Source organism: Erpetoichthys calabaricus, chromosome 12 (genome assembly GCF_900747795.2).
Source record: "Erpetoichthys calabaricus chromosome 12, fErpCal1.3, whole genome shotgun sequence".
NCBI classification, from domain to species: Eukaryota; Metazoa; Chordata; class Cladistia; order Polypteriformes; family Polypteridae; genus Erpetoichthys; species Erpetoichthys calabaricus.
In genome coordinates, this window is record NC_041405.2 from 143,957,088 (window position 1) to 144,245,445 (window position 288,358).

Genomic DNA, 288,358 nt, shown 5'->3' on the forward strand with positions numbered 1-288,358 from the left:
ATTGCTTAACTTTTCCACCATGCATTGACCTCATTGATGTCTCTTAGATGGAGTACAGGCTGCTTTATGATATCAGCAACTAGCTGACAGAGGCATTGTTAATTTGGACTGGGCTATTAGCCATTTTCATAGTGGACCCTAGTATCGCCACTTTAAAAGTGACCCACTTCTAGATTGTTGTGCTCTCAGAAGAGCCTGGCTCAAGCACAGCAGATGAGAACTGAAGCAAAAATGACATTCAAAAGTACAATGGGACAGAGTGGTTAAACAGAAATGGAAAAAAGTAGCTATCAAATGGAGTGCTATGTAGGCTTAAAAAAGAGACGGTGCCCATTGCTTTGAGCTTACGCCACAAACCCTTCCAAACGATGCAAAGGGCCTAACTGCAAAAAAACCACCATTTGCCCTGAGCACCGCAGACAGAAATAGACACAGAAGAAAGATAAAAATACAACCTATTTAGAACAGCGCAATACATAACGGAGCACTCAGACATTGATCTAAGAACACACAGGCTCCCCTTATCAATCCACGTCCCATCTCCTCAGTTACTGCACACTCCATTTTCAGATGCAATTCTTCTTGCAGCAAATTCCAGATTATGAAAACAGATTTAATACTTAGAGTCAATTTCAAAGCACCAGTGCGTGCATACAAACATATGGTACTGACAAAATAAAACAAAAAGAATGTTCTGTTGAATTTTTCTTTATTGGAAATAAGGGGTAGACGGGTATTTTAACTGGGTAGAAATGCAACATTCTGAATGAACAAGCAGGTACCTCCCCAGGTGAAACTATTATGCCCAAATCCTGGGTCAACATTTATTAAATTACTGTTATTTGTTTCCTTTTAATTGATATTTTACTTTTTTTATAAATTAAAAACAAATCTGTAACAAAAGAATGAGATACTGAAATGGTGGAAGAGTAACAATTCAGATTCCTAATCTTGGGTCACTTTGATGTTTAAAATAATTTTTTTCCAAATTGAGATTTTCGGATGTCCTGTGTATCTCATCTAACTGCCTCGCAGTAAGGAGATCCTCCTTGCGTGGTAGCGCTTTGAGTGGTGAAAAAAGTGCTGTACGAATATAAAGAGTGATTATTTATTATTAATTTAAGAATTGCTTTCAGTTATTAATAATGAAAGAAAGGTTCCACCTGGTTACATTATATGATAGCTATTCTCCTTGTTCCCTTTGGCCCAGTTTTCTAATCATCCTGCTCACTGGTTTTCCAAGAGCTCTAAAGATGAGCCTAAAAAATCTAAAAATAAATTAATAAATAAACTAGATATCAATTAACTCCTGATAGACATGTTAAACTGAAATTATTTGTTTGTATCTGTTAATTACTGCATAGAGAAGGTAACAAATAAAACTGTCTTAGACAAATATGAAAAAATCCACTACTAAATTATTTTTTTGTAAACGCTTATTCCAAAAGCAACTTTGCTGCAATAAATTCAATAGCCACAAGATGGCAGCAAATATTAAATAATTACATACAAGGCCTTGTAGCTAGCGATGCTTAAAATAGCTAAACATTCTCAGCAAAGGAAAGATAAATAAATAAATAAATAGCCACAGTTGAAGATTTAGGCACCACATCACCAAACAAACCATTCTCCATTAATAGCAGATGAGGATTTTATTTCACATAGCACTCCATTACATCACTTCTATGTGGACCAGATACACAAGCTAGCTAGCTGAGCTAATGTAATGCTTCAGTAATCTGCGAGAATAGAAGTATAGTCAGTATTATCAGTACATAATAAGCACACACATGAAACAGTATATACAGTATTTATAGTTTGTAATTAACAGCATTAGCACTAACATTCAAAGACTGCAATAGATGACTAATTTCTTGTGGTAAAGTACAGAACTCTACTCATCAGATGAAACAAACAGTGCAAAACTTATTTTCCCATAAATATTGCCCCCCTAACCATAAGCTGTTTATTTAGTGCCATGGAATAACGTACTAAAATAAAAGAGGTCTCACCACTTAATATTCACAGTAGATCTAGCCAATATTCTTAAATTCTATAATATTCATCAGGCTGAGTAAGTTATGTATAATTATGTCAGTTGAAAATTGGTACCATTCTTTATGAATAAGCTGTCGTTTGTGCTTAAGGTAGTGCTCAAGTACACACTACATACTTTTTTCTAAGACAGCTGAATTCCCCACATCCAACTAGGTTACAGTAAAAGATTTATATGAGAATCAAATAAGTCTGACATTAATGTCTCATTACCTAGAATGATTTCATGATTTAGTCTGATTCTTTTTCCTTTTACCGTTTTGATATTCTACCCTGCTGACTCTGTTATTATTATTCTGTCAATAATTAAGTGTAACGTTAGCACTATTTTAATAACACTGGTTATTTTAGTCTGTAGAAGGCACTATATGCAGTATACATGAGTTGCCAGGACCCGGGTTCGCTTCCCGGGTCCACCCTGCGTGAAGTTTGCATGTTCTCCCCGTGTCTGCGTGGGTTTCCTCCCACAGTCCAAAGACATGCAGGTTAGGTGGATTGGTGATTCTAAATTGGCCCTAGTGTGTGCTTGGTGTGTGGGTGTGTTTGAGTGTGTGTGTCCTGCGGTGGGCTGGCACCCTGCCCAGGATTGGTTCCCTGCCTTGTGCCCTGTGTTGGCTGGGATTGGCTCCAGCAGACCCCCGTGACCCTGTGTTCGGATTCAGCGGGTTGGAAAATGGATGGATGGATGGATGAGTTGCCAGTTTATTTGGTTTACCTGTCTAGTAGCGTGTTGCACCTCCTTTGGCTTCAGAAGAGCCTGAGTTTATCTGGATTTGGACTCTACAAGATGCTGGATGCAGCATTCAGGAATTTCATTCCATGCAGAAATCATTACGTTATGTTATACAGTTGCTGTATATAGGATGGCTGCACAGTCTTGTTGCAAACATCTTTTTCACCTAATCCTTAAGATGCTCAATAAGGTTGAGATCAAGGGACTGTGCAGGCCACTCACTGAAGCAACAAAAACTCAAAGTTATGTTCACTGACCCTTTCAGTGTGGTTACATGCTTTGTATCAGGGTGTCACATGTTTTGGGCCTAATGTCTGCTCCACACCATCCTACTGACACCAGGAACAACTGTGGACACATTCTGAACCCCCCCATTACCATAAAGGACAAGGACCCTGGATTCATCCAATTTAGCAACTTCTTTCCAATCCTCAATGGTCCAGTTTTCATTGCTTCTGTTCTCACTCGAAACTGGCTTTGTTATTTTCCCCTTCCAACGTTGGCACCCAACATGATCTTTGGCTGTTGTAGCCCATTCAAGGCAAGGTCTGATTAGTGCTGCTTTAAGAGGTGACGTTCTGCATACTTGTGTTGAATATGGATGTGGTTTGCCCTGGATGTGCCCATTTTTTTTGCTTGTATGATCCTCACCATTCCTGCTTTGGCCCTTCTAATCCACAAGCTGTTCTCATTCACTGGATCACCTTATTTTGGCCAAGTGCTCAAGTGAACACAAACTGATGATTTATTTCTATTAAATACTGCTATTACGTGACATACTGTATGTCATGTTGGAATAAGAAATTTGTGAGAAGATGGGGGGAATGTAAGAAACCTGCAACTCAGGATGAAATGTGTTCAGCTAATGAGCTTTTATTATTGTTCAGGAAAACATTAGGCTGCTGTTAACTTCCATCCATCCATCCATTATCCAACCTCCTATATCCTAACTACTGGGTCACGGGGGTCTGCTGGAGCCAATCCCAGCTAACACAGGGTGCAAGGCAGGAAACAAACCCTGGGCAGTGTGCCAGCCCAACCGCAGGCTGTTAACTTGGCTTACATTTATGTAACCGACATGTAACAAGACAAATTAGAAGACATAATTTTCTTTGGGTGGCACAACTCAGCAGCAGTAAGTGTGGCTGCTTCACAGTTCTAGCTCCCTGTGTTTGAATCCCACACTGTCAATGTGGAGTCTGTATGTTATTCCAATGAGTACATGAGGTTTCACTAAGTATCTCTATGTCAGGGGTCTCCAAAATGTCGCTCACAAGCTACCGGTAGCTCGCAACCCCTTTCCAAGTAGCTCGCCAAAGGGTTAATGAATCCTACATGCTGTAACTTTGAAAACTTGATTAGTCAAATTAGGCGATCTTTCCAAAAAATCACATCTCGATTCTTTTAACACAAAATCATGATCCACAATCTGAATTGCAATCTGTCTTGTCAATGTGGCACACACTCATCAAGACCTAAGTAACACTTTATTTTAAATATCAAACAAAGTTGAATTCAATTGTTCTCTCGTTCTCTAGCTAAGCGGAGTTAAGTAACACACCCCGAAGCTGGCAAATGAGTGAGGTGGTCTCAGGCCCCCCTCCCCTCGGCCCGCTGCATGTCTCTCGGAATCGTGCAAATAAATCGGTACGCAAGCGAACTATGATATGTAGTGAAATGACAGAAGTCACAAAATCAACCCTAATGTTCAAGCAAATTCTAGAAAAAAAACAGATCTAAATCTGTTAAGTAGTTCACTCGTGAAAAATGGACAGACAGAGAGACAGACATTAGATTTTAATTAGTCAGTCAGTCATTTGCCAACCCGCTATATCCTAACACTGGGTCACCAGGGTCTGCTGGAGCCAATCCCAGCCTTACTGTGAGGCAGCAGCACTACCAGTGTGCCACCATGCTGCCTCATTGGATTTTATATATTAGATATTAGTAAACCTTCAAAATAACGTGTAGTTAAAGTCTCAACAGCATTCTCAGCATTTCTGGAGCTTAGCAGAGCCAGATAACTATAAGAATCTTCAGCAATCAGCTCTGAAAATGTCTGCTTTGTTTGGGTCTCCATACCTCTGTGAGTCTGACATGAATGTCATGAAGTCAAAGTTCAGAACAAGACTGACAGACGAACACTGAAATGACTCCATAAGAGTGAACCTCAGTGGCTCCACTCCACCGTACACCTCGGTGCTAGTCATGTGACTAACTAAAAACACATCACACATGCAACTGGACCTGTGAATAAAGTGACACAGTGACATGGAACAAAATGACAAATGAAGAAGGCAGATCTGTGGATTTGGAATTGCATTGTTTTGTTTTGACAGCATTCATGTTTTAATTCAATAGTGTGAGATACACTAGAAAATGCATACAGACGTACAAAATGCACTTGCAGGTGAACTAAATATTTTTGCAAAATGTGAGTTGTGGACATCAACATTTTGTAAATGTTCAGGCGAAACAAGCTTATTCAGTTTGTTTGGGTTGAACTAAGCTACGAGAATAAACATTAGAAAACACGAGGAGATCTCGGCCATTTTCATTTTGTAAAAGTAGCTCTCAGGGGAAAAACGGTTGGAGGCCCCTGCTCAATGTTAAGTGACGCCTCTAAACTAACCCTGTGTGAATACAGTATTTGGACTGGTGCCTCTTCAAGGGTGTTTCCTGCTTTGCGTCCCGTGTTTGCTGTGATAGGCTCCAGCCCCCCACGATTCTAAACTGAATTAAAGAGAGCTGAGTGGCATACACTTTGTTGACCTAGTGTGTAGAATTGTGTGATAATGGGTCCACTGTTGGGTGATCGCAGTTGTGCCACCTTGAACTACACAACTGATGACACCATTGAAAGTCAAATATTAGACAGCACTCTCATGTTTCATGCTGATAAATGCTTCTTAGTGTTCTTAGTGTTTTAAATAACAACACGGTTTTTAACAACAAGCAAAACCGGTCTTTTGAAAGTTTACACAAAGCTATTATTCAGTCTCACAAAGACAGAGATCAGATGCACAGAAGAAAAATCACAAGAAATCCTCTCTTCAAGTTAAAGGCAACCAGAATGCTCTTCTAAAACAAGAAGGCCAGAGAAAAATTACACAACCGGAGTAACTGAAATTTCCAATAAAGTGACCTCTCTGAGCCTTTTTGAACCACTTTAAATGTATGCTAAACATAATTCAAAGATATTTTCATATTTTCCAAGCTTTTATCTGAACAAAAAAGTTCTATTTATATATATATATATATATATATATATATATATATACAGTATATATATTTTTTTTGCAGTGTTCAATGTCAATAGTCATTGTCCTTGGGTAATACAAGACATTAGGTGCACACAAGCCAAACCCACATCCTCTTTGACACCACATGAATTCTTTGTTTTGTTTTCCCATTGCAAAACAAGTATATTTTAGGCATATTTATTGTGTTGGCCATTTCCTGTAGATAAAAGTAAAGCCAAATTAATGAAGAGTACAGAACATAGGTACCAGCAAATAAACAAGCAGCTTGAACAAATAACAAAAAAACTTGTTACCTTGCCTGTCATCCCCTTACCTAATTATGGACTTATTATACTACATATTTGAAATCTCTTTCATAGAGAACGCTATCATCAAAATATAGTATATGCAAAGCAATCAGGAGTAAATTATGCAACAGTATACATTACAAAGTGATCTTGCCTGAAGAAGGGGCCTGAGTTACCTCGAAAGCTTGAATATTGTCATCTTTCTAGTTAGCCAATAAAAGATGTCATTTTACTTAACGTCTCACCACATCCATAATGGCTGACATGGTACAACATCCTAGTACTCAAGTAATCTATATAAATAAAAGTAATATGGTCTCCGTTTGCTTATTAAAACACTAGGCAGAAAAGGATGGATGCATTTTTATGGATTTTGGGGGTATTTACAGGATACTCCAACATACTGTATCTGCTGCTATATTTTTGTGCTGGCATTCTTTAAAGAAAATGGAATACACATGTCTGTTTATTTACACATTAAGAAAATACTTATGCAAAAACAACTGGCTTAGTTTTTACAAAGATGAGACTTCAAGCTGTTATGCCAAAATTCTCTTTTAGCATGACGATGCCACACTGCACAAGTGTGAAAATACATTAAGGTACCAGGAAAAACAGTCGGACTGTTTCTTACCACCCACTGCATTATCCTGATGTTACTCCCTCAGATTTGTACCCCTCTGGAGCTGTCAAAGATGCCATGCATGGCAAAAAGTTTTGGAGTGATAATTTGATTTTCAAAGTAGTGAGGAGGTAGCTACGAGTCCAGGATTCAGAGTGGTATATGCAGAGAGTATGTTCTCCTGAAATTAATGGTTATTATACATGAACAGTGTGATGCTGTTACATGGCTGCACTTGGGTCCCAACCCGGGTGGTTCGTCATGTGGTGGGTGCGGCAATGATACCAAGCTCCATCCATCCATCCTCTTCCGCTTATCCGAGATCGAGTCGCGGGGGCAGCAGCTTGAGCAAAGATACCCAGACTTCCCTCTCCCTGGCCACTTCTTCTAGCTCTTCTCGGGGAATCCCAAGGCATTCCCGGGCCACCCGGGAGACATAGTCCCTCCAGCGTGTCCTGGGTCTTCCCTGGGCCCTCCTCCCGGTTAGACGTGCCCAGAACACCTCACCAGGGAGGCGTCCAGGATGTATTCTGATCAGATGCCCGAGCCACCTCATCTGACTCCTCTCGATGTGGAGGAGCAGCAGCTCTACTGTGAGCTCCTCCCGGATGACTGAGCTTCTCACCCTATCTTTAATGGAAAGCCCAGACCTATACAGAAAAATTAGGAAGTTAACAATTATATCTTTTTATCCTGTCAGAAATTCAAAACAATTCTATAATAAACCACTAGTAATAAAATATTGTGTTACAAACCTTTCAGGAGAAACCTTGTATTGTGAAGATTGTTAAATATCTTACAGGAAACCAAAGGGGCCGAAGGTGCTTGCAGTATGATGTTGTTGAAGTTTGTCAAGTAAGAAAAACCTTTGAATGTGAAACTTTTGAAAAAAGTAATCCAGTACTACATTGTGAAGTATTTATGAAGATAATATTAAATTGATTTAAAAATCTGTGCCCTCTTGAGGCTGACATGTTCCTTGAGAAAGCGGTTTCATTTTAGCCATTTTTGAACCCAGAACTGAACATTAGGAATCCCAGTACCCTGCAACTCAACAAGTGAACAGAGCAACAGGTTTCATCAGTCCTAATGCAATTACAAAGATTTCTCTAATAACTAATTAGCAATTGGCCATAACTAAAGTTGATAAGCTAAGTAAGTTTAGCATTAAGACACTGAAGAACTGGCTGCTGAAAATGGGGTTTTGTAGTCACATGTGAACAAAAAATTAAAAATCAGTCATTTCAGACAGCAATAGCCATGTCTTAGCTCTATTTTTATATCAATTTAATGGTGTCTTGATAAAAAAGGAATTCATTTCTATCAAAAACATGAACATTTCTGGGTGTGTCCAAACTTTTGAAAGATACTGTATGTGTGTGTATATACTGTACAATAGAATGGTGCCCTACTCCTCAGATACACTTTGGCCTCTGACAAACCCGAACTGGGTTAAGCAGGCTTGAAAGATTAATAAGACTATGTTATTTACAATGTTCTATTTATTAAATCAAATGATACTCTTATTTAGAACGCTTTCCACCATTACATTGGAAAACAGACTTTTTTTTCTTCACATGGCTCTAAAATTAGAACAAGGGCAGGTTAAATGACTTTCTGGGAATTGAACAAGCAACCTTGTGTTTATTTTATTAAATGCCTGTACCCTCTTGTGTGTAGTATCCAGTAGATCAGATGTGCTCTGTCATTTCATTAATCCTCTCTACCTTTACAATCTCACAAACAATCACATCTAAAAGTCTATTATGTGCTATGTATCATAATTGCTCCTCCACAATTTTCACATTTGAGTGCCGGGAATGTATTAAAATATTTACATGAAATCTGAGATCTCCTACTGGCTGGTCACCTGTCTTGTGAGGTGTGGCACACAGTCCCACTGAGGTTGGGAGGTGTTACTTTGTCTAGCTTCCGCCTGTTCATGGCCTCTCCAGAGGAGCTCACAAACAGAGGCAACTATGCTAACAGGAAAGCCATCTGCATGAATAACAGAAAAAAAAGAAGACCTCCTGGTGTGGACCCAGAAAGAGAGATTTTCACAGCAAGAAATAACAAATGGCAGGTGAGAAATAGGGCTGGGGATACATTTACTGTCTTAATCAATAAGATAGATAGATAGATAGATAGATATGAAAGGCACTGTATAATAGATAGATAGATAGATAGATAGATAGATAGATAGATAGATAGATAGATAGATAGATAGATATGAAAGGCACTGTATAATAGATAGATAGATAGATAGATAGATAGATAGATAGATAGATAGATAGATAGATAGATAGATAGATAGATAGATAGATAGATAGATAGATAGATATGAAAGGCACTGTATAATAGATAGATAGATAGATAGATAGATAGATAGATAGATAGATAGATAGATAGATAGATAGATATGAAAGGCACTGTATAATAGATAGATAGATAGATAGATAGATAGATAGATAGATAGATAGATAGATAGATAGATAGATAGATAGATAGATAGATAGATAGATAGATGTGAAACGCACTATATAACAGATAGATAGATGTGAAAGGCACTATATAATAGATAGATAGATAGATAGATAGATAGATAGATAGATAGATAGATAGATAGATAGATAGATAGATAGATAGATAGATATGAAAGGCACTGTATAATAGATAGATAGATAGATAGATAGATAGATAGATAGATAGATAGATAGATAGATAGATAGATAGATAGATAGATATGAAAGGCACTGTATAATAGATAGATAGATAGATAGATAGATAGATAGATAGATAGATAGATAGATAGATAGATAGATAGATAGATAGATAGATAGATATGAAAGGCACTGTATAATAGATAGATAGATAGATAGATAGATAGATAGATAGATAGATAGATAGATAGATAGATAGATAGATAGATAGATAGATATGAAAGGCACTGTATAATAGATAGATAGATAGATAGATAGATAGATAGATAGATAGATAGATAGATAGATAGATAGATAGATAGATAGATATGAAAGGCACTGTATAATAGATAGATAGATAGATAGATAGATAGATAGATAGATAGATAGATAGATAGATAGATAGATAGATAGATAGATGTGAAACGCACTATATAACAGATAGATAGATGTGAAAGGCACTATATAATAGATAGATAGATAGATAGATAGATAGATAGATAGATAGATAGATAGATAGATAGATAGATAGATAGATAGATAGATAGATAGATAGATAGATATGAAAGGCACTGTATAATAGATAGATAGATAGATAGATAGATAGATAGATAGATAGATAGATAGATAGATAGATAGATAGATAGATAGATATGAAAGGCACTGTATAATAGATAGATAGATAGATAGATAGATAGATAGATAGATAGATAGATAGATAGATAGATAGATAGATAGATAGATAGATAGATAGATAGATATGAAAGGCACTGTATAATAGATAGATAGATAGATAGATAGATAGATGTGAAACGCACTATATAACAGATAGATAGATGTGAAAGCCACTATATAATAGATAGATAGATAGATAGATAGATAGATAGATAGATAGATAGATAGATAGATAGATAGATAGATAGATAGATAGATAGATAGATAGATAGATAGATGTGAAACGCACTATATAACAGATAGATAGATGTGAAAGGCACTATATAATAGATAGATAGATAGATAGATAGATAGATAGATAGATAGATAGATAGATAGATAGATAGATAGATAGATAGATAGATAGATAGATAGATAGATAGATAGATATGAAAGGCACTGTATAATAGATAGATAGATAGATAGATAGATAGATAGATAGATAGATAGATAGATAGATAGATAGATAGATAGATAGATAGATAGATAGATAGATAGATATGAAAGGCACTGTATAATAGATAGATAGATAGAGATAGATAGATGTGAAACGCACTATATAACAGATAGATAGATGTGAAAGCCACTATATAATAGATAGATAGATAGATAGATAGATAGATAGATAGATAGATAGATAGATAGATAGATAGATAGATAGATAGATAGATAGATAGATAGATAGATGTACTGAACATAACGAGGATCATGTTTTAAATTTTCACTTACTTTGTCAGCCAGGTGTATCCTCCATCTTCTTTTGGAGATTTATTGACTTTATTACGAACATTAGCTAAGCACCATTATGTGTCTCTGAAGAGGCACACTTACACTGAAAAAAAAAAAATTGCCCATGAGGAAACTTCCACACTTTCAACAACCTTTATTAAAATGGAGGTGGTGGAAGGATTGTACATGCCAAAATCTGTCACAATAAAATAAAATATTGAACTAAAAAAAATGAACACAATTCCTACTTTGGAATGAGCATTGATAGATATAGTTGTATATCGATCATATTTATCATAAAGCATAAAGGCCCTGCATTCAGGGAATTCAATATCAACCTCAGCTTCTCATATTGCAAATGTTCCACAATCCAGGAGCATTTAATTGAAAGTTCAGTGTTAATGAGCTAGTGTATTCACATTGTCCCAAAAGGCCACAAGTGTCACAGAGGTGTTCCCGTAGCAACTAGGCTATGGCATATTATGGATAATCATAATATAGGTGAGGAATATGCACTGATACAGTGTATTGCCGCACCCACCACATGACAAACCACCTCAGGATCCCAAATTAGGACCCAAGTGCAGCCGTGCTATGGGTGACACCTCAGCATCACACCAGTTCAAATGGAATGGAACAGTGGGAGGTTTTTCACAGTGGCTGAAATACCAACCCTGCCACCAACCCCCAAATTTTCCCTTGTAAGTTGGAGGACCTGGATGCAGGTTAACATCATACCCTGGATGGAGCAATTGCAGGTTAAGGGCCTTGCTCAAGGGCCCAATGGAGTGGAATCACTTCTGGTATTTATGGGATTCAAACTGGCAACCTTCCGATTGCCGGCACAGATCTCTAGCCTTAGAGCCAGCACTCCGCCTGTAATCATAACATACAATTGCAAAAACAAAAGTTATCTTTTTAATGTATGGTTAAGTAATAATCAGAGGTAATTAGACTAACAAAATGCCAGAGTAGTAATATTTTCATAGGTTTTAAACCCAATAGCTCAACTAAATGCAAATCTTTTCTCAGTACACACATTATGAAGATAGCTAAACATTACTACTATACATGCACAATACTTAAAACAAATAAAAATAGCATTAATAACTTAAGATAGAGCATCACTGTAAAACAAATAAATACACCCTTCTTAGTTTTACAAATGCACTTTTTGTTATTCAAAATTTACACAAAGTTTGATTTTCTATTTGTTAAACTAAAACCAAATGATTCATGAGTGAACTTAGAGCCAAAATCAAATACAGACTGTCGGAAATTTAAAAAAAAAATAGCTGTCCTTACAAAGCTGATTATTCATTTAAACTTCAAAATGCAGATACTGTTTACTCGCCATTTTAAACCTCATTACATCATTTCTCTTATACTGTATGTCTTTCACAAAGAAAGCCTCAGAGCTAATTTAAATTGCAAACCGATAGGTCACAAACTACACTTAACAATGCAACATTTTTACAATTAGGCCACTAGTTTGATGAACTGCTTTACGTAACAAAACCTGAGGGAGTAGTCATTTAGAGGTGAGAACTCTCTGGCCATTTCCTCATTGGAGGCAGCGCCAAGACTCAGCAGCAAAGTAAAAAAAAAATACATAAGCAAAACCCCTAGACAAAAAAAATGGCACTCAGGATTCACTGAACTTCTGCGGAGAGTACATTAAATCTCATTCATACAGGAAAAGGGAATAGAAAGAGATCAGACTGGAGAATACATCAAGTTATATTACAACTGAACATTTAAAGATTTCATTTTTGAAAACACACTGTAATTCTTTTCCTCTATTCATTTGGCTGGCACCCTTCAATGCCAAATGTGAAATAAAACAAGTAGTGAATGGAAAAGTAGACATATTGTAAGGTACTAAAAGAGTTCAAGTCAGAAACTGCATGAACCGGACAAAGAAAGGTTTAGGTTTAGGTTTAGGTTTAGGTTTATTTGTCATATATAGGTTAACACAGGGTCAACATACAATGAAATGTGTATGACGAGAAAAACAAGTCACTCAGCCTAGATCCAATAAAGCTTAAAAAAAGATTACAAGTTAAAAATAGACAAGTCATATAAAATAAAATGTGTATGTTTTAAAAGAAGTTATAGAGCAATATGAGTTGAATGAGCAGCAAGTACAAATGACAGTTATTGCACAGATAATGTTTTATAAGTGCAGATGCATATTCCATAAAGTGCAGATGCATGTTCCAGTCAGTATTCAGAGTGTGTGCAGGTACAGTTTGTGTGTGAGTAGTGCAATGTAGATGTAATGTAAGTGTGTGTAAGAGTTCAGGTGTTACCGTGAAAAGGCATTTGCATTCTGTTTGATTTCTCCTGTTACTGAAATTTTTGATGCTTAACATCCATCCATCCATTTTCCAACCCACTTTATCCTAACACATATTTTCTAACAAAATCTAACATGAGATAAAGAGCACCTATGTGAACAAGTAACTTTTTAAAGTTTATTTTATTGATCTAATGCAAAGGATTATAAAAAGTGCCACTGTGTGAAAAAGTAACTGCCCCCAATTATAATCAACTTAATTAAGGGGGGTAATTAAAGTCTACTGAATTAATACAGCCAGGCATTAGTACAGCCTGCTCTTCACTTACTTTGATCCTTACCATTAAGTCAAGTTACCAACACAAAGACTCAACAAGCACACAATGCCAAGTTTAAAGGAAAGAGATCAGAGAAAAAAATTGAAGCAGGTGCAGTTGGGTCATTCAGTATGACAATGATCCAATGAACAAAAGCAAGTCCAAAAATGAAAAGTTCAAAAGAAGCAACAACAACATTTATTTCTATAGCACATTTTCATGCAAATAGTGTAGCTCAGAGTGCTTTACAAGAGGAAGAAGGAAAAAAAGAAAAATATAAAAATAAGATTAGGCAATACTAAGTAACTGCGGTGGGTTGGCACCCTGCCTGGGATTGGTTCCTGCCTTGTGCCCTGTGATGGCTGGGATTGGCTCCAGCAGACCCCCGTGACCCTGTGTTCGGATTCAGCGGGTTGGAAAATGGATGGATGAATACTAAGTAACAAAGAATAAAGTAAGGTCCGATGGCCAGGAGGACAGAAAAAACAAAACAAAAAAAACTCCATGGGGCTAGAGAAAACAAATTAAAATCTGCAGGGGTTCTTAAGGCACGAGACCACCCAGCCTCCATTGGGCAAATTAAAATTTTGGTGTTTGTCTCTTCAAAGTCCAGACTTAAATCTAACAGTGGACCTGAGACTGGAAGTTCATTCTTGAAAACCTAACAATATTTTTGAATTAAAGCTGCTCTGCAGCTTTGGGTGGGTCAAAATTCCTCCACAGTAATATGAAACACTGGTATTGTATTACAGAAATGATTTGATTGCTCTCAATGTAAATAATGAGGGCATCTAATTATTTTTTCATACAGTAACCAGTTGGTGTTGGATAACTTTTTCATTCAATAATTGACATACGTTCAAAACATTCCCATAGTGTCAAAAATGTGCAATAATACAGGAAACAGGAAAGGGGCTGATACTTTTTTCGTATTAGTGAAAATCCTGTTACAATAAAAGTATGTGATTTGAAATGATTATAATTAAAATCACACGTGCCCTGCACAAGAATGACAAGCTAATTTCTATTAGATTTTAAACTGCTTCAAAACACAAGGATGTCAGCCCTGTGCTTATTAACAGCTGATTTCTGTGACTGTAAAATGAAGAAATGGGTTAAGAAACTAGATAAGTGGATCAGATTTCATTAATGCACAAATATCTTTACTAAAACCAACTTTTAAAAAAATACAATCAATACAAACAATACAACAGCAGATTGTGCCTAGACTATGTTAAAAATTTGCCACATATCAACAAAGGTAGAGTAAATCAAGAGATGATGAGGTCAGAGCAAGTAGATGATGAACAGATAACAGAAAACAGAAAAGAGCTTAAGAAGCCCTAAGGTGGAAGGCGACAGGTATAAAAACATTCAAATTCATAGAGTATTGTGTGTTAGGAGACACAGAGTTTACAGACGGTGTGCAAAAAAACGAAAAAACAGTAGACATGGTTTGTTGGCTGCATTTGAGAAGGGAAAGTTAGTAACACACGGACAGACCATAGCTGTTCAAACAAGTACACGTCAGCATGAGGGTTTTTCTTTTGGTCCCAAAAACAGCAGGAAGCCACTGGGGACAGCAATGCAAATAAGTAATGGGGATGTAGCAAGAAAAAGAATAAAGCAATTAGGCAGAAGCGTTCCGAATGATCTGGAGACATCAGGTAGAAGTTGCTAGAATACCCACCACTCGGGAGTTGCTGCAATTCCACTTAGAGAGGACAAACGTCAGATTTTATGGGTGTTGTGAAGAAAGAAGCAACAGGACTGAATCAATAAAAAAAATATTTAAGGAGAGTCATTCAAAGTCACCCTGAGATTTCAGGCAGTATCTGATGGTGGGAGGGTGATGTTAGCAATGAAAATGTTTAGACAAGAATCTATGGAGAAGAAAAAGCAGAAACGTTGTACAAGTAACCCGACGTGGACAAGCTACCTTTAAGAGAACTGCTATTCATCCACGAGGCAGATCAATGCTGAAATTAGGTAATTAATGAAAGAAATGTAAAGAAAACATAAGTAGGATAAGTGGTAACTGAAGATATGGATGGATGGATGGATGGATGTTAAGAGCACATAGGCAACTGATGTAGAGGGAAAAGAGAAGAGAACCTAGTAATAAGGCCAACCCGATGAGAGTTGTTAAAGGAAAGATGGCACATTATGCCATAAGACAATGAAAAACTGACCTGGAAGGCAGGACTTAAATGAGTCTTGCATAAAACTTGGGACATCATCTTACAAAAGGAAGAAACTGAATGGGATTGTTAATTATATCCAAAGCTGATGAAAGATCATGAAATGTAAGAACAGAACAAAGCAAAGCAGCTCAATCAATAGCAAACAATAGAAGAGTTGCCATAGTATAATCGCCATACACTGTAGTGCATGATGCAGGTTAAGTCCGAAAGGAAAAAGGAAATAAAAGTGAACTATGCACTTCAGTGTAAATGGCACACAGGACATGCATAGAATGTTCGCACTTGAGGTCAACACATTTAAGAGGTTTTTCTTCCAACTGAGGACCGCATAACCCTTTCTAATGTGAATACCGTAAGCAAAGTATTAAAATGTAATGATTTTTTCAAACATAAGATATCTACAAGAATGAAAATGGTGTTATCACCCTTCAATATTCTATTGCTTGTTCTTTAAAATGCGCTACTATTAAATTTACCAAGCCTAGTCACTGGGTGCTGTTCTATTAGAATGTTCAATGCATTATTGTCAGAGTTCCAGTTACAAAGCAAGGGTAAGTGTTAAGTAGATCATTTTACCTTTTACAAATAACATGAAGGTTTTACTTTACTTTACTTTACTTACAGTACATTGTGATGCTGTCATGCAGAATGCTGAATGGAGCTTTGTATTATGCTGCTGAAATAAGTAACCCAGAATTTCCATTCATAGCTTAATACATTTCATTCTCACATAACAATAAGTAACCAATGAATCATAATTTTGTTGTTGTGGCCTTCCCTTCAAGCTGTAACTCTTTGTTTCTTTCATTCAGCTCACTTCATTTTTCATATGTATGAAGAAAATGCTTGGACACATAATTATCATATTATCTAACATTCTTGACCATCTTAGAAAAGGAAAAGCTGAGAAGTTTTCAGTTAGAACAAAAAAGCTGGCGGTACTTCGTATAAATGAATCCGCAGGTGTCATCAAGAGAACCATCTCTGGGCCCAAAGCACAGAGATACAACCCCAGGTAAGACAAACAAATGAATTAGTAGTTTATTTAAAAGTCATACTGATAAGGACTGTGGGGCAATTCTTCATAGTATACTGAATAGTGAAGGTTCAGGTATTAACACAAACTTCACAAGTTCAATTTTGTTTATAGAGCAAGAAGATCTAATGTACTCTTAAAGCAGTGTGCGAATGTGTAAACTTGAGTTACTGCATATTGCAGTATGTGTCGGATTTTATAGTTCTAGTACATACATTGAAAAATATATGCTTAATTCTGTAAACCTTTGGAATCTGTAAGGTACATTGGACAAAAATGTCAGTTATCCATCCATGACTTTACTTTTCATATCATTTGGCAGGGGCAGCTTCCTGTGGCAAAAAACAAATTACAGTGGACCAGATTTACTTTTCCCTAGCAACTAATTTCAGCTTTCACAACAGGAAATATCCTGGTTGCTTGGTTAAACTAAATAATAAGAAAAATTAAAATACTCTTTTTACTAAAAATACTCTTTTTCTGCTTTATCTCTCAAATTTTAAAAATATGTTCTAAATTTACCCAATATTGAGTATGGGTATATGTGTGTTATTGTTGGATTGGCACTAAAATTTGAAACTTGGCATTGATACCAGCTTTCAGATCTCAGTACCCGTTACCAAAAAAGTACCGAGGCAAACATTGGCCACCCCTCTAGCCTCACAGCAGCCTGCCTGCTCTTCCATACAGTAATGTGCCTCTGTTACTTGAATGCACTCCACAAATCAATATTTAGTCTTTAGCACATTTACATTAATATACTTATGTTTGGAGAGATGTGATTCAGACAACTGAACATGAGGTGCTTCAAAACTACCATTTACTTCCATCCATCCATTTTCCAACCTGCTGAATCCGAACACAGGGTCACGGGGGTCTGCTGGAGCCAATCCCAGCCAACACAGGGCACAAGGCAGGAACCAATCCCGGGCAGGGTGCCAACCCACCGCAGGACACACACAAACACACCCACACACCAAGCACACACTAGGGCCAATTTAGAATCGCCAATCCACCTAACCAGCATGTCTTTGGACTGTGGGAGGAAACCGGAGCGCCAGGAGGAAACCCACGCAGACACGGGGAGAACATGCAAACTCCACGCAGGGTGGACCCGGGAAGCGAACCCAGGTCCCCAGGTCTCCCAACTGCGAGGCAGCAGCGCTACCCACTGCGCCACCGTGCCGCCCACCATTTACTTTCATTACCAAAATTAACAAAATGTAAATGTCAGTACCATACCATTTTAAGAATAGTTTTTTTCAGTACTTTTTCAGGATTGGACTACCACATAACCCTACTGTGTGTGTGTGTGTGTGTTATTTTATTTCATTTTTATTTTTACTGTTATATTGTACTACGTTGGGTTGGCACCCTGCCTGGGATTGGTTCCCTGCCTTGTGCCCTGTGTTGGCTGGGATTGGCTCCAGCAGACCCCCGTGACCCTGTGTTCGGATTCAGCGGGTTGGAAAATGGATGGATGGATGGATGTTATACTGTATTGAGGATTACTTGCGTTCTGTTCTGTGTATTGTATTGTATTGACCCCCTTCTTTTTGACACCCACTGCACGCCCAACCTACCTGGAAAGGGGTCTCTCTTTGAACTGCCTTTCCCAAGGTTTCTTCCATTTTTATCCCTACAAGGTTTTTTTTGGGGAGTTTTTCCATGTCTTCTTAGAGAGTCAAGGCTGGGGGGCTGTCAAGAGGCAGGGCCTGTTAAAGCCCATTGCAGCACTTCTTGTGTGATTTTGGGCTATACAAATATAAATTGTATTGCATTGTATTGTATGTGCAGTGAAGCCCCATCCAAGATTTATTCCTGCTATGCACTCAGTGCTGAATGGCCTGAGCAACACTAATCTGAACTAAGTGTGTTCAAAATGGATGAATGGATGGAAGAACTTCCTTCTAAGAACTAATACCAGAAACATTTTGTACAACACATGACCAGTGCTGAATCTAATGAGAAGTAAAGAAAATACAGTTAAAAAATTAGCTTGCTGACATCTTCAGAAAATGAGAGATAAAAGTGCACAGCAATAAAAAAATAATTTAGTTTAAAATTTATCAGCTTTCCTGTTCTGGCTACTGGCATGTGACACTGAAGAAGCACAAAAATACGAACCCTTAAACATATTATCATACTATCTATTGAATCTAGAAACACATGAACTAAAAAAGTAAATACATAAATACTGTAAATCAGTCAGCAAATACATAGCACAAAAATGAGCACTCAAACCTGCTGTTGTATTTCCTGGTATAATATTTTTCATTTACACAAAAACACTGAGCTTGACATTATGAAAATGAAATTTAAACATTTTTCTCAAGAGTGTTTTAATTGGCCACCTACTTTTTATTTTAAGCTGAAAATGGATGGAGTTTACAAGTTAAGAAATAGAATATGAAAGTTACTATTAGAAACAAAGAATGCTGAAATTGCTAATTACTGTGAATTTAGTGTCTGAAATGAGTTTTAATTCTAATACAATTCTGAATTTCCTTACCATCTCCTAAACCTCTGAGGCAAATATTGGGAGTGAATTTCTTTAAATTATCATTACAGAGTATACATGGGAAGTGAGGGCAAACAGCAGAGGTTTCCGAAGTCCGTTTAATGTGAGGTTTCCCTGCTTGAGAAGAAGAGGCTTTTCTGTGAGTAAAGATACAATTTCCTGTATTAAATATATTTATTCAAATGGGTTTGAATACAAGAAACTGAAGTTAGGTACAGATTTATGTCTATCGGTCAAAACTGTTACTGAATTAACATGCTTAGGTGTTTTAGGCACAGTGTGGGTTCTCCACATGTTTGATAGCTGATATAATTATGGCGACACTCGGATAGTTTAGGGTTGCTATTTGCATTGGTTGCAGGGCAACTGTTAACATTGTTGATTAACTTGTTAAAGATGACTTCGGAACAATACTGTGGGTCTGCTGGTATGATTATCTATATATATAATTCACTAAGGCAGCCAACCATGGCAGGCAAGACGCAAGACAGAACCAGAACTCATAGAGCCCCGCCTACCAACAATTTACTAAGCAGCCGTGCGCGCCGATGATTTCCGCACGTGTTCAGTCTCTCTCCCTGCATTCCCTGTGCAGCGAGCGAGCGAGCCAGATTGGGAGAGAGAGAGCGACACACACAGGCGTGCGAGAGAGACACACACATACAGGCGCGCGAGAGAGAGACACACACACAGGCATGTGAGAGAGAGACACACACACACACACAGGCGCGCAAGATCGTGGCAGGCAAGACGCAAGACAGAGCCCCACCCACCAACAATTCACTAAGCAGCCGTGCATGCCGATGATTTCCGCACATGTTCAGTCTCTCCCTGTGCATTCCCTTTGCAGCGAGCGAGCGAACCAGAGAGAGAGAGAGAGCGACACACACAGGCGCACAAGAGAGACACACACACACAGGTGCGCGCGAGAGAGACATACATACACAGGCGCGCGAGAGAGAGACACACACAAAGGTCCGCGAGAGAGAGACACACATACACAGGCACGCGAGAGAGAGACACACACACAAAGGCATGCGAGAGAGACACACACACACACAGGCGCGTGAGAGAGACACACACGCGAGAGAGTGGGGGCTGGACGCATAAGGCAGAGAAGGCAGTTTACGAATGCACCGGGCTTGATTTTGTTTTCACTTCTGTTTACAGCGATCGGTTCGTAGCATGCATTGTTGCAATGTAACTTTTCTTGGTGGTTTATTCAATTATTAGCCAACCCGCGGCGAAGCATACGCCGCATAATTATGTATTGATGGGTGAACACTTCCTGAATGACACAGTTGTCCAAATGGGGTGGGTTTGTGGATACCACTGTGAGTGAATGAAAAGATAGACCTCTGGAGAGAGCAACATACAATTGTCCGTGACTGAAAGCGGGATCGTCTGTGACGATGGAGGCCACGCTGGTGAAAGTTACTTCATCGGTAGGGATAAGTTTCAGCACTTGTTCATTAAGGTGTAGCGAGTCTTCGTTGTTGAAGCTTAATATAACTTGCGTACTGAGTTGCACATGTTCCTGCAGGCATACCAGTAAGTGAATGAAAAGATGGAACTCTGGAGAGAGCAACATACAACTGTCCGTGACTGAAAACTGGTTTTGGCAGATACATGCACATCTTTTTGAAAGTTTGGCCCTGTGCCTTATTAATTGTCATCGCAAAGGCAAATCTAACAGGAAATTGTCTTTGTGTTAAAGTAAAAGGCAAATTACCCGCGACAAACAAACTGTTTTACACGCTGCATACCAACCTGCGGCGTATACTACGCTGCATAATAACGCCGCTTTTTTAATGTTTTTTAAGCAGAGGGAAAAAAATTAACCTTTGCAAAATCCGTAATGCTGCTTTCAGTAAGTACAATGCACATGCGTTTAAGTTGTCGGCCACTGTTTGCCAGCCGTCTTTTCTGGTTTGGGCTGCTTTTGCAGTGTTACCGCTTGTGCATATTAAATCTTGAAATCCTTCGAGTAAATAATTAACTAACTAACATCCACCCACCCTGCTTGTGTGAAAAAACTCGTTCTTTCATCATTTTGTTGCAGCCTATCAAAGACTTGCTGATCATGTTTTCTAGACTCAATATACTGTACATTGGCTTTTCGCTCAGCGCGGGGGCGCGCATGCATCTCAGATTATTACATCCTGCTAGACTAACCTGCTACACGGCTGTGTTTGAAAAACCAACTTATCCCTGATGAGTTTCACTGGCATTAATGATTAGGAATCTGGTTAGAACAAAACCCTGCATCCACAGGGGTTCACCAGGATCGAGTTTGGGAAACACTGCTGAACACAGATGAAACCGACTCAGGTGAGGAGTTGGGGCGGGCAAAGTGGTTGCAGCTATTGATTATTCAGTGTTGTTTGCCTGGGTGTCTGATTTGCTCGACGGGATCATAAATAAAAGGAAAACAATGTGAAGGCAATGTCACAGGTGATCCTGTGGTATAGCGGGTCCACAGCTCCCCTTCAAAAGGCCATTTTTAAATAAATAATCATCGCACTTACAGCGTAGTGAGGAGCGTGGAAGTGTGGCTGAAACGGTTTCTGGGTGGAGTCGTGCTGCGGGCATTTCTCCCCTGTGCAGTGTGCAAGCGAGTGAGGAGAGAGAGAAAGCCGGTAGGTTAGAGTGAGCGAGAGCAGGCTCGAAGGCAATGTGTTCCTGTGGTATAGCGGGTCCATAGCTCCCCTTCAAAAGGCCATTTTTAATCAGGCGACTGACAGTAGTGGAGTCAGGCACAGAGAAGGTCAGCTGCTGAGAGAGCGTCTCGACTGCTGCAGGGCCTGCATCAGTGAAGCAGGTGAGATGCTAATGAAAAAGAGGCACAGGGCTTATTGGTTTTTAAAGACTGCTTCCTTCATTGTCTTTTAACCTCCGTTTTAAAGGATTGTTTTAAGGATCCCATGGGATAACCCTCGCAAACTGTTTTACACGCTGCATACAGCCATTCACATCTGCGAGAAACATGCCTCTATGAACAGTCAACGTGGCTCAGAGGTGCATGTGGACTGTAGCACAGACGAACATAAATGACGGTGTGTTTTCCGAGGCATCGCGTCAGAGTTGGTGGGCGTGGCTCTGCGAGTTGTTGTCGTATCCAATGGTCTTACAGTTGGTGGGCGTGGCTGTCTTGCGTGCTTTCCATGGGTGTCTACTTGTCGGCGGCTTAGTGAATTATATATATAGATGGATTTTTCAAATGTTCATTTTTTTCCCTGTGCTTAAAACTCATTTAAAAAGTGTTTTTAGCCAGCGGTTCGTAGCGCTATAGCGTGAACTATTGCAGTGTTAAGTTAAGTCTGTTGTTCAAGGTTTCCTCTGTGTTATTCAATGTTTTTACATTCAGTTTACTATTACGCTGTGCATTCTATGGTATAATCTTCTATCTATATATATAATTCACTAAGGCAGCCAACCATGGCAGGCAAGATGCAAAACAGAGCCAGTTTTCAGTCACGGACAATTGTATGTTGCTCTCTCCAGAGTTCCATCTTTTCATTCACTCACAGTCGTATCCTCAAACCCACCCCATTTGGACAACTGTGTCTTTCAGGAAGTGTTCACACATTAATAAATAATTATGCGGCGTATGCTACGCTGCGGGTTGGCTAGTAGTTTTAATTTCAGCAATATTGAAGATACCAATTAAGATAAAGTCCAAAATAAAGATTACCATGCTTGTGATGTTCTTTCAATAGTTAGTTACTGTTTTTGTGCCGTAAAAAACGATAAAGAAGTTCATAAAAGTCTTCAGTTCAGTTTAAATGACCTAAATTTTAAACATAACACCTACAAATTACACAACAACCAGCATCTATGACAGGTAAGCATCTCAAATCCATTGGGGCTGAAGACTCTTTTGAGTTTTCACCTGGATGAGATTTAATGAGGGCAAACTTCCAAACATGACTCATTTAGGTGTGTTATAGGAACTGTTGCTTGTTTTATTGCTATGGTGCAAAAGTTGATGAAGGTGTTATAAAATGAATGGATGGGCTCTCTTTGACTACCACTTTGCTGATTATCCAATCGTGTTTGGTCTGACAATGCTGTAGACCTACAACTACCCACACTGCCATTAAGATGGCCAAAGAATTTATAATATCTGGATATTGATTGATATTCTTAATCACTGAAATAAGTGGTTTAGGTAATGTTATTACAACAAGCTGAAATGAACAGTTTAATTCTGGATGCTGCCACATTCGAAAAGTGTGGGACTACACAACATGCTTTTGGAGCTGGCTAGATCAGTATGGTTTTTGAGTCATAACCTAGAAAATGACTCAGTTTTCTCATGATCTATTCTATTTCAAGAATACTTTATTTCACAAGGTAATATGAAATCAATATTCACAAAATGTGGTTAATATATTTTTAAGAAATATTTTAAACCAGCAGTTGCAACATTTGTAAAGGGCAGTGAAAAATGAAGTCATTTGGGCAGACCTGTCATCTAGAGAGACATAAGGTGCTGCCAGGCCATTATTTCCTGTATGCAATCATTTATGTGTTTATTGAAAAACAGATACTGGGGCAAGGATGTCAAATATTGCATAAAACAAATTAAAGTTATGCTGCAGACACATTATTCAAGAAAATATCAGTAATATTCAGATAATAAGCTGTTATCTACAAAATGAACTAAAGCTTGTATTATGACCAGGGTTTATTTCTTTGTTTCTAGTCTCCCACACGTTTCATACTACTTATGCTCTTACTAAGGATTCTGACCCCCAAGCCAAGCAATCGAATGCCACCCACTAATAAAGTTTTCTGGGGCAACACTGTAACTAATATGCTTGTCCGTCTATATCCAGCAATCCATCAGCAGTCTTTTAGAGTTATTTCAGTTGAAAATAGGCCATTATACTTTCATAATTATTTTAAAGGTTTAAAAAACACAGCCTAAGAAAGCTTCTTCTTTACTCTTCTTTGTCAATATACTAAATGATTTTAAGTTAAAATTCAAGATGTTAGCAGAAGGTTGCAGATTTGAATAGTTAAATGAAAACGATAGTTTTATGGAAGGGTGACTGTCACAATTCAGCAGTTCTCAATCTCTTAGCACTGTGCTCCTCTGCATTACACATCTTCACATTTACCATGTACAGTGCTGTGAAAAAGTATTTGCCCCTTCCTTATTTCCTCTATTTTTGCTTTATCTTCAAACAAATGTACGATAATACAAAAGGCAACCTGTGTAAATACAATGCATTTTTCAAATCTACAATTTCAATCTACAAAATAAATTTGAAGAGGTGATAAAACAAAAAGAAAAAGTCATAAATTAATTTGGAGCAAGCCTTTTGAGACTTTCATATTCCAGATTTTGAGTTGGCAGTGTATCATTGCACATTTATCTCTTTTTTTTTCTTACAGAATAACACAATCAAAACATGCAAATACAACATCTTGACGTTCCTGCCTCTAAACTTGTTTGAACAATTCCAGAGAGTTGCCAACTTCTATTTTCTCCTTATTGTCATTCTGCAGGTCAGTTTTTTCCAGTACAATTGATTCTAATCCAAAGGAGTGTGATGTCCAGTAATGCTTTTGTAGTTTAAAAATATATTGGATAGCACCTTCACAATTTAGCAATGCACAACCTGCATAATCATTATTTAGGTTGTGATGACTTAATCATGATATTTACTTAATTGCTGAAGTAATTAACAATTCATATTGTACTGTAAAATGTGGCAACATGTACACAAAGTATTTTTATTTAATATTTGTACCTTTCAAGCAAATATTAGGATACCATTACCAAAGTATGCAAGTAACGCATGTACTTTAGTGTAAAATTTAGTAAGTAAATTGACATGCAACTGGCTTCAGCACAAAAATGCTCAAAATTTTAATTAAAAAGCAGTGTGGTGAGTCAGTGAAAGAGTTAAAAAGAAATGCATGTGCTAGGGGATCGGTTGTAGCATGTACAGTATGTATGGCCAGTGATCCACAAAGGTACCTTCTTGATGGAAGATCCTAAGGTTATCACCCTGAACACTTCTTCTTCTTTCAGCTGCTCCAGTTAGTGGTTGACACAGCGGATCATCTTCTTCCATATCTTTCTGTCCTCTGCATCTTGTTCTATTACACCCACCACCTGCATGTCCTCTCTCCTCACCACATCCATAAACCTTCTCTTAGGCCTTCCTCTTTTCCTCTTCCCTGGCAGCTCTATCCTTAACATCCTTATCCCAATATACCCAGCATCTCTCCTCTGCACATGTCCAAACCAACGCAATCTCGCCTCTCTGATTTTGTCTGCCAACTGTCTAACTTTAGCTGACCCTCTAATGTCTTCATTTCTAATCCTATCCATCCTCGTCACACCCAGTGCAAACCTCCAGCTCTGTCTCCTACTTTCTGTTCAACGCACAGTCTCTAACCCATATAATATAGCTGTTCTTACTACCGTCCTGTAGACCTTCCCTTTCATTCTTGCTGATACCCTTCTGTCACAAATCACTCCTGACACTCTTCTCCACCCATTCCACCCTGCCTGCACTCTCTTTTTCACTTCTGTTCCACAATCCCCATTACTCTGAATTGTTGATCCCAAGTATTTAAACTCATCCACCTTCACCAGCTCTACTCCCTGCATCCTTACCATTCCTCTGACCTCCCTCTCATTTACACACATGTATTCTGTCTTATTCTTACTGACCTTCATTCCTCTCCTCTCTAGAGCAAAAATCCAACTCTCCAAGGTCTCCTCAACCTGCTCCCTACTCTCGCTACAGATCACAATGTCACCAGCAAACATCATAGTCCAAGGGGACTCCTGTCTAATCTTGTCTGTCAACCTGTCCATCACGCATATAAGAAAGGACTCAGAGCTGATCCCTGATGTAATCCCACCTCCACCTTAAACACATCCATCACTCCTACCGCAGACCTACCCACTGTCACACTTCCCTCGTACATATCCTGTACAACTCTTACATACTTCTCTGCCACTCCCGACTTCCTCATACAATACCACAGCTCTTCTCGAGGCACCCTGTCATATGCTTTCTCCAGGTCCACAATGATGCAAAACAACTCCTTCTGGCCATCTCTATACTTCTCCATCAACACCCTCAAAGCAAACATTGCATCTGTGGTGCTCTTTCCTGGCATGAAACCATACTGCTGCTCACTAATCATCACCTCACTTCTTAACCGAGCCTCCACTACTCTTTTCCATAACTTCATGCGGTGGCTCATCAATTTTATCCCCCTGTAGTATACAACAGTCCTGCAGATCCCCCTTATTCCTAAATATCGGCACCAGTACTCTTCTTTTCCACTCCTTAGGCATCCTCTCACTTTCCAAGATTCCATTAAACAATCTGGTTATAAACTCCACTGCCATCTCTCCTAAACACCTCCATGCTTCCACAGGTATATCATCTGGATCAACAGCTTTTCCATTCTTCATCCTTTTCATAGCTGTCCTTACTTCCTCCTTGCTAATCCATTGCACTTCCTGATTTACTATCTACACATCATCCATCCTTCTCTCTCTCTCATTCTCTTCATTCATCAGCCTCTCAAAGTACTCTTTCCATCTTCTCAACACACTCTCTTCACTTGTGAGTGTGTTTCCATCTTTATCCTTTATCACCCTAACCTGCTGCACATCTTTCCCAGCTCGGTTCTTCTGTCTAGCCCATCGGTCCTTTTCTCCCTCCTTAGTGTCCAACCTCTCATACAACTCATCATACGCCTTTTCTTTAGCCTTTGCCACCTCTCTCTTCACCATGCGCCTTATCTCCTTGTACTCTTGTCTACTTTCTGCATCTCTCTGACTATCCCACTTCTTCTTCACCATCTTCTTCCTCTGTATACTCTCCTGTACTTCCCCATTCCACCACCAAGTTTCCTTTTCGTCCTTCCTCTCTCCAGATGTCATACCAAGCACCCTTCTTGCTGTCACTCTTTCTACTTCTGCTGCAGTTGCCCAACTATCTGGTAACTCTTCACTGCCACCCTGTGCCTGTCTCACCTCCTCCCTAAACTCAACCTTGCAGTCTTCCTTTTTCAACTTCCACCATTTGATCCTTTGCTCTTCCCTCCCTCTCCTCCTCCTCTTCTTGATCTCCAATGTCATCCTGCAGACCACCATCCTATGTTGCCTAGCTGCACTTTCCCCTGCCACCACTTTGCAGTCTTTAATCTCCTTCAGATTGACTCTTCTGCATAGGATATAATCTACCTGTGTACATCTTCATCCACTCTTGTACGTACGTCGCCCTATGTTCCTCCCTCTTCTTAAAATACGTATTCACCACAGCCATGCCCATCCTTTTTGCAAAATCCACTATCCTTTGACCTTCTTCATTCCTCTCCTTTATACCATATCTACCCATCACCTCCTCATCTCCTCTGTTCCCTTCACCAACATGTCCATTGAAATCCGTTCCAATCACCACTTTCTGTCCCTTGGGTACACTGTTCATCACTTAATCCAACTCACTCCAGAAATCTTCTTTCTCATCCATCGAACTCCCAACTTGTGGGGCATATGCACTAATAACATTCATCATCACACCTTTAGTTTCCATCTTTTAATCATTACTTTGTCTGACACTCTTTTCAACTCCAAAACACTCTTGACATACTGCTCCTTTAGAATAACCCCTACCCCATTTCTCCTCCCATCCACATCATGATAGAACAATTTGAATCCACCTCCGATCCACCTGGCCTTACTCCTCTTCCATTTAGTCTCTTGCACGCACAATATATCAACCTTCCTTCTCTCCATTATATCGGGTAACTCTGTTCCCATACCAGTCATACTGCCAACATTCAAAGTTCCCACCCTCAGCATCCCTTATCTACGATGGAGCGTTCGATCAGAAGGAAATATGAAGATGGTTTTAAATTAAAAGTTGTTGAAATGGCAAAAGACATTGGTAACTACACTGCTGCAACAAAATTCGATGTGTCTGAGAAACTGGTGTGAGACTAAAGGAAGCAAGAAGATGTAAACAAAATGTTAAGTGTCGTATTTTTGAACAGGTGTAGTCAGGGTCTGGTGTTATGATCAATTTTTCGGGTTTCAAGACCCAACTTATACATAAGTATATACGGTAGTTACTCTGGTGATTGTGGTTTTTAATTAAAGTACTTGCTCCCAGCCTGACCCATCTTATTACCAACCAAAGATTGCTTCTCTTTACTTACTGGATATTAATGTCATCCTCAGTGAGAAGGACACCTTCAGTAGGGACCAACCAGCAAAGAGAACTCTGTATACTGCTTCTGCATGTGAAGATAATACCACAATAGCAATCTTTTCTGATGACATCAAGAACTCTGTATTGGAGCAGTTTGCTGTTTTCCTGAAAGCCAAGAGCAGCAAATTCATAATATTAATGGTGTAATGAAGGAACGAAAGAAAATCAACATGGAATTACGCACTTTGTGGACATCAGTTAACTTACGTGACTAGCAAGTTAAAATTAAAGAGATTCAAATTACTGTTTTAACTTTAAACTTAATTGACTTACAGGACAGGAGTAGGAGAAATAATATTTTCAAACTGATGCTCAAGGAGAACATGGAAGATAGAATATCAGGTGGATTTCCTGAAGAAGCTGTGGTCTGCTGTATTCTCACACATTTAAGACTTTTCACATATCAACAAAAAATATCATGGAGAGCTCACCAATAGTAATGCCAATCAATCTGATTATGAAAATTCACACTTATGCCAACTACAAGGCTTAATTGCCATCATAACTACATGCTTGGTGACTACTACCCTCGCGCTAGTTATGTCCATAGTGATTACAATGGCCGGAGAAGTGGAGTTGCAGTCCTTACCTCTGTAACCCACTCACCTCAACCTCATGAATGCCTCCAGTAAAGTCATCTTTGCTAGAATTGTGGACATTATAGCAAACACTAAACCTGCCTTGAATAGCTTGGATGCACCTTTTGTTTTCTCTGTTATTATTAAGCTATATTATCACAAATCTGGAATGACTGATCCTTTCTCTCTTGTCAATGAGGTTTTTTTTCATAAAGTTATTTAATCAAGTGGGATGATTCAGGAGATGAGCCTTTTATACTTTGGGTGCGGCAGATGACCTATGGCTCTTGTGCCAAACTGTCAACTGCTTGTTGCCCCATATAGCCAGGGTTCTTGTTTTTCACAATCAATTTAGCATACATGTTGAATATTGTTAACTTTTGGCCGATTTTAACTTTTTTGAGTTATTTTATGTTTCTAGCTGGTTTGGAGGACCAGGGGCCTCATACATAATGCCATGTGTAGAATTCACAGTAAAACATGGCGTATGGACAAAAGCGGAAGCCAACTTCCACGTTCTTCCGCTCCATAAATCCCGGTCAGCGTGAAAAGTAATGCACGTGCACGCACCTGCCGCCACTCCCCAAATCCTCCCAGAATTACACCTCTTTGAATGTGCAAATCAATATAAATAGCCCTTAAGCTCAGCGTTCTGTAAAAAGACAATGGAAAAAGCACAGGGGAAAATGGAAGAAGTTCAGCGAATACCAAGTGGAGGCAAGGACAAACGTAATATTTGTTGGTTTTAACAGTGGTATAAACAACAAAAGGAAGTTGATCGAGTGACATAGAGTGTCAGAGAAACTTGAAAGTTCAAGTTCACAAAGTCGCACAGTGCCCGAAATAAAAAAGAAGTTATCAGATATCAAAGTCCCCATGAAAAGGAGAGTCGTAGCCCACCGTCTGAGTGTTCTGTGGAAGCTTATTAGGGTACAGAGAAAAGACAAAAAATAGGCATACAGTGGAAAAAAAAAGCTAGAAACATCATTAATCTTGAAATTTCCACTTTAATCACGTAGTTTATTTTGTCACTAAAGTAGAACATCATAAACTTCATCTTAAAATTGTTAAATTTACTATTTTCTTAAATACCATCGTAACTAAAGTAGCACCTTAAATGCTTTGTATTGTATGTGTTCTTCTATGTGCTCTATGTGTGTGAATCACTACGTGCTTCTTAAACGAGCTTTCTCTTCCTCCGACAGGACACAAAATCCATTACATTCATGATATTACAGCTCTTGAATCAATTAAATACTGAGATGTATACTTGATATAATTTTCATGATGATAAGAATTAAAGTATGTTATTAAACATGGGAACATGGTGGAGCAGTGATAGTGATGCGCTGGCGCCCCATCCAGATTGTTCCTGCCTCATGCGAGATGCTTGGTGCGTCGTGCACGACCTTTGATGAAATAATTTATTGCAGCAGTACTGTCTCTTTCAAACGTATTAATCCCAAATTCCTGTCCTTCCTTTTCTTTCTCTAAGTACCCAATCGCCACACAATCAGCTCTGTAATAGATGTCAAGCCATCTGTAATCTTAGAACGCCGATTCTTCAAAACGTTTAAAGAACATTGAAATATCTTCGTAGTACATGTTTAATTATTTTATCCGTCTATCCATCCAGTGTCGCGCCAGTCCCAGCAAGAATACAGCGCGAGGCAGGAACAATCTCTGAACTGGGCGCCAGATCATCACTAGCGCTGCAACACTGTGTCCTCACATGTTTAATTATTAACAATATTGATTATTTAAATGATATTAAAATTGTATCTGTATAATGTAAAAAACGTGTTTTTCTGCATTTCATCTTAAAAATGATATCGTCATCATATGTAAATACGTGCTTTATAAAGTAGCTCAGGTTGTGCAATATTATAACTGTATCGTAAGTTTACAGTGAGGTAATTGTACTTATAGGTACAAACAGTTCTACAAGGAGCACTTGATGGACTGATTGAGTGCATTTACAGCTCTTGGGACGAAACTGTTTCTAAACCGCGAGGTCCCTACAGGAAAGGCTTTGAAGCGTTTGACATATGGGAGCAGTTCAAATAGCGCATGGCTGAGGGAGGCAGCGTGTGCTTGATGCTGTATACTGATAATTCTCTTTCTGATCAGCTGCTGTAGAGCTGTGATTTCACACTCAGATACAGTGATATAAATACTCCGAGTGGTGCAGTGAGAGTAATGTGGAAAAAGATGATCCGCTGTGGCAACCCCTAACGGGAGCAGCTGAAAGAACAAGAAGAAGGTGCAGTGAGAGTAACAACGTTAAAGCAGCGATGGTCTTTGAAGTAGTTTGCCCATTCCGTGGACCATTATATTGTTACAGATGAATTACAATCAGATGCCTTAAAATAATAAACAATATGTGGTTAATTTCAGTGTATTTGATAAAGCCACGTCAGGGATGTGGATCTAAAAAAAGAAAGGGAAACCACACTGGAACAAAAGCACTGCTTTGATGCTGGGTGCCACCAGTTTGCAAAACCGAGCGGAGAACTTGCGTATGCCAGGGTATGAGCTACTGTGGAAATGTGCGTGGCTGTATGCCAAGTTTAGTTTTTATATATTGCTGATTGCGTACACACTGTTTATACATGAGGCCCCACGTGAGTGTTATTGGAATTAAATTCACTTCTCCTTTAACATGGCAAGTTTGAAATCAACTACACAAGGACTTCTCATTATATATCTAGCACGAACCCAGCATGTTATGGTTTATCCAGGGTTTTATCGCTGGCTAACATAAATTATTGTTTTATGTGTTCTTTTGATGGTTTGAATATATTTTATATATTATTTGTTGAATACTATTTTGTTTATCTGTTTTGTTTCAGTGATTAGTTATATACCCTGCCTCCTTAAAATTGTATTTCAAGGGGTGGTGATGCCATAACATACAACTGGAGTCTTGCCCCCTGTCTATAAAATCCCAGGCAGTACTTCATGTCCTCCAAACTGGCATTGTGTTTTTGAGGATTTATTTATTTATTTTTGTTTATTCTTTGACCTTTTTTGCTCTCATTTTAAATTAGTGATTTCTGTTTTGTGGATTTGGGTTTACTGGCCTTTTACACACACCTTTGTGGCTTTGCTTTTGTTATTTTTGTATATGAATATTTTTTAAATAATATTTCATTGTTTTTCTAAAGAGACAAGAGTATTTTACAGTTTCTCTCCCTCTTACGGTAATACTGATTTGTGAAAGTGAAAGGAATATGTTCCTGCTGGGTTTCCCCTTTTCAAGGCTGTGTAGGCTGAAGCCTACTTTAAAGTCAGGGGGAAAGCCCTCTTTCAAAAGTAGGTGTCACGCCTGGGTTTACATTTGGGAAGATTGGGTCTCCATTTTGGCTTTTTTGGATCCAACTCCTCAAGTAGTTCATTAGCTTTTTTATCTTTTAAAATCCTTATTGTACCATGTTAGGGATTAGTTTGAACTATCCAATTATAGACAAATTGATTGATGGAGCTCACTTCAGATCCTAAAGGCTAAATCAAAAGATAAGCTGAATTTAATGTATTTTGAAATTAATTACCTCTCACCGCTCACAGCCAGACAGTGTGTGGCAACCTGTTAATGTGTACCATGTCCTTTTTTGCACAATATGCTTATATTTTTTGTTATATGGAAAAAGATGATCCACTGTGGCAAGCACTAACGGGAGTTGCCAAAAGAAGAAGAAAAAGCTGATAGTTAATGTTATATGGTACATTATGAGAGGTGATTTAATGTTACTCCCATATTGAGGTGGATATCATTATAAAAAACATTATGTAAGGAAAACTGTGAACTTAAATTACATGGATGTGAGTGAGCAGGATTTCATCCATGAGTGACTCCTGCATCGCATTTGCCATTGTTGAAACCATAGTCTCTTAACTCCCTATGACACATAGGCCTAAGGATGCTGGTTTGAAACTTTATACATGAATATACCTCTTTGTTGTATACATTTGCAGAGTGTGCCAGCCATCTCTACTCTTCCATGGTACACAACAATGCTTCCCCTGTTGACTGTGCTGTTTGTAAGGGCTGCCAAAGACATCTCTGATGACTTGGTGAGTGCACATTGACAAGATTGCTTTATTCTACAAGCTCAAGTGGAGCACTACATTAAATTTGAATCTTCTATAGACAGGTACCCTAATAATAATAAATTCAAGAATAGTAATACGTCTAAGAATTTAAAGAGTGTCATTTAAAAAGTTTAAACTTAAAAAGTATAATTTCAGGTAGATGGGCACTGGATGGGTGGCACGGTGGCACAGAGGGTAGCGCTGCTGCCTCGCAGTTAGGAGACCCGGGTTCGCTTCCCGGGTCCTCCCTGCGTGGAGTTTGCATGTTCTCCCCGTGTCTGCGTGGGTTTCCTCCGGGCGCTCCGGTTTCCTCCCACAGTCCAAAGACATGCAGGTTAGGTGGATTGGCGATTCTAAATTGTCCCTGGTGTGTGTGCTTGGTGTGTGTGTGTGCCCTGTGGTGGGCTGGCGCCCTGCCCGGGGGTTTGTTTCCTGCCTTGCGCCCTGTGTTGGCTGGGATTGGCTCCAGCAGACCCCCGTGACCCTGTAGTCAGGATATAGCGGGTTGGATAATGGATGGATGGATGGATGGGCACTGGATTCTCTCTCTAGTCTGATGAGAAACACTGGTTAATTTCATTGCTTGATATTGATTCTTAAAGGCACGCCGCAGAAGTGACAAAGAAATCAACACCAGGCCTTGTGATATCCTCCAAGGAGGAAGGTATATGAGCCAGATTTCACCTTTTCCATTTCAAATTTAGGAGAGTATTTTATTTGAAACATCTAACAACCATATTTCTTTAGCTTTAAGGCTGAACAATGGAGACATATCCATGTAGGAGATATTGTACGCATAAGAAAAGACCAAATCATTCCGGTAAGTGTTAGACATGCTTAAGATTCCCATTGCTAAAGAACCAGACTGACTTGCAATAAATATACTTTAATCCATGAAGTACTCTACATTACAAAATATTATAAGAATTCAGTTTGACGTTCTATTAAATCAACAAATTACATTTATAAAACTATAAGTGTGTGATCATTCTGCTTATTGATATGGAATGCCAGAAAACCAAAATCTTTAGTTTGACAGGCTTGTATAGCAATCCAAGCACACCAGCCATTATGCCAGTGTCTTCCATCAGTATGACAAAAAGAATAAGTTTGGTCTAAATGGTATCGGTACAGATTAGACAATGTAAAATATTTTAAATAAAAAATTAGAAAAATGTGTAAATTAGACAGTACTTTCATCTCTTACTTTTATTCTGCAGGCTGATCTCCTGCTGCTGGCGAGTACTGAACCACACAGTCTTTGTTATGTTGAAACTGCTGACATAGATGGGTAAGAGTACCAGATACAGCATTCAGTCAAACAAACAAAAGTACAGTAAGTACAGGATCAAAAACTACTGAGCTTTGGAAGCCTGCCATGCCAGGATAGTAATAGTCCTGACACTATGGGCTGTTATAACGGTCCATATTTATAGGTTATGTCTGTCATTGCTTAAACTAAGCACACACAAGAAAGTAAGAGTAAGACAAGTACCATGTAGAAAAAAACACCATAAACTAATCTGTTTAACATCTTGCTTTCTGGTTAATTCTAGGGAAACTAATCTGAAGTACCGTCAGGCTCTGCATTGCACTCATTCCAGGCTCCAGACTGAGGGCCAGTTATCAGACTTCGATGGTGAGTACATGTAGGTATTTTCCTAATAAGAAATTCCAAATGACTTTAGCAATGAGCAACATATGCTTTGTCCAAATTCAGGACTGCGCTAATTCAAAACTTTCTGAAGCCAGAGGTGAACCTAATTGATAAACTAATGCTAACAACATCTAACAACAAAGCTACTGTATTATGCCTACACATCTGAAAAACCTGTTGAAAATAGGTATTCGGAGCCTTGACTAATTCTCTAATTTTGCTGAATGACAATTTCTAAACTGAAATTTTTACTTTATAATATTTTTATTTTAAGGTGGTAAATATGAAAAATGATTTTTATGCAAATTTTTTTATCTTCTACTTTCGGCTGCTCCCGTTAGGGGTTGCCACAGCGGATCTTCTTCTTCCATATCTTTCTGTCCTCGTCATCTTGCTCTGTTACCCCCATCACCTGCATGTCCTCTCTCACCACATCCATAAACCTTCTCCTAGGCCTCTTCCCTGCCAGCTCTATCCTTGACATCCTTCTCCCAATATACTCAGCATCTCTCCTCTGCACATGTCCAAACCAGCGCAATCTCGCCTCTCTGACTTTGTCTCCAAACCGTTCATAGTACAAATAGTAATAGTACAAATGCATAAATTAGGCAAACATTTCTTTGGATGCCCCAGTGAGCACTTTTCGTTCAGCTGTATCAAACCGCTCTCACGATAAGCTTAATGTTATTTTTCTTGGAACAAAATACTTTTAATAAAAAATTCTTAATTACAAGCAAAGTTTCTGTAACCATAAAAATGTGGTTTGTTACTTCTGAAATACCCAATAGCATTTGTGTTTAGAAAACACTGTATGTCTTATAAATAGAAGTGCATTACTTTTCAATGGCTAATTCATCAATAATTCAGGGAACCTTTAGCCAACACTTGAAAAAATGCACTATTGCAACTTAAAAATTCGTATTTAAAGATTTTGTTAAACCTTCTGAATTAAAAACATTATTCAATAAGTTGTGCTGGCTCAAGAATAATACAAATGGCTTTAACTTACTGTTGGTAGTAATTTGAACTTTCTTTCATTAATTAATTGATTAAAAAAATATATATGTTATTGTAATTTATTAAAGTTGGCTGAGTGATGTGATTTCTTGCCACCGTCATTTGAAATGGGATGTCTAGGTTTCTGCCCACTTAACGTGTCTGCCTGCTGAATAACACTGTCTGTAGTGTAGAAACACTTGCGTAGAATGAAAATTACTTTATTTATTATGCAAAAAGATGTCTGTATGCAGGCGTTGTGATCATACATATATTGTTTTTGTGTTGATGTCACAATTTAACTTGAAAATACTATCAAATGAGATAAAACTATTCTGGAACAACCTAAATTGTGAAATGCTGATGACTTAAAAACGTATCTTCCTACTTAAATTTACCAGGTACATGACACATAAAGGAGTAGCACTATGGTAGCATCACAATAGGGTTCATGTCCCAGGTGCTCCCTGCGTGGACCTTGTATGTTCACTCTGTTTTCATTTCTTCCCACAGTCCAAAGACATGCAGGTTAGGTGAAGGAGTGTTGCTAAACTGACCTGTGTTTCTTCTCTCTGTGCACGGGATGTTCTTGCCTGTGCCCATTGCTTGCTGGAAAATGCTGCAGCTGCCCGCTGCTCTGGATAAGTGATTTTACAAAATGGATGGATGAATGATGCTTAAGATACCTTTACATATTGAGAAAAAATTATTTTGGAACAAAGGAATTTTTTTTTGTAGCCAAGTTAAAAACTTAGGTTTATACTGCTAAATATTGATTCATACTAATAGCAAAATACTTTTAATTGTAAAGGAAGAATGAATTGACCTTTCTCATTGTAGTATGTTTTATTTTAACTGAAGCCGGCATAACTCAAAAAGCTAGTTACAAACTGTTGCACTATTTTTTTTTCTCCTAAAACATTTGTTTTTAGAGTGAATTAATGTGACTTTTTCTTTATGGATTACTTTTGAGTGGAAACCTTACAATGACAACGTTCAAGTACATATGACAGTAAATGAATAGATCCTCTTTTGTATAAAATGTTAAATGCATGCCTTCTCATTTTATATTTGTCTCTTTAAAACAAAAAGGGACAGCAATGCTTACATTACAATTTTTATTTATTTTTTGGATTTTTTTGATTTTATTAACATCAAATAACATTCCATACACATAGAAAAATAGGTTAGAAACAAATCAACCCCCACCCCTGAGAAAAAGAACTAGGTCAGCAGAGTAAAACTTTAAGCTAGTAAAAATAAATCCATCCATCCATTATCCAACTCGCTATATCCTAACTACAGGGTCACAGGGGTCTGCTGGAGCCAATCCCAGCCAACACAGGGCGTAAGGCAGGAACCAATCCTGGGCAGGGCGCCAGCCCACCGCAGGACACACACACACACACACCCACACACCAAGCACACACTAGGGACAATTTAAGGATCGCCAATGCACCTAACCTGCATGTCTTTGGACTGTGGGAGGAAACCCACGCAGACATGGGGAGAACATGCAAACTCCTCACAGGGAGGACCTGAGAAGCAAACCTGGGTCTCCTAACTACGAGGCAGCAGCGTTACCATTGTGCCGACCTAAAAATAAATCTCTCTATTATAATAAAAAATTCTTGGGTTGAGACGTGATTTTCTCAGAGACACTTTAACGTCCTACAATTAAGTGAGACAAAAGGACAGCTGCTGTACAGGCTTTTAAATGATCGACGTGAACGGCATAAGCAGCAGCAGCAGCAAGCCAGCTGCTCAAGCATCGAGAAAGTAAAAGAAATGTATTTGTTTCCCGTTGTATCACCGTTTAAGAGGAGGTTTCAGAGGAGCGACCGCATCTCCTTAGCGTGTGTTCACAAAGCGAGAGGCAGAGGCGCGAAGTGGCTGGGGTGGGGGTTAACTCATTCACTACAGCTTTATTACTGGCAAATATCAAGAAATAAAAAATGAATTAAATCGAATAAAATGAAAATAACAGTCTCTTTAAATTGTATATCCGGTTAGCCAAACCTGGGGGTGAGCGGAGCCCCTTAGTAATTAGATAAATGAATAAAGATAAATGGAGTAAATGGAGAGCCTGCTTCCTCAACTTAAATGCTTATTCTAAAAAGTTATTGATGAGATCCTGCCAGGTTTTGAAAAAGTTTTATACAGATCCTCTAAGTGTGAATTTGACTTTTTTCCAGTTTCAACTAGTATATAACATCAGTTACCCACTGATTTAGAATTGGAGAGTTAGGGTTCTTCCAGCTGAGCTTCTTCCAAGTCTACATGACAACAACATTACAAACTTTTAGAAAAGGCTAAAGCCAAAGGCAAAAATAAGCACACCATTCCAAGTTTTTAATAGACCACACAAGAAACCTTTGAGTAGTTCTCACAAGTTAAAAAATGTAGACATGGCATAACATTCTGGTGAGTTTGAGGACTGTACGGATGCTGTAGCCCTCAATTTGCGGAGTGCAGTAGCCAGGTTCTAGAACCTTCTCAATTCATTTCAGGGTTGAGGGGACAAGAGGCCATTCCACCAGGATTGGACAAAAGGCTGAAAACTGTCCTGAACAAGATTCTAGCCTATCAACAGGGACCACTCTCATTTACAACTACACCCACAGTTATACACAGTTGTACCCACCCACACAATTCACACACAGTGATATTTGGACAGTGAGTTCCTACGCCCTGCACACAATCTACTGGAGTTTCATTAACTTCTATGAAGGATCTGTTCACCATGAGTAGCAGCTACTGAAGTTAAAAATAAAGCAATATTCGAAATATGCAAGTTGGAGGAACTGCTATCAAAATCTGCTACTGAAAAGCATTGGCAAATTAGCAAACTTGTCTGTCTTAAAAACAGACAAACTTTCTGTGAGATTTTAACTATGACTGGTTCACTGTTTCAAATTTACCTTGAGAGCGTTTACTTAAACGTATGTATTTTGAACATTTTTCTCTTTTAACGATAGACACAAAGATCCCCAATACAAAAATGTCAAAAGTCTGGAAGAGATGAGCACAGAAGCCGCTACTACAGAAACACACACGAAAAAGGAAGAGGAAAGAACTTATTTAAGTGTTACTCAATAAGCATACTGAAGTAACATGTCCTTAGTATTTACATTACAGACTGAAAGACCTCACAGCTGTATTATCTGCATTTTATTTTTGTAAAGAACGGATATTATCAATCTGAAACAAAAAGGTGTATGAACTAATTAATTCTGCCAGATAGGGGCAGCTGTCCTAAGTAATATAAACATAATTTAGAAAGGGGACTGCAGTTGATAAGAGTTCCTATGGTGCACACAGGGCTGACTGCCACAAAGAGCAAGACGGAGGTGAACTACAACTTGAGCCGCGCCACAATAGTTGCTTAGCAGTACATTGTTTGACAAAGAGTTGGGTTACGGCCTAAAGAGACACTTTTCCTTCTTAGTATTTTGAGACTGAAATTAAAATCGTTAAGATAAGCGTCACCTTTGGCATTCCTGTTGTGCACATTATTAATTAGCTCTTTTTCAACTCATTTAGATCATTTTAATAAACTATCATGCATTTATGACTAATATTAATAGTTAAATGGGGAACTTATTTCAGGTAATTTTATTCTTTTGTGGAGTAATGGTAATTCTGATTATATACTTGTATTGTTCTTTTTATTTTTATAGTTATTTATCTTTTAGCAATTTCACTTTATTGTTCATACAGTATGAGTTGACCTTTCATTTGTTTAACTGAGTTGTATGGTAATATTACAAAGAGGGGATTGTATCTACTGCACTAAACATTTTGTGATAGTAGACACTGTATAGCGCTGACCTGGCACAGACTGACACAGAGGCACATGTAAAATCCAACAAGACTTTTATTTTTCTTCACCTGGGAGGCACGTCTTCCCCGTGAACCCCACAGGCAATACACAGTCCCAAAAACACTTAACTCAAATAAGCACAACACTCCCGTTTGGCACCACCACTCCTCCTTGGCAACCTCGTCCTCTTCCTCCCGATTCTGGCTCCTGAGTGGTGGTTGCTGGCCCTTTTTACAGCCCACCCGGAAGTGCTCCAGGTGCTTGATCACCTGTTTCTAATTGCACTTCCGGGCGGGGCTGTATAGTTGTCCAGGCCGGCTCAGGGACCCATGCAGCAGATCCCAACAGGGCTGTGGAGAACTCCATCTCCCATGGAGCCCTGCGGGAAACTGAGGCACCACCGTCAGCCAGGGAGGCTGCCACCAAGCATCCCGGGGGAGGTACTGAGGAGCTCATGGCAGCTCCCTCGGAATATATGTAGAAGGGATGTCCTGGCCGGGCATTGGACCCAGCCGCCTGCCACAATTTTGTTATTAATAGTAAAAAAAACTATAACTAGTCTCAGACCTTCTGAAACTATTAATAGCACATAAATCAATGCCTTTTTCACATCACTTATATTGGAATCTTCTGTGTTTGAAAGTTATTGAGCCACCATAAGCCTATTTGTGCTCCAATTATTATCACATGACATTGTAAAGTGCTGTTAAAAAGAAATTGCATTTTATTATCGCTGTTATTTTCAATTATGACTCATTGTTACAAAAATATTTAACAAACAAAAATGTGATAACTGGCTCTTCAATGAAGTAAATAAAAATTGTAAAATGGACCGACTTTCAATTCAGTTAATTAAGCCCCAGAATGCACCTGGATGTTACATCATGCATATATTTTCTAACTTATTTACTTCTGCTGTTTGTAGTAATCTTGGGCAGCAGAGTCGCATAACGAATAGCAAGGGGCCCTGCTTTCAATTTCTAGTGTGGACTTTTCAAGATTTACACATGGATGGATAGGTTTTCTATTGGTAGTCTAATTTACTCCCCTATGCTAAAAACATACTGTATGTGTAAGGGTAACTGGGGTCCCTAAACCAATCAAGTAATGCGTGCAGTGGCAACCATTTAGGGTTTGTTCCTACCCTTGCACTGGATACAGCCAGGATAGACCTTAATTTCCAATGACTCTGTAATAGACTATAAGGCACGGATGTCGAACTCCAGACATGGAGGGTCACAATGGCTGCAGGTTTTCATTCTCACCCTTTTCCTAATCATTGACCAGTTTTCACTGCTAATTAACTCCTTTTCCTTTCAGTTTAATAGCCCAGTTTTTAAGGATTCGGTCCTCTGAGTTGATTCTTTTCATCATTAAATGGTAGCCAAACAGAAATGAGACATGAAACGAGCTGACAGATGACCAGCTAAATTAGGGCTTCAAACTCCAACCGGTTTCACTCCAATCAGGTTCTTAATAAACCGATTCTTGCTGTTAATTAAACTCATTATTTAATTCCTTGGCTTGTTGTTGCTCTCATTCTGCCACAGCAGACATTTCCAAAACTGTTGATTTTCTGTTTTTTCTAAGAACACCAACAAAATGTTTTGGTGACCACAGAGAATAACCTTACTGAGACCTTCACCTTTCTTTTTTTTCTCATATTGTGTGAAGTGTACAGATTAGCTGGTCATGTGATGGCTCGTTTTGTGTCTCCTTATTGTTTGGCTGCTAATTAGGGAAAAAGAAACAACTTAGGGGTCTTTGTCAAGTCAATTAAAACTAAGGCAAAAGAAGTTAATTAGCAGCCAAAACTGGTCACTAATGAAGAAGATGGTTAGAATGAAAATCCGCACCCACTGTGGCCCCCCAGGGCCGGAGTATGACACCACTGCTTATAAGGGATCAAAATATGCACTTTTACTGACTAATAATTTCATAACTATAAAGAAAACTGGAAATGAAAGTGATGACTGTTAAAAGGAGTACTGACAGAAATGGTTTCAGTTAATGTAAGTAATTTAACTAAGGGTTGAGTTTTATTCTTGTTTTCATAATTATGAACAGTGTCCTTCCTTAGGCAAACTTTAACTAACTAAACCTCTGTTAGAGAATATTTATTATTATTAACAGTATTTTTAGTAAAGAAAATCACTTTAAAACTAAGAATAACATCAATGACAGGAAAACTGTAAAGCAGTGTTTTGGGTACGAAAAGCTAAAGTTCTACCTCAGATATATCAATGCTGTCAAATGTTACAAAAATCACTCTTTTCCTCTAATGAAAACCATATTCAAATAGAAGTGTCTTTGCTACATAATATTCAATGCAGTTTTCAGACTAGGTCTAGTCAATTGCCACTGCTGTAAAATTATTGAATATACTAGGGGGCTTACCCCCTGCTCACTTCGCTCATCAACTCCCCCCGGCCTGTGCTACTTGCCAGCCACTTAGCATCTCTGCTGCTCGTGTTGTGAAGAGGGGGACTGAATGCACCCTAAGGAGATGTGGTCGCTCCTCCGAAACCCCCTCATAAACAGTGATACAATGGGAAACAAATACAGTTTGTTTTTTTTTTTACCTCCTGTTTGCTCGATCAGCTGCTGGATTGCTGCTGCTGCCGTGCCGCATGATCTGCATCTCGTGCGGAGCTACGAACATTTAAAAGCCTGTACAGCAGCTGTCTTTGTCATCTACTCTTTGTCTTTTATTTCCGGCCCCGGGTGCGGACTTGGCAGAAAATCTCATCTCGTGGGACACGAGTTCTTGATATTTTTTAGTTTAGAATTTAAAAATGGAATAAGAATCTGAGGGCGGCACGGTGGCGCAGTGGATAGTGCTGCTGCCTCGCAGTTGGGTGACCTGGGGACCTGGGTTCGCTTCCCGGGTCCTCCCTGCGTGGAGTTTGCATTTTCTCCCCGTGTCTGCGTGGGTTTCCTCAGGGTGCTCCGGTTTCCTCCCACAGTCCAAAGACATGCAGGTTAGGTGGATTGGCGATTCTAAATTGGCCCTAGTGTGTGCTTTGTGTGTGGGTGTGTTTGTGTGTGTCCTGTGGTGGGTTGGCACCCTGCCCGGGAGTGGTTCCTGCCTTGTGTCCTGTGTTGGCTGGGATTGGCTCCGGCAGACCCCCGTGACCCTGTGTTTGGATTCAGCGGGTTGGAAAATGGATGGATGGATAAGAATCTGAAAATCTAACAACATCACATTAAAGTTCGATAAATTCTGAAACGAATGATACCAAACATATATATGTAGGTTTTAAAATTAGCCCAATTTAAAGCGTGACAAAAAAGTCACATAAAATCGTTGCACAAAATTGTTGTACGTTTATGCTTAAGATTTTATATATAGAGTAGATTTAAGATGCCTTTGATGATAAGCCCATTTGTGTCACATTATTAACCTACCAATAAATGGTATTGTCCAACCATTAACACAGCTGAGAATTACTATTTTAAAGTCTAGTAAATGCTGTATTAAAGACAAATATGCACATTTTTTTCCAAAGGACCAAAATTGTGAAAAGTCATTGTATGTCCACACATGCAATTTAAAATATAGTTATCTTTCACATTCTGTTTTTAGTCTTTATGACAATGTCCAAGTCCTGCGGTGGGTTGGCACCCTGCCCGGGATTGGTTCCTGCCTTGTGCCCTGTGTTGGCTGGGATTGGCTCCAGCAGACCCCCGTGACCCTGTGTTTGGATTCAGCGGGTTGGAAAATGGATGGATGGACAATGTCCAATTTCCAGCAACCATTTTTATTGGAATAAAATGAGCTACTACTGCTGATATGGTCAAGTCTAAATTTCATTCTGACTGGTTTAAACAAACTTAATTGACTGGTTAATGTTAATTTAAGGTATGTTATTCATTTGTTACAGCTTTTGATGGCTCAAAGTGTTAATTAAAACTTCAAACATTCAGGATCTTGACTAGATAATGTTACGAGAATTAAAATTATATAGTCAATTAAACTAAGGCTCATTCTTTATATCTTGAAATCATTTACTTTGACTATCTGGAATGGGGCTAGAATTGCCGGTGTTGCAGGTGGATTATTCTGGCATAACAATTTGCAAATCTTTTCACATTAACAATATTCTCTTTCTCACACAACACCATGGCACATAACCATTCCTGCATTTCTGACATGCCACTGTATTCTCTAATCACATTATAGTCAGAGACTATTTCATTTGAAAATTTTGCATAAGATAGTGACCACCATTTTATTTTAACATGTTCCTTTCCTCCAAATTTAATTTATATAATAAATTGTTATAATTATAATGGCATTTTTAGTGCTGAATCATGTAAGTGGGCATTGTGGTTAAAAGTTTGGACTTCAAACCCTAAGATTGTGATTTCAAATCCCACTACTGACAAGTGTATGGCCATGAGTAAGTCACTTCACCTGCCTGTGGTCCAATTTGAAAAACAAAAGAAATATAACCAATTGTACTTCTCAGATGTTGAAACGTTGCCTTGGATAAACATGTCCCCTAATTAATAAGTAATAGTATTGCTAAACATAACATTCGGAAGCCTGCTTAATCAGATTTACATTAAGTTGGTCGCATCTATCCCAGCAGAATTGTGTCACATTGGGACATTTTTCAATTGCCAATTAAGCTAACCTATCTTTGGGATATTGGTGAAAAGCAAAAGCAGACATTTTGAGAATGGATGTCACCTGAACTTGTGACTCAAACCACCATTGATAAATATAATGAATGTTTATCACCGTATTGGAATGATCGGTGGAAGAAGGCCAGATTAGTGCGCTTGATTTCTATGGCTGGTTTTTAAATCAAGACTACCTGACGTCTTTCACAGATGATGCTTTCTGACAATGTTATTTGTTATTTATTTTGCCTAATTAATTTTAGGAACTGAATTTTATCTTTTGCATGTTTTGTGCATTTGGTTCAACCTGCCTTATACTGTAATTTTAAGGTTTTTTTTTTCTACTCAAATAAAAATCACTTTTCTGCTGTAATAGGAGGTAAAGGACAGAAGTTAAACATTTATTCAGATTAAGAGGACTCTTAGTGAAGAATATCAGACAGTTAAAAGTTAGAAAAAAGTAATCAGAATTGCTCTTAGTGAGGAAAATTACAACTATTAAAAATCATTCTTATTGCAGGACTGTTATAGAGTCCACTGTTATTTAGATCATTTTAGTTATCAAGTGTAACAAAATTGTCAAGGAGCACATACAAAATGCTCTAATCATTTACATGTAAATTAATCATCCACTGCATAAAGTGCTCTTCACGACTTTCTTGCGGTGTATTAATGCACATGTTAAATGTAGAGCATTTTATTTTTTGCTGAAGTTAGCATTCACAATTTCAATTAAAGTCCCATTACTTAGACAGTGACTACCACCTGATCTCCTCCATGAGGTTCAGCCATTGCTTATGTTATTTTCAAACACCTCCACTTTCTGCGTCCGTTTGTTAGCTCGACATTTTCAGTCTGTTCCCCTCCTGGATCGCCACCCATATGGGAGTCACTGTAGTGGAGGGCACTGGGGAAGGGAACTCGGGATGGGCCCGGCCCATAGGGTTGCCAGATGTGTGGGTTCACAATACATTGCTCTATTTTTTAAAAGTCTTGTTTTGGTGCTGTGCGTTTGTGTTTTTTTTTTTTTTTGTGGTATTTTTCAAAGGGTACGTGCAGCAGCCCAAATCCTTGAACCCCACCCACCAGACATCAACAGTGGAAAAACCTCCAAGGGGACCTGCCCGGACTTCGATAAAAGTCTAAGGTGAAAAGATGTCAACAGCGGCAAAAATCCAGCCATTAGGCAGGTTTTTAGCTTTCATTTGGCTATAAATATTTCATGGACCTGCCAGCCCTGCGGGTAGATAGGCAGCTGGAGCATCTCTTATTCACGAAGAAGGTGATTCCCTCAGTATGGTGGGTTCTTACCCTGTGGTCTGTGTGCAGATCCCTGTGCAGTGTTAGGGACACTGTTCAGTAAAAATTGTGCTGTTCTTTGATTGAGAGGTAGAATCAAGGTACTGACTTTCTGTAGTCATTAAACATTTCTCCTGAAAGAGTGAGGTGGCTAAAATGGCCATCATGACCAGAACATTCTGGTACCCTAATTGACCTCTGTCTTTAACCGGCTAACTCTCTCTCTGAGCCCTTCACTATCTAATAGGTGTGTCGTGAGCATGTTGGCTGCCATCGCATCATCCAGGTGGATGTTACACATTGGTGCTGGTTGAAATGGGCTTTCCAGTATCTATGTAAAACAAATATAAATATAATCAACAAATCTTATATGTACTGTAAATCTTGATTTTACTGTACAAAGTATACATTAAAACTTTAAAACACATTTAAATGTTGATTGAATTAATTTTAGAAACTGCCTTTCTAATATTTTCAACCAATAAAGTTTATGGGGGTCTACTCATATTTTTATCAAACTGTAGTACTGCTCAGAGTACTTACAGAGAAATACAGAGGTAAAGTTAGCTTGACTTTTGACATTCATTTGACATTCACACTGAAGCTTTTGGTACGGGCTGGGGGTCAGACCCTGACGGGATGCCTGGAAGGACTGGGTCGTGGCATATTTGTCCTCCGGGCCACGAGGGGGCAACCGCCCTGGAGTAGAAGAGGCCCACGGAAGGGGAGCAGGGAGGCTCAAGACCGTTGGGGCCTCTGGTCACCGCCAGGGGGCGCCCCGAGCCTCGTGGAGCCCGGGACTTATTCACTTCCGCCACACCCATGGAGGACGATCCTTCCAGGGTCACCCGGAGTGCTTCCGGGTGCTCTCCTGACTCTTCCACCACACACAAACCCTAACAGTCTCCCAAAGTCCAGGCTTCTCTCTTTCTCAGCCTTTTCTCTTCCTTCAGGCCTCTCCTCGCCACCTCCTCTCCGACCTCATCAACCTTCTCACCCAACTCCAGCCCTGAGTGAGGGGAGGCGGCTCCTTAAATAGGCAGGCGGTTGATGACCACACCCGGCCACCTGCCACAAGCTTCTCTCCAGAATGTCTTCTATGACTTTAGTGCTTTTAAGCCTGGCGATCAGAGTACTGAAGAGCAAGTGTCATTATAACAATCGAGACGAGAATAAGTCATTCAGCCCATCAAAGCTCATCAGTCCTATCCACTTATTTCTTCCAAAATAACATTAAGTGTAGTTTTGGAAGTCCTTAAAGTCCTACTGTCTGGCAGACTATGTGGTAACTTATCTCATTGGTCTGTGGTTCTCTGTGTGAAGTAAAACTTCCTAATATTTGTGGAAATTTTACCCTTAACAAGTTTCCAACTCTGTCCTGGTGTTCTTGATGAACTCATTTTAAAGTAACAGTCTCAATGCACTGGACTAATTCTCTTCATAGTTTTAAACACTTCAATCATGTCGCCTCTTAATCTCCTTTCACTTAGTCTTTCCTCATAACTCATCCCCAGCCTAGTTGCTCTTCTTGGAACTTTTTCCTTTTTGTAGCCTGGAGACCCAAACTGCACACAGGACTCCAGATGAGGCCTCACCAGTGTGTTATAAGGCTTGAGTATAACCTACCATGACTTGTACGCCACACATCAGGGCACAAAATAACCCAACATTCTGTTAGCTTTCTTAATGGCTTCTGAACATTGTCTGGCAGTTGTCTGGCAGTCGAGTCCACTAAAACTTCTAAATCCTTCTCATAAGGTGTACTTTTGATTTTGAGACCCCCCATTGTGTATTCAAACCTAACATGTTTACTTCCTATGTTTAATACTTACTACGTTTACTTACATTAACTTGCTACAAATCTGCCCATACCTGTATGCTGTCCAAGTCCCTGTGCAATGATTCAATGGATTCTAGATTATCTGCCAAACCACCTAGCTTGATTACATCTGCAAACTTAAACAGTTTGTTATTTATATTCCTATTCAACTCATTTTTATATATTAAAAAAAGCTCTTAACTCTTAACATCAACCAGTTCTGATGAGGTTCCCTGCACCATCACCCTCTGCTTTCTGTGTATGAGCCAATTTTGCACCCATCTAAAAACATCACCCTGAACTCTGAGATCTTTTAGTTTGATACCCATCCTCTCATATGGCACCTTATCAAATGCTATCTGAAATCAGGAAAAAATAATATCACATGCTCTACCTTGATCATATCACTTTGTTGCTTCCTCATAGATTACCAGAATGTTAGTAAAACATGACCTCCCTCTTATAAACTCATGCTGACTGTTCTTGCCATGTGCTGCTCGATATCTTCCTTAATCATTCCTTCCTTTAAACAGCCTGTGGTGCACGTTAAGTTTACTGGCCCATAGGTGCTTGGATCTGCCCAATCATCCTTTTTATATCATAGGATTATGTTTACAGTTTTCCAGTCCTTCGGAACTTCCCCAGTGTGTAGTGACTTCCTAGAAATGGATGTGAAGGGTTTATATATATACTTGCTAATCTCCTTAAGAACTCAAGGATAAATATTAGGAAAAACACAGGTGTCAATAAGCACATAAGTAGTGATATGTGAAAGAAAAAAAATCATTGCCTTATCTCAAGGAAAATAAATTCTTTCTGCTGCCAGTGCAACATTATGAAAGTGAAGGATCCGATTGTCTGGTAACAGCTGGTGAGGAGAATAATTGAACAGATGTTGTATTCTTATACATTTAATCTTGCACATGCTGAGGGTCAAATTTATTCAGCATAGGTTAGGGTTACAAGAAGCCCATGATTTTCACAAAAGGCAAGAAGGAAATGTGGTGGATGGTGCACCAATTCTTTTCAGGTCACAATCACACACTCAGGTAGAAAACAGTGCGCTGCTTGCAATCCAGCAACACAAACCTATTATTAAAGTATGTGTTTAGTTTTAATTCAGTTATTTGCTAAAGACATTTTGAAACAATGTGATCAAATAGCATAGTGGCCAATGTTCATCTGGGAGCTCAGAATAACTTAACAAAGTAAAAATTGAATGAACATTGAACAGACATGTAAAATGAAGGCTGATTCATATCTTAACTCTTGTCTGACTTAACAGGTTTGGTGACCTGTGAAGAGCCCAACAGTCTGCTGCACTCTTTTTCCGGGACTCTACACTGGATGGGGGAACAGTACCCCTTGAGCAATGACCGCATTCTCCTACGTGGATTCCGACTCCGCAATACACATACTTGCTATGGCCTGGTGTTATTTGCAGGTAATGTGTCCCATCTTTACAACAACCTCCTCCACCTCCAAGCCTATTTCATTGAGAGGTCAGTCAAATGAATTGATAGTGAAGGACAATTCACCGATGATTCATTCTTTTTTGTGCAACTTGTTTCAGTGAATCACGGGACTTGATTTGTGAGCACAAATAGATCTAGCAGAGCTCAACAGGAGTGCTAATGTGCATACATGATGCCACCACCCTCTTTCGTTTTGATGTTTAAAGCACATGTGCAAGTGCTACCCTCCTCAATCATGATTCTCATTCACTTCACTCATGATTCTTTCTAGTTAGAAGTAAACCATCAATGAACGAGTACTCTGTCATTGAACATTCTCTTATTTATCATACAAGTACAATACAGTAAGAACAAAATCATATTGCCTTGTTTTAATTTTTATTTTTTACAACTCATTCTTGAATTTGTAACAGAATATATATATATATATATATATATATATATATATATATATATATATATATATATATATATATATATATAAAAATATATATATAAAAATATATATATAAAAATTAAAGGAATACTTTTAAATGAGAGTATAGCATCAAGTCAATGAAACTTCTGGGCTATTGATCTGGTCAGTTAAGTAGCAGAGGGGGAAGTTAATCAGTTTCAGCTGCTTTGGTGTTAATGAAATTAACAAGAGGTGCACTAGAGGGGCAACAATGAGACGATCCCCAAAACAGGAATGGTTTAACAGGTGGAGGCCACTGACATTTTTCTCTCCTCATCTGTTTTTTCACTCGTTTTGCATTTGGTTACGGTCTGTGTCAATACTGGTAGCATGAGGCGATACCTGGATCCTACAGAGTTTGGTGGCACAGGTAGTCCAATTTCTCTAGGATGGCACATCAATATGTGCCATTGCCAGAAGGTTTGCTGTGTCTCCCAGCACAGTCTCAAGGCCATGCAGGAGATTCCAGGAGACAGGCAGTTACTCTAGGAGTGCTGGACAGGGCTATAGAAGGTCCTTAACCCATGAGCAGGACTGGTATCTGCTCCTTTGACCAAGGAGGAACAGGATGAGCCCTTCAAAATGACCTCCAGCAGGCCACTGGTGTGAATGTCTCTGACCAAACAATCAGAAACAGACTTCATGAGGGTGGCCTGAGGGCTCAATGTCCTCTAGTGGGCCCTGTGGTCTCTGCCCGGCACCGTGGAGCTTGATTGGCATTTGCCATAGAATACCAGAATTGGCAGGTCTGCTTTTCACAGATGAGAGCAGGTTCACCCTGAGCACATGTGACAGACATGAAAGGGTCTGGAGAAGCGGTGGAGAATGTTATGCTGCCTGGAACATCGCTCAGCATGACCGGTTTGGTGGTGGGTCAGTGATAGTCTGGGGAGGCATATTCATGGAGGGATGCACAGACCTCTACAGGCTAGACAACGGCACCTTGACTTCCATTAGGTATTGGGATGAAATCCTTGGACCCATTGTCAAACCCTATGCTGGTGCAGTGGGTCCTGGGTTCCTCCTGGTGCACAACAAATCCCAACCTCATGTGGCAAGAGTATGTAGGCAGTTCCTGGAAGATGAAGGAATTGATACCATTGACTGGCCCCCACACTCACTCGCCTGACCGCAATCCAATAGAACACCTCTGGGACATCATGCTTTGATACATCCGATGCCGCCAGGTTGCACCTCAGATTTTCCAAGAGCTCAGTGATGCCCTGGTCCAGATCAGGGAGGAGATCCCCCAGGACACCATCCGTCGTCTCATTAGAAACATGCCCCCCCCCCCCCCCCCCCCAACATGGTTAAGCATGCATAGACGCACATGGGGGCCATACAAACTACTGAGTATGATTTGGAGTTGCAGCAGTGACATTTCCACAAAATGGATTAGCCTGCAGCATCATTTTTTCACTTTGATTTTCGGGGTGTCTTTGAATTCAGCCCTCTGTCAGTTGATCATTTTCATTTCCATCAAACAATGTGGCATCCTTTCATTCCTAACACATTGCCCAGTCCATATCAGTAGAGATATCCATCAGGATTTTTTCCCATTGAGATCTGATTTGTGTTCAAAGTGTTCCTTTAATTTTTTTGAGCAGTGTATAAACAAAATTTTTAACTAATATACGAGGAACGTTCAAAAAGTTTCTGCACTTTTTTAATTCTGTTTATTAAGAATTTCAAAACCAAATTAGATAGATAGATAGATAGATAGATAGATAGATAGATAGATAGATAGATAGATAGATAGATAGATAGATAGATAGATAGATAGATAGATAGATAGATAGATAGATAGATAGATACTTTATTAATCCCAGGGGGAAATTCACATACTCCAGCAGCAAAAAAATATTAAATTAAAGAGTAATAAAAAATGCAGGTAAAAAACAGACAATAACTTGAATAATGTTCAACGTTTACCCCCTCTGGTGGAATTGAAGAGTCGCATAGTTTGGGGGAGGAATGATCTTCTCAGTTACATCACTTTTCTACATAGTCACCTTCGTTTGCGATGCAATTTTCCCAGCGTTGTACCATCTTTTTAATGCCCAATTATTACTCCTCCTGCCTTCACTATTTCCAACGAAAATATAAAGGTGCGGAAACTTTTTGAATATCCCTCGTATTTATATGTCTTGGTATATTCAACAAATTAGTCACACAAAATTGATATTATTTTAATTTCTAACAATTATTTGCTTTTGACTTTATTTTATCACACACTTTTTACAGCTCATTGAAAGTATGAAGTATGTGTCATTCACAACTTCTTTCAAGTTTGAACTGAATCATTACCTGAGCATGAGTCACACGATTCTCTTTCATTTAATTCATGAACTAAATCAAAGAATCATTATCACACAATTCTTTTTCCCCTATGATTCTCATACTTAATGTCTTTTTATAATTATGCATTTTCACTATATGGTCAGGGCAGCACGGTGACGCAGTGGTAGAGCTGCTGCCTTGCAGTTAGGAGACCTGGGTTCGCTTCCTGGGTCCTCCCTGTGTGGAGTTTGCATGTTCTCCCCGTGTCTGCGTGGGTTTCCTCCGGGTGCTCCGGTTTCCTCCCACAGTCCAAAGACATGCAGGTTAGGTGCATTGGCAATCCTAAATTGTGCTTGGTGTGTGTGTGTGTGTGCCCAGTGGTGGGCTGGCACCCTGTCCAGGATTTGTTCCTGCCTTGTGCCCTGTGCTGGATGGGATTGGCTCCAGCAGACCCTCGTGACACTGTGTTATGATATAGTGGGTTGGACAACTGACTGACTATATGGTCATGCTTCTTGCTTTCATAGAGCCTAATATTATACTATATGAATTACCAGCATGTTTAATATATACTTTAACAAATATAAATAATATAACTGAATACAATTTATTTTACAACTCATTTAAGGGCCTGCAAGAAAGTTTTTTTATTATTATTATGGATGATTTAAATGAGTCAAATGAATCAATTCACTTAATCAGGTAATTAAAACAAATTCAATCTGTAAAGTGAATCAAAATACCCATCACTAATTTGTAAAATGATACAGTTTCCATGACTAGACTTATACTGGCCAGTTGTTTCTTTTGTTTGGTGTTTATTTTTTATCCCTGATATTGCAAAGAATTATTTTGGTCTGAGAACTGTGAATAGCTCTCTTTGTGGACAAAAATAAGTTGTGATGTTTCTTCTTGTACTCATAATGTCTGTCCTTCCATACAGGCCCAGATTGCAAAATTATGCGTAACTGTGGCCTCTTTACTGTGAAGAAGACCCAGATTGAAATCCTGTTGAACCGCATCGTCATACTGGTATGGAGAATTGCCGTTTTGTTGGAGTTAGAAATTCTTTTTGAGTCAATGCTTTAAATCCTCTGTGTCTCTTTTAGATACTAACATCCTTGGCAGTTACAGCCACACTCTTGGCTGTAGGCTGTGGTGTATGGGATGCTCGGAAGGGCAGATCAAGCGAGTTCATTGCTGCAACTTCCCGTGGAGATTCGTCTCTTTACATGGGCTTCCTGACATTTTGGGGTTACATCATCATTTTAAGCCCAGTTATGCCAATGTCTCTGTACATCACGTGAGTAAGCGTAACATTTATTGTAAAAGTGGAAATATTGGGAACATTGTGAAATGTTCTGTTGCTTGCTCATTATACAATACATTATACAAACTGTAGTAGCTGTGTGGTTATTAAAACTACACTATCCCCACTTCATCACACAAGACAAAATGAGTTATTTTATAGATGAAATAGAGACAGACGCATTATCAATAGGGCTACATCCAGAGCTATCAGAATTTTTGGGAATATGCCTCTAAAGGTGTACTCACGCTAGGCAGGTTTGTTCCGTACCATGTCCAAGCAAAATTGTCCCCCCTTACTACTGCCCTGCTGGCCTGCACTCACACTGCACTTCATGTTCTGGACCCGGGCACACTTTCGTCACGACTGTGCAACTTTGTGAAAAGACATAAAAATATCCGAACACGGAGTGACGGTATGCATTTCAAAATGATTTTACTTATTTTGTGTCTGTTTTGGAGTCGTATAGGGTAGATAAAGTTCTACCCTCTTACAGGTTTATTGAGTGTGCAGCACAGCGTTTTGCTGTTAATTGTGCTACACATATGAGAAGTTTTTATGGAAACAAATGATGTTATGGGAGGAATTGGCAGCTTTTCTTGCCAACTACAATTCACGTTCATTTGTAAGGTGAGAATAAAAAATCTGTTTTTAACTTAAATGGTATTGAATGAAATGAGAATTGCACTCTCTGACTTGTCGCATCATTGACGTCATGTCTGTTTTTCATACTCGGGCATGTTTAGCGATCACACTGTTCCTGAATGCTACTGAACTGTGCTCGGGCACACCTCTTTCAAGTGGGCCAGGGCACGGTATGGTTGGCCTACCACAGAGCAATCACACTAGTCCAATGAACTAGACTTTGGAGGGTTACAAGCGGACAAATGTGCTCTGGAATGGAACGAATTGCCAGTGTGAGTACACCCTTAGTTTTGTCTCAACCACACCCACATTTCATAACCAAGGGCTGTGGCACATTACGCTTGCTATATCCACATAACAAAAACTAGAAATTTTAAAGTTGGCCATGTCCATAAAGACCAGGTTAGATTAATGGACTACAGAAATACTTTTCACCTACATGAGAAAAAGTTTTTTTTTTCAGACTGGAGTTTGTGGGCATTGGACATGAACTATGCCCAGAAATTGAAATTTACCAGAGCAGGTATCTGGAACAGCTCCTTTTCATGAAGCTGCAAATTTCTTCTTGTGACCATTAATGCATTTACATTGACATTGCAACTTCCACACAAAGAAACACACAGTTGCAATCATAAGGAAACAGCAATTCATACATAAATAAAGATGTTATGACGTTTTTTATTCAAGACAGAAATGTAACTGATGTCTGTGGTAAGCAATAAGAATATGTAAGTCCAAATCTTGATGAACTGTCAATTTCAAAGCAGAAATTTCTCAACTCATTTTTAGTTTTGAGTTCATCCACGTGGTGCACAGTCTTTTCATAGACTGGGATCTTGACATGTACTTCATTGAGAAGGACACCCCTGCCCGGGCACGGAACACTGCCCTCAATGAACAGCTTGGCCAAATTGAATTCCTCTTCTCTGACAAGACAGGAACCCTAACACAGAATATCCTGACATTCAAGAAGTGTTGTGTCTCAGGTGTAATTTATGGTGAGTAAGAACAGCTCTGGTGACGGGGCAAGATATGGGACAGAGCATTGTAGTGATCAGTTAACTCTTTGAGGGCTGAATATTTTTTCAAAACACAGTTTCTGAAAAGCAATGGTTTCACACAGAAATCAAGATAAAACGTCTGTTGCTGCCAGTTTGACAAGAATATGCAGCAGGCTTGCTGCCCAGCTGTCTTCACGTGGCTGAGGCAGCAGCAGCAGCGATCACATTCGCAGTGCATTGCAGTCTAGTTTCTACATCTTATCATTGCTAAGTGGCACTCCTCCCTGGTGAACACTGCCATAGGCGTGTCAGCTACATGAACCCGTTCAGCACCGTGATTAGCTGGGGACTAGTCAACTGAAGCTGGAACCACACATTCATTTTCGATCACTTGTATTAAAAACGGAGTCCGACAAGTCATAGTCCAGTTCAGAGATAATAGGCACAACGTCCACGCAGTAGTTTGCTTTATGCAATCACTTTGATCTCTCACCAGATGTCAGTGCCATTTTTGCTGTTGTTGGCGCCTTGCTACTCACACGAGCACAGGAAATCTTGGCCAAACCAATGAAGCTAACGTTCCTTCTAGAAACGAGAGTCCAACTAAAACATAACAGTTGTTTTTTTCACAGTGTACAGTTGACTACCATCGTCAACTCCTCCTTTTGACAAAAGTCGACATCAGCCCTGAAAGAGTTAATTAATAATCTAAAACTTTATATTGAGTCTTGTAAAACTTGTATTATGCATGTATATATTTAAGCACTAAAGCATTGCAGCCGTTAATTTTGCCAGTACAGAGTTCTTAATCTCCAGTTGTATTTCACAATTGGGTGCCTTCCATGTAAGGTTTCTGTAGTCTCTTATGCTCTGGGGACTCTAAATTTTCTCTTATATACCAAGAACTTGGTGACGGGTTGACTGTGTCTGATGTAGCTGTGGATGGTTTGCACTCAACTTTTGTCTTATCTACAGTGTATTCCTGTCTTGTTCTTTGTATTCGCTTTATTTATGCGTTATCTCCGGTCATTGTAAATCATTTTTGGTGCATCTGAAATAATTTTTCCATCATCATTTCATCTATTATTTTATACTTCATTATGTTTCTGTTGCATATTTGAGTTTGCCATAAAATATGGTGTTGGTAGCTACTGATACCTCCTTACGAGGCAAATCAAGACTGAGAGAGCTGCTGAGTTGGAAAGCCATGTCGCAAAGCTAAGAGCTGAATGTGCAGTGGGATAATGGTCTCTGTTAGCTGAACAGTAGAACTGCAATGCCAGCAATCCTTGTTCAAATCCTACAAAAGAGAGAGAGGAGTGACATAATGAGTGAATTTCTCACCAGTAACACCTCCGAATAGCAGTGCTACTGCAGCAGAAGTGTCAGTCTGGTGAAATAGCAGACACCATATTCTTGTCAGACCTTTTTCTAAAATATAAAGGAAAGACTCTTGCTGGTGAAAGTTTTGTTTAGTTATGAATTTCACTTTTCTAATTAAAACACTCTCCTGACAATTTTGATTTTGCCCTAGCATGAAAGTTCACCCAGTCGATCAACCAATCTTGTATTAAGGTAACATTAGTTTTTGGCCTGTGTATTCAGCTTTTGCACAAAACCAACAGCATGTTCATATTACAAAGAGCTGTTCTCGCTGGTAAAAAATGTTATGTCATGTGATACTGCTCATTACAAAACATGCTATATAAAACATAAATAGATTGATTATTGTCAAAAAAAACACGTTTTTAACTGAAAAATGTTATATAAAACAAAAATAAATTGGTTAGTGTCAACAATGCATAATTTTAAATGAGTCCAGCTGTTTAGAAACTGAATTGATGGATAATTTATTACTTATTGCCCTTTACAACTCTGACCATGACATGTATTCATGTTCATGTGTATCTTGTGCATATAACATGGAAGATACAAAGCAATATCTGAAACCTATATGGATTCGGTCTAGTATGAAAGTGTAAAGTGGGCTATGATTAAAGCAATAAGTATAGATAATATAAATAATACTGACTTTAAATTAAAAATATTGTGAACTTTGATGTTTTGAAAGTATTTCACTAAAGTATAAACAGTGCCTTGTCTTTAAAGGATCTGATCAAATCTTTAATGATTCTATTCATCCTCTCAACTATAAATTTATTTTACCCGGCTAGGTAATCATGAGACTCAAGTTAATAGGATTGATGAGCTATGTCAGGTGATTACCTGCTCTTGTCAAAACTTTTCTGATGTTCTATTACTTTTCATACCTTTAGCATTTAGTTCATTTAATTGTATAGAAAAGGGGTTCTTAAACATTTTAATCTGAGGGCCCAAAAAAGAAAATTGATACCATACTGGGACCCTAGACAAATAACAGTGGCCATGTAATAAACACAGTAAAACTTTAGTTTCTTTTAGATAGATAGATAGATAGATAGATAGATAGATAGATAGATAGATAGATAGATAGATAGATAGATAGATAGATAGATAGATAGATAGATAGATAGATAGATAGATAGATAGATAGATATTTCATTAATCCCCAAGGGGAAATTCACAAATTTCAAGCATATTTCTGACATGTATTTTACTAAAAGAGAAACATAGAAAGGAAATGTATTTTAATAAAAGTACTGTTACCATTGAAAACAAGGAAGAGATTCCTGAGCTATAACCCCGCTAGTGTAAGTGCTTAGTGGAGGCTTCAGTAAAGCTAACAGAAGTAAATGCTTCATTATAAGGAGTCCAGTTCAAGAATATGACGATTTTTGAAAGGATAGTGCAAATGGTTCATTGTTTAACTCATGTCACTGGATGAGGAATAAAGTAGTCAGAAAATAGTTAATTGACACTATGCATTTATCTTGTCCTTAATATTTTTTAATAATGTTTTTCAAATAAGCTCAACCATTAACAATACATTTTTCTAAATCAGTTTGCAAATTGTTCAGTGTATCACGGCTTTCACTTAACAATTCAATAAAATGAGTATGTAGCTAAATTATTCCTAAACATGTAGGTACTATTTGTACTTTATACAGGTGATAAGATAAATGTTGATGAGGAATTCAGCGAACAATCCAGTCTGAAGTGTTTAATGCTACTGACTGACATCATGCTGAATGCTAAAATCCACTTTACAGCCTGTGTCACCCTTTTGATATTTTCTGCTGTTCTCAGTGGTCCAACACACATCCTTCACACTACCAGCAGACTGAAATTTATTAAATCATTCTACAATAGTTATAGAAGAAGGAATTTCTCCTTGCCGAGGCAGGATAAACCTTAATACAAAGCCTTCTTTGCAATTTCCTACAGATTTTGATTCAAAGTATGCAAAATCATCACATCCTTGTACCTCACCAGTTCTTTTCGTTTCGATATTTCAAGCTAGTTTTATGGTCCCTTCACTTCACAAGCTCATCTGTCATTCCCTCCTCTCTCCCCCATTCTTATATGTGTCTTTGCTTATTAGTAATCTTAGTCTGACTGTTTCACATGTTGGTGTCTTGGGGAATTTTAATTATATTTAAGTATCATGGAAAGGAAAGCTTTTTCTGTTGTGTCAATGGCATTGTTTATAGGCTACATCTTAGACTGCACACTACCACTATAAAATGTACAATAAATAGAGTGCAGTATATCACTTGCCACAGAATTCATGTTTAGACGTACTTGGCTAATTTTACTAAACAATCATGAGGTTACCAATTAAAATTTGGGTCTTGACACAAAAGTTAAGAAATATGAATACAGAGTAATTCAGAGAAAGAAATAAGACTATAGTGGATTTACCTAACTCATGCACTGTATAATAAAATGTTCTTCTCAAATCGTTTGGTTTAGGGTCCTGTGGGACCAAGGCTTATACTGGCAGCAATGGATGGCATGTTAAGCCATCCCAATGCCCACTAATGCACATTAGAATCATCAGTTTACCTAACCTACACATCTTTGAGAATGTGTAAAGTAAACTGATTTGTGTCCAGAGGAAAAACCCATGCAGACAGGGGAAAATATTCAAACTCCGCACAGGCAATGACTGAGCATGGGATCGGAATCCATGATTCTGGATCCAGTAGGTATCCACTCTGCCATTATTTCTCCCTATGATAATCTCTTAACGTCTAATCCAACGTCTGTCTGTCTGTCTGTATGTATGTCTGTCTGCTTTTCACAAGAGAACTACCTAACAGATTTAGATTGTTTTTTTTTTTTGATAATTTGCTTGAACATTCTGGTTGATTTCAGAGTTCGCTTGTGGTAGTGGTATATTTGCAAGAATCTGAGAGACATGCAGCAGGCCGAGGGGAGAGGGGTGGGCCCTTCTCACTCACGCGCCAGCTTCAGGGCGTTCCTTACCTCCGCTTAGCTAGCGAATGAGAAAACTACTTCATGGATTTAGATCATTTTTTTTCTATAATTTGCTTGAACATTCCGGTTGATTTTGCGACTTCTGTCATTGCGCTAAGAATCATAGTTCGCTTGCAGTAGCGATATATTCCTGGTAAGGCTGAGGGGAGGGGAAGCATGACGTCAGGAGTAGAGAGCTGGGCAGGGCCCTCCTCGCTGTGCTGTTTCACTACTACACGGGTGGAGCCACGGGAGACGGCTAGTATTTAATACTGTATATCCATTTAATGAATCTGCTTGATCCATATTTAATGCCATTGAGAGCCATAGCTTATCTGAGCAGCAATTGTTATAGCATAGGTACCACATCCAACTCCAAAACAGTGCACCAGTTCAATGGAGAGAATGCTTAATTCATACCAAACTTACTGATAATGCAACAATTAGGAGTCAGCCATTGACCTATTGTGCATGTTACTTGGGATGTTGAAGGAAGGCTGGAGCATCTAAAGAAAATTCCATGCAAACTTGGGATGGGCATTTAAATTCCACACAAACAATGATGTCTAGGATTCAAACACAGTGTACTTGAGTTCTGAACAGTCATGCTAACCTCTGCTTCACCCTGCCCCAAATAATGAATGAAATGTATTGTTCATTGCATCCCTTCTTTTTATTTATTGTGTTATATTTTATCAGTCATTTTTAACACAAGTGGACTAATATATTTTGCTTTGGATTATGAATTTTAATCTAATCTAAAAGAAGTCCTTTTTTTACAGGAAATAAACAAATCTACAGTGAAACCACTCAGGTATGCCATTGTCTTAATCCATTTTTTGTGAATATCTCGATTCTGAAAGGATCAGAAAGCAGATGGGCCACCTTGAGAATGTGGCAGTATAGCCTGTGGTCTGTCACAGAGTAATGCTCACCTAGAAAAGGGTCTAGGGCACCTAATTAAAGCAAGAGGTTACAGTCTAAAGGAACCTAGAAACCTTTTAGATGACTGAAGTGTGAAATCTGGCTATCATGATGAACATATGTCTTAAGTTCTCTTTCGAACATTGAACATCTGGGGAGGCTCCTGCCTTAAATATAGTCATTCTATCACTCTAACCAAATCACCTCTAATTAAAATTTCAAACAGTGGTACTGTATACTTTTCTTGTCAATTTTCTTAACTGAAGGTGTCAGCTAAATATGTTAATTATAGAAACATTGGCTACCCTGGTAAAGCAGAAGAACAAGTCATCACTAGGTCAATTACAAACCACTTTTAGTAATAAGCTTGGCTACCATCTCTGTCCCGTTTCTTTTTACCCTAGCCCATTGACCTTCAATGGAATCCTTTTGCTGATGGAAAGCTGAGTTTCAGTGACCAGGTGCTTGTAGACAGGCTAAGGAGTGGGGAAGACAGAAGTCTTACTGAGTTCTTTCGAGTACTGGCTGTTTGTCACACAGTCATGGCAGAGGAAGTTGACGGTGGGCAGAAAATCCATGATTTACATGCTTATACTCAGTGAACATTGTTTATGCACATCCCACTCTTTCTCCTTTGACGTGTCATTTCCATTTTTCAGGAGATCTGCGATACCAAGCTGCATCACCAGATGAAGAAGCTCTGGTAACAGCAGCCCGTAATTTTGGCTTTGTTTTTATGTCCCGAACCCAGGACTCGGTGACAGTCAGTGAACTTGGCAAAATTCGTGTATATGATCTACTGGCCATCTTAGATTTTAGTAGCCAGAGGCGCAGAATGTCTGTCCTTGGTGAGCTCAATTTGATCACTGTTCTTATTTCTTACTTGTCATGTTTTCTATCTCATTTACTTGAAGTTTGAGTTTTAATATGGATTTTATCCTTTTTTAGTGCGTGAACCCAGTGGCAAAATAAAGCTTTTCTGCAAAGGTGCTGATATAGTCATTTTTGAAAGGCTAGAAACCAAGTGTTTATATCTGGATGCCACAGAGAAAGCTCTGGAGGTGAAAGGTCTTGCTTACCATTTCTAGTTCTTCCTATAATTGAAAAAGCTGGAAATAGCATGACTGTTTTTGGTCCACCTGCAGGAATTTGCAAAGGACAGTCTACGCACATTGTGTTTGGCCAGCAAGAATGTCCCAGAGGAGTTCTATCAGAGCTGGAGTAAGGAGTTCCTCAGTGCTACAATGGCAATGCAGAACAAAGAAGCCAAGCTGGAAGCAGTTTATGAAAAGATGGAGCAAGAGCTCACTGTGCGTATCTTTGCTCTATTTAGTAGAACAGCTTTGCATCATGATGTCCTTTTACATCGTAGGATCTGGTATAAAAATTGCAATAGGTTTCATGCAAAAGACAATACAGGGAAAAATTCACCTTGTCCTGTCTCTGGCAGCATTTACATTATTAGAATTTCATTTTATAAAGGTGGCAGATTGGTTTCTCAGAAATGGTTTCAGTTCTTTATGGCATGTTCAGCCCACCCACTTCCAAACTCAGCCCATAATAAGAAGAAGACCATGCAGGAGTTGCTGGTATCTTGGAATTATCCCAAACCAGAAGTATAATGATCGTTAAAATTATGCACTACTGTGGATTTCATCTGTATTTTTTCCCGCCTTAACCTTACAGGGGTATTAAATGGCAAGAAAACCTCATTTAAATTCACAAATATTTCATATTGTTGTAGAACTTTAGGACATTTTTGATGGGATCAAGCCATTCAGACCAACAAAGCTCCCCAGTAATTTCTCCAAAGTAACATCGAGTCAACGTTTGAATCTTCATAAAGTCCTACTCTCTACCATACTACTTAATTTATAATGAAATAGGTGGCACTGGAAAATAAAAGATATATAAAAAGGCAGACTGTATATGCAGAAAAGTGAGAAAAAAGCTAAAATGATCAGCTAGTCTGACAGGAGAAATGGGTTCAAACACCTCAAGGTGATCTGCATTTACCTGCTATCTCCCATTATTTTTTACTTAAAATCGAGTTTTATCACTGGTGCTTTTTACTGCAGGGACAGCTGACAGCTTACTGTCCATGTCTATGTACTGGAAAAAGATGGGTAGATGGATTTACATTTGAGATAACATAAATAATGAGTGAAATGTGGTCAACAGTATTGATTATTCAGTCAGTCAAGATCATCTTTCAGGGGATGGAGGATACTCCTTTGACAGACATTCAGCATTAATAAGGCAGACTGACTATCATCACAGAGAAAGGAAAGCAGTTTGCATTTTAGTTTGAAACCATATTCCTGCTTTGGTGACCACATGCTGTTATTAAACTTGCTTGCAATTTCCATTTTCAATACTTTTAATGCTTCTTCTTTGCTTTGTTTGAACAGCTACTGGGAGCCACAGCAATTGAAGACAAACTGCAGGATGGGGTTCCTGACACCATCCACATTCTAAAAAAAGGTGGAATCAAGATATGGATGCTCACAGGAGACAAGCAAGGTACTCGTTGAAATTCATCCCTAGTGTCCTTCATGAACAGAAGTGGGAGGTAGACATAAATACATGTTTCTTTTGAAACGATTGGCCTCAGTGGCAACCCCAGAAGAATGATATGAGGCCTTCAAGAGCAGTTATTGTCCGACAGAAAGAGGAATAACAGTCTGCTATTGGCTTGTGAATGCATTAAAGGAAAATAGTGAAGATTTTTTGCATCATGTACTTATCCCTTTAATTATACTCTTAGCAACCACTTTATTAGGTACAAATATGTAATACCCAGTAGGACCCAGAATAACCAGATTTATTTGTGGCATGAATTTAATAAGGTGTTGCAAACATTCCTTTGGGTTTTTGGTTCGTGCTTACTTGGTAGCATCATGCTGTTCTTAATTGAAATTGTTGCAGATTTTTCAGTTATGCATTCACAAAGCAAACCTCTCATTCCATATCATCCTAAAGGAGCTGTATTGGATTGAGATCTGGGGACTGCGGCTGTTGGAATAAACTGAAGTCACTGCCATATTCTTTGAACCAGTCTGAGATAATTCATGCTTTGTGACTTGACACATTATCCTGCTGAAAATAGATAGATAGATAGATAGATAGATAGATAGATAGATAGATAGATAGATAGATAGATAGATAGATAGATAGATAGATAGATAGATAGATAGATAGATAGATAGATAGATAGATAGATAGATACTTTATTAATCCCAATGGGAAATTCACATTCTTCAGCAGCAGCATACTGATACAATAAATAATATTAAATTAAAAAATGATAACAATGCAGGTGAAAAACAGAAAAACAGACAATAACTATGTATAATGTTGAATGTTAACGTTTACCCCTCTGGGTGGAATTAAAGAGTCGCATAGTTTGGGGGAGAAACGATCTCCTCAACCTGTCAGTGGAGCAGGACAGTGACAGCAGTCTGTCGCTGAAGCTGCTCTTCTGTCTGGAGATGATACTATTAAGTAGATGCAGTGGATTCTCCATAATTGATAGGAGCCTGCTGAGTGCCCTTCGCTCTGCCACAGATGTTAAACTGTCCAGCTCCATGCCAACAATAGAGCTTGCCTTTTTCACCAGTTTGTCCAGACGTGAGGCGTCTTTCCTCTTAATGCTGCCTCCCCAGCACACCACTGCGTAGAAGAGGGCGCTCGCCACAACTGTCTGATAGAACATCTGCAGCATCTTATTGCAGATGTTGAAGGACACCAGCCTTCTAAGGTAGTATAACCGGCTCTGTCCTTTCTTGCACAGCGCATCAGTATTGGCAGTCCAGTCTAATTTATCATCCAGCTGCACTCCCAGATATTTATAGGTCTGCACCATCTGCACACAGTCACCTTTGATGATCACTGGGTCTATGAGGGGTCTGGGCCTCCTAAAATCCACCACCAGCTCTTTGGTTTTGCTGGTGTTCAGGTGTAGGTGGTTTGAGTCGCACCATTTAACAAAGTCATTGATTAGGTCCCTAAATATACATTTAGAGAAGGTTAGACTACAATCAAAAAGGGATGCAGATCGTCATCAACAATGTTTAGGTATACTGTAGCATTCTAATGATACTCAGCTGGTATTAAAAGAACCAGTGTGTGACAAGGAAATATTTCCCATTCCATTACACTACAAGCACCCGGCTGTCCCCATGACACAATGCAAAATCAGTCAATAGATTGATGCTGTTACCTTCTTCATCTGCAGAAAAAAGACAAGGTTTCTCAAACCAGTTTACATTTTTCCAACCTTCTCTGGCCCAGTTTTAGTGATCTTGTGCAACCTGTAGCCTCACTGGCAGGAGTGGAACAGGCATGGTCTTTTATTTCATACCACAGTTGAAAAGATGTGTAACTTGAGTATTTGTGATCTTTCTGTTTACTCAAATGAGTTTTACTATTCTTCTTAGACATCTCTTAATTAAACACCATTTTCGTACACGGCACTTCAACTCAGTTGATGTTTTTAGTTTGTCGCTCCATTCTCTGTAAACTCTGAAGGCTGTAAAACAGGAAAATCCAAAGAGGGTAGGTATTTGTGAGGTGCTTGAACCACCAAATTATGCAACAAACACACATACCATGGTCAAAATGTCTTCAATTATATATCTTGCTCATTTCTAATGTGTGTTCAAACAACATCCCTATCCTCTTAACCACATCTTCATGGTATACTGCATATTGAGTTTCAGTCACAAAGTTGTCTGTTTTGTGGAGCAAGTTATGTTAGGATAACAGGGCCACTAACTTTATATTAATGTAATCAGATGCTTCTAGTGGACTGTTGTTGAAATGAAACATGCTTGCCTGTGCAGTCAGTAAATGTGGTTAATTCATCCATCATCTAATTTATTTAATCCAGATTAGGAACATGGAGTGCTACAGCCCAGCCCAGCAGCATCAAGCACAAAGTATAAATCAGCATCAGTGTATTGCAGAGAATACTCATGCACACATCCTCAACCATAGAAAGTTTAAAATTACTATTTAATACAACCTGCATGTTTACTGGATAAGGAAATTAAATAGAAGTATCTAGAGAAAGGTCAATACAGACAGAGAAATTATATGCCAACTTTAGACAGACATTGCCAGAACCAAGATTCAAATTCAGGTTTAATTTAGGAATGTTAAACATTTCTTTCTGTCTGTCTGCAGAGACAGCAGTGAACATTGGATACTCATGCAAACTACTGGACAATAACATGGAAATTCTGGAAGGTGCAACACTCAGGTAAGCAGCTTCTCCTGCTATTACCATCATCCTTCCTTTACCTTTCACAGTATGGAATGACTAGTTCATGGAAGATCTGTTTGCCACACAGGGACCTACTGTGGACACCACAAATAAATAACAACACTTCTGGGTTAAAGAATGAAGAGTGGTTGAACTCTCATCTGAAGAATATGCAAGCAACTAGACAAGCTCTAGTCATTACTGGACAAGACCTAGTAAGATGTCCGAGACTTCTAAAAGTAGAATCCGAGGATACAAGTGACAATTTCTTTCAATCTCTTTGTGTTGTCTGTTTCTTTTGGAAATTTCAGGATGAGATCTTTCAGCAAGATTCACAGATAGCATCCTGTACAAAACAAGCAGGGATACTTCAGCATTTTGTTGAACTGGCTAGCAAATGTGAAACGGTAATCTGTTGCAGAGTAACCCCTCTTCAGAAAGCCAATGTGGTGGAAGCAGTGAAGAGGCAACAGAAAGCAATCACCCTTGCCATTGGAGATGGAGCCAATGATGTCAATATGATCAAGAGTAAGATGATAAGCACTATTTAACAAGGTTTGCGCTGATTTGAAAATGATAATGGATACCATATATGCTGTAAATTGAAAGAGTGTGAAAGGCAAAATTGTTCTTGTACTGAGGTGCAAAATAATACTTAGGAGATTTCAAGAGGGGTAACAAACACTGGACAGGAACTTCAAAGTTCGTTTGTGAGCTGTCAATGGGCGTTAGAAAAGGGTTTCATAACATTGTGGTGGAGAGCAGCATTGTAATCCAATCAATCACTCATTATGTAACCTTTTTGATCTAGACATGGATAATGAAAACCAGAACATATTCCTGGAAACTTTAGACACAAGGTAGAAACTACTCCTGAATGGGACACCAGCCCATTACAAGGCAATTTACACTCCCTAAAATGCCACTTTAGAGCCAGGAAGTAACCTAAGTTAGTTCTCTTTGCACAAGTAAGGCTTCCATTATAAGCCACCCCAACCTGGAAAACAATTGTGTCCTCACTCAGACAGTGCAATTAATCCCTCTTATACAGTCAAACTAGAACTCCATCATCTCAAGTTACTTCTGATCGTGATGATGTCTTTTCTCTGTAGTAGGATTATTCATCTTGAGCTCTGCTACTATAACATCTTTAGGAGCACTTGAAAAAACCCATGTGGAAAAGAGGAAAGAGTGCAAACCCCCCAGAGAAGATACCCAGACTTAGGTTCAGACCCAGAACTCTAGAGCTTTAAGTCAACACTGCTAACCACTTCATGTCAGTCTTTGAGAAAGCAATGAGCTTAGAATAAATGCCCTGATAAATCTGCAAATGAGAGGAGTATGGAAGATTTGAAACAAGTCTAAAGGAGTGAACAATCTTGGGATGGAGGTATTTAATCTTGTGAATACCATCAGTATGTGGGTGTTTAAAGATGTGAAGGAGCTCTTGATGAGATTCTCTAAGGTCAGGTCAGGTTGGGGAGCATGCACTGTTACAGCGTGTTGCTGCACCCACCACATGACGAAACAGGTTGGGATCATGGTCGGCAACCATTCAGGCAGACATGCAGTCCAATCCGATCTTCTGGGAATGACCCTCTATCTGCCGCAGCCAGGTGTGACATGGGTGTCCCCTTGGTCTGGTGCAGCCACTCGGGTCCTCAACAATGAGGGTCTTGTGAACCAGATCACCCTCAAGAAATCGCGCCACATGGCTGTAGTACTGTAACTGACGTTCCCTCACAATGCAGGTAATGTGCCTCATTTGGGACCCCATGAGCAACCGTTCATTCGACACAAAGTAAAACCAGCGTACCCAAGGATTCTGCGAAGAGACACAGTACTGAAGGAGTCCAGTCTTCTTCTCAGGTCACTGGATAGCGTTCATCTCTCGCAACCATATAGCAAGACAGGAAGCACCAGGACTATCTAGATTCTCTAAGGGGGTGAAAAAGCTAAGGGAGGTTCAGACACAATGAATGAAAGAGCTCAGAGTGAACATCTGAGGAGGTAATACGTCTGACTAAAGAGAATGGTTGAACATTTCTCAGAGGGATGAAAAGGAAGGGACAGAGATTTGAAATGAAAAAAAAAACATTGAAAACAAATGTTTCGATTAGTTCCATGGGGTGTTTTAAAATCCTTCTAATTTTCAAGCTATTTTAAAATGATTTAGCAAAATGTTGACAATTCTATTGACACAATTGTCTTCGATTCTGTCAATACAAAGCATTCTGTATAAAGCAGGGGCATTCGGGTTATCTCCAAACTAGCATAAGATCTTGATTTTTTAAATCTAGCCCCCAAGTTCCTGTCAGTGTGGAGACACCATGTTTTCTCTGTGTCTGTGTGTTTATTTTCTTGAGGTACTCTGGTTTTCCTCGTGTATCCCAAAGACGTATGTTAGATTAATTTACTATGCAGTAAATTGTGCCAGGTGTCTTGATTAACTTGATGTACTGACATCTTGCCCAAGATTGTTTCTTGCCTTACCACCCAAAACAGCTGGTATAAATTACAACTGCCCAAGACCCAGAACTGGACTGAGCAGGTCTGAGGCTCATATTTATGTTATGGTGGTGAAGTGGTGGCACTTCTGCCTTGCAACAATAAGGGCAAGATTGACGTCCTGGGTGCTCACTGTGTGGAGTTTGCATGGTCTCACCATGTCCATGTTGGTTTCCTCCCACCGTCTAAAGACATGCAGGTTAGGTGGATTGGTGTCATTAAAATCACCCAAGTGTGTATGTGTGTGTTCAAACATGAAGTGCTGGTGCAATTTTCTGGGATTGTTCCTGCCTTGTGCCTGATGCCTGCTGGGATAGGCTCCAGCTTTCCCAAACCCTGCCCTGGATAAGTGACATAAGAACATGTATGTATGTACTGTATGTATATAATATGTATATAATGGTATTCATTTTAATCAAGTGCAATGAATGTTCGATGTATTGCACATAAACTTCATAAGGCCATTTTGAAATGTGTTTTGTAATATAATAAAAATTTTGACTATACATTATATAACAGTTTTGAAATGATATTAATATATGAAAGTTCCTTCACAATAATATATTTGTTCATATGAATCGAATACTTAAGTACAAATGCAGCAAAGTTTTTGTTATAGTAGGTTTTGTTATTTTTAATGTCACTGTTCTCTGTGCCCACTGTTATGGACTCATTCATACAGGCAGACCAAGTATGGTACACAGGGGCACCGCATCTTCATTTAGAATTGCCGAGCCAAGCACAGGACTAGAGAGCCAAAAGACAACTGGAGAATTGAATAGTCAGCCTAAAGACAGACTAGTATATTTCTGTCCTCTGTCAGCACACTTTCCTTGTTGGGAGAATGAGAACTGTATGTAGGCATTGTACTATTCCTGTATTTTTGAAGGTGGGGTTTAAGTCCTTTCCTGACCTTGTTTGGATCCGGAGCCAAGAGCCTGCACATGGAGCAACCAGTATATAAGAATGGACCTATGGCCAACACACTTTGAAGCTGCCGGGCGGAAGATTATGTCTTCCGTCCAAGGCCAGGTGGAAGATTATGTCTTCTGTTCGGTTAAAATCCTTTCAGTGTGGCAAACGAAAGATGGCAGACTGCGTAGGTCAAGACGCCCACATGCTTGATATGTCTGTCATAAGCTTCCCGTTTGTAATACCGCGTGAACCCATTAATAAAGAGCTAGATTATCCTTTATGCTTCTCGTGTAATCTTGTAACCGTCATATTGCATGAGGGGTGGGGATAATACCTTTTTTGTTTATAATTATTTAAATTCAGGTTAATTAAAACACCCCAATTCAAAAGAACACATTTCCAGAGAGCTAATGCCTCATAAGGAAACAGTTTTCCCTTATAAATATACTGCCGTCACATTCTTTCACATGCTGGTAAGATGTCCGTCAATTTCCATTTTTTCAGGTTTTGTTTCCATGATTGGAAAGAGTGTGTGGTTAGACGCAGCAACAGCATTTCTACCACTCTTCATGTTATCCCTCTCTGGCAGTGCGGCCACTGAGGCACCACTTTCTGATCTCTACTGTGTTAATGGGAACAGTTAAACAATAAGAACTGACTGCAAGCTACATACAAACATAACATCATTTATCTTTCTTTAATTCAGGTATTGGGGGCCAGAGCATATCTCACCTAACATGGAGCACAAGGCAGGAACAAACCTTTAATGGGGTACCAGTCCTTCACACACATACTGTGTACATTGTGGGAATTTAGTTTAATTCAATCCAATGTTCACTTTTTTATTTTGTTTTCTATTTTTCCTTTGCTTTTATTGTATTTGATTGAAAGTAAATCTGTTACAAATAATATTTTTGTGCAGTGCTCTCCAGTGAGTCCAGTCTAAAGTCTTTAAGAAGTGCAGGATGGCGACTTTCAGTGCGACTCAGAACATTCGTTTCTAAAGCAATGAACAAAGTAGTGAGATGTGTAAAGGGTGGGCGAAAACACCATAATAAAGGATTTGAATAGCCTAAGGCAGCTGAGGTTAAGGAACCTTTGTTTAGAAATGTTTAATTGTAGGTTCTCTGTTACTCTGTGATTTCAAACCTGGTTTTGTGGAAATTTTAGAAGCAAGTTTGGGGCCCATGGCAATGCAGAGTTTTTAGCATAAAAACAATGTGCTCGGGTTCAGTGGGTGTGGGAGTGCGCAGCTGGAAAGTTGTGTGCCTGCAGGGTGTTCAATGGGGAAACGAGTTGATTGCTTGTTTAACATGCAGGTGCAATAAGCTCAACTGTTTCTTATTGATACTCCTTGAGTCTTTAAGCAATGCACCTGCACCCACAGAGTATGAAAGAGAACAAATTGGAGGAAAACAAAACTGAGGAAGCGAAATGAATAAAAAAGGAGAGAAAACAGAATCAGGTGGAAGCCAGTGTGGTCAGAAGGCAACAAAGTGGTTAGAGAAGAGCATGTTAAGAGGCATTACAGGGGCGGACTGGTTCACTCCTGCTGAACGACGGAGAGCAAGAGCGATAGTGTGCTTCTAGGGATCCTGCAAAAACTGATTTAAGTGGCATATAGACGGAGTTGGGGACAGCACGTCCTGGTGGATGGCAAGGGAAGGTGACCAGGATGGAAGTTGTGAGCAGACACCAGCGTCTCGGCCTTGCTGAGTATACCTGGTTAATGGGTGAGCATGGTGAAACAAGAGAGAGAGACCTATGTACTGGGGAACAAATTAAAAGGTCGTTCTGACTGATTTTATTCATGGTTTTAATGGAATATTTATTGTCATTTATTGGCACCAGATTTAATGGAATTATTTATTTGGATTATTTATTTGTCTGCAGTGCACTTTCTGTTGGACACTCCTTTTATTGTGTGGAAATAAAATGCACTGAGCACATTTGCATCAGTCTTGTTGCTTGTTTATGCTTCTTTGTTGCCCTGGACATCCCAGTCATGACAATTGATGAGCCATGTTCAAGGAAGAGATGCCAAGGTTGCAGGTACAGGCACCACAGAGTTACACTTTCATCCAGTTACCCAGCAGATTAACACTGACATATTTGAGAGAATTGTCACTTCAATATAATTAAAGAAAAATATAAAAATGAGATTTCTTGTTTACTGCGGTGGGTTGGCACCCTGCCTGGGATTGGTTCCTGCCTTGTGCCCTGTGTTGGCTGGGATTGGCTCCAGCAGACCCCCATGACCCTGTGTTCAGATTCAATGGGTTGGAAAATGGATGGATGGATGGATGGATTCTTTGTTTAAGGAATATGTGACTCAGTTTAAAATAGGAAATGTTTATTGACTTCTGATGTCTTTAATGATGGTATATCTAAAAAAATCCAGCAATCCTCAGCTGTCCCCATAATACATACTGTCCTGACACCATTGCCCCTCTGTTTCTTCACTCACAGGGGCTCACATTGGAATTGGCATCAGTGGGCAGGAGGGTCTCCAGGCAGTCCAGTGCAGTGATTTTTCCTTGGCACAGTTCCGATATCTACAACGCCTTCTGCTGGTTCATGGCCGCTGGTCCTATCTGCGAGTCTGCAAGTTTCTCAACTACTTTCTCTTCAAGACCTTCTCTTTCAGTTTTGTTCACATTTGGTTTTCCTTCTTCAATGGCTTCACGTCACAGGTGAATGTCGCTGTCTGTGGCCTCTAATCTAAAACTTACCTGCAAAAGCTAAAGCTTACAAGACTCTTGGAGCTAGAAGTTTTAAACTTTTTTGTTTTGGCAGTTTTGGCAGCCAATGTATAGTAATCTTTCCTGCTCTCACTGCAGGTGTTACTTACTATGTATTAGACCAAGTAAGGCACCTCTAGGAATCAAAATACATGTTTTCACAGCTATTTGTTTGCATCCTGCATCAAACATGAAGTGCTGATGCTTATTACTTTTTCTTTTGTTTCAGCCAGCATATGAAAACTGGTTTATCACACTGTACACTGTGATGTATACTTCACTGCCTGTCCTAAGCATGGCCTTGTTGGATCAGGTAAGGGCTGGAAAATAATTTAGGCATACACATGGGGTTGTTGAAATGGGTCAAAACCACAGTACAGCAGAATGAAATGGGGACATTGAAGCTAGGGAGAGCTTTGAGAGGTGTAATTTAGAAATATTGAGGTATTGCTCGAGTTGGTCAAAGTTATTGGAGGAGCTTGACCTATGAGAGGCTCACAGATCCCAAATCAGTAAACATGTGTTGTTGTGTGTGGAAATGTTCATTGTTTTAGTTTTGGATTAAGCAGAAAACATCAGTGTTCTGAAATAGATGAAATCTTAATGGAGCCAATGTACTGAAACCTGGTCTTGGTGGAGGCTTCACACATATTGGTTGTCGGGTATCTATCTATCTATCTATCTATCTATCTATCTATCTATCTATCTATCTATCTATCTATCTATCTATCTATCTATCTATCTATCTATCTATCTATCTATCTACTAGAAAAATATCAGAGATCATTAAGTACAAACACTGGAAGTGAGAACCCAATGAATGCTATGTAGCAGTATAGGGGTTTACTGAAACATGAACACAAAGGTTACCAGTGCTAGAACTTTCTGGTGCTTTGGTGAAAGGAAGTGCATGAGTAAAGAACTCTGTAGTAGGTATTTATCAAGGCAATAACAGTTCCTCTACTCAGGTATCCCCTACAATTAACTTTCCAACCTCCATTTCAGGATGTGAGCTGTCATGCCAGCCTGAAGAAGCCAAAGCTCTACTGGATTGGACAGGAGCAGCAGCTGTTTAACCTCCGAGTGTTTGCAGTAACCGTGCTTCAAGCCTTGCTCACCTCCCTCACACTCTTTTTCATTCCTTATGGTGCCTTCTACAACACTGCCTATGATTTTCAGACCTTCTCTGTCACTGTGGGAACGTCCGCCGTGTTTACAGTCACTGCAGAGGTGCTGGGGATTGGGTGTGGGATGATAGGGGATGTGGAGAGGCAAAAATGTTTGGAATACTAAATGACTTCTCAGGGTGTCCGAGGGTGAGATTCAGGTGAAGCATGTGACCGCCTCATCCCTGGACAGAATCCCGTGAAGGGGCTAAGATACATTTATTGTAAACTGCTGCATCTCTCTGTTTCCTCACAGATCATTCAGAGGATCACATATTGGACTCGTTTCAATGTCCTGGCCATCGCCCTCTGCCTTATTCTCTATTTCATTATGACCTTCATACTGCAAAGTGCTCATTTGTACAGGGTGGCTCCACAAGACTTCTCCTTCCCAGGTGGGCATCACCTTCTTACCACATGATTGTACTGTTGCTGAGATGGTCCCTTTCTAATCTGGATGCTCTGATGTTCACCAGGGGCTGCTTACAATGCATTTTCACATCCGTACGTCTGGCTAACCATTCTGCTCACTGTGGTCGTCAGCATTCTACCTGCACTTATTGTGAGAGCCTTGAACAAAGCACTAAGAAGCCCGGACTTGCATCGGGTAAGGCAGAGTACATCTGGGTGAATGAGAAGAGTGTAAGAATGTGTACGGCTTGCATGTGTGTGTGTGTGTGTGTGTGTGTGTGTGTGTGAGCACATGCAGATTTGTGTTCTAGTATCTGGACATATACCACTATAGAAAATGTGTTTATGCTGATCTGTTTTATTCATTGTGTGCAAGCATGCATGTGTATTTGTGCACATAACATGACATTCCCAAACCCCTTAATCCAAATCAGTGTAACGGGGGGCTATAGCCTATTCCAGAAGCACTAGGTAACAACCTTGGAGGGGATGCTTGCCCATTGCAAGGTTCACTTATACAAACAATCACTTTGTCACTCATAAAGGGTCAGTTTAGAATTACCAGTTCTCCTAATCTTCAAGTGCTTGGGCATGTAGAAGAAAGACTGGAGTAAAGAGAAAAAAAATGCAAATTCAACCATTTTTTTCTCTGTTAAACCTCACCTCCAGCACAATCTCTCACCGATAATGTCACCCAAATGAGAATTTTTGCTGTTACAGAGTGGAAAATCTCACCATTGATGTGCTATTGAAATTACTGGAGTTCCAACACATCTAATTTTTCAGATGTTGGTGCTGGAGCATTGGCCTCACATACCCCTCTACATGAGACAGCGTAGGAAACAGAGTTAAATAGCCCTGGTTTAAAGAGATGTGTATGCACATGTACATGTGCACGTACCCAAATTCCATCAATGATGTGTTGGATGCTTGGGTAAATGATCTTCATTGTCCACTGTTTCAGTGCAAGCGAGAGATGCTGTGAAAGTATGTCATTAGATGCAGGTTACTTTTCTTGGGCACAGGAACTATGATGCCCTGCACCCAAGAAAGGAAACCTGTAAGTAATGACGAACTTTCACAGCATCTCACTTATATTAATTGCAGAAGAATCGTGTAACATAATGTTTTATCTATCCAGTGAAGAATTACTTAGACCAAATCAAGCAGGCTTTTGAAAAGGAAGAAGTTGCACCCAACTAATTCAATATGTCTTCTAATGAGCCATAAAAGCACACATACTGTACCTCTTTATATGTAGACTTCCAAAAGACGTTTGACTCAGTGAACCTCAAACTCATTTCTGCAATTCTATGTCACTATGGAAAGTCCACAAAAATGAGTGCAAACAAAAAAAGTCCTATATGAAGACTCAAAAAATAAAGATCTTGTAGAATTGCAGCTGAGAAGTGAGTCCATCAGTGGAAAAGGAGTTCTCCAGGGTGATATACTGGTTCCATTTCTATTCATCATCATAACCAACTACATCATGTAAACCAATTCAGCTTTGTCAATTGCCCAGGAATAAGAAGTTGAAAACTCAAACAACGGCTTAATGACCTGAACTATACCAACAATACAGCTGTTTAGAGAGTGAGAGCACAGCCAACATCTAGAGAAAAATCGTCCAATAGCAGAACAGGTCGGCCTAGAAATAAATGTAAATAAGGTAAAGCTAATGATAATCGGCCCTGAGCACAATTAAAGGAGGCCATATTACTTCAACTACCTGGGATCAGTGGTTACCAATACTCTTAACAATGTCAAAACTCAAAAAGCCCAAACCTGGATAGCCTTATTGAAGCTCCAAAGTATCTGGTAAGATAAGCACGAATCAAGACAATTAAAGATCTGAATATTCAAAGCCTTGTGCCTGAGCATTTTTCTATACAGCAGCGAAATATGAACACTTAAAGTTAAAAGAATGCTAGAAAGCTTCACAACAAATTGCTGTAGAGTGATGCTTGGGATAAGGTACACTGAGCACATCTCAAATGACACAATCTACAAACAACTTAACTAAGAAGCAGTCTCAGATGTCATCATTTAAAGACAACTCCTGTGGTTAGAACACACGCTACTCTGAGACTCAAATGAACTCATCGGAAAATATGCCCTCTACAATCCATCAAGAGAACATGAAAGTACCAAAACAGGGACCCTCAATAAAAACGACATTGGCAATACATCACCAACACCATTAGCAAAACAGTCTGAATGTGCTCAGGCCAAATCAAATGAGATGCACAAGACTGGGAGAAATGGTGGAAACTTGTTCTTAACTGCACAAAGTCTACCACTTGATGGACAATCAAAATGCACTACTGGCCAATGATGAATTATAAATATCCTGATTTATGGCCCTGTGTTGGTCTGTGCTATGATTAATGAATGCCTCAGTGAGCACGTGTCCTTGTACATGTATGGATACATATACTGTATAATATGTTACCATGGCTGTTCGTTTGTCTGTCCAGGATTTTAAATCACCTGTAGCTTGCAAACCATTTGACGTATTGACCTGAAATTTGATACACATATACTATGTGACGTCTATTATCTTCTTTTGGGGTGATGATTGACCTCCAAAGTTATTCCTTTTTTTATTTTATTTTATTGTAGAATCAACTCTCGGTAGGGCGGCAGTGTGGTGCATGCGTACGGGCGCCGTTCTCATCCCTGCCACCTTCGCCGTCACTTCCCCTATCTCTTCGTATCTTAAGTCATTCTTGAGGCAGATTGAAGACTTAAGTGCCAGCTTAATTGAAAAATTAAGGAAAACATAATAAGTAATTGCAACACAAACTTCCATCCATCCATCCTCTTCCGCTTATCCGAGGTCGGATCGCGGGGACAGCAGCTTGAGCAGAGATGCCCAGACTTCCCTCTCCCCAGCCACTTCTTCTAGCTCTTCCGGGGGAATCCCAAGGCGTTCCCAGGCCAGCCAGGAGACATAGTCCCTCCAGCGTGTCCTGGGTCTTCCCCGGGGCCTCCTCCCGGTTGGACGTGCCCGGAACACCTCACCAGGGAGGCGTCCAGGAGGAATCCTGATCACATGCCCGAGCCACCTCATCTGACTCCTCTCGATGCGGAGGAGCAGTGGCTCTACTCTGAGTCCCTCCCGGATGACTGAGCTTCTCACCCTATCTTTAAGGGAGAGCCCAGACACCCTGCGGAGAAAACTCATTTCAGCCGCTTGCATTCGCGATCTTGTTCTTTCGGTCACTACCCATAGCTCATGACCATAGGTGAGGGTAGGAACATAGATCGACTGGTAAATTGAGAGCTTTGCCTTATGGCTCAGCTCCTTTTTCACCACGACAGACCGATGCAGAGCCCGCATCACTGCGGACGCCGCACTGATCCGCCTGTTGATCTCACGCTCCATTCTTCCCTCACTTGTGAACAAGACCCCGAGATACTTGAACTCCTCCACTTGGGGCAGGATCTCGCTCCCAACCCTGAGAGGGCACTCCACCCTTTTCCGGCTGAGGACCATGGTCTCGGATTTGGAGGTGCTGATTCCCATCCCAGCCGCTTCACACTCAGCTGCGAACCGATCCAAAGAGAGCTGAAGATTACGGCCTGATGAAGCAAACAGGACAACATCATCTGCAAAAAGCAGAGTCCACCAAGCCGGACCCCCTCAACACCCTGGCTGCGCCTAGAAATTCTGTCCATAAAAGTTATGAACAGAATCGGTGACAAAGGGCAGCCCTGGCGGAGTCCAACTCTCACTGGAAACGGGTTCGACTTAATGCCGGCAATGCGGACCAAGCCCTGACACCGATCGTACAGGGACCGAACAGCTCTTATCAGGGGGTCCGGTACCCCATACTCTCGGAGCACCCCCCACAGGATTCCCCAAGGGACACAGTCAAACGCCTTTTCCAAGTCCACAAAACACATGTAGACTGGTTGGTCGAACTCCCATGCACCCTCCAGGACCCTGCTAAGGGTGTAGAGCTGGTCCACTGTTCCGCGACTAGGACAAAAACCACACTGTTCCTCCTGAATCCGAGGTTCGACCATCCGACGGACCCTCCTCTCCAGGACCCCCGAATAGACTTTTCCAGGGAGGCTGAGGAGTGTGATCCCTCTGTAGTTAAAACTTATTCAGTTTTAATGTGAAAAGATGCCAATGAAAGAGGAGAAGCGGGCCACTAGGGTGGAGAAAAGAAGAGCTGCTCAGGAAGCAGCAAGCACATCAACATCTGAGCAAAAGAAAGCTAAATGTACAGAGAAAGAGGAGGAAAACTAGGAATACTCAAGTCAAGTGTATTCACTGTGTGCCGTTACTGGTGGTTTTTACGATATGTGTGCGGTTCAAGTTCTGTCGATCTGTGAACTGAGTGTCTGTCTTGATTTATATATTGTGTAAGTGTTGCTGCTCATGTGAATGCCTGCTTTCTTTTCAAGGTGCACAACTCAGATATGCAGGTATCTTACCTGAATGAAGTGGAGTTCCGCCAGTTCTTCCACGGTGTTCCTCCTCGTCGCCGTTCCTCTTATGCTTTCTCACAGCATCATGGTTTTGGTGACCTTGTGACTACCATGAACAGCAGAGAGACAAGGTCCTGCGAAGGAGTGAAGACAATCCCTTCTCTTGGCTGATCAACAGCACTGAAATTCCAGGACAAAAGCTGAACATCTTTCTTAGGATCTCAAGGAACAGCAAAGGACTGCCAGAGGAGAGAAGTATCATCTTAGCACTTTGCTTTGTTTTCTAACAATCCTTTTTACATTTATGTGTTTTTGCACAAAAACAGAACAAACACCCTTTGCCTGAAAATGTACTAATTTGGGAAAAATTACAGGAGAAGATATACATAAAATATCTTAGAAGGACTTCATACAAGTCATGTTAAATGTCTAGTTTAGGAATTTCAAAAAATCCTACATGGAAGTTTCATACTGTAGGATTGTTTAAAGCTAAACAGTAAAGCGTTCATTAACAGCAGACAGCAACCCCCTATGGGGCTCAGGTGATTCAGATGTACACTCCATTGAGTACACTTAGATGATATGTAGGCAATGCCAAGACATGATGGATACAGAAAAGGAAACAGAATAATTCATTAAATATTTCATAGTCTTCAGAACTGATATAACACTTACAGTGCAGAGTTAGCAAGTGTAAATTACGAGAGGAAGATAACAAGCAAGTTGAGGTTATTTTATAAAAATAATTTGGGAGGCACATACATTTATACATTATACCTACATTTTATAAAGTATTTAGGTGTTTTTTATGACACAGTGTTCTCATGGTAGAACCGATTTCAAATTGGTAAATTAAATTTTACGCAATACAGTAAAATCGATTGATGCCTTGCCCAAACTCTAAAATGCAGTCATGAAACCAAAATGACAATTTCTCAACATCACGCAAGAAAAAAGATAAAGTGGCACTCGAGCAGCTACAATAATAACTAAAGAGCAAAAGTAACGAGTGTGTAATTGAAGTCAAAAGGATATCTGCTCAAATGAGAATGGAATATAATTTCTGGTGACTTAAGCTTTGCCAAATTAATTAAAAATAGTAGTAGGCATCAGCAAACAAATCCAGTGTAATCCATTTAGCTAAATAGTCAAAATACTTAAAGATATCAGAGGTGACTTAAGGAAAGTTTCTAACCAACCAGCCTTTATTTTAAATAGAACCTTTCAATAGTGAACAACATCCCAAGGCACTTTACAAGTACAGCTACATTGCACAACTGTTTACACATATCATATAAGAGGGAGAGAGAGAAGTTAGAAGGACACACTGATACAGCGCATTGCAGCACCCACCACATGACAGACCAACTCAGGATCCCAGATTAGGACCCAAGTGCAGCCATGTGACGGGTGACACCTCAGCACCACACCTTTTCAGATGGAATGGAACCAGTGTGAGGTTTTTAATGGTGGCTGGAGTGCCAATTCTGCCACCAACTCCCAGGTTTTTCCCCGCAGGTTGGAGTGCCAATATTAGAATATTAGGTATACTATAATTGACCCAGAAAATCATTCTATTGGACTAGAGTGCTTAATAAATGTACAATGTTATTGTTGAAGCAATAACAACTTGAATGTTCACAATACGTGGAGTTTGCATGTTCTCCCCGTGTCTGCGTGGGTTTCCTCCGGGCGCTCCGGTTTCCTCCCACAGTCCACAGACATGCAGGTTAGGTGGATTGGCGATTCTAAATTGGCCCTAGTGTGTGCTTGGTGTGTGGGTGTGTTTGTGTGTGTTGTGTTGGCACCCTGCCCAGGATTGGTTCCTGCCTTGTGCCCTGTGTTGGCTGGCATTGGCTCCAGCAGACCCTGTGACCCTGTGTTCGGATTCAGCGGGTTGGATAATGGATGGATGGATGGATGTTCACAATAGAAATGAACCAGATAGTTAAAATGCTCTAGTCTCATTTATGAAATATCATCTGTTAGAAAATATTATTGACACAACTGGTATAAGCAGTCTACTTTATTTGATTGCTTCACATTAAGCCAATGTACATATATAGGAAAAGATATTAGAGAAATAATTTTCCTGCCTTTCTAAATAATACTAAGGTTTGTGCATTCAGATTAACGTCATATCCAGGACAGAGCAATTGCAGGTTAAGGGCCTTGCTCAAGGGCCCAAAGAAGCAGAGTCACTTTTGCCGTTTTTACGAGATTTGAACCGGCCGCCTTCCAATTACCAGTGCAGATCCCTACCTCAGAGCCACCACTCCGCCTTGTATTATATAAGAACCTAAGAAATTTGACAAATGAGAGAAGACCATTCAGTCCATCAAGTTCATTTGTTGATCTAACAGCTAAGCTGTCCCGATATCTCATCTGGAGTCTTCTTAACCATTCATCTGCATGTTTTGGTAGTTTGTCCTAGAATCACATAACTCTGCATAAAAAAGTTCTTCCTAGTTTCAGTTGTAAATGCACGTCCCCTTCATTTCCAAAATATTTTCTACATCTGGAATGCTTGAAGGTTAAGTGATTTCCTCAATCTCACTCAGTGACTCAAAGGACATTGTCAACCAGAACCAGCAACCTTTAGGTCGATTCCTTAGCCATTACACCTCACATAACACAAATGACTCTTCAGTAAGTGTTTCACTTTTACAGCCAAAATATTTTTATACCAACTTCTAATTTTTATATTTTTTACATCATTTTACTTTTATAAAAATGTGTTCAATATTTGAAAAATATCATGAAGATGTACGAATATAAGAAGACTATAAGAAAAGGTTTAAATTAAAACAAACATTTCAGAACAATATAGCTTATCCATTTCTATTTGCTTAAAATATCGAAACTAATGTCTAACCAAGACTTGGCATTTTCTAGGGTAATACTTTTAGTTGCATTCAACTATTAATTTTAGGGTTGGCACTGTGATTAATGCTACTGCCTTCACAGATCCAGTGTTTGGTTTCAAATCCTCTGACTGGAAGTTGTCTGTGTGGAGTGCGCACGTCCTACATGTGGATTTTCTTTCCATCTTTATAAAAAGGTGCTGATCGGGTTACTTGGCCTTGTGTGAGTGAACATTGAATTTGATGCTGCCAGGATAGGTTCTGATCTTCTGTCACTCTAAATTGATTTGATAATGTTTTAATTTTATTATACTATGCTTGAATATTGTTTAAATTATGTTTAAATAAATTACTTGTAGAAATTTGCATATATGCAGTAGATTTGGAAAGCATTCAGACTCATTTACTTTTTGCAGAGTTCATTGTGTTGTAAATTGAATTTTAAATAAATAGATTTCCTATCAGTCCACACTCAGTAACCCATAGTAACAAAGTGAAAACATGTTTGCAAATTTATTAAAAACAAAAATTGAAATCTCTCATTTATTTAAGTATTCAGACTCTTTTCCATGACACTCCAGATTGTGGCCAGGTGTATCCTGTGTGCTTTATTTCTCCTTGAGATTTCATTTGATTTGATATCCTTGATGTTTCGAGAACTTGACTGGAGTCCACTAAATGTATTAGACGTCATTTAGAAAGGCAGCTGTGTATAAAAGGTCCCACAATTCACACTGCATGTCAGTGCAAAAACCAAACCAAGGAACTCTCTGTAGACCTCTATGATCAGACTGTGGTGAGGCAGAGATCAGAGCAAGGAGATAAAACCATTAGTAAAGCTTTGAGTGTTCTCATAAGCACATTGGCCTCAATAATTGTGAAATTGGAGAAGTGTTAAAACAACCAGGACTCTTTCTAGAGTTGGCCGAGTAAGAGGGACCTTTAGCAGGGATATGAACAAGAGCCCAACAGTTGCTGAGTTTCAGAAGTCCTCAGATGAGATGGGAGAACCTGTCGGAAGGATTTTGATCTCAGCAGCACTCCATCAATCAGGGGGTTATGGTAGAGTGACTAACTCATGCTTGGGGTTTGCCTGATGACATTTAAAAGAATCTGAGAGCATGAGAAAAGTGATTCTTTTGTCTCATGAGGCAAAATTTGAGCTCTTTGGGTAGAACACCAAGCACTACATCTGGTGGAAACCAGGCGCTGGTTATCATGTCTCTGATACCATCTCTCTGGTGAAACACAGTGGTGACAGCATCATGACTGGTCAGAATTAAGGGAAGCGTGAATACAGCCAAATGCAAAGAGGTCCTCAAAGAAATCCTTCCCCAAAGTGCTTGCAATCTCAGACTGGGGCAGCAGTTCACCTTTCAGCACAACAATGACCCAAAGCTTTCAAGCAAGATAACGCAGAAGTGGCTTTGGGAGAAATCTCTGACTGCCCTTGATTGAGTCAGCCAAACTCCAGACTTAAACCCCATAGAACATCTGTGGAGAGAACTGAATATGGCAGTTTAGACATGTCCATCCAATCTAACAGAGTTTGTATGGATCTGCTAAGAAAAATGGAATAAACGGACCAAATCCAGGTGTGCAAAGCTTGTAGGGACTTGAAGACGACTTGAAAGTGTAATTGCAGACAAAGGGGTTTCTTCAGAGTATTGAGTTAAGGGTCTGGATACTTAAATGAATGAAATATTTCAGTTTTTGATTTTTACGAAATTTGCAAATGTTTTTGAAAACATCTTTTCACTTTGTCATTGTAGGTTATTTGGTGTAGATTAATGGGGAGAAATGGCAAATGTGTCACAATACAATAAAGTCTGCAAAAAGTGAGGGGGCATGAGTACTTTCTAAATCCACTGTGTATATATATAAATATATATTATATATATATATATATATATATATATATATATATATATATATATATATATATATATATATATATATATATATATACAGTATATGTACTGTATATATATACAGTGTCTTGCAAAAGTATTCAGTTCCATGACAAATTCAATTTTACTAAATAACAAAGCATAAACTGAATTTTTCTTCTTGGTGATATTTGTACTTTAAAGCTTTGAAACTCAGAATTTGTTTTAATATGTCAATATTTTAAGTTAATTAAAAACCTCAAGAAAATCCCCAGTTTCTGGTTTATATTCTCTCATTGACTACATACTCTCCTATTTTAGCAATAGTTAGACGTATAAATGAGTCTTGCAGGCTATAAACAATCACTTTCCACACTCCTTGGTTAAATTTGATGGGATACAAAGATGACGAGTATAACTAGTGGTCTCTCTGTTGGTATGGAGTTCATACAGAATATTAGGTATACTATAAATGACCCAGAAGATCATTCTATTGGACTAGAGTGCTTCAAAAATGTACAATGTTATTGTTGAAGCAATAACAACTTGAATGATCACAATAGAAATGATCCAGATAGTCAAAATTCTCTAGTCTCATTTATGAAATGTCATCTGTTAGAAAATATTACTGACACAACTGGTATAAGCAGTCTATTTTTATTTGATTGCTTTGTGGATGTTTCTTCACATTAAGCCAATGTACAAATATAGGATAAGATATTAGAGAAATAATTTTCCTGCCTTTCTAAATAATACTAAGGTCTGTGCATTCAGTAAAAGCACAATGTTGTTTTACTGTCTTTTGCATTTCCACAAATAATGCATATTTCATATACTTTCAAGAAGACTATTAAAGGTGAAAGACATATTTTTATTTGACCAGTCAAAATCTCATTTTGCTTTAACTGTCATTGCTGCTCTTACTGTTATAATGTTTTTAGAAATAATGGACAGATATTTTATACAAAAAAAAAAACACTAGCAATAAAGTTTAAGCGAAATTTTTCGAATGTTGCAGCTTGCCACCTTGTGCCACTCTTATGGTGCTAAATGTATTAATACTAAATTCAAAGCCAGGTGACATAACAATAATAGATTAAGCTGTTTGGGATTTGTGCTAGAGTACAATACATTCCATTTCAGGATTGCTCCCCTGTGGACTGAGATGAAACGTGTTTTACCAGAAGCAAGATGACAATTATCTGCTGTCAAGAAGTACTTGCCATTTTAGGAGTTCTCCAAATGAGGGCAGGTGGCTCTGACCTGTTGGTAACTTGGCACAGAGGCAAATTACAAGAAGTCCAGCACACGTGATTATCAGTAAGTTAAATCTAACTGCTTTCTCCTGCTGGTAAAGATCTCCTGAGACTATATTATCAGGCAGCATAGCCCCAGATGGTTACAGTGTTGGCCTGTAAACCAGAAGTTTTCATTCTCAATCCTCATCACTGATTCCCAGAGTAATCCTGCGTGTGTTACTTAGATCTCCAGCAGTCACGCACCCCATTCACATGTAATGGACTTTGCTTTTGTACCTTTACGAATGAAAGATACATTCATGTGAATAACATTGCCGTTTTATCAAAGTGGAATATGAGAGATATCCTAGAAGTTATTGCAACGTTGGAGAAGGAGCCAAAGAATACAAAATATCAAATGTGGGTGGGTTCTTCAAAAGCAAAATCAAAAGACAAATGAAAAAGAGGGTATTGTTACATGATCAACAACATTACTGTATTTATTTGTGTCTTTAGGCAGACAGCTCCAGTGGTCCCAAAGTATTCATAGTAGTATGGTGAAAATGTGTGTCAGATAGGGTAAGCACACAGGGGAAGCTTTTTGATGCCATGATGTCTAATGAAGGCACTCAGGAAAGGTGAAACAATATTTCAAAGAACTTATCATTTACCAGACAGTTGAACCATAATTTTAAATACTCTAAAGTTTTGTCAGTCCTAAAAATACCCTCCCATAATATACATGTGCACCAGCTTGCTTATTTCCACATGATACAGGTATGTAACTAATAGACACTATTATTTTTTAACCCTGGTAATCTACTACACCCAGTTTGATGAATCACCAGGAAGTATGAATTGAAGCCCCTGTGTAACAGCTTCCATGATCAGTTTTCCATTTACCAAGACTTTATGAAGCCATCATTCCACTGTTTAATTATTAATAGTGTGGGTGGTTTTCTATGACTAAGAGCTCTATGTCCTCAGATGCTTTAAGGTCTGTCAGGTTTGAGTTTGGCTGCACATCACCACTCAGCACAGGAGCACAGTCAGACATGGCCAGAGGAACAGCATCACACTGAACCACCACTCCTTTTGAGATGCGTTTCACCAATAAAGCATACCTTGTGAGAAATGTGCGTCTCTTTAGCCTGCCCTGGATCAAAAAGTTAGACATTCTTCCATTGTCTTCGATGCTGCGTTCCCCACCTGTTATAAAGCTTCCTCCACTTCTCTCTATCCGGTGCCACTTCCTACAGGTTTCTTCCTCTTGCACCTCAGTCTCTTGCTTCATCTATCACCATAGCTTTCCACCTCCTTCTTGGCCTTCCTGCTCTTCTCCTTCCTACCAGAACCCATCTTTCCCCTCTTCTTGCTGTCCTTGAGTCATCCATGCATCATACATGTCCTGCCCATTCTTATCATTCTCGATACTCCTATTTTACTCAGTTCCATCTTATCTGTCTTTTTTCCCCTTGTTACTCATCATTATTATCATAATCCTTTTCAAGCATCTTTGGTCAAAAACATCCAGTCTTCCATTAATTACTTAGTTAAATGTCTAGCTTTCAGATCCATACAAGGCTACCCACATTAGTTAAATGTCTAGCTTTCAGATCCATACAAGGCTACCCACACTTTTAGCTTTTTTGTCTTCTTCTTCTTCTGCTCCACAGCAGATCATTTTCCATATCTTTCTGTCCTCGTCATCTTGTTCTGTCACCCCCACCAGCTGCATGTCCTTTCTCACCACATCCATAAACCTTCTCTTAGGCCTTCCTCTTTTCCTTTTTCCTGGCAGCTCTATCTTTAACATCCATGCCCAGCATCTCTCCTCTGCACATGTCCAAACCAACGCAATCTCGCCTCTCTGACTTTGTCTCCCAACCTTCCAACTTGAGCTGACCCTCTAATGTCCTCATTTCTAATCCTGCCCATCCTCATCACACCCAATGCAAATCTTAGCATCTTTAACTCTGCCACCTCCAGCTCTGCCTCCTGCTTTCTGGTCAGTGTTACCGTCTCCAACCCATATAACATAGCTGGTCTCACTACCGTCCTGAAGACCTTCCCTTTCACTCATGCTGATACCCGTCTGTCACAGATCACTCCTTCTCCACTCATTCCACCCTGCCTGTGCTTCTTTTTCACCTCTCCTCCACAATCCCCATTACTCTGAATTGTTGATCCCAAGTATTTAAACTCATCCACCTTCACCAACTCTACTCCCTGCATCCTCACCATTCCTCTGACCTCCCTCTCATTCACACACAAGTATTCTGTCTTGCTCTTACTGACCTTCATTATAGACTCTTAATTTTTGTCCACAATTTCTAACTTAACAAATACAGCTCCTGCCATACCTAATCTCTTCATCACATCCATCTTCACCTCAATCTCACTCCCAAATATGTGAATCTCTCTATTCTTTTCAGCTCTTGGCTTTTATGTTCCAATCTATGTGTTTCTTCTTGTTCACCAATCTTCATCCATTTTGTTTTGGCTATGCTTGTATTTTATCCCAGCTTCTCTGATTCCGATCCAAATACTGTCAACAGCTCTACTAATGCCGTTATACTCACTACCAGAAGTGCTGTTTTGTCTGTGTATTCCTTTCTCTGCAATTCAGCTCTTCAGCAGTGATCTGTTCTTCTACCTCCAATGTGCCTGTCTCTACCAGTATTGTACGCTGGTTAGACACCTGGATATAAAGATTTTATATATATATATTATTGTCTAAAATCCATTACTTAAGACCTAATATTTACAGGTCAGATCTCCTTTAATTTACTTAATTTAACTTCCCCATTGATCATGAAATGATTTTCAAGATCACTCTGAATCTCATCTTCTTAAATCATCATAACATCTGTGTACTTATAAACCTTTATTAATAATTTAAACAATGTTTACAGAATGTAACTTTTGTACTTCCATCACTTTATACTTCTTTTCAACGCTTAAATCTTGCAGTTCCACACTTAAGGCTTATATTTCTAGTTTCATTTTAATTTGCTCCATTTAGCCAATCAACAAGTTCTTCACCTTTTATCAGACATACCTCCTCCTATATCTTACAGTCTTTCTTATCATAAACTCTCTTGGTTTTTCTCTACAATCTTGAAACATTCTCTTTATTAGTGTTACATTCTTCCATTGTTTTGCTTGCTTTTCTTATGTTGATCACTCCCCACTGTTTGATTTTCACCGGGGTGACTTGTTTAAAAAAATGTATTCTATACTAGGTTTGTTACCCATCTAAGATGAGTTGAAATCTCAGCAATCAATGTAGACATCCACGTTACTATTTGCAGTGCACCATGCAATGCATATGTCTCTGTTATAAGTCATTTGGTATGGAATTCATAAACACAGTGTTAATGTTTGTGATGCACCTCCTGTTGGAATGACAAATGCAATGCTTTCCATTACTAAGAAATGTTTGTGATGTGCCATCTGTTGGAATGACAAATGCACTGTGTATGCCTCTGTTGTATGTCATTTGGCATGGGATTCGTAAAAGCAGTGTTGCAGTCTGTGATGCAATGCATTTTATTATTAAAAATGTTTGTGAAGTGCCATCTTTAGGAATGTCAGAGACATAGAAACCGGATGGACACAAAGACAGACACTTATGCTTTTATTAAGGTGGATAGTACAATGTCTGTTGCTATTTTTTGCTGGTTAAGTCATTTGTTTCCACTTTTCTTCCACCTCTCTTCACATTTTCTTTGACATTTTGATCTCTTGAAACATATGGAGTGCATTTTCCTCTTCTCTACACTCTTGGACTCTTTTTTATCATTTCCCAGTTGTCTTTTATAACAAGCCACCCTGGTTGGTAGCACCTCTTTCACTGCCTGCTACACAAAATCCTTTTGCTTATTACTTGCTTCTGAACCACTTCTGATTCCTCATAAGAGAAGAATTTTGTTCTGAAAATTGGTGATTCTTTCTCTGTAAACTAAACTAGCTTCTTTCAAAATTTTTTCCTGATTTCTCGATTTTCTCCTTTGCACTATTTCGATAATGTTCTGTCTTCGATTGGTTTGTTTAACTCTGGTCTATATAATTTGATTCCTCTCAATATGGTTCAAAAGAAATAACCAACCATTTCTGTAATTTTCTCTTGTCCATATATCACTGCATTCCCTATCACAGCAGTATGTCTCAATATTTACATTTTATTAATGTAAATAACTTTTTCCCCTTTTATTTTTTCTCTCATGATTACTCCTCTTTTTTGGTTTTTCACACTTCTCTCCCCAAAAGAAACACACATCTCTTTGGGGGTAAAAAGGCCGCAGCCAAAAACAGTATAGGTAATGGTGTGTCTGTAAACAAAAGTACCCAGATTTGAATGTGCCGCACCTATGAGGGACATTCAAAATGTTTCCGCACATTTTTTTAAATCTATCTATTAAGAATTTCGAAAACAAATGACATCACTTTTCTATATAGTTACCTTCCTTTACGATGCAATTTTCCCAGCATCATACCAATTTTTTAATTCCCAAGTACTACACCTCCTGCCTTCACCATTTCCAACACAAATATAAAAGTGCAGAAACGCTTTGAACGTCCCTCGTATTTCAAAACACTCTGAAGTTTCCCAGAAATACTGACGACTATGCCAGCTGTACATACGGTGGTCAGGGTACCCTTGTTAACTCTATTTAGCAGCCAATGATTCAAACTTAAATAATGTAGTAAAAAAACAGAGTAGGTGAACACTGAGGTGCCTTCCTCTGTGGTGTTGTTTGATCAAATGATAACGATTTTATGGGATGGGATTTTTAAATCAGCACACAAGAAGAGGGGTTGTCTCAGTAGTGGTTTTAGCTCTTCTTCTGATTGGAGTCTTCATTTCTGATGAAAGTGGTGAAGAGAATGTGTGGCCCCCAAATCCTTCACCTGTTCACCCTTCAAACCAGTGCCCGAAAGAGGCGTATGCTGGCAATGCAAAAGTAAGCTCAGCTGAAAACATGTTAGATAAGGATTTAATGGCAAGGTACCCTCTCACAAACTTTGCTCCCTTTGTGGATCGTGGATCTATCTAGTCTCCATGTACAGAGTGCATGACTTGGAATCAGCCAGTACTTCAGCAGTAGGTCATTAATGTCAAAGAGCCTGAGCAAAATTACATCTCCTGTTAGGGGAGAAGACTCGACATGCTTTGAAAGGGTCATCTGTACTTCTTGGAACAGAGAATGAGGTGGTTCAAGTTTCTATTTGATGTTGCATTAGCAACGCCTTACATCAGACATGATGCTGGTGTCTATGCCGTTACTTATGTATATTTTAAAATGAACTGTCCATTAAAAGGAGCAAATATAAGAGGTAAGAAAAAGGTCAGGCAGGTGAGTTTAGCATTCCAAAGGAGAGTATGAATCCCACTGAGATGTACTGCTAAAGGTTTTAAGAGCAGTCAATCTGCAAGGATTTCAGTCTGCTAAATATCACAGCCAAACACAAGATGAAGGCATTCAGAACCATCACAGAGGCTGCAGAGAGAACCTTGAAGTTGATGTGAATCAGAAGGAGTGATCTCTGAGCTGGTGGACAAAAGTCAGGTTTTCATCAAGCCAGATTTAGATCAAGGTGTCCAATGTTGACAGGCAGAAAATACCCCCAGGAACATCAATTATGGGGCCTCCAAGTGCAATAGAGGATGAAGGCAAAAGAAACGTATTGACTGGATAGATAGATAGATAGATAGATAGATAGATAGATAGATAGATAGATAGATAGATAGATAGATAGATAGATAGATAGATAGATAGATAGATAGATAGATAGATAGATAGATAGATAGATAGATAGATAGATAGATAGATAGATAGATAGATAGATAGTGTGGCGAGCAGCTAAGGGTGGTATCCAGCCAAGGACTCCCAGAAGGACCAGAGGAGGGATTACACCTCCTCCCACGAGGGGGCGACCGCCCTGGTGGCTTCGGGGACCATGGGAAAGGAACATGGAAGCTCAACCCTATAGGGGCCCGTGGTCACCTCCAGGGGGTGCCCAGCTGCCTGAGGAGCCCTGGCCCTCAACACTTCCTCCACACCCAGAAGTACTTGGTGGACGAAGACCAGGGACACCTGGAGTGCTTCCGTGTGCACAGCCAGCACTTCCGCCACACCAGGGAGTGCCGGCAGGAGCTTGTTGGGAGGCACCTGGAGCAAGTCCGGGTGGATATAAAAAGGGGCCGCCTCCCTCCATTCGATGGCTGGAGTCTGGTGGATGAAGGACAGAACTCAGAGGAGAAGAGTGGAGGCGGACCAGAGGAGAGAGGCATTGTGAAGAGGCCTGGACTTTGTGGGTGAAAAGTACGGGAGTACTGGGTTGTGTGCTGTCATTTTTATATAGTATGTTCAATAAACGTGTGTTGGGTTTCAAGCCTACGGTGTCCGCCTGTCTTTGTCCGGGCTGGCTACCACAATAGATAGATAGATAGATATGAAAGGCACTATATAATAGATAGATAGATAGATAGATAGATAGATAGATAGATAGATAGATAGATAAGGCATTATGTAAAGAGATTTACAGTAGTACATATACTGTATATATATGCTGTTTATGTACTGTATAAGAAAAGACACTATACAAAGATATATATACACAGTACATTATTTATATACTGTATGTGTGTATATAAAAGACATTGTAAAAATATTCTGTGGTCTGATACATTTTTCATTTGCTCATGCCATGAAATTTCACATGTATAATTCATGCCACACTCCATGCAAGGCACTGTATGAGAAGCTTCTCAATTTCATCCCTGTGTGAAATCTTCTGTGCTGCTCCTTCTACAGAGGCATCAGTTCTGGATCCACTGCTTGTTCATTAGGAAAGGCTCCATTGTTGTAGCCACTGACGTAATCGTTTCACATGAGATCGGTCTTTTGTTGAGACAATGCCTTCTCATCTCACTCCCTCCAATAAATGTTTCCAAAACACCCTTTGTTTGCAGTAATGTTTGGAGACACCTGTGGCTGTGCCTCGCCTCTATCACCTGAGGTCAAGAGAGTTTATTGGGTGTTTCAGTATTTTATATTTATAGTGATCTTGAACTTTATTCTTAAATGTGGAATAAACTGTTTCATTATTTTCTTACTTTCCACATCATGGGAGTTTGCTTTGATCATGAGGGCATTTCTAATGTGCTGAGTATCACTTAATATCTCAGAATATTAAATACGCATTTGGTCTTGCATTAGAAATTCAAGACACAAGATACTCAGTGATTAGGGCTTTGGCACTTGACTGTTAATCACAAGGAAATACAATGTGATTGTCTGAATCCTGCCCAATTCCAGTATTGTCAGCCTGGAAGAAGAATTCTAGTAGTCAACATAACTCAACTCACCAAATCCATGTAAAAACACTCTTGAAATACACCAGGAAGTCTAATAACTGAAAAAGAGTGAGAGACACACAGAGGACAAGCTCTGCTCATTATGAGAGCCTATTGTTAGAAATCAGGGTTAGGCCATAACAACTACTGGCAATGCACTTATACACCTTTTAGTCCTGTATGGAAAATAAATAGGTGTCCCAGCTGGACCCCGAACTTTCTATGTCATTGCTGTTTCATAAAGCTCAATCTAAAATTATGTACCAGTCAAGTGCTGGTGTGAGTAAACATCTCTGTAAAACAAAACATCAAGGGATAATCAAGTGTTTACGCAGGCAATTGAGTTTCTGGAGCCATGTTGGTGGAGACCCTTGAACCACTCGATGAGGAACTACTCATCATAAGGTAGATGGATCAAAATTCTAACTTCAGCACTCTTGGAAAACATTCTTCCCTAGTCTCGATGCATGCTCAATAATCCAGGTAAGGAAATTCTAGAAAGTTGATTCTGTTCATCTGGACATAGTTTTTTTTTTTTTTTTTTTCCAAGAGAGATACGTGTCATCACTCATCCAAGTGACTTCCTCAGTCTCAGTTGACTGCAGGTTTCTCCAACCTTATAAACAGTACCTTTGCATAATGACCGAAAATAGTACCATTGACTAACGATGGGCCGTGTGACCAATGATATGCAGATTGTCCGTTGATCAATGGCCATGAGTACCATTCACAGAGAGTTGGGGAATGGCTGCAATCACAGCATTGTAAGATGGTGAAAGATGTACCCTTAGGCCCCCTCCTCAGTTCAGAGATGGTCATTCCTTTTTCACGTAAATGGCCTCCTTGAGTCCTCGCTCAAACCAGCATTCCTCCCTGTCCAGGATGTGCACATCTTCATCAATGAAAGAGTGACCACTGTCCTGTAGGTGTAAATATACTGTAACGTATCTCCGTTGGAAAAAAAAAAAAATCTATGTCCAAATGAACAGAATCAACTTTCTAGAAATTCTTCCCTAATGTGACTGCGAAACTTCATATGCCTTCTTGTTCACACCCAGACTGAAGTCCCATCTGTTCTTTCTTGTTTAGTATTTGCTGTACCTTTATGTAAGACACTGTGAACTATACTAACTTAAATGGTTAGTCCTGACAGCTATGGACAGAATATGCTAATGGAAAAAAGAAATGTAACACCGATTGTTGGATTGAAATTTCAACCTTCACTGCAGGAACAATACAAACAAAAGGGATAGAAAAGCAACACAACAGGAAAACAAAGCAAATAAACCCCTTCGGGATCTTGTGTGACATCATCTTAAAGCCACCAAAGCCAGACATGGGCATGAAGAAATGTGGGTGCTGGATAGGCAGTGCCATTAGTGGCTACGGCACTAGATAGATAGATAGATAGATAGATAGATAGATAGATAGATAGATAGATAGATAGATAGATAGATAGATAGATAGATAGATAGATAGATAGATAGATTAAAGGCACTATATTACTATATGATAGATAGATAGATAGATAGATAGATAGATAGATAGATAGATAGATAGATAGATAGATAGATAGATAGATAGATAGATAGATAGATAGATTAAAGGCACTATATTACTATATGATAGATAGATAGATAGATAGATAGATAGATAGATAGATAGATAGATAGATAGATAGATAGAAGGCACTATATTACAATATTATATATGAAAGACACTATATGATAGATAGATAGATAGATAGATAGATAGATAGATAGATAGATAGATAGATAGATAGATAGATAGATAGATAGATTAAAGGCACTATATTACTATATGATATATGAAAGGCACTATATGATAGATAGATAGATAGATAGATAGATAGATAGATAGATAGATAGATAGATAGATAGATAGATAGATAGATAGATAGATAGATAGATAGATAGATAGAAGGCACTATATTACTTTATGATATATGAAAGGCACTATATGATAGATAGATAGATAGATAGATAGATAGATAGATAGATAGATAGATAGATAGATAGATAGATAGATAGATAGATAGATAGAGTGAATCCAGAAAGTATTCACAGCGCATCACTTTTTCCACATTTTGTTATGTTACAGCCTTATTCCAAAATGGATTAAATTCATTTTTACCTCAGAATTCTACACACAACACCCCATAATGACAACGTGAAAAAAGTTTACTTGAGATTTTTGCAAATGTATTAAAAATAAATAAATTGAGAAGGCACATGTACATAAGTATTCACAGCCTTTGCCATGAAGCTCAAAATTGAGCTCAGGTGCATCCTGTTTCCCCTGATCATCCTTGAGATGTTTCTGCAGCTTAATTGAAGTCCACCTGTGGTAAATTCAGTTGACTGGACATGATTTGGAAAGGCACACACCTGTCTATATAAGGTCCCACAGTTGACAGTTCATGTCAGAGCACAAACCAAGCATGAAGTCAAAGGAATTGTCTGTAGACCTCCGAGACAGGATTGTCTCGAGGCACATATCAGGGGAAGGTTACAGAAAAATTTCTGCTGCTTTGAAGGTCCCAATGAGCACAGTGGCCTCCATCATCCGTAAGTGAAAGAAGTTCAAAACCACCAGGAATCTTCCTAGAACTGGCCGGCCATCTAAACTGAGCGATCAGGGGAGAAGGGCCTTAGTCAGGGAGGTGAGCAAGAACCCGATGGTCACTCTGTCAGAGCTCCAGAGGTCCTCTGTGGAGAGAGGAGAACCTTCCAGAAGGACAACCATCTCTGCAGCAATCCACCAATCAGGCCTGTATGATAGAGTGGCCAGACGGAAGCCACTTCTTAGTAAAAGGCACATGGCAGCCCGTCTGGAGTTTGCCAAAAGGCACCTGAAGGACTCTCAGACCATGAGAAAGAAACTTCTCTGGTCTGATAAGACAAAGATTGAACTCGTTGGTGTGAATGCCAGGCGTCACGTTTGGAGGAAACCAGGCACTGCTCATCACCAGGCCAATACCATCCCTACAGTGAAGCATGGTGGGTGGCAGCATCATGCTGTTGGGGTTGTTTTTCAGTGGCAGGGACTGGGAGACTAGTCTAGGATAAAGGGAAGATGACTGCAGCAATGTACAGAGACCTCCTGGATGAAAAACCTGCTCCAGAGCGCTCTTGACCTCAGACTGGGGGTGACGGTTCATCTTTCTGCAGGACAACGACCCTAAGCACACAGCCAAGATACCAAAGGAGTGGCTTCAGGACAACTCTGTGAATGTCCTTGAGTGGCCCAGACTTGAATCCGATTGAACATCTCTGGAGAGATCTTAAAATGGCTGTGAACCGACGCTTCCCCATCCAACCTGATGGAGCGCTTGAGAGGTGCTGCAAAGAGGAATGGGCGAAACTGGCCAAGGATAGGTGTGCCAAGCTTGTGGCATCATATTCAAAAGACTTGAGGCTGTAGTTGCTGCCAAAGGTGCATCGACAAAGTATTGAGCAAAGGCCTGTGAATACTTATGGACATGGGATTTCTCAGTTTTTTTATTTTTAATAAATTTGCAAAAACCTCAAGTAAACTTTTTTCACGTTGTCATTATGGGGTGTTGTGTGTAGAATTCTGAGGAAAAAATGAATTTAATCCATTTTGGAATAAGGCCGTAACATAACAAAAGGTGGAAAAAGTGATGTGCTGTGAATACTTTCTGGATGCACTGTAGATAGATAGATAGATAGATAGATAGATAGATAGATAGATAGATAGATAGATAGATAGATAGATAGATAGATAGATAGATAATTTCACCCAGACCTGTCTAGTCTCCCAGTCCCCAACCCCACAGCCACCACAACGCTTCACTGTTGGGTTGGTATTGCACAGTTGATGAAGACCTGCTTACTTTCCTCCAGATATAATGGATTCATGGTTTAATAGTTTCATCTGACCAGAAAGTTTTAGGTGTTTTTTTTTTTTACAAATATCAAAATAGCAAGTGGCCTTCCATACGTGTTCTGCTGAGGAGAGGCGTCTATCTGGCCACTTTGTCATAAAGCCCAGATTAGTGGAGCGTTGTAGTGATGCCTGTCTTTCTTGAACTTTCTCTAATCTCCACAAAGGTTCCCTGGAGCTTAGCTGGAGTGATCATCAGGTTCTTGGTCACCTGTCTTACTAAGGCTCTTCTCGCACAATTGTTTAGTTCTAGGAAGACTCGTGACTGTTTGAAACTTCTTCCATTTAAGAATTATGGAGGCCATTGTGCTCTTGTGAGCTTTCAATTCTGCAGGATTTCTTGTAGCTTTCTCCATATCGGTACCTTGACACAGTCCTGTCTCTAATTTCTGGAAGGCCATTCCTTGTACTTGATGACTTGATTTATGTTCAGCTGTGGGACCTTCTACAGACAGGTGTGTTCTTTTCTGATCAGTCTAATCGATTGAATTGACCAGAAGTAGACCTCAAATAAGGTGTTAAAACATGTCAATGATGATCAAAAGAATGGGAAGCAGCTGAACCCAATTTCAAGTGCCATAGCAAATGGTTGAATACTTGTGTTGATATGATATTAAAATTTATTTTTTCTTTCTTTTTTGTTAAATTGGTTAAAAAAATATCTAAAATCATGTTTTTGTTTTGTCATTCTGGAGTGTTGAGCATTGCTTGATGTGGGAAGTAATGAATTTAAATGATTTTAGGCACAAGGCTGAAACAACAAAGGGTGGCATGGTGGTGCAGTGGTAGCCTTATAGTTAGGAGACCTGGGTTCACTTCCCGGGTCCTCCCTGCGTGGAGTTTGCATGTTCTCCCCGCATCTGCGTGGGTTTCCTCCCACAGTCCAAAGACATGCAGGTTAGGTGCATTGGCGTTCCTAAATTGTCCCTAGTGTGTGCTTGGTGTGTGTCTGTGCCCTGCGGTGGGCTGGCACCCTGCCCAGGGTTTGTTTGCTGGGATAGGCTCCAGCAGACCCCCGTGACCCTGTGTTAGGATATTGCAGGCTGGATAATGGATGGATGGATGAAACAACAAACTGTGAAAGAAGTGAATGGTCTGAATGCCTTCTGAATCTGCTGTGTACTGCAATTGTGTCCGTAACTCCACAAGTGGAGAGTCAATGGTGTAGACTGTGTGTGTAACATTGTCTTTTTTTAAAGCACCTTTTAATGGAGAACACCATCCCATGGTGCTTACTTGAATAAATTATAGCATTGTAATTTCTTTATTAATTTGAAGTGAAGTAACTTGTGTGGGCTCTTACAGTGACTAAATGCTTTGGCTGCTCCTGGAAATTTTTCATTTCATATAGTGCCTTTTCAATTGTACACATACACTTACCAGCCCCTTTATTAGAGTACGCCTTACTATTACCAAGTTGGACCCCCTTTTGCCTTCAGAACTGCCGTAATTCTTCATGTTATAGATTCAACAAGGTGCTGGAAACATTCCTCAGGGATTTTACTCCATATTTACATGATAGCAGCACACAGTTGCTGCAGATTTGTCAGCTGCATATCCATGATGCAAATTTCCTGTTCCACCAAATCCCAAAGGTGCTCAGCTGGATTGAGATCTGGTGACTGGGGAGACCATTTGAGTACAGTGAACTAACTGTTATGTTCAATAAACCAGTTTGAGATGATTTGAGCTTTGCAACATGATGCGTTATCCTGATGGTAGCAGCCTTCAGAAGATGGGCACACTATGGTCATAAAGGGATGGACATGATCAGCAACAATACTCGGGGAGGCTGTAGCATTTAAAATATGCTCAGTTGGTACTAAGGAGCCCAAAGTGTGCCAAGAAAATATCCCGCACACCATTATACCACCACTACCAGCCAGGACTATGGATACAAGGGAGGATGGATCCCTGCTTTCATGTTGTTGATGCCAAATTCTGACCCTACTCATCAGACCAGACCTTGCAACGTTTTTCCAGTCTTCTATTGTCCAGTTTTGGTGAGCCTGTGTGAATTGTAGCCTCAGTTGCCTATTCTTAGCTGCCAGGAACGGCACCCGCTGTGGTCTCTTGCTGCTGTACCCCATCTGCCTCATGGTTTGATGTGTTGTGAGTTCTGAGATGCTCTTCTGCATACTTTGGTTGTAATGAGTGCTTATTTGAGTTACTGTTGCCTTTCTTGAACCAGTCTGCCCATTCTTCTTTGACCTCTGGCATCAACAAGGCATTTTTGTCCAGAAAACTGTGGATATTTTTCCTTTTTTGGACCATTCTCTGTAAACCCTAGAGATGGTTGTGCATGAAAATCCCAGTAGATCAGCAGTTTCTCAAATACTCAGACCAGCCTGTCTGGCACCAACAACTATGCCATGTTTAAAGTCACTTCAGTCTCATTTCTTCCCCATTCTGATGCTCAGTTTGAACTTCATCAGGTCATCTTGACAATGTCTACATGTCAAAATGCATTGCGTTGATGGTATTTGATTGTCTGATTAGATATTTGCATTAACAAGTAGTTGCACAGGTGTACCTAATAAAGTGACTGGTAAGTGTACAGTGCAATATCTTCAATATTTCTAAAATATGAGGAGGGGACTGTCCAAAGTGAGTCAGTGGAGTGGAGTGGAGTGAAGTGTGCAGGATTTTTTGTTCAATGGCTGAACTGCTAGGCCTACTCTTTAGTGCGGGTCTGACTGCTCTTGTCCTTGTTGTTACGAACTTCTGATTTACAGGCCAACTGAATAATTAATTAAAAATATAAATGAATTAATTTGAATGTCATACATGATAAGGACACAATAGAATTTTTTTAACAGTTGCTCAAGATGAGCCAAAATAATTTTCCGAAAGCAATAGTAATAACAATGGCAAACAGACTTGCAGACAAGAAGATGAACATCCCACACTGCTGTGAATGATTAGAAAATAATTTATTAACATAAACTTACAACACAGTAATTAACAGAAATAAAAAGATGACAATGTATCATTTGAAAGCTTTTTTTTTTTTGTTTCCCCCTTAAAAATTGCCACGGTGTTGAGAGGCTGCAGAAAAACCCGTTTGACCTCAACCCAGCCGCTGGGCATTATGGGAAACATGGTCATCACGTCCCCATTTTTCCACTCCTAAGTCCCCAGGGCCATGCTGATTAAACCCTGGAGAGGATTCTCCCTAACAAGCCTATATATATATATATATATATATATATATATATATATATATATTTCCATATATATATATATTTTTTCCACTTAAAGAGATTGGCTTGTTTTTATGTTTTCTTCCCCCACTGTCAGAGTCTCTGCAGGTGAGTTCCAGTCTCTTTCCAATAACTTTTTTTTTTTGTTTTTATTTTTTTTTTTAATTTCCTCTTATTTATTTATTCATTTATATATTAATGTTCTTTCTCACAAATGTATTTATTCACTAGCACTACATTAAAGTTCCCAGCAACTTCCAACAATCTCTGGTTGTAAGCATCAGCTCCAAGGCAAGACAGGCCATTGCTTTTCATGTGCGTGTGGCTGAGACCCCCGACTCGTCCCTCTCCGCCACTCCCCTATGGAGAATGAGTTGCACTCCTCTGCCACTTCACTTTTCTGATTGCCATTTGCACTTATGCTGCATCTCCCCCTAGCGGTGAACTTTGGGAGCAGCTCTTTGGATCCTTAATTAAAGAAGGGTCTAATATTTTAATGAATTGTCTATGGTTGTAACTCTTTAAGTTTTTCTTAAACAGCTGGATGCTCTGAGCACTGTCCCAGAAGTGAAAACGTTTTTTTATTTTTTACACCTAAAGTGTAGGCAGGGAGGGAAGGCAGTCTACAGTAACTGCTCTCAGCTGCAGTATATCCTTCATTTCTCTCAGTCTGTTTTTCTCATTTTGTTTTCAACATTTCTGCATTCGTAACATAAAGCAAATGAGGGCATAAAGCTCTCTGGATCCATGATGCTACCCTGGAAGCTTCAAGGAAGAGGTGAAGGACTAAAACTTAATAAGGCTGTTGGAATATTATGTGCCAGTGATCTGTAATAAGCAGTCCTTTCACATTGCTTGGCTATAAATGGTGTTTAATAAAGTGAGGAGCACTTTACCTGAGGGGCTGCAATGCATGATCTACTTATCAAAGTCTAATCCTTCTACTCACTTAAAATTTTCACGAGAGGCAGTAACCAATCTCGGCAATCCAGGATATAAGACTCTGTGCATCGAAAGTCATATTCACTAAGCCACATCAGATCATTTTGAAGCCAGCAGCATGTCATAAGAGTCCACCTGGGAAACTGAGGTGGACACCGAGCCAACTCCATAAAGAACATAACCCAAATAGAAATGGACTTGGGGTCCAGGCACTGCAACACCATGCCATCCCGTGACTAAACTACTTGGAAGGAGTTCCTGATTAAAAACAAGGCCATTGTTAGCATACAGCATACAAAATCATGTGTAGCTTTTTGCATGCTCTCGTGCATCTGCAGGAGTGTTTCTCCAGCTTTTCTCCCACATCCTACAGATGCGCAGTTCATCTTGATTGGTGACTTTAAATTGCTGTGCCTTATGATTGACTTTAGCTTCTAAATTAGACCCATAGGTGATTTTGCCTTTTAATGGACTGGTGCCCTCATTCAGCGTTGGGTCCTAAATTGACCCAATGAGTGAATTAAACCCTACATCGTACTCCTGTCCAATCCAGGGATACTTAAACTGACAACCTAGAGCGTAAGAACGTCAAACTTTTATATAACTGGGTTATCGTGCCTTTAAGGTCTCATCCATCTTTTAGTTTTCTAACACACTGAACCTATGAGATGCCAGTCCAATGGCAGGCATACTCACACACACAAACCTCTTAACATGATGTAAAGGAATTTGAGATCTGCACGATACCCTGGAGTAAACCATCTAAAGTGCTCTACATGGATAACGACCAGGCTGGGAACTGAACCCAAGTCCCTGTCAACCCCAAATGCAAAGAGAATTCTCCTCAAATGATGTGGCAGGAGTGTCTCGTACGGAGGTGGTGATGATGCACATGACATACAACTGAACATCCACCACCCCAATGCAACCTGGCTGCTGAACATTGGACCCTTTTGCAGACAGTGAAGCATAGTGGGGATGGGATTTTGGGTGTGGAGATGGGGGACTTTCTCAGGGGGCTCAAAGTAGATTGTACACTGTGGCCTGGTTAACCAAGCCTTGGTGTTTGCATAGCTTTTTGTGCAGGTAAGAAACAAAAAAGTGCGGTTTGGTGAAGCCACCGAGACTAAATGTGACGCAAATCCTCAAGTTGTAATACAAAGTAAAAGAGAACAAATGGAATAAGGAAATTTTAGCTTGAGGCCAGGGAGTCAGACTTTTGGTGAAATCTCAAGGAAGTCCCCCCAATCCCCCACCACCGCTACAATTCCTGATCTGGCAGCCCTCCAGTCGATATGCCACCCTTCTAATGATTGTCCTCCCCCTTCGTCTGCAGGGGAGCAGATTTGAGTGACGTCTCAGCTGAAGCGACTGCTGGACCAGTACCCTGACAACTGGCACATCCCTTTTTGTTTGCCTATAAGACTGGCATTACTGGTGCTTAAAGCCTACATACATACACACACACACACACACTCACACACACATCCATGAACCCCCCAGGCGATTTCAGTGGAGGAGCTCTGGCCTCTGTTAAGAGAACCTGCAATATTAGGGATAACCTTCAAAAAGGTGGATGGGGTGGGTTGGAGATGCCAGTGAATGTGGAACTATAGACCAAAGTTTTAGCCTTGGTACGTCTTGGCTTGAGAGCTGTGCCCCAATCTACTCTTCCAAAAAATAAAAAATAATAAAAAATTAAAAAAAAACAAATAAACAAAACTGATTGTCCACTTATCAAACAAAGACACTTTCTTGTGATTGAAATACACAATAACAGAACAGGGAAACGATTATGCCATTTTGGGGTCTTCCATTTACATGTACTAACAATCACATTTCTATTCTTGCCCAACCAAAAGGAGGCCCTACATAGGTTTTTTAGGTCCCTGGACCCCTTCCCTCAAGCCCACCCCTTTTGCCCTCATCCCAGCAAGGCTTCCTCGCTACACCTTCCTTAACTCCTTTCACCCTGACTGACTGACTGGCCACGGCTGACCAATCTCTCCATTGTGACCTTTTCCATATTCAGCTAATTCTGAAAACATCCGACGGCGCATTAACATTTACATAGAAACGATAAAAACAGACAAACAAACAAACAAAAAAAACCAACAAAACCAAAGTTCTCACAATGCAAACAAATAATGAATTATTTTTTTTAACCCTTTTCCCCCATGCATTCCGTTGGTTCAAAAGATGACAGCTCCTTTTTTAATATGATTGTTGTTTCCCCAAGACTAATTATGTCATTAGTTCTAGAAAGAGTACATATCCATGCAAAAAATCATAACTTTTTTCCTTTTTGTCTTATATTAATTTAACACATAACACATAGAAATACTGTAGTTAAGACATGACCGCGAAACCAAAACACATTGGGAAAAAAAAAAAAGTTCTGCTAAATTTTCGATTCATATTCTTAAATTTTTAAATATCTGAAAAAGGGCTACTTTTTTTTCTTTTTTTAAAATTTGAAAATATGAAAATGTGTAAACTCCCCTGGGATTACTCTTCCCTTCCGGACAAATCAGCGGCTTGGGATTCGCACCCACCTTAACATTCAATGAGTCTTCCTGTATTGAACATGTGAACAAAGGATACATGCCAACTCTGCAAAATTATAATTTAACAGTATAAAGCTTCAAGTCACAAGTTCCAAAACTAACTATTCTTTTTTTTAATCACATAAATTTTACATTAAACATTTGAGGTATTTCAGAAAAAATTGTCAAAATTCTTCCTTGGTCTGTGTTCTGAAGGAGGCCACGCTTTCTGGTACGGGATGGGGCAGACGGGGCGCACAACGTGAATCTTTGGTGCTGTCTTTGGTATAAGAAGGCGTCTGGAGGGAGATGGGACACCGAGCACGGGCTGCGCTCTCCAAAGCGCTCTGGCGACACCTGCTGTTAGGAAAGTTATTTGTTTTTAATTTTTCTTCCCAATTTGCTGAAAGAACTATGACGTAGAAAAAGGCATAAAAGTGAATAAATATAACACTTAAATTTTATAAATGGTAAAGTGCTTATCTGCATTAACATTTTTATTTAATTTAGAAGCGTAACATTTAATTTTTTTTTTTTTAAAGAATGAAACAACCTTTTCCCCGTAAATTAGTTTAACATTATCAAGACATTAAAGACGATCGCCACCTCGATGAGCGCAGCAGTGAGTATTAAGTATGAGGGGATTACATGAGTGGTTTTGATGATGTTTTTGGGTGCAGACGGAGGTGGGTCAGCATTACCAGCCTCTTTCAGAGAGTAAAGTGTGCTCTGTTATGAGGAAAACATTTAGGGAATGGCAAACACGGAGTAGTTATGAGAAGAGGTCTCCGTCTGCTCTCTTCATCTTATTAGAGACAAGTGAACATGTCTTCAAGAAATTGAGAAGCAAGGCCCTGAATCAGTGTCACTTTCATACATGTGTGGATTACAACATACTTAATTCATGCTATAATGTTCCAAATTTCCAAATGAAGACAGTAAAAATAATACTAGTTGCATCATCCATCCATTTTCAATGAGCTTATCCAGTTCTTGGCTGCACGATGCCAATGAATATCCGGCGGCAATGGACACAGGGCAGGAATTAACAGTCGGCAGGGCACCACTACCCCATATACACCTATATTTATGATATTATATATTGCTGTTGTGTTTAATTCATATATTATGCAGTATATATCTGCACACAAAAAAAACAAATTTAATTATTGTATAAATATAAAATATATTAAGTAGATAATAAACATAAGTGTACATTGAAAAATAAAGGCAATTTGAAAATTACGCAGTAGCCACTACAGAGAGAAGCTGATGCAATACAACTCCCTTGCAATGCAGTAAGGAGACTGTGAAAGATTGTGAATTCGCTTCCCGGTTCCTCCCTGTGTGGATAGCGCTTTGAGTACTGAGAAAAATGCTATATAAATGTAATGAATTATTATTATTATTATTATTATTATTATTATGGGTAGTTTGATCACACACAGTGCAGCACTCTGACATTAATCTAGTTGAAGCCAAGATCAAATCACCATTGATGAACAACATGCCGTAGTGGGCAGAAGGAATGAAACCCTGAACCCTGAAATTCACTTAATGATGTTGACTCTGTAAGGAAGTGAAAACAGCAGGACTCAATGAAAAGTTTATGAATGGGTAGAAAGGTATAAGCAGGAAAAACAAGCGTAAGTAACAAAGCTTGATCTGGTCGACCATCAATATCGATATGGCGAACGCCATCATACGTGAAGATCGATGCAGTACGTTGTCCATTGTTGCTGCACATATGGATATTAGCTATGGAACTGCACATGCCATAATGCATGATGACTTGGGGGTACCATTAAACTTGCTACCTAAATTGCTTACTGACCTGCACACGCCAACATCCTTCAGTAAATTTCAGCAGGTTTTACTCCATCTGCACAAAGAAATCTCACTATGATGTGTTGTTCAACAATGGTGGAATCTCACAACAGAGCGCCCATGTTCACTTGAATTTGGCTTCCACTAGACTAACGCAGAGCACACTGAGCTGTGCAGGTTCAAACTACCCATAAGCCATTGCAAAGATGTTGCATTACATCAGCTTTTATCCATTGTGGTTACCATGTTATTTTCAAATTGCCTTTACTTTTTGATTTACCCTTGTATTTTAATTCTAGCTTCCCTGTGACCATGCTCGGGATAAAGTGGGTTTTAAAAATGAACGAGCAGAGATATGATGGGTCTGGGTTCTCTTTGGGAGAAGGAAAAGAGTGAAGCACAATCAACACGCAGTTAGAATGAACAAAATGACAAGTGTCACTTCTGGTGCAAGTCCTTTCTGGTCTGCTACTCACAGTTCACTTTTGGACCTTTTTTTGGAAGAGGATGGAGCTCCGAGTCCAACACATTGCCTTCTGAGCTCCTTTTCATTATTTCCCTGCTCAACTTTTTTTTTTTTCAATATAGGACATTAAAGGGGTGTCCCACTGGAGCCCCATATCTTTTTCTTTCGTCTTGTCCCTTTTTGTAATTTTCTCCTACACACACACTCATACTTTCATGTTCATGCCTTTTGATGGGCAGATGGTTTCTGCCTTGCACCCAACGCCAGTACAGTTGCCTCTGGCTGCTTCACAAATCCAAGTTGGTGTGAAAATGGATGGATGGCTACCTCTGCATTTCTAAATATGCCTTGACAGCTAAGTGTATGCTTTGAGTTGCCTGGCACGAGTACATGTGGATTTTTATATGAGTGTAACCTGTGATGGACTTTCATTAAGAGTTATATACTTTCCCAAACTATCTGTGACTTGCACCCAATGCTGCCCGGATACATTTCAGGAATTGGATAAAACAGGATGGATGAACAAATTACCAATACATTAAATTTAATTTTTGCAAATGTAAGTGGAATTCAGAATGGTATAATCATAAAGATCTTCGCAATCTGGAGTTATGAAATTGAAAGGTTATTAATACAAAAAGCAAACAAAATGAATTCATTGTGTCCTGTGTGAATATTCGAGTAAAGCTGTGGCGGCCACTTTGGGTCGCCATCTCGCTCCCCTTCTCTTTGGCTGCTCGGAAGGTGAACAGGTAAGCTTTGTTAATGTCTGCTTGATGAAGAGCTGAATGAAGACGCTCGGGAGGACGGGCGGGCGGAGGTGTCTTTTAAACGTTGTGCGTGCGTCGTGAATTGGCTGTCGGCTCGAGAATGCAGTCATACCTTTGGTTGAAGGGAAAAGGCACTAATCTCTTCCTCCCTCTACCATCTCCGTTCGGTATCTCCCTACAAGGCTTGACTGGAGCAGGATACTGGGTTTGGCTCTTTTTTTATGGTTTGTTTTGTTTTGTTTTGTTTTTTGCATTGATTTTCAAACAGAATGCCATTAAGGGCTCTACTAGGTCCACCTAGCAGCACCCTACCCCACCCCGTGTAGGATGGGACCTCCAATGTAACATATACACGCACACACACACGCACAGACACAGACCAGGGAAGGTTGAAAAAATCTTTGGTATCAGTCATGGTTTTAAAAACCACAGATTGAAAGCTCAAGTGAGGTAGCCACTTTGGTTCTCACTAGAAATGTCTCTCTTTTTTGTATTTTTTTTTTGCCCCTCTTTTAAAATTGCCCCACTTGTGGACTATAACCAGGGCCACATTGCCATTTTTTTTTTTTTTTGCGCCTTTGGGAACCCTAACCTGACCCACCACATACCCCCCCCCCCCCACCCTTCCCCACCCCCAGCTCAGCCAAGAGTTCTCCCAGGATGCAACATCCACCCTCCCACCACCCAACATACCCCCTTTTCCCAGTACTCCTGAAATGAGGCTCCCGGCAGGTTTACAGAATCAAGCATTACCACGACATCACAAGACACTAAGACAACGTCAGGGGAACATTTCGGCAAGGCGGCTGTCAGCCCCAGAGCAGTGCCCTCCACCCGGGGGCCCAGGTGCCTTGCGCTGCTGTGCCATTCCCCTACTTCTTCTTCTTTTTTTTTCTTTTTTTAACAATTCAAAATGTTCAGTACGGTATTCACATGGGATGCAGAACTCTGCATACACCTTCACGACTGGGATTTTTCTTCTCCCCGTTCCATAATTTTTTTTTTTTTTTGGTATTGTCAACAAGGTGCCTCACACATATGCACGACAGAGCACATGGCAAAGTGAATACAAATCCTTCGTTATTGAATGGTACTAATTACCCGCATCAATATTAAAGAGAGAGAGAGAGAGAGAAAGAGGAAGAGAGACAGAGAGAAAGGACAGAAAGAGAGAGAAAGAGGGAAAGAAACATCATTGTCACGCTGAGGAGGACGCTTTAGGCCCCTCGTGAGGTTAGGTTCTTTTTCCTGTACATGGAAACAAAGTTTTTCAGTCGCTGTTTGTCTCTTCTTTCGCTTTGCTTCGTTTTGGTGCGTTACGGCACAGTCACCCGGCAGTAACCAGTGCCACGTTCAGGGTTATTTTGTTAATTTTTATTAAGGCAGTTGTCATTGGCACTATGAGAAATCTCCTCAGAGAGCAGCTAACGAGGGTGGTGGATGGTGGTGGTGGAGGGGGCCGCACCTCCAAGTCTTGTTCCACTCCGTTTTTTTATTGATTATTTTTTTTTAAAACGTGATCCTTTTTTTTTTTTTTTTTTTTTTTTTGGTGTCTGTGAGTTTACACATTTTTCTTTGGTAACAGAGACAATGCATCGAGAATAGAACAACTGGTGCTTGAGCACGACAAGATTCACACACAACTTCAAGCCACACAGTGCGAGAAAAAAGATTTGTTTTTCTTTTGGTACAGCGAGCGGTGGTTGGGTTTACTTATTGTTGGATTCTGTTCTTCGGTTTTCATGTGCTTCCAGACCTGCCAATGAGACTTCATTCTGGACCCAGTGCAACTTTTAATCTCCTGACCGGCTTCTTGCACCCCCTGCCCCTCCGTACGTCCAAGGGTTACAGGGGTATCATGAAAGCATTCAATGTCAATTGTAAACGGCCAGGTGAAATGTTTAGATCTGATTGATGAAAGAGACTTCCATGCAGTTTCACTCAACATCTTCCAGATGGCGCAGTTGTGCATTTCTTTAAAAAAAAAAAAAGATTCTGTGTGTTTGCAGAGCAGTGCCACCTACAGCACCTGGAGTGTAACTGCAACAGCTGACATCACTCCGCTTGCTGGTTCATTTTTTTAACTTGGATTCTTCAAATATTGGGACTTTTCGTGATTGGGTCCTGGCCTGCTGAAATAATACAATTATAAATTCTGCTTATCATTCTCTTTTGTTTTTGATTTTTTTAGACTACATGGGAAAGGAGGAGTCTTCATCGTTTTTTTTTTTTGCAGGTTTGGAAAGCTAGAGGTGCTCCGATGGAGATGCTTTGAGTTGCACTGTGCCCTCGGCGGCTGGCTCGTCCCCTTCTCAGGCCTTAGAGAAAGTGCTGGTGGAAGCGCCTGACTGCCCAGGACTCCCAGTCTGGTCGTCGTGCCAGCGGTCCACACAGCGGCGGCGGGCGTTCATGAAAAAGTTGCTGACCGTGTTGAGCTCCAGACCCAACTGCTGCGAGATGGTCATCTGCATCTCTTTGGAAGGCCGCTTGTTCTCCTTGAAGATTGCGATGAGGGTCCGCCTTTGCAGATCCGTGAAGACCAGGCGTTGCTTCTTGGGGACCAGGTTGCGGTCTTTGTGCTGCTCTTGCTCCTTGCGTTTGCAGGCTGGGGGAAAGGAAATAAAAACAAAACATTCAGTTGGCTTCAGGAAAAATTGGGTTATATAACAAAATGGCAGTTAAATTGTTGTTTATGCTGAAATAAAAGTAACAATTTGGTTTTGAAAAATGAATGATCTAAAGCTCCTATGAAGTTAGCACTTGTGAATAATCAATCCACAAACCTTTTCCTGTAAGGTTCAGTATAGGATGCATTGTTATAATTTTACAAAGCATTTTTAGACCCACTAAAGGCCATGCCACATTAGACGACTATTTCTATGATTTTCAGTCGTAGCCTTCATTTCACGTCATCTTAGTGAGTTGGAGGCAGTCAATGGCACACTCCTGTGAAGGTCAGTCATGGAATAATACAGGTCCTTCAGTGTTATGGCCACTCAACTCTGGAACTCTCTTCCTCAGTCTCTCCGAGATTGCTCCTCTTTGTCCACCTTTAAATCTCTTAAAACTTTCCTATTCGATGAACTTTTGTCTTCTGTATGATCTCTGTTTTTCCCTCCCTTGGGTTTGTGAAAAGCTCTCTATAAATGTAACTTATTATTACTCCCGATGACTCACTCCGACATAATAACGTCTTTAGTTATAGGGGCACACTCTGTGTGTGTGACATCCAAGCCCGGATTAAGACCCCAAAAGGCCCCTGGGTGACAATGAATAGAGCTCCTTGTCAGAGAGTTGATTTTACTTTTAACAATGCAGCATGCAGACACCTAATCAGCAGAGGATGGTCCCCCTTAGTGATCTGACACATGGACACTCGGGGAGTGACGGGTATTTGGTGAAAAGGCCCCTTGCGTGCACCCAGAACAACCCTGATGGTAGATCTGCCCCTAATGAGAGGTGACAATCAATAAGCACACAGCCTGAAGTGCAATCCACATAATGCTGGAATGAGGGAACGGAATGCAGGTGTTTTGGACCTCACAAACAGAAGAGAGGCTTGTCCATCTAATGTATCACGTTTTAGTATTTTATAGAAAAATCTTCGTCTTTCAGCTGCTCCCGTTAGTGGTTGCCACAGCGGATCATCTTCTTCCATATCTTTCTGTCCTTATCATCTTGTTCTGTTACACCCATCACCTGCAATTCTTCCCTCACCACATCCATAAACCTTCTCTTAAGTCTTCCTCTTTTCCTCTTCCCTGGCAGCTCTATCCTTAGCATCCTTCTCCCAGTATACCTAGCATCTCTCCTCTGCACATGTCCAGACCAACGCATTCTCGCCTCTAATGTATTATCGTCATATAGCACCAGCTCTGTCAGGCAGCATGCTATTAGCTGTCAGACAAAAGCGGCGAGCACGATTGTGCTGGAAAGTCGGCACGTAGTCATTAAATTTGATATGTCCAGTGATTTTCAATTCTGTAAACTGACATGGTCTCGTGACGAGATCAGGAGCTTCAGTTGCCAAGTCTGACATCCCCAGTGACTAGAAGTCATGTAATGTGCCATAGGCTTTAATTGAATTCAAGCTTACAGGGGACAAAGCTGCATTGGGAGAATGTATGATTGGCACTTGTTGGTGCTGTTTCTGATTTTTTGTTATGCCATTTTTGCGTGTTTCCTTTTTTTTCTCTGTATTTATTGTCATCATTGCTAAATCCATTTTTTTGGCATTTAATTGTTTTAACCACTTTAAAAAATTACTGTGTTGCCCTGTGACACCACCTTTGATTTCATGATCACTGCCATTTTGTGCAGATTTGTGGGTTATTATGTATAAATGATAGAGACGTTGACTTTTGAATCATCCGAATTTTCAGATAGCTTTTTAAAATGTTGTATTTGAGCCATGTCTTTTCTTTTCCTGTCTTGAATTTATTTTCTGTTTTGTGGTTGTTTTTGTCATGTTTGAATTATGTTTTATGGTATTTTTGTTTGATTTGTTTATTATTTTTTCTTTATCTACTGCTATATAATGCTGTTTATTGCTTGTTGTTTGTGGGTGCAGCTCCTGGAGGCAGGGCCACCCTGAAGTCACTGCTGCTGAATCATCTCTCTGGCTATAATTTTTTTTACCTTTGTTAATAAATCTTAATTTTTATAAAGATTTAAAGAGCACTGAGAATCTGGAACAAACTCATAGAGACCTTTAAGAAGTGTCTGGATGAGTATGTCACATTACGCAATGTAAATAAAGGTTATGACTGAAAATTGCTAGAAAAGCTGTCTAGTGTAACGTAGCCTTAAAACATTCTCTATTTGCTTATTTTGTCTTATACCAAAAAACACATCTCCTTTAATCAAAAAACAGAAGGGAAAACTATTAAAGTACATGTGTGGAGTGTGGAGTTTGCAAGTTCTCCATATTTCCATGGTTGAGCACCACCTAGTGGACTGTTTAGCCAGGTTAGAATCCCTGTGACCCCAAACAGGATAAGCAAAAATGATTGGACATACACCTGGCATGTAACCCACAAACCTCAAAGAAAAATTGTGTTACGTGCTCCCAACAAAAATCCACTAACCATAAATTCGGTGGGTTATCTTGTAGAGAAAAGCCAAGCAAAATGACACCTTTTATTGGCTAACTAAAAAGATTACAATATGCAAGCTTTCGAGGCAACTTAGGCCCCTTTTTCAGGCAAGATGTATCTTGAAATTCTTTTCAGTCCTCGATCACCATCCATGTCATTAATAATAATAATAATAATTAATTCTTTACATTTATGTAGCACTTTTCTCACTACTCAAAGTTCTTTTCATAGTGAGTAGGGAGCCACTTCAACCACCACTAATGTGTAGCATCCACTTGGATGATGTGATGGCAGCCATTTTCGCATCAGTATGCTCGTCACATATTAGCTGTTAGATGGTTAAGTGGTGAGAAAGAGAGACAATTAGAGATGGGGGATGATTAGGCTGGGGTGGGCAATTTAGTTAGGACGTCAGGTTACACATCTCATCTGCTGGATGGTGCCATTTTTACAGTACAGTGGCCCTGTCACAGCACTGGGGCATTGGGAATGACATTCAGACCAACAACTCTAACAGCAGCAACCCAAGCTTTTCCTAGATGGTCTTCCATCCAAGTACTTACTTAGCCTGATCATGCTTAGCTTCAAGTGGACGACCTCGTCTGAAATGCATGTGGTACAGCTGCTGCTTGTTGATAGTAAGCAGCATAACTGGTGGTACAAATGTTAAAGGGGTAAGCTACACTGCTAACCACTTGGCCCATTCTTTAAATAATCTCCCATCAGAGATTCTGCTTTTTCTCGATCTTTGCCACAAGAGGCAGGCCAACACATTTTAGATGGGATAACAGTCAACAGGTTTTTTAATATTTGAAAAATATTGGAGACTCTGCATCATTTTCCTCAAACCTTCCAGAAAAGTTCATGTTCAGTAATTAACAGAAACTGTTTTAGTAATCAACTGTTAAGCAAACTTAAGAGGTCATACTACTCTGTTGACCACAGGAGAGACAAAAACACCATTGAAATCCTTTATTCATGTTTTAATTATTCACAAAAGACAACAAGATGCCAACATCAATCAGTGTGTTTGCATGTAAACACATGATCAGGTTAAGGTCAATCATCAGGTAATAGCAGAAATCTGGTTTCTTAATAATTCTCGTTTACATGCACAAGTGATCTTCTCGAGTTCTCCTTTGTCAAAAAGTTATAGAGTCAATAAACTGTCTAAAATAGTTGGGATTAATAAAGTATCTATCTATCTATCTATCTATCTATCTATCTATCTATCTATCTATCTATCTATCTATCTATCTATCTATCTATCTATCTATCTATCTATCTATCTATCTATCTATCTATCTATCTATCTATCTATCTATCTATCTATCTATCTATCTATCTATCTATCTAAAATAGAGTTAAACGTCCTTGTGTAATGGCCCATCTCCTGGTATCTCCTCCATGCTTGCGAGACCATGCCGGAAGACACAGCAAACCTTCTTCTGATGGCATGTATGGATGTTCCACCCAGGAAAAGCTGGACTATCTGTGCAACCTGAATCAGCTGCAGGTACCACCTCATGCTACCATTAGTGACAAGGACACTAGCAAAAGGCAAAACTAGAGAAGAATTAGTCAGGAAGGATAAGAAGAGAGCAACTGTCTGTGGGCCACCAGCTGCAAAACCATTCCATTTTTAGGGATTGCCTTACTGTTGCCTCTGCAGAGCACCTGCTGTCACTATTCATTTGCTCCAAAGCAGGTGAAGTTGATTCACAATTGCTTATGCTTCCCGGACAGATTGATATCCCTGAAGCTTCATTGACTTGGTGTTAGACTGGGATGATTAAATGTTCCTTTAATTTTTTGAGCAGTATATTTCAACCAGGAGAAGGAATAATGGGATCACCCGCACATTTGCCTTTGGAAATGTATTTTGTGGACACTTCTACCTGTGGCTCCTGAAAGTGTGTGCGAAGCTAACGCATGAGCAGCCTGACAGAGTGCAACGGACATGTGCAGACTACAAAATCCTTCTACAGTAACCCATTTATTGGTTTGCATGGCCACATAATCGGGTTATTAACAGAGAAATCTGTCTCATCAGAGGCCGATAACCTGATTTCTCTAATCGGAATAAGGGTTAACATTGCATTTTGGAGATCAGGTTTCTGTCAATCATTTTTTGAAGCACACGTAAACGCGCTGGATGTATGGAGGAACTATCTTTGCATTTTCTATTAAGACCACGGGAGGTAAATCTCTATAGCAGATCTTGTTGATTATGGTCAAGGATGCCGAAGTTCCATCAGAACAACCACAGGCCACATAAATCACCATTCCCTTGAATGTCCATCTCATCATGTTACTCACTTCCTAAACTTTATGTAGGTAGGGAACAAGATTTTTAATGCACTTCTAAATGTTTCCCCAGAGGACGTCTTCACACACTAATGACCATGGACTGTGATGGCTGACCTCTCAAAGATTTTCTACAGCTAACATTCTGAACCCACAACAAATGTTCCCTCAATAAAGTCATGCAGAGACCAGCGACATTTTCGAAGAGAGACCCGATATTTGACAAAATGTCGTGGTTTGACCTATCTTTTGCCCTTTTACAGATCAATCTGCAGAGTACTGCTCTCCCTGCTCACCTCACAACATCAGGGTGCCATTGATGGTATGCAGGCTTGCTTCCTCTGCTTACACCTTGCTTATTGTAGGGTTTAAGGAGCTGATGTACCCCTTATGTAGGGTCCCCATTACATTAACATGAACTCCAATTGTGCTCCTATTTTTGGCTGGTGTACCTTAAAGTAGCACAATTATCTGTAGAATTCTTATTCTTCACAAATTGGCTGAGACTGTGTTGCTGTGCCGTGTCTGCAGAGCCCCGCCGTGGCACTTTGATTCAATATTAATGCCGTATAGACCGGATTGTCTATCGAGCCGTGCAGAAGGTGAGACACGCAGCATTAAAGCAAGCTAATCCCAGCATTACGGTAGCCTATAGCTGCCAAACATCAATGGCAGGCCTAGATTTGCATGCTACGCAGGCCTGCAGGCCGGGGGAGGCTCAGGGGAGCGGGGGCGGACTGGAACATAGCATGTTTATCAAGCCGATTCAATCGCCTCAAGGACGTTGCAAGGGCAGGACTCTTCAGCTGCTCTGAGGAGACTGTGTGTTTAGACACTGGTTTCCATTTGCAAGCTCATGAACAACAAACAGCAAAGCAAAATAAATGAAAGCTGCAGCCCCCTACTTGAAATCCCTGGTATATTCAGCTGGAGAACAAGAGGTCACTGAATGGCACAGCTGCAAAACGGGGAAAGGGAGCTCACGAAAGTCGAAGGGAGAGAGAGAGAGAGACTACACGGCCGACCACTGGGCCCATTCCTTAAAGCTTCTCCCCTCTGAGATACATCTGCTTTCTCTCTGCCTTTGCCGTGGGGGGAAAAAACACCCACTGATGTTACTAAACTGGAAATGAACATTAATATGGCTGAACTGGAGCAACGTGAGGCAAGCCAGCTGCTGCCTCCAAAGTTTAGGAACTTTTACATGTTTCGATTTTCTGTTAACAGTTGGAGCTTTTGCTTGGTTTCCGATTCCTGTAGGCTGCCACAGGTCTGCAGCTTAGTAACTGCTTGAATCCTGGATGCACATCTAATGGAAAATTCCTGTCAAGAGGGGTCTTTCCACCCTTCTTTTCATTTAAATACTCTTCTCGCTGTCTCTTCATGAGGCATTTATGAGAAACACCTTGAATGAATTACTGTTAAGTTTAATCCAGACACACAGCTGCCTTGTCCATTAGGTGCCTTGAGGGTGGTTGTTTAAAAAATATATATATATTTGTTTAAGTGACATCTCCATGAGTGCCCCAAAAGGTAATGTTTAATATTAGAATGCCTAGCAAAGTCATGAGAATTTCATCTCCAAAATCTTCACCCCTAAAATAAGTGAAAAAACCATCTGGGCCTGGACACCAAAAGGTCTTAAGAGTTCATGGTTTGCTCATGATGGGCATATGCTGTGAGATTTTAAGAAACCGTGATGAAGCAGCTACTCATACTGCATGACAGAGTTATACTGTATGTGTGCTCAGACTGTACGGACACGTTTGGTACAATTGATGTGCCTTAACATGGGGGCTCAGACTATTTGTGTACATGGCTCAGACAGACAGTTTCATCCATTGTCATGCATGCGCATCTGTGGACAACTCACTGGACTCATCACTTGTATGTAATAGCACTTCGGGTTGAGAGGGGGCGCTGGAATTAACATTTTCCTCTCTTATTCCGAGAGGACACCCATTGAAGGAATTTGATTCTGCCCCTTCAGGTCCCCAAGCTATAAATCCCGCAGCTGAAGGGAGAAGGCATTCAGTTTTACACAGAACCCAAGACTGGATGGAGTTACTTGCTGAGAACTTTATTTATCCAGCCTGATGGTAATATTTTGCGGAAGCTATCTGTTGGTGCACATTGTGGCCCTAATTATTGTTTCTTCTAAAGAAAAGATTTTTGTTGGAATTAACCGAAGACAACAGCTTTGGTGGCAACTTGTAGTTTCTTCTCTCAACCACAACATTCAAAAATCAATATGGCCTCAGACTTCTCAAAATGTCAACAAAGAACTACATTACTGTACTTTAACAACTGGACACGTGGATGGGTGAAGTGCGAACAATATGATGTCTTTTTTACTGAGAGAATTACAGGTATGTAGTCAATGAAATTTACCGTTATGTGTTTTTATTTTGGGGTCTTCCAGTAAACATTTCCTAAGATATTTTTATCATTAGCTGTTTAGTTGTTTATTTGTCACTATATGACAGCTACAAATAATGTCAATAATGGAGAATCCACTGTATCCACTAAACAGTATCATCTCCAGACAGAGGAGCAGCTTCAGCGACAGACTGCTGTCACTTTCCTGCTCCACTGACAGACTGAGGAGATCGTTCCTCCCCCAAACTATGCGACTCTTCAATTCCACCCGGGGGGGTAAATGTTAACATTATACAAAGATATTGTCTGTCTGTATACCTACATTGTTATCACTCTTTAATTTAATATTTTCTTTATCATTATGCTGCTGCTGGAGTATGTAAATTTCCCCTTGGGATTAATAAAGTGTCTATCTATCTATCTATCTATCTATCTATCTATCTATCTATCTATCTATCTATCTATCTATCTATCTATCTATCTATCTATCTATCTATCTATCTATCTATCTATCTATCTATCTATCTATCTATCTATCTATCTATCTATCTATCTATCTATCTATCTATCAAATCAAAAAATGAGCATAACAATGGCAATACCCAATGTAGAATGTGTGAATTTTACAGCAACATCGGAAAATGGGCCTGTGATTCTGCTCACATAACAAGACCGCTACCTGAAATTTCTGACGTGACAGAAGTTCTTCTGATCATAAGATGATATCCCAACAATAAGAAGCGTTTGAGAATCACAACCCCTTTCATTACTGCTCATGAAACAATGGGTGATGAAACTGAAAAGAGAGCTGACTAAGAAAATCAGTCATCGACAACAAAGTGGGCTTCCAATTGTGCCAAAATCTCGGTGAATGCCTGGCATTAGGATGTGAGCTGTCAACGTCACCACTTAAAATGTGATCTAGCATACATTAAATCAAAGAATAACCAGAGACAGGAATATGGAGAAGTGTATACAATACAAAGTAACATCAGCAAAGAAACAAAGCCTGCTGTAAATGACATGGCAGATCTGGAACTGGCAACAGTTGGCAGGACATACTGACAAAGAGGTATAACATTAAACAATGAGCGAGTAAACACAGAATCTTCTCTTCAGGGGGATTATTTCTGTAAAACACCCAAAGGGTCCCCTTCTTCCACTCTCAGAGAAGAATACCATAGAGAATCGAAAACTTTAAAACTTGCCTCTTCCTCATCCACAGATTTATCAATAAAAGGGCTTCTCCAAAACAGCAGTGACAGTCTGATAACCTCGGAGATAGAGATGGTGAGAAGGTGAAATCACGCACACACACACTTACATACACATACGTTATTAATTTGTGATGAGCACTCTGTTAATTTTTAGGTAAAGACACCCCTTCTATGTTAAGGTAGCACCATGATGCAACCAAGTTGAGTGGAATGACCAGGAAAGAAATTCTTAAATAAGGCAGGAAAGACAGAGAGAGAATAGAGACCAAGCATCAAAATCAAATTGTGATCAACAACTGTCATAGAAAAAAACAGAAGCAATAAGTCAAGAGTCATGAAGTCAAAATCAGAAGTAAAGAAGGCAAAATGTGCAAGGTTCCAATTTGGAATCCATCAGATAATTATAAGCAAATAATTATGGCTCCATCTATTCTATCATAGAGATGATGTGGACTACCGCAGGGCAAAATGGTGGTGATGGGAAGAAAGCAAAATGAATGAGACATCATCTGAAAATAATTAATAAACCATCACAAGGAGAAATTGTGAAACAAGGACAAGAATCATAACATTGTTTTGAATCTTTCCTTTGCTAATATTACTATATTACTTGAAACACGGGGCTTTGCTGGTATAAATAGACGTGGAAAAACTGTCTGATGGAACAAAAAGATGTGGTATTAGACAAAAAATGTTATCCAGAGATACATTAAAACTGTTATCCAGACAAGATAAGAAGAAGACGCTATGCGTACTGATGACGATGTCCTTGCCTCAGCTCCTTCACTTTCCTGCTGCCTGATGGGATTTGTGGTCCCCACGTTTGAGTTGCCCTCTTCGCATTTTAATCCCTGTTCTTAATATGACATATCGCCTATATTTTAAGTTGGACCAAAGGCAAGACAAAAGTAAAACTTCATGAAAATCTGTTCAGCCGCTGCTGTATGATTATCAAACAAGCAGACAAACAAACAGACATCCAAACGGCTTATAATTTTATCTATATAGATAAATTAACATGAATAACAAACTGGACTGGTCTGACAACACAGTGGCACGGGACAAGAAGAGCCAGAGCAGAGTGTACTTGCTAAGGAGACGCAGGTGTTTTGATGTATGCAGCAAGTTGCTGGAAATGTTCTCCCAGTCCATAGTAGCCAGTGTGGTGTCCTATGCTTCAGTCTCCTGGGGAAGCCTACTGAGCTCAAAAGAAGCACAATACCTCAACAAACTTATCAGGAAAGCCTGCTCCATCACAGGGCAAACCTTGGAAAAACTGGAAGCTATGATGGAAAAGAGGATGGTGGCAAAATTGGATGCCATCATGAAAAATCCCCTCCATCCCCTTCAGGAGGTGCTCTCTTGGAGCGCTTTTAGCCACAGGCTCATTCCTCCATGATGTACTAAGAAATGCCTTGGGTGGTCTTTTCTGCCTGACTAATATCAGACAATTCAATGCCTCCACCTGATGTACTCGTTAAGTTATTTTTATTAATTTGTTTATTGATGGATTGGCTGTATTATGTGTTCTGTACCTTTTGTTTTTTATGTTTCTGCTGCAATATGCATTTGAATTTCCCCTTGGGATTAATAAAGTTTATCTAATCTAATCTAAATATAGAAAAGGAGTAAAACCATGAAATTGAGGTCTTTCAGTGTTGTATACGTCATGCGTCAATACGTCATGCCATGGTATCCATATTACTAACCGAGAATGGTAAACCGAATGGCATGGACGCAGGTACATGGCGATGGGACCATGAGACGTACTGCGCAGGCGCGTACAGCGCGCATCTCATAAACCGCACGCGAAGTTGTATCCACCGCACACGAAGGAGTCACGGCCCAAAAACGAAAGAGCTCAAGTGACGTGAATGAGAAATGAAGCAACAACGCGCCCATGGCTAACGACTACCGACAGCCACACAAAAAAGAGGACTCTGCGCTGCAGCCCAGATTCTAACGGAAGAGGCTATGGAGGCCCCACGGGTCCATAAAGTACGGAAGGCGCAGGCGTCAGCGCCATATTGTGAGTGGCACTACTGCGGAGTGAAGGCACAGGCGTCACCGCCATATTGTGAGTGGCACTACTGCGGAGTGAGTGGCACTACTGCGGAGTGAAGTTAGGAATAATGTGCTGCTTGGGTCGACTAATGTATTTCAGGATACCCAACGCCGGGGGTAGGCGAGCGAAGCGAGCAGGGGGCGGAGCCCCCTTGTCTGTCATAATAGGATTCCCAGGACTTTTTTTATCTGACCTTCATAGAAAGGGAGATTGAGAGACTAAGGTTACATCTACACTACTTCTCAATTTTCTCAATTTTCATTTACAAAATTAGCTTAACCCACACAATGACTGCAAAAACACATCACATTGTCATTCACCTATACTGTGTATGTGTGCTTCATTCAGACAGGAAGAAGAAGTATCCTCCACACTGGACATTCATTTGCAGCTTGTATTTACACATGGAGAGCAGCAAATGAAAAATGTTTTTTTTTTCTGACCATAAGGTGGAATTGGTATTAAGAGTAACACATGAGTATAAAGAGAGTAAAGTTGTTGAGAAAATGTAATGAGCAGGATCCAATCAGGGAAGGGCCACACAATGGGCATGAAACCAACCAGAAAGCGATTAGAGTCTCTGTTTTCACCGCCCCACACCACAATGCTGAGCTACCATTTTCAGAAATATATGACTCTAGAGAGAGTTTTCAAAAGTCTCAGTTTTTGGGGGTTAAAAATGCTGGAGTATCATGGATGAAAGGTAAAAATGAAGACCACTGTGATAGTGTGGAAAAAGCCTAAGTGAACTGATTCTTAGAAGAAGACCTGGACGACCATTTGCCTGACAGCCTTAACTGTATTTTATTGGGAGGTCTCCATGAGATCCATTTAAGATGTGAGGTATCTCCCTCCAGGTTGCTGATCTCCCATTGTGTTAAAAAAAGGGAAAGGAGTTTTTCTCAACCATTGCCAACTCTGAAGGGGGGTTTCCTCATATATAAAGTGAGGTTTGTTGTGGGCAACTAGCAGCCATGTGGTATGCATGGGGCCTTGATGGCCATTATGGGCAAGCCCCTCTGAGGTGGTAGGGCCAGCCGATGGAACTGGGTGGTGCTCTCACCTGGGGTCCCTGGTCTAAAGACCGACTAGTGCTTGGCAGGGAAGTTAATCCAATGGGGGTGGGAAGAAATTTAAGAAGTGCTTAGAGAATGAGGTTGAAAGAAAGGATTTTAAACAAAAGGGAATAAATCTTGGAGTCTGTTGGGAAAGTGACAAAATCTTTATTGGCAGAAGGAAGAAATGCTGTGCTTGAGTGGCCCAGCCAAAACCCAGACTTAAATCTCATAGAACATCTGTGGAGAGACCTGAAGATGGCAGTTAACTGACACTTTCTATTCAATCCAAAGGAACTGAAGTTTGCGTGGATAAACTGTCCAAATACTGGTGTGCAACACTTGTAGAGATCAAAGTAGACTTGAAGCTAGAATTGCTGCCATCTAGAAAGTACTCAATTATGGGTCTGAATACTCTTATGAATGACAGATTTCAGTTTTTGATTTTTAATACAATTGCAAACCTTTCTGAAAACATGTTTTCATTTTGTCGTTATGGGTAATTGAGTGTAGATTGATGGACAAAAATGGCAAATGTATCCATTTAAAATAAAATTTATAACACAATAAAGTGGGCAGAAAATGAAAAGTCTGAATACTTTCTGAATCCACAATAGTCAGGACAACATAAATTCAAGTGCTCCTGGAAGATGGTGTCTCAGTCTGTTGAATGCAGACCCTCATATTGTAACAACCCAAGAAAGATGAAATGTTTGAAAAGCTGCAGGGGCGTGGAAGGCAGTTGTTGCTCCTTATTTCTGGTGCACCACTGTTCAGTTTTTTTGAACTTTGGCAATAAAAAGGGTGGTACAGTTGGCACCCCAATTTTTCTTTTCTTCTCCTTTCCCTAATTTGCACCTTACAATATGATATATGTGTATATACTTTACATATATATATATATTGTCAAACATATGCACCTAGGGATTGTCTTTGGACCCTAATCAGGTAGGAATAATGGAGGTTGGGAGTGATGGAACACCACTATTAACAACATTTCCTTTTTCACCTTTAGTTAAGAGGAAGAAAACCAGGAAGAAGTGTGATGTTGTTTCTGGAATGACACTGAATGCTCTGCTCCTTCTGGTACCTCCACTATCTGAAAATGACGTTTATTTGGTGTCCAAGAGAGACAGAGCTGTGTCCTTGGAAACTCAAAACCCAGGCTCAGGAAGCCATTATTCTGACCATACAATTGATTTGTCTTATCATTTTTAGAATTAAACAAGGATTTGTCATGAACCCCAACACCTCATTTTGTTTTATGATATATATACTGGTGGCCTTCAGGTTATTAATGAGTTCCAGTCCTGCCAACATTCATAATTTGATTGTGAATTTGAGTTGCAACTTACACTGAAAATTTATGTCAAAGCAAAAATACTGCTTTAAAAAATGCATGCTTTATTAATCATTTAAAAGAAATAAACTTATTAATAAAATGTCAATGAAGCAATATTACTGTACTTAATAGTTTCACAAAATACATCCATCCATTATCCAACCCGCTGAATCCGAACACAGGGTCACGGGGGTCTGCTGGAGCCAATCCCAGCCAACACAGGGCACAAGGCAGGAACCAATCCTGGGCAGGGTGCTAACCCACCGGCAGGACACACACAAACACACCCACACACCAAGCACACACTAGGGCCAATTTAGAATCACCAATCCACCTAACCTGCATGTCTTTGGACTGTGGGAGGAAACCGGAGCGCCCAGAGGAAACTCACGTAGACACAGGGAGAACATGCAAACTCCACGCAGGGAGGACCCGGGAAGTGAACCCAGGTCTCCTTACTGTAAGGCAGCAGCGCTACCCATTGCGCCACCGTGCCGCCCTTCACAAAATACAAAAACACATAAAGATGGCAGGAAAACTCGCTACTAAATGACGACTGATGCCTAAGCAGAGACGTGCTGTTCTACAGGGATCACTATGAGGATTTCCTCCTCCTCCCAGCACTTGTCTTCCCTATGACAGCATGGCTCAAGGCATACTTAGTATACAAGGAGTTACAAGGAGTAGGAGCTACTGCTGATCGAGCTGCCTACATGTGACCAAGTGGTTTGTGATGCCATTTACATTTGGTGACATGTGCCGTCTTTGCTGAGAGATCACTAAGAGTGTCACCTCTTTTTCCCACCGGTACACCACCTTGTATTTCTAACCAGCATTGTGCGGTACAATACCTGAGCACCGAGAAGCTGTGTATACAACACCAAAATGACTATTCCAGCATATGTTAAGGTAATGGTAGACTGTGGATGCATACGGTGTTACGCCAAGGACCAGTACTGCAGCTCTGGTTAGTTAAGAGCACTGAAGGCCAATGTATGTCACTTCTGTTGTAAAACAGTTCTGCACGTGAGCAGAAGCTCCTTATTTGTCACTGTTCTTTTTTTTGTTACTGCGTATTTATTTATTTAAAGAGCTTCTGTAAAAAGCCAAATCTCCCCCTGGGGACTAATAAAGTTCTATCTAATCTAATCTAACCTAATCTAACAGTGTCGGTATCAGCAATCCCTGTCACTTTCATCTATCCATAGTGACACTCTTCAGCACCATTATGGATGAGGCAAGCACTAGCACCTCCATGACACTCCAGGTTTTACTTATTCTCTAGAGCTCTTTGCCATCTTTCTTGAATCCTCTTGAGGCTTGTCAAAGCCTTTACTACCAGACTAGATACTCGTACTCAAACTGCTCCTTTGACCCTGTTCAGCCATTCACTGGCTGCCACCATACTTTCTCACAAACCCAGTTAATACCCTAACATGTTTTTAAAGCATTTTTGTTTTGGCAGGCCCCACACAGTCTTTCAGGCTGTCTCGTGTCACTCCTCGTACTTCACATCTTTGTCTTGGACTGTTAGGCCTCCCAAACTACACTGACCAGCACAAAGAGCAAATTGGCTCAGGACTGGAAGTCAAGAATCATTTCACTAGGCAGGAAGATCCAGCAGACACAGCATCTTAGACATCTTTGAACACCCACTTCAGTGTTTGAAAAAGAAAAGCTTTGGCACAAAAGTCTCATACAAATTTTTAGATCCTTCTTAAACAGAGAAAAATGTCTAAAAGGAATTAAAGATGGCTGTTCCAGAGCATTAGGAAACCTAAGCAGAAACTTGTAAAAGCCACAAAGAGTGAGAGCAACCACGGGTGACTGTCCGAGTAGGTGTATGTTCATGGCCAAGAGGGTAAACACAATAAGAAAGGAAGATACGGGCCTGGTTGGTGTCATGGATTTCTTTTAAATAAACGTTCATGTAGAAGATTCCGTATTTATGTAAATACTCATTTTAATTCAACAGATCAATTGTAGAGTGACAAGTGATTTTCTCTCTTGTTAAGCGACTAAGATTACACAGACGTTCCTAGGCTTATATTGGCGTGAGTAAGAAATGACAACTAAAAAGCTGAATGTTATGCTCCGTTCCATTTACCTCAGAATGTCAAATGTCAGAACTTAGTTGGACCGCGTTCCAGTAAAACATTCGGAAAACCAAAATGGGTGCATCCAGGAAATCCTTTGTTGTGCTTGCTCCGTCGGAATCAGTAGCAGTTGATAACATTGCATTACGTGGTATTTTGTGCTTCCAAACACAGTAGCAACAAGCCCACAGATAGAGGTTAGACAGTACTTTGTGCACGACTGATTTAATGAGACACAAATAGACAGAAGTGCTAATGAACAGTCTGAATAATGCAGCTTTCGCTAAAGTTTGCGGTGTAAGTCGTCCTTTTGGACTGACATCATGATCTTAAATCGGACAAATTCGGACTTGACAGACTAGGCCAGAGTTTCTGAGTTGGAAATCTGACTTACGGGAGCATTCCAGTTGAAAATTCCAACGTCCTAATTCGAATGGAATGCAGCACTATCCTACAGATCGTGAAAAGGAAGAGACGTACAGTAAACAGTGTGCCACATGGTCAGACCTTCAGCATTTTACTGGCAAGGCTTCAGTTATTTGGACTTTTTATTTTTGTATAGTTTGACCACATTATATCGGGTACCGGCTGGTCCTCAAAACACTTTATCATCTCCCACTTGTCCTTTCTTGTGTTATAATATGTATTCAAATATTACATAAATATACAGAATCTATATATATAAAAGTCAACGTGTGTGTGTATGCATGTATGTACCAGCATCACTTCCGAATGGCTGGAGTGATTTTCATGAAACTTGGTACACATGTTTCTCATTGGTTGACTAAAAATACTGTAGGGTGACATCAACTCTAACCCACCCCCTTCTGAGTAGGATGGGGGGTGATCTTATGGTCTTGTATGCATGTTATCATCCAGTTGACACTTGGAACAACCACCAGAGGGTGAACTGGAGGTGACTGCCAGCATTATTTATGTTTGAGCAGCACCGCGCGCCTGTTGCTTTTGAAATTAAATAGAGTTAGCCGGTTCCGAGTGTCAACTGGATGATAACATACATACAAGACCGCAAGGCAAGCACATTACTGAGTCTTCATTGTTTGTTAATTTATTTTCATATTTAAAGTTGTGTTTTTTTTATTATATTTTTCTCAAACAATTAAAAAAAAACACTTTATTTTTCTCCCGGGCAATGCTGGGTATTTCAGCTACTAATGCATAAAAAGGAACTTCCTTCACATTGGCCTATAATTTTAGGGTTATTAACCCCAGAAGTGACACTAGCTGCTGACTAGAAGTAAACCTACCAATGAAATTTAAATAACAAGATAATCGTCCAAAAACATTGGGTTTAGGGTCAAGAGGAACAAAATGAAAGTTCACAGAAAAGGAGGAATGGCCACCAAAGAACTTAAATGACAGAGAGGAGAGTGCTATGGAGGAAAGGACTGCAAACAAGACATGAGATAATTGGGGTGTGTCAGGGAGAATGGGCTACCTACTCCCTGTAACAGCAGATTGCACTAACCCTAATATAAGGGGCAGCTAGGGGTCATGAATCTTGTGAATGTAATCTTGTTCTTTATTTTGATGTTTGAGTTTTACTAATTCAAATAATGTCAGCCATGAGTCTGTGTTTGGGTTAAGGAGTAAGGAAAGTCCATATTCATGTAAATTTTTTGCAGATGCTACCCATCCGTGAGGTCATAACAATATACGAGGGGTGTTCAATTATAAACAGGAATTTTTATGCTCTGTTCTTGAAAATAGTGCAAGACCTGACTCATTGGACAAACACACCCATATATGAACTTGTTGTTAGTAGTGCTAGCTGTTCTTTCCCCCCTGTCAGCTGTAATCAACATGTCGGAGCAGGAGGTACACAGTAGTTTTGCTCAGCGCATTATTATTCAATTTTTGACAAATGAAGGAGCCATTCCATCTCAGATTTATTAGAGACTTAAAAAACAGTTTGGGGATGAGCGTCTCTCTCTCTCTCAGTCGAGAGTGTATGATGGTGCAAGTCATTCAGAAAGGGAATATCATTTCTTCTGTTCACTTAAGGAATTTTTAGGAGGGAAGAAATTAAAGCAAAATGAGGAGGTTATTGACGCTGTGCAAGAATGGGTCAACATGCAGTCAAAAGACTTCTACTCTTCGGGGATTAAGAAGCTTCCTGAGCACTGGAACAAGAGTACTGCAGTGGCAGGAGACTACATAGAAAACTAGTGTCTAAGTCGTTTCACTGTATTCAATAAATAACGCATAGCTCATAAATTTCTGTATATATTTGAACACCCCTCGTATAAAGATAGCCTCACACTACAGTGGTGAAGAACACACTGACAGTCCTAAATTGTATAACAGTTTAGACCTACGCATGTATGTCACTTGTCACACAATGATGTGCTGGCATTTATTCATGATGACTTTGATTGTAACTGACATGCAGTGGATTCACAAAGTACTCAGATTCCTTCACTGTATACACACTTTATTGTGCTGTAGACTTAATTTTAAGTGGATAAATTTGCCATTTTTGCCAATTATTCTGCACTCAATAACCCATAATAACAAAGTGAAAAGACGTTTACAGAAAGGTTTGCAAATCAATAAAAAATCAAAACCTGAAATCTTTCATTCCTAGTTTTATTCAGAGCCTTTGTAGTGGAACTACAGATTGTGCCAAGGTGCCTCCCATTTGCTTTAATTCTCCTTAAGATGTTTCTAAAACTTGATTGGAGTCCACCTGTGGATAGAAGGTCCAACCATTCACACCTCATGTCAGGACAGAAATCAAGCCTTTAAAACTAAGGAACTCTCAGGTCCTTCATTCAGTATTTTGTAAAAACCCCTTTGGTGGCAATTGCAGCTCTGAGTCTTATTGGGTAAGTCTCTACAAGCTTTGGACATCTAGATTTAGGCACTCTTCCTGGTAGCACAATTTGGAGTGCCATAGCAAAGGGTCTGAATACTTCTAGGAGGCAGCGATTTCAGTTTTTTGATGCTTAATAAATTTACAAACCTTTCTAAAAGGTCATTGTCATAATGTGTTATTGAGTGTAGACTGATGGGCTAAAATGGCACATTTATCTATTTAAAATTAAACCTATCACATAATAAAGTGTGCAGAAAGTCAAGGGGACTGAATGCTCTCTGAATCCACTGTGTATTATTACGTACAGTTAAAGCAGCATGGATACTGAATCAATAAATTACAATAAAGGAATGGGCACCTCCATGCTGTCTCTGTACTCTATATAATGTCATGCAATCAAAATGGATGGAAACACGTGAGTGGGCTCTGCCCCACTTCTGACCCTGTAATCGGTTTGAATGAATGGATGGATGGATTTTAGACCAAGAAACAAATCCAGGAAGTAATTAGACACAAAGAGACCTTAAAGTACAAAGGAAACCTAATTCTGCCACCTATGATGTGCCAGTCTGTCAGGTCATGTCAGCCTTTCCCACTGTTAGGATTTTGTACATTACGAAATTTTTGTATGCTTGTTTAAACTTTTTTTAATGGTTTATTCTCATTATGGGTTTATTGAAGGGCTGGATTTGAGTTTTGCATTTTTTTTATATTAGAAATTGTTTTAACTTGTTAGAAAATATTTTGCATCGTTTTGTTTCTCTCTAAATGCCGCGATTTTGTATCATGTTGATGGTGATTGGCGGTCCTGGAAGTTATGCGGTTGACGTCAGTGTTGGATGCTTCACTATCTAAGAAAGACAACCTACATGTGCATATTAGCAATACTACTTAGATTTCCATTCTTTGTGGTTTGGCCGTGATGAACGATAGGACTGATTTTTGGTTTTGAGTCTCTGCTTGTCTTGCCTTTTTTTCTCCTGGTCATCTCTTTAAACTTGATGGGCTGACACCCACGTGCCCAAATCCCATGCTTCAGCACACTCACACACCCCCAGCATCTTGCCTTTAATAAACCTGTAATTTGTATTCCACTAGTCTGCCTCTACTATGGACTCAAAGTGTTCTCGTTTTCAGGGTCAAGAGTGACCCTTCTTAGACTATAGGGACACCAGGATGGTTAGTATGGCTCAGGATTCATGACTTCCACCGTACCACCTTGAGAATAATGACTGATCTTCGGAACCTTGGAGATAAATGGGAAAAATTGTCCTTTTTCTTCTAGACTTGTGACCACATACTACCAGGAGGTATATATTCCAGGAGGTGATTCTGGATTTTGACAAAACCTACTTGATCCTTCTGCCAGGTAAATTTCATTTATGGCTTAACAATAAATAGTGACACCTTGAAGTTGAGTACTACAATGACTTGGTGCTTAACAATGCTTCTCCACAATTCCAAACACTTCAAGGACTTGAATTTAACTGCTGGCCTGGTCATTATATGGTTTAGATTTTGCACATCCTGATTGTGCTCATAAAGGTTTTTGGTAGTGTAACCACAAAGGGGTTCCATTGAGCCCCAAACCACAGACACAGTGATGTCCAACACAATTCACAGTTCAAGTAAAGAATTTTATTTGTCATAAACTAAATTTGCCCTTAGAAGGCTGGCGTCCTTCAACATCTGCAATAAGATGCTGCAGATGTTCTATCAGACAGTTGTGACGAGCGCCCTCTTCTACGCGGTGGTGTGCTGGGGAGGCAGCATAAAGAAGAGGGACGCCTCACGCCTGGACAAACTGGTGAGGAAGGCAGGCTCTATTGTAGGCATGGAGCTGGACAGTTTGACATCTGTGGCGGAGTGACGGGCGCTGAGCAGACTCCTGTCAATAATGGAGAATTTACTGCATCCACTGAACAGGATCATCTCCAGACAGAGGAGCAGCTTCAGCGACAGACTGCTGTCACCGTCCTACTCCACTGGCAGACTGAGGAGATTGTTCCTCCCCCAAACTATGCGACTCTTCAGTTCCACCTGGGGGGTACACATTAACATTATACAAAGTTATTGTCTGTTATACCTGCATTTTTATCACTCTTTAATTCAATATTGTTTTTTACCAGTATGCTTCTGCTGGAGTATGTGAATTTCCACTTGGGATTAATAAAGTATCTATCTATCTATCTATCTATCTATCTATCTATCTATCTATCTATCTATCTATCTATCTATCTATCTATCTATCTATCTATCTATCTATCTATCTATCTATCTATCTATCTATCTATCTATCTATCTATCTACACCAATACACATTTCTCTTTTCACCTCCAAGAGAGCGTTGCCCACTGTTTCTCAACTCTGACTTAAATAAGTGAGGCGGTGGGCTTTGTTTTAAATTCGACTTGGGAAATGCGTCTGGTGTCTCGCCTAGCTTGTCCAGAGCACTTCCAGCTCATGTGGAAACCAGGACAGACCTCCTTCTACAGTGCCCTCTGGTGGCACCCAAAGACCACGACAGGGCTGTATTTCCGGATTTCAACTCCCATGCCACCATGCGGATGTCTTGATTGATTTTAGCCCAGAGGAACACTGCCATCTATCAGTTCAGGGAATGAATTGCTCCTGGCATGTCTGTTCATTCACATCATCCATTATGGCTCTTGGCTGGGTATGAATCCATTCTTTGGGCTTTTCTCCCTGGCACCTACACTAGTACACTCAGAGGTGGATCTGATTACCAGGGCATTCCCAGAGATTCAAGATGGCAAATGGCCTTTTCACTAGTCCACAAACCTCAGAGTCTCCACACGCAAGAATGGGAAATGCTGAGCTACATTAAACAACCGGGTATCCTCACACTGCATTGTTAAAAGTATGATCTCTTAAGGAACTATGTCACCCAGGGGTCAGTGGAGATCTTAATCTGGGCTTGGGTACACTGATCTCCTCCTCAATGTCTACAGCTCACATGTTAAGGTAAATGGTGAGTACAAACCATTCCAATGTGAAAACGCTGAGGGTCGGTGTCTGTTCAAGGCTCCCTATGGTGCAGTTAGGTAGAAAAATTGTTCAGAAATAGAAGCAGCTGACTTACCCAAGACAAATCTTTCTTACCAGTATCTGAGGATGTGGAGGGGCAGTACACTACAAAGTACATAAGCAGTGTGGCCTGTAGGGGGCATCTCACACCCCAAACTCCAGGCACAACTGAGCACAACTCTTTGCTGCATTCACACACACTACAAACTCAGAGCAAACAAAGCTACTTGAATTCTTAACATAGCGAAACTGACCTTTCACCTTAAACAATTGTATAAAATAAAGCATATAGCCTGGTCAGCCAGAAATGCCATTTTTTTGGCTAGATTGCATTTGGTTGGAAGTGATACATATTTAATATGTTTATTTTGCTCTTTGTTGCTATGAAAAATGTCTTTTATCTTTATTTGCTTTTTTTAACAAATTAGTAGCAACCTTGTGTCTCACTGAATAGTCCAACTGGAAATTCATGTGAACTCACTGAAGTGTGACTGTGAAATGTCACAACCCAGAGCTCCAAACAGACAGACAGCACGTGAGCGCAGCATCAAAACATTGTTTTATAAGGGCATGGTACCCTTAATACAGTTGTGAACAGTTCCTAATTGAATGCCTTTGTCACAGAAGTATAAACACACCTCCACTCCTTCCATTTCCCCTTCTTCTCCTCCTCCAATTATCCCAGGTGAGCTTTGTCCTCCTCCTCCTCCTCCTCTAATGACTCTGACTCACCTGGGCAGGGCAATTCATTTTCAACCTGGACCCAGAAATACTTGGGCACAACAACGTTTCCAACAGGAAGTACTTCCAGGTCAGGAAGAACTTCCATCTGATACAGGAGTCTCCTCTCAGCAGCTCCACCTAGTGGCCCCAGAAAGATCCCAACAGGGCCTCGCTCCAGAACTGCAGCTACCATGCAGACCTGCCGGTGTCCATATGGGAGCTACACCAGAGGGATGCTGCCACCCAGCATACTGGGGAAACCTATGGTTTTGGGATGCAGCCTCTCCCTGACCCTTTCATTGCACCATAATTCTCAATGGGAAAGGAAACGGTCGAGATGCCCATCCATTTTCTCTGACCATCCATTTTCTGAACCCATCGGCCACGTAAGGGAACATCACCCATCCAAGCTGGGATGCTAGTCCATCCATGTCATCTATTACAGCAAGTATATATTTGCCATACAGCACATAACACTGAGGACTTTGACAAGTTTCTAGTTTATGGCAAAATTAGGGCCAGCATTGGGATGGCATGGCAGTGTGTAGCCCCAAAGTTCCAGGTTGAAATTCTGCATTGAATTTACATGCTCTCCCTATATTTGCCTGGGTTTTTCTCCAGTTTTCCTCCCACATATCACCATCAAGCATATTATATCAATCTGGCCCAGTGTGAGTGAGCACAGGAGTGACTGTGCCCAACCATGGGACCCTCCATGGTTGGTTCTTGCCTTAAAACTAAATGAAATGTGAATGTGTAAATGAAAATTGATTGTTTAAAAAAATCAGTTAAAAAAATTATATTCTTGGTATTGCACTGTTCTTGGTGAAAATCACGTGTGGGAATTTTAGTATTTACATTTACATTCACATTTATTTGCTTAGCAGATGCTTTTATCCAAAGCGACTTACAAAACAAACCATTTCAGTTTCACGTGGGCACCACCATTTTGTGAGTTCTGTTACTAGGATGCTGTTCTTAGTTGCCTGGGGTTTGATTTCATGTGTTGTGAACACTTTAAAAACTGATGTGACACTCCATTCACCATCCATGATTTGGATAAACAACTACTTGGGGCTTCCGTGAAGGTCGGTCGCGTAATGTGACATACCCAACAATTCACTCCAAGTAGTCTGCGACTCACTATGACAAACTCAAACAGGTTTAGTCATAGGGGTGAGTTGTGTGTGCATGAGAACTGACAGTGAATGAATAGGAAAATGTGCACAATACAGTGATGAGGTATAAGGAACAGGTGTTTTGATGTTTTGGACCTCACAAATGGAAAAGAAAACTTGTCTGTCTGATGTATTGTGATTTATGTGCCATGACAGAATGGAAAAAAAGACAAATGAAAGAGGGACAAGATTGCAGCTGAACTCGTCATACCTGCTACGCCTTTGTACAGGAATGGCTCCTTCAGACAACACATGATTGGCTGCCAGAATAAGGGGTGAACAGGTGTGCGCCGGAAAGTCACTAAATTTGACATGCCCAGCAATTTTCAGTCATGTAAACTCACCTGGTCCAGTGATGAAAGCAGCAACTGCAGTCGGCAAGTGTGAAATATCCTTCAACTAGAAGTCGCATAATGTGACATCAGCTGAAGAGAACTTTTCTTTGTAGGTATATAACTGCTGTTCTGGTTTTGAAATATTTGCTAGCCCTTTTGGCTATGATTTTAGTTAATGTCCTGGTTTTTTGCCGCTTTTTGTTGGATGTGACGATCTCCGGAATTACCCTTTTTTCTAAATCTGACCTTTCACTCATTTCCCAGTCCTGTGCATGTATTCATTTTGTACAGTTCATAACGCTGAAAACACACAATCAGTGTATTACTGGATGGATGGGTGGTTAGGCTTAGGATAGATGTTGCATATATCAAATGTTACAGCTTCAATGTACTTCCTACTTAGTGTGGCAGTCTGAAGTACACCAAATCATGTCAGAGTGCTTTTCACCACCATGCTACACCATGAGACATAGCATGTTACCCTGATTGGTGACCACTGACGCTGTCAGGGTGATGCCCAGTTAATAAAAAAATACAAAAACGGGCCTAGCAGTATAAAGTGAAAGAAGCTGAGAAAAGCGAGTCTTTGATTCCATCGTAAACCTATTTCTTTTCTCTGTGATTTTGCTGAAGCAGCTTATTGTGGCTTTCTCTTTGCTGCTCAGTCTAATTACAGCTTGGAGGGCCCAATCGATAGGAGACTCAGTCAAATCTATTTACTACAGCTGTCTAAACCCTCAGACCAGATCCATCATTTTCATATTTTACACCCCACCCCAGCACTGATCAATGGCTTGGCTGAGCCCAATTTCTATCACGCAGCACTGATATTTAAAGGGCCAGCGCCAGAAATAGAACTTCATGCATCCGGTAGGGCTACCTTGTGAGCTGTGACGCCTTCACAAACCATTACTCTGTGCCTCACTTTGCTGAGGAGCTGTGTCACACCACATGGCTGCCTTCAAGAAGGAGCCAGGGGCTCAGATTCACACAGACCAATAATTGCCCTTAATGTGTTTTCATCTGTCAGGAGCCTGACAATTGCAAGACCAATTTCCTTCTTCGGCCGCAGCTATTAATGTGCAGCACTTCTCAAGAAGCAACATGGTGAGTTAATAAGCAGCCTGATTAAAACACCGGCAGTGAAACCCTTGTTAAATGGATTCACATGGCAGTGAGTAGTGCTGCTCCTCACTGGTTTTGCCATCTTTTAACTGGTAGCCTCACTTCTCTTCACTTTTCATTATTTCAAAGTTTCTGGATGCATTGACCAAGCACCATGAGAGAAGAAGAACACCTGCTGCTGCTTTGCCTTCTTGCTGCTGTGGGAAACAAGGACTGATGAGCACTCAACTCTTTGTAAGCCCTCACAGAACACTGAGATTAGACATCTTGAAGCAAAAAAACAAAAAGGTACAGCATCAGTTGAGGAGCCAACCAAAGAAAGTAGGGCAGGCTACCAGGCAAACATAGGGAAAATTGACCAAACCCTACTCATCCATCCTCTGTGCATCTTCTATGCTCTTCAGCTTAAGGACATCTTGTACTCTGACAGACTCAGAGAATTAAACATGTTTAGTAAAAAGAGGAGAGTGCATGGTGACCTAATTCAGGTATTCAAAATCCTCAATGGCATAGATAAAGTAGATCCGGTAACATTCTTTCATCTTAACAGTGAATCACATACTTGGGAACACCAGTGGAAATTATGGAGAAGTGTATTTAGGACTGCAGCCAGGATGTTCTTCTTTCTATGAAGAGTTCTGGAAATGTGGAACAATCTGTTAAGTTATGCAGCTGAAGCAGAAACCTTCATAAACTTTAAGAAGAATCTGGATGAGATATTGGGACAACTTAGTGACAACTTAGCTAAACAAATGGGCTTGATGGACTGAATGGTCTCATCTTGTTTGTCAGATTTCTTATATTCTTTGATACTCTCTGGTTGCAATATACTTGAGCTGCAAATTTGTATCTCTTTCTGGAAATTATGAAGAACACAGATGTGCCTCAAAACAGAGAAACTGGAGTTTGGAACAAAAGTTGTTATGGGATATTCTCAAATAAGAGGGACTTGAAACTGAGGTGAACACAGATACACTAGATAATTGAAAAAATTAAGTCAAGAATGTCAAGAAAATTCAGATCTTGTAGGGGCCATGAAATAAGAGACTGAAACCTCGGGGAAGCTCAGATTTGTTCAAATGGATAAGAGCCTTCAACCTCACACACACATAGGTAAACAAGGTACTATGAAATGTGAAGAGAACACAAATAAAACTTAAGGTAAGCATCAATCTGCTTAGACAGATGGAAACCTTAAGAGAAATGCACAATATTTGAAAGAAAACCTCAAACTCAACATCAACGCAGATCTGCTGTGGCATTCTGAAATGGATAAACCAAACCTGAGGGGAACACGGGCCTGCTAGAACTTTCACTGTGAAATAAACGAGTCTTGAATTAAATGCCTAAGGTGAGCTCAGCTCTGCTAGAATATTATGGAAAGAAAGAGACTCGGTCTGAAAGTGAAGCATAGATCTGCTGTGACATTGTAAAACGAATTAAACATGCCTAAAGGGAGCCTAGGCTTGCTAGGCTACTGTGAAACAAGAGAGGTTCAAGCCAAAGGTGTCCACAGATTTGATTAGATGGAGTAAACCAAGAGCCTAATGTAGACATCATGGCACAAAGGCATTATGAAATATTTGACTCAAACAAGAATGGAACAGATATCTGACATAACAGAAGATATTAAGTTAAGGTGAACACAAATGTGTTCATACTGACTGAAATAAATGACTTGAACCTGAAAAGAACATGGAATCTCCAAAGACACTGTGAAATGAGAAAACCTCAAACCTAAAGCAAAGACCTACTTCCATATTATGAAACAAATGAATCCAGATATAAAATGAACACAGACCTGTTGGAATGTTAACTGTAAAACAAGAACGTCTTGAATTAAAGCCCTAAGGTGAGCACAGATCCTCTAGGACATCAAGAAGAATGAAAGACTCAGTCAGGAAGAGAAGCATAAATCTGATGAAATGATTGACTGATATGTCAGAATTCAGAATATTCCAGGACAACATGAAACAAAGAGGGTCTGAAAACCTTAGCATGAAAGGTGTGACTGGAGACTAAAAACCCCAAAAGGACACAGATCTTCTGAGGTATTATGGACATACTGTATATGTGCTTTCGTTTAGAGCAGAACCTAAAGTGAGCTTAGACCTGCTAAAATACAGTATACTAGTATGAGCAATTTGAATCTGAGAGGAACACAGAGTATATAATACAAGTTGACCACTGATTTGTTAGGGAAGTGTGAAACAAAGAAGGTACAGTACTAGAAATTACGAACAAGTCTACTGGGACATTGAAGTGACAGTCTCAAACCTGAGGTGAACATCAACCTGCTGGTATATAATGAAATGAATTTCTCAATCATGTCAGCACAGATTTGCTTGAGCTATAGATATTGCAGGACTGCAGGAGGTTCAGGGAAGAGTGACTAGACTGACTCAAGACTGTAAGGTGTGAGCTATGAGAAGAATTAAAGAAGCTGAACCTTTTCAGATTAAGCAAATGGAAATGAAGGGGTGACAAAAGTTTTAGTATTAGTATGGTGGACTCTGCTTATTACTTTAAATTAAGCTCTTTACAAAGCACATGAGGACAGAGAAGAAAACTTTTCCAGGGCAGATTTCACATGTGTGAGCATGTTCACCTTGTGATGAGCTGGCAATGTGTCCAATTTTTGTTTGGGTAGGCTACAGCTTTCCAGTGACTCTGCTTAGGTGAAGATGATTTGCAAAATGGATGGAGGTTAGAAGATTTTTCTTGACACAGAGAAGCATGTGAAATAAATTACCAAGTTTTGTGGTGGAAAGAAGGACTTTAGGGATCTTCAAATCTCAATTTGATGTTATTTTGGAAAAAAAGGTGAACAGGATTGCGAACTTTGTTGGGCTGAATGGCCTGTTCTCCTTAAAAATTGTTTTGATGTTCTAATGAACAAAAATCAAACCTAAAGAGAACAATAGTCTGCTGTTGTACTGTGACATTATTGTATGGAGCACAGATCATCACTGTGAAAACTAGAGTTGGAACATAGATGTGCTGGGATATGCAGTAAGAAACTCAAACCTAAAATGAACAAAGACCTGCTAGAACATTATGAAACCACATAGACTTGGACCACAGGCTTACTATAATAATACAAAATGGACTATGAAACATAAAAAGAATATCTTGTGGGATATTATGAAACTGGATCCTGGATTGTAAACAGCAGATTTGCTAAGGGACTGTGAATCAAGAGAGACTCCAACAAACGTGGTGAAACATTGAGAAATGCGAGATCTAAAGATGAATGCAGCAGAGGCATTCTACAATCAATAACTTCAGCCTGAGTAGAACACATATCTTTTAGAACATTGTCAAGCAAGAGGGTCCCGAAACTTTGGCTAAACTTAAATCATTGACTCTAATCTAAAGAGAACACCACTCCGCAGGAATATTGTCAAACCACAGTCTTCAATGCTAGGTGAGATCGGGTATTATTAAATTGAGGAGCAACACACCAAGGTTGAATATTGATCTGCTAGGAAATTATGTAACCAGAATTATGAACTTGTATACTTTCATGAAATTAAAGAACGAAAGATGGCAGAAATATTTTGTGAAATTAGAAGGTCTTGAGTGTAGAGATGCTAAGGATTTGTAAGAAGAAAGACTTGAATGCAGCACTACAGACCTTATTGGCCATTCTTTGTGAAGTAAGAGGGTCTTGAACCTAGATCTGGCATAATATTGTGAAAGTAAAGCCTGCAACAGACAAGGTGACAGATCTGATGAAATACTGTATTTAAATACTGTACTGTGAAATAATAGACACTGTTAACAAAAATAAGCATAAGTGAAATTGTGAAGCAGAGGAGAACACAGACTGACCTGAACCCTGTGAAATAAGAGACACTGAAACCTCGGTAAACACAGATCATCTGTTACACTAAAACACAAGTTTTAAACATCAGAAGACTGCTGGTCTGCTTGAACAATTGAAAGAAAGGGGTCTCAAAACCTAAGCTGAACTCAGATCTGAAACTTGAATGTTACGAAACTACAGTATGTGATTATAAAGAGCTCATATCTGCTAAGCTGTTCTGAAATTGAAGAGCATCATACCAAAAGTGAGCACAGATCAACTAAGGGTTTGTGAAATGACAATGGTTTAAAGCTGGCAACACATTCACTATGAAATAAGAAGGTCTTCAACCTAAACCTGCCATAACACCATGAAAATGGAGTCTACATCAAAAAGAGCACAGATTTACTGAGGAAGTATGAATCAAGGGAAGTGCTCAGATTTAAGGTAAACACAAATCTAATAAATGAGTGGAAGATGGAAGAGACCTGAACCTGTGAACAAAGACCAGAGATACTTTACATTAAAAGTTATGTAAACTGGTATCAGTAATTAAGACGATCTGCTGAAATACCTCAAAGTGAGAGGCTCAAATCTAAAGTGAACATCGATCACACACATGACTGGAAGATGAGAGAAGCTTGAATTTCTGAACCCAGACCCACTAGAGAATTGACAAATAAAAGAGACACGACATTAAGCAGTAATCAGATCTACTTGAATACTGTGAAGCTCAAGTCTGGATCAAAGAAGCTGGGATGAAGGACTATAAAATGAGAGATGCCTCACCTAAGGTGAGAATAAATCTGCTCAAATAGAGTAATAGGAGCTACTTGAACTAAAGGAGAGGGTTGATTTTCTACCACACTCTGAAACAAGAGACTCTTGAGCCCAGATCTTCTGAAATACTATGAAACTGAAGTTTGCAACACCAGAAGACCACAGACCTGCTAGAAAATTGTGGAATGAGAAACTTGCATCCAAGGTGAATTCAGATTTTCAACAATACTGTAACACAGGAGTCAGGAGTTCAAACAGAGTAACTGAAGATGAAGTCTGCAACAAAGAAGATCTGCTGAGATATTGTAAAACCAGAAACTCATATCCCAGATGGACACAGATCTACAATACAACTGGAAGATGAAGAAGACGTAAACCTCTGCAAAGGTCATGACAAAGTATTAACAATTGGAAGAGATGTGACATTAAGGAACATTGGGAGACCACAAGACTGTAGAGGTCTTCTGATATTGAGGCTCCAACCTAAGGTGAATTATTATTAAGTAAAAAAGTTGAAAAACTGATTTCCTTGATTATTGTAAACTAAGAAAGCCCAAAAAACATAGTTCAGCCCATAGCTGGGATCATTGCAATTCCAAACAGTCTGACCACCACTGGGCTACTTTGAAATTAAAGAAGTCTGAATCTCTTGCACCCATGTGATGGAAGAAAGGTTAGTGGTCACAACACAAAGCTCCAGATGGATATAAATTCATCCTGGTCCAGGTCTGCTTGGAGGTTTAATGCACTTCCGGGGTCTTTGTGGGGTTTTCTGGTTACTACGACTAGCTCTCAAATCTCAACGTTAGTTTCAGCTTAAATTGATCACATGCAGTGGATTCAGAAAGTATTCAGACCCCTTCCCTATTTTTCATGTTTTCCTGTGTTACAACCTTGTGCTAAAATCATTCAAATCCATTCCCCTCTAATCAAGTAACAATCTAAACTCCAGAATAACAAACCAAAAAGAGAATTTTAGAAATTCTTGCAAATTTATTTGAGAAATAAAAAAACAAGATAATAAATAATAATTCATTACATTTATATAGCGCTCTTCTCAGTACTCAAAGTGCTATCCACACAGGGAGGAACCAGGAAGTGAACCCACAATCTTCCACAGTCTCCTTACTCCTTACTCAAGTATTCATACCCTTTTCCATGACACTTGAAATTTGCCACTGCAATGTATCGATCATTGATGTGATGTTCCAATACCTTGTTAAGAGTTCAATTGATTAGACTGATTAGGAAAGGTACACACCTGTCTATAGGAGGTCCCACCATCGAGCAAAAACCAAGCCATGAGGAATTGCCTAGAGAGCATACAGACAAGATTGTGTTAAAGCTCAGATTCAGAGAAAGCTACAAAAACTTCTGTCACTAAGAACGCAGAGATCTCCATAATTCTTAAATTGAAGAAGTGTGAAACAACCACAACTCTTCCTAGACTAAGCAATCGGAGAGAAGGGCCTTGGTAAGACAGGTGACCTAGAACCAGATGCTCAGTCTGATTGATCTCAAGAAAAGTTGTGTGGAGATGGGAAAAACCTCCAGAAGGATACCATCACTGCAACTTCACCCCAATTAGGGTTTAATGAAAGAATGGTCACACAGAAGTATTTCCTCAATAAAAGACACAGGAAGCCTACTTGAAGTTTGCAAAAATGCATCAAAAGAACTCTGAAACAGTGAGGAACAAGATTCTCTGCTCTGAAGAAACCAACATTAGTGTCATGTCTGGAGCAAACCAGGCACCGCTCATCACCTGTGGAATACTATTCCAACAGTGAAGCATGTTGAGGTTGTTCTTTGGTGTCTGTGAGACTAGATAGGGTAGAGGGAAAGTTAAATGGAGAAAAGTACAGAGACATACTTAATTGAAACCTGCTCTGGACCTCATACTGGGCCGAAGGTTCAACTTCAAACAGGACAAAGACCCTAAGCACAAAACAAAGACAACACAGGAGTAGCTGAATATTCTTGAGTTGCCCAGTCAGAGCCTGGACGAGAGACCTGAAAACATCTCTGGAGAGACCTGAAAATAGCTGTCCACTTATGGTCTCCACCCAACTGACAGAGCTTAGATGAGTCTGCATGGGAAAATATCATGACGATCCCAAATCCATGGATGTGAAGTTTGTTGTGTAAAACACAGTAGACTCCACACTGGAATTGCTTTTCAATGGAGCTTCACCTAAGTACTGAGTAAAGGAAGTGAATGCATGAGCCATTGTGAGATTTCAGTTTTTGTTATTTTCAATAATTTGTTAAAAAATCCAAAAATCCAGCTTTGGTTTTATCTTTCTGGGGTATTGAATGTTGCTTGATGAGGAAGAAAATTAATTTAAATGATTTAACACAACACTGAGTCATAAGAAAATGTGAAAAACTGAATTAGTCTGAATTCTTTCTGAATGCGCTGTATCAGTGAGTGAGTGTGCCTTGCAGTCAATTAGTATCTGTCCAGGGTGGGTTCTGGCCCTGATTTGATAGACGCATGCCATTGTGACTTTAAATTACATTGAATGGGTGTGAAAATGAATGGATGGACACACTGAACCTAACTAGATCCCTCTCACATGGGGAGACAGTGCATATTCAAACAGCATCAGGTAGAAAAGTACACAACACACTCACAATCACTCATGCCAGCCACTATTGCCAGTTGAATTAAACTTCATGTCTTCAAGATTTGGGAAGAAAACACATACAGACTTCATACAAATAACAACCACACCTGGAACTAAATGCAGGACTCAGAAGCTGAAAGGTGGCCACATTAACCACTGTACTTCCATGCTGCCTCTTTAGCTTAGCATACTCTGCTAGTATGAAATAAAGCAACTGGGAACGTAAGGAGAAGAAGGAACTTCCCAGTTCTAGTGATGGAAAATGATTGTGGTACATAAGGAATCCAAGGTAGAAAACGTGTCCATATTTATCAAATGTTTTAGAATTACTCCTCCTCTAAAAATCCGACTAGGATAAGAATTTTGTCCTACCATAGAGTATGACTTGAGAAGTAGTTGTGAAGTATCCTAGACCTACTCTCAGCTAGGAGTTGAAGTCCACATTTGAGAATAAATGCCATCACAAATATACAGCACTCTGAGCAGCAAAATCACACATTATTGAAGGTGTTTTATAGTTTCCTTTAAAATCATGTTGAAATTTAGTGGTTTTCTAATACTAATGCCAAGGCTTTACCAAAAAGATACTACTACTACTACTACTACTAATAATAATAATAATAATAATAATAATAATAGTTAAAGTAGTAGAAGAAGAAGAAATAATAATAATTAATAATTAATAAATAAGTAATTAATTAATTCAATTTATATAGTGCTTTTCTTACTACTTAAAGTGCTTCAGTCAGTGGAGTAATCACTTCAACCACCACCAATGTACAGCACCCACCAGTAACTCTCACCACACATTAACTGTTGAAATTTGAAGCAGTGAGAAAAAATTCGCCAATTAGAGACAGGGGATGATTAGGGAGCCAGCATGACTAAGCCATGGAGGACAATTTAGAGAGAACATAGGGATAAACCCTTCCTGCCCAGGGATCTTTAATGACCACAGAAATTCAGGACCTCAGTTTTAAGTCTCATCTGAAGGATGGTAGGAGAAGAAGAACAAGAACAAGAACAAGAAGAAGAAGAAAAACATTATAATGCAGGATGTCTTTTAAAGAGTTCATTGTTATCCAGAGTTTCCAAAACATTTTCCAGACTGTGTGCGGCGATCTCTGTGTGAATGCCACCTTCTGACAGCTCCTAGCAAGTTAGTGCAGCTTACAAACCCTCCAAAATTCTAGAGAAGACAGACATACTTTTTACATATATTGTGAAACTGTAAAAGCAAAATTCATTTAAAGGTATTGTGTTTGATAAAAACATTCATTCTGAACCCAGGATTTATGTTTTGGCAGTTGTTGCTGGGGTTGGGGGCTTGGTGAAGCCATATATATATATATATATATATATATATATATATATATATATATATATATATATATATATATATATATATATATATATATATATATATATATATATGAGGGACATTCAAAAAGTTTCCACACTTTTATATTTTCGCTGGAAATGGTGAAGGTGGAAGGAGTAGTAATTGGTCGTGTCTGAGAGAGTCAGGTGGCTGGGAAAATTGCATCACAAGCGAAGGTGACTATGTAGAAAAGTGATGTAATTTGTATTTGAAATTCTTAATAAATGGAGTTAAAAAAAAGTGTAGAAAACTTTTTGAACACCCCTCGTGTGTATATATATATATATATATATATATATATATATATATATATATATATATATATATATATATATATATATATATATATATATATATACAATGCATCTGGAAAGTATTCACAACGCATCACTTTTTCCACATTTTGTTATGTTACAGCCTTATTCCAAAATGGATTAAATTCATTTTTTTCCTCAGAATTCTACACACAACACCCCATAATGACAATGTGAAAAAAGTATACTTGAGGTTTTTGCAAATTTATTAAAAATAAAAAAATTGAGAAAGCACATGTACATAAGTATTCACAGCCTTTGCCATGAAGCTCAAAATTGAGTTCAGGTGCATCCTGTTTCCCCTGATCATCCTTGAGATGTTTCTGCAGCTTAATTGGAGTCCACCTGTGGTAAATTCAGTTGACTGGACATGATTTGGAAAGGCACACACCTCTCTATATAAGGTCCCACAATTGACAGTTCATGTCAGAGCACAAACCAAGCATGAAGTCAAAGGAATTGTCTCGAGGCACAAATCTGGGGAAGGTTACAGAAAAATTTATATATACAGTGGTGTGAAAAACTATTTGCCCCCTTCCTGATTTCTTATTCTTTTGCATGTTTGTCACACAAAATGTTTCTGATCATCAAACACATTTAACCATTAGTCAAATATAACACAAGTAAACACAAAATGCAGTTTGTAAATGGTGGTTTTTATTATTTAGGGAGAAAAAAAAATCCAAACCTACATGGCTCTGTGTGAAAAAGTAATTGCCCCCTGAACCTAATAACTGGTTGGGCCACCCTTAGCAGCAATAACTGCAATCAAGCGTTTGCGATAACTTGCAATGAGTCTATTACAGCGCTCTGGAGGAATTTTGGCCCACTCATCTTTGCAAAATTGTTGTAATTCAGCTTTATTTGAGGGTTTTCTAGCATGAACCGCCTTTTTAAGGTCATGCCATAGCATCTCAATTGGATTCAGGTCAGGACTTTGACTAGGCCACTCCAAAGTCTTCATTTTGTTTTTCTTCAGCCATTCAGAGGTGGATTTGCTGGTGTGTTTTGGGTCATTGTCCTGTTGCAGCACCCAAGATCGCTTCAGCTTGAGTTGACGAACAGATGGCCGGACATTCTCCTTCAGGATTTTTTGGTAGACAGTAGAATTCATGGTTCCATCTATCACAGCAAGCCTTCCAGGTCCCGAAGCAGCAAAACAACCCCAGACCATCACACTACCACCACCATATTTTACTGTTGGTATGATGTTCTTTTTCTGAAATGCTGTGTTCCTTTTACGCCAGATGTAATGGGACATTTGCCTTCCAAAAAGTTCAACTTTTGACTCATCAGTCCACAAGGTATTTTCCCAAAAGTCTTGGCAATCATTGAGATGTTTCTTAGCAAAATTGAGACGAGCCCTAATGTTCTTTTTGCTTAACAGTGGTTTGCGTCTTGGAAATCTGCCATGCAGGCCGTTTTTGCCCAGTCTCTTTCTTATGGTGGAGTCGTGAACACTGACCTTAATTGAGGCAAGTGAGGCCTGCAGTTCTTTAGACGTTGTCCTGGGGTCTTTTGTGACCTCTCGGCTGAGTCGTCTCTGCGCTCTTGGGGTAATTTTGATCGGCCGGCCACTCCTGGGAAGGTTCACCACTGCTCCATGTTTTTGCCATTTGTGGATAATGGCTCTCACTGTGGTTCGCTGGAGTCCCAAAGCTTTAGAAATGGCTTTATAACCTTTACCAGACTGATAGATCTCAATTACTTCTGTTCTCATTTGTTCCTGAATTTCTTTGGATCTTGGCATGATGTCTAGCTTTTGAGGTGCTTTTGGTCTACTTCTCTGTGTCAGGCAGCTCCTATTTAAGTGATTTCTTGATTGAAACAGGTGTGGCAGTAATCAGGCCTGGGGGTGGCTACGGAAATTGAACTCAGGTGTGATACACCACAGTTAGGTTATTTTTTAACAAGGGGGCAATTACTTTTTCACACAGGGCCATGTAGGTTTGGATTTTTTTTCTCCCTAAATAATAAAAACCATCATTTAAAAACTGCATTTTGTGTTTACTTGTGTTATATTTGACTAATGGTTAAATGTGTTTGATGATCAGAAACATTTTGTGTGACAAACATGCAAAAGAATAAGAAATCAGGAAGGGGGCAAATAGTTTTTCACACCACTGTATATATATATATATATATATATATATATATATATATATATATATATATATATATATATATATAAAATCCAACATCTGTCTGACTGTCTTTCCGGTATTCATGATAGAACTGCTTAATGGATTTAGATCGGGTTTTTTTCTATAATTTGCTTGAACATTCCGGTTGATTTTGTAACTTCTCTCATCGTGCTAAGAGTCATAGTTTGCTTTCAGGAGCAATATATTAGCGTTAATCCGAGACAGAGGCTGCAGGCCGAGGGGATGGGGAAATGTGACATCAGAAGTGGGGAGTAGGTCTACCTCTATGTTTTGGAGCGTAACTTCCCTCCGCTTAGCTAGCGATACCTTTTTGTTTATTGATTTTTAAAGTTGTTCCTGTTTCACTACTACATGGCTATTATATATATATAGCCCAGAATTAGGGCGAAACACGTGTCGCGTACTCTTTGCATTATTTGACAGTAAACTATTTCAACCATATTATATATATATATATATATATATATATATATATATATATATATATATATATATATATATATATATATATATATATATATATATATATATATATATATGTATATTGAGCTTCTGTAAATTTTTAATTCCCCCTTGGAGACAAATGCAGTACATCTCTATCAATCTATCTATTTAAGAGTACGACCGAATTTGCATCACTTTGAGACTTTTGAACCAGTTCCATTTCCTGCTCTGAGATGTTTGATAATCACAAGCTCTGCTGTGTTGGGATATTGCAAAATGTAGTGATAAGGAGCCTAAATAGAATAAAGCTGCACTGAAATGTAAGTGCCTAGTCATCAAGGACACCCAAGATCTGCTGGATTCACACGACATAAGAGAAAATGGGTTTGCTAACCTATAGTGTAAATGAAACAGTCCGGAACCTCAAATGCAAGCAAGAAATCAGCTAAAATAAAACAAAAGGAGCCAGAGTAAAGATCTTTTGCTCAGCTTTGTAACGACAAAGTCTGGACACAGCTTCCTGAATCAACGAACAACCAGACCCAGACATGGCCGCTTTTACACTCGTCTTCATTTCTGACCTGTCATAATCTCAGAGGCTGTGCTTTCTCTCTATGATCCCTTCTCCTCCTCCTCCTCCTCCTCCAGCTCTTATCGATCAGAAATCAAACCAACAAGCCTTTGAGTCTGGTTACAGAGGGGAGCTGTCAGGCTCAGGAACCAGGAAATATCCCAGTGCTGCTTTTATCACCAGGCGAGGCAGTGATTGACGTGAGGTCTGGGGGAAGCTGTCAGCAGGAAAGAGAAAAGTGAATTGTGACAAGGCTGAGTGGATTTTGAAGGTTTGTGCTATGTGGCTGTGAGCCATTACAAAGTGGTGAGAGCTCTGCTATCGACCCCGGACTCTCCTCACTGATACTGCGGCCACTCTGGGAGGCACATAGAAGCAGGCAGAGAGCGGACAGAGGGCTTGGCACCCGCTAGCAAGTGTCACCTTTGTCTCCTGAGTCCTTCACATTATTTTATCCCAAACCATGATACAAAAGCATTGATCCAGTCCTCCCTACTACATTTCATATCATGACACTTTCCATGAGGAGAAGTCATAGAACATTCTTACATCAAATGGTGACAGTTAACATGGAGAGGTAATTAGAGGCACTTACTGGAGTGACTTATGAATGTATAGAGACAATGACACCCAAAGCAAAACTGGATGCAGGAGAAACTAGAAGGAAAGCTATTGAGAAACCAAATAGGGTATAGAAATTAAAAATAATCTGGTGCAAAAATAAAAAATTAAATTAAAAAGTCATCTTAAAAATGGGGAATGTGCCATGAGAAGAGGTCCATCTCTGCCTGGGTGAAGAGAAGAAAAGCCTTAATGCTAAACACACACAATGCTGGATGATGAAGCTTTCCTTTACATTGCAAAATGTACAGAAGTTTATTTTTGTGGCACTAATTGCATGGTACAAAATTGCCCCTTAGATGTTTATTTCTTCATGCAATTTTTTGCTCACCAGAACAATCCATGCAAAGTGACCTACAGATGACAGTGTCATGGTGCTGGCATGTTAAGCCACTTAGTATCAGGGACTGAACCGGCCATCATGTGCTTTTCCTTAGCCACACTGCTGTCTACTTATTATATAGTGAACTTTTCCTACCTTTCTAGTGCCTTTCACATCAATCCATTTTATAGAAGTCCATAACTATCTGTTTGTTTTAGCTGGATAGCTTTCCCTGTGCACATGTGGAAAAGCAGTGTGACTGTGGTCACTGTGGTAAAGTTTCAACCTTGATCAGCCAGTTTCTTTTGTTGTTATCTATGAATAAACATGGCCACCCCACTCTCCGTTTGTACCAAAGAAGAGCAGCGAGCAGTGAAATGCTTTTTATGAGCTGAAAGTGTATCGGGGCGTAAATCCATAGATGGCTTTCTGCACAATATAGAGACAGTGTTTTACCACAGACAAGTGTTCACAAATGGATTCAAATTTCCAAAGATGGTCCGGCAAGTGTTAGGCAAGAAGGACTAGAGGGATGCCTGTCCGTATCCATTACTGACCACAACACTGAGCAAACCCTTACCATGATTCTCATGAACTGACAAGTGACTATAAATGAATTGGCAAATCATTTGCAATTTGGCCATGGTTCTGCATATAATATCATTCACAGCAGTCTTGGCTTTCTTAATGTCTGTGCAAGATGAGTCCCGAAACAGCTCACAGAGGACAATAAGCGTGGTATTCTAACCAGCAGCCAATGCTTATTGGACTGCTATGGTAATGGAAGTGGTGTATTTTTGTGGAGAATCATTACTAGAGATGAAACATGGGTTCAAAGTATGGAATCCAAATGGCTCTGACCTTTTTTCCTTTAGATTACCATCTATTTGGTCCACTTTATTGAGGTCATCAATTTCTCATGGAGCAACATGTGAAGAAGCGGTGCAAGGGTGACTAAAAGGCCAAGCAAAAATGTTTTTTTTCTGAGTCCATAAAACAAACTGGTGAAATGCTGGACCAAGTGTATGAAAAGGCAACAGGACTATGCCAGAAAACGAATGGGTCTACATGTTCCAGCTATAGTTCCCTCTATTGCTGTAGACATAGAGTGCAGATAATTATTGACTTACCCTCATATTATTACCTTTCTGATCTATCTTTTGGATACCCTGACTTTAAGACCTATTTTGTATATTGTCCTTCAGATCTATTTACACATTCACTCTTTTTCTTTCAGATCTATCCATTTAAAATATTGCCTTTCATATCTACCCAGCCATCTATCTTTCTGGCACGTTCCATTCCTAACCATTGTATATAATGCCATTCAGATCTATTCATTTATCCATCTGATTTATTTATTTGATATTTAAGACTTACCTGTTGTATACATTAACTTTTAGAGCTCTTTATTTATCCATCCAGTGCTTTAAAATCTATTTATGTATTTCTTTCCTATCTATCCCATGCCAATTTACTGTTTTTAACATTTGTCCATTTATAAACTGTCTTTTAAATCCTTCATCTACCTATACCTATTGCCTTTTAGATCTGTCTATTTTATATATCTGTTTATTTATCCATTTAGTGCTTTCCAAATCCATTATATATAATGCCTTTCACTTTTATCTATTTATATATCCACCTGCTGTCTTTCATATCCATCACCTTTTATATTGATATATTTATATATTGCCTTCCAGATATATTGTTCATATCATCTTTCATTTTTATCTATACATCTAGTGCCCTCATTGCCCAGTTAACAATTGTATAAATTGCCTTTCAGATTTATTTATCCATCTGTGTGTGGTTCAGTGTGTATCACTGATATCTCATAGCTTCAAGACACCAAATTTGAGCATTTTCTGGTCACTTTATGGGTGGATTTTGCACATTCTCCCCATTGATTTTTCTTTCCACAAACCAAGTAAGCATCTTCTTCTTCATCTTCAAAAGCATATGGGATCACTGTATCTGAGCAGCCTCCACCATTCTCGTCTGCCACACACTTCCTCGTCACCAACTACCAACACCTCTTTCTCCCTTAGATCTCTCTTCACACGGTCCATCCCCTTTCTCTTTATTCGTCCACTGAAATTAAAATCCATGATTCTTCTGCCCTCATTGTTTGTCTCTCTTCTCATGACATGGTAGGACCACTTGTACCTTCTTTCCTGTGCTTTCTTTGAGATTTCCCCAACTTTAACAGAATTTCTGATCCTCTCACTCGTGATCTTATCAGGCTCTACACATCCATCTCACCATCCTCAAAAGCATCCTCTGTAGAAACCATTTACCTTTCCATTCACCTTCTTAACTGGCCAGGTTTGTGATCCAAACAACAATGCTGGTCTGACCAAATAAGCGTTCATTAGATTAATTGAACCCTGTGATGGTCTGGTTCACTGTCCAGGTGTAGTTCCTGCCTTGTGCCATCTGATCTGCCCCATGATCCTGCCCTGGATATGCCGGTTAGGAGATGAATAGATCATAAGGTGGACTGACGACTGTAACTGTGCCCTGTAAGTGTGTGTGACCATTCCTTGTGATATGTGTCAAGGATTCTGTCGACACGGGATTCAGCTCCCCAAATTCACATTTAGGATGAATGAATGTTAGGTTTGGGTGTGTTTCAGTGTTAATACTGCAGGTCCATTTCAGGAGGTGCATAACCTTAATTATGCCACTAGATGGCACACAAGATCAGTGCTTCTGGAAACTGCTTCACAGCTCTATCGCTAAAGGAGCTGTGCTTATTAATCAATACATTCAATCGATTAACGGGGATGGGGGCTGATTGCTGAACCAACTACATTGCAGAAGGAAGGGTAGAAAGGACTAAAATCGATCATTGCAGCTTTCAGTCCTACGAGCAAAAAAGCAGAGAGTGCACATAATACACGAGTAATCATAATAACAATAAAACCGCGGCTATGGCCAAATCCCGGACAAGAACCGCAAACGTTTCAGTCATTCAGTCGGTGACTTGAAAAGTCTAACAGCAAATCGGGGTCACTCAGGACTCGGCATTGTTACAAACAGAGAAACGACAAGTGCATTTATGTATTTATATTGCAGAGGCACGGATTGTTTTTATAGGTCTGTCCTGGGGCACTCAGGACACACGACTCCAGCTGAAGGACGTCCTAATTAATTCACAATTGCACGTCCTGTGATTCATTTTCCGTTTTCCAAACACGGTAGCTCACGGCTCCAAGGCTTTGGGTTGAGTTTTCCAAACCCGGCGAAACTCTGGGCAGAATTTATCGCGTGTTAGTGGCATTCTATACCTGTGCAAAGACCGGCATTTTCAGATTAAATGTGGGTTCTAAATTATCCCGACATATAGTAAAACGTGTACAGCGATGAGCGTGTGCCCATCCCGTTCAGGATGAGTCCCTGTCTGGAATTTAATGCTGGGCCCTGCAGAAGAGACGGCGGGTTTGGAAAATAGGATGAAAACACGACAGTCCACATTTGATGTTCTTATAATTAATCTGATTTTAGACCGGAGGAGTTCCAGGACATATCTGACACATCTCATGATGCGTAATAGTTCACGCTATTTATTTATTTATTTATTTATTTATTTTTTATTTATTTATTTTTAAGATACCGGTGATCAAACACTCTAAAGGAAAGCAAGACCGAAAACTATGGCAGAGTTGTATAGCCCTTTAACGTAATCGATTCCTCTAAACTGTCCCTGTGTGTACACAGACGACTTTGAGCTGAGAGGGAACTGGCGTCCCGTGCAGACCGGGTCTGTGACTTGTGCCCGGCTCCCCTTTGCCGAGTGATTGAAACGTACGGGTTCAGAAAATCGATGCCTGTGTAGAATACGGAGAGGAAAAAGATTGATTTACGTTTTCCAATGATCGGAATTGAGGCGAGAGAGAGAGAGAAGGTATTTAAATAAGCACCATTACCATATTTTTAACTCTGATTGAAATACAGTGCTGTTTGTCTATATAGTGTGTGTAGTCAAAGTGGTTCTTCAAAACGAAGAAGGATGCCATAGCCAGCTTTATTCCTTAACAGAATCATTCTCAAGAAATTTCCAGAAAAAGAAAGTATTTATTTAGTCTGTAACAGGCTCCATAAATAGCCATGTACAGATGATAACAGATTTGTGAAACACCAACGGTTTAATGATTTTAAACGGACTCCTGCTGTATACAACCACACAGGCTCAGTTCGGGTTTTCTTGATCAGTTAAAAGCCTACCAGACATTAAAGGTTTCTGTTTTGTTCACTTATTAAGAACCTTTTCAAAGTTCAAAGAAAAAAAAAACTTCATAAGGAAAGAACCCTTCACGGAATTAAATGGTTGTTTGTCAAGAAATTGGTCTACGAGAAACCACACAACCACACAATCTAGAAAAGTGCCATTGAAGAACTTACATTTTGAAGAGTGTACAGAAGCAAACGCGCATGTGTATCCATATTGTATGTGACCTGCATCGCATTCAACAATGCACATTTTAATAAAACGAATTTGAACAACATGAAGTAACGTAGCAATAATGTGTCGCCTTCACTTATTTGCTATCCTGTCACTGAAATAGAGATACACATTGAAGTGTTTTGCAATGTAATGGCGATTATTTTGTTTTTTTCTTAAAATACTCAGTACTTGTTAAATAATTAGAAAAAGATAAAAAATGAATAGCTATTCAATTTTTAAAATCTAAACTCTTAAAAATTAAAGTTCCAAAGTGATTCTTCATAGGGGCACCATTTTTGGCTCCCAAAAGAGCAATTTAACTGAAGGTTGCAGAAAGAACTTTATTTATTTAGTTCAGGAACGGGTTCCAAACATAACCGTGAAGAAACGGATTTGTGAGATACCAAAAATGGACTTGTAATAAACACAATAAGGCAGACCAAGTTCAGTTTTTTCTTGATGGGTTGTATTCTGCTGAGTTAGATGTGTTATTTCCACATATTAGGGACCTTTTTTAAAACCCGAAATACCAACTTGCGTATGCAAAGAACCCTTCCGAGGTTTATTATTATTATTATTATTATTATTATTATTATTATTATTATTTATGTTTTGTCAAGAAAAAGCTCTACAAGGGACCGCACAACCCAGTAAAGAGCCATTAAGGAATCAGTGAGTGTATGCATCTGTTATAAACGTGGTGCACAGAACCGTACGGGGCACAATGAATTTGAGATAATGCAGCATTTATAATCATCAGCCGTGTCAGTTAATGATTTCTCTGAAAAAAAAAAGGTAAAGTTCAGTAGAACGAAAGAGAAGGAAATGGCAACAAAACAAGACAAACTCGAGGGTCGTCTGATCGAAAAATCTGATAGTTCTAGGAAAAAAAAGGTGACCCCATGCAGCTTTTCTTTGTTTGAGAAGGCAATGTCACGAATAAACACTAATTCCAATTTATTTCCACATGAAGAATGATTGCACTTCATTATGAACCATTAAACAGCTCAGTGACACTGATGTATTATTAATAAAAATTATTTTAAAGGGAAATAAATGGGAATGTGAAACGATTCCGTTTTCGCTTTAGTTGTATTTATTGAAGCGTCAATTTACTTGTACATTTAAATGGAGAAACACACAAACCGTAGGTAAACCTTCAGTATCTTTAAAATAATAAAATGGGTGACTGAGTTATGCTGACATGTTTGCTCATTTTACGCTGACATGAGCATGCAGTGATTCATTTACTGCTCGAAATATTTGTTTTTAACTTATGTATAATTGGTTAAACAAAAGTTGAGAAGGTGACATGTCACGTATTGCTTCCGTGTTGAATAAACGTAAAACCTTATGGTGCATGAATGAAGTATAATCCGCGATCATGTAAAAGTGACATGCGGCGTGAATGAGTGTATAAATAGCAAGAATCCTCACTCAAAAGGAACTTCATTTTTAAATTCGTTGCTTTAAATAGTATTACAAAACGGCGTCCAGTCCAGGGTCATTTCCAGCATCGCGCTTGGTTGAGCCTCAGCGCTCGGAAATCCTGGACTGGTTTGAAAATGGATGAAAGAATTAAGTTGGGATTTGTAGTTTTGGTAAAACAAAACTCGGCTTAAAGTAAAAGAACTATTTGATCTTCTCGCGTTATTTGCTGTCAGTATAAATTGAGGAGTTTTTATTTTTTTATTTATTTATTTATTTTTCATTTGAGGTTTCATCTAATGCTGGGGTATGAAATATATATATATTCGCTATTATAATCTGAATATTATCTGAAAATATATTTGTTCGTTATCAGTGGAAATACTTTTTAAAATAACGGTTCTAAAATATCACTTTGCTGGGTTGTGTGGTTCCTCGTTTAACCCTTACTATTATTATTATTATTATTACTATACTATTACTATTTAGACTTACAAAGTAGGTTGTAACACGAGAATAATAAGAAGCTACAAGCTTCAAATGTAACAGAGAACAAGGTAAAAAAAAAAGTTTTTTGGGTGGGTGTTTTTTTTTTGTTTGTTTGTTTGTTAGTGGGGGTGGAATGAAAAGGTTCCTAATGAAACAGAAATCTTTAATGTCTATGCCGCCTATGGATGCTAACAGAATAAAAACCTGAACTTAGCCTGTGCTATTTCATGCAGGAAGAGTCCTTTTAAAATTAGAAACTCATTAGTATTTCACAAATCTGTCACAACCCTATTCGTGGTTATTTATGGGACCTTTTACTGATCTAAATTAAGGTTTTTTCTGGAACCTTCTTCCGGACGGTTCTTGGCATCATTCTGAAAAATCACTTTGGTACCTTAAATTTTTAAGTGTGTAGGGTATTTTATTATTACGTTTATAAACCTTGAATTGAATACAAAAATGTACAGATGATGATAATAATAAAAATAAATAATAATAATTATTTATTATTATTATTAATATTATTATTGCATTACATGTCAGGTATTCATTACATAATTACATTTGCAACTAATTGACATAATAATTTAATATGAATTTTAACCTGGCAACTTTATTTTTTCTGCTCAAGAAGTAAGCAGACAGCAAGAAATCAGCGCGCACTGCACCAGAAGCGCATCCCTTCCTGCTGACACAACAGGCGCTACGTCGGTCAGGTGGGCTTCCCGTGCGGGGTGGCGCTCACAGGTCGACATCGCAGAACTGATATATGTTATTTTATTTACCTTTTTACTTTAATATAACACATAAAGTTACAACGACAAAATGACGAACATACAAACTTCACAGAAAGACCAAAAAAAAGTATTTTTTAAGTTTCATCTGCGAGCACATCCAGTGGGCTTCTTCGCTATTGATAACACCCGTTTGTGTTTTTGTTTGTTTGTTGTTTAATTTATTTATACATTGATCATTCCCACATTGATTTACCGGCGTTTTAAACCATTCCTTTGAACATTTATTCAATTTATGTCGCGGTGTCGTGCCAGCTCAGTGCTGTAACGGCTCTCCCCCAGTCAATGTTACTTAATGTAATGAGAGAAAATTGGTGCTAATAAACTGATAATTTAATACATAACAATTGCTGCTTTCCCCCAGGTTCCGACAAGGTGAACATCGAATAACCTGTCAGGTTTTAGCCGAAATCATAATTTATTTATTGCCAGCGCGGTAAATTTCAACTCATTAAAGAAGAAGAAGAAGTGGAGGCTCAGAAGTGAAACACTCGGAATCGGTGGGTCCACCGGGGGTGGGGGGTCGACGCCCTTGTGAAGTTGAGCGCCACAATTTAAACACTCAACGGCGTCTGTCATAAGCAATGAGCAGCCATAAGTAAGAGCGAAATCACTACTGGAAAATTCTTCTGCCTGAGAAACCACAGGCTTGTCATTGATAACTGAATGGCACGTCACGTTACACATTGTTTTTCTTTCTATTTCATTTTAAATATTGAATAGACATGTTCCAAAGTTCAATGCTTTACCGGCCTTAATTGTAAAGTGAACTGCAGTGACGTTTAGTCCTTTAGAAGATGCCATCTCCATAACAAGTAACTCATTTCGGAGGACAGCATATTAAAGATCCCTACATGTCTCATTGGAAGGGAAGAATCTCTCGTCATTGGCTGATTAGGATTAAACGGATTATACTGATAAAGGGTCGGTTTCATTTTATCGGACCTCCAACAGTGAGAATGGGATTAGTATTATTATTTATTTATTTTATCCAGTTGGTTAAATTTCTTCAACTGGAGCACAGGCAGATTAAATAACTTGCTCAGGGTCACACCGCGTCAATAGCGGGATTTGAATCCACAATCTCGGGGGATGAGGCCCTCAGCCTTAACTACTACGCCACACTTTCTGGACATGACAGTATGGATTTAGGGGATTCAATGGACCCCGAAAGATTTTCTAACTCTAGGTAAAGGGTTTAAGGTGAGGCTGTCTGGAAATGCAAAAGACCATCCCTTACTTTTCATTATTATTATTGTTGTTATTATTATTATTGTTGTTGTTGTTGTTGTTGTTATTATTATTATTATTATTATTATTATTATTATTGCCATTAACAATTAATGTGTGCTTTGTAATCGCCGCATTACAAAAACTGGCGAATTAAGACGTTAAATTCAGCTCCTGTCGGACTGGATTTTTAGTAAATGTCTGAAAATTACCAGAATGTTTAATGAGAGCTTAGTGCTAGGAATTATAATATCAAGTCAGAATTTTTGTAAAATTAAATGATGTATAGATTACTTCGCAGGCAGCTACACAAAATCACATGGGGTTTATGGTTTAAAACGGGCAGCCAATTTACTGTAGTTTTGTTGATAAAATCTGCAAGGCACAGTATTTTATTTTATTAACATATTTTAGGCGGTATTACTCTTAGAAGTTCTTCATTCTAGTTTGAGTATGAAGCTATTTATTGTATAAGTTAAACTTGATTGTATGCAATGTTATTTTTCTTCAAAATAAAAAAAAACAAGTTCCTTATTATGGTTTCAGCAGAACAGGATTTACTTCATTAAGAAAAAAGAGAGAGAGAGATTTGGTCGAAATTATCCACATTATAATAATCCCTGAATTAACGTTTTCCATGTTTTCATTCTAACTTACTCCTCCATAATGAGTTACGGTAAGGGCTTAAAATGTACTCCTTACATAAAAACACTCAGTAGATAGTTGTTATTATTTCGAAAGATACTTAGATACATTTGAGTCAACCCTAACCGAATTATTATAAATTATACAAACATAAAATAGCTACGTTTCCATATACTATAAGATTTTTCAGTCTCCTATTAAACTGTTAATAATTAAAATAGCATATAACAAGTGATTGACTGTTGTGGCCAATCTGCAAAAAATTGAGATTAACTTGCCAGCGAAGGCGTAAAATTATATAAATTCAATTATTATGATATTATCTATCCATCCATTATCCAACCCGCTATATCCTAACTACAGGGTCACGGGGGTCTGCTGGAGCCAATCCCAGCCAACACAGGGCACAAGGAAGGAAACAAACCCTGGGCAGGGCGTCAGCCCACCGCAGATTATGATATTATATGAAATTGAAAATCAAAATCATGGCTAAATAAGCAATTGCCTAAATAGATCACCACGGACACTACGTTTATAAACGCGTGTCCATATTTTGATCCTGTGCGTTCATTCATTGTTTAAATACATTCATTTAGTAATTCATGAAATATTAAAGAAAGCACAGAATTGAACTATTGTACTTTTTCTATACTCTCTGATCTTTTATACAATTAAGTAAAACGTGTAAGAGAGCTGTGCCTGTGATGCGCATTTTGTGAGCATTTGTAGTCGGTTTATGTTCAAAGTACAAGATGACGAGCCATTTAAACCAAAGCGGTGCGCGCACATTGAATTTGTTGTCTGTAGAACACATCTATCTATGCGTGAGCTTATTGAGGTATACGCACATTAGATCAGATTTTTTTTTGCCGCATAACAAAGCCATCAATTCTTTCAAGAAGGTGACAAATTTGCAACGGTCTCCATGGAAACCTTTAACGCGCTACTTACTCGGAGCTCACCGCGCAACACTGACACGATAGCGAGTCATTTATTCGTTTTTTTTGGTCGGTTTAGTTGCATTTACTTTATTAGTAAATAAAATCGCTTCATAGGTTACTCTATCTTATTATGAATACAAACTGTAAATGAACACCCAGACGCAGTCGAAATTTGAATTGTCTTAAGAGTATATGAACGAGTGTGTACTTTGAAAGCACCTTAAAGCGGATTGAATTATATACTGTACAAATATCAAACTAAAGCAGATAAAGTTAGACAAAGGATAGGTGGATATTTTCAGTTGAATTAGGTTGATACCTGAAGGGTGCTGTTACAGGGCTCAGTGCCTTAATTGGTCCCTGTCCCTGTCTGTGTGGAGAACGGTCTATCTGTAGCTTGTAGTACGTATGACAAAGGTTAGGTAATGCCTACAACTTCAGTCACAAACCGCCCTATGACTCAGACAACCGTCCTACAACCCTAATCGTAACCTAGTGTAATGTTAACCATAGTCTAATACCAGTGGTTCTCAATCTGTGGGGCGGGCCCCCCTAGGGGGCGCAAAGTAACAAAAAGGGGGGAAAGATGTGAAAAAAAGAACACAAGAATCGAAAATATGACAAATACATCTATTGAAATTAAAACAAATTAACTTAAACTACATTCTGATACTAGAAAAATAAAAATAGAGTTAGATAAATGTCGATAAAAGTTAAGTAGATATAATAAAATATGCATCAATGATATATCATTAATTTAAAAAGAACAAATTGGTATTAGTGGGCTCCTTTCAAAAAAACCTTAGGACGGGCATGATTAAAACTGTTATGAAAACTCGGGTCGCAAATACTTAAAGGTTGAGAAACGCTGGTCTAATACGATGGATGTTACATGACTGACGTTGAGGGTGTTTCGTCATATTGGGCCATTACATGAGTGACCTCATAGGTGCTGCGATCTGCAATTACACTCTGTTGGAGTGTGTGCACGTCATGCTTGTTCACGTGGATTTGTCACCGGGTAACCGGCTCTCTGTCCATCCTACCCAAGCCCAGGCTGGCTAATGCATGGCGTTTGATGTTTCAAATGAAATAGTTTTGATTTTAATACAGTCATCTTCACAAATCTCATTTCTCATCAAAGTCAACACAAACCTTCCCAAAGAACCCATACAAAAGTATTTATCTTTATACAGCTAAAAAAATGGCAGCTTTGTAATAGCCTTCAAGCAAACAGTGGTTGGAGAAATCAATATCTTCATTCCTTTCATGAATGCACGGGAAGACTCGTTTGTGACGCATGGTGACAGACTCTGCGACCTGAAGGCATTGATTCCTAAAACCACTTCCGGCTTGAAGACTGTCAAATGAGGAAGACAATTTGACTTTTTTGAAAGGAGGATGCAGCAGGACAAATCCCTGACAGCCCCTATACTGCTGTAATATTTCCATATTTATTTTTTTTTTTTTTTTTTTTGAAGAGGGTAACAAAACATTACCTGATCATAAGAAATCACCTTAGTCGGGTGCATACTTCAGTCTGTTGTTTTCACATAATGTTCTTAAACATGATGAACCTGATAATTTAATATCCGAATTAAAAGATGTTGCAAGTGGTGTCCCTTGGGTTTAGTGCTCGGGCCGTGGCTATTTCTAATAATAATATTAATAACAAGCTGGTTACGTTTGCTAACAGCGCTAAAGGCAATGTCACAATCCACGACTTTTAGTAGAAGACAATGTCAAACTTGACAATTACATGCTGAATTCATCATGCGGAGTGTCTCAGTTTCAAACTTTTAAATATTGACTCTTTAATGGCACTATATGGTTCTTTACTGGGTTGTGTGGCTCCTCGTAGAACTATTGCTTGACCAAGCACCATTTCATTCTGATATAGGTTCTTTGTATATGAAGTTGGTTCTTTGTGCTTTGAAAAACTACCTGATATGTAGAAAAAATTTAAATCTTTGAATGTATGGTGGGCTTCATGACACTAACAGATTAAGAAAACCTGGACATTTGTAGCGAGAGTCCTTTTAAAATCAGGACCCATTGGACCCATTGGTGTTTCACAAATCTGTTACACTCTTTTCATGGTTATTCACAGTATGGATCCAGTTACAAATCTCGAAATCGCTGGGGATGTGCGTGACGACTTTCCAGCACAATTTCACATATTTCTTCTGACAACCCATGACATGCTGCCTGACTGAGCCGGTATGGTGAGTTTAGTGGCAATCTCTGCTGTTTTTTTCTTTCCATTATGTTGAAGATATCAGACAGACGAGCCTCTCTTCCGTTTCAGATTCCTTATCCCTCATTGGTGTGTTAGATGCTTTGTACTTCCGGCTGAGCACTCATTGGTTGTCAGCTCTCATGCACACCCCTACAACTAAAGGCAAAATCATCACCTGCTTAATTTTGTCGGGGCGAGTAGAGGACTGAGTCGCCAGGGATGTCAGGCTACATGACTGCCTCCAGACTCGTTAAGATTATGCAAATGAAGTATGAGAATGAAAATCAGTGGAAAAGGAGTGTAACGTGACAGGGCCTTAAACTGGATGTAATGGTAGCTAATCTAGAATGAGGTGATTCATCAAAGATGGATCTGCATAGAATTCAGACTTGGGCAGACTATTGGCTGATGTTATTTAATGTAAGTAGGTGTAAAGTGCTACATATGAAAAGTAACAATGTATTTCAATGCACAAGGGAAGAGCATGCAAAGATGCATGTAGGAGAAGGAGCACAGTAAACATCACATAGAAGATCCAGATATTGGTGTTTAAGAAGGTTAATAGGATGTTCGGATGTCATGGGAAGTTATGATTAAACTATTTAATTCACTAGTGAAGCTTCATCACTAGTTCTGCATGTAGTTCAAGCCTCCATACTGCAAAAAAGATACAGCAGTAGTAAGGAAAGTCAAGAGAAAAGAGAGACTGGCCTTAGAAATAATATCTCTATTATAATAAAAAAAAATCCTGGGATGAGACATGACTTTTTCAGAGAGATACTTTAATGTCCCGCAAGACGAGACTTTGTGCCAAGAGAGTTAACCACGCCCGGGAATGGAAATAAAAGACAAAGAGTAGATGACAAAGTAGAACATTGTAAAGAATTCCAAAACATTGGCGCGATACACATGCAGAGCAGGTTAGAGATAATGAAAGTACTAAAATTCGAAAGACTCAAAAAAAATGATAGTAAAGATCGCATTAACGCAAACAAATGGAAATTATTACTCGATGAAATAACGGAATAGTGAAAAGAGATAAAATATATTGTTCAGATTTAAACTTTTAGTTGGAGACTTGTAGATCGTCTAATTTGTCTTGCCATCAGGGAAAAGTAGTGTTTCTTCCCAACGAAGAGGCGTATCCGCGAGAATTAAAAGATTTGTTGTTTGGTGAAAGTGAAATAATCCACATAAGCGAGCAGCAGACATGCGAAGTGGCTGGTGAGAAGCGCATGGCAGGGGGGTTGGTGAGCGAAGTGAGCAGGGGGCAAAGCCCTGCTTGGTGATTCATTAATGACATCTTACTGGATTGTATGGTTCCTTGTAGAGCCACCGCCTGACAAAAGACCATTATGTTCTGGGACTGGTTCTTTGCACTCAGTGTAATGTAGTGGTTAAAGCTTTGGACTTCAAACCCTAAGTCTGTGGGTTCAAATCCCACTACTGGGACAGTCTGACCATGAGTAAGTCACTTCACTTGCCTGTCCTCCAATTGGATAAACAAAAGAAATGTAACCAGTTGTATCATAAATGTTGCAAGTTGCCTTGGATTAAGGTGTTAGCCAAATAAGTAAATATGAAATTGGTTATTTGGACTTTGAAAAGCTTCCAAATATGTGGAAAAAATGGAAATCTTTCATTTATAGTATAGGCAACCTAGAAGGACAGAAAAGATCAAGGAATCCTGAACATAGCCTCTATTACTGTATGCAGCAAGAAGTCCTATAAAAACTAGGAACCCATTGGCATTTCACAAATCTATTATTATTTGTTTGTGGATATTTAAAGAGCCTGTTATGGACCTAAAAAAAATAAAGATTCTTTCTGGAGCCTTTGTGAGGATATTTTCCCTTATGGCATCTAAAGAGCCACTTTGGCACCTTTATTTCAAAGTGTGCCAATCCAAGTCTGAGAGGTATGAGTTGTGAGGAAAGAGTGAAGGAAATGCACTTGTCCAGTTAAAACAAGCAGAAATTATAGAATTGCATGATTGACATTTTTGAAAATGATGAAGGGAATTGCTTCTTCTACAAGAACAAGGGGTCACAGTTGGAAACTGCTTAAGGGTAATTTTTACGCAAGGAATAATTTTGTCACATAAGGAATAAGATACCTAGAAATGATTACCAAGTAGGGCTGTAGACAGTAGGACTTTGTGGATCTTCAGAACTTGACTGAATGTTCTTTGGTGAAGTTGAATAGGATTGACATACTTTGTTGTACTGAATGACAAGTTCTCCTTAAAGTTGTACTAATCCAATTCCTTGTCCATCAGGTTAGCACCGGGCACATGGCAGTAAACAGTTCTGAACAAAGCGCCAGTCCACTGGAGGTCAACACACTCATGTTACACCCACAAAGGGACCATTTGGAATCGCCAATCAAACTAACTCCCAAATCATTAGGGTTATGAAAGGAATCACACACATTTCATTTCAGGATTGTTAAACAATAGGCCCAACTTTACCAGTATTTGATGCAAGGCAAGCAGTTAGCCCTGACTGGGATGCCAGTCTATTCACTGATGTCAAAGTAAAGTAGAAAATGGGAGCACCAGGAGAAAACTGACCTGGAGATCATATATACTCCTCACAGACACTGATCAGACTGGGAATGGAGCTCAAGTCCTTGTGGCTGTGACACACTCTTCTGTCTCTATATATATAAAATCCAATGTCTATCTGTCTGTCTGTCTGTCTGCTTTTCATGACAGAACTACTTAATGGATTTACAGGGGAGGTGGAAGGGGCCTCGGGGAGTTCTGTACCTCAACTTAGCTAGCGAGAGAACTACTGAATGGATTTAGATCGGGTTTTTTTCTATGATTTACTTGAACATTCCAGTTGATTTTGCGACTTCTCTCATTGCACTAAGAATCATAGTTCGCTTGCAGGAGCAAAATATTCACACTAATCCGAGATAGAGGCTGCGGGCCGAGGGGAGGGGAAAGCGTGATGTCAGGAGTGGGCAGGATCCTCCTCACAGTCCTTTTTCACTATTACACTGGCAATGGCTAGTTATTAATAAAGAAACAGGCATCCAGGGGCAAATACTTCAGAGCAATGCCAAAAGGGAACTATGTCTGGTTCCCAAAAGACCCATCACTTTCCAGAAAGAACCTTTATTGATCTATAACAGGCCCCATGCAGTAAATATCCATGAACAGATGGGAACAGATATGTGAAATACCAATGGCACATGACTTTAAAAAGGACTCTTGTTTACAACAATACAGTATATGTTCAGGTTATCTTAACTTGTGAGTTTCCTGCTGGGTAACTACAACACACATTAATATGTCTGGTTTCTTCTACATATTAGAAGTTTTTCAAATCAGAATGAACCAACTTCATATAGAACCCATCTCAGAAGGAAATGGTGCCTTGTCAAGCAGTGGTTCAATGAGGAATCACACAATCCAGTAAAGAATCATAAAATGCCATTAAAGAACCAGTGTGAATAAAAGTGCATATGAACAACCAAGAAAGAATCTTTATTTATTTTGATGTGAAACAGGTTCCTTTAAATTGGTGATAACAGATTTTCAAACAGTGGCGGTTTGCAGTGCGTGACGCTGGGGTGCTGACCCAAAATTTTTTAAGAACTCTTCTTAAATTAATTAGGTAATATGAAATCATCATGAAATAAATTTGTTAATTTGCATAATGTGCCTGGGGTCAGCACCTGTCAACATCCATTAAAGATTGGTTCCAACTTGTATTTGTTTAATTTCGGTGTGAATAAAATAGATAGATAGATAGATAGATAGATAGATAGATAGATAGATAGATAGATAGATAGATAGATAGATAGATAGATAGATAGATAGAAAGATTATGTGTGAACAGGACGCTGGCCAAATGACAGTCTATGTAAGTCCTTGAACTTCTGGCAAGCAGGTGACCTGAGGATGCCCTTTAATTTGTTGCTTTCAGATTTTTCCGGAAAGACAGCTGTCTGCACCCTGGACACTCCCGCATTTATTGGCAGAGAATTAGTAGTGTTTTAGTTTTTTTTAATTTAATGTGATTGGACAGTTGTTGACAGACTATGTCATGTTGATGCCAATGGTCCACAGTTCACACCCACTTTTAATGTTATGTAACTACAGATGAGCGAGCGCGACTTTGACAACTTCAAGTGGAACATCAGAAATCAAAGAAAATTTGGTTATTTCTTTCATGAACCACTCCTTCATAAATTGCTCACTTGAAGATAAAGAAGATTGGACTGGGAGTGACCTGACTTAAGGATTCGAGGATGAGCACAGACTTACACACAGGACTTTTTCCGGCTCTTGTTATGACAAATGGAGTTGGCTAACTGGATGTGCTGTAAGTAATGCCTCTTTTTGCTTTCCCTGTTTACTATTTCGAAGTGTTGGTACCGAAGTGTTGTGGACAACAATGGGGGTATGAAATCTAAAACATCTTTCTGAAAAATGCAAGTGACATGAAAGTAGCCGTAGTTATCTAGACAATAGCATGAGGCTATTTTTTTTGGCGGGCTTAGTACTGCTGAACAGCTATAGATGAAGGCTACAGGACTGGCATTAGAAGGCACAATGAAGAGATGACCAAAAATCGACACACCCTGTCCAGAATAACAGATGAGATATAATGTGTTTGTGGTTAGCAGAATGGTGGTGTGCCTTGGGATGATCTGGGTTACAAAAAGTGATCCACTACAGAAAAAAATGTTGGGAAATACTGCTCTAGATAATAGTATGTGGCTATTTTTGTTTTGTCCGGCTTAGTGAAATTACTCCATTTAATCAGAAAGTAATTGAGAAATTTTCAGGCCTAAAGGAAAGGAGGACAAAATTTATTTTTGTAATAAAATTTATTGTAGTTATTTAAATCTTGGTATCCTGATCATAAAGGCAGAATGAGATTTAGGTTGGACTTGTTCTGTGGGTGTAGCACCAGACAGGTTAGGGGGTATGTTATGTTTGAAGATGTGGGGGTCTGTGGATCTTACAATGTGAATTTGTGCCCAGGTGAGGTAAGCTTGGCAAACTTGCACAATACTGGGCAGACTGGCAGTAAGTGTAGAAGAAAATTAGGGTGGGAATGACTCTGTGGGTATGCAAAATGATAAACTGAGACTTGAGAAAAAACAGAGGGCTGTGATGGTGTGATGTGGATTTATGGAATACAGTGGGAATGGCCAAGGACCGGGCACTCTAGTAGCACAGGTAGAATAAGATTTGTATTGGATGCTATGGATGTGTTAGAGGACAGACAGAAGTCCACGTGATTGAAAGATTATGGAGGTGGGGATGTGGACATTATGGTGTGGGTTTTGGGAGAATGGGGAACTGAGTAAATTAGCAGAAGACTGGGCAATTCAGAGACAGGTGAAGCATAAAATTTGGGTGGCAGAACCACCTGTTCCTTTCCATATCTATAGGGCAAGTTATGGGAAAAATAATGGAAGTGGAAGTCACTTATAAAGTTTTCGAGCACAGTGGAAATGAGAAAGCTGACATCAGATTGGGCAGCATGGTGGAAAGGGTATAATACATTTTAGCCTGGATTTGTCCTATGGGTCTGGTACTGGACAGGCCAAGTTGTGCATTGACACCATGATGAGGATCACGAGAGCATGTGGAATGACCAGACAGACAGACAGACAGACAGACAGACAGACAGACAGACAGACAGACAGACAGACAGACAGACAGATAGATAGATAGATAGATAGATAGATAGATAGATAGATAGATAGATAGATAGATAGATAGATAGATAGATATGAAAGGCACAATACAATAGACAGATGTGAAAGGCACTGTATAATAGATAAGTGCTGCTGCAGTTTGTCACCACAACAGCTATGCCCCCACCCAATTTTTTTTCACCAGCCACCACTTTTTGTGAAATACCAATGTGATCCTGGTTTCAAGATGATGTTTGCTGCATTCAATCACACATGCTCAGTTCAGATTTTCTTGATCTGTTTTATTCTGCTAGACAGTATACCAGACATTAAAGATTTGTGTTTTGTTCACATGTTAGGAACCTTTTTAAAAAATCAAAGAACAAATGTCATATGCAAAGAGTCCTTCTCAGAATGAAATGCTTCATTGTCAAGCAATGGTTCAATGAGGAACCACACAAGTCACTAATGTGACAAAAAGTGTACTCGTTATTTAGACAGTGAGTCATCATTTTTTGGTTTGCCTAGAAGGTGAAAAAGTCACCAGTTCTGCTCATGATTTTACAGCATATGTTATTGGCAAATAAAAATGCCAGCTTTATCAGACTAAAGTAAAACTCATCACAATAATCCAAAATGTAATACCGTCTTACCATCAGTAATACCATTTTACAGACTTTTAAAGTTCACAGTGTTACTCGCATGGATGTCTAACATTTACCTCTGATCTTTATTTTTTCTTTTTTTATTTTCAAGGTTAAGAAGAACTAAAGTAGTTAAGGAGTCTCAACCCTTTACCCTTATGGCTCCATACAGGGCTCCAGCTCCTCACACACCGTCATTATGAGGGAGACATATCAGTCTAAACATTTACTTTGTGATAAAGATGTAGTGAGGGTTTCCGCCCCTGCCAGCAAATTCATATCTAGTCAATACTGAATAAATACCATGTATTTGTTCACCAATATTAGAGGGTTATGGATCGCCAATCCCGGAAATAATGAAACAACACCAGTGTTTGTCTACAAGTCAGGAGCAAACAGCACCAGGCGTCCTACCGCAAGAAAGGCGCTTTAACAATTAAAAGAGAATCAAAATCAAAGAATTAGAAGAGGTGCTCAGTAAACGAGCCATTTTATTAACTTGGATTATTGCAAGCAACACAAAAGGCAAAATAATAATAATAATAATAATATTTATTATTATTATTATTCCATCCATCCATTTCTATTCCTTCCCAGAGCAAGGTTGCGGGACAGCTGGAGCCAATCTCAGCAGTCATCGGGTGAAAGGCAGGAGCAATCCTTAGACAGGGCGGCTGTCCATCACAGGAAGAACACACACACTCATACGTGCCATTTAAACAATGGCAATTCAAAATAATTAATATAATTATTTCCAGTTCTTAGGACTTCACAGCTGTCGGCTGGTAAAAAATTATGCCCACTCAAGAAACCTCGTGAAGCATCTATAACTGAAGGTCCTGGGTAGTCATAAATCTGTGGATTTAGGGGAATTCAGGGTTAGGGGCAGTGGGTCAATCTTCTTCTTCTTTTTGCTGCTCCCGTTAGGGGCTGCCACAGTGGATCATCTTCTTCCATATCTTTCTGTCCTCGACATCTTGCTCTGTTACACCCATCACCTGCATGTCCTCTCTCACCACATCCATATACCTTCTCTTATGCCTTCCTCTTTTCCTCTTCCCTGGCAGCTCTATCCTTAACATCCTTCTCCCAATATACCCAGCATCTCTCCTCTGCACATGTCCAAACCAACGCAATCTCGCCTCTCTGACTTTGTCTCCCAACCGTCCAACTTGAGCTGACCCTCTAATGTCCTCATTTCTAATCCTGTCCATCCTCGTCGCACCCAGTGCAAATCTTAGCATCTTTAACTCTGCCACCTCCAGCTCTCTCTCCTGCTTTCTGGTCAGTACTACCGTCTCCAACCCATATAACATAGCTGGTCTCACTACCGTCCTGTAGATCTTCCCTTTCACTCTTGCTGATATCCTAGTGGGTCCTTTGGATTTGTTAATAAAATAATGCTCATTTAAGAAACCACTTGAGACAGCCTAACTGAAGGTCTTAGGTGATAGTAAATTTTAGAATTTACGTCAATTTAAGGTTAGGGGTGGTTGGTCAATGGTAGGTCAAATTTATTATTATTATTATTATTGTTATTGTTATTATTATTATTATTATTATTATTATTATTATTATTATTAACACACCATAGATTATTTTGTTATAATCTTCAAAATGTCACTTCTTTATAGACTCAGTTTGCTCCTATGTTCTTAGTTATTGTGTTCATAAGACTTGCTTATAAACACTTTGAAATCACTTCATTTTTTTTTTGTCTGCTGCCTCCTCACTGGACTACTCTTGATGTCTAATTATTTAAGACATCAAGCTTCTTCTCCTTCTTTTTTTTGAGCCTGCTTGACCTGAAAACCCCTAATTTTTAGGCCATTTCTGGACCATATGTGTGAGCAGGAAATTACACCCTTATTGATAAAGAATAAACCAATTGGTGTCTTCAGCAAAAATGATCAGAAGGACGTGAACTTGTTCAGGCTACATCAGCTGACCCCCTAATGGAATATGAGGGGTCACAGTTTATGCTTTTCACAAAACTAACAAAAAAAATGGGGATCAGTAATATGTTATTTCGAGGCTGCTGATCATTAACATGATCACATATTTAATATTTGATTCTTTACCGGTGGTCTTACACTCTACAAGTCCTTTAATGGCATTACATGGTTCTTTAATGGGCTATATTGCTCCTTGTTGCTCCATTGCTTGACAAAACACCATTTCATTCTAGGGAGGGTTCTTTGTTTATGAAGTTTGTTCTTTGTGCATTGGAAAATTTCTAATACTGTATGTTGGGAAAACATTTGGACATGGGCGTCAGTAGGGTTTGCACCCTAGGAATCAAGTTACCCCAACTATTCTCTAACATTTCAGTAATTATTTACCGCTCTGATGGTGATCTTTCTGATCATAAAATAGGTCATTACGATAGCAACTGATGAGAAAAATTCATAGTTAATTGCAGAATTACGGTATTTGAGGGTTCCTCTAGAGCGCCTCTTTCTCTTGCATGATTTGGCTGAAGAACTAATCAGCACATCGTCATCTCATAACAAGCTTAAGTTTCGAGTTTGGCATTTTTTCCATCCAGTTTAGCTCTAGACCGTCCTCAAGAAACTGTGTCACATGGACACACATACACACACACACACACACACAGACAGACACACACATCATCAAGATATTGATGTTTTCCATATCAAGAGACCCTAAAACGTTGAGATCCGTCTAAAACCAGAGATTGAAATTTTTGACGAATCTAAAGTTTTCACACATCCCCGATAGATAGGTTATGGTGAGGTTTTAGGTGATGCAAAACAAAAAAAAAACAGGACCCATTGGTTTCACAAATCTGTTATTATCTATTCATGGTTATTTACTGTATGGAACCAGTGACAGATCTAAATACAATAAATGGTTCTTTCTGGAACCTTCGTGCGAATGGGCCTTTTGGGAATCAAAAATGGTTCCTCCTTTGAAGATCCACTCTGGCACCTTTATTTTTCAGAGTGTAGCTCTGTGAGAGTCACTCTGAGAAGGTTAAAAATGACAAATTTCAAACATAAGCCATGTGGAGTATCATTTTAGAATATTTCAAGGTCAGTGACTGCTTATATGATGTTATTCTTTACTACGGATCTAGCCCTCTATGGACCTGTATCACAGGGTGACAAATGACAAGTCTCTAATACAATCAAAAGTACTTGTACTATAAACATTTAAAATGAAACACACATTTTAATATTTCAAATGTTTGACACAGTTATTCTTGTTTATTATGTACTTCTACCACATGGAGTAAACCATCACATTTCTTGTGAACAACCCAAATTAGGGTGGCTTATGCTAAATCAGACCTTAGTTTATTATTACCAACCCAAAATCAAACACATTGTTTTTGTTCAATAAAAGGTCTATGAACTTGTTTGGGTTGATTTCTTGCTCTGGAGAACATGTAATCCATCACAACCCCAAAAGAGATGCCACCTTTCTCATTCTTACATGAGAAAGTCAACAGGACAGGAGCTTATTTGGTTTATTCAGCCTCCACCACGAGGACACAGCAGCAGATATGACACCATTTATTGACCACCGAGTTACCACATGGTGTGCCGATCAAATGAGAAGCAGGGACACATCTAGTAAGAGGAGGCCAAGTTTGAACTTGCAGCTTAAAGACAGTGAGGACACTTTCTAAAAATGCCATTTTATATGTCATCCATCCTTACACTTTCTAAACCCACATCTACCTACTCTTTTGTAAAGATGTCCGGTCAATTCTTTAGAAGTTTGTGGAATTAGAGCCTCAGTTTTACGTCTCATCTGAAAGAAGGTACCATTTTTACACAGTGTTTCTGTCACTGCACTGGGGAATTGAGAACCACACAGAGAACACAGGGTGAGTTCCTCCTACTGGCCTGACCAACACGTCTTCCAGCAGCACCCCGAGGTTTTCATAGTTGTCTTCCCATTCAAAGTACAGCCTGGGCCCAAACTAGCTTAGCTTCAGGTGGATGACCTTTTCTTAAGAGTAGGTGGTATTGTCAGATTGAAAATCGATTGCAGGACATTTTTGAACTCATTGAGAATAGCAAAGATATCAGGAGCACTATACACCTCTTTTTCCAGTGACCTCATGACTCCCCATGTTCTCCCAACCTATCTACTGACTTCATACGAAGAGTCACCAGAGACGTGAATGGTGCTGCCGAGGTAAGTAAAACTCTCAATGTGGTCGACACTCCCTCTGCAGACAGACACATTGCTGATGGCTGTGCCTAAGAGGCCATTAAAGGTCATCCTGTTTTCTATATGGTTACGAGACATGGACAATACCCAGTAACCTGAGATGAAGACTGGACTCTTTTGGTACTGTGCCACTTCAGAGAATCCTTGGTACCATTGGTTTGACATTGTGTCGAACGAATGGTTGCTCATGGAGTCCCAAATGAGGCACGTTACCTGCATTGTGAGGGAGTGTCAGTTACTGCACTATGGCTATGTGACGTGGTTCCCCAAGGGTGATCTTCATTGTTGAACACCCAAGTGGCTGGACCATGCCAAGGGGACACCCACATAACACCTTGCTGCGGCAGAGAGATGGTAATTTCTGAAAGATGGGACTGGACTGCTTGTCTGCATTGGAGGTTGCCAACCAAGATCCTAAGTTGTTTCATCATGTGGTGGGTGCAGCAACACGCTGTACCAGTGCATGCTCCTCAACCTGACCTGAGAACAGCTAACTCTTTGGTTAGCATTACTTTTACCTATTTTCAAAGACTTTGTGCCTCAAAAAGCTTTCTCTGGTTTCTTTCACATCCCAGAAACATGAATAAGTGTTATCTGGGGACTCAAAAATGCTGTCATCTATGTGTGGTTCCTGCTGTGTCACTAATGCAGCCAGGATAGGCTCTGTGTCTCCTTCTGAGCCTGAGTAGGAGTAAGAAGAGTCAGAAAAAAGATGGATGGAGCTGTGGTTTGAAGCCATGCTGAATGTCAGTGCCAAACAAGTAAATAACTGTAGAAGTAGATGGAAATTATTCTACTAGTGTCAAAACATGGATTATGTGCTTGTTTGATTTATTACAAATCAAGTATTTTGTTATTTGTTGTGGTGACGCTGCCAGGTCTGTAATTTAATTTATTTTTTTTTTCTACATCTATCAGGAGAAACAGTGTTTTAGTGTTATGAGGTGCATAATCATGTTATAACAGAACCTTCTCAAGCTCACTTTATTCCATTCAGAGTTCTAGAGAGCCAGTCTATCCAAGCAGCACTATACTCTAAACAATGAGGTATCTTTAATGGCACTTTACTGGGTTATGTGATTCCTCAAATTGCCATTGCTTGAGATAGAACTATTTCATTCTAGGAAGAAGTCTTTGCAAATAACAGTCATTCTTTGGGCTTTAAAAAGGTTCATAATATGTAGGCAAAACAGAAATCTTTAATGTCTAGTAGACTACCTAACAGGACAAAAGAGATCAAGAAAACCTGAACTTGACTTGCATTTCATTTGAACTGGGAAGACAGAATTTCTGAGTTCCAGGTATGAAGTTTCAATTGGAATGAGCCTATAAGTCGGATTTCCAATTCAGAAAGTCAGAAGAGCCTCACTAACACCGACCTCAAAATTCACAATGGCTGCCCGCAAATCAACAGAAGTGAAAGCTATAGTATTATACTGTCAATTAACACTTGTGTTTATTTGTGTCTCGTTAAATCATACACATGGTCCTGTACAACTTCTATATGTGGAAATGTTTCTACGGTGTTTAGATGTGCAAAATACCACGTAATGTGCTGCTCAGTAGTTGTGAGTATTCAAAAGAACAAGCTTAACAGGTTTCACTGGAGTCACCTATATTGGTTTTCTGATTGTTTTCCTGGAACACTTTCAACTCAGGTGTGACATCAATCCCCATTCCAACATTTGACTTCAGAGACAAATGGAACACAGCATTAAAATGTGTTTTTATCTGCAGCAAGAGTCCTTCAAAAATGATAAACTGATTTTTACGTCACAAATCTGTTACCATCTCTTCCTGGTTATTTATGGAACCTACCATGGATAAATAAAACATTCGTTCTGGAACCTTTACGTGGATGGTTCTTTTAGGAACCAAAATTAGTTCCCCTGTGATATTGCTCTAAAGAAACATTTTGGCACTTTTATTTTGAGGAGTGTAGGTACAAGGTAGGGAGAAGCCATGGATGGCCCAAATGCACGTACAATCTCTCCTTTTCAGACTTCTTCTTCTTTCACCTGCTCCTGTTAAGGGGTTGCCACAGTGGATAATTTTTTTCCAAATCTTCCTGATCTCATCATCTTGTTCTGTTACACCCACCACCTGCTTATCCTCTCTCACCACATCCATAAACCTTCTCTTAGGCCTTCCTCTTTTTTTCTCACCAGACAGCTCCATTCTTAACATCCTTTTCCCATTATACTCAGCATCTCTCCTCTGCACATGTCCAAACCAACACAATCATGCCTCTCTGACTTTGTCTCCCAACCTGAGATGACCCTCTAATGTCTTCATTTCTAATCCTGTCCATCCTCGTCACACCCAATGCAAATCTTAGCATCTTTAACTCTGCTACCTCCAGCTCTGTCTCCTGGTTTCTGGTCAGTGTCACCGTCTCCAAACCATATAACATAGCTGGTCTCACTACCGTCCTGTAGACCTTCCCTTTCACTCTTGCTGATATCCGTCTGTTACAAATTACTCCTGACACTCTTCTCCACCCACTCCACCCTGCTTACACTCTCTCCTTCATCTCTCTTCCACACTCCCTGTTACTCTGTACTGTTGATCCCAGGTATTTAAACTCATCCACCTTTGCCAACTCTACTCCCTACATCCTCATCATTCTACTTACCTCCCTCTCATTCACACACATGTATTCTGTCTTGTTCTTGCTGACCTTCATTCCTCTTCTCTCCAGAGCATATCTCCACTTTACCAGGGTCTCCTCAACCTGCTCCCTACTCTCGTTATAGATCACAATGTCATCAGCAAACATCGTAGTCCACAGGGACTCCTGTCTAATCTCATCTGTCAACCTGTCCTTTACTATTGCAAATAAGAACTGATCCCTGATGTAATCCCACCTCCATGTTGAATGCATCCATCACTCCTACTGCAGACCTCACCACTGTCACACTTCCCTCATACATATCCTGTACAACTCTTACACACTTCTCTGCCACTCCTGACTTCCTCATACAATACCTCAACTAAACTCTAGGCACCCTGTCAAATGCTTTCTCCAGGTCCACAAAGACACAATGCAACTCCTTCTGGCCGTCTCTAAATTTCTCCATCAACACCCACAGAGCAAACATTGTATCTGCAGTGCTCTTTCCCAGCATGAAACTACACTGCTATTCACTAATCACCATCTCCCTTCTTAACCTAGTTTCCACTACTCTTTCCCACAATTTCATAGTGTAGCTCATCAATTTTATCTCTTTGTAGTTACTACAGTTCTGCACATCTCCTTTATTCTTAAAAATCAGCACCAGAAAACGTATCCACTCCTCAGGCATCCTCTCACTTTCCAGGACTGCATTAAACAATCTGGTTAAACACTCCACTGCCATCTCTCCTAAACACCTCCGTGCTGTCATCTGGACCAACAGCTCTTCCATTCTTCATCCTCTTCATAGCTGTCCTTACTTCCTCCTTGCTAATCAGTTGCACTTCCTGATTCACTATCTCCAAATCATCCAATCTTCTCTTTCTCTCATTCTTTTCATTCATCAGCCTCTCAAAGTACTCTTTCCATTGCTCAACACACTCTCCTCACTTGTGTGTACATTTCCATCTTTATCACCCTAACCTACTGCATGTCTTTCCCAGCTCAGTCACTCTGTCTAGCCAATCGGTACAGGTCCTTTTCTCACTCCTTAGTGTCCATCTACCTCCTTTGTGTCCAAGTGTTCTCTTTAATGTTCAGACAAGGCCCTTTTAATATAACCAGTCTATTATCATTAGTAATAATATTAATTAATTAATGTGTATTAAATAGTTAACATAGTAATCTGAAACCTGCTTATCATGCTTTTCAATAAAGCACAAAGGATTTTAGAAGGTAACCAGGAGAAAAGATGGAAACAGAAACAGGTCAAATACCAGGAGATTAAGAATATAACAACCAAAACCAAAACATGAGATGAAAACATCAAGATAATCGTTTGGGCCAGACAATTGTTAAACAAAGGAAAAGCAAAGATTTGTTTTTATTACTTAGAATCAGTCACCTTTGAAATTAATATGACCTCACAGTAAACTTTCATCTTGTCGTGTCATATCTGAGAGTTCACAACCTCAAAGGACACGCCCCCAACAACTGGTGCTCAAAAATGATGGTGGAGACATTTCAAAATATTTCACTTAAAAAAATAAGTTCTAAAGTAAACAACTAATGTTATCATTATTAATTTTGTGTTGTTTATTAATCTCCAGTGGGAAATTGTTTTTCCGCATGACCTTGTGCAGCAGCCCTGGACCAATTTCAGGTTAAGGGCCAAACAAAGTAAGATCCCTTAGGGCAGTAACAAGATTTGAACCAGTAACATCCCAGATACCAGTTCAGATCCTTAATCACAGAGCTCTGTCCATCTCATACCCAAAGGGCTACAGGAAGCTGGAAAAAATTAACTAAGACAAAATATCCAACGTTGCTTAAACCACTTGAGAGCTGCATGATACATGATACTGCCACGGCCAAGATTCGGCACAGTGGTAATACTGCTGCATCACAGTAAGGAGATCATGGGTTTTTGTAATGGATCCTCCCTTCATGGAGAGTGCTTTGAGCAATTACAAAAGTGCTATATAAATGTAAAGAATTGTTATAATAATAATAATAATAATAATTAATTATTATTATTATTATTACTATTATTATTCCATCCATCCATCCATTATCCAACCCGCTGAATCCGAACACAGGGTCACGGGGGTCTGCTGGAGCCAATCCCAGCCAACACAGGGCACAAGGCAGGAACCAATCCCGGGCAGGGTGCCAACCCACCGTGGTACTATTATTATTATTATTGTTATTATTGTTATAGTACTTGGAGCTCTACCCACAGAGTTCAATATTTTTCTCATTAGACCAGAGAATCTTTAAATGTCATTTGCCAAACTCCAAGATGGATGCCTTATGTCTTTCACTCAAGAGTGTCTTCCATCTAGTCATTTTATCATAAACACTTCATTGATTCCTAGCGTTGCTGAGATGGTTGTCCTTCTGACAGGCTCTTCCATCTCAGCAGAGGAATTCAGAAGCTCTGTTAGAGTGACCAGTTGGTTCTTCATCACCTCCATGACCAATGTCCTTCTAGGCTAGTTAATCAGCTTGGTCAGACAGATAACTCTAGGAAGAGTCCAGCTGCTTCCAAACTTCTTTCATTTCATATTCTTGATGCCCCTGTGCTCATGAGAAAATTCACAGCTTTAGAACTCTGCCTCACCACAATTTGATGACGGAGGTTTACTGAGAGTTCTTTGTATTCCATGGCTTAGTATTCTGTTGTGACATGTAGGGTGAATTGTTGACCTTTTATACACAGGAGTGGGATTTTCTAAATTATGTCCTGTCAACTCAGTTTTCCACTGGTGGACTCCAATTAAGTTGTAGAAACATCTCAAGGAGATGAAGAGGCTGCACTTGAGCAAAATTTGGGGTGTCGCAATAAAGGGTTTCAATACTAATAGGAATGACAAATTTGTGTATTTGATTTTTAATAAATTTGAAAAACATGTTTTCAGTTTGTCTTTATGAGTTATTGAATGTAGATGATGGGCAATAATGGAAAATGTATCCATTTAAAATTAAATCCACAACACAAAAAAATGTGCAGAAAGAGAAGGGGTCTGAATACTTTCTGAATCCACTGTAGATCAAACGCAGTTAATTTTTAGGGTCACAATTAGTTTTTTCTACATAGTCTATATTACAATATACACATTTTGTGTTGAAACCGAGTGAGCTAACATGAAATTTTAAAAAAAGAAAGAAAAAAGGGTAGATGAAACTGTCCATACCAATATAAGAAAGTTGATAAACCAATATTAATTATTATAAAGTGTAACCAGTTGGGGGTGCCACCAAGCCTCAAAACCCAGACCCTATACTGCCTTACACAGTCAAGAATTCAAATAATGGATTTTTTAAATCCACCAAGCATTTTATACAGTAAAGCACAGCCAATAATCAAACTAAAAATCAATACACCTCCTTCTTCTCCTTCCACCTCCAGCAGGCTCCTTTTATGCTGGACCCAGAACAGCTTCTGGTGACCCAGCATGATTTATGGGGAACACTTCTGGGTTGTTTGGGAACCAGGCTAGTATTCCCATGACAATGCACCCTTGTGGCACCCACTTCCCATGAACCCCCACAGGTGTCCAAACTGGGATGCCTCCAGAGGGACCACTGCCACTTAATGTATGTAGGATAGAACTGCTATTGGCTTCTGCTCGTCCATCCCTTGGCACCTTCCGTCATGGCAAGAGGTCATGCCTGGATGTCCGTCTATCCTCCATGGCTCTTACACAGGGAATATCTCCACAAAAATGTTATAGACTTTGTCCACTTTTGATGCTTTCATTGTGCAGTGCGTTTCAACAATGCTTTTTTCATTGCAAAAATTGATTTTTGGAAAAGAAAGGAGAGAGCAGGAATAGTCACAATCCTTTGCTGACTAGCTAACAGAAAGTCGGTTTACCCATCAATGTGTCACTTTTGAATGTTATGAAAAGAGCCTGTTGACTTAAAGATGTGGAATGAAAGCCAGAGTGCCCAGAGAAAAACCCACGAGGACAATGACTGGCGGGGGAATGCAAAACCAGGATGCTGGTCTCAATAATATGCCAGCATGCCACCTTAGTCATGTTGTGGTTTTTCTTTCTTCCTTCTAAATAATATTATTACTAGGGGGCTTTGCCCCTTGCTCACTTCACTCGCCAACCCCCTGGGCCAGCGCCACGCGCTAGCCTCTTTGTATATCTTCCGCTCACGTATGGGGATGCGGATGTACAATTTAAACAGATTTTTATTTTCATGGGAATGGTTACATATGCATCAACATAACGTATAACTGCTCGTGATTGAATTTCGTTTCTTTCTCTCTATTAAATAAAATGACTTTTTCGAATGTTTGACTCTGTGATTTGTTAATTGTCTTTGCAAAAGCTATTCTAACGGGAAGCTGTTAACGTTTTAATGCAAATGGCATATCAAGATCTTCTTTGGTGTCTAATGTTATCCCCTGAAGATGTACTACATTACCTTTGTTGGATACATCCTTCTTTCTCCTGTAATTTGTGCAGTGGAAGACCGGACGTTGTTAACAGTTGTAGATATTCTTTGGGATATTGTAAGTTGTTGTTTTCATCTTCTGCACAGTCACCACCAACTATTTCAGCATAGTCTGTTGATACGCATTTAGCTAATTTGCCATGTAACTGATCAACATTTTTGGACGCATTTAACCAATTTGCTGTGTAACCAATCGTCATTTTTGGCATTAATTCATTTGACTTCCTCGTTTCTCTGTGCTAGAGGACTGTGGTCTTGTTTGAAAATGTTTGAGAGGAAGGCGTGACTTGAAAAAATCTCAAGGCAAACGTCTTGTCTCGCGGGACTTCTCATCTCCAAAATGTCTCATCGCGTCAAAGGATTTTTTTATATAACAGAGAGATATAATTAGTAATTAGCACCACTTTCCATCAGATTGAAGTTGATCTTGCCACTACTGGGCCTAAAGCCTGTTGAGAAAGTGACAAATTGTTTTGTATAAAACCTTGAACTGCATTAAACAATTTGATGCTAGATGGACAGATCATTACAGGAAATGTCAATGTCATTATTTTGATTGTTTCTGTTTTTCTCAGATTTATTATTTATATCTAAAATGTATTATTTATAATAATAATAATAATAATAATGCATTGTGGTGGATTGCCGGCTTCCTATTCCGGCCTTCACCCCCAGGCCGCCAGGAGGAGCTCTCCCAACAGCATGGACGTGCCCCGAATTCCAGCAGGGCATCATGGACTATGTAGTTTTTATACGCAGCCCTGCTGGATACCTTGGGGAACACTGGGAGTCGCTGTCGGGAAGCCCGTGGACTCATATGTGCCCTATAACCTGGAAGTACGTCCTGGTCACGTGAACAGGATAGATGATGTACTTCCAGGTTGAAGATAAGGACTGTTTACCCTGACCCGGAAGGAATAAGGAACTGTGGACTGTTGGGCAGGAACACCTCCGGGTCAGGGTGTATAAAAGGACTCTGGGAAAGCCCAGACACTGAGCTGAGCTGGGAGGTAGGGTGACTAAGTGTCTGGGAGAGGAGGATTGGTATTGTGAGTAGAGAGTTGATTTATATGAGTAGTGTGGAGTGGAGGGTGCTTGGTGCACTGTGTTATTGTACAATAAAGAAGAATTGTACTATTACCTGGTGTTTGGAGTGGTACCTGAGGGTTCAAGAGGTGGACACACGCCTCAACTGCTACAGCATTTTATTTACATCTATTTATTTATGTCATTTTAATCAGACATTGCATCATTTCCTGTTGCAGTATTTCTACATAAAATTTTGACAATAATGCCTGTGATTCTGCCGGTCATTACATTATAAATCGTCCACCTGTTTACCCATCCAGTGCTCAATTTTTGAATTCTTCACCTGGCCGTTGCTTACACTGAGTCTGCACGTTTTTCCAGTTTTCACTCCAGGTATTCGCATATCCTAAAGATGTTTGTGTTAAGTTAAAGGGTGATTCTAAATTGGCTCCATGTGGGTGTGACTGTGATAGTACCCTTTGGTGGAGTGGCACCTTGTCCAGTGTTGATTACTGCCTTGCACCCAGAGCTACCACACTATCAAAAAGGAAAGGTGCAAAAGTGGTTCTTCAGCACCATGCCATTGAGGAACCATTTTTGATTCCCAATAAATCTTCCACATGAAGGTTTCTGAAAGAGAATTTTATTTAGATCCATGACAGACCGCATAATTAACCCTGGATAGATGCTAACAGATTTGTGAAATGCCAGTGGGTTCCCGAATTTAATACAACAACACAGGTTAAGTCTGGGCTTTCTGGATCTGTTGTATCCTCCTTAAGTAGTCTACTATACATTAAAGATTTCTGTTTTATCCACATATTAGGAACCTTTTGAAAGTCCAAATTACCAACATCATATGCAAAGAACCCATCACAGAACAAAATGGCTCTTCGTCAAGCAAGGATTCTATGAAGAATCATACAATCAAGTAAAATGCCATTAAAGGACCACTTATTTTATGGGTGAGTACATAATAAGCCATCATGCTTCCAATCTTGAAAAGGATTAAGCAGCTTTGAAAATGTTAAGTTATGTTTTATTACATATTTAACATAAGGTGTCTTTTATAAAGAGCATTATAATGATATGCCCAACTCTTATTTGTTGCAGCAGTGCAGTAACCTTCAGGTTCCACTCGTATTTTCTTAGATCAGTACTCATGTAAGTGTCCTCCCAGAACAGGAGGGAGTTTTCCTTTGTTCATTATTTCAAACATTAAAATCTAACTTCAACTGTCACAGGCTGCTACAATCTCCAAATTCATCTATTTTGGGAACTTCTATTACAGACTTGTAGGGAATGGCAGTAGTGGGCGCTAGACACGATCAGACTGTGAATGGGAAGACGAGGTCAGTTTTACTAATTTAAAAATTCACGCATCATTAGGAACCCCTGCAGAACACAAGGAGAACATGAAAGCCACGCATGAAACATGCTCTGCTCAGAAACTGAATTCACATGCCTGGAGCTGTGGGAGAGTTATCCTGACTTGCATGTACAGTTTCAAAAGTGCCAATCTGGTGGTTCAATGAGCTTTGCTGGCTCTTTGCTCTCAGGATATTTTGCACGTTTTCCTTATTCTCACGGTTAGATTCCCTCATAATCCTCACACATGTTGTAAGGTAAATGGTAATCTGCCCTTCTGATAGGAGAAGGCATATTGGTGTACCTCAATTTTATAATATAATTTTGGAAATGAATTCACTTTAAAAATTGTGTGAAATGTGAGTGTACCCTGTGGTAGGCTTGTATTGAATATTAGAACACTCAACAAATGAGAACAGGGAGTTAAGCCAAACAAAGTTCACCAGTCGTATCCACTTAATTCTTCCAAAATAACATTAACTCTAGTTCTGAAAGACACTAAAGTCCTACCGTCTACCACACCACTTGGTCACATATTCCGTTTGTCTGTGGTTCTCTCTAAGAAGAACAACTTTCTAATGTTTGTACAAAATGTACCCTTAGCAAGTATCCACATGTTCTTGTTGAACTCCTTTTTAAGTCGCAGTCTCAATCCACTGGACTACTTTCCTTCATAATTTTAAACATTTCAATCATGTCTCCTCTTAATCTCCTTTTGTTTAAGCTGAAAAGGCTCAACTCTTCTAGTCTTTCCTCATAACTGCGTTTCTCTTGCTTTTGGTACTTCATCCAGGGTTAGTTAACACTTTATAATCCAAGCTGCTGAGAATGGATGGATAAATAGTGATATGCTAAAATGCAAGTAGTATACACTGACTGACCACTTCATCGGGTACACCATGGACTGCCCAGTCAGTGTTATTGTATTTGTGTGTAGATGTGTCTGGGAGGGAGAATGGGAAAAGACTAAAGATTTACTTTTAAATGTGTTACAGCAACAACAAAACCTTTGGGATTTTCATACATGTATCAGATTTGGGACACCAATCAAATCAACAATCATGATCATTGCTGAAAGTGGATGAAGAAGGCAGACATGAATAGTGTGGAGTATCCGACAGGCTGAATATTAGACAATTGTGGTCATCAACAGAGGAGTATTGGAACACACAATTCATTGTAACCTGACACAGATAGGATTTAATGGCTGATGATCCAATGTGTTCCTGGAGAATGTGTAGCAGAAGTAAATTCTGGAATGAGAAAACTACATAAAAGAGAGCTGGAAGAACATCACCTGGCATGATAAGTCCAGTTTCCTTAAAATATTGAGCCTGAATATGCAAGAAAACCCAGGACTTGTTGATTAAACAATGCTAGCTGCCGGTGGCTCTCTACTGGTGGTTCTCTAATGCCATGGAGTGGACCTGTATGGCTCATATTGGGTCCCATAGTAAAGCACAATGATATTTGAAGGTCAAAGGATCAACAACAAGAGACACTCCTTCAGGGCAGCACTGTTTCCAGGTACAAGTGGCTTTTAACACTTGTTGGTAGAACAGCCACAATGTTAGTTGGTGTGGTGTATTGGCAAATTTCAGTGGCCTCCCCAGTTACCAGAACACAATCTAATAGAACACCGGTAGGATGAGATGGAGCAAGATGGAGATGACATCATGCATATCTATGACACATGTTTAGCAAATTACTGAGTTTACTCCTTGATAATTCAGACTTTAATAAGGACAATTGAGGACCAATTTGTGATTAGGTAGTCCCACTGAGGAATTCTGAGTGAGGTCTCAGGTTAAAAGCAGTGTTGGGGTAACACTCGGGATCCCAGTTCGAGTAGGTCTGCACCAAGGATCTTCTTTAAGTCCTTACCTCTTTGATCTGTTTATGGATGTTGTGATGTGTGTCACCAGAAAAGAGGAAGTGGGGAGGAAACTGGAAGAATGGAGAAAGGCTTTGGAGAATAAACTATTGAAGATAAATAGGAAGAATACAGAATATATGAGGTTTAACAGTGATCAGAATTCAGAAGTTAGCTTTTTAGGAGAACTTCTGAAAAGAGTGGATAAATTTAAATATCTAACATCAGTGGTAAACCAAGATGGAAAATTAAATGCAGAGATAACCCAGAGAGTGGATGGAACAATTAGAAGAAGGTATCAGGAGTATTGTGTGATCAAAGAATTAAGATGAAGGTTAAAGTTAAGGTGTTTAAGACAGTGATAAGACCAACAATGGAGCTGAGACATGGCCAGTAAAGGGGATTCAGGGGAAGAAATTAGATGTGTCAGAAATGAGAAAGCTGAGATGGATGTGTGGAGTTACAAAAAAGGACAGAAGGTACATCAAAAGAAAGAGAGAGGTCTAAGGAAATACAGGAAGTCAGGTTGAAGTGGTATGGACATGTGATGAGGAGAAACTGTGAATATGTAGGAAAAAGAGTGATGGGTGGAGGTGGATGGATAAAGTAAAAGAAGATCTGAAGGAAAAAGGTCTGAGTGGCAAGTGCAGGACTATGCTGTTTGGAGAAGGTTGATGAGACACAATGAATTCATATTGAAGTGGGAAGAGAGGAAGAGGAAGAAGAAGACTCAGTCAAGTGGAAACTCAATGCACTTATCTTGTGGAGTAGATATTTTGGGCAATCAGAAGTTTTAATTGTTGACATGAACATTGTGAAAAGATGGTGTGTTTATTGAGAGGTTTTAAAATTGAGGATTGACTAGGAGATGAAAGAACTACATTGGAGCAATGTAGTCATTGGTCAGAAACTGGTGAGTGTTATTATACCAGAAAGGTCTAGAAAACCAAAAAGTCTAAAATAAAAATGATGTCTGAAAAAATCAGGGATGAAAACATAGAAGCAAAGGGTCAGAACCAGGATAATATGAATGTTCCCTAATCTAATAAATCAAGAACACCATTGCAAGAGTTTTTAGGATTATTCAAAAGCTTGGATGCTGAAGATAACTTGCACCTCGATCTCAGAAAGAGACTGCCTTATTTCTGAATGCATTGCAAACTGTTAACCTTTACAAAACAAACTTCCACAAAAAACGAAGGAAGTTTCATATTTTTATATGCCATCACATGGGGTCTTACAGTTGGTTCATTAACATCAACAGATCTCACTAGTGGATGTCGTGACATTTTGTATACACAAACTGGTATAAATGTTCATGTGTATTCTTAAAAATAAAAATTCTAAAATGGCACTTTATTGGGTTGTGTGGTTTCTTGTAGAATCCTTGCTTGATAAAGAACTGTTTCATTCTGGGAAGGAGTCTTTGCATAAGAAATTGGCTCTTGGGGCTTTGAAAAGTTTCCTAATATGTGGACAATACAGAAATATTTAAAGAATAATAGACTACTTAGCATACTTAAATTACTAACAGATAAAGAAAACTTCAACTTTGTCTGTGCTACTGTATGCACAGGAGTCCTTTGAAAATTGGGAACCCATTGATGGTTCACAAATCTCTTATCATCTATCAAGGGTTATTGTTTCAAACTGTTACAGATATTCATTTAAAAACCCTTTTGCAGATCATTCTTTTGGGAACCAAAAATGGCATCATTCTGAAAAACAACTTTATACACTTTAATCTCTAAGAGTGTGGTAGCTCTGGGTGTGCTGCAGTAATCAATGCTGGACAAGGTGCTACCAAACCAGAGGGTACTGTCACTGTCATACCCACCTGTGGCCAATTTAGAATCACCCTTTAACTTAACACAAGCATCTTTGGAATGTGTGAGTGCCTGGAGAGAAAACCATGTAGACACAGGAAAAAACGGACAGACTCAGCACAAGCAACAGCTACAGGAAGAATTCAAAACCTGAACATTGGACGGGTAACAGGTGTGCGATTTATAATTTAATGACTGACAGAATCGCAGGCCTTATTGTCAATATTTGATGTAGAAATACTGTAATAGGAAACAGCATAATGTCTGATAAAAATGACATAAATAAATATATATTAAATAACAAATCAGAAATGAACAGAAGCAATCAAAATAATGACATTGACTTTTCTTCTAAGATATGATAATCAAGAACCCACTGATATTTCTCAGGTCTGTTAACATCTAGTTACTGTTTTGTATGGAACCTGTTAGGGATCTAAATGAATAAAGCTTCATCCTGGAACCTTCATGTGGATGATTTAGCTGACCAAAAATGGTTCTCCTGTATCATCACTCTGAAGAACTACCCTGGCACCTTTAATTTTAAGAACTGTGGCCTGTAGGGGACATCTCATGACTGCCAAACCTTTGACACAACTTTTCCAACAAGGTTTCTGTGTAAACATGATCATTTTATTTACAAATACCTTTTACAGGATTCTTCCATTTAACAGTCTCGTCTCTCAGAGGAGCCTCACTCAACTCCTCTCTCAGACTTGACTATCTGTGTGGGAAGAGGCGGCCCTTTTTATCCATAGACTCTCGCTTCCTACCACCAGAGCTGCCCTCCAATGAGGAGGTTGTTGTTTTACGTTATACATCAGTGATGACACCAGGTTACACTATGGTTAAGATGAGGGTTGGGGAAGGAGTTATCAGACTTAAATCAAGTAAAGCAAGTGACAAAAACCTACAATCCAATTGGCTGTCCAGTGGAGCTGCTGAAGCCAGCAGGCACACTCCCATCCATATAAACAGGGCTGAGGTAGAGTGTGTTTCCAGCTTTAAATTCCTGGAACTTCCACATCTCTGAGGATCTAACTTAGGGAATAAACACTTCCACTCTGGTTAAAAAAGGAGAGCGGTGACTTTACTTTCTGCCAATGCTAAAAAATGCCTACCTGTCTTCTCAGATTCTGTTGAACCTTTACCACTGTATTGTCGAAAGCATATTGACTAACTGCATTACAGCATAGCAACTGCTCTGTAGCTGACAGGAAGGCCTTACAATGAGTGGTGAAAACTGCCCCATGCATCCCGCTGCCAATAATCGCTGACCTAAAGCACACACATTTTCTGTGATGGGCCCACAGCGTCATCAAGGATGCCTTTCACTCCAACCGTCCAACTTGAGCTGACCCTCTAATGTCCTCAATTCTAATCCTGTCCATCCTCGTCACACCAAATGCAAATCTTAACATCTTTAACTCTGCCACCTCCAGCTCTGTCTCCTGCTTTCTGGTCAGTCCCACCGTCTCCAACCCATATAACATAGCTGGTCTCACTACCATCCTGTAGACCTTCCCTTTCACTCTTGCTGATATCTGTCTGTCACAAATCACTCCTGACACTCTTCTCAACCCATTCCACTCTCTTTTTCACCTCTCTTCCACAATCCCCATTACTCTGTACTGTTGATCCCAAGTATTTAAACTCATCCATCTTTGCCAACTCTACTCCCTCCATCCTCACCATTCCACTGACCTTCCTCTCATTTACAGACATGTATTCTGTCTTGTTCCTACTGACCTTCATTCCTCTCCTCTCTAGAGCAAATCTCCACCTCTCCAGGGTCTCCTCAACCTGCTCCCTACTATCACTACCACTCATTAGCTGACCTAATATCAATGTATATTGTCATCTGTTTACGTACATCTATTCTGTACAAAACATTTTGTACAGCTATATTTATTCCTACCATATACCTGTACAAACTGATCAGTTTTCATATCTATATACTATTCTTTTGTGTATGCAACTACCTACAAATTCAAATATCATATTGATCAGGGGTGGCCAGCTCTGATCCTGGAGAGCCACGGTGGCTGCAAGTTTTTGGTTTGACCCAGTTGCTTAATTAGAAGCCAATCATCACCAATAAGAGATCTTATTTAATTTCATAGCTTGTTAATGTTTTAACTTTACCATGTCAGTTCATTCTTAAATCATAGATTTTTCTTTCCTTTCTAAAGATACATGCATCATCCAAGTGATTTGAAGCCTAAAACGGATGAGAAATTTTCAGTTCTTCACTTTCTCTTCAGTTTCCTTCGGAATACTTAATTAAACAAAATAGTGATTGATGAATACACACGGGTGGAAATGGAGACAAGCTAGATATAGAACTGCCAGTTCCATTGTCTTTTGCATCATATTGTTAATAAGGAGCAGTTAAAACAATGAATAAAGTTAAGACTAAAAGAAGCAATTAAGGGTTCAAAATCTTAACAAGCAAGACAACTAAAATGAAGCAGAAAAATGTCACTTGAGCAATAAGCGCTTCAACAAAGAATGATTTCTCATGAAGCAATTGACTTGGAACAAAAACCTGAACCCACTGCAGCTCTCCAGAAGCGATGTTTATCAGCCCTAATTTAAAGGGTCTGAATCTCAAATAGCAAATAAGTTAATTAGTAGCAAAAACAAGTCACTAATTAAGATGATAGTTAGAATGAAAACCTATAGCCACTGTGTCTCCTCAGGATCAGAGTTGGCCACCCGTGATATAGACATATATTCTCATTTGTATGCTGCCTAATTGCACCTTACTGTCTATTGCTCTACTATGTACTATTTGCACCCAATGTCTATTACAACTTACTCTACTATTTGCACTTTCTTTTAGATGCTAAACTACATTTCATTGTACCTGTACAATAACAATAAAGTTCTAATCTGCAGAGGTCTGCAGCTGGACCCATCTCCCTTTTATGCAGGACTCAGTAGTACTTCTGGTGTCAGGATTCCAAAAGCAGGAAGCAATCCAGAGTCAGGTAAGAACTCTGAAAAGTACAAACAGCTCCTTCCTGGAGCTCCCCCTGGTGGCCCTCACGGGAACCAGCAGCACAAATTACTGGACTGCAACTCCTAGCGTGCCTTGCAGCTATAAGAAGGGGCACACCAGCCCTGCAGTTTTGCCATCCAGTATGTCAGGGGACTCTTGTGGGTCTGTTCATCCAATATTCTGGCCTCCTTGCCAGGTAAGGGATGGGGCTCACCCAGACAGGGCCAGACTATCCCAGTGCCTCCTCACAAACACAGAAGCAGACTAAGGGAGTGTCCAGGAATCATATCAGACCTCAACCTTGAGAATAAGTGTGTTGGATTTCCATGGATACTTGACGCCAGATTTGTTTATTTGTGCCCTCAACTTGGTATTTTACATAATTCCAACGATAGACTGCATGAATGAAAATGACCATTGCAACTTAACAAAGCCACCATGCTATTCATGGTAGTAGAACGTCTTGAAAAAAATAAAATAAGCAAAATCATAAATCATAAATTACCTCATTACATTTCTGATCTTGCTTATTCCAATATGTAGTTGCATTATAGTTGGTCAGCACACTATTGGGGTGCCAGTCCATCACAGGATGCACAACAACAATCAGACATATTGAAACCATTCAAAGCTGACTGTCAATCCAACCCATGCAAAGAAGTCAAAGCAAGCATGTGGCCTATGGCAGTGACAGCGGAAGAATCAAGCGCCTTACAGATTTAAAGGAAAACTCATTTAACATTAGAGCACGGTATCTGTGCAAGAAAAAAATATTAGGCAAGAAAAAATAGTAGATTGAAAAATCCTTTGAAAGAGTGAAAGCATAAAAATAATATAACTAAAACATAACTTTTTTCCCATAAGGAGACTCAGACCGTCAGGGCACCACAGAGTAAAAGGAGGACCCGGAGAAAGAAAGCCGGCTCCTGCGACAAGGGAGGACGTGAGGGCATGGAGACCTCAGAGAAGGTGCCGAAGGAAGAAATGCCAGGGTGCCGGTTGAAGGGGGGAGTGTTGCCTGAACGGAATGGAGAGAGGCGCCAGGTGGTGGTGTCAAGGCAATGGCTCCGCCCCTTTTCCCAGCTTTTGTCTTTCAGGACCAGACCCTTGACAGGAGTGTGTCGGATCCCCGCTGTGGAAGACCTGCCCTTGCGGGATGGGCTGCTTGCCCCTGCGGGTCTCAGCTGATGGAGGGGCAATGTGGTAGTCAGCTGGGGGTTGTGCCCAGTCGCCATGCCTGGACAGACCAGGGGCCTCATGTATAACGCCGTGCGTAGAACTCACACTATAACATGGTGTAAGCACAAAAGCAGGAATGTGCGTACACACAGAAAAATCCAGATGCAGGAATCTGTGCATACGCAAACTTCCACGTTCTTCCACTACATAACTCCCAATCAGTGTGCAAAGTAAAAAACGTGCACGCGCCTGCTGTCCCGCCCCAACTCCTCCCTGAATTACACCACTTTGAATATGCAAATCAATATAAATAGCCCTTAAGCTCAGCCTTCTGTGAAAAGACAATGGGAAAAGCACAAGGGGAAAATATAAGAATTTCAGTGAATACCAAGTGGAGGCAAAGAAAAACGTACTATTTGTGGTTTAAACAAAAGGAAGTTGATCGAGTGACAGAGTGTCAGAGAAACTCGAAAGCTCAAGTTCACAAAGTCGCACAGTGCCCGAAATAAAAAAGAAGTCACATATCAAAGTCACCGTGAAAAGGCGAGTCGTAGCCCACCGTCTGAGTGTCATATGAAAGCTTATTAGGGTACAGACAAAAAAAAATAGGCACACAGTGGGAAAAAAGCACAAAATGTCAACTTTAATCTCGAAATTTCCACTTTAATCATGTAGTTTATTTTGCCATTAAAGTAGAACATCATAAACTTCATATTAAAATCATTTAATTTACTAGTTTCTCAAATCCCATCATAACTAAAGTAGAACGTTAAATGCTTTGTTCTGTATTTGATCTTCTATGTGCTCTATGTGTGTGAATCACTACCGGCTTCTTAAACGGGCTTTCTCTTTCTCTGACAGGACACAGAATCCATTACATTCGTGATATTACAGCTCTCTGAATAATTAAAATAATGAGATATATACGGGATATCTTTTTCATGATGATAGGAATGAAAGTACAGTATGTTATTAAACATGGGAACACGGTGGCGCAGTGATTGTTCATGTCTCACGCAAGATGCTTGCTGCTCCATTACAGCAGTACTGTCTCTTTCAAACATACTAACCTCCAATTCTTGTCCTTACTTTTCTTTCTCCAAATACCCCATCGCCACACAATCAGCCCTGTAATAGACGTTAAGCCATCTGTAAGCTTAGAACGCCGATTCTTCAGACTTTTAAGGAACATTGAAATATCTTCATAGTACATGTTTAATTATTCTATCTATCTAACCTACCAGTGTCGCGCCAGCCCAGCAAGAATAAAGCACGAGGTATAGAATAATCCATGAACTAGCCAGCGCTGCGGCACCGTGTCCTCATATGTTTGATGATTAACAATATAGATTATTTAAATGAAGTTAAAGTTTTATCTGTATAATATCATCATAATATTTTGCTGCATTTCATCTTAAAAGTGATACCGTCATCATATGTAAATACGCGCTTTATAAAGTGGCGCAGGTTGTGCAATATTATAACTGTTGTGCAAGTTTACAGTGAGGTAATTGTACTTATAAGTACAAACAGTTCTACAAGGAGCACTTGATGGACTGATTGAGTGCATTTAAAGTTCTTGGGATGAAACTGATTCTGAACCGCGAGGTCCATACAGGAAAGGCTCTAAAGCATTTTGCCGTGGCAGAGGCAGCGTCTGCTTCATGCTGTATCCCGATAATTCTCTTTCCAATCAGCTGCTGCTGTGATTCCCCCTCAGATACAGTGATATAAATACTCTGAGTGGTGCAGTGAGAGTAATATGGAAAAAGATGATCCGCTGTGGCAACCCTTAATGGGAGCAGCTGAAAGAAGAACAAGAAGGTGCAGTGAGAGTAACAACGCTAAAGCAGTTTTAGTATTTGGAATACTATGGCTATTCCCTGGACCATTATATTGCTGCAGGTTAATTACAATTAGTTGCATTACACTAATAAACAACATTTGAGTAGTGAGAAAAGCGCTATATAAATGCAAATAATTATTATTAATTATTATTATTAACATGCAGTTAGTTTCAGTGTATTTATAAAGCTGCGTCAGGAATGTGGATGTAAGAAATAAAGAGTAACCACACAGGAACAGTAGCACTGCTTTGACGCTGGGTGCCGCCAGTCTGCAGAACCGAGCGGAGAACTTGTGTACGCCAGGGTATGAGGTAACATGGAAATGTGCGTGGCTTTATGCCAAGTTTAGGTTTTATACATTGCGATTTAAGCGTGGAAACGTTCATACACAACATTTCTATGTGTATGCACCATTTATACATGAGGCCCCAGGAGAGGGACTGTGCCTTCCTAGGACCACGAGAGGGCAGCCGCCCCGCCTGGTATGGGGACCAAGGGTTTCGAGCATAGAAACTCAACCCTATCAGGGCCCGTGGCCACAGAGAGGGGGCACCCGGATGATTGTGAGGCCTTGGACGTTAGCAATTCCGCCACACTCGGATGTGCTCGAGGAAGGAGTACCGAGAACACCTGGAGGGCTTCCGGGTGCTCAGACAGCACTTCCGCCACACCAGGAAATGCCACAGGAAGTCAATCAGTGAGCACCTGGAGCATGTCTGGGTGGTCATAAAAAGGGCTGCCTCCCTCCAGTCACGAGCTGCAGTCGGGAGGAAGAAGACAGAGCTTGGTGGAGAGGAGTGGAGGCGGTGAAGGACCATTTGAAGGCCCGTGAGAGGGTGTGTGGTGCAGAGGTACCATGTGCTGTGTGGACTTTATGTAAATAAACGTGTGTTTTTTGTAGACATTCAGGTGTCCATCTGTCTGTGTCCGGGGCTGGCTTCCACTATATATATATATTTTCATGTTAAATAGATTTAGAACCATATTGTATATACAAATAAATAATTAAATTTCTTTTCAATTTTGTACTTAAAGGTGATGTGTTTTTTTTCATTGTAACCATGAATTCAAACAACAATAACAATTTACAATTAAAACAATTATTCATGTGTTTTATTTTGCAGACCTGTAAATCTTCACAGATATTTAATAAAATGGGCATTTTTGGATTTAAATATGCCCTTCAATGTACACAGGCTGACGTAGCCCATCTGTATTTTAACAACACAGTAGACATTTATTATTTTCATGTTTGATACACCTTGATACCTCATACAGCTCGATCAAGTTTGAACAAATGGCTGCATTCATGTGTCCCAGTGGTCACAATAAGGTATAAAGAAGAACTGACACAGGAAATGACTTGCTGTTTTAAAGCTGACTTTATAAGCAAAACAAAAGTGCCCCCTGGATTGTAAAGTTAGACCATCAATTAAACAAGCCAAGGAAATGATGTTCTGTTATAGATAGATAGATAGATAGATAGATAGATAGATAGATAGATAGATAGATAGATAGATAGATAGATAGATAGATAGATAGATAGATAGATAGATAGATAGATAGATAGATAGATACTTTGTCTATTCCTGTTACTTGAACAAAAGTCATTTTAATACTCACTTAGGCTGACACAGAGTGTCAGTGGTGGGCTTGCATTAATGACCTTATGATTTTATAGTGCCTTTCCTAGTGAATACTATTAAAAGCTAATTAATTATATTCAGTATTAAGTACTTTCTTCCTTCTTTCTACAAATTCAACAAACATTTTAAATGATCAATTGGGATAACAGAGGTTATCAGTGATGGGACTGTACCTGTGACTTCATTTAGTATACAAGGTTTTCCTATCTGCTTTATTGAACAATAAAGCATAAAAGGCTTTACAATAAAGCATAAAAGATATCAGTCACCTTCACATGAACAACGATTAAATGAAAGAACTGATGCTTATTTAGATGGCTCTGCCCGCCTTTGTGAATCTGTAAGAATCACCCCACCAGTTTTGAATTTTTCCTCCAGCAGCAAAACTTTACACTAAATCATGTCCAAGCATTTAATTTTTCATTAGTTTATTTATGATTCACCCATCATTAATATAATTGAACAAATGGATTAATGATCCCACTTATTTGTCCCTTTGTATACAGGTATTTATAACTTCGTTTTATTTTTATTTTATTGCAGCACAATGGTTAGTTCTGCAATTTTGAGGTTCAAGTTGTGGGATTTGAATCCTATGCTTGGTTGATATCCATGTGGAGTTGACATGTTTTTCCCGTGTCTAAGAGGTTTTACTCTAAGAAATCTTGTTTTCCTAGTATATGCTTGTTACAATAATCTGCAATTCAATCTGGTTATGGCTGTGTCCACACTACGAAATAGACGTTTGCTTACACTGGGCATGAACATGTCACCGGGGAAATCTTTGGATAGGTTAAGGCTACCGGATTCATTTTAAAACTGTAGCAACCAGCCTTTTGGACACAAATACAGAATTCGCACTATACAAAATAAAAAGTAGATGTATACCAGTAAGCAACACAACAAGCGCCATGGAAATGAATCCTTCTATATCTATTATGTTTAGATATGGGATTTTTCCCATGAAGGGTTACAAATCAAGGAATAAGACATAATGACAAGAAGCCGATCATGAAGGGACACGTAATAAACATGAACCAATCAGATTGCGATAACAGTCTGTGTTTTCAAAAATCCACTTTTTCACATTGCAAAGCTGAGAGTGCATTTTGGAAAGTATACGTCACTGGAAAGCATTTTTAAAAGGCTCCATTTACAGGGATAGTAAATGTCGGGGTAGTGTGGACGGAAGGAGAAAATGGAGATTAAATGTCTGCAGTATAGTAGTGTGGTCTGTGAAAGGGCCCTGCAATAGACTGGTGCCACATCCCTAACCTGAATTACGTATGTTATGTTATTCATTTCATTTCTTGTTTGGCTTGACTCTCCATTTATTAATTGTTTATTTCATTCATAGTTTATTGACTAATTTTTTTCTACTGTAACAGATGGCTGGGACACCCCTGAGATGGAAGGATGGGGGAAGACAGCTTTTCTAGTAAACTGCACAAAACCCCCAAGATGTTAGATGGCAACTTCCCTGGACTGCAGCGGTGCCCCAGATTCCCGCAGGGGACTATGGGACATGTAGTTTAATACCACAACCCTGCAAGAGAAACTGGGGTGTCATATCTCACCCATAGCCCGGAAGTACTACCAAGTCATAGGGACGAAAGCCCAGAAGTACTTCCGGGTGGAAGAAAATTCAAGTATTCCATCTGACTCGGAAGTGCTGGCAAGTCACGTGGACGGAAGGACAGAAGCACTTCCAGGTCAGGCACCATTTAAAGGACTGTTGGGAACCCAGCAAGCGAGCCAGAATCAGATGGAGATGGACAAAGCTTGCTGGGAGGTGTGGAGGAGATAGAGAAAGAGAATTGTGTTTATTGTTATTGTATTTACTTGTGTTAGTGGTGACAGTGGTGCTTCGAAGGCACTGTTTAAGAGGAAGAAGAGAATTAAAATACTTCTTGGTGCTTTTATCTGGTGTCCTGAGTGTCTGTCTGTTGGGTTTAAAGGGGCAACAGTGCTACCTAGCATTCACAGTACTTATGTGATTAAAAAAATTCCCAAACAAACAAACAAATGAATCCATTAATCTGTCCCATTGTCTATTTAGTTATTAATTCCTGTATGTAATCACTCATTTACTTTAGTTGTAAATAAGTTGTTTTATATGATCATTCATTCATTCAGTCAATCCATCTTCATTTCATTTGCTTAATATTCATTTCATCTGATTGTTCATTTCTTAACCCCTTCTTGTATATTAATACTAGCATAATACCCGAGCGTCGCAGCACAGAAGTAGTATGTTAAAGAAGGTTTAAAAATAACGTAACATGATTGTTAATGTAAGTGTCGTAGGCTTATTTTAGTATTGAGAGTGAATTTGATGATTGTAAAGACTTTCATTTATGATTGTAAATGTTGTGTATGAGAAATGCACATTTTTAGGCAGGGAGCCAACCATGTGGTAGGTGCGCAGACAGCGGTCGTGCGGAAAAAGGAAGGGGGACCGGTGGCGGCCCTTGTGCATCTCTGCTGTGAAATAAATCATCTGTTACCAGAAATAAGGAATGAAACCACCAAAAAGATGAGGTCAGTTCCAAAGGTTCCTTACGGCATAATGATCAGAAACTCCAAAAAGAAGATGTTATTTTCAAAAGTGACTAACTTCACTCATTCATGTGGCTGAACAAATCTACAATATTAACATGCATTCATCTATTCATCTATTCGTTCATCTATTCATTCATTCATTCATTCATGCATCTCTCATTCTCTTGTGTCACTGAAAAAAGACCAACACACCCTGCTCTTTCGGACTCTCCTCAATGACTGTGATCCCAGCCTCCCAGATGATGGTGCCATGAGCCATGTCCCTTATCTCACATTGCACACTGAAAGGCTAAAGCTTAGAAACCATTAGACCCCCCCCCCCCCCCCCCTTTGAAGGAGAAATTGACAACTTCTAGCATAGCCAAAAGGCTGAATTGTCTCAAAAGCATTTAAGTGTCGTTTTAGTTTTAGTGTATTTGCCTGGTGTGCGGATGTTCTTCTTACTTTCTTAAACCAACAAAGTGGCTGATCATTGACCTCACCTTGTCTTTATGTCAATTGTTCTTAGATGAGCTTTTCAAGATAGGAATAATTAAGAATCATTGTCCTCAAGTCTTGCAGATTAAAAACATGGTGAATTATTGCATAAAAACTACAGTGTGATCATTTTTATCATAAAAGTTGGTATATAAACGAAGACCTTTCAGGTGAATTCTCATGTATATTACAGTCGTCTGTTGCATCCGATATTTCCAGATATTTGAAAAAACAAATCTCTATAAGGGAAAAGTGTTCTGATTTTCTCGTTTAAGAACTAGAAATAATATCAAAATGGCTCTTTACTTTGATAATATCTAACGAATAGATCAACAAGACAACACATTTCAAAGAACAGGGAGCAGAAGAAAGAGAACAAACATGGAAAAGCCACTTTTAACCAACAGATGTCAGAGTTTTGGAGAAACATTTCATGCCAATCAGCTTTTCAATTCCACTGTGCCAAGCACACTAGATGTCCAAGCACTCTTTAGCCTTGATGGTTAAGAGCAGCCTTACAGTGGACAGCACAAGTCACATCTTATCCTGTTTATATCAACACGTCCATATTGGTTATTCACATGTCCTCAGAGCAGCAAGAAGGAGTTCAGTTGGCAGATGGATTATTCTAGACACCAGTGTGACGTGTGAAAAGGGGAGGAATTGATTTTATCTCCTGGTAAGTAGCCAAGACAGTAGAAGCCGCCATAGATGAATATGATGCTCTTTTTGGACCATTTTGATACTTGGGCGTGTGATTTTACACAACAGTTCACAAAAACAAAACAGAATAATCCCTCAGTTTAGATCTCAACTCCCCCGTACCATGAGGTGTAGGATGACATTATAGAATGTGCTGTTTCTGAAAAGCATTTCTGCCTTCAAACTCTAAAGAGTTTTTATTTTATTTTTATTATTAAGTGAGCCTCTCATTGCAAATAATGCATTATAAAATAAACATCTAATTCTAAGGAAATACAATGACACTCCATAAAATCAAATGATCCAGAATCATAAATGACAACAAGATGTGCATCACTATGGTTACATCACTTGTTTTCATCAAGAGCAACACATGATGAGGGCGTCCATAACAGTGCAGTGAGTGGGCCTGAAGGCAATTCAGTGGTTTAAGAGGGTGATTGTGTGCAACGTTTATGATTAGTGCAAGGAAAATCCTAAGAAAAAACAGCACATTCAATATTCTGATAAACAGTAGCTTCCTGTATAGAATTATGAGTGCATTCCACAGCATTTCTATGCATCTGTAAGGAAGTGAAAAGAACTTTAAATGATCTTGTCTACCTGGGTTCGCTTCCCGGGTCCTCCCTGCGTGGAGTTTGCATGTTCTCCCCGTGTCTGCGTGGGTTTCCTCCTGGCGCTCCGGTTTCCTCCCACAGTCCAAAGACATGCAGGTTAGGTGGATTGGCGATTCTAAATTGGCCCTAGTGTGTGCTTGGTGTGTGGGTGTGTTTGTGTGTGTCCTGCGGTGGGTTGGCACCCTGCCCGGGATTGGTTCCCTGCCTTGTGCCCTGTGTTGGCTGGGATTGGCTCCAGCAGACCCCCGTGACCCTGTGTTCGGATTCAGCGGGTTGGAAAATGGATGGATGGATGGATGATCTTGTCTGTACCATTAGGAGACATCAACTTAAATACAAAACACCTGAGAGAAGAATAAAGAGTTGAAACTGCCTACCTATGGAAGTTAACAGTCTGTCATTCATTGTTACAGGCAGAAAATATATATAAACCCATCTATTAAGTTATTTTTATATAGTGCCTTTATTGAATGCCTATCTATCTATCTATCTATCTATCTATCTATCTATCTATCTATCTATCTATCTATCTATCTATCTATCTATCTATCTATCTATCACAGCTGAAAGATTTAATTAAATGTATTAAATAAAATTATACTTCATTTTGCCAGGAGTTATTGCTATGAGGCCTATTGTTGTGTTGGCACTTACAATTGTAGGGGTTTAAAGGATAGATTAGAAATAGTCTGCTGTCTTTCTCTACCCCCTCAGTCCCCCAACCCCATTTTGCTACACTACACTTCATAAAGGCCCAGACCTCCTACTTTATTTTACTTTATAACACTAGTGCAACATTTAAAATTTGGTTTAAAAATATATGTCTTCTAAATGTAACATTTTCACAATACTGGGTTTGGATTTCACAGCATTCTGCCTCATGACTTCTTTCTCAGCAGGGCCGGATTTATATGAAAAGAGGCCCTAGGCTATTCCACTTATGAGGCCCTTTCACCTTCCATTTTTAAGTTTGTAAATTACATGAGAGATAATAAAATACGTAATACGCGTTGATCTTAACCAATACATTTTTATGTTTGTTTATTAGTCATATGCGTAGAATTTCTCCTTATTTTCGGTTCAGTGTTTTAGTGTTCACTGTTTTTAGAATATCCATCCATCCATCCATTGTCTCCCGCTTATCCGAGGTCGGGTCGCGGGGGCAGCAGCTTGAGCAGAGATGCCCAGACTTCCCTCTCCCCGGCCACTTCTTCTAGCTCTTCCGGGAGAATCCCAAGGCGTTCCCAGGCCAGTCGAGAGACATAGTCCCTCCAACGTGTCCTGGGTCTTCCCCGGGGCCTCCTCCCGGTTAGACGTGCCCGGAACACCTCACCAGGGAGGCGTCCAGGAGGCATCCTGATCAGATGCCCGAGCCACCTCATCTGACTCTGATGTTTTTAGAATAGTGTAATTTTAATTTTGCTAACAATTTGAATGTAGGCCCCTCTTGATCTTGAGGCCCTAGGCTGAAGCCTAGTTAGCCTATAGGAAAATCCGGCCCTGTTTCTCAGTTCCAACTTCTGCAGTATTCTGCTCTGTACTTGTAATATTTCTATTGCACTATTCCATTGTATTGAGGATTACTTGTGTTCTGTTCTGTGTATTGAATTGTATTGACCCCCTTCTCCTTGACACCCACCGCATGCCCAATCTACCTGGAGAGGGGTCTCTCTCTGAACTGCCTTTCCCAAGGTTTCTTCCATTTCTTTTCCCTACTAGGCTTTTTTTTTGGGGGGGGGGGGTTCCATGTCTTCTTAGAGAGTCAACACTGGGGGGCTATTAATAGACAGGGCCTGTTAAAGCCCATTGCAGCCCTTCTTGTGTGATTTTGGGCTATACAAAAGAAAATTGCTTTCTTTTTTTATATTGTATGGCAATTACAAAAGTCGTCTGGTGAACAGTCCCTCTGGTGTCGTCGCGATGGGGAATCTCAGGGTCTTTTTGGGCTCCTCTGGAAATTTGTGGTGGTGTCCCTTTAACAGTCAGTGTGTAGAATCAAATGCTTTTCTAAGCTCCTTTAATTATCCTGCTCGTAATCTCATATTTCCACTGACATTCCGAAGTTATATACACGACAGTTCAGTAGCAGGGAAAACTCAAACAAAAAGTTACAGAAATAACAAAAACAAAAAATGTAGTCAAATGTCACCATTAATTAATAAAAAAGAAAAAAACTTTTACTTTATGAGTTTCTTTTTTTATTTTCCTTTTTGATTTGTGTAAACAGAGACAAATTATTTATTGTTCTTGACTAGGTTATTTATGAGCCCAAGAAAAAAAAAATACTTTTATCAGCTAAATTACTTTTGCTAATCGTCTCAAAGGTCGCCCAGCTCTACATAGGCAGGTTTCATACAGACGTTGCTTTGGCTCCAGGTTGCAAAAGACATTTGTATGAAACTCAGAGCTTTCAAGGGTCGACTTCTGAGACAACTGAAACTGTCACCTCATGGACACATAACTGGCAGAGAACCGGCGGTGACGTGTAATGACAAGTGAGCACATTTATGGATATTTAGGAAAGGAATAATTAGCCGAAGTGTTAAAAATTATTTGAAAGAAACTCCACCACTTTACAGATTAACTCAGTGGGATTTTGAAACTTTGTGTTGTATTTGGGATATTTTGTTTAAAAAGATATGAAGTGCCATTCCCCCTCAGACACAAAACCACCCCCCCACCCACCCCACCTTGACACACCCACCCAGCCCGTCATTGCTGTATTACATTGATAGAAATCGAGACAAAGGAGGTTTAATATTAACAGAACGGACAGATACAGAAGTCAGTCTGGCGTCAGACACAGTAGCAAGAAAGAAAGAAAGAAAGAAAGAAAGAAAGAAAGAAAGAAAGAAAGAAAGAAAGAAAGAAAGAAAGAAAGAAAGAAAGAAAGAAAGAAAGAAAGAAAGAAAGAAAGAAAGAAAGAAAGAAAGAAAAAAGAAAGAAAGAAAGAAATCTTCATAAGGGCAATACAAATATGCTGGTTTTAGTAAATTAAAATTAAAGAAGAAATGTATCATAAAACAACCTAGACCTAAAACAACAAAGGTTCTTTCTGGAACCTTCACATGGAGAGTTCTTGTGAGAATTAAAAATGGTTCCCCTATTGCTCTGAAAATCCACATTGACATCTCAGTTTCTAAGAGTAGAAAAAAATTCAAAATACACTCGAGTTGTATTGATGACATGGTGCTATGATGCCTGTATGAATTTGCATAGTGACCGAAATTTTGAAAAAGTTCAACTTCACAAAATATTTTTAGTTTTGGCCATCGTGTTTTCTTTCTTTCTTTCTTTCTGTCTTTCTTTCTTTCTTTCTTTCTTTGTCTGGGACTTAAAGAGTAGAATTAAACATATTTAATAAAAAATATGAAACTTTTATTCCAATTGGGATTTTGTCTCTTATAAAAAAACCTACTAATACTATATATGTGTGTGTGTGTGTGCGTGTGTGTGTGTGTGTGTGTGTGTGTGTGTGCGTGAGAGAGAGAGAGAGAGAGAAAGAAAGAAAGAAAGAAAGAAAGAAAGAAAGAAAGAAAGAAAGAAAGAAAGAAAGTGTGAGAGAGACAGACCTGTTGAACTGAATGTCTTCAACATTTGATATTGGAGTCCTAATCTCAATTGTTAAATGGCTACTTTCCTATCTATCTATCTATCTATCTATCTATCTATCTATCTATCTATCTATCTATCTATCTATCTATCTATCTATCTATCTATCTATCTATCTATATTTTGCACATATTTACAGAGAGAAACAGGAGTGTGTCTATATGTCAGCATGCTGTGAAGGAAACACAGGCAACGTTTATCCCCCATGCGAAAATACAGAAACAAATGTCAGAGACATAATGTTTGGGCTGTATTGCTTTGATCGTCAATATATATATTTACTATTAGCTGTATTATATAATTTGTAATTTTAATATTTCTCTCGAAATTTTAAATACTTTACAATGTTCAAATGTTAAAACTAACCATGTTCTTTTATCCATCCATCCATTTTCCAACCCGCTGAATCCGATGTTCTTTTATTTAAATTTTAAATTGAAAGGGAGCTTTTTAAAGCTCTATTTCTTCGCAGTTTACATCGCAAACACCGATTATGCAAAGCTGTTTATTTATTTGTTTACTTGGGAATCATGTATTTACATTTCACTTAGAAATTATAATGTGTTTAACCTGGTTAGTCAATAAAGATCTTTCGAATTCGCATCCAAAAAACATTAGCTTGGTTTTTAATTGACCTGGGTTTATTGACCCCTTCAGACATCCTGTATTCTCTATAGAAAATAGGATAAATATACGTGAAACAACAACAACAATAATAATAATAATAATAATAATAATAATAATAATAATATTGCAGAAACAGAAATGTCTTCCCCTGAATCTCCGTATTCCCCTTTTTTGCTCATCCCAGACCTGTTGATGTTAGGTGACCTGCGCACTCTGGAGTGGCCCACGCTGAGTTCTTGTGGTGCCACACGTGAGCCCCGTGATGACCTCCTGTCCCGTCCAAATCTGGTTCCAACTTTTGCGGTCAGGTTTGAAAATCAATTGATGGATTCAGGAAATGGAAAGGGAAGGATGGATGATTGGATGGAAACACATCTGAAAACTTCAAAAACAACCTCATTGTAACAAGAAGCTCCGGTTTTGTCATTTTTTTCGGTACTTTCTTCTTACTGCCAAACTTTTTTTTTTTTTTTTGTTCAAACACCAGTGTTTCAATCACTGTACTCTCCAACTGGCAAGCCTCTTCACAAAAATCAATAATTGTTTTCACGGTCAAACAGTAAATGCAAATACGTCTATCGTGGTTAGTAAATGATTTGCTTGTGCAAATTAATCATTTTAAAATGCATAAAATCTGAGTACATATATTTCTGTGCTACACCTCAGGGGTTGGCGGGGGGGATTGTTTGAGGTTGGAGTTGTTGGTGGAGCTGTTGGGAGTTTTATTTATTTTTTATTTTTATTTTATTTTTTTTACTTTTAGACAATATTAATACTTTGTGTTTTTCTGTATTCTTGTTTAGTACTGCGGTGTACTTATTTGTTTTGATTAAATTTTTATTTGAATATCTTCCGTAGATGTTAAGAGGAATACGTGCATATTACTCACCTAACAAGATTAAAAATCAGATTGTGTTTTTTTTTTTTTTGCATTCTTCGAACTTACTTATCGCGACACGATCACACCGAGACAAACTCACTTGTGCGGCAGGTGCGCCAGTGTGCTAAATGATTCAGACTGGAAATCCCACCGTGAGGAACTGCACCGGGGGTCGATCCTGTCACGCAAAGACGTCACCACACCGTAGGATGACCGCTGTTAAATGGACACTTAATATGTATATATCGAGTTTTTACATAGGCCCACGCCTATTGGTTACGTTAGAACTGTAAGAGTTCGTTTAACACTTGTGATTTTGCTGCTTCTTCACACCCCAGATTTTGTTATTCAAAACAAAAATATATCAGAATATTATTTTACTTTAATTCAGTGCTGCTTGGCTTATTTGTAAAAATTACTTCTTATTTTAGACTCCGGCTCTCCCCGATTCTTAACGGATTCAATATAGATGGCGTGTACGAAAAAGCAAAGAAAATGAAAACTTTTGATGAATGCATTCTTTTTTGATTAATGTTCACATAAGCGATATTTCATTCCCCAACAGAATATTTTATCTCACTACAGTGTGTGAATCAAACAAACGTCTTTTTCAAGGTTAAGCACCAGAGCACCGAGCTGTCTGCCCGAACTGTTAAATCGCAAAGACATCGCACTGTCAACAAACTATGTCATTTCACACTTAAAAATACACGCTATAGAAAAGTGCATCTTAAAGGACATTTTACTGGGATGTATGGTTCCTCGTAGCCCCGTTGCTTTTCAAAAGACAATTTCACTCTGCGAAGGCTTCTTTACATATATATGACACTGAATCTTTGGGCTTTGAAAAACGTTCCAGTATATGAACAAAACAGAACTCTTTAATGTATAATGGACAACTAGCAGGATAAAACAGATCAAGAAAACTTCAAGTTAGCTTGAGTATGCAGTAGGAGTCCTTTTGAAATCAGGAAGTCATTAGGCTTTCACAAATCTGTCGAGGTTATTTATCGAGCCTGTTCACGGAACTGATATTCTTTCGGAAACCTTGATATCGATGGTTCTTTTAGGAACAAGAAAGAAAGAAAGAAAGAAAGAAAGAAAGAAAAAAAGAACACTTTGGCACCTTTATTTTTAGGAGCATATCAGTAATGGCATAAACACATGGGTGGGTTTCTCAGCCCCTTAATGCAGTTTGCGATAAGGTCTGCGCCACAGTAGTCGGCGCTTACTAAAATTTCAGTGGCTTTTCAATAAACGAAGTTTGCGAAAAAAATTCCGTATCTTTTCCGAAGGTACATAAACACAGTCGAGCAGTGATGGAATTGTTGAATATTTGTCTGCAGCGCCAGTTACCAATACATCACACAGACGAATGCATGAATGGCTCGGTAAGTGGAATTCAGCTGCATTTACAACATATCTGCGCAGTAGACCTCCAGCTGAAAAGACGAGTGAAGTGGGAGTCATGTCCTGTTAAGAGAAGCGTCAGCAATATAGTCTCTAATTACTAAAAGCGGCCCTCAAATTAGCTGCCATAAAGGATAACAGTCTACACCATAGACTGGCCTAACACGGCAAACCTGGAAGCCCATTGTGATTTTTACAGGGCGGACAGAGAGTGCGATCTACTGAAGCATTAGGCTACCTGCCTACTGCGAGCAGATGCATTCGGGCCTACAAAAAAGGAAAATGTTGATTCGGTTCCTGGGCGTTTACATATTCTATCAGCCCAGGATCAAACAGCATTTGGAACAGATCCGGTTTAAAAGCTTAAACTCCCATATAGATATTATAGTTTATAAAACTTTGGACTACAAAACCTGAGGACGTGGATTCCATTCCCGTTACTGACACTGTGCGTGATCATAAGCAAGTCATTTCACCTGCGCTCCAATTGGAAAAACAAAATAAAGACAACCAAATAAAAGTTGTCTTGGATAAAGGCATCGGCTAAGTACTTTAAAGACCCCTTTAGATGTCTTCCTGTTTATCATTGTAATTGTCGAGTTACCTCACAACATTTAGCGCAGCGATTCCTCAACTGAAAGAACACGAGCAGCCTGGCGAATGCCATTGGACAGAAATAGGGTGCACATGTGTTATCAGAGACGCGCCTATGTGTACCAAATAGATAATCTGTCACCGTATACGATCAACAATATGGCGTGCTGCTTTTACTCTTTCACTAAAATATGTAAGGCCAAAAGTGTATGACGTATATAAAAACGGCGTTTACTGACCACAAGCATTTTATGAACTTAATTCTTCTTTACATTTGCCTTTTCACATCCATTAGATAAAACTCCATGGTACACCTTCTATTTGCCCACTCTTCAATCGTACACCATGTCCGTGCACTGCTCGATCACCCATCTGTTTATTGCTTGCTGTAATCGGACTATTTGTCTACTATTGCAACGTTTCCTACCATTTTCAGCTGTAGCCAGTGCATTATGTGTCATTTTAGTCCGTTGTCTCCAATGTATTTGATACAACACGACTGTTCTTCCATTGCGAATGTGCTGCGGGTGTGAGCGTTTTGTGTCGGAGTGTATTTCGTTGATTTACGTGCCTGTTCAATTGAGTTCTTTTGCTTTTACAACGCTTCTCTCTGTGTGCAAACGCAGAGCGCTGTAACAAGTGTATCTCGTCAGTCATACTATTGTTGAAATCTACATATTGTATAAAGCTTCACGTACACTTTTAAAACTAAAGGTGCCAGAGCAGTTCTTCAGAGCGACGCCATATTGGATTCATTTTTTATTCCCAATAGACCCAGCCACAATAAGGGTCCAGGTTCTCCCCGTGTCTGCGTGGGTTTCCTCCGGGCGCTCCGGTTTCCTCCCACAGTCCAAAGACATGCAGGTTAGGTGGATTGGTGATTCTAAATTGGCCCTAGTGTGTGCTTGGTGTGTGGGTGTGTTTATGTGTGTCCTGCGGTGGGTTGGCACCCTGCCCGGGATAGGTTCCCTGCCTTGTGCCCTGTGTTGGCTGGGATTGGCTCCAGAAGACCCCCGTGACCCTGTGTTCGGATTCAGCGGGTTGGAAAATGGATGGATGGATGGATGGATGGAAAAAAATGTTTAGATATGCAACAGGCTCCATACAGTAAGTAATCATGAAGAGATGATAACAGATTTGTGAAATGAACCAATTGTTCCTGGTTTCAAAAAGGACTCTTGCTGCATATATTAACACGGGCTAGGTCGTCTTAATCTGTTATTGTCATGCTAGGTAGTCTACACATTAAACATTTTAGGTTTGTCTGAGGATATTTTTCAAATCTCAATGGACTTATTTCATATATGCAGAGAACCCCTCATAGAATGAAAAGATGCTTTTTCAAGCACCAGTTTTAAGAGGAATCATACGACCCAGTAAAGAAACATAAAGTGCCATTGAAGAACCAGCATTTTTAAGAGTGTATGTGAGTATGCCTACTACAATTTTATTTAACCATACATCTTTGTGTTAAGTCTGTTTGTATGCATCAGGGCAGGATTAATCATTAAGCAAAATAAGCACGTGCTTAGGGCATCGGGAGGGGGGGTTGGTAGGGGGCACACCACCGAAAAATTCCAGTGCCGGATTTACCATGGACCGTATGGTGCATAATTACCAGTGGCGCAACTGAACTAGGTTCCACAAAATGGGGCTACAACATTAAATTTAAAAATTTCATATATATATATATTCTAATAATAATAATAATAATAAAGTAGTAATAATAGTGGCTCATGATATATATTAATATTGGGAATACAACAAAATTAGAATCTGTAATTGCCGCACGGTGCAGCGAGGCAAACGAGATCATTCCTGTCTTGGTCATATAGGCTGTCCCGTTCAGTCGACCACTGAGAGTGAGTGCAGCTCCCATATATGGGGGCACCAAAATCTTTTAAGTGCTTAGGCCCTCTATAAGTCTTAATCCAGCCCTGGTATGCATGTATGTATGCATGTGATCATGTAAGTATATGTAGCGTGTATGCGTGTAAAATTAAAAGCTATGTTACTTAATAATGCGCACTGTTTCTCTTCAGCATTCTTGTATCTTCCGTGCACACCCTTTTCATTCGTGACGTCCTATAAAGAGATCTCTTCTTTTTTTCGCAATTCTGCCTGTTTCGAACTTCGCCAGCCCTCTTATATCAGGGAGAAGGGAATTTTACAGAAAAAAAAACATATCGAACAACGTTGCAAATTCCATAACCTTAAATCACATCTCTTTAGACATTTTAATATTTAGGCAAACATTGATATTTACTGTTAGATTAAATCTCATCCAACCCGAGCCGTTACTTTTATATTTTATTTTATTTTTAAAATTTTTTTTTATTTTTATTTTTGCTGAAAATGATAGTGGAGATTTTTTTCAGGCTACTTCGTTGATTGATTTGGTTAAAGAACGAACTACACATTCGGAAAATCAAAGTGATGTGTAAAATATAACCCTGGAGAATGCCGCTAGCATCCCGCGTAATCTTTAACTTATAGCTCTTTGTAAATTATTAATTGTTAAAACGCTTGAGTGAAAGTTAAATAATGATACCATCAGAAAGGCAGCGAGCACCCCTTTTATGAAGTCCATCATCCTCACAAAATGCTCATTCGACTGGACTGGGATCAATGCATGTAAACATATGTAAGATAAATCGGACTTCGCCCATTCGTGTTGTTGCTTAAGTCGTTAAAATGATTACCTTTAGAACAACAAAAATCGTTGTCAGAAGGAATTCATTGTCATCTAAAACAGACGACTTGGAAACATTGCTCTTCTTGCTTTTAGCTACACAAGTCTGATCTGAGTGACATATTCTGTGGCTTCCTTGTCATAAATGAAAAAAAAAACCCGGCCTATAAAAATGGCACTATGACGTTCTGACATACTCGTTCAGTAAATAAAATTAAATTGGCTTCCCAAACATTTGATTTAAGGTATGTGATGATGTGCCAGCTCGCAAGTCAAATCAACGTAAATCTGGACCTAAAAAATAATAATTTGAAATTCTTTTCATATGCATTCCACAGTAAAATACACAACGAAAAAAACAGTCTATCTATCTATCTATCTATCTATCTATCTATCTATATATCTATATATATATATATATATATATATATATATATATATATATATATATATATATATATATATATATATATATATATATATATATATATATATAGGGCGGCACGGTGGCGCAGTGGGTAGCGCTGCTGCCTCGCAGTTGGGAGACCTGGGGACCTGGGTTCGCTTCCTGGGTCCTCCCTGCGTGGAGTTTGCATGTTCTCCCCGTGTCAGCGTGGGTTTCCTCCGGGCGCTCCGGTTTCCTCCCACAGTCCAAAGACATGCTGGTTAGGTGGATTGGCGATTCTACATTGGCCCTAGTGTGTGCTTGGTGTGTGGGTGTGTTTGTGTGTGTCCTGCGGTGGGTTGGCACCCTGCCCGGGATTGTTTCCTGCCTTGTGCCCTGTGTTGGCTGGGATTGGCTCCGGCAGACCCCCGTGACCCTGTGTTTGGATTCAGCGGGTTGGAAAATGGATGGATGGATATATATATATATATAACAAAATTCAGCTCTGTTTATGATACTTAAAATCTGTAATGAATTGGTAATCATGAAAGTTATGTACTAATTATACTTATATTAAACGTTTAATCTGGTCGAAGTTGATATGAGCCAATGCCGTGCACCATAAAGATTCAAGGGCTTAATTTTACTTTACTTACTTTTTTTTTAAGAATGTCATTACATTTAAATGTTGAATTTTGAAAAGCTTAGCATTTTCACCGAGAAATAAAATATTATAGTTCAATGACATTTTATAGATTGCTTTCTGCACCCGCACCCATCCCTGCCTGAAAGAAACGGATTTAGAAAACTTGGATGTAACGTTCACAGCGCGGTGTTGTGGTAAAACAGCCATTTAGTGCACAAATTATGCAAACATTTATTATAAACTGCATCTGCTGCACCATGAGTTGGTTCCTGCCGTGCGCTCGTACCGATAATTTCCGACATCCTGTAAAACCTGCGCTAGAATAAATGGAGATTGAGTTGAACCTCACACTTAAAAATAAAAGTGCCAGAGCGATTCTTCAGAGCGATGCCACAGGGGAAACATTTTTGGTTCCCAAAAGACCCATCCACATGAAGGTTCCAGAAAGAATCTTTTATTTATTTAGATCCATAGCAGGTTTCATACAGTAAATAACCATGAATAGGTGGTAACAGATTTCTGAAATACTAGAGGCTCCTAATTTTAAGAGGACTCTTCCTGCATAAAGTAACTCAGGCTATAAGATTTCCTATTCTGTTAGCGTCCTCCTATTTAGCCTACCATACATTAAAGATGTCATGTTATTCTAAACATTAGGAGGTTTTTCAAAGCACAAAGGACCAACTTCATATTCAGAGAACACGTCGCTGAATAAAATTGTGCTTTGTCAAGCAATGATATTATGAGGCATCACACAACAGCTACGATATAGTGCCCTTAAAGAACCAGTATTTTTAAGAATGTAGGTATTATAATAAAACCTAAACGTTTAAATTACCTACAGATTTACACACATTTGTCTGTTCACTCTGGGACCTGTCTGGTTATTGCTTTGGGTGTAAGACGAGGAATCGCCCCGTGAATGGTGAGGCGCCAGTTCATGGAAATGTATGAAATTAACAACGACAATTTACAGTTTATCAGAGCGCTTGTCCCTTTAATTCTCAGAAGGTTTTGCAGCGTCGGGTGATCGACATGCACTTGAAAGGAAGGAACACTGATAGGTGGAAAGTTCCTGTTAAATGTGAGCACAACTTTTAACTTTTGTAGGAAATAAAGAAAAAGAAATGTCTACCTTATAGTATGCTTTTAAAGAAAACTGAAAGCTAAATTACCTTATTCACTACGTCAGTGTTCCTATAACATCTTCTATTAATGAACATCCACCATCCACCCATCCACTCTCCAGCCCGCTGAATCCGAACAAAGGGCCACGGGGGTCCGCCGGAGCCAATCTCAGCCAACACAGGGCGCAAGGCAGGGAACCAATCCCGGGCAGGGCGCCAACCCACCACAGGACACACACACACCAAACACACACTAGGGCCAATTTAGAATTGCCAATCGACCTAACCTGCATGTCTTTGGACTGCCCGGAGGAAACCCACGCAGTGAGGACACGGGAAGCGAACCCGGGTCTCCTAACTGCGAGGCAGCAGCGCTACCACTGCGCCAATTAATGAACAGTAAACGCTAAATGAATGGTTAACTGTAAATGTAACCATGAGCGTTTACACATGTGGTGCCTTGAGATGGACTGTTCAGAAAATGAATAAGACGGTTAATTAAAACAGCCGTGTCTCGTTACATTTGTATGTGTGCGTGCAAATGTGTTTGTCTGCCTTAAAATCAGGGCTCAGTCATACTTCACAAATCTGTTCCTCTCTGTTCATGGCTACTCACTGAGCCTCTTACAGATGTAAATATATAAAGATCCCTTCATGTGAACAGTTCTTTTGGGAACCAATTAATATCGCTCTGAAGAACCGCACTGGCACCTTCATTTTTAAAAGTGCACGTTAGTTTCTTGCTAGACGGCCTTCCATAAGTTAAGTATTTCAGTATTTACTTATTTTATTTTATTTTATTTTATTTGCATATTAGGAAGTATTTCAAAGCACAAAGAACCAACTTCATATACAAAAAGCCCGTCTCAGACTGAAATGGTGCTTTGTCAAGTAAATCCTCTATGAGAAACCCCACATCCCAGTAAAGAATCATAAAATGCCATTAAAGAACCAGGGTTTTTAAGAGTGGATGGCTGGACACCATTCCTCATACCTGAGCGTTTTATTATGTAAATAAATGCTAAAGAGCAGCAGGGTGTTTCGTGATCAGTGCCGTTGCTTCTAAGCTCTCGAGTCCACGCCTCCAGCGCTGCGGCTAATTTGCTGTATGGAGTCTGCATGTTCTCTCCGTGACACGTCTATTTGATTAGCCCCTTTTCTCTCTCACCTACTAGCGTGGCTCTTTAGAGCGACGCCATAGAGGAACCTTTTTTTGGTTTCCCAAAAAAGTTCGTGAAAGACCCTGAAACAGGTTCCATAAACAAACATGGAGAGCTGACAGTGTATTTATGACATACCAATGGCTTCCTGGTTTAAAATGGACTCTTGCTGCATTATATCATAACACAGGCTTAAGTTAAGGTTTTCTGCGTCTGTTCTGCTATAGGCAGACTACTATAGTTTAAAGATTTATTTGACCACGCATTACTAACCTTTACTAATCCCCAAGAAACCCATGTCATTCTTTATGAAGCAATGGCTCTACGCTCTTTACTGGGTTGTTTGGTTCCTCAAAGAATCTGACAAAACACCAGTTCATTGTAGGGCGGAGTTTTCTCATATGAAGTTGGTTCTTTGTGTTTTGAAAAAGCTTCATAATATGTAGAAAAAAACTAGTATCTTTAATATATGGTAGGCTACAGGACAGTAAAAGATTAAGAAAACCCATTGGTCTGTGTTGTATACAGCGAGAATCCTTTTAAAACCAAGATCCTTTGGTATATCATAAATCTGTTGTCATATGTTTAGGATTATTTATGAAGTCTGTTACGGATCTAAATAAATAAAGGTTCTTTCTGGAATTTCATTTGGGTGGGTCTTTTGGTAACAAGAAATGCTTTCCCTATAGCATCGCTTGAAGAACCACTGTGGCACCTTCAAGAGTCTACAAAGCCACACAACCCAGTAAAGTGGCACATTACAACCGTTATTTTGAAGAGTTTACTTACCAAAGTTAACTGGAGACTCTAAACTGGCCGCTACAAGTGAGTGCGCACCCCTTATAGCCGACGCCCCCTGACGGGCTGGTGCCTGAACGACCCCGATGACCGTCGGCAGCCCTCCTCCACCCAGGCGGGTTGAATGGGTACTTGTTAAACCCAGAGTTTCAAGATATTTTTCAAATAAAATGTCATTTAGCGCTCTAGACCGCTTTGAGAATATCTTGCAGACGCTTTTAAACGTCTTAATGCGTTGCGGCCCTGAGATATTTGTATTTTATATCTTCGAGAAAAGTATCCGTGTTGCAGCATCGGACTAAACCTGACGTGGACTAAATGGAATTTAATTTTATTGAAATAAAGTTAAAGACAGTTGTTTGGAAATGGGATTATTAAAAATTAAATGATATCTAAGCTTTCCATTCTGTGGATTATAACATGATGGACAAAAGTAAACCACATATTGTGATCAATTTTATGGCACGATTTAACTTTTTGCTGTGAATGTTTATAAGAAAATATGTACAGGTAAATGTGAATTTTCGAATTGCAATCGTGGGTGATATTTATAATTACCACTGTAATCAGAATTGTTAAGGTCGGTGCTAGAACTAAAGCTACGCTTTTAAGAATACGGGTTCATTAATGGCATTATATTGTTTTTTATGTTGTATTATTCCTCATAGAACCATTGCTTGACAAAGCACAATTCTGGAAAGTGTTCCCCATTCTCTCTTGGTTCATTGTGCTTTGAAAAACGTATATATAATATATGGGTTGGGGTCTGAAATCTTTGGTAGCCTGCCTAGCAGGACACTAACATATTAAGAAAAACTGAACTTCCATCCATCCATCCATTTTCCAACCCGCTGAATCGGAACACAGGGTCGCGGGGGTCTGCTGGAGCCAATCCCAGCCACCACAGGGCACAAGGCAGGAACCAATCCCGGGCAGGGTGCCAACCCACTGCAGAAAACCTGAACTTAGCCTGCGTTACTGTATATATAGCAAGAGCCCTTTTAAAATCATGACCCATTTCACAAATGCATGTGTTGCCGTCTATCCATGGCTATTTACTTCTAGGGGCCTTTTACGGATCTAAATAAATAAAAGTTATTTTCTGTGGTCCTTTTGTGAACCAAAAATGGTTCCCCTATGATATTGTTCCGAGCCGTGGCACCTTTGTTTTTAAGAGTATAAGGGGATGTGTGGTTCCTCGTAGAACCAATGCTTGATAAAGAGCCATTTCATTCTGAGAAGGCTTATTTGTGTATTTAATTGGTTCGTTTGAATTTCAAAAGGCTCCTAAAATTTGGACAAACGAGAACTTTTTAATGTACATAGGCTAAGGATAATCCAACAACTCATCGCAGGATGTGATGCTGTATGCAGCAGGAAAACATTAACCCATTGATATTTCACAAATCTTTTATCATCTATAGCTCTTTATAGAACCCGAACAGACCTTAATAAATAAAAGTTCTTTCTGAGACCTTAATGTGGACTTTTTTGGGGGGGAAACAACATGGCATCGCTCTGAAGAGCCGCTATGGTTGCCTTTAATTTTAAGAGCGAGATGACCGCATTTCGAAGCGGTGTAAGAATATATTGTAATTTGGAAATGTCTTCAATCCTTTCATTTTCCCTTTCATACGTACAATGTTGTTCGTCCTTATGTGCATTATCAAACAGCTTGTTTCAGTTTAGGGGCTCACTTTGCAGCACAGACCGCAAAGCACGAAGCAACCGAGGACCAGCAGGTCATTTGCAGGCCTCGGCAATGACAGCCTGTCCATCTATAAATTCTTTGGCCGCTTCATTCTAGACAGGCTAAGGCAGGCATACCCGCTCTCGTCTACCCTGAAATTCGTATTTAAAATGAAAAGGTATAAATGATGTTTCTTACTTTACTTTACAGAATATCATTTAGTTGTGAAAATCTCTCCGACTCTTCTTCTTTGACGTATTTAAGAGGGACGTTTTCTGTTCAAAAGTAAATCTGCAACAGACTGGAAGTGTCCACCGCTAAAAATTAATAGCGACAATCAACTTTGTGAGATCAGATTGCAAGTAACACCAGTTCGTTCCACTTGACAATAAAACATTTTATTGTGCGTGTTTGTGCGCGTGCGTGTGCGCGTCTGTTTGCCCTGCGATGCACTGGCGCTCTGTTCCTCCCTTGCACCTTATGCTTTCCTGGATAGGCGTCAGCCTCCTGAACACCCTACTCAGAAAAAGCTAATTTAGAAACTGGATGGATGGACATTTTAGACAATTATTCAAATATTTTCACCCATTTAGCAGTTTAGCTCCACTGAGAAACAGATAACATCCTCGTAGCACCCATCGAGTTGCACCTGGAAACACGGGATCAGTAGACGCTTGACAACGCGACCTTAAAATGTCCATTGCAGCTCTTTAGCTGTATACCACAGGGATATTTAGATGATTTTCAACAGACATTTTTTTTTCTCACCAAGGATGCCTTTGAGTTATAACTTTATTGGGCCGGACTGACGGGCCTTGCTGATACATTTCGGTATTAGTTAACAAGACACAAATCAGATCCGTCTATCCAACTCTTTCCAACACCACATTCTGGAATTCTTGGACTGCTCTGAACGTTCAAGAGAAACGTATGTTCGCTTTACTGTGTGTTTTTTCCCAAAATTACGTAAACATTTATCAGATATAATTCCCTGCGACATTTCGTCGGTAACATTTTACTATGAAGTGTAATGAATAAGCAAAAAAAAAAATCAGGTAAGACCACTGATGCGTTTGCAGAACATAGGGAGATCAAATAACTGTTGAATCGAGAGGTCGCCTGTCAGCACGCCGCAGACAAACTGCATTTAAAAAGACTGTTTATTGCTAAAGCGAACCACTCTGATTTACCTATTTTGAGGCCCGCAAAAATTCATCATTGTCAATTAAGTGCCGCTTCTTTAAAAATTGATACTGAGTGTGGGCGCGCGCGCTGGTGCACGCGCGTTTTCTTATACAGTATTTAAAAAGAGAGAGACAGCCCCGTGCTGTAATTAAAGATATTTAAGAAATAATAAACTGCATTCTGGTGCGTAAATTAACTAGAGTGGACCGTGTTTTGTGGGAAATGGGGACAATGACGTCATTCGGCGTCCCCCAAAACCCTTTATTGATTGCTTGTCATTAGAATTTTACGAAGGTTTTGCAAGTCAAATCTAACATTTGTGTCAGAAAACCTGAATCAGCAGATTGTACTAGAGATCCTAAGAAACATGTCCCTGAAACGCAAGCAGGTACGGTCTATAAAATAAAGACTCATCGACCGATTCTGGGATCAACAAAGATAAATGGGCGATGCCGTAACGATTGTCAATTAAGCAGATTTATAAGGTGTTTTTTAGATGAAATGCAAGACTGTGTCTTATAATGTGTGGAAAACGAAAAGCATTGCAACGATGAAAGAAAAAATACACGTTATCAGTAATAATAGACTTGCGATTGATATCTAAAGAATTACATTTGATCATTTTTGTTTTTACGGTCTGGATAAAATAAAAATTCCGTGGCTTCCATGAAATTGATAATAGATAGCGTATGGTGGAAAACTATCTAAGTAACTTGATTGGGCAAAACAATGCTAAGTAAATAAATTATATGAACCCCGCGAATTCTTTCTTTCAGCTCAAAATATCGTCAGGGCACACAATCAGTCATATTGTGTACGTCACCCTCTTAACACCCACACGCATCTCCTTTCCTAGGTGTGAGGATGGTATTAAAGAGACAGTGGTTGGCATTGCCCCTGGAGATTATTCTTCATCAGGACCAGTCAATCGAGAGAAGGGGTCATCAGACTGCAGGACTGAATTCTGACAGAATAGAAGCTCATATGGAATAAAACTGTGTGTGCTTGTGGGTGTTTCTCTTGGCAACAAGTCATGAATTGGAGTTTCATTTGTCTTTAAAATTGAAGCGCTAAGTCTACTTGCTTCACCTGCCCTCGCCTTCTATCTGAGAAAATGCCCTTTTCTGCGTGTTTGTGAAAACGCTGCGGTGTGTCTGTTTGTGCTTTGGGGGAAGGGTTGAGTTGCACAGCCAAGATTGAGTAAGGTGGGAAATCAATAAAGATTCTGCTGAAGCCAGATAAGCTCTTCTGAAGCACCATGCAGTAGCAGCACCATTGCCTCTCACCCTACGCATGGCACCTCCTCGATCTCTGCAAAGTGACCGCTACGTGAGCGCACACTTTGCCCGAGTGACCCACGTCTTTTGTGGAGCATTTCTGGGTAACCAGAGGCGGTATGTTACATGATTCATGCACCGTGCTTTCTGGCTAACTACCCATCTGCGGATCAATTATTAAAGCTGCTATTGATCTGTTCCGTGTACTGTACCTTCTTACCTCGCCGTGATCGCGCTAATCCTGAGAACAGTCGCACCTCTGGCAACTCCTACAGTTCACATCTGGCAGGAGATCAAAAACGTGTGGCAACTGCTGAGCTGCGCAGGCCCGGATTTCGAAGTCCTTCTGAACCGGAGCCCTGAGCCCAGAAGACTCTGCTAAATTGTCCAAAAAAAAGAAGAAAGAGGTCGTTCATGTTCATTTGACATATGCACGGCCCATATGGACTGTCCTTTACCCTCTGTTTCTTTCTTATTCTTCCTAATAGTAAAACAATATGCATACACTCATGTTTGCATGGTTTTCTCTCAAGTTGTTCAGGTGTGTGGCTGAGTGTATAAGAGCAACGTACGAACAGCTTGGGAAAGACGCCATATAATTGAAGTTAATCGTTATTGTTGTTGCTATTTAAATGCAGTTAATTCTGAAATGCGCTTCATCCAATTCGTGGTTGCGTTGAGGCGAAGGCTGTCCAAGCAGTCCCTGGCGGAGGAAAGGATAGCGACAGTCCATCGTCTGACGCACTAACGCACACAGCCGTTCTCACGCAGAGCCAGTCTGGAAAAGTGACGTTACTTTACCTGCATGGCTTTGGGAACGAGAAATAAAAAACAGAGTACACTCTTAAAAATACTGGCACTTGAATCACACTTTACTGAAGTCGTATAGTTCCTCGTAGAACCCTTGCTTGACTGGTTCTTTCGGCTTTGAAAAGGTTCCTATAATACGTGGGCAAAACCGAAATCTTTAATATATAGTAGGCTACTGTACAGATCAAGAAAAACTGAATTTAACCTATTTATTGTCTTTTTAAAATCATAAACCTATAGATATTTCAGAAATCTCTCATCTACATGGTTATTTATGGAGCCTGATCTCCACAGATAAAGGTTCTTTCTTGAAACTTCATGTGGATTGTTCTTAAGGGAACCTTAAATATTGTCCCTGTGCCGTTGCCCTAAAAAAACACCACGGCACAGGTATTTCTAAAAGTGCATTGAAGAAAAACCCAGGAGACATGGGGAGAACATGTGAGCTCCACACAGCCAACCTAGGAGCACTAGATGCAAACCCCGGATGCTGGATTAACGAAACAACAGTGCTAACCACAGTGAACTCTTAAAACAGAAAAATTTCAAAGAGATTCTTCAGAGCGATATCAATGGAGATCATTTTTGGTTCACAAGAAAACCATCTACGTGAAGATTCTGCAGCTGTATTTAGATCAGTAACAGACTCCATAACCGATGATAACAGATTGATCTCAATGGGTTCTTTATTGTAAAGGACTCTCGATGCGTACAATAGTACAGGATCAGTCCAGGTTCTCGCGATATGTTAACATTCTGCTAGGAGGCCTAATAGACATTAAGGGTTTTTATTTTGTCCACATATTAGGAACCGTTTCAAAGCCAAAAAGAACCAAAGGAACCCTTTGTTAACCAGTGGCTCATGTGATTAACCACACAACACAGTAAAATGCCATTTAAGAATCGTTATTTTTAAGTGTGTGTGGCTCCTTGCCAACGATTATTTTTGTTGTTATACTACTACTACTACAACTACTACAATAATAATAATAATAATAATACCAACAACTACGACAAAAACATCAACAATAACAACAATAATAATAATGATAATAACAATAATAATAGACGTCTCGGCTTGCGTTACTATTACGGCGACCACAAGTTTCAATTAAGCGGATAATGAATGAATGAATGAATGAATGCGCCTGTGTATGAATTTATACATTTGGTCAACTTCTGGGTGGTAAGTCGCGCGTTGTGCTAAGCAGATAGATTTAAATGTCACAAACCCCAACATCCTTAGCCCAATTCTCAATATTGTGCTTAGTCAATACCGTACATCAATCAGCGATATCTACACGCACAGACCCTATACACGGTACAGTTAACCCTTTCGCAACAGGCATCCCGCACTCCCATGTTCACATCTGTCCGCTCCAATTCTGGTCTGCTACTGCCTAGTTGTATTGATTGGTGCTTTTTTTTTCTGAAAAATGAAACGATCAATCAGCAACACCGACTGAATATTATAGCACCACAGCGACTAAAATATTTATAACATCAATTTCAAACAAAAAGCCAGCGCTGGTGAATAGTTCTAGTCTTTAAATCACCATGAGTGGTTCAGAAAAAGGATGGATGGAGGTTTGCCGACTCTCGCGCGTGTAACCTGGAGGTAAGCAATGGAGATGACGGACACAGCTGCACTGCCTCCCATTGCCCGAAGAGGGCTGTAATCCATGGGACATAGGCAATCAAGGCGACTTCACCTAGTCTCTGCTTGATATTGATCTTCTATTTACTGAACCAAACTAATTCACGACGACTGAGGTCTGTGCAGAAGCTCGAACAGCAAAACGCGTGTGCACGCGTGCGCGCGCTTGTGGCCGTGCAGATGTTACCCAGCGTCTGAACAAGTGTGTGTGTGTGTGTGCGTGTGTGTGTGTGCCGGCAAACGTGAGCCCGAGCTTGTGTGTGTGTGTCTCAGAAAAACGCGAAAGCACAAATTTATCGAAACGTTTTTTTACAGAAAGCAATACACTTTACTATTCAGGCCGTGTGTCGGGTGAATCTGAACTGAATTTCAAATCAGTGTCTGCAGATGTCAGCGCAGCTTATATTGAAAAATGCTGCTGGTGATTGAGGAACCTCGGTGCATTTATAATGACTTCAAAAAGTGACAACGTAATATTCTGAATTGAAACTTCATTCTTCTTTTCATGACAGAGGCATGATGTGATGGACTGAACTTCAAAATCCCCCACTGTGAGTGGGGTGTGGATATGTGGTATTATGGACTGACATTTCGTTCCAACTCCCTGCTCCTGGTATCAGAAAAAAGGCAGGCTCAGGAATGAAATTATATTTCAACAAACCTGATATTCTGATTATATGATAGATAGATAGATAGATAGATAGATAGATAGATAGATAGATAGATAGATAGATAGATAGATAGATAGATAGATAGATAGATAGATAGATAGATAGGATGTCATTAGCTCAACAAAGTCCGCGCTAATTTTGTTCGAATACCCCCCCCCCCCCCCTCCACCCAACCCCCAACTGCTCGCCCTCTCTCTCTTTCTCTCTCTCACTCACTCTCTCTATCCATCCTCATAAAAATGAAAGCTGTTCAATTTGCACGCCTTTCTCCCGATGATCGATTCTTTATCAGATTTGAGCACAGGCGCACTCTCTTCTGCCTTTGGAATCCTCCGAGTTTTTTTTTTTCAGGCAAGGTTGTCTTACGTAGAATAGCTCAATCTGGAGAATTTAAAAAAATAACGCAAAAAAGCAGAAACGCAATCTAATTTACATTTCCTCACGACTGCTCAAAGAAAGGGAAGTAAGAAACAAATTCAAATGAAAATAATAATCGTCTTATGCTAACGCGATTGCTGGCTTATTAGACGCTTCATCTGCCTTAAGCTAATTACAAATGGTATAGGAGAGACAAGCGCAGGCGGACCTATTTATAAAGACGTGTGTGACTGGCCGTCCACCACCACCCCCCCAACTACCCCCCCCCCAACCCCCCCCCCTTTTCATCACCCCACCTCAACCCAGTGCAGCTGCCCCGGGGAGGGAGTCGGAAAAATTGATAGATGCAGTGGGTTATCTGTATCGATCGGTTCTTTACTGACCCGACCAAATACATTGAGATGGAGTGTTCAATTCAACACAAATGCAGGGACGAATGATTTTTTTAATGCAGTCTTTAAATGGCAGAGCTTTGTCCGAGCATGCTCGCGTCTCAAAACGGTACCGCACGTTGGGATTCTATAGTCCGGCGCGTTGCGTCTTATTTGAAAAAGGAAGCGAGTGAGCTATTTTGGGAATTCTTGTAGCTTTTAATTTATGGCGCATAACCCTCCTCCCTCTGTTCGATAATATTGCTGAATCAGGTGTATCGTCTAATGAATGATGAGAGGAAAGGACTGACTGCTGAATCTGCAGGCGAACAGCTGAACAGGACACTGTTTGTGTGACTCTCACAAAACAAAGATGGCAGAAAATGCAAAACACATTTAAAAAAAAAACTGTCCCTTATGTTTAGCTTGTATGAAATGGTGTTCTGGCATACAGTCAATGCCAGGCAGCTTACACCCCTATATCCTTAAATGTATTGCTCCCTTAGTGGCACTTTTTTGGTGTTGTGTGGTTCATTTGTGTGACCCCATTACTTAACAATGAGACATTTCATTCTGTGAAGACCACTTTGCATATAAATTGCTTCTTTGGGCATTGTCCTAATATGTGGACAAAACAGAAATCTATAATGTATAGTAGGCTACCTATAGATACGTACAGATGAAGAAAACCTGAACCTAGCTTGTGTCACCCACTTTTACATCATCTATTCAGGATTCCTTATGGAAGTTTTGTAAATGAAATGTTCTAGAAGTGTCATAAATGGCTCTTTAAAACCAAAAATAGTTCCCCTATGGCATCGTTCTGTAGAGTGACTTTGGCATCTTTAGTTTTAAGAGTGTATATCCCATACAATGCATGTCACCAATTATTACGCAGTTTTGATCTTTGCCTTCCATCTGATGGTAGTATCAAAGTACCTCCACGGGATTGCTGGAAATAGCAAGTACATTTTATGACATGACTAACAGTATATTCATACTTTATTATCTGTATCTCTAACACTGTTAAATACGTCTCTAATGTGACCAAATTAGAACAGATGAAAGTTAACAAAATGGAAATTTTTGCAATGGAATATTGTCGAGTCATCAATGCATAATCACAATCATTAATTGATACACCTACTGATCAATATCGGAACCATGCCTCAACAATATTAAAACTCAGGTTCCAGATTTGTCATTTGTCTTTGTTATAAATACATGCATTCATGCAATAATCCACATTAATTGATGATACTTGATTTATTTTTTCATTTAGATCATTTTTGTCTGTTCTAATCTAGTCACATTAGAGATATACATAAGAGTGTTTCAATAAAACCAAGTACTTCCCATATCTTGTTTGTAGGCTATGCCAGGAGACTTTCTAGATGGGCTACAAAAGGTAATGTATTGGTTGGTATGCTATGCTTTGATTATGGTAGACTTCGTCATGGATTTTAGAAATTGCCAATTAGCTGAAGTTCAGCATAAGACATTTGAAAAATGAGAGGTGACCATTTTGTCCATCAAGCTTCTTTGTTTAGAAAATACCACCTAAGCTTTCCCAATATCAAATAGAGATCTTCTTAAAGGTTGTCTAGGTTTTTGCTTTAACTACATGTATTTAACTATAGTATTTTTCTTTCAGATTTCCATTATGTGAAGAAACGCTTCCTGGCTCCAGACCAATAACATCTTTCCTTAACTTCCAGTTAAAGTTAAAGAGGCCCATTGGCAGAGATAAGAAATTTATATATATTTCACAGAAAATGTCCACTAAAATGATAATCACCTCCAATACTATATTAACTACCTGACAGCTTCACATCTTTCTAATATTATGGGTCTACCATTATGCCATTTTTAACCTTGCTTTGCTTTCCAGTGTCAGCTAATTAATTAAACATATATTCACTATCACCTAATCCCTTAGGCATTTAAACATTACATTTATGGTCTATTGTTCTACTACTTGACCATGGTGTTGGGGTTTCATGGTGGTTCAGTGGTTGGTGCTGGTGCCTCACCACAATTGCACCACAACTGAGGCCTAGTTGCACTTGTGGAGTCTATGCATTCTCCCCTTGTGGTTCTTCAGAATGATTCTATAAGGGAACCATCAAGGGTCCCTAAAGAACATTCATTTATTTAGATCTGTAACAGTTTTCATAAATAATCATGAATAGATGGTAAAGGTTTTGTGAAATCCCAACAGGTTCATGATTCTAAAAGGAATCCTGCTGCGTACAATAACATAGGCTAAGTTCAGGGAATCTTGATTTGTTAAAATCCTGGTAGATTGTCTACTATACAGTACACATTTCTATTTTGTCTACATATTAGGAACCTTTTCAAAGCTCCAAAGAACCAATTTCATATGCAATGAACTCATTACAGCATGAAGCAGTTCTTTATCAACAAGGAACCACATGACCCAGGAAAGTGCCATTGTGGAACCATTATTTTTAAGAGTGGTCATTTTCTGAGATCTTCTGGAACAGCAAGGAGAGCACGTTCAGGGTTCTGAGTAAGAGTTTCTTGTGACAGTCTAGTACCATGTCCAGTGTTGATTCCTGGCCTCGGATCCTCTCAGCTCTTTGGGAATCCTGACTTGGATTAAGCGAATTCAAGAAATTTGGAGATGAATAAAGTGCGTTTTTTAGAATTATTTCATTCCACATACTAGCTTGATCAGTGAATATTAGTAGATTCTGCCATTATACAATAGAATCAGCACAATCGCAAGGCATCAATAATCCGTCACAGCGACCTAGTGCCGAAACCTGAACGTGTTTAGACAGCAGTAAGATCGTTTATAATTACAGATAAGAGCGTTTTAAGCGGCTTGATTGGAGGAGGGCGTACTTTTAAACAACAGTTTACACGGCTGTCAAGAACTGAACGCTTTTTAAACCCCCTGCCCAGTCCTAAAGAGTCCCTGCTCTCCAAACCTGCACACTTAATGAATTCGTCCGTCACAGTTGATCGATACTTCTTCACCACATGTCGCACTCTTATTTTTTCCCTGCCGGTGGCCAGGGTTTGCGGTGCAGCAAGACTCCGCCAGGCGTTCCTTTCAACCTGAGTTCAGTTTGTATGTTTTGTTTGATATCCAGGCGTTGCAATTTATAAATTATCTGAAGAAAGCAAAAAGATCGATTTCTGTGACTGTGATGAATTCGAAATAGTAATTCGAATTTATTGATTTCAGTAGCTGGAAGAGTGCTTTAGACCCCCGGCCCACCCCACCCCCCAAGACCCACGTGTGCCTTCCAGATAATTGCAAATTTAAATGCAATAAGTGAAATGTACTTCAGCTATCTGCATACCATATTCATTTGTCTTGTTGTCAAAGCCGTTTCGCACTGGTGCAGATCGGAGGTCCTCCATGAAAATACACAGCAGAACGCTTTTCTATTGACGACAATGAGTTTACAATCTGTCGTTTTAATTGTTTTAAATACGTCGCAAGCGGACCTTGTCTTCATAATGGTAAAGGATGTAGGTTTTATGGCACGCCGTACTCTAATAAAGGCGATACACACCACGGTTCAACACTTATTACAAAACGTGAAGACAATAAAGGAGAAACAGGGAGCCATCACTTTCTTTTTTATGACCCAGACATGGCGGCGTGTGTGTCGGTTGGATCTTTCTGAAAAGAAACGTTGAAAGATCACCACAACAGTAGGTTGATCTGAAACCTATAGGGGTATCCATCAGTCAAAGTTCAATCCATATAGCGACTTTCACAGATCGCAACATCACGAGGAACTTTACAGGTCACTCGAGATTTCAGAACTATCACCTTCCGCGCTCCAAATAACGATTTGAAAATCATTTCTAAAGAGAGATGCCTATGAGAACCCTAAGAGATACCTTGCTCTACTAGTTGCCTTCTTTATGGGAAATAATCTCAGTACGGAAGTTGTGTTTTGGATGGAATGAGTGACTGTTTGTCACAGTTTAGACTCCTTTACTAGCAAATGAGCCGACGTCATGAATGGCGCTGCAAGGGCCGTTTGTGAGAGCCTCAAAATGTGAGCGTGGAAAAAAACCTTGACCTTGGTGAATATCAAATATGTTCAAATAGTGTTAGTTCTGTATATGTCTTAACATATGTTAGTCCGATATTTTAAATAGGACTGACGAGATTTGTTGGGCTGAATCGTCTGTTCTCGTCCAGATTGTTTTTATATAGAACATGATATATATTTTATAATAGCATATCGTATATGTATATGCATATGAGAACTATAGCAACACTTAACTTACAGTCTAAGGAGATCAGAAATAAGCTCCATGTGTGTTTATATATATATATATATATATATATATATATATATATATATATATATATATATATATATATACACACACACACACACACACACATACACTCACACACACAAGGTTTCTATGTACAGACACACTTATTTTAGGATAGGATTATACCAAGAAAAGGTTATTCCATTCTTTTTGAAAACTCTTGCCGTTTAAAAATTAGTGTATGATATAAGAGTGTTTTCTTTTTCTTTTTTTTTTCTGTTTTTTAACATTTTACAACTCTCTTTTCTTGCGGCCCAAGGTCTCCGGTAAGTTTTTTTTATCGGTTGGTGTACAAGAAATAAAAGACTGTTGCTCAATTAGGTTTAACAACAGAGGTACTTAAAGAGACAATTGTGAGAGTGTTTAAATCTTTATTTACCAGAACCCTGTAAAGGCTCTGCAACAATTTGCATTCCATTAAGTGCTTTTCAATAGAGCATCGACTGGAACTAAAAAATGCCACTATACCGGAGTAATTGAAGACGCCCTGAAATGTTAGATATTGAAATATACCGTCTCAGCTCGTGGCCAGTTTGCTACTGGATACGGAGTGAGTGTATTTTTATATTACTGCTTCTCATGGGAACCTTGAGGCCCTGGTGTGATTTTTTTTTAATGAAGTAAACACTCGATTTAGCCACAGAGCATATTTCATACTACAGTTGAAACAGAAATTTAAATGGCGGCGGAAAACTTCCGTCAGATTACAACGTGTTTGTATAATACTGCTAATTTATTGTGATCATTGAAAGCACGTCACGTTTGATGAGGGCAAACTGTGCGTGGTATGTTCCAATCAAAGGCGATAAATCGAGATATGTATAGATACAGTTCAGTTCATTGTACACAACTTATATGCTGTTGAATCTCCATCTAACTGATAATGGCTATTAAAGGTTTTTGTAACCCAGGTTTTGTTCGCAGCTCTTTACTTATGATGGCCATTTTCGTCATCTTGTCCTGTCACAATTCTTCCCAGACAGCCCCTCAGACTGATGTTTTCTCCATTATGTTCTCTTTTGTAAGTCGCATTGGATAAAAGCATCTTCTAAGCAAATACATGTTAATGTAAGACTCCTGTTGAGAATGACAGTTTAATAAATTAATAAGCTCCCTTTTTAAATTTTGTAACCTGTTTTTTTATGCTGACCTCAAAGGAGATGCCACCTGTTTTAAATATAGTAACTCACCTACACACGCTGGCTATTTCAACTCAACGAGGATGACATTTGACATTAAGGAGGTAATGATTTTGTCAAGCTGAACACTATTTTTTTTTCACTCATGAAGGGCAATGTGTCTGAAGCTGAAAAGCTTCAACTCTGTTTACAGGAGAGAGACGCAGGCTTTGTGTTTTGAAGCAGGTCTACTTTGAGACCATTTAATGACCTAACAGCTGTCAAAGTTTAGGACGCTTAACAAAACTCTGCTACTCTTTGTACAAAGAATTGTTAGTACACAATGGAGACTAACGTGTTGCATTCATTTTAAACAGACATTCTTAAGCAGACCTGCTGTCATCAGAGCACTGCACATTTTAATAAGCACAACATTAAAGAAATGTGACAGCAGGAAATATTTATGTACAGTTGTGTGTTGCTGTTTGAGTTAACAGAGAAAATATATATTAAATGAAAAAGAACAATACAATTAAAAAAAAAAAAAAAACTAAACATCAGAAAAAACACACACACACACAAACAAGAAGATCTCCAGAGACGGCTGTGCCGAGGAGCAGTGTTTTTAGATATGAATCGATCATCGATCAGCGTGCCATTTTCAAAATGAACGCTGGGAACTGCACTATCGATCCCCGAGAGGTCACTTCATCCTGACCCATTCAGAGGCCGCCAAAGCGGGTTCAGTATATTTGCTCCCGGGTGATATTGGAGCTCGTTAGCGGCCTGAAGAGCTGAGGCAATATTGGAAACACAAATATGACCTTTAGAGCCGAATGCCTTCAACGCGTCATATTGGAATCCTCATCTCTAGTGTGAAATGGCTATCTATGACATATATATATATATATATATATATATATATATATATATATATATATATATATATAGCTCGTTTATTCCAATTGGTATTTGTCTGATAAGCAAGTATGATGATATATAAACTGTAAATCTAAATACACTCACACCACTATTGTTATATCTACACACACATACATCTTAGCCGCTTAGCAGGTACTTTTCTTTAAAAGAGACAAATAGAAATTGGAATAAACGTCTAAAACATTTAGCAAATATGTTTAATTCTGCATATTCAGTCCCAAAAATGTCCAGAGATCAAATACTTTTCGTTTATTTAACTAAACGTATTCTTTACAATAATCTGAAAAATATTGACTTGTCAGTTTACCTTTCTATGAGCAGAGTGATATAACGTTGTTTATAGGCCTATGAGGATTCTTACAATATTTAATAAATTAATATCTCCTTGCTATATGAAATAATGCTTTTTTCTTTATATCACCAATTAATTTTAAATGAAAGCAATACATACATTTCAACACATCTCTCTGTTATATAGTGCCTTTCATATCTTTCTATCTCTTATATAATGCCTTTCATGTCTATCTATCTATCTATCTATCTATCTATCTATCTATCTATCTATCTATCTATCTATCTATCTATCTATCTAATCACTATACCCACAAAAGCTAAAACGCTAAACTTTGTCAGGACATGTCCATCTTAAATGAGTTTTGTCCACCATTCCGACTTTCCCATGAAAGAAAGGAAGTGCGTTTTTTTAGGCCCGTAAAACCCGGGAGATATTTCCTTATTTCACACATCGAGTTGTACACATTTGTAAAGACCTCGAACACTTGGTCCTATACTTTTGTACTGTAGAGATTCTAAAGAAAAAAAAATTGAACAGCCAGAACATTTCTTTACATCCACCGTACATTGTTTTTTGTTTTTCCCAGTTTCATGTTACCAATAAATGCTAATTAGTCCGGAATATATGTAACAATTATTTTTACGTTTTTATCTAATGAAACGGGACTGTCTGTTTTTCACTGGTGTGTGCACTTTTGATATGCAAACAAACTGAAAAGCAGCTGTCGACTCGGCTTTTGTTGTCCAAACAAATCCCCAAACAGAATGTAAACTTTATGTTTCACCTTCACAACAAATACAAAAATAGCCTAAGCACTAAAGGCGCTATATAATATGTATCGATTTCCAGATTGATTAATTGATTGTATTTCAGTCACACTTACCCGCCAGTCTTAGCGCAGACATCCTCTGAAACTCGGGCTCCTGCAGCCATTTCCACATCCTCCGGAAGGTCTCCCGCCCGGACTTCAGTTTACTCCACGGCTTAGGGTTCCGCAAGAGGTCCGAGAGTGTTCCTTGGGATCTGCACAAGATCCGCTGTGCGAAGATGGCTTGCGGGATGCTGTATCGTTTTAGTTCCGCTGTGATCCGCTGCGCAACCTCTTTGGTGTTAATTTCTTCCACCTGTCCCGAGCCGCCTCCCTGGGAGCCTCCCGCGGCTGCCTGTCGATCTCTCTCGGAGAGCAAAGAGCTGTTGGACTGCGAGTGATGATGTCCGTGTGGATGCATGCCGTTTAGCGTGGGCATCATGCCGGCTCCAGGGCCCCCCAGACCCCTCGCCAGATGCTCCTCTCCACGGGACAGCATGGAGGCGTGCGAGTCGAAACCGGCGGGTGAAAGCATTTTGTCATTGGACAGGTGTCCACCAGGCCCATAGGCTCCGAGGGTCTGCTGAGAGTTGTGCAAAGAGCCCAGGCCGTTGGACAGGGGCGACAGCGACTGACCCATGCTGGGCATGTCCTTTGGGTAGTGGCTGTAAAGGTTTCCCATAGACGCCAAGCTTCGATCGTCTCTCATGAGGGTAAAGCTGCCGCTGACGCTTCCGGCGGTGAGCCGCTGGTGTGCGTGGTGGTGGTGATGGTGCGTGTGGTGATGGAACTTGTCCGACACGGTTGTAATCGGGGGCAGGTGCTGCAGAGGGGTTAGCGTCGTATAGGTGCTGCTTAGGCTCATCCCAGACGGAGAGTCGCACGACATGCTCATGGCGGGGTGCAGGGGCCCGGACAGGGTGTGCTCCGTTCGGTAATCGCCGGCCCCCTCAAGGATCGAGGCCATGCTGGAGACCATTGCGGGCCGACTGGGTGGCACCAGGTTCCGGTGCGACGCAGCCGCCTGCCTGCCGTGAGAAGTGCTCATCAGGTCCCCAGGCTGCGAGTGGGTCACGCTGTGCAGGTTCCCAAGATTGTCCATTGTAAGTTCCATTGCTGAAAGATTTTTATTGTTTTTGTTGATTGCTGCTCTCACCTCTCTCTCTCCCTCTCTCCCTCTCCCTCTCTTTTTCTCACCCTCTCACTCTTTCCCCGACAGATAATTTTCCAACGATTTCAAAGCTCAGCCATTGATTTCTATTACCCTCAGCAGTGAATCCAGCATGATTCGGAGATGTTTTCGGTCTGCCTTTTCTGTGACTATCCTGTCATGCACCACACGGCAGTAGCACGGATCTGTGTGTGTGTGTATGTGTGTGTGTGTGTGTGTGTGCGTGAGCGTGTGTGCGCGCGCGCGCACGTGTGTGCTCGTTATTTGCTCTAAGACGTGCGCCTCTTGTGATGTGCTCTACACTTCTGTCTCTGAATGCGTGTTGCTCTTTGTGCGTGTGTGTGTGTGTATCTTCTAGTCTTGAAGCCTGGTGATTGCATTGAGACAAATGCAGCCTCCAGTCTCACAGCCTTCTGACGTCAGCCCTTACTCGGCTCATCAATGCACTTATATCGCACATTAAGACTGCTGTGGCTGGCTGCAAGGTGTAAGGAATCAAACAAAACAAGAAAAATAATAACTAAAGCAAAATTTCGAAATGGATAAAAAAAAACACCATCACAGAACGTCTGCAAAAAGATTCTCATTGTACTATGTATCTTTCGCGTAGACAATCGCTGCCTACTCTTAGTCATTCCAACCAATGTTATCTGTGTTTAAGGTAAATATTTCAACTGGCTTCGGATTTATCATCAGAATTATTAACTTGACGGATAACAACTGCCCTATTATGTCTACAAAGAGGCTGATACAGGACGATACGCTTCGGCGCCAGCAGAGGCAAACCTATATGTAAAGCAAACACGCGTATCGGAGCAAATACTGAGCAAGTAATCGCATTTAATAACTGATCAATGAGCAATCGGTAGAGACAAAGCAAAAAAAAAAAAACAAAAAAAAAAACATACTGGAAGATGCGGTGCAAATCGCCTATTTTTATATACGTTTTTGGTAAGGATGTCATGCTGTGAGTTAAATACATACTGTACAATAACACATAAGTCACTAGGAACTTTCGGTAGCTTTTGACGTGGAAAATGTTGTTACCTTCCTGTTTGCACCTTTTAAATTTAGCTTTTATTGATATGATGGACTATGTTCACAAACCTACTGTTGAGGTATTTGAAAAAAAGTTTTATTAATTACGGCTAGATTTGTTATTCTGATTTCGAAATTGAGCAACTTTTTAGTTAATGAAAAATTCTATATATTTTATAATATTCTTCTGTTGTATTTACAGTAGTATATAGTCTTACGCCTATAGTCAATTACCTTGAGACTTGCTTAAAAGAAATGTTTCAGCACATCACCGTTTATTGCAGTCTTCCGTCCATCCATCCCACCCATCCATGTGCACTTATTCCACATTTAAGGATCGCGGAGGCCGCGGCCTGTCTAGGCAGCACAGAACACAAGGCAGGAACCAACTCTAAAAAAGGAGCCAATCTCAGTGTATATTTGTAAAATTACTTATTATGAATTATGTTTATTTTTGTAGAATGGTGTTAATTCGAGTTACAGGAACGAAGCAGAACAACTTTTAATAACTCATTAAATACATTAACATGTCTTAAGAGAATTTGTATTAAACACATAAAGTTTTACTTGACTTGCAGCTTATTATTATGGAATAACTTAACCCTTTACCAGTGATTTAATAACTTCTGTCCATCCATCCATCCCCCAAGTCAATTTAGTACATCTTATTATTTCGGAAAACTGAAGCAATAGGGGGAATCAGGGAGCCAATAGGACAGCCTTACATTCATACATTGATGATTTGTATGTTACTTTGGATAGACATAAGAGTTACAGGTTTTTGAATTAAACCTTTATTTACTTCACCAAGGGGCATTTGCTTCTCAGTTAAAAGGATTTGATATCTTGGCTAAACACCAATGGATATTTAAAATAGTTTAGGCGCCTCAGGTGATAAATACTTCTGTCCCTCTTCACTAAAATCAATGGGTTCTAATACTGTATGGCCTCTGACACTGTCTTACATAGCTGAGTCATTGAAATCATGAGCACAGCGGCAAGTTCAATGCACTTCAAAGCAGAAGAATGGCCAATCCGATTTTTCCTCAAAAAAGTAGTAAATAGAAAGAAAGAAAGAAAGAAAGAAAGAAAGAAAGAAAGAAAGAAAGAAAGAAAGAAAGAAAGAGAAAGAAAAGCTCGTTGTTGTCTTTGGCCTTTGTGAACTGAAATTTCATAAAAAGGTGGAATTCACCAACAACAGTGATTCCTACAAAATGCGTCTTTTCCTGACGCGAATCTCTCTGTTGCATATTTTAAATGCATTTATTAATTTGTTTCTTGAAGGCCTAGTCTATATAAAACTGCAAAGACTTTTCGTTTAAACACATTTTTAAAATAAATAATATGTTTAAGTACCAAAAAGTTAAGTTAGTGTTCAGAATATGTCAATGAAAACTCCTAGTCAGTTTAAAAAATACTTCTTGGTAATTACAAGGATTTTCAAACTGACAGTTTCAGTGAAGAATTGCGAGTACTTACAATAGAATATAGATAGATAGATAGATAGATAGATAGATAGATAGATAGATAGATAGATAGATAGATAGATAGATAGATAGATAGATAGATAGATAGATAGATAGATGAAACTTCTTTTCGTAATGTAATTGTAAGTATTTAAATTGTATAAGAAAAAAATTCGGAAAGCATTTAGAATGTTGTTATTGTTTACCGTTGAATATCTTATTAAATAATCAACACTGCCGACTATCTCAGATGAAAGAGGAGTTTTTTACTTTTTCTTTTTGTACCAGTAAATAATGTATGCCGGTATGCAATAAATACACCGTTTAGTAAATGCTTTTTCGTGGATGCCAGCGACCATTTTCCTTTTATCCAAATATAACATGACATTTAAAAGTTTCACAACCCAAATATCAAGAGCACCCATGCAGACGTACGTGAGGTTATCTTTCTTTCAGAAGTAAAAATAAATAAATTACCCGACATTATATGTTTCAATAAGAAATATTTGAGAAAAAAAAACTTTCAGTATCACCACATGAAAAGCATGAGTTATTAAAATATTCTAAGACTGTTTGGCAACAAAGTACTATTAGGTCTAATAATGTAGTAATGCAATCAGCACTGTGAAACTGAAATATTAGTTACAACAGACGGTATGAATTTAACACCACAGTTATCATAAGATTAAAAATAGATCTTTAAACAAAAATACTAACGGTATTAATGGGAAAGTTTTAAGTTAAATATTTTAAGGTTTCAAAGTTTTTTTTTATTATTGATTTTTTTTTTTTTTGTATTTAAAAATGTGGACGCTTACATTTGTTTGAAAATGTAACAGAGCTAATATGCAATTTGCCATAACTGATCATTTTACCCAAACATTTCTACATAACATTAGTAAATTATATTAGTTATATATCTACACATTTTCCCGGTTATCCACTTTCAAGACGTAGCACATATCGGTATTTGCAATATTACTGAGAGAGGTAATTTAAAAAATAAGGATATAAATACAGACCGAAAGCGTAAGGAAAAGAACAAACCCAGTTTAATCTTAAACAACTCCAATCACATTGTAAAAATGTACGAAGTGAAGATAGATAGATAGATAGATAGATAGATAGATAGATAGATAGATAGATAGATAGATAGATAGATAGATAGATAGATAGATAGATAGATAGATAGATTAAAAAGCTGTCACATTAGTCCTTTACAGTGATGCCATTTGGGACCCATTTTTGATTCCCAAAAGAAGCATGCACATGAAGGATCCAAAGAGAACTTTTGTCTATTTAGATCTTTAAGAAGCTTCATAAATAATCATTAATATACTATGTATGGGAAAAGATTTGTGAAATACCAATGTCTTTTCTATTTTAAAAGGACTCTTGCTGTCTTCAATAACACAGATTAAGTTCAGGTTTTGTTGGTCTGTTCGTATGGTAGCCTACAATGCATTGGAAATATCTGTTTTGTACACACATTATGAACTTTTTTAAAACCCAAAGAACCAATTCAATATGTACAGAATTCTTAGCAGATAAAATGTTTGTTTTAGTTTTTCTACAAAGAAACACACAACACATTAATGTGCCTTCACCAAACCAATATTTTTAAAGAAGATACTGTAGATAGATAGATAGATAGATAGATAGATAGATAGATAGATAGATAGATAGATAGATAGATAGATAGATAGATAGATAGATAGATGATTTCGAAGTCCCCTGAGGTTAAACTAATGGCGCAGCTTAAAATGAACATAAAATTAAGATACCAGGTTGAGGGTGTAAACAACTGGTGACAACACTTGTACGACATCTGATCGCAGAGGTTCACTGCAGTCGGGTGAAAGGTGATTGATCGGGATTTTGCAAGCGTCTGCGTCAAAGACACTTCTATTGAGGCAGCCGAGATTTTTGGCTCAAGGTGTTTATCTACCGCCTCATTGCAAAGTGGCAGAGGATAATATTTATTTTAAGTAGTTTGCTAATAGTTATACATTTGCAAACGCTTGGTGACCACGGGTTTTATTTTTAAAGTTTCTTTAGACTCTCGCCGCCATGAAGTGACGAGTGTTAGGCTGGAGGATTGGAGCTGTGGTAAAGGGATTGCGTTTGACACTTTTGCTTGCCTGGGTTGTGGTAGACCACAGAACAACGGAACGGGTCAAACTTTAACAAACGTTCATCTCCACTTCGTTGAGTGAACGCCTCAGGCATTCAAAGTCAAATAAGTCAACATACTTAATTGGCACCTCAGCCGATATACAAGATCTTCCGCCTATTTCTTTTCTTTTTGATTGATGAAGTCCGTAATATTTTAACAAAACTGGCCAGTTCAAACGAAACGTGACACAATTTAAGAGTTTAAGAATGCAATACCGTGAAGTGAATTTTTGTCTTTGAAAAAATGGGTCCAATCGTATGTAATTTTCTGCAGTAATAAAACTCGCACTATCAGAGAAGAATTCAAATTATTGTAGGCTGGTAATCTATCAGGAAGAAAAAACTTGCGAATATGAATCATGATTAGAGAAGGTTTTATTGTTGTTGTTGTTTATCTTCAATCAGAAATATTCTCTTTTTTGCTATCGAGTAAAATGTATTTGTGCTAAGAAGCCTCCAGTGAGTCCCCGCTCTTGTTTTGACAGACAGCCTTCAGCCAATCGTAGTTTAGGAATCGATGCCTTCCTTCACGCGTTCGGAGGATGTATGACAGAACTCTAGAAGGTGAGACTATACGTTTCGGCGATGCGTAATGTAATTAAAGTTTATAACGTTATCGATTAACCTTAATCCAGCTTTTACTCTAACAGGTTTTGAACAGCAAGCATTACAAACAAACACTAGTCGTATGTTATATTAAAGTGTATTGAAATAAGCAATATTTTATTCAAAGTGGTAAAGGCTTTGGACTTCAAACCATGAGATTGCGGCTTCAAATCCCACTTCTGAAACTGAATGACCCTGTGCAAGTCAATTCATCTTCCTGTGCTCAAAAAACAAAAGAAACGTATCCAATGATGTAAGTTGCCTTAAATAAATGTGTCATACAAATAAGTAAATAATAACGTGTACAAGTTAGGAATGCTTGAAAATATTGATTTTTAAAACAACTGTCAGATTGTAGGCTGTCAAAACTGAAGAAGAGGGTGGATCGAAAGGAGTTGCAAACGATATGAGGCGAATATGATCAAACTTTTGAAGATGAATTTGTTTCATTTTGAGATCTGTGAAACAGAAGAGCAGTGTTTTACCATTTGTGTTTGTAAAAATAGCGCCGGGATTGCACACGCGCAGTAGTGGGTTACGTAATTGTGAACCTATGACCCGAGTGATTAAACTGCATAGATTCTGGGTATCTTTCCCCTTTAATGTATAACCTGGAGAGATTTAGACATTAAGATATATATTCTAACTTGTTTAATACTTTCATTAAGTTGTCATAGTTGTCAGAATGCATCATGATCCATCAATCAGATGTCTATTTTTTATTTCGTTTTAAACTAAACTTCCGAGTGTCTGAGACGATTGCTAATTAAATTAACTGCACCGTTCATTTAAGCAAAAATCTGTAAAAAGAGCCAAAACTTCTCATGAAGATTTTTTAGAAATACAATTATAATCAAACTTCCAGGATTCGAAGTTTATGAGAAAGGCTCGTCCAGAAGTGCTGAGGACACGCGCACACTTCAGCTTTTTTTCGGAGACATCTTTAATTTAATATGAAAGTAATTCGTAAGCGTGCAGTTGTTGTTTTGAGTAAGTTAGACCAAGTCAATTGCAGATAAAAGTCTCGACAAAGCCTATCGTTAAGCCCCCACGATATTTTCGTTTTTGGAGGAGACCCGGCTCTGGTGCCACTAACTCGGTGCGTCTGTGGGTGACACCTGCTCCACAAAGCCTTGAAAGCAGCTCTCCTCTGGTGCTCAGCGGCAGTGCACTTGCAGGGCTCGCATTCAGCTATCGATCCCTGCACGAACACGGTCTGTGGAGCCGCAGCGATCGGGATCGCCAATAGAGTGCTTCACATTAGCTGTCAACTTGATGGGCGTGTGGACGCGGCAACACGGCAACCAGTGCTGTTTTCGACTCCAAGGTTTGAGAAAATGGATGTCTGGATTGGATCGTCCATAATCAATGTTAAGTTAAAAGCTATACGCTACGTTCTCGTGATCAGAAGTTTTCAACACATTATTTTTTGAAAAAAAAAAAAAAAATCCGTTCATTATTTTGAAGCCAACCCATATTGTGTCGCGTTAAAGTTTAAATTTGTTTTGTTCAAAAATGTAAAAGACGATAAGGTATCCTTTAAACGTCACACCTTTGGCATTGTTTTTAATTAGCTTCTTCTAGAATAAAGTAACGGCACACTAAATTCAATTAGTTTGTTTCAGAATACGACTTAAACAAATGTTTATTTCTCAGGCAACCCAGTCCCTCATTAATTTGCATGTCAATAGACTACTCGAAAAACTGGGGCTCAGTAAAGCGTGCATTGTTAAAAATAAAGGTGGCGAAGTGGCTCTTCAGAGCGATGCCATAGGGAGAACCACTTTTTGATGTTCTGAAGAACCAGTCACATCAAGGTTCTTGAAAGAACTTAATGTATTTAGATCTCCAACAGACTCCATTAATAACCATATAGATAACGGATTTCTGAGGGTTCCTAATTTTTAAAGGACTCTTGTTGCATAGAATAACACAGGCGAAGTTCAGGTTTTCTTGATCTGCTCGTGTTCTGCCTGCTAGACGTTAAAGATTTCTGTTTTGTACACATATACTAGGAACCTTTTCAAACCCTAAAGAATTAAGAATTTAAGGAAAATAAACGTCTTTGTCAAGCAGTGGTTCCAAAGTTCAATTTTAGCCCCACTATTAAGAATGTATGTGTGGCTCCTGCGTCTTACAGGATCTCCGTTCGCAGTAGGTTCCTGCTTTCCTTCCATTCCTGCCGGGATAGGTTCATCCTCCCGGAGACTATACAATTGGAAACATGGGGTCGCAGAAAATAGATGACTGGACATTCTTTCATAATAGTCGTTGATTGGATTCATAACAAATTACTCAAGAAGGAAAAATGTAAAAACAATAAATGTAAAGAGCTTCTGTTTTTGTGCAGAGCAGGTTTCTTATATTTTCATCCAGTAACAACAGACGAGTCAGCAACGAGAATGCGACAATTCAGTATACGGTAGAGACTTACAGTATTTACCTTTCTGTTGTGTGTGTTTGAGTAATGTTAAAATAATCAGATAAAGAAAAGGTAGAGACGAATTTAACAGTAATAATCAACAATAACGACACTATCTTGTCTTAAAGCATTAACCAGTCGCGAAATCAGCCCGTCAGTGAATTTCAAGAAGCTAACTCTTTCACTCACTCACTCACTCACTCACTCACTCACTCACTCACTCACTCACTCACTCACTCACTCACTCACTCACTCACTCAAAAAGTAAATATTTCACAACAGGAATGTCATTGCAGTCTAAGCTTTTGACTACATATTGCACTGCATGCATAATTTGTACGTGACAGATACATTTGACTTAATCTGAATATTTGCACCATTGGACTCCCTCCCTACTTCTATTTTATTGGAATACAGTGTCCAAAGAGATTAAAAGCACCAAATCGACTTGCTATTTTAATAGCATCGCTTCCGTGAAAAGAAACACGACAGAGAAACATTTAATCCAAAAACTGTAATGAGTTGCGCTAGGCACACTTCTAGGCACGTAGGCCTACAATTAAAATTAATTAAACTTAAGTCATCAGGCAACTTGGTTGCCGTTTTTTTTCCTTTGGATTTATTAACAAGAAAAGATGAAATGTCTCTCGCCGCAGACGTGTATTAAATATTAAAGCTGTCAATATGAATACTGGCTGAAAGGATCGGCATACATTTATTTTGCATTAACAACAGCTATGAAGCGCAGGCAAATAAAACCCGAGCTATTGATTGTCAGTAATCCTCACACCTTCATACAGAAACACACGCGCACACACACTGGGCTAATCCAGCCGGCCAGCCTGCCAGCCTCTGCAGAGAAGCCGAGAGCTCGAGGGCGAGTGCAGTGATCGGAGCCCAATGTCTGCCAGGGTGGCAAAGAGAAGAGCCGTCTGTCGGAACCTCACAAAAATGTGGATTGTAGGAATACAGATGTATCCTAAGAGTTGTCGTCCTTGGGCCGAATTATAAAGCTATGAACGCTTTTCTCTACCCTTTTTTTGTGAAAAGAAACTCTTTATTTTTAATGAAACGTATCTGTGGATAGACAGGCCGACCTAATGATAATGTAAACCTGCCCTCCAGTATTTTCACATTCGCTTTCAGCCTTCCACTGACTTTGAATATTTCTTCTCATGGCTTGTAAGGTTATCAATGACTGAATACAATTCCAGTACTTTATTAAGATAATTTTGTGTTTGCATAAGATTTACAAAAAAAAAAAAGAGAGAGAAAGAAATTATCTTAACATTTCTTTTGACATTTTTCTTTCCAGGAAAATTCTTTACTTGTAAACATTTAGCCATCCCAGAACTTTCGTGTTGGCCTCGTGTTTCAGCCTGCCTTTCACCAGCACGTCCATCCTCGCTCGGGTAACCACGAACACAGTTTAGAAATGTACACAAGGCCGGTATGTTTGTCAGTGTAGTGGTGCACAGAATCATACAGGCGCACAATGAAACAACTTGGTTTAATTAGTTGAAAAGTACCGGAAGGCGGTACTCTTTTTTTTCCAATGGTTTTCAGAGAAATCAATGAAATACCATTATCCGCGGGAAATCCTCCATGTGTAGGATCCGCAGCTGTCTTCACGCGGCCTGAGGCTATATTTCTCCATACGTCCAACTTATAGGCAGAATTGTGAAAAAAAAAAGTTTAAAATTGCGATATATCTTTATTAGAGAATTATATGTGTCTAGAAGTCCCGAAAAAAACACTAAACTATCCCTAAAATGAAACCCCTACACATAAAGGACATCAAATGAATCGAGCCAAACCAACCTGATGCAGGCAAGCATTGCACCCGAGCCGAGCCAAGCCGCATCGGGAGCTTTTAGAGGAGCTTTGCTTACTCTTCTCTCGACAGCTGTATTCTATCGATTCACATCTATCCGTTCGCTTCAGCAGGTCCCTTTTCTGGGCTTTGAATCGACATCCCTGTGTTATTCAAAGAAAGCCATCTGTTTCTGTCTTCAAAAGACTGACAAGCCAAACGGAATGCAACCATACCAAAATGGACCGAAACGTCCACGGTACATTCCCTCCATTTCTGAGACTACACCTTGGAGTCGACCCTGAGGCTCGTTTATTTAGTAAAGTAAACTCTTTTGTATACACAACGATGTCTGTTTTAAAACATCTTTCATTATAATGCAATTTCAATTAATGAATGTATTATTTTTATTATTATTATTATTATTAAGAAAATCAAAGAAGATATATAAGCCCAATAGAAACAAACTTATTGTAGAGAAATAAATATAGTAGTACAGTGTTACTGTTGTAACGTTATGGGTCTTATATTTGATACAGAATGTACCAAATATAACATCCATACGTTACAGTACTAATACTTGCATATAACACAAATGCACTTTATAATTTTTTTTTTTTTTTTTGTGAATGGCTGAACATGTGTGTTGTACTGTAGTCTTTTCTACACTTGTCAAGTGTTTGGTGTCTTTTAAGTTCAGTCATGCTTCTTTTACAGACGTGTATTTATTAGTTGGACAATGCTATTATGCACGATTTCTATTCAAATTTCTAAGTTGTTTGATTCATTAAAAATAAAACTCTTCTTATATTTTAAATGGTTAAACGTGTAATCCATCCTGAATAGTCATTGTTTTAATTTGGCTTTATTTACATATTTAAACTTTGAGGGCGATGTAATTCCGGTTACTTTAACTGAGTTAGAAGTTCACACAGTGTTTGAACTGAAAAATATGTTAGAAGTTAAAAGTGAGAATGGCCTTTCCGTAAAGCGGAGTGTCCCGCAGAGTCCAATTCTACTTCTTCTGTATCTGATAGAGGACAATTAAAGGACGACTTCTCTTTGCCTAACAAGGTGAGCCGAATACTAAAATGTAAAAAAGAATCAAGTATTATTATTATTATTTTTATTTTTTTTTATTATTATTATTATTATAGCAGCAGTAGTAAAATAGGTAGTATATTCTGCTACTTTTATAAAACATGTACAGATTTAAATGACTATATGTATATACTAAATCAAGACGTAAGTTTATAAAGTTTATTTAACTATTGATATCTCAAAGGTCCCTGCACTTGGAGTGCAGTAAAAATGAGTTTCACCGCGTGCCATGCAATAGTTTTAAAGATGCGTTAATTTCGTTTTGCGCTCTCCGCTCCCGCCAACCTGATCAAAAGTGTTAAAAGCATTAAATATTCTCATCATGATATTTATTGGCCTCTTTGGATTCAGAATAAACAATTGATAGAATACAAAAAATAAATTGTGCCGCTCGCATAGTAATAAAAGTATTTGTAATATTATATTCCCTTTGACACGCTGGAAGTACAACTTCTGTTGTTATCTGATGTTGGTTTGTCTTACATTTACGTATTCGTTCACGCATTTACTAATTTAATCGATTTATTGATATATTGATCAAGCCATTGCGGCCAACTTCAGGGCTTAATTACACACATTCTCTGAATTACTTATTAAGGATTTATTATTTTAATTCTGACTATTTAGGTTGAAATGGAGGAATGAACTCGACTTCGCTTTTATTTTTTTAAGGGCTGCATTGTACAAAAAGATTTGTAACCTTTTGTGAATTCTTGTTAGGCATACCATACGATTTCAAAAAGTTATTCATGGAATCATAAAAACAGTACAGCATAATACAATAAAGCGCAATTAAGAACAACACGTTATAGAAATGGCGTGTCAGGATTTAATTAAATTTAATGAAAATCTTATTTATTTATCTGTTTATGTATGTATGTATGTATGTATGTATGTATGTATGTATGTATGTATGTATGTATGTATGTATGTATGTATGTATGTGTATGTTGATAGGCTTTTATTTAACTGCCAGACTGCAAAAACGTTTGAAAAATAGCAATAATAATTTTGCAAAGAAAAACTGTAAGAGTGTGTTTGTAAAGTGTTGAGCGACTGTTGATGTAATAAGTGATACAACTTCAAGAACTAATGCATTTATTAACTTATTTTATTTAAATATTGATCAAATTATCTGACATTCTTAAGAAAAGGAATTTGCTATTCATGTAAAATTTTATTTTAATGCTTGTAAAATGTGTATTTTTTAAAGCAGCTAGAGACTGACAATTTGGGACTTTCCTGTATCCTCATCACCTTAATAAATAATTTTGTAAAATAATATTAACACTCTTTAACTTGTATAAATGCAATCTTTAATTATATCAACCTGCAATGTTTAATCTATCCACTTAACAGATGTTTACAAAGACAAAGTGAACACAAATGTCAGGGTGTTTCTCATGGTCCATTCTTCAAAATAAAGGTGAAAAAGCGTTTTTTTTAGAGCAATGCTAAAGAGGAACCATTTTTGCTGGAGGTTCAGGTAAAGGTTCCACCTTTATTTTTTTTTTACATCACTAACAGATTTCAAAAATTACCAGGAAAAGATGACAACAGATTTGTAAAATACCAACGTGTTCCTAATTTTAAGTGGACTGCGGCTGCATAAGAAGTTCAGATTTTCTTGATCTGATCGTATCCTGTTAGATAGCCCTACTAAATGTTAAGTATTTCTGTTTTGTCCGTTTTTAAAGCCCAATGAACCAATTTAATATGCACAGAATCCTTTCCACAATGTTTTGTTTTTCAACCAATAGGGCTACGAGGAAAAACACAACCATGCAAAGTGCCATTTGAGAACCGTTATTTTTAAGAATGTATGCTAAAACCTCAGTTATGAACCATATTTTTAATGCAGCATAGTATTATAAGCACATAAGCTAAACAAGCAGGCACTAACATGGCCGCTTTCGGCATCCTTTAAACGTCTAGTTAACTCATTTTAGCTGGTATTATATTTTGTGTTCATATTTTTTTTCTATTACCACTCCGTATATTAAGCGCGGTTGGGATTATAAATGTTTAGTGAATTCAGTTATAAAATTGACAATAACAACCTGTTGTGCTAAAAATAATAATAATAGTTATAAGATTAATTAAAAAATGAAATCTTGGCACGAATCTGAGTTGGTTTGCAGTCTGTGTGAAATCTCTGGCACTGCAGGCAAGAACTGAGTCTCGACGGGATGCCGTAATATAATATAATAAAATATAATATAATATATACAGTTACTGTAGTTTTATTTCTATCCAATTTCCTAATTTAACAATGTTAATTATTTTGCAATTGTTAATATGATTTCAATATTATATGCTAGATTAAAACCTGTTCATTTCAATTGGGCGTCGAAATCTGTACACAATTTCCTTTCACAAAGAATGTGAAAAATAAATTATAGAAATAAATAAACTCTTATTCAAACCGCAATAAAATATTTTTATCCTCATTTTTGTTTAACTGTACAAAATACGTTGATTCTGCTCTTTTCATACTTCAAACGGAAAGCTGAGCCCGGCTGCCTGATTAAACAGCGTGCTCAACCGAAAGGATGAATTTGTCTGTGATTAATAATTTGTTTGAAACGTAACTAGCGGGCCTAATCAAGTGTGGGGAACTCCTGATAAATGTAATCAGTCATATCGGCAAGCAGTGTGGTTAGCAGCGACCGAATTGAACTTGCAATCATAAAATCGCTTCTTGAGATCCCGCTGTTGGATAATTAGAGTACAATTCGGAACCAGACGCTCGTTCCTGCGTTAGAAGTGCTCATCGTTCAGACATTGATGTAAAGCCCTTTTAAAATCCATGCATCGTTTCAAACCACACTGGCAAGGCTCCTCTCGACCAGATGCACTCGCAGCTTTGGAGTTTTATCATAAAAAGAAGTAATGTCAGTGACTCTCAAAACCCAACGCAGAAAGTTGTGTTACAAACGTTTTAAGTGAATTGACTGAAAACAAACTGTCTTCACTCAAAAATGTATACAGTACACGTTTTCATAGTATAAGTAATACCATTTTTGAGACTTCAGCGTGTTTAGTATTACAGCAAGTAAATCAACGAAGTGCAGGGCGCAGTATGTTAACCGGATAATTCGTCATATAATCAGAGGATCGTCGAAGTCCGCGGGATACGGAAAGCGCTCCGGGAGTACTGAGGGATGGAAGATTTTGAAGAGTTTCTGTCCAGTGTAAAGAAGAAAACGCGGTAGTCCGGTTTATGTCACAAGCTCTGCTTTTTAAATTTTTTATGTATACGCCATATGGTACGCAAATTACGTACAATGATGTAGGGTTATGCTTAGTCCAAGAAACAGGCAAACATTGTAAGTCCGCTTTGAGCGCAGAGATGGAGCATCTCTATGCAGAAACAAGAACTCATGGGCTCCATCACAATAAAATATGAAAAAAAAGAAGAAAACTTGTTGATCAGGACTGAACTGCCTTACAGGTCCAGAAAAATGCTATTCTTCCCTAACCGGGTCACCGCTTGTGTGTACGCTTCAGTTGGTTTGAAAAAGGGAAACGTCGAATGCGTCTTATTTCTGCCTTACCCCACCGATGCTGCCTGTGCAGGAATATCTTTAATTGTGGGAAACAAACAAATGGTTCTGATACAGACTTAATCTAGTGTTACGAACTGTATGAATGCTGGATGCATATACTGTAAGTCTTAAAACACGTCAACATACTCACCCATAAAGAAGCAGCAGTCAGTCAGAGAGGGGATCAACTTGTAGACTCCATTCACGGGTATCTAGAATGTAGGGTTCAATTCCTTGTGCCACTGCCATCAGCAGTTACATCTTTAGTGAAGAGACGTGTGCCAGTACCTGTGGCAGGCATACATGCCCAGGCTATAACACCCCCACCACCATGTTTAACAGATTAGGTGGTCTCCTTTGGATGTTGGGCAGCTCCTTGTCGTCTCCACGCTTTGCTCCTGCCATCACTCTGATCAGGTCCATCTTTGTCTCGTCTGTCCTCAAGACCTTGTCCCAGAATTCTGCAGGCTCTATTAAGTTCTTTTTCACAAACTGTAGTCTGGCCCTCCTGTTTGTGTGGTCTCTATCTTACAGTGTGGTCTCTGTGTTTCTGTACATGAAGTCTTCTGCTGATAGTTGTCTTTGACACACACACATCGGCCCCCAGAAGACTGTGTATGATCTGTCAAACAGATATTGGGGGCTTTTTCTTTACCATAGTGAGGATGCTCCTGTCATCAGCAGTGGAGGTCTTCCTTGGTCTACCAGTCCTTTTGTGATTACTGAGTTCACTAGTGTGTTCTTTCTTCTTCATGATATTCCAGACAGTTGATTTTGGTCATCCTAAGGTTTTATTGATGCCTCTGATGGTTTTGTTCCTGTTTTTCAGTCTCATAATGGCTTTTCATACTTCCATTGGCGCAGCTCTTGCCCTCATGTTGAACAATGGCAATGGCAGATTCCAAAGGGTAGAAGCAAGCCGACGTGTCTTATGAAGCCATGAAACCCACCTGAGGAATCACAAGTACCTGTGACACAAATTGTCCCAAACACTATGGTACCCGAGGGACCATACATAAAAAGTGTTGTCATTTCTACATGTTGTGACCCAAATGTCTGCAAATCCCCTTAAATCAACGACTGCAATGTGCACTTCAATCAAGTCTGAATTGTTTCATTTGTAAGTTTACACTGTGGAGCAGAGTGGGAAATCAATGAAAAAATGTGTCTTGGTCCCAAACATTATGGAGGGCACTGTAGACTGGGAATAACAAACAGATGTTTCAGATGGATAAATGAATGGGCTTTGTAAAGTATTAAAGTATGTAAAGTGCTCCCTAGATTGGGTCCAGGGGGCAGATCCAAACTGACCAACGGTGCCTCGATTGAATGCTGCATTTTCCAACTGAGGACTGTGGCTTGATTCCTGACGTGGGCAATGAGGCACAGTAGGCAGTGTGGTATAGTGATTAAGGCTTTAGACCTCAATCCCTGAGGTTGTAAGTTCAAATTCACTTCACTTGCTGGTGCTCCAATTAGATAAATGGAGCCAATTGTATTTCTCAGGTTGTTGTAAGTCACTTTAGATAAAGGAGTTGGCTAAGTAATAATCACTTAACCTGGCTAAGCTTCCCACCTGAATATCATGTCAAGGCAATCCCCCCAAAGCTGTCTGGAATAATCTTGCTTGTTGGAGTTTTGAGACTTTATAACAGCATGTCTCATCACTATAGGTCAGTCAGTCAGTCATTGTCCAACTCATTATATCCTAACACAGGGTCATGGGGGTCTGCTGGAGCCAATCCCAGCCAGCACAGGGCACAAGGCAGGAACAAACCCCGGGCAGGGCACACATACACACACACACACACACACCAAGCACACACTAGGGACAATTTTGGATCGCCAATGCACCTAATCTGCATGTCTTTGGACTGTGGGAGGAAACCCATGCAGACACGGGGAGAACATGCAAACTCCACGCAGGGAGGACCCAGGAAGCGAACCCAGGTATCTACCACTGTGGCGCCATGCTGCCCTCATCACTATTACAGTGTTTCTTAATTTTCTGGTCTGGTGTCAGTGCTGGTGTGGTCTCCCATGTCACTTTCCAGCTGTAGGATGAGTGGTTGCCCCAGAGGTTACTGGTAGTGCAACAAACTTGTTTACAAATATGAAGACAACTCACAACAAGTAAATGTTTTGTCCTGCAAGATATTATTAGCGTTTTCCAGAAATGTTTCCATTTGGTTAGTACAGGAAGTCACGCTGTGTCCAGTACACTTTCATTTCCATCCTTTTCACCATATTCAGGGACTTCTTAATGAGAATCGTTTTCCTGTATTTAATCAAAATCATTGCTTAGATGACCAGTTACCACTCATGTTCTGCAGACTAAGTCAATTCCCCATTTACAGCCACCCATTGTAAGCCCATTTCCTACAAGCTTGCAGAGATGAAGAACCTATCTCAGTAGCATTGGGTGTAAGTAGGAACCCGGGCCAGGGAGATAGTTTGTCGCAGGGGGCAGATCCAAACTCAGTCATACTGGGCTAGCCATGGGTTGCAAGTGTTGGGATATGGAAGGACAGCAATGAGAAAATGCAAATCCTTTTAAACTTATTTTTTAGTTGGGCTAGTTTTAGCGAAATGTGTACATTAGAACCCTGAAGCTGCGAGTCAACAGCACTAACCACTGAGGCACCTCACACTAATGACTGTACCACCTCATTGACAAGCCTTAGTTAAAGCACAGAACTGGTTAGAGTTAGGTTTGGGTTACGTTTACTTGACTAGTTTCTTATCTTCTTTACCAATCCAGGCATTGCATGTCTCATTCTCCAGGACATCTGTACATATTCATTCATGGGATGTGCTACAATCAGAGGTACTCATTTATAGCCCTGGAGGTCTGCAGTGGCTGCAGGTTTTTGTTCTAATCAGTTTCGCAAGTAGAAGCCAAGCCTAGAAGATAATGAAACTTGGAATTCAATTTTTTGTTTTCTGAGAATTTTATCTACAGTATATGTTTTCTGGTTCTTCCCTTCTCTCTCATTTGTTTTAAAACATTTTATTAACGCAGTTAGTTCCTGATGCATGTACTGTATAAAGCTAAAATGGAACCACATTATCATTTGCACCTCTTCATTAACTGCTGGTTGGTTAAGAAAACAGGCAACAATTAAAGCCTTAAAACTAACATAGGCAATTAAAGGTTGTGAATTGTATTAAGCAAATAATCTAAAACTAAGCCCAAAAATATTGTTTATTAAGAAACTGGTTGAAGTGAAAACCTGCAGCCACTGTGGACCTCCAGATCCATAACTGAGTACCCCTGAGCTACAAAAAAACACTACCATTCACTTTAGAAAGCACAAAACTGTGTGTTATCACGAATAAAAAAACATTTTGAAAACTCCACAACTCATCTAAAAACCGAGGAAAAATATGTAAGATTAAATCAAATTCACATTTACGTATTGTTTCATTAATGCCTTTGCTTCAGTGGCTGATGGGACACCTTAAAAAATCAAATAAGTACTCTGAGTGAGTAGATTATCAAGCCTAACTAGAAGGAATTGTTCAAAGGACAAAATCGCCTTTAACAGTCATTTGTAATGACTGGCACTCAAGGCGCTATAGAGGACCATTTATCTACAGCCCCCCAGCGCAATCCTCTTTTCAAAGCTGAAAGCTTTTCCCGGGTCTTCCTTCTAAACTTGTGTTCTGTTCCTTTCATCTCTTTTTGAAAACGCCTTTCTATAGATCCACCTATCCTGGTTTTGAAGATGTGCCCATTTATGCTGTTAAAAAGGGTACTCAACATAAAAAAAAAATCAATATGCAAACTTGTATTGAGAAAACTGTCGCTTCTCAGGCTTGGCCCTTCATTTTTTCCCCTCCTATGGAAAACTTGAAACCAGAATAGTGTTATACGGACTCTTTTATTTTAACTAATTACATACTCGACAGGTTCCTATTAAATCTTCATGATAAAGCATACCAAACAAAAAAGAAATATACTATATTTGCATTGTGTGACCGATCTGCCTCTGGAGCTTCTCACATGTGTAACGTAAATTGTCAGTCCTTGGGCAACTTTCCTGTGTTTCTCTTTGTTCACTAGCCCAGCAAGAGTTAACCGATGATGGAGAGGAACTGATTAAAAAGGTCACCTGCTGGGTAACCACATCTGGGGTTCAAACTGCCTATCTATCTATCTATCTATCTATCTATCTATCTATCTATCTATCTATCTATCTATCTATCTATCTATCTATCTATCTATCTATCTATCTATCTATCTATCTATCTATCTATCAGAACTGGCGAGTTTTTCACCTTCTAGGCAAACCAAAACATGATGACTCACTGTCTAAATAACGAGTACACTTTTTGTCACATTAGTGACTTGTGTGCTTCCTCATTGAGCCATTGCTTGACAATGAAGCATTTCACTCTGAGAAGGACTCTTTGCATATGACATTTGTTCTTTGATTTTTTAAAAAGGTTCCTAACATGTGAACAAAACAGAAATCTTTAATGTCTGGTATACTGTCTAGCAGAATGAAACAGATCAAGAAAATCTGAACTGAGCATGTGCGATTGAATGCAGCAAACATCATCTTGAAACCAGGGTCCCATTGGTATTTCACAAAAAGTGGTGGCTGGTGAAAAAAAATTGGGTGGGGGCATAGCTGTTGTGGTGACAAACTGCAGCAGCACTTATCTATTATACAGTGCCTTTCACATCTATCTATCTATCTATCTATCTATCTATCTATCTATCTATCTATCTATCTATCTATCTATCTATCTATCTATCTATCTATCTACCATATAGTGCCTTTCATATCTATCTATCTATCTATCTATCTATCTATCTATCTATCTATCTATCTATCTATCTATCTATCTATCTATCTATCTATCTATCTATCTATCTATTATATAATACCTTTCTATCTATCTATCTATCTATCTATCTATCTATCTATCTATCTATCTATCTATCTATCTATCTATCTATTATATAATACCTTTCTATCTATCTATCTATCTATCTATCTATCTATCTATCTATCTATCTATCTATCTATCTAAAGTAGCAATTTAGAAACCTAGAATGATCAAAAATAAAAACACTTTTAAAAACTGACGCATTACTTATGCTTAAAGTGCCATTTAAAAGAAGATTGAAAAGTAGAATTTGCTTATTATAAACTCGTCAATAACACCAGTTATGTTTAAAGGCACCTGGAGTGTTGGGGAGGTTTTGTGCCCTGTTGAGGATGGAGAATTGTGATTTGTTTGGTGCCTGAGGATTAATTTGATACTCATAATGTTTGGATTTGTCTATTTATATTTTTGTTATTTTGAAATTTCTTTCTTAACAAATAATTTGTTGTCATTGTTGGTTACATTTAATGTTTTGCTTTCCTTTGATCTTCTTTGTCCTTTCATTGACTGCCCTGTTTAGTCTAATCACCACCCAGTTAAATGGTACAAATAATTACAAAAACAGGTGGAAATAAGCATGCATCAGAAAAAATTCACAACAACACGAAGTGCAAATCTGCATAATCAAACTAAATAAACATTCTTTACACACACAAAATACCTTCTGTGCATCATAATAACCATGACATGTGTGTGTGTGTGTGCATGTCAGGACAGGGGGGCTATCCCAATGCACCCTCAGTTTTGGGTAGTCCTCTGAGTTGTGAGAGGCCACAAATGCTTTTGCCAGAACATTTCTGCTTTTTCAGGTATGGATAAAAATCTCTAGTAGATGTCATCACCTGCACACGTTAATAGCAGCAATTTCAAAACTTCCTTCAGCTGCTGTAAGACATCTCCAGCTCTACCAGAATGCTGCTGCTTGACTGGTGGTGTTCTGTTTCCCTTGTTTGACTCCAACTCCATCTTTGCTTTGATCTCTCCACTGGCTTCCTGTTGCTGCAAGGATCCTGTTCAAAAATCCTGTCTTGATCTCCAGTTCTCTGAACGGTTCTACTAATCAATATCTCCAGTCCTTGGTCTATCCATATGTTGCTTAAAGGAGTCTCTTTGCTGCCTATGCCTGTCTGTTGACTGTCCTTCCTCATGCCAGACATGCCAAGACTGGAAAATACTGAGGAACGATCTCTCTTAATCTGTTCAAACCGCAGCCACTTTACTTCTCTTTAGGTGTCTTTTGAAAACAAACCTTTTCATTGAATATTTTAGTATCACTTAGTTTCTCTCCACCAGGACATCTGCTACTTTACTGAGTTTGGGATATGGATTTGAGACTTTGTTTAGTATAATTATATAGCAGTAGTTTGGGTCCCTCTTGCTTTACCTGTTCTCTGTTATTTTTCATGTTGCACCATCATTCTTTTATGTATTATAACTTGCTTTGAAAGTAAATAACCCACGTTAATAAAAGAATAAGTGTCTGGGTGTCCATCCAGTTGCTGTGTCACTGCCATTCCAACAGATGGTGCATCACAAACATTTGTGGCAATAAAATGCATTGCGTTTGTCATTCCAACGGATGGCACATCACAAATATTAACACTGCTTTCATAAATTCCATACCAAATGGCATATACAGAGGCATGCACATTGCATTTATCTTTCCAGCAGATGGTGCATTACAAATATTTCCAGTAATTTATTTTTTACTGCAAATGTTTGAGATGCACAATCTGTTGGAATGGAAAGTGCAATTTATTCTATTACTACATGGATTATAAAATACATCCCAATAGGTTGTGCACTCCAATCATTTACTCTAAGGTAATACAGCTTGTAATAATGATAATAGTAATAACAGCTTAAAAAGAAATAACTTTTAAAACATTAAATATAACATACTATACACATGAATAAAGATATATGTATATTGTGTCACCACCTGCACTCCCTGTAAAGAAATATAAATATATTCATAATTAATATTAAAATAATAAATATTATTGAATTAACAAATGAAAGAAATGCTATGTGGAACCAAAAACCAAACTCTCACCTCACAGCAGTCACTGCAGAACTGAAAGCGCCGCCACACTCACCTGCCCTTTCCTCTTAGAAAGGCTACTTTTACATGGCAGGGTCGTCGGTGTTAACTACCTCTCAGTTCTGCAATGGCACCGTTTCCTACTGACATGAAGCTTAATAAAATATTGCTGGGTTTTTAGCCTTCACAGTCTAATTAAAATGAACATAATAATAATAGTAATACTGGATGGGGAGAGGGAAGTCTGGGCATCTCTGCTCAAGCTGCTGCCCCCGCAACCCGACCTCGGATAAGCGGAAGAGGATGGATGGATGGATGGATGTAATACTGGATGGCTGTAAATAGAAGGCTGTGTGATAGACGGCCTGGAACCCTGCCCTGCCAGGATGCCTGGAGGAAGGTGGAACCGGGAGAGCGGCACTTCTTTTCCATGGGTACCCAGCCAGTCCTTGATCCCTGGGGGACAGCACTTCTGGGACACCAGGAAGTGCTGACAAACCAGGGATGGTTTATGCCCAGAGTGCTTCCAGGTACATGGACAACACTTCCGCCACACTGGATAGTGCTGCCGGAAGTACATCATCAGGCACCTGGAGCACATCTGGGGCTGGATAAAAGAGTCGCCTCACTCCATTGGGGGAGCCGGAGTCGGGTGGAAGAAGGACGGAGCTTGCGCAACAGGATTGGAGGCGGCCAAGAGAACCAAGGACTGTGAACTGTAAATAGTGTTTATATATATATTTATTTGAATAAACACGTGTGTTGTGGACACCTTGTTGTCATGTCTGTCTGTGGCCAGGCTAGCTTTTACAGCTGTTAGTGTCGGGACACAAAGCTGACACCCTGGATGAAGCCCACAGTCGCACACACACTCATCCTCACTCATACTAATCGAGTTTAATGTTGATACCCTAAAGTTGATGCCTCAGTATGAGATTTCTAACCTGAGGGGATGTCATAATTGAGGATTGCCATTGCTGATTAGATTTTTCAGGGTATGACACATTATGATGCCTTTCCAGCACAGTTTCATGTTTCCAAAGTAGCGTCCCTCTTTCTGACGGCCAATAACGTGGGGCTGGTGTCAGTGCAAAGGGTTCACAGGTATGGTGAGTTCAGACCGAATATTTTTTTTGTTTTCTTTTTTACATTCACGAGACTTTAGACGAATTTGTCTTGTTTCTGTTTGTCAGTTCCAAAATACCTGTGTTCCTTATTCCTTGTCACTGCATGTATCACAGCACATTTTGGAGTTTTGGCAAAATGGCACAGTGCAGTTTAATTTGGTCCATAAGACCCCTCCGGTAGTGTTGGTGACACAAGGACAGGAAGACAGGGAGACCTGGGGGAGTCCTGAGGGAGTTGGCTACTTATGCAGGTACGTTTAACAGAAAAGATCAGCGCATTCATCGCTCATTAGCAGCTCTAGGGGTCTTTTAGTGCATGGCCTACTCTACCGGATTAAACGACCAAGTAAAGGGAGAACAGGGAGAAAGAAAAAGAAGAAACAAACAAAGAAAAAAGAAATCAAAATCATAGAGAACCACAGGGAGTGAAAGTAATTGAGTTTGGAAGTGTGAGCAAAATGTCATCCGAGGTGGAGCGTTCCAGGGAGATGGGCAGAAACTGCTGAGCCCCAGTTTGGAGCAGCTGAGATTGAGGGCTCGAGATGACTTACTGCAGCAACCAATGGCAGAGAGAGATAGATAGAGATGGGTGGAGGTGGAGTCTTAGTGGGTATCAATGCAGGTGGCTGGGAGCAAAATCCAAGGAGAGCCCAGTGGTGTCTGTTACAATAACAGTCCACAGACGTCAAAAAGGTTTGGGTCAGCCACCCGTATATTTTGCATTGGCTGCAAATGGTTATTTTTTTTTGAGTTGTTTACAGGTTGGAGTCCAAAACAGAACTGATTTGAGTTATGTAAAATGGTGGCTTTAAAGGCCGGAAGTGACGCCATCTGGACCAGAACTGGAAGTGCTGTCAGCTGGAGCACCTGTGCCAGAAGTGCCGTCTTTGTGACCGAAAGTGACGTCATCAATGGAGCCGGTACCTAGTGGAATTTCTTGAGGATAGCCTGCAGAGGACGGAGAGGGAAAGTTAGTGCAGCTCGCCACCCCCTGGTCTGGCATGGTACTACAGTAATCCCTCACTTATCACGGGAGATAGGTTCCAAGGCCGACCACAAAACTGAATTTCCGCGAAGTAGGGACACCATATTTATTTAATTATTTAACGTGTATTTGGACGTTTTTAAACCCTTCCTGTATTGTTTACAACCCACCCTTTACTCTATTAATAACAGGGATAACTGCTAAGCAATATGAAATCGGTAGATAAGTTTACACTTACTGTATAGCGAAGTACACGTAGTTATATATGACGTGATGAATATGCTGCGCAGTAAAAATGATGACGATGAAGGTGATAATCCCCTGAATGCAGTAGCAAGAGCACGTTACTGTAATGCTGAATGAGTGAGATGAGACTTCCTGGTTAATGCAACGCTCCGTCGCTGAGCCAATCAGCAGCACACAGGAACTTAACTGCGTGCTCTGATTGGGTAGCTTCTCAGCCATCCGCCAATAGCATCTCTTGTATGAAATCAACTGGGCAAACCAACTGAGGAAGCAAATACCAGAAGTAAAAAGCCTAACCCATTGTCCGCAGAAACCTGCGAAGCAGCGAAAAATCCGCGTTATATATTTAGATATGCTTACATATAAAATCCACGAAGTCGTGAATCCGCGAAAAGTGAACCGCGAAGTAGCAAGGGATTACTGTACTATAATTTAAGCCCTCTAGCTGCCTCCCATGTGTATGTGTGTGACATGTCTCATGTCTGCTGAATGACTGAGGGAGGACATTGGAGAAGGGAGGTTAACTAGATCTGCAGTGGGTTGGCACCCTGCCCGGGATTGGTTCCTGCCTTGTGCCCTGTGTTGGCTGGGATTGGCCCCAGCAGACCCCCGTGACCCTGTGTTCGGATTCAGCGGGTTGGAAAATGGATGGATGGATGAATATAAAAATGCATTTGAGGCAGTGTGGCCCCTAGTGGCTAAGACAAAAAGTTGCCGATTCATTCCCATCTGTAGTTTAACGAGTATATTTGGCAATTCCTCCAATAAGCTGAAGAAAAGGAAAAGAAAAAAAAGGCAATTATGATGTGTATGTTATGGAGCACCTAAAAAGACATGAGTAAAAAAAATAATTTTTTTAACTTTTTTTTTTTTGCTGATGTCCGTTTAAGGGCTCTGTAGTCAGTAGCTAAGGACAAACGTGTCAAGTAAATAACTAAGCAGCAGTGCCTTAAGAGCACAAGCTACAAAAGTCCTCTAAACAACCCCCTCCTCAAGCACATAAACTCTATACTTCATATTACAATACACCTAAAAATACAATATCCATGTCTGGAGAGCACATAAGGCGTAATAGGAATAAATATGGAGTAATGCGTTTCATGTGGCTTAAAACACGACAAGGAATTATTGCTCCTTGTTGGAGCTCGGCTTTGAACCAATATGGATAATTCTGAAGTTAAAAGAGTCTGTAAAGCACAGCATATACTAATAGGAAGTAAAAAAGAAAACATTTTTAAAGGGCGATGCTTTTATCTTCATTAGCCATTCAGCAATTTTTTTACTCACTTCTCTAGATTTCCACAATCTTCATACGCATCCTACAGAATGTAATTTTAGCTGCTTAAGGCTGGACAAAGTGAGCTCCATGCTAACAAATGAAATCTTGCAGATTTGGCATGCTGGTGTTCATTCATTCATTCATGCAATCGCTTGTTGGATCCCCTTATTTTAATACAGAATCTTTTCCAGCAATGTAGAAACCAACCCTGAATAAGATGCCAGTCCATCATTTATGCCAGGTGAAATTAGACTTAAGAACTGCCCTAAACTACAGATCATTAGGGACTGGGATGAAATTGAAAAAACCTACAAGGACACAGGGAGATCACACTAACTCCACACAGACTGCGATTTGAACCTCGGGTTCTGGAAATATGAGGCAGCAGTGCCCATGCTCACCAAGTCATATTCACTTTATTTAATATAGTGCTTTTCACAGTAGATGAAACAGGATCTATTAGAAATTAGCTGACACAGGCTTATCATTAACATTGACACACGATTTTGCTCCTTGTGACAAAAACCCCACTGTGCAAGAGTTCCTGGGGCAGCAGGCCATCATCAAAGCTAAACTATGGCCATTCAGTCCCTGTGAGTACACAATCTGCAATTGCCATGGAGGTGGCGCCAGTTTATCACTCAAAGAGTGCCAATGTAGAGTCATCCATTAAACAAACAAATGCACATTTGGGATGTGGGGAATATACTAATGAATCTGGAGATACCCACATGGACAATGGAGGAACATTCAAACTGTGGTGAGAGGGCTGAGGGAATGCAGTCATGAGCAGACCCAGAAACCAAATAAAGCAAGGGGGACAAAGTAGATCAAAAGAAAGGCAAACCTATTATGGAAATAAATATAAACAGAAGGTATTGAGCTTATGGGAATGAGATAACAGATAACAAAACAACAAATGTAAAGCCACCTTGTGTCGCAGTTATGGATGATCAGAATTGTCTATCAGATGGGGTTTCTACCAGTGTTGTATGAACTACTCAGCAGCCACACTTGAATGAAAGACTTATTGAAAAGTTACTCAAGTAAAAGGAAAACGTGCTCCTGACAAAAGCTCTTCAACCCTCTTTAAAATGCTGGTTCTTTAATGACATGTTATGGTTCTTCACTGGGTTCTGTGGTCAGTTGTAGAACTATTAATTGACCAAATACAATATCATTCTGGGAAGGGTTATTTGCATATGAAGTTGGTTCTTTGTGTTTTGAAAAACTTCCTAATATGTAGTAAAAAAATGAAATGTTTAACATGTGGTAGACTACCCAGAAGAACAGTAACAGAATAAGAAAAGCTGAACTTAGCATTCATCAATGGGAATACAGATAGCTCAGTGACACAATTTTTATCATTTTAGCTCTATACGACACCACAATGGATTTGAATCAAAGAAATCATTACATGATTGAAGTGCAGGCTTTCAGCATTAATTCAAAAGGCTTAACAAAAATATCAAACAAAATAAACCTGAGAGATAGTAGAAACACCAGGCGTCTCATGTATAAACGGTGCATACACACAAAAATGTTGCGTACGCCCGTTTCCATGCTCACATCGCGATGTATAAAAACTAAACTTGGCATAAACCCATGCACATTTTCACGCCAACTCAATCCCTGGCATAGGCAAGTTCTCCGCTCGGTTTTGCAAACTGGCGGCACCCAGCGTCAAAGCAGTGCTTTTGTTCCAGTGTGGTTTCCCTTTCTTTTTTAGATGCACATCCCTGATGCGGCTTTATCAAATACACTGAAATTAACCGCATATTGTTTATTAGTTTAAGGCATCTGATTGTAATTAACCTTTAACAATATAATGGCCATTCCAATACCATAGCTGCTTTAGCGTTGTTACCCTCAAGTATTTATCCCACTGTATCTGAGTGTGGAATCACAGCTCTCAAGCAGCTGATCGGAAAGAGGATTATCAGTATACAGCATCAAGCACATGCTGCCTCAGCCACGCACTATTTGAACTGCTCCTATAGGGAAAACACTTCAGAGTCGGGACCTCAAGGTTCAGAAACAGTTTCATCCCAAGAACTATAAACGCACTCAATCAGTACATCAGGCGCTCCTGGTAGAACTGTTTGTACTTATAAGTATAATTACCTCACTGTAAACTTGCATTACAGTTATAATATTGCACAACCTGAGCCACTTTATAAAGCGCGTATTTTCAGATCATGACGACTGGCTTCTAAATCGATTTAGATTTCCAAGTGATATCTTCTTGGAGCTCTTGATATCATTTTTAAGATGAAATACAGCAAAGTATGTTTATTACATTATACAGATAAAATTTTAACATCATTTAAATAATCTATATTTTTAATAATTAAATGTGAGGATACGGTGCCACAGCACTAGCGACAACCTGGCATCCCAATTCAGGGATTGTTCCTGCCTCGCATTGTATGCTTGCTGGGGCTAGAGTGACACTGGATGGAGAGATGGATGGAATAATTAAACATGTACTACAAAGATATTTCAATATTCCATAAAAGTTTTGAAGAATCAGCGTTTTCAGCTTACAGATGGCTTCACATTTACTAAAGAACTGATTGTGTGGCGATTAGTTACTTGGAGAAAGAAAAATAAGGACAAGAGTTGGGGGTTAGTTCATTTGAAAGAGACAGCACTGCTGCAGTAAATTATTTCATCGAAGGTCGTGCATGGCACACCAAGCATCTTGCAAGAGGCAGGAACAATCTCTGGACAAGGCGCCAGCTCATCACTATCACTGCGCCACCGTGTTCCCATGTTTAATACATGTTTTAATTTCTATCATCATGAAAATTATATCAAGTATACATCTTAGTATTTAAATTGTTCAGCAAGCTGTAATATCATGAATGTAATGGATTCTGTGTCTTGTCGGAGGAAGAGAAAGCCCGTTTAAGAAGTACGTGGTGATTCACACACGTAGAGTACATAGAAGAACATATATAAAACAAAGCATTTAACGTGCTACTTTAGTTACAATTGGATTTGAGAAACTAGTAAATTAAACGATTTTAAGATGAAGTTAATGACGTTCTACTTTAATGACAAAATAAACTACATGATTAAAGTGGAAATTTCAATTTTAAAGTTGACATTTTGAGCTTTTTTTCCACTGTGTGCCTATATTTTTTTCTTTTCTCTGTACTCTAATAAGCTTCCATATGACACTCGGACGGTGGGCTATGGTGATTCTGATATCTGACAACTTCTCTTTTATTTCAGGCACTGTGCGACTTTGTGAACTTGAACTTTCGAGTTTCTCCGACACTCTCTGTCATTCAGTCAAGTTCCTTTGGTTATTCATACCACTGTTTACACTAACAAATAGTACGTTTTTCTTTGCCTCCGCTTGGTATTCAGTAAAATTCTTCTATGTTCCCCTTGCTTTTGCCATTGTCTTCTCTCAGAACGCTGAATTTAAGGGCTATTTATATTGATTTGCAAATTCAAAGAGGTGTAATTCTGGGAGGAGTTTGGCAGTGGCAGCAGGCGTGTGCACGTGCGTTACTTTTCATGCTAACCGGGATTTATGGAGTGGAAGAATGTGAAAGTTGGCGTACGCATAGATTCATGCATCTGGATTTTTTTTGTGCGTACGCACATTTCCGCTTTTGTCCGTGCCATGTTTTAGTGTGAATTCTACGCACAGCGTTATGCATAAGGCCCCAGGAGTGGTCAAATCAACCATCTGGTACATTCTTATAGAGAAGGAATGAATTGGTGAGCTCAGCAACACCAGAAGGCCTGGACAGCCATGGAAGACAGCTGTGCTGGATGATCTTTCCTTGGTGAAGTATAACCACCTTTCACAACATTTAGCCAAACCAAGAACACTCTCTGGGAGGTAGATCTATCATTGCCAAAGTCTACAATCAAGAGAAGACTTCATGAAAGTAAAGAGAGAGGGTTTACCACAAGGTGCAAACCATTGATAAACCTCAAGCATATGAAGGACAGATTAGACTTTGCCAGAAAACATTTTTCCAGTTTTGGAAGAGTTCTCTTTGGACAAATGAAATTAAGATTAATATGTACCAGAATATTGGATAGAGAAGAGTATGGAGAAGAGAAGGAAAGGCTCATGATCTGCAGCATACCACATCACCTGTAAAACATGGTGGAGGCCGTGTTAGGGTATGGGTATGCCTGACTGCCTTTGGAAGTGGTTCACTGGTATTTATGGATGATATGACTGTTGACGGAAGTAGCAGATTGAATTCTGAAGTGTCCAGGGCTGTACTGTCTGCTTAGTTTCAGACAAATGCTGATAGGATGATTCTTCACACTACAGATGACCAATGAGATAAAACATACAACGAAAGCAAACCAAATGCTTTTCAAGGCAAACAAGTGGAATATTCTTCAAAAACCAACTCAATGAACTGACATCAACCCACCTGGCCTTGAATTTCACTTGCTGAAGTCAAAACTCAAGGCAGAAAGTCCAGTGAACAAGCTTCACCTGAAGACAGCAGCAGTAAAGGCCTGGCAAAGCATCACTGGAGTGGAAACCCAGCACTTGGAGATGGCCGTGGTTTAAGACTTCAGGCAGTCATTGACTGCAAATGGTTTTCAACCATATATTTAAAATGGATGCTATATTTATGATGATGTTTGTTTGTCCAAATACTTTTGAGCCCCTGAAAATGGGGGGACCATGTACAAAAATGGCTGTCTTTTCTAAACAGCTCAAACAATGTTTTTGTTACACCCCTTGAATTAAAACTGTAAGTCTACACTTCAATCACATCTCGATTGCTTTGCTTCAAATACATTGTGAGGGTGCACAGAACCAAATTTTGATAAGTGTGTCTCTGTCCAAATACTTATGGACCTAACTGTATGCAGCAAGAGTTCTTTTAAAATCTTGAGCCATTAGTATGTTACAAATCTGTTACCATCTATTAATGGTTATTTATGAAGCTTCTTATGGATCTAAATTAATCAAAATTCTTTCTGGAACCTTCAAGTTGATGGGACTTTTGGGAACCACAAATGGTTCCCCTATGGCATTGCTCTGAAGAACCGCTCTGGCACCTTTATTTTCAAGAGTGAAGTAAAAGTTTTGAAGTATCTGATATTAAGTGCACTTAAGTATCAAATGTCCAAGTAAATGTAGGTGCTCTTCCTGTTTTATATATAGTCTTACTAACTTTAAGTAATTCAGGGCACCTTCTATTTGCATGTGAGTCGTGAATGGCAGTGACATTCAGAATGAGTAAATGTCTTAATGCTTGTATGTTAAATTAGTGGGGTAGGCGCCAATAAGAGAGACGTGCAGACTTGCTCGCATTAAGAAGGAGCCAGTCCGTTCCTGAAAACCCTTTCATAAAGTGAGATTTCATACCTCAAACATCTAATATAAAAAATCATAAACTGTTTGGAGGTCTGTTTGTTTGCTCACCAGTCCAATTTAAAATATATGCTCTGTGTCATATTGGGAAGAGAAGGATGGAAGGATGGCAACACAAAAACCAGCACAAACGCAGAGACTGCAATTCCCATCATTCAGTAGGAGTGCACTGGGACTGAAGAGAAGATGACTTTAGCAGGCAAAAAGTTTTGTAGCAGTTAAAGAGCAACCTTATGACCACAGATATGTATAATGTTTTCTTCTCAAGTAATCTGGATACAAATTTCCTTATTTCACAGGATTACATTTTTTGTCTCATCTTGAGTTGAGTGGTGGCTCTGAGGCTAAGGATTTGCACTGGCAATTGGAAGGTTGCTGGTTCAAATCCTGTAAATGCAAAAAGTGACACTATTTTGTTGGGCCCTTGAGCAAGTCCCTTAACCTGCAATTGCTCCGTCCTGGGTACGACGTTAATCTGCACCCACCCCTACAAGTAGGCCCTCCAACCTGCAGGGAAATCCTGGGGGTTTGTCGCAGAACTGGCACTACAGCCACCCTAAAAAAAGTCACATTGGTTCCATTCCATATGAAGTAGTGTGGTGCTGAGGTGTCACCCGCTGCATGGCTGCATTCGGGTCCTAAACTGGGATCCTGAGTTGGTTTGTCATGTGGTGGGGGTGCTGTATCAACGCGTGCTCCTAACCTTTTGGGTTGTGTTTTTTCCCTTAATGAATTTCTAAAAGACAATTTCTTCTTGTTTTTTGATATCCAGGCAATGACAGATAATGTTGGCAAGTTATAAATAATTTACGTGGAAACATTTTTAAGTGTTCTTTGGCCCCAAAAATGACCCCCTTTTAAGTTCAAATAGCTATAAACTACATGGAACTTAACAGAACTAGTTTAATAATAATATTAGTCATCAAAAGAACCCCAAATAAGGCAACACCTTTCATTACATAATATGTGAAAAAAAGGGCTTTACCTGGACTTTATCACTTCTAGTCTCACATTCAACAGAATGGCCTTTTGTTTAATTTTGGGCTTTTCCAACTAATTCATAATCTGTTTTGGAGCTGTAATGTCCAGCATAAGGTAAGAAGATGTAAACTACACACATGACAAGATGAGTGAACCACGGCACGTGAACACAGAAGCACATCACCCTGTTTGGCAGGTTGAAATAAGGAGAGAGTCTGAGTGCAGTGGGATCAACTGTGGAAATGGCTGAGACTCTGATAGCATATCCCCAGTGTCCAGCCCCACCCTAAACATCTAGCCCCGCCCCATTGCACTGGCTGCCATGAGGTGAGGGTCTTAAGGCAGCAATATCTGTTGTGGAAATGACTGCGACTCTGATTGCATGTCCTTAGTGTCCAGCCCCACCCCAAACATCTAGCCCCGCCCCATTGCACTGGCTGCCATGAGGTGAGGGTCTTAAGGTAGCAATATATGTTGTGGAAATGACTGCGACTCTGCATAAGGTAAGAAGATGTGAACTACACACATGACAAGATGAGTGAACCACAGCACATGAACACAGAAGCACATCACCCTGCTTGGCAGGTTGAAATAAGGAGAGAGTCTGAGTGCAGTGGGATCAACTGTGGAAATGGCTGAGACTCTGATAGCATATCCCCAGTGTCCAGCCCCACCCTAAACATCTAGCCCCGCCCCATTGCACTGGCTGCCATGAGGTGAGGGTCTTAAGGCAGCAATATGTGTTGTGGAAATGACTGCGACTCTGATTGCATGTCCTTAGTGTCCAGCCCCACCCCAAACATCTAGCCCCGCCCCATTGCACTGGCTGCCATGAGGTGAGGGTCTTAAGGCAGCAATATCTGTAGTGGAAATGACTGCGATTCTGATTGCATATCCCCAGTGTCCAGCCCCACCCCAAACATCTAGCCCCGCCCCATTGCACTGCCTGCCATGAGGTGTTCTTGCGATGACTGCACAGATAACTAGGTGTTAGCGCCATCCCTGATTCTTTGCAAACGCAAATTTTAGTAAAGCACAGGAAGTCTGTACTTTAGATAATTCATTGAGTAAAAAATTGTGGATTGTGTGTGTTGCCCTTTTGTTGTGCAGTAACAAATGTGTCAAGCAAAAAATTTGGAAGTAAAAGTAGCCAGTTGCATATGAAAATGTAGTGAAGTAAAAGTACAAAAAGTAGACATAAATTTTTTTTATTGAAGTCAAGCAGAAATATTCTCAAAACTTACTCAAGTAGTTTGTTACTTTGTTATTTTATAATCCTTGATTTATTGCTTGTGATCTCAAAACATATTTCCACTAGAGGAGGATTTACTGTCAAACTCCGGCCTATGTAAGGGCAAACACAAGATCTTTTTAAAATGAAAGATTAGTACAGCAAAAAAGGAGTTCAGATAGGAAACAAACTTCCAATACTGTAATCGAGTGGAGAAGTCACAAACCAGAGCAGAAGGCCAAAATCCAGAAAATCACAAAAAGCACAAAGCTCAGCAAAAGACACAAGAACTCACCAACTCCAGAGCACATTCACAATGAACTTCAAGGTACCGTGAAATACCCTCCACCCTTATAGAGGTGAGGGAAGCACCTTGAGGTGATGGGCAGGTGGTTCTGCCTCTTGGGGAACTACCCACAAAACACATTTAATGTAACTCAGACATACAGTACATATATAGATAAAATCAAAATCAAAGAATAACACATTTGATCAAAAGAAATATTAACACAAATAAAAGAATCAATAATGAACAAAGATGGCACAATAAAGGTAGTTGAATTCCAGCCAGAGGGGGTAGTCTGGCTTAGACATAACACCATACACACATATCTTGATCCCCCCATACTCTCTCCTTCCACCCTGTGCATTTGTTTTCTTACCCCTGCTTCTCCTGCCAGTTGTCACTACTCGACCTCATAATCCCAAGCACATCAAGTTGGTGGCTTGGAATAGGTGGCTAGTAAGTCCCAAGCAGAAATTACTTCTGGGGTAGGTCATTATACCTAATAGCAGCAAAGGAAACTGGTGGTATGTCCGGCTAGATCTCCACCTAGTGGCTCCAGGTGTCCCTTCAGCACTGGACTTCAGCCTTCTATTAGATGCACAGGCCATACTCTAGGCCAGCGTTTCTCATCCTTTAAGTATTTGCGACCCGAGTTTTCATAACAGTTTTAATCGCACCCCCCTAACGTTTTTTTGAAACCCTAATAAAATTTATTCCTATATTTTTTGCTGCCAATACACCACTACAAGTTTAAAATTTCCCTACAAATAGTGAAATTACGCCACATTCGGCAACATTCGCACCCCCTTTTTTGTTACTAGGAGGGGTGCGCCCCGCAGTTTGAGAACCGCTGCTCTAGGTACCTATTCAGACATATGACTCTTAGATTATATAATACACTAGTAAGGCCACATCTGGAGTAATGTGTGCAGTTTTGGTCACCACGCTACAAGAAAGACATTGCAGTACTTGAAGCTGGGTAAAGATAAACAACCAAGTGTATCCCAGGACTTAAGAACATGTCACACTCTAACAGACTTGGAGAATTAAACCTGTTTCGTCTGAGATTGCGCGGAGACCTGATCCAGGTTTTCAAAGTCCTCAAAGGCATTGATAAAGTTACTCCAGCAGATTTCTTTTAACTAAATGGTGAATCGCTTACTCAAGGGCTCCACTGGACATTAAGGTGAAGTGCATTTAGGACTGAAGCCAGGAAACAATTCTTTACTCAAAATGTTGAGGGAGTCTGGAACAAACTGCTTAATCATGGAGTTGAAACCATGGCAACCTTAAATAAGTATCTAGATGAGATATTGGGACAGCTTAGCTATTTTCTAAATAAATGAGTCTGATGGACAGGTGTAGATAGCCCTTCATTGCATTGAGACACAACACCTCTTTGCTGGTGATTTTATGTCATGACACTATTACCACCAGGGTTTCTGAAGATCCAACTCCTTCCCTGTTTTGTTGCAGTGTCATAACAATTGTAGTCTATCCCTGGCCCCTCTTTATACTCCACAGACCGCCTTTGGACCTGCAAGTCTGGGGCCATTAGAGAGCAGCATCAACTACCTCTGCTGCCATGCCACCACTTGGTACACTTTAGGCCAGCAGGTATTTAGGCTGAAACAGTAGCACAATTCCAGAAGTGAGATGCATTAGCCGAGCACACTGCAGACTTTGTACATCTTTGAGTATTTTTTCTGAAAAGTGTGGTGAGCAGACCCAAACCAGACAAGGCAAAGTGCCAATTGAGGACAATACAGTAAGTGCCAGACCCACAAGAAGGCAAAGCAGCTTCAGTCGTTTTGTCTGCTGGAGACAATTCTTTATTATTTAGTTCAGTCAGGAAAACAGGACAGAGTGAAAGCCCCCACTTTTCATCCCTACCATATTTTATATGAACAGAGTGAGGATTTGAAGCGGCGAATTGATTTTTTCTATTTTTATATTTGCCTTATAGCTGTTGGGGGGCAGGGTGGTGTATGCAAGACCCCAATTCTACCACACCCCCTGGGCTGTCCGATCTGAGGCTTTTTTTTTTTTTTTAAATAGTTGACCGACTGACCACTAAAGAATCACACCCTCCCGCCACTTAAAAATCAGAAAAAAATTAAATAAAATAAGCCGCCCCCCATCAATTTCCAATCTTGCAGTGTTCTGGTTGCTAAGCGACAGGAAAGGGAGATGACAAGAGAGGCAGGCAGATCAATTCTGCAGAGAGGGGTCTAAGCAAGCAGAAATGAGAGAAAGAGAGAAAGGAGGAATAGAGGAGGACATCAGACTGAAAGAAAGATAGAGGAGACTGGAAAATAGGGAGGAAGAGCAACAGGCACTGCTCAGAACTGAGGGTGGGCATGAGAGGCACAGGCGGAAAGAATGGGGTTGTCACATGGGCACAAGACAAGGCAGCCTGTTGGGGCTCATGAGGGACTTCCGAGATGTCCATATCAATGTTGCAAACCTCTGTCCAGGGGCCCAGAAGAGAGACCGTGACAAGATACGGTTAAAAAGCCAGCTTAAGTATCCATAGATCAATCACCAGGGGGTGCTAAACTTATGTTGGTGAATAGGTACCTTGGGGTTTATGCAAATACAAAAATTACTTCTTTTGTACTAACAGCAGGGAATCCCTTGTTCTGGCAGACCTAATGGCTATCAGTTTAGGCAAGCATCCCTACTACAAGGCCAGGGGACTTCATACTGAAGAGAAGAATAGACTCAGACCACTTAAAAACTCCTCTCCATATGGCAGACAGGTGCCCTTCTAAGTTGCAAGCAAGGTCCATACAAAAATGCTGCCGAACAGAGCAAGTGAAGTCCAAGGTTACTAAGAGAACACCAGGACGTAAGACACCATATGACAAACAGGACCCTGCCATGGACACCAAAAGGGTTATGATTTAGCACTGCAGAGCACAAAGCTGCTGGTGCAAGCCCCAACAACTTGCTGCATGAGCATGAAAGGACCACCTGAGTTGTCTAAGCATTTATATATTGATGTAGAATAGTGCTATATAAAACTATAAGGTTTATTCTCACCCCAACCCATAGACAATAAGACTCATTTTATATAGCGCCTTATTTTATACAGTAATAGAATATATACTATATTTACTATATACTGTAATATATTATATACTATATTATCTAACTGTAATGGTGCAGTTCTCTACAATGTAAAATGCTGGGTCAGTAACGTCACCTCAAGAAAGACTCACCAAATCAACAAACGGATTAAGAGAACAAGATCAGTTGTGGGACACCCTCTGGTCCTGCTGGAGATGGTAGTGGAGCAGAGAATGAAGACAAAACTGACAGCCATTATGAACAAAGTTGCAGATCCAGTTTATGAGTCCTCTCCACCAGGAAGAAATTCTACTGATACTCCTTTATACCAATAGCAATACGCCTTTATAGTGCCTTACAGTCACTGGGACAGCACTCTCAATTTTAGCCACGTCAGATGTTTTCTTCTTTTTTTGTAATTCTTTGTGTGTTTTTTTTTGGGGGGGGGGGCGTTATTGTTTGTTACAGTACTTGAATTTCTGTAATAAGCTATATTTCCCCCTTGGGACAAATAAAGTACTATCTATCTATCTATCGTGGACCACTGAGGCGCGTACAGCCGCCCTAACCCGACACAGACAGGCAGAGAAATAAATGTTGCACAGCACACATTTTTATTTGTGTGGGGAAGTGCTTTTGTTTGGTCCCCTAAGCAGCACAAACCAAACAAGCAAAACACGGTCCTTTCTCCTCCAGTCCTCCCCAGCAGCCTAATCCTTCTTCTACCCAACTCTGGCCATTGAGTAGTGACAGCTGGCCCCTTTTTATAGGACACCTGGAAGGACTCCAGGTGTCCAAAGAGCTTCTTGCGGCAGCACTTCTGGATGTGGAAGAAGTGTTGCCAAACAGGGCCCAGTAAACGTCCAGGCTCCCCCTGGCAGTGGCCACAAGCCCCAGCACGGTTGGGCTTCCATACTCCCAACCCGTGGCCCCGCTGCAAGTTAAGGGGGTTGCTTTCTATTGGTCAGGGGGAGATAATGTCTTGATAAAGCTCTCTCCCCCAGTCCTTCCATTGTCGAGGTGTCCTGGCCGGGTACAGTCCCTAGCCATCTGCCACACTATTATATGGAAAAGCTGATGCTGAGCATTCAGGCGTGACACCCTTGGGAATAAAACAAGAGCTTTCTGACTCCGATCCAAAGGTGCCACAGAGGCTGCATAGTGACTTAAGAGGTGCCAGGGCCCTGTGGAGTTTCAGTTCTATCAATTTTATACGGTGCCTTTCATATCTATCTATCTATCTATCTATCTATCTATCTATCTATCTATCTATCTATCTATCTATCTATCTATCTATCTATCTATCTATCTATCTATCTATCTATCTATATTATAGTGCCTTTCTATCTATCTATCTATCTATCTATCTATCTATCTATCTATCTATCTATCTATCTATCTATCTATCTATCTATCTATCTATCTATAATATAGTGCCTTTCTATCTATCTATCTATCTATCTATCTATCTATCTATCTATCTATCTATCTATCTATCTATCTATCTATCTATCTATCTATCTATCTATCTATTTCTCTATCCATCCATTTTCCAACCCGCTGAATCTGAACACAGGGTCACGGGGGTCTGCTGGAGCCAATTCCAGCCAACACAGGGCACAAGGCAGGAAACAATCCTGGGGAGGGTGCCAACCCACTGCAGGACACACACAAACACACCCACACACCAAGCACACACTAGGGCCAATTTAGAATCACCAATCCACCTAACCTGCATGTCGTTGGACTGTGGGAGGAAACCGGAGCGCCCGGAGGAAACACACGCAGACACGGGGAGAACATGCAAACTCCACGCAGGGAGGACCCGGGAAGCGAACCCAGGTCCCCAGATCTCCCAACTGCGAGGCAGCAGCGCTACCCACTGTGCCACCATGCCGCCCACTCTATCTATCTATCTATCTATCTATCTATCTATCTATCTATCTATCTATCTATCTATCTATTTTGGAGCCACTAGGTGGCGCACAGCTGCCCTAATCTGAACACACACAGGCAGGACACAGGTTCAACACAACACTCTGTTTATTTACAGCTTAAAGTGCACAATCACCAGCACCAATACACAGTCCCTTCCTGCCCCCAGTCCTTCTCCCTCCGCTCCTCCTCATGCTTTGTAATCTTTCTCCCGACTCTGGCCATTCAAAGGAGAGAGGTGGCTAATCTTATTCATGTCCTGGGAGTGTTCTAGGTGGCTCGTCAGTATTACTTGGAATCACTCCCAGGGGTGCTGGAGTTCCTCTATAGGGCTCTGCAGCTCATCCTGGCAGCCACCACGGGACCAAACAGAGCTTCACCAAACTCCAGCTCCTGACATACCCTGTGGGAATCTGTGGTGCCACAGCCACCCAGGAGGGCTGCCCTCTAGTGTCCCAGGGGAGGTATTGCCTCACCAATGCCCTCTCCCGTGGTCCTTCCACTCTGTTAGTGTCCCAGCCAGGTAATTGCCGTAGCCGCCCATCTATCTATCTATCTATCTATCTATCTATCTATCTATCTATCTATCTATCTATCTATCTATCTATCTATCTATCTATCTATCTATCTATCTATCTATCTATCTATCTATCTATTTTACTATCTATCTATAGTGCCTTTCATATCAATCTATCTATATTAAAGACTATCAGAAGGCATTTAAGAAGTCTACAGTTAAAGTATAATTATAACATGCTATATATTCTTACCACAAAACAGTGGGGCTGGTGCAGTGACCCCTCCTTGTATTATAGAGAACCTTTATACTGAAGCACTTTATAAAGACAGAGTAATGGTATATTTTTATTATTGCAGCAAAAACAGATGTCATAACAGCTCTTTATAAAGCACTTCACTCTTATGAAGGCCATCCCAAGGTACTTTACAAATACAAATCCAAAGTATAACTCTTTAACTCTAGGCAGATGGCTATTTGTATTATATAGTACATTTCTTTAGTGAACACCATGGTACCTCACTTTATTGATATGTTTTTTTTATAAACATCCCAGTGCTGCAGTGTAATTGTTTTATTTTAAACTGATGGATCACATGCAGGTTGAGCCTCACACAGAATGTCAGAGATGGTAATTGAATTAGTGGCTTTGTGACTGGCGCTCCAGTGTCCTCCATTGACTCAAGCAGTAGGCCACCCTGCTCTTCTGCCACCATTAAAATGTACAGTCTGAAAGAAGCAATGAGGACCAGGAGATGTAAATATTACTCAAAATCAGGCAAACATCAAGACTGGGAAACCAAACTAGCAGTCATTAATACCAAATGGGTGTTTCAAAGATAGTAACTCAAAGAGGAGACAACAGCTAAGTTTTTTTGCCAGAAAAAATATCAAAAATGTTAATATGAGTCTTTTGTTCAGCCCTTCACAGACTTAAGAGGAAGTGGGTGCCTAGCTGGCCGGGATCTCCAGCACAGAAACTGTGTCAGACTTTGCCTTTGACTTTCTCTTTTATAATTGACTGTGGAACCCCCAGAGATTTATTTTCTCCAGGGATGCTGTGGAATGAGTTTTAGTTTTCTTCTCTACCATTGTCAACTGGTTCTAGTTCAACATTTAATTAATGGGCAGATATTGTTGGCATGTATTTATGTTAATCAGTTTCTACTTTGCTTTCTGTGCATTTAAAGAAATCTGTGTCTTTATCTTTATATATAATACGTATGCATTATACGTATGTACTATATGTATGCAAGACCCCAATTCTACCACACCCCCTGGGCTGTCCGATCTGAGGCTTCTTTTTTTAAAAAATAGGTGACCAACTGACCACTAAAGAATCACACCCTCCCGCTACTTAAAAATAAGAAAGATAAGATAAGATGGTACGGTACCGTCATTGTCCGTTTGTCTGTCCAGGATTTTAAATCACATGTAGCTCACAAACCGTTTGACCTATTAACCTGAAATCTGGTACACATATACTACATGACGTCTACTATTCGCTGTAATGATTGATCTCCAAAGTTATTCCTCTTTTAATTTTTATTTTATTTTATTGTAGAATCAACTCTAGGCAGCAGGGCTGGCGTACGGAGTATGTGTATGGGCGCCATTCTCATCTTTACCACCTTCGCCGTCACTTCCTCTACCTCTTCATATCTTACATCATTCTTGAGGCAGATTGAAGACGTAAGTGCCAGCTTAAGTGAAAAATGAAGGAAAATGTACTAAGTAATTGCAACACAAATGCCAACTTAATCAGTTTAAATGCAAAAAGTTGCCGACGAAAGAAGAGATGAAGTGGGCCTTAGGGTGGAGAGAAGAAGAGCTGCTCAGGAAGCAGCAAGCGCATCAACCTCTGAGCAAACAAATGCTAAACGTACAGAGAAAGAGGAGGAAAACTAGGAATGTTCAACTCAAGTGTTTTCACTGCACATTATTGTGCAGTGCGCTGTTACTGGTTTGTATTAATTCCTTATTTAATGATTTGTAAAATCTGTATGTGCAAATTACCTGAGAACTAGACACAGTTTTCTGCAGCTGCACTCAGTGAACAGCCCCATACAGTTTCAACTGAATTGAACTTTACAAACTATCCACAATCTTGGACAATAAGAATAGTGTCACGTGGGCCAGCTCTAGCATATAGTCGAACTAGGTGGTCCAGTTTGGGAGGCAATAATTTGTCAATGTACAGAAACTCTGCTATACTAACACTCAGAGAAGGGGGAACCTCGCCCGCTCTTCGATTCAATATACTGTACATTATTGCAATGCACATAAAACTCCAAAGGCACGCCAAACCCCAAACCTTGAGGTTCATCTACATCTACTGCACTCACTTGGATAATAAATTTTGACCCATTTTGGAACGATGAAAATCTGGTCAGCTTACCCAACTGTCTTCATGACTGCATGGTTTGAGCACAACATTTTCACCTTTACTAAAGGCAGAAAAAACACTACAGACAACCCTGCATGGATTTATATTTCATTATTTCAATGGTGCACTTATACGAGACTTCCTTGGACATGTCCCTTACAACTTAAACCCATGACTTAGCAACAAAATGGTGTCTTCCTTGAAATTAAATGGTGTCCCAGAAAAAGAATAAAAAAAGAAGGTAAAAAATGACAACTTTTTAAATAAACTTTTCTATCAAAAAATACTCAAATTCTCATATGTCTGAAACATAAAAAAACTAAAAACAGATAAAGAAAAAGGAAAAAGGAAATCAGAATGCAGTGTCACAACACCTGCTTGCCTGTGTGACCCTCAGTGAGTAACCTCACCAGCTAGTTCTTCACTTGCTAAAATATGGAAATAGTGAATATTTATTACATCAATCAAAATGGATACAGGTCAGTTAAGATCTAACCCTCTCAAGTTTGAGTCTTTGAATGGACTTGGAGTGCTTTGCGGGTATCAACAGGAGTCGAATGGAGGGCAACAGCATTCTGCGGCTGCATCGTGTTTGTGGTGACCTCAGACTCAGTCACAGTCACTTAAAGATCATGTGGCTGAGAGGTGTTATGATCCAGCATTTACTTTAATTTTGTAAGAATTCTGGAGTGCCTTTTGTATATGTACAGTGCATCCGGAAAGTATTCACAGCGCATCACTTTTTCTATATTTTGTTATGTTACAGCCTTATTCCAAAATGGATTAAATTCATTTTTTTCCTCAGAATTCTACACACAACACCCCATAATGACAACGTGAAAAAAGTTTACTTGAGGTTTTTGCAAATTTATTAAAAATAAAAAAACTGAGAAATCCCATGTACATAAGTATTCACAGCCTTTGCTCAATACTTTGTCGATGCACCTTTGGCAGCAATTATAGCCTCAAGTCTTTTTGAATATGATGCCACAAGCTTGGCACACCTATCCTTGGCCAGTTTCTCCCATTCCTCTTTGCAGCACCTCTCAAGCTCCATCAGGTTGGATGGGAAGCGTCGGTGCACAGCCATTTTAAGATCTCTCCAGAGATGTTCAATCAGATTCAAGTCTGGGCTCTGGCTGGGCCACTCAAGGACATTCACAGAGTTGTCCTGAAGCCACTCCTTTGATATCTTGGCTGTGTGCTTAGGGTCGTTGTCCTGCTGAAAGATGAACCGTTTGCCCCAGTCTGAGGTCAAGAGCGCTCTGGAGCAGGTTTTCATCCAGGATGTCTCTGTACATTGCTGCAGTCATCTTTCCCTTTATCCTAACTAGTCTCCCAGTTCCTTCTGCTGAAAAACATCCACACAGCATGATGCTGCCACCATCATGCTTCACTGTAGGGATGGTGCCAGGTTTCCTCCAAATGTGACGCCTGGCATTCACATTGATTGTGCCAGGCTTCTGGAAAATGTTGTAACTTTTTTTATTGTTATGTAGCGCCATTTTGTATTTTAATGGGCACCAACATATTTTGAACTATAGCTTTGATGGTTACCATGATGATTTTACCCAGAAGGATTGTGTGTGGCATATGACATCACCAGAGTGAAGGTACAGTATAAAGGTCAGTGTGCTCGGTATAGACTGAAGCCCATATGGAGCTCTAGGCTGGGGAGGAAGTGTGCCAAAACAGCACCCCCCCGGTGTCCATAAAAGAATATTTAGGTCCCCTTTAGTGTCCATGCTGCGCACCTTAACTTTGATAAATGGCGTACTAGGCATCCACCGATGTCACCTAGTGAACAGACTGGTTCTGAGTGCTCGCATTCTTTAAGTATGTGAGGTTGTTTGTTTACTTCCTTATGGTTCTGCAAAAAAATATTTATCTCTTTGATTCTTAGTTAATGTTTTGAGATTAATGAGAGATATTCTTGACGTTCTGGTTAACACAAATGGCTCAACTTTTGGCTATGTCCCTCTGCTATTTTTTCTGTCTCAAGTGCAAGTCAGAACAAGATAGAGGAAAAGAAATGTTGAGATGTTGGGGAGTTTTATAAATATGCTAACTTCAATTTTGTACATATTATGTATTTTTGTATTTACTCTATGTGACTATTTTTATGATTGTTGTGATTGGTGTTTTTTTCTTTCATTTTTTTTGGAAAATCTTGAGCTGTTTTATACCAAAGAATTTAAATGTGATGCTAGATTGTTTTCCAGAAGGTGTTCCCAAAAGTTACTGCCATTCCATGTTTATTACTTATTACCACCACATAGGGCCGTGCCACCATTAACACAAATTAGGCATTTGCCTAGGGTGCAGATCATAAGGTGGGAAAAACCCAGCTGCACGGGTTAGCTACCGAACAGTCAGTTGATGCACTAATAAGGTTGGCCCAGGACACAAAATAACCAAGCACTGGCATTGCCACCACCATTTTCATCAGTTGAAGTGGCTGCCTTACCAAGACTCGTCCTTGACACCCATCTTGTGACTCCACATAAAGTATGATGTGTAAATTTCTGCATTATCTGAGACTAAGATATTCTGTGTGTATACTTTGATGTTTCTCAGAAATCTATTTCTGAAACAAGACTTCAGTTTGTTGGTTAGTGTATTGGGCTTGATGAATGGTCAGTTTGACTCCTCAGTTATGAAACATTGTACATATCTTTACCTAATCTCCTGGGGCCTCATTTATAAAATGTTGCATGAATTTGATTGTGAAAATATATGCATGATAAAAAACAAGAAAATGCATAAGTTAAGAAAAACAGATTTATAAAACCTTCTGTATGCATATTTCTATGCAATTTACTGTTTATAAATCACCATGTAAATGTGGGCTTGTCAAAGTGCTTAGATGCTAATCAACCTCATATATATGCAATCACGATGCTGCAGATGTTCATTGGCTAGTAGAGTAGCTTCCCTCTTGACCCATTGAGACCCCGCCCCCTGCATTTAAGAGTATCTGGCTGTTCTCTTCAGTTGAGCATAGAAGATCATGTGTAGCATTATAGCTCCTCTCCTCTACATTCTGGGGATCTGGGAAATGCGTAAGGTGCCAGCATCTTAGTGGGTATCCGCTATCACCTGGCATATGTAATGGCATGACTGATGTTACAATGAATCGTAAAGCCATATGAAACAATGAGGGATCACCAGCCAGTAACCTTACCAACAAGCCAGCCACCACATACAGCATGGCCTCATCTGCATCTGCGGTTTACGGAAATTTCACCTCTCACATTTCGCCCCCAACATTTTGCCCCTCACATTTCGCGCCCATCACGTTTCGCCCCCATTACATTTTGTCTCCATGATATTTTATAAAGTTGATTTTAGGTTTAGACACGATGCAAAAATAACATTTTCAGTGAGAAAGTGATACACAATGTGGTGAGTGGTGACGCAACAGTTTTGATATTGCGCTGTCTACAAGGTGTTGATGGTTCTTCAACACGGCCACGCACCACCGATAATCAGGCAGCGAAAACCATAAACGCATGTCTTGAAACGGCTGTAGCGCTGGCAAAAAAAACACATGAAATCCAGTGAAATCATACAATGCTATATCACATAACACTGATTAAATTTTAAGTACTATGCTCACCTTTTATAGAGGCAGTCATTCATACTATTTTCAGTGTAACATGTTGATCTGTGAGTCGTATAAGAACACTACCTGAGTGAACTTTTTTTATTTTCAATGTTGGGTAAGGTTTATTAAATTTTTTATTGCAATTATAGATATATACATGAATACCGAGGCAAAATATAGTGGTGGCAAAATGTGTGTGTGTGGTGAGGGGTCAGGGTCAAAATTACCGGGGACAAATTGTGTTGGAGGCGAAATGTGCTTGGGGGAAATGTGGGGAGTGAAATGTGGGGTGGGGTGGGGTGGGAATGTATGCTGCAACTTATCTGGACGCCATCTGCCACAGCTAGTTTGCCTCAAAATAAATGAATAACGGGTTGAACCAGGCCACGGTGATGTGAGGTTTGTCAGTATCATCTTGGTATCACATATGACTTGTGTATTAATAGAATGTAACAACTTACAGTTAACAAAAGCAGCTTCATTCTTGCCAAGAGCCTTTATTGCACTACGGGTGCAGTAAACTGCTGCATTAGGAGAACTGGATACTGTTGCAAGTTGCCTTTTCCTGCTGGCAAAAGCATGTTATGTATTATGTGTGTACACCCATACCATAAGAAAAGTGGATGTGGTGTCTTAATGGCCTCTGACAAAACAGTTATAATGGAGTTTAACTTGGCTAAGATATTCCTGACCTGTCAGCCAGTTTCTTGATAAGTAACAACAGTTAGCCAATATAAACTGATGAAAAAACAAAATAGTTCTTCAGTGCAAATATGCAGCCTTGGCCCTCTTAAAACAGAACTAAAATTCAGTCTGTACAACATATTCAGCAATTCTGAGGTTTAAAATCTTTGTTACTGTATACCAACACAAATAATAATAACGGCTTGGTGATATGAATTATTATGCATGCTGGTTAATTAAGGATCTCATCATATCCTAGTTTCTCCAAAATGCTGCGTTACGCATGGGTCAGAGTTTCCGTAAATATACGCATGTCCCCTGGTAAGTTTTCTTTTAGAAATCCCGACACTTGAGTGGGACGTTTCATACGCACATTTCAACCTTCTTTTTCTGCGTACACAAGCTTTATAACTGAAGTCCCTCAACCTTTCTCTATTAAAATTCATCATTGCCTAAATCAGAACAATCATTATTTTAACGATGGTCAGCACTGTCGTTTTGCATTGTGTTTTCAATCACAGTCATTGCCAATGGAAGTCGTGAGACATGACATCACTATTTAAGATGACAACACCATTACTATAATGTGGTATTGTCTTTAATTTTTGTTACCTTCCTCGAGGTCAGAGTTCTTGTTGTACATGAAATAAGGAGTTTGGACCACAATGATTATGATTTTTACTTTCATTTCTTGCATTATGCAATATTTACAATGTTTAATTTTTATGTCTTATCAAAAATGCCATATTGTTTGTAGTAAACCATTGACCATTGGCATGCTGCTCTCTCCCAGAATCACCTGGGAGTATGCAATGTGTAACATAATTTGGCATAAACACCATCACTTTTCATTGTGGAGTATCCAATTTTAGGATTCATGTTTTGGTGTGCGTTGCGTTATTTTGATTTGTCTGTTCTAGTGTACTGATAATATTTTTAAGGTTAAAAGACTTTGATTTCTTGCCTTTTCCAGTTTCGACTCTTGCCTGTTTTCTCAACCACGTCTCATTTCCTGATCCTTATTTCATTAAATTCTTTTACTACCTTGACTTGAGTCAGAGTCCAAGTTTTGGATTTTTGTGTCAAAATGTTTGTGAGGCAACTAGAGCAAAATCACTTTCGGAAATGTCAAGCACAAATACTTAGGGGACATCTTCAAGGCTCCAATCAGGTAAGCAGTTCCACCCCGAGCAGAGAGAGGGCGCTGTTGCTATCATGTCTCCTTTTCTGTGCACAGTTTAGAGGGAAGTCAGCCAGAGGACAATTGACCTTATTTGTTCCCTGACCCAGAAAACCAAGACCCTTAAGGAGGCAACCAAAACACTTTGCTAGCCACTGGACCCGCTTCTGAGTGACACAGAGCTCTTCGTCTGAAGTGATCTTCTCATCTGAGAACTTTTCTTTTTTACTTTGCTCCCATCAATGTTTCTTATTTTCCATCTTTTCTTATAATCTGTTTAATGGGGTAACCAGGCTGGTATGCCAGCTCTTTGTGCTGACTATTTTGCATTTATTTTACAGAAGTTAGAACTTTTTCACAAGTTATTTTACTCTTAATTAGATTTTGGGCTTTGAAGACCTGGCAGTTTTTTAAAAACTTTCTTGCTCTTCACTCTTTCTTTGTTCCTGACTTAATATTTTCTTTTCATCTCCTGGTTCTTGAACCTTGTTAGCCATTTTTGCCTGGCAGTTTTTCACTTTGGCAGAAGCAAGTAGCAACCCATTGGAGTTTAAAGGGCTGGAGGAGAAAAGGAACACCAGCCATGTGAAAGACAGCAGGACAAGGAGCATCACTGAAAAACGGCACCCGCCATATTCCTCCGAGATGTTAAATTTGTGTGTGCTTAATGTGTTTTGATATAACGAATCTGTCAGTCTTTATTTTCTTCAGCACTGCAATGCCAATGCAGAATGACTGCACTCCTTTCATGTCTTGTTAGGCAGTATTGTAATGGTGAAAGCTGAAACAGAGAGACGAGGCCATCTAGAAAACAAGGAGCAAGAGAAGAAAGAAGAGATTTGGATACTGTGAGTTACAATTTGGGTCTCTTTGATTAGTTTTTTTGTGGATTTTGTGTAAATATGGTATTTTACATTAGCTGATTCCGTAAACACGCTTTGCAAAACTTTGTCTCATACAGCAAAGAACCAAAAAAAGACAAAAGTGGAGACAGTGGAGAGAGAATGCACGTCAATGATATGGTGAAAGAAAAAAATAGCGGGGAATAAAGGAAGGAAGAGCAAAGGAGAAATGTGAAAAGCAAAAAAAAAAAATGGCAATGAAAAATAAGAATTCAGAGAATAAAAAGAGACAGAGAGAAAGCAAAAGGCAGGAGGGAGGGAGAAGAGAGACAGAGACAGCCAGGGATGAGGCCATATTGATCGGGAGCTACACGACTCGGCTCTTGGGTGCCAGCTGCCGCTTACCCTCCAGTGTGCCTTTGGAAGAGAATGCCGGATTTCCCAAACTAATAAAAGGGCAGAGAATATCAGCAGCTGCAAACACACCAAGAATGCCAAGAGAAGGGTAACTATGGCATACAGATACAAATGAAAGGTGTGATAGATAGATAGATAGATAGATAGATAGATAGATAGATAGATAGATAGATAGATAGATAGATAGATAGATAGATAGATAGATAGATAGATAGATAGATAGATAGATAGATAGATAGATAGATAGATAGATAGATAGATAGATAGAGGGAAAGGAACTCAATAAAGTGAGGTAGCAGGGCATTCACCAAAGAAAGGCACTATATAATAGAAATAGTCATCTGCCTGTGCTCCAGTACATATACATAAACAATTAAACTAAGTTTTAGTATTTGTAAAGTGCCTTCGGATGGCATTCATAAGAGCAAAGTGCTCTATAAAGAGTTGTTATATCATCTGTTTTGGGTTCAATATTAAAAATCTACCATTGTTCTCTCTTTATAAAGTGCCTCAGAATGACCTTCATAGTATACATTTTCTACGTAATTTAAAGAGGGATCACTGAACCTGCTCATTGTCTCATGGTAAGAATATACTGCATGTTTTAAGTATACTTTAACTCTAGACTTCTAAAATGCCTTCTGATAGTCCTCAAGCTAGATAGATAGATGTGAAAGGCACTATATTAAGTGATAGATAGATAGATAGATAGATAGATAGATAGATAGATAGATAGATAGATAGATAGATAGATAGATAGATAGATAGATAGATAGATAGATAGATAGATAGATAGATAGATAGATAGATAGATAGATAGATAGATAGATAGATAGATAGATAGATAGATAGATAGATATGAAAGGCACCATATAAAATTGATAGAATTGCCTGGCGCCTCTCGAGTCACTATGCAGCCTCTGTGGCGCCTTTGGATCGGAGTCAGAAAGCTCTTGTTTTATTCCCAAGGGTGTCACTCCTGAATGACCAGCATCGGCTTTCCAGTTCTTAGTTATTTATAAAGAAGCTTTTCTCCTACAAGCCAACAGTTTTCTACCAAGACTGTTCCAAAAGCCATTCCTTACCAGTAAAGTATACAAAATTAATTATTATTATTATTATTACTGTAGCAGAGAGATAATGCTTCTTACCTCCAGACACCCTGCTTTATTTAGCATTTTGTATAGTCTTCCCATTTTCTATATGAATTTCTTTTTGGTTTCTCCTTATCTTTCTTTGGTTATTTAGGAACTTTTGTTCTTAGCTCTTTTTAATGGACTACTTTAATAATGAATGGCTGCATTAATTGTTATTTTGAAATACTTTACACACTGTAAAAACAGTTTATATGCTGAGTGTCTCATTTTATTAGTTATTTACAGAAGGATGATCTGATTCACTGTGAAGGGCACTATATACTGTACTGTGTGTTTCATTTCTCCTGCGAGATGACGCTTAGTGAATGTCATTCAGTATGACACACATCATGTACTTTGTGAGTTTCACTTTCTCAGTCTTATGTCAAATGAAAATGTCATTCAAAGTTAAACATGTTGTATTCTATCTGTGCCTCAAATAATCAATATTCTTCTACTTGATCCCAACATCATGTCATTCACTATGAAACAGTTCATTCACTGTGGCTGTCTCACCTACCAGTAACCATCAATACAATATCATTTGCTTCTAAATTGGCTGTGTAATTTTTATTAGGCTGACACCTTTATCCAAGGTGAAGTACAACCTTTGAGATGCAATTGGTTCCATTCGTTTTGTTTTTCAATCTGGAGCACAGGCAGGTGAAATGACTTGCTCATAGTCACACAGTGTCAGTAGTGGGAGTTGAACTCACAACCTCAGAGTTGGAGGTCCAAAGCCTTAACTACCACACCACATACATTATATACTCTGTGGATGCCATTATTGTGCTTCTATTACATGACTCATTCACTAAGAATTTAAAATACTTTAAATTGTGGATGAGTCCAACTCTATCAGTCTTGTACTGCATAACCCTTAGTTAATGTCATTCACTATTAGATAGTTTACATTCTGCCGGAGTTCCTTACACCCAGTCTTCCACCAGATAACCCTCACAATGTTATTTAATATAACATGTGCTATATGCAGTATGTGTGTTGTGCTTTCTCAGATGACCCTCACTTAATCTCGTTTACCATGAAACACTTGATATACTTTGTGTGTCTCACATTATCAGTCTTCTACCAGTTAACAATGTTGTTCGGCATGAATACTTTATATGGTATTTGCTTCCCACTCTATCTGCCTTCTACTGCTTGACTGTCAGTTAATGTCATTCATTATAAAATAGTGTGCTTGTCTGTGTCTCACACTACCTGTCCCAACAAAACTGGCGAAAACCTCAATGGTTGTTCTGGTAGCACTCATTCTGTCGTTCAATACTGTGCACTGAGAGTTTGAGTTACTGAAGGAAACAGGGCTAGATCCACATAACTATTACAAATTTACCTTTCCTTTCTAAAATACTTGAAAAGTAATTGACAGTTTCAGGCTCACCTTATACATCACAATTTACTTGAGAAATCCCAGTCCACATCAGTCATAGTGAAATTTTAATATCATCTGATGGGAAAAATTCCATAGTAATTATGTTGTTAGAGTTAATAAGTGCAGTCTTTGACACCACTGAACACTGGAAAGATAAGTTGGGGTCTCAGGTACTGCGCTTGCATGGTTTAGTTCATATTTATCAAATCAATTTCTGTAAATATATAAATATTTGCTGACAGTATTATGTCATTATGCTCAGAAATTAAATATGGTGTCCCACCAGGCTCAGTTCTCAGTTCTCATGCTTTCATTGGAATCTGTCATTAGAAGACGTAACATTCATTTGCACTTGTATGCAGATGTTACTTAGCTTTACCTTTTTTTTAATTGTATCCTTTATTAACAATGTTAGTGAATTTAAGGAGTGGTTAAATGTGAATTACTTGCCTCTGAATGCAGAAAAAACAGAGATATTAGGAACAGTGGGGAGTGATACAAACCGCAACACTATTCTGTCACTTTTCAACTCAGTTGGACTAACCCGTTAACGAAATCAGCACACAACTTAGGTGTAATCTTTGACACCTGTGTGTCTTTTAAAACACATATTACAAAGCTATCTGAAACATGCCTTTTCCATATTAAAAATACTGGAAAATTAGAATGGTTTCTAAATGTGAAGCATGCTGAGAAATCAATTAATTTATTTATTTCTTGGAGGATTGAGTCCTGTAGCATGTTATTCACTGCCTGTTCAAATCTTTCTTTTCAAGGCTTTATTTTGATTCAAAATGCAGCTGTGAGAATCATTACAAAAACTAGAAAGTACAAACACATAACCCTTGTTCTTAAGCTGATACACTGGCTTCCAGTTAAGCTTAGAGCTGATTTCAAAATCCTCCTTTTTACTTATAAAGCTTTAAAAGACCAAGGCCCTGCTTACTTACCTAAACTTACAATTACTTACATGTTCGATCACACATTAAGTTCTTAAACTTGCAGTCTATTAAAGGTTTTAAAGATTAGTACAATAACAGTAGGCGGTTGAGCTTTTAGTTACAGGGCCCTGAAGGTGTAAAGTGATCTGCCTGCTTATACAAGAGATGTCTCTTTGGTCAAAGATTTTAAACCCTGGCTGAAGATCCACAACTTTAGTCTAGCATACCCTGACTAGAGCTGCTGATAAGCTGTACATATTACATCTCTGTTTGCTAGTTATTTGTACAAATAATATAAGTAATGCAATAATTAGGAACTGTTAATAACTCTCCTCTGTTCTGTTTTATCTTCTCAGAATCATGCTATTGCAATTTGCATGCCCTTCTTTTGCCCATGGAAAATACATCTAAGACACTGAGAGCCATGGAATTAAAAGAAGGGAAAGATTCTGTTGTCAGATTAGCAGAGACTCTACTAGAGAGTGACCAGAAGGGTTTGTATAGCCATTTGGATGAGGTCTCCAGGTCTGAATTTGTCAATAAATATATGTGGACCCCCCCACCCCAGTTTATTTTCTCCAGGGATGCTACTGACAGCAGTTTCTGTTTTCCTCTCTTCCATTATCAACTGTCCATATCAGTCAGTCAATCAACATCCAACCCACTATATCCTAACACAGGGTCACAGGGGTCTGCTGGAGCCAATCCCAGCCAACACAGGGTGCAAGGCAGGAACAAATCCCTGGGCAGGGTGCCAGCTCACCACAGGGCACACACACACCCACACACCAAGCACACACTAGAAACAATTTAGGATTGCCTAACCTGCATGTCTTTGGACTGTAGGACGAAACTGGAGCACCCAGAGGAAACACATGCAGACACGGGGAGAAAATGCAAACTCCACGCAGGGAGAACCCGGGAAGCAAACCCAGGTCTCCTTACTGCGAGGCCTGTCCATATCAATAATTAGTTAATGGGTAAATATTGTTGGACTTTAACCTGTTTCAGACCACTTGAGCTACATCCACACTACCACGTTTTCATTTAAAAATTGAATTTTTAAACAAAAAAACATCTTCATCCACATTGGAGTTTTTGCTTCATTTTCAAAAGGATGCTTGTCTATACTGAAACCCGTAAAAACACATATGACGCAGACCTTCATCTGCATTGAGCATGTGTGAAATGGCAGAAAACCCCTTGAAGGGACTTTGTAGTGGTAAATTCAGAGCCCTGTGAAAATGTATTTTCAAAGTTATCAGCACATGCTGGACTCTGATAGCGCATTCCCAGCATATAAAGAGAAATTCTTTAAGGAGAAGCAGTGAATTGCTCCCGTGTCACATTAATGTGCTGATCACAGTTGAAAGTAACAGTCTTTGGAACTGGTGACAATCACCCTGCCATTAAATTAAAACACCGCAAATGTTAAGTGACACTTAAAAACATAAAAAAAAGTGTTTAGCTCTATGCTGATTCATTCATGCGAGATGATTGATTTTAAGCAGTCTAAAGCCATCGGATCGGAGTGCATCTTGTATCAAACAATAGCTGAAAAACAAGCTCAGTAGAGGAAATAAATAAATGCCTGCGTGCTTCTGAATATATTGCTGCATTCCATTCACCTCGGAAGTTGAATGTCAGAGCTGGGGATGACATCACACCTGAGGTTCCAGTAAAACATTTGGAAAACCAGTAAGGACACGTCCAGGAAAATCTTTGTTGTGCTTGCTCATTCGAAATAAACAGCAGATGATAACAATGCATTACACCGTATTTTCTGCATTCTAACAATGTAGCAACATGTCCATAGATAGAAGTACTGTGCACAGTACTGTGTGTAGGGCTGATTTATTGAAACATAAATAGACTGAAGTGCTAATAAACTGTTTAATACTACAGCTTTCACTAAAGTTCATGGTGTACGTCACCATTTTGGATTGACGTCATAATCTGAAATCAAACAAACTCAGACTTGACAGACGAGCCCAGAGTTTTTGAGTTCAAAATCTGACTTAAGGGGATGTTCCAGCTGAAAATTGTGACTAGGGACTTGGAAATGTCGACTTTTCACTTCAAACAAAATGCAGCATATGCTTTACTGCACTGTGCTTTCGTGTCTCTCTCTGTCTTGTAATACTGCAAGCTCGGCTGCAATCAAGTCCACTTTGTTAAGCTCCTTGTTATTCATTTTGCTGCAGAATGTCTTCCTCCTTACTGAGCAGATTAAGTTTAAGTGATAAATGTTGATTTGAGGCCATTGATTGAGTTATTTACAGTCTGATTTTCACAGGGCTCTGAAGTTTTTACTACAACAGTAATGGCCGCTGACCATGGGATTTATCGTGAAATTATAGCAACGGGTAAGTAATTTGCTGTTTACGCATGCAAACATCATTTCAACAATTTACTGTACATGCATACAGGTAAGGACCTCAACAAGCATCATAGAATGCAACTCTTTTGTGTTTGATTTGTTGGAAATTTTTTTTCTTCTGTGAAGGGTGACCAATCAGGGAATAAGACATTGTAACAAGCAGGATCCAATCAGGGAAGGGCTAGAAAATAAGCACGAACCAATAAGAGCGTGATTGGAGTATCATTTTCAGAAAACTATGTCCATCCACACCAAAGTGCTGTCGCTCCATTTAAAGAAGTATATGGCGCTTGAAAACGATAAAAATGACAACAAAATTCAGGCAAATGTATAAATGCATTAATGTGGACAGGGCTTTGACTTCCTGTATGTTTAAACAAATCTATGTCTTTATGCACACTCATTACTTAATTAAACATTTGTAAACTTTACCTTTGTATTTGCCTGTGAATTAGTTACAGCACTCTGAGCAGTCAGTGAAGAGTGCTATACAAAACTAGAATGAATTGAAATACTCCACCAGAAGTACCTCAATTCATGTTGTTCATTGTGAAATACTTGACAACACTTTAACACAGAGTTTTGAAGGGCTTATTAACTATGTCACTTCTTGCTATGTAAAACAACAGAGGCCTTTATTAAGAATTTACAGTAAGTGACCGATATTAGTAGCCCCTACTGTGCTTTTTAAGACTGATCAAAGGCCTTCTGAAGGCTTTGTTTCTTAGTAGTAAGTGACTAATACATGAACTGTAGCCAGTCCACATTCTAAGGTGTACCATATATTCAATATGATATGAGGTGTATTTAGCATTTGTGCCACATCTCATACAATTAACATGAAACAATTCATACCAGTCTTCTACCAGATGACCATATTGTTTCCTATGAAATGCGCTATGAGCTCTGTGTGTCTCATTCTAACTCATCTTCTAACCAGGGTTCACCAAGTCATCCTTTATTTTGCTGGTCTGCTTCTTTCAAGCACTTCAATATTGAAACGTGGAGCCTGCAGCCATGTTGTCGCATTCAAGCCCTTGCTCTTCTCAGCTACCCCCAATTATCGCTTTTAAGATAAATGGCATGACTGACCGTGACTAATGCCGTTTTGACGCCTTTTTTCTTTCCATTCACTTGCCATCGAGTGTCAAACCCGCCTGATGCCTCTCTACACTTTAGTTCAGGTGCACTCAGGTCAGATCATCCCTGTTTTCCATTGTGTTATATCCAGCTGTCTTTTAGAGTGATGCCTCCAAACTGGAGTCTCTCTGTTATAAAGTATAGTGGATTTGGAAAGTATTCAACCCCCCTTCACCTTCTACACACTTTGTTGTGTTGTAGATTTCATTTTGAGTGGAATAGTTTGCCATTTCTGCCCATTAATGTAAACCAAATAACCCATAATGACTAGAAGGTTTGCAAATTTATTAAACATCCAAAACTGAAATCTCTGCCTCATGTAAGTATTCAGACCCTTAGCCCTGGAACTCCAAATTGTGGTCAGATGCATCTTGTACACTTGAAATCACATTGAGATGTGTCTAGAATTTAATTGGACTCCACACGTGGCAAATTGAACTGATTGGACATTGTTTAGAAAAGTGCGCACCGGTGTACAAAAGGTCCCACAATTCACACTGCCATGTTAGAACATAAACCAAGCCATGACATCCAAGAAACTCTTTGCAGACCACTACAATCAAATGATGGTGAGGCAGAGATTACAGTGAGTGGATAAAACCATTTTTAATGTTTTGAGTGTTACCAGGAGCACAGAGCCCTCCATAATTGAGATATGGATGTAGTTTGGTAGTCCAAACCACCAAAATCATCTTCCAAGAGGATGGCCAAACTGATTAGCTGACATGAAACGCCTTGGTGACCAAGAACTCAATGGTATCTTTAACAAAACTTCAGAAGTTCTCTGCTAAGATAGGAGAACCTGTCCAAGAGACAACCATCTCAGCATCACTCCATCAGTCAGTTCAAGTTTGCTAAATGGTATTTAAAGAACTCTGAGAGCATGAGGTAAACAATTCTCTAATTTGATGAGACAAAAAATGAAATCTTTATGCAGAACTCTAAGCAAAGACTGCTAGTGCTAGTCGCCTGCCTAATACCATCCCCATGGTAAAGTATGGTAGTTGAAGCGTCATGCTATGGAGGTGCAAGGACAGGGAGACTGGTCAGAATTGAGGGAAGGATGAATGGAGTCAAACACAGAGAGGTCCTTGAAGAAGAACCTGCTCCAGAGTGCACACCACCTCAGATTGGAGCAATGGTTCACCTTTAAGCATAACAATATCCTGAAGCATACAGTCAAAATAATGCTGGAATGGCTTCAGGTCAAGTCTGTGACTGTCCATGAGTGGTCCAGCCAAAGCCTGAAACCCTGTAAAACATATGTGGAGAATCCTGAAGATGGTGGTTTACAGACACTTCCTATCCAATCTAATGAGGCTTGAGAGGGTCTGGCAGCTAAAATAGTCTAAACTGCCCCAATCCAGGCTTGCAAAGACTTACCCAAGAAGACTCAAAGCTGCAATTACTGCCAAAGGAGCTACAACAAAGTACAGAATTAAGGGTCTGCATATTTCTGTAAAGGAAAGATTTCAGTTTTTGATCTTTAATAAAATTTGTAAACCTTTCTGACAAAATGTTTTCACTTTGTTATTATGGATTGTTAAGTGTATATCGGTGGACAAAATGGCAAATGTATCCATTTAAGATGAAATCTACAACACAATAAAATGTGCAGAAAGTGCAGGGTTCTGAGTACTTTCTGAATCCACTGTAGATGGGCAACTGAAAGCCAGAAGAAGAGCTAGAAAGGGTGCAACTTGTGTATGTGCACTGGCTGACAAGTGACCATTTCAAGAGGTAAGAAGATAACAAAGTAAGAGATAATTAAAAAGAGGGGAACTGCACCTTTTGTTGGAGCGCTCCTTCAATCTGTTTGGGTTACTGAACTCACCTAACCCCATTTCAGGGAGCAGGTCAGGCACCCATCCTGCCAGCATCAGCCCCTCCACACTAAACTTGTCTGATGTTGATCAGAAATGGGGTCAAGTGGACGATGATGTAATCTTTCACCCAGGAGCTCAGTAGGCACGCTCCAAGTCCTTATCTATTTTATCCTTTTAAGAAAGTACTGCATTGTAGTGGATCACTGGACTGCTCCATCCAGATAAATCATGTCCAGCTAATGTGCATCCATGCAAAAATAAGCAGATCCCAGCAGAGTCTGGTGAAATATGGAGGCACCTTGCTGAGTTCATTAAATGCTGCTGAGCCATGGCTTGTTCAGTGAGACGTGCACGCCTTCCTTCTCGTACCATCTCAGTCCAATGCATCTAGCTAAATGCAGTCTCATTGAGCTCCAATTCCCTGGATTCAGTCAAGCTCCATTATGTCCAATCAAAGTTGTTTTTTTTTTTACTTCTTCCATTTTCTGTGTTATTTTGAACTTAGGGAAGTGTAACCCTTGAGGTAGACATTAAAGCCACATAAAGCAATGTCCTGCCAAGAAGATGTGGTTAGAGCTCAAAGAATCAGTTTGCCATCTCTTCCAACAGTTAAAAAACTAATAAGAGGAGAGCCAGTGGAGGGTGCTAATCAGTCCAGGGAAGAAATCTAGGAGTTGCCACACACGTGTGCATGGGAGGAAGCTAAAGGGCCTGAATGAGAGTAATTCCATGCCAGACCAGGGGGTGGTGGATTGCATCTCTTTCTTTCACTTCTCTGCAGACCAGTTACGGAAAATTGCGCCTGGCCCTAATGACATCACTTTACGGTTCTGGCTTCAAATGGTGCCACTTCCGTTTCTACCCCTACTGATGATGTCACTTCTGGTTCCAGCCCCACTGATGATGTCACTTCCTCCGCTCTACCTTAAAGCCTCCATCTTTATGCTATCAAGATAGTTCTGTTGTGGATTCCTGTTTGTACACATCTATATATTTAAAATATCCATTTTGTAGCCAGGAATAGTATACGGGTGGCTGCCCCAAACCTTTTTGTGGCTCTTTTTGTCGTGCTTATGACAGTTATCAATGGTCATTGTGAATATGGGCAAACTTCATGATTTCCTTTAAAACCTCTCTTGAGTTTTATCTGTAAGATTCTGCATCATTTGATAAGTCAGTTCATTTATGCTGACAAAAGGAGTGGAAAAATCCCTTCTTGGCATTTCAGCAAGTTATTGAATCATTACAATAAGTAATAAGTGAGTCATTTGAGTAATTTCTGGGGAATGTCTGGATTTTCCCAAACTAGACGTGTATGAAGACAGACATCTCCATACCTATCAACTCAAATTTCTGGACTGCAGTTCCAGATTTTTCCTGCCCAGTGTCTAGTCTAATCTAGTCTGAGCAGGATTGTGCTGGGGCTGTTAATGTGTTATGAGGGTCCAGGATGTGGGTACAAAGTGAAGCCCAAATCCTTAAAGGCTGTCATTAATTAAGAGTGTAGAGCCCATTGGGGCCTTTGTGATAAAGTGACCCCTTAATCCTGAAATGACCCAGAGACAAAGTGACTAGATAACAAAAATAAAGTTTACAGCATAATTTACCTAGACTTTCAAAAAGCCTTTGACTCTGTCGTCCCACACCAAAGATTCATTCTGAAATTAGCAACTGTTGGTGACCAGAGGTGACCTACAAAACTAGATTTAGTTAACTGCCAGGAGACAACGAGTACAGATAAGAGGAGAATGGAGTGAGGTCAGCAGTTGAGTCCCGCAGGGGTCTGTCCTTGGACCATTACGTTTTCTGCTTTATATTAATGACATTGATTCTGGTATGGTTAGTAAACTTGTCAGATTCACAGATGACCCTAAAATTGGAGGGATGACAGAGAGCAGCACGAATAATTCAAAAAGAGCTGGACAAGCTTCAGAACCTGGCAAACACCCGGATAATGCGGTTTAATGTAGAAAAGCGCAAAGTGCTACACGTGGACAAAAGGAACATCAGTGATAAATACAAGATGGGAGAAGGTGTCACACAGGAAGAGGCCGCTGAAAAGGATTTAGATAGATAGATAGATAGATAGATAGATAGATAGATAGATAGATAGATAGATAGATAGATAGATAGATAGATAGATAGATAGATAGATAGATAGATAGATAGATAGATAGATAGATAGATAGATAGATAGATAGATAGATAGATAGATAGATAGATAGATAGATACTTTATTAATCCCAAGGGGAAATTTAGGGGTTATGTTGATGGAAAAAATTTCATTGACTAAGCAATGCACAGAAGAAATTAACAAGGTAAATAAAATGTTAGGTTATTCATAAAAATTGTTGAATTTAATAATAATACATTTTATTTATACAAGGCGCCTTTCTGAGCACTCAAGAACACCGAACAAGCAATAAATAAAAAAGCACATTATAAACAAAACTTAAAACATCAGAAAATATAGAAAATATAAAAGTTAAAAACAAACAAAGCCACTGTACTCATAGAGGAAAAGCCATTTTAAACAGATGTGTTTTAAGTGTACATTTGAAAGTTGAAAATGATTCAGTATTTCTAAGCTCAGTAGGTAGTGAGTTCCAGAGCTTGGGAGCAGAACGGCTAAATTCGCTGCTCCCCATGGTGGTTAGATGGGCGAGTGAGATGGTCAGATGGATGGAGGAGGAGGATCTAAGGTTACGGGAGGGAATGGCAACACGAAGAAGGTAGGACAAGTATGGTGGGGTGAGGTTATTATTGGCCTTAAATGTTAACAGAAGAATTTTACAATCAGTTCAAAACTTAATCGGGAGCCAATGACGCTTGCTGCAAGACGGGAGTGATATGGTGAATAGATGGGGTTCGAGTAATCATGCAGGCAGCAGAATTCTAGACCAGCTGAAGCTTATGGAGAGATTTATTAGAGAGACCAAAGTGGAGTGAATTGCAATAGTCCAGACAAGAAATAACAAGACTGTGAACAAGGATGGCAGTGGTATGGGGAATGAGGGGGGGTGGATACGATTAATATTACGTAGTAGGAAGTAAGCAGACCGGGTGATGTTATTAATGTGAGATTGGAAAGACAGAGTACTATCAAGGATGACACCCAGACTCTTGACCTGAGGTAAAGGGGAAACAAAGGAGTTATCAATAACAAGTGAATGATTATCAGCTTTGGATAATGGTGATTTTGTACCAATGTTTAATTTAAGAAAATTCGAAGAAAACCAGGATTTAATTTCAGCAATGCAGTCAATAAGCGAAGGTGGTGAAAAAGAAGAGGTGGGTTTACTAGCAAGGTAGAGCTGGGTGTCGTCAACATAACAGTGAAAATTAATTTTAGATTTATGAAAGATATTGCCAAGGGGAAGAAGGTAAAAAAATAAAAAGAAGAGGCCCCAGGATAGAGCCCTGGGTCACACCTGAAGTAACAGCGGTGAGCTGGGATGTGAAAGTTTTAAGCTGAATAAATTGAGTGCGGCCCGAGAGGTAGGATCTGAATCAATCTAGTGGAGTGCGGGTAGTGCCAATCAAAGATAGTCTATTAAGGAGAGTGGTATGGCAGATATTATCAAAGGCCGCACTCAGGTCAAGGAGGATGAGAATAGTAATTAAACCAGAGTCAGCAGCCATAAGAAGGTCATTTTAAGTCATGGGACATTATGCTCAAACTATATAATTCACTAGTAAGACTGCATCTTGAGTACTGTGTGCAATTCTGGTCACCACAGAACAAGAAAGACACGACAACACTTGAAGCTGCACAGAGGAGAGCAACCAGGTGCATCCCAGGACTTGAAGACTTGAAGTCCTACTCTGACAGACTGCTTGAAGACCTAATACAGGTATTTAAAATCCTCAAAGGTATTGATAAAGTAGATACAGCATCATTCTTTCAGCTTAAGGGTGAATCACATTCTCAAGGACACTAGCAGAAATTAAGGGGAAGTGCATTTACTATAAAACTGAAGTCAGGAAGCACTTCTTCATACAAAGAGTTGTGGGATTCTGGAACAAACTACAGAGACGTGGAGCTGAAGCAGAGACCTTGACAACCTTTAAGAAAAATCAGGGTGAGTTATTGGGATAGCTTAACCATTAGCTAAACAAATTGACTTGATGGACTGAATGGTCTCCTCTCGTTTGTCAAATTTCTTTTGTTCTGAAGTGGGGAAATGCATTTAATTCACATACAATATGTAGTGCTCTGCAGACTGCATGATACAGTGCATATTCTCAACATAAATAAAAAATAAATAAAATAGTATATATTAAGTTACTTTAGCACAAAATGTGAAACAATCAAAATATTTAGTTTTAAAACAATAAAAAAACAAAAAACCTTAAAACCAATACAAATGCATAATATGAAACTGAATATGAAACAAACCTCCACACTAGCACTCCTCTTGTACTCTTCTCTCAGTACCTTGGCTGTTTCAGACTTTGTCCTGCAAGCTAAAAGGTCCCTGCTTTTTTAACTAAAACTCCATGGTGCACACTTAAGAAACTTTTAACAGACTTTCTGATTGGCAACTTAAACATGGGCACAGACCCATCATAAACACACTGGGATCATAAACTACAACATGTACATAATAAACCATAAGCAATAATCCTAATAATAAAAATAATCCTGGCATAACATCAGAGACACAGATATGGGAAAGTAAAATCAAATGATAAACAAATCAAAAGGACTTTGAAAGTGCTGCTAAAGGCTGATTTAATTCAAATCCTATATATAATTTTAAATCTATTTATATAAAAGCCAAATACCACTGACTCACTCATCATGAAATCTCCATGTCCATGTCCATGAGGACGTGGGATTTGAAACTTGGAATGTAGGTTACCTTTGGCCCATAGGTGCTCGCTAAGAAAAGGTTTTAAAAATTTGTGGTCCAAGCACTTTGTATGTCTGTCCACTTTTCACGAGAGAACTACGTAACGGATTTAGATTGGGGTTTTTTCTATAATTTGCTTGAACATTCCGTTGATTTTGCGACTTTCTCATCGCGCGGTACCGACTTATTAGCGCGAATCCGAGAGAGACCAATTGGGTTGTGGTGGGGGTTGTGGTGGTTGGGATGGGGAGTTGGGGACTCTCCTCGCTCACGCATCTGCCTCGGGGTGTAACCTTAACTCTGCTTAGTTAGCAAACGAGAGAACTAGATCTCTTTTTTCTATAATTTGCTTGAACATTCCGGTTGGTTTTGCGACTTCTTTCATTGCGCTAAGAATCATAGTTCGCTTGCAGGAGTGATATATTCGTGCTAATCTGAGACAGAGGCTGTGGGCTGAGGTGAGGGGGAAGAGTGATGTCAGGAGTAGAGAGCTGGGAGGGTCCCTCCTATCTGTCCTGTTTCACTAATACGCGGGCGAGGCTAGGGGGATGACTAGTATTATATAATTAAAACCTGCATTTAATCTCCACAAATTGAATCGTCTGTTGTTCATGACTGTTAATGACTTGGGGTGTTCCTGGCACGTGAAAAGACTTTTCCATAGGCAGAGTCTTACTGCGAAAACTAATGCCATACACTGATTGAATGGTGATATTGCTTTGTTTGCATATTTTAGCAAGGAATTAGTGATCAGGATTCATGGATAAATGTTCAGACAATCACTATACATCAGTTTCACTGAAATATGTGACTAATGTAGGCTAGTCAGGTAAATTCAAAGGCCTAAATGTAATCTATGTTGCTATCATTTATGGAGCTGTCACCATCACTGTAAGCTACCTGGTAGGTTGATTATGTTTAATAGATAGAAACCATCCTTTAGTTTGGTTATGCTTTTGCTCAAACAGAACTGATTTTTTTCACTTTGAGCCATAAATTAATATTTTTAAAGAAATATGAAATGCAACAAAAAAAAATCCTGAAAAATACAATTTATTTGCTAGTTATTTTCAGATATGTTTATCATCAGGCATTTATTTTGTAAAGATAGTCATGTAGGCAGATGTGTCAGTGATGATTCCACTCAAAACATTGTGAATTCAATCAATTTAATCAGATCTTGATAATAAAAGGTATCCACTTCTATCAAAATCATGAAAACGGTATATGTACTGTCACACACATGTGCCTTGGGGACAGCTTAAAGGCTCTGGTGGTGGTAATTCCTTGCCGATCCACAGGTTGGCGCTATTTACTACCTCCTCTGCTCTTCCTCTCACTACAGACCAGATGCTTCACAGCCCTGTCACCTCTGATGTCACTTCCGGTGTCCGTCCCCCTGGACCCACCCTTTTCTACCTGGCCTGTACTTAAACCAGAAGAGGCGCCATCTTGTAGCAGTCACTTCTGTGAAGACGTCTTTTTACCTTTTTCAACACGTTTCTAAATCATGTTTATTTTCAGCGATACAGGGTTTGCCTGCTGGTGCCCCAACTCTTTATGCTTGTTTATGTTTTCATTACAGTATATACAGTGCACATTCAAGAGCACATCAAAAAGTAAGGGATATTTGAAAATTACGCAGTAACTGCAATGGATGGAAGCTGAAACAATGCAAAATATTCATGATGGTTTATGAGTAGTTCAAACAGGCACAACACTGCTGTTCGTCTAGGTGAAGCCAAGTTCAAATGAACATGGACGCTCCAGTGAACAATGAGCTGCTGTGAAATTTTTTTGGGCAGAGGGAGTAAAACCTGCTGAAATTCACCTTGGGTGAAGGGTGTCAGCTAAATTTACGATAAAGCTGTGAACCTAAATGAAATGAAAAAAAAAAACCAAACCTGATTTCATGACGGATCTCTAGATGAAGATTCTTAAACATGTGTGAGTAAACACACACTATATGAAGTTGTCTGTGAGCTGCCAAAAAAACAAACAACAGATCTTGGACCCCGACCACAGAATTCCCATTTACAGTGTTTATAAAAAAAGTACTCACCACCTTGGATGTTTTGACATTTTATGGCTATACAACAATGAATCCCAGAGGAATTAATTTTTGACACTCGTCAACTGAAAAAGTCTCTTTGATATCAAAGTGAAAACAGGTTTCTGCAAAGTAATTTAAATAAATTGGAAATATAAAACACAACATAATTGATCTGAGAAGTATTTTCCCTCTTCTAGTCAGTATTTAGTAGATACGAGCCATGACAGTCTTGAGTCTGCATGTTCAGGTCTCTCTATCAGCTTTGTGCATCTCCACTCTGTCATTTTCCCAATTCTTCTTCGCAGATCGGCTCAAGCTCTCTATCAGGTGTCATGGTGATTGTGAGTGAACAGCCTTTATCAAGTTGAGCTAGAAACTCTCAAATGGATCAAAATGTTGCCTCTGACTCTGACTCTCCAGGACATTCACGTTGTTGTTTTGAAGTCATTCCTGTTTAGTTTTAGCTTGATGTTGAATCTTCTCCTACGGTGCAGGTTTCTTGCAGCCTATGTCAGATACTCCTCCAGGATTTCTTTGCATTTTGCTCCATTCATTTTTCCCCTCTACTCTCACAAAAATTCCAGGGCCTGCTGCAAAGAAGCGCCTCTTCAGCATGATGCTGCCACCACCATGCTTCATAGTGGGGATTGTGACATTACAGTCAGTGACGTGCGGTGAGGTTCATGGCTGGTGAGGCACTGAATCCTTCAGAGTCAGATTTACAAATATATGAACCCTAAAGAGTAGCTTATTCACTATTCAATTGGCAGCCTGCACATTGACGACTGGTTATCTACTTATATAATACGCTACCATGGCTGTCTGTTTGTATGTCCAGGATTTTAAATCACCTGTAACTCGCAAACTGTTTGACCTATTGATCTGAAATTCGGTTCATATACTACATGGGGTGACACGGTGGAGCAGTGGGTAGCGCTGCTGCCTTGCAGTAAGGAGACCTGGGTTTGCTTCCCAGGTCCTCCCTGCGTGGAGTTTGCATGTACTCCCCGTGTCTGAATGGTCCCACAGTCCAAAGGCATGCATGTTAGGTGCATTGGCGATTCTAAATTGTCCCTTGTGCATGCTTGGTTTATGTGTGTGTGTGCCCTGCGGTGGGCTGGCACCCTGGATGGGGTTTGTTTCCTGCCTTGCGCTCTGTGTTGGCTGGGATTGGCTCCAGCAGACCCCCGTGACCCTGTAGTTAAGATATGGCAGGTTGGATAATGAATAGATATACTACGTAACGTCTACTGTTCGCTTTCAGGGGTGATGATTGACCTCCAAGGTTATTCTTCTTTTTATTTGTATTTCATTTTATTGTAAAACCAAATCTTGGCAGCGCGCATGAGGGTGGCCATGCGGTGCATGCTTACGGGCGCCATTCTCATCCCTACCACCTTCGCCATCACTTCCTCTACCTCTTCATATCTTAAATAATTCTTGAGGCAGATTGAACACTTAAGTGCCAGCTTAAATGAAAAATTAAAGAGAAACATACTAAGTAATTGCAACACAAACACTGACTTAATCAGTTTTAACGCAAAAAGATGCAGATGAAAGAAGAGAAGAAGCGGGCCGCTAGGGTGGAGAAAAGAAGAGCTGCTCAGGAAGCAGCAAGCACATCAACCACTGAGCAAACGAATGCTAAATATACAGAGAAAGAGGATGAAAAGTATAAGTCAAGTGTATTCACTGCACGTTATCATGAAGTACGCTGTTACTAGTGTTTCATAATTCATCAGCATTCTTTACACACACATACGTAAGGTGCATGTTTGGCTAAGAAAGAACGTTACATTTATAGTGGCGAGACAGAGCAGAGAGAGCACATTATCTCTGCACCCTCCATGTGTTGCAATTCCACAATTCATACTCATTCAGTACAAATAAAAGTATTGAGTGGGGTACAAAAAAAATGGATTTCAATTTTGACCTTAATTGATACTTTAATCAATTTTAATACAAACTGTTCAACAAAAGGATAACAAGAAAAACAAAAGAAAATTTTATTTAAGGTCATAATTAAGTTTTTAAGTATTGGATTTTTTTTTCTTAGTCTGATCCCATTTTTTATAAAATTGAAAACCATTTATGGTCTTCTCTTTATTTGTAAATGAAGTCCATGTGCCTATCGTTCTCCACGAAAATCTCTGTCATTTTCTTGTAAAAAGTTCCTTTAGTTTTGAAAAGTCTCTTCACCTCAATGGAGATTATCGCCAAGAAGAACAGCAGCAATAAACACCCATTGGGCTCACATGTGCCCCCTTCAGAGCGGCACGGTACTTTCTGCCTCACCTTGTGCCTTTTCACTGCAGTTTTACAGTATGTCCGATCAGCAAGACTAAACATATCACACACAATCATTAAAGATATTAGTCAGAATGTGG

At 39.5% G+C, this 288,358-nt stretch overlaps 2 protein-coding genes across 3 annotated transcripts; one reads left to right on the top strand and one right to left on the bottom strand.

Annotated features, from left to right (window-relative positions):
- Positions 1-8,872: 8,872 nt before the first annotated feature.
- On the top strand, positions 8,873-83,170 carry atp8b3 (ATPase phospholipid transporting 8B3). Of its 2 annotated transcripts, XR_007936529.1 has the most exons (29): positions 8,873-9,043; positions 16,815-16,937; positions 19,530-19,618; positions 24,883-24,996; positions 33,287-33,385; positions 34,006-34,067; positions 34,151-34,223; positions 34,624-34,694; positions 34,960-35,042; positions 48,912-49,070; positions 52,782-52,870; positions 52,948-53,141; positions 54,582-54,790; positions 59,935-59,966; positions 60,481-60,637; positions 60,736-60,924; positions 61,025-61,137; positions 61,222-61,386; positions 62,488-62,599; positions 65,264-65,339; positions 65,431-65,557; positions 65,654-65,870; positions 71,235-71,458; positions 71,736-71,819; positions 72,512-72,736; positions 72,929-73,067; positions 73,149-73,279; positions 77,503-79,071; positions 82,741-83,170. XR_007936529.1 is itself a non-coding variant. In XM_028816446.2 (28 exons), the coding sequence occupies exons 2-28, from the start codon at positions 16,874-16,876 to the stop codon at positions 77,695-77,697; spliced, it is 3,492 nt and encodes a 1,163-aa protein (XP_028672279.2). In that variant the 5' UTR covers positions 8,873-9,043; positions 16,815-16,873; the 3' UTR covers positions 77,698-79,164. The 2 variants fall into 2 exon arrangements, 1 of the variants encoding a protein (XP_028672279.2); XM_028816446.2 differs by lacking the exon at positions 82,741-83,170 and having other exon boundaries at positions 77,503-79,164.
- A 21,124-nt stretch (positions 83,171-104,294) lies between these two features.
- LOC114661572 (one cut domain family member 2-like) lies at positions 104,295-223,342 on the bottom strand. The gene is made up of 2 exons (XM_028814704.2): positions 221,893-223,342; positions 104,295-107,166 (listed from the first exon to the last, which is right to left on the bottom strand). Exons 1-2 carry the CDS (start codon positions 222,929-222,931, stop codon positions 106,874-106,876), a joined length of 1,332 nt encoding a protein of 443 aa, XP_028670537.1. The 5' UTR covers positions 222,932-223,342; the 3' UTR covers positions 104,295-106,873.
- Positions 223,343-288,358: the final 65,016 nt, after the last annotated feature.

Bases quoted from the DNA above. Each gene is read 5' to 3' on its own strand.
- atp8b3 (XM_028816446.2), top strand. From the start codon at position 16,874: ATGAATCCGCAGGTGTCATCAAGAGAACCATCTCTGGGCCCAAAGCAC. The intron at 35,043-48,911 runs GTGAGTACATGT...CTGACTTAACAG, and splicing joins CCAGTTATCAGACTTCGATG to GTTTGGTGACCTGTGAAGAG. The intron at 52,871-52,947 runs GTATGGAGAATT...TGTCTCTTTTAG, and splicing joins TGAACCGCATCGTCATACTG to ATACTAACATCCTTGGCAGT.
- LOC114661572 (XM_028814704.2), bottom strand. From the start codon at position 222,931: ATGGAACTTACAATGGACAATCTTGGGAACCTGCACAGCGTGACCCAC. The intron at 107,167-221,892 runs GTAAGTGTGACT...CCTTTCCCCCAG, and splicing joins GTCTGCGCTAAGACTGGCGG to CCTGCAAACGCAAGGAGCAA.